Source organism: Leucoraja erinacea, chromosome 2 (genome assembly GCF_028641065.1).
Source record: "Leucoraja erinacea ecotype New England chromosome 2, Leri_hhj_1, whole genome shotgun sequence".
NCBI lineage: Eukaryota > Metazoa > Chordata > Chondrichthyes > Rajiformes > Rajidae > Leucoraja > Leucoraja erinaceus.
In genome coordinates, this window is record NC_073378.1 from 20,076,441 (window position 1) to 20,364,798 (window position 288,358).

A 288,358-nucleotide genomic window follows, 5' to 3' on the forward strand; every position below is an offset into this window, starting at 1 on the left:
AGGTGAGGCCGCATTTAGAGTATTGAGTTCAGTTCTGGGCACCATGTTATAGGAAAGATATTGTCAAGCCAGAAAAGATGTAGGAGGATGTTGACAGGACCAGAGGGTCTGAAAAATAGGGAGAGGTTGAGTAGGCTGGGTCTCTATTCCATGGAGCACAGGAGAATGAGGGATGAGGGGTGATCTTATAGAGATGTATAAAATCATGAGAGGAATAAATCTGGTTGATGCACAGAGTCATTTGGGAATTGGGGACTAGAGGACGTTGGTTTAAGGTGAAAGGAAAAAGATTTAATATGAATCTGAGGGGTAACTTTTTCAAACGAAGGGTGGTGGGTGGATGTAACAAGCTGCCAGCGGAGGTAGTTGAGGCTGGGGCATAGAAACATAGACATAGAAAATAGGTGCAGGAGGAGGCCATTCCGCCCTTCGAGCCAGCACTGCTAATCATTGTGATCATGGCTGATCATTCCCAATCAATAAGCTGTGCCTGCCTTCTCCCCATATCCCTTGATTCCACTAGCCCCTAAAGCTCTATCTAACTCTTAAATCCATCTAGTGATTTGGCCTCCACTGCCCTCTGTGGCCGTGAATTCCACTAAATCACAACTGTCTGGGCGAAAACGGTTTTTCTCACCTCAGTCTTAAATGGCTTCCCCTTTCTTCTAAGACTGTGGCCCCTGGTTCTGGACTCACCCAACATTGCGAACATTTTTGCTGCATCTAGCTTGTCTAGTCCTTTTATAATTTTATATGTTTCTATAAGAACACCCCTCATCCTTCTAAACTCCAGTGAATACAAGCCTAGTCTTTTCAATCTTTCCTCATATGATACTCCCACCATCCCAGGGATCAATCTTGTGAACCTACACTGCACTGCCTCAATCACAAGGATGTCCTTCCTCAAATTAGGAGACCAAAACTGTATGCAATACTCCAGATGTGGTCTTACCAGATCCCTATACAACTGCAGAAGAACCTCTCTACTCCTATACTGAAATCCTCTTGTTATGAAGGCCAACATTCCATTAGCTTTCTTCACTGCCTGCTGTACCTGCACGCCAACTTTCAATGACCGGTGTACAAGGACACCCAGGTCTCGCTGCACCTCCTCCCCCTTACCCAACCTAACCCCATTGAGATTATAATCTGCCCCCTTGTTTTTGCCACCAAAGTGGATAACCTCACATTTATCTATATTATACTGCATCTGCCAAGCATCTGCCCACTCACTCAACCTGTCCAGGTCACCCTGTAACCTTCTAACATCCTCTTCACAGTTCACACTGCCACCCAGCTTTGTGTCATCCGCAAACTTGCTAGTGTTGCTCCTAATTCCCTCTTCCAAATCATTAATATATATGGTAAGCAATTGTGGCCCCAACACCGAGCCTTGCGGCACTCCACTCGCCACTGCCTGCCATCGATCCCAACATTTAAGAAACAGTTAGACAGGTACATGGAAAGGACAAGTTTGGAGGGATATGGAGGCAGGCAGGTGGACTAGTGTAGCTGGGAAATGTTGACCGGTGTGGACAAGTTGGGCCGAAGGGCGTGTTTCCACACTATTTCACTCTATGACTCTATTTGCAGTCCCTTCCTACACATTGTTTAATTCTTCCTCATTACTCACAACCAAATCTAAAATAACTTATTACCGGGTAGGTTTCATACAAGTTGTTCCAGAAAGCAATCTCTGAATCTCTGCACATTTTTTTGTCATGATACTCTTTTACACAGAGAGTCGTCGCTACCTGGAATGTTATGCCAGGTGACAAAGGCAGACATATACTCAATGTTTAAGTGGCATTTAGATAGGCACATAGACAGGAAATTGACAGACATGTGCACGCAGATGTGCAGTTTAAATTGGCATCATGGTTGGCACAGACATTGTGGATCAGTTTTTGTTCCTGTGCTGTACTGTTCTATGCTCTATATAATCTTTCCAAAGAATTTCCTAACATAGGCCTATAATTTCCTGGTTTGTCCCTATTGGCCTTCTTAAACAAAGGAAGATCATTGGCTATTCTCCAGTCTTCTGGGACCCCGCCTCAGGCTGAAGAGTATGCAAAGATTACTGTTGAAACCCGAGAGAACTACTCTCTTGCCTCATTCAATAATGTGGGTTAGATTGCATCAGGACCTGAGGACCAGCTTCCCCTTTTTGATATCAACATGCCCTACAGTATGAGCATACACCTTCCTGATCTCACTATGCTCAAAGTCATTCTCCTTGGGGAATATCAACGGGAGGAACTCAATACCTTGCCAACTTCCTTGTGGCTCAGTAGTGAATTGTGTTTTCATGTTAAGTAGTTTTAAGGTTGTTTTGATTGCCAGAGAGATTCAGAAACACCTAAAAGTTAGATAGTTTTAACAGCATGACCATCCAGGACAGAGATACTTCATCACACTATTAGAGGTCCTGCTGTTGCTCAGGGTTCACTGGACTCCAGAAAGATTGATCCTCCGATTGCCGATAAATTCAGGTGTACGTTGATGATAACTGTGGGAAGATAATTGTTTTTTTTAATTTTCCTGCCAACATTGGCAATTTCCCCTTTTCCCATGTTATAAAAATTTGCTAGATCTTTGTTTGCCATCTCACTTGTTGTAGGCCCTTTATATTCTTTTCACATGTTACTTGACTACTATCTTTGTATCATCAACAAATTTAACTACCATGCTTTTGGTGCCTTCTTCCAATACATTGAACCAATCATTCGTATAAATTGTAAAAAGTCCAAGGTAGACAAAAGTGCTGGGAGAAACTAAACGGGTGCAGCAGCATCTATGGAGCGATGGAAATAGGCAACGTTTTGGGCTGAAAACCTTCTTCAGTCCAATACCAGTTCCTCCAGCACACTAATTGTTAACCCCCAAAACACCCTTTTATGCTGGCCGTTTCCTAATCCCCAGTCAATCATAGAAACATAGAAAATAGGTGCAGGAGTAGACCATTCGGCCCTTCGAGCCAGCACCGCCATTCAACATGATCATGGCTGATCATTCAACTCAGTATCCCATCCCTGCCTTCTCTCCATACCCCCTGATCCCTTTAGCCACAAGGACCACATCGAACTCCCTCTTAAATATAGCCAATGAACTGGCCTCAACTACCTTCTGTGGCAGAGAATTCCACAGATTCACCACTGTGTAAAAAATGATTTTCTCATCATGGTCCTCTTCCCATGTTACTTAAATTAACTTTTAAATTGACACTATGCTTTCAGAGAGAAAAAAAAGTTTAATTTTGTAATCTTGAACAGGGTAAAAGGGTTGATAAGCATCCAAGAGAGGTTGTAGGAGAAGTAGAAAGGTGAAACCCAACGAATTGAATTGCTCCTTTGGTCGTAAATTCGACTGCAAAGGCAGCAGGCATCAACGGAGAACAGTACAGCGCAGGAACAGGCCCTTCGGCCCACAGTCTGTGCTAAGCATATGCCACAATAACTAATCCCCTCCGACTGCCTATGATCCATATTCTCCCATTCCTTGCAAAATCATGTGCCTACACCTTAAACTCCTGATAAAAAAAAATCATGAATGTGAATAGAAATTAATATTCCTAATTGGATATGATCACATTATGAAATACTGAATTAGAATTATGTAGGAGGAAAATACTGTCTTGTGCAGCGCCGGAGTGTGGCGACATTTTACGTGAATCTGAATCTATGTTCAATGGCCTCCTCTGCGTATGCAAGTGATATTATTATATCTAACAAAAACAGCAAATTTAAAACATTGGAGAGGCAAGAGGAAGTGTTAGAAAAAGAGAACTTAAAGAAATCGAACTAATTCGGTAGTTAATCTCATAGTATTATAATTATTTCGTGTGTTTTTGCACCCGGACAATTGTGTCTGATGGATCTCCCGAAACGCAGTGTGGCAAAATACTGCGTTAAAATGCCATTTTCATACTTGGTGTGAAGATTGTTAAAACGCGTGAGATTTCCAACAGTTGTCTACATAGAGCGGCAGGCATTACTTGAATCCGTCTGCGGTACAAGATTGAGATCACTGTTAATAAAAACCCTGCAATATTTAACTAATGCATCTTTAGCGTGTTCCATCCTAACTGGGGCTTTCCTTCCTATTTCCTAGCGGAGAAGCTAAATATTGCACGAGTTTAATCAGGAGTAATTTCACATAAAACATTCATACTACGAACATTGATGCCACACAATATAACCTTTTACTTCGAGGCCAATTATAGTACTTAAGAATATAATCAGATCCAATATGGAACGAGAATTTATCTTCACAGTTAGGATTTTTTTTTTACACATACTACTACAGGACTGAAACATGCATGAGATGTCCTTGTGGCCTTCTTTGCAATCTGTTTTCCTTTATACAAATAACGGAAGGTGCAAAAGTTTCGCACATTTTTCAGATACTTCCAAAATACCACATTACGCCCACTCGCAAAACGCTATCCACACAATCGCGCTAGATGCCTTTTATATTCTGAATGCACGCTGGCTCAAATCCCGTGCAACTCTGCAATTGGCCGCGCATCGCTAGACACCCTCCAATTTTGAACGTTGCAAAGGCAGATGCCTGATCTGTGTGGCTAATACTGCTGTCAATCGTGCATTATTATTTCCCCCCACCTGGTTCCTCCTTCAAGCTGCGTTGCAGTGTGCAATGCGTGTGTGCGGGTTATCGATATAGTGTCGCCTTCTACCAGTTGACACACACACACACACATGCACGTTCGCTCAGCAAGGTCCGGAAGCGACCGAGTATTGGAGAAATGTAAACCCAGTCTGCTACTACCGCCCAGAAACTAATTCTGATCACAACCGCTTTTCAATGAGCGGAGGAAGAAGACGGTGCAATAAGTTTTTGCTATAAACATTGCCATTTTAAATACTGACAAGGAATTGGTGCATTAAACGCAGTAGTAAATTGAACTTTAACAAAAAAAAGGAAAACGCGAGTTAGGGAGAAAGATGGCAGCGAATCCGCCATTCGCCAGCAGAACGAAAACCAAGAAGAAACATTTTGTGGCTCAGAAAGTGAAGCTGTTCCGAGCCAGCGATCCATTGCTCAGCGTCCTGATGTGGGGTGTTAATCACTCGGTAAGTCTGGGCTTTTTATTAACGCCCCTCATGCATTGACTGCTGCAGAGAACTTACTTGTGACGGAAATCACACCAGCAGGATTTTCATTGGACACGTTACAGATTTTATTTCGTGCAATGAAGTTAAGTTCGAACTATAGCTTTGTAAAATAGTGTCTCTACCATTTGATGACACCCCATGATAAATGTCGCTGCTCTGCACCATACCGCATTAGATGGATGTGTGAAATGTGACAGCCGCTGCCTATATATGTGATTCATTCGGCAAATAGAACCAAAGTTAGTCTTTCATGGTAAGCGTGCGTGATATTCGTGTTTGATGAGGGTGCTGAGATGTCTGGCCGGGGGCCTGTGCCGTGTTCATGAGACTGAGCGGGTTTTAACAGTGGAGGTGACGGCCTGGAAACCCCTGAGTGTCAACTTTGAGTCTGGTGGTGACGCATTTGTGATCGACGCCCCGTTTGGCCAGTAAGAAGCTCATATGTTATTCCTGAAAGGAAAGCCCAGAGCGAAGGGGGCTAAACTATGTGTTGGAAACGACAGCCTCATTCATTCCTGCAGGATGGATTGACCAACTGCAGCCAAAACACACGTCCAATACATGTTTTAACCTGAAAACGCACGAGTGGTCTGCTGTGTATTTATCTTGCATTCTGACTAATTTTGCTCGTCAGAATCATATGCTCTGGAATGTCATGGTACCAGGTCTCTTCACTGAGCGTCAACAGCTTTCCATTAGAACATGTAGATGTGGGAAATCCTTATTTAAAAAAAAAAAAAAAAAAAAACTATTTTCAAAGCACTGTTGTTATGAGACACTTTGTAGGCTCTTGGTTTAAGTAATTGTGACTAAGCAGTTAGAGTCCTTCCACTCCGTTCTCAATCAGACTCTGTTTTACTTCCCATTCTACTATTTTACAACATGTTCCTCAGTTATTTAAAAGAAAATCTCAACCAAAAACCTGGAAAAATATGAAGGAGGAAACAGAAGGTATAAAGAAGGCATGTCCACAGCTACCTGCAAGTGGCAACACAAGTAGAGAGTGTAGAGTAGAGCTGTTGCCTGGGTTTCAGCAACTAAGTTACAGAGAAAGGTTGAATAAGTTAGGTCTTTATTCTCTGGAGCGCAGAAGGTTAGGGGGGGACTTGATAGAGGTCTTTAAAATGATGAGAGGGATAGACACAGTTGACGTGGATAAGCTTTATCCATTGTGAGTAGGGAAGATTCAAACAAGAGGACATTACTTCAGAATTAAGGGACCGAAGTTTAGGGGTAACATGAGGGTGAACTTCTTTACTCGGAGAGTGGTAGCTGTGTGGAATGAGCTTCCAGTGGAAGTGGTGGAGGCAGATTCGATTTTATCATTTACAAATAAATTGGATAGGTATATGAATGGGAAAGGAATGGAGGGTTATGGTCTGAGTGCAGGTAGATGGGACTAGGGGAAAATAATTGTTCGGCACAATAATTGTAGGGCCGAGATGGCCTGTTTCCGTGCTGTAATGTTATATGGTTATATGGTTAAATATAGTGGTAAAGAAGGCATAAGGCATGTTTGCCATCATTGGCTTGGGCATGGAGTACAAGAGTCGGTGAAGTCATGATGTAGCTTATTGGGACTTTGGCTAGGCTGTAGTTGGATTATTGCATGCAGTTCTCGTCGCCCCATTATAGAATTAATGTGGAGGTTTTGGAAGGGCTGCAGAGAAGGTTTACCAAATCAATGCCTGGATTGGGGAAGTATTAGTTACAGAGAAAGGCTGGACAGACTTGGATTGTTTTCTCGGGAATGGCAGAGATTGCGGTGAGAGTCGTTAGAAGTAGATACAATTATAAGAGGCATAGATAGGATAGACAGTCAGAACCTTTTTCCCCAGGATGAAAATATCAAATACTGGAGGCCACAGTTTTAAGGTGAGAGGCAAATTTTAAAGGAGATGTGCGGGGTATGTTTTGACACAAAGGTGGCGAGTTCCGGGATCACGCTTGCCAGGGTAGTGGTCGAGGTAGATACAATAGTGGTATTTAAAAGACCTTTGGATAGGCACATGAATATGCAGGGAATGGAGGAATATGGATTTTGTGCAGCAGTTAAGAATTGGCACCGTCACGTTTGGCACCATCATTGTGGGCCAAAGGGCCTGTTCCCCTGCTATACTGTTCTATGTTCTATGAAAAGCCAGGACTCAGTTTATTCAAGTTTCTCTTGCTTACTGATGAATGTTGGATGTGCTAATTCTAAGTACAGGTGCACAACCTTTTATCCGCAAGCCTTGGGACCAGACACTTCTCGGATTTCGGAATTTTTCGGATTTCGGAAGAAGATTTTTAGCGCAGATTAGGTAGGTAGCGCGGGCGGCTTGAAAAGTCTGGAGCGGCTCCCTCCTCCCCGGAGACCGGGGAATCATTGTAAATCATTCCTTAAATATTAGTCAGTTAGTTTGGAGGGATTTTATGTGGTTGGGGGGGGTGAAGGGGGTTAACATTAATTCTTAGTCCCCTACCTGGTCGGAGAGGCGGGGAGCGGGCAATGCCTTACCGGGTCGCCGTGCAGGTAAGCTCTGGAGCGCTGTGGCCGCCGACTCACAACATCGCGGAGCTGCGGGCCGCGCTGGATTTGGAGCGCCGCGCAGCCAGGGGTAGAGTTGCCGGGGTCTGAGCTCCAACCAGCGCCGCGATGTTGGGAGTCGACGGCCACAGCGCTCCGGAGCTTACTGCACGGCGACCCGGTAAGGCATTGCCCGCTCCCCGCCACTCCGACCAGGTAGGGGACTAAGAATTAAAGTTTCGCCCTTCACCCCCCCCCCTTCATATAAAAACCCTCCAAACTAACTGACTAACATTTAAGCAATTATTTACAGATGTTTAAGCGTCTCCCCGGTCTCCGGGGAGGAGGCAGCCGCTACAGTAGTACAGACCTGGGTTGACCGTGGGTCGTTTCGGGTCAAGTTTGGCACCAAACGCGAGGTTTGGTGTACAGACGACATCCTGGAAAAAAATGTCCGGTTTTCGGAGCTTTTCGGTTTCCGGAACTCCGGATAAAAGGTTGTGCACCTGTAGTTAGAGGAAAAGTACCATATCTTAATGGCATTCAATAAACCAGATTTAACACATTCAAGGATTCAAAATACTCCTAAAACAGCTATCTGAGCATTACTTTAAAATTTGAAGTTATTGATATTTGTTTTGGGTCCAGGCTTGTGGCTGAGGGTGGAATATCCCTCTCGGTGGTTGATTGAGGTGAGAGAAGTAAGATATCAGGAATTATCATCCATTTGATGCACAAGATGAACCTATTGGATTGTGAGGATCTGGAAATGCTGCTAAAGTCAGAAGAACAATAATATTATTGGATGGCAGAGCAGGCAGGGATGAAAGGCTACTTTTAATGTGTTTCTTTGTGCTACTCAGTTGTTATAGGTTTGCCACAAGTTTTGATTGTTAAATTAATTTGGTTTTGAATTCTTCGCCAAAGGTTGTTGTGGTAAAGAAATATGACTATTTTGCTTTTTTAAAGACAAACATAAACTTCTGTTTTCTTGAGTAATTGTTGGACTATTGTGCCCAACACCTTTTCTCAATCTTTCAGTCAGAAATGCTGCACTTCACTTTCAATAAACTTCCCACTGGCAAGGAGAAAACATTCAGAATTAACAGGCAACCATTTAACTTGCACTCCAGAACTACAATTACTCAACTTCACTGGTGTACTCATGATGCTTGTGCTTGCCTGGCAGTTGAGATTGATTCAAACCATTGTTCATTGAAGTATAGACGAGAGATCTACAAAACAAAACCCCTCTACCAACCTACTCCCACTGCAAAATGCCCTTTGAAATAATAGTTCATGGCAAACCCTTGGAAAATGAGGCCACCTCGACTGTTTAATTTGAAAAAAAAGTGTTTGCTGGTAGGTTGAAGACTTTGTGGTTTTGATCACCCAACTGTCAAATTGTGACAAATTGTCTTTCTAAAAGGGAGTTGTGTCCTTAGCAATGCTTAGTGCACCGTGTACAACCACTGGATGTTTTACAGAAATAAATGGCAGAAACACTCAGTTGGCCAGGTAGCCTTTCTGGGAGCAGAAACAGAATTAGCATATCATTTTGAGGATCTTTTGCAATGGAAAACATAAATTGGGTGGTTTTGAGTATAATTCTCAGTATTTAAGCTTTTCCATGCTTGTTAAGATGACCCCACCCTGATTAAATAGTTATTACTGCACCTAATACACAGTGATGGAGAGAATTTCATGTAGTTCCAGAGCTTAAGATAATTTAGAAATGAAAGCTTTTTCAGTGTATATAAATTATCCAAAACTCTGGAACTGCATTAAATTCTCTCTATCATTAAAATTTTCAACTTTTGGTTTAGGGTGGAGTTTATGATGGATACATTTGTGTGGTCAGGGTGGAGTCGGCCAAATAACCACAAAATGTTAGACACAAAATTATTTTATCTTCCATGAACGCTTAACATTGATTTTTAATTTTGGTTTCATTTGGATTTCATCAGCCACATAAAACAGTCCATGGTTCACAGGTTATAATCGTAAACTTCCACCAAATCGCATTAATTATGGAATTTCCTTTGTGATTATTGAATTAGTTATGTATCAGCGTTTTTCATATTAAATATTATTTTACTTTGAGAAATTGCACCACTCTTTGAATCTGATATCTTTACATAAGAAAAACATGTTGCTCTGTTCCATGGATTCATTTTAGATTTTTCAATTGTGACGTAAGCAAATTAGCTTTCAGAAAAATGTCTGCAATTTCAAGTGCTTTTTGTATATATAGCTCTGCAATTGCACCCTAAATGAAAATTCAACCTGGATAGATTTGTGATATTTCCCCCAAAAAGCAAAAATTTCTTTACCTCCTAAAACAAATAGCAAAAACTAGAAAAATCGAGCAATCAAACTCATGTCAAGGAGCAGCAGCCCAATTTGCCGATGCCTCAAGTTCTAGAACGCTGTTCAGTTTTGAAGTAGGGTCTCAAACATGAAAAGTCAGCTGACAGTCTGCTTTCTAGTTCTACACTGGTGCTGCCTGATCTACCAAATATTTTACAGATTTTACAGATTTTTTTTCCTACAAACTGTATTCTTGGAAATTAGAGCCTTATGTAAATTTAAAAAGACTTCTGCACATAAAGTAGTGGAAATTGTTTTCCAAATGTGATCTTGACTTGATTTTTGTTATTCGTATTAAGGAATATGGGGCAGGACATGCGTGTCGAATTATGTCGCACATCAGCTCCAATGAAATTGGATGGCAGTGCTTTGTGTTACCGAAAGATTGCGTTCCTAGTAAACATTCCATATTGAGATTTTCCAGACATCTGCGCACGCAGATTTTCCAGAAAACTTAATCTGCGCATGCAACAAATAATGCAAGTTGAAAAATATTGTGTTTATTTATTTGCTTCATATGCAGACATTCTATGTGTGTGAATTTTATTCTCCATCACACATTTTTAGGTAGTGATTTGTGAATTCTGTAAGGGAGAATTTCTGTTGCATGAACGGCTGGAACATGGGGGTTGCCTGTAGTCGTGTTCCTGTTCCAGTTCCATAAGCTATTTCAGATTCCATGTATTTTAAATTTCAGTTGTTGTGTTTTGTTTTGGTAGGCCCTTCTGCAATTGGCGAGGTAAATACTCGCAGTGGGACAGCACCATGTGGTGTGAATAAATGGATAGGATGACTTTGTCTCTATTTTTAAAATAACGTCTTGAAACCAAATACTTTTATATAACACTGTTGTAGACAAATAAAATATCTCACTTTCATTCTATTGTAATAGGGCAACCAGGAGGTGCTGCAACTGCTCATAATTTTAATTTGTTATTAATTCTCATTACAAAACCCCACAGACATTAACATTTCAAGTGTTAGCATTTTAGAAGCTGGCATAATAACATACTATTTAGTTGATGCAGATTTCTGATTGTGTCATTTGAGTATTGTTGCTTGTAGACACAGGTGGGAGATGGAGGTGGAGGGGAGGAGAAGCATTACTCAGCTGCTCTTTTAATTAGTGCTGTGATATTCTTGAGAGAAGTAACTGTTTAAAAATACACATTGGGTGCTAGCCAAATGACTGTGATGGATGTACTATTAAGGTCCTTTTTGTTCACAAATTACAAGGATTTCAAACGAGTCGACTCTGAAACTGATCGAGCAAAATATGTTTTGTATTCATGTTAAGGTTGTTCTGCAATACAACCAGTATTAAGGTTTTGATTCTAGTTTTGGGAGAACTTCAGAATATGACAGTGGTGGTGACATTCCTTCACCCTGTACGTGGCAATGTATATCTAGAAATGTATTTATGCTATAGTGCCGCAAGGTGTTAGCAAGCAGATGCAGCAAGTGGGTAAGAAGATGACTGGTATATTGACCTTTATTGCAAAAGTTGTGCAGGATGTTTGTGGCAACACCTCAAAGCTATATTTAAGAGGCAGTTGGATGTGGCCCTTGTGGCTAAAGGGATCAGGGGGTATGGAGAGAAGGCAGGTACGGGATACTGAGTTGGATGATCAGCCATGATCATATTGAATGGCGGTGCAGGCTCGAAGGGCCGAATGGCCTATTCCTGCACCTATTTTCTATGTATCTATGGAGTACAGTGTGCAGTTTTGGCTCTCTCCATCTAAAACAAAGATGTAGTAACATAGGAGGCAGTCCAAAGCAGTTTCAACAATCTAATTCCTGGGATAAGAAGATCATCCTGTCATGGGAAGCTACAGAAGTTTGATCTGTATTCATAAGTTTTAGGAGCAGACTTAGATCTGCCATGGTTGAATGGCGGAATATCTTTCCCTCTCGACCCTATTCTCCTGTCTCTGTCCCATTCTCCCTGACACCTTTACTAATCAAAGCAAAGCGTTTGGAGGAAAAGGCAGTGTTCCCAATGAAATATATAAGATGCAAAATGGGCCAAGACAGGGTAGATGGTGATATGTTTCCACTGGTTAACTCCAAGTTAAAGGGGAGGTAATTTAAAGCTGCAGTGCATAGAAATTGCTTCCTGTGGAGAGTGGCAAATCCTTCAGATTCTGGTACAGAAGAGGAATTGATGTCGGGGAGAGAAAAGCCATGATTATATTGAATGACAAGACAGCTTGAAGGATGAGTGGCCTCCTCCTCATCACTATTTTCTTATGTTGTTGTGGGCTTGTTCTCCCCTGCAATACAATGATCTGGTTGTCTGCTATATACTTTAGAACAGCAGCAACAATATTATTGTGTAGATTCTGTTTTAAGGATCACATTTCCTCCTATACTCTCCGATCAAAGAGAATTCTCCTGGGACAGCATCTCATCAACATCTTGACAAGCCCTAATAAACATGTAGTGCAGTGTCCAAAGCACATAGATTACCCTGAAATCCTCTATAATTAGCTGCTGTGGAGAGATTCGGGACTTTGCTGTCAACGAAATGCCAAAGTTGGTTTGGGAAAGGCCAGGAAATGAATAATGTAATTAACTAGAGATATAACATTTTACGGATGTGGTGGATTTATCAAGCCAACTCTATGGCGGGTGAAGACTAAGGACTTGAATAAACCCGTGGCCTAAAGAACAGATGGTAGATGGAAAGAGTGCAGAACATAGATTCTTCAGCAGTGTCATAAATATCAAAAGCACATCCCACTGAAAGCAAAGAATGGGAATTAACTTAAGAGAGAAAGAGAGTCGTCATTGGGCAGAGAAATGGCAGATAGAGTATAATTCTGATAATTGTAAGGTGTTGCTCTTTGGTAAGTGAAACCATGGCAGCATCTGCTCAGTAAATGGTTGGGTGCTGGGGAGTGTGACAGTGCAGGCAGACTTGGGCTGTCAGTATGTTGTTCCATGAAAGTGGTAATGGCGAAATACAGGGTTGAGAAGTAGGCGTTTTGTACACTTGCCTTCATCAGTCAGGATATTGAGTACAAGATTCGGGATGTAATCTCTGGAGAAAATGGATAGGTGGCATTTTGTATCGGGACCCTTCAGACTAATGCAGTAAGAGGAGGGGGAGAAAACTGGAAACAAAACGAGGGAGGACAAATCACAGTAGGTATCAGATGACCTCAATGAGGGGGTTCCTGATAGGACAAAGGCTAGATATCGAAACGGGTGTGCCCAAGAGGGATACATAGTTGCAAGCTAGTTAACATAAGTAGGGGGGGGGGGGGGGGGGGGGGGGGGGGGGGGGGGGGGGGGGGGGGGGGGGGGGGGGGGGGGGGGGGGGGGGGGGGGGGGTGGGGGGGGGGGGGGGGGGGGGGGGGGGGGGGGGGGGGGGGGGGGGGGGGGGGGGGGGGGGGGGGGGGGGGGGGGGGGGGGGGGGGGGGGGGGGGGGGGGTGGGGGGGGGGGGGGGGGGGGGGGGGGGGGGGGGGGGGGGGGGGGGGGGGGTGGGGGGGGGGGGGGGCTGGGGGGGGGGGGGGGGGAGGCTGAGGGAGGGAGGTATATGTAGAATTTATTTAAAATTGAAAATTCAATGTTTATATCTTTTGAGTATAAGCTACCCAAGCAGAATATGAAGCGCTGTTCCTCCAGTTTGAGTGTAGCTTCACTCTAGCAATGGAGGAGGCTCAGGGCAGAAGGGTCAGTATGCGAATGGGAAGGGTTAGCATTGGGAAATCCAGTAGCCTTTGGCGGACCAAATGTAGGTGTTCAGTCAAACTGTCGCTGCGTCTTGGTTTTGCCGATGTACAGGAGCCCACATCAGGAACACTGGAATGCAATAGATGAGGTTAGAGGAGGTGCATGTAAATCTCTGTCTCATCTGGAAGGACTTCTGGGAGGCCCTGGTTGGAGTCAAGGGAGGACGTATACTGGACAGTTGTTGCATCTTCTGAGATTCCAAGGGAAAGTAATGGTTTGGGTGGGAAGGGATGAATAATTAAACCAAGGAGTTGCGGATGGAGCGGTCTCTGCGGAAAGCGGAAAGGAGTGGACATGGGAAGATGTGACTAGTGGTGTGACCATGTTGGAGGTGACAGAAATGTTGGATGATGACGTGATGGAGGAAGAGGCTAATGGTGTGAAATGTGAGGACAAGGGGAACATTGCCCTTGGTGCATTTGAGGCAAGAGGGAGCGAGAGCAGAACTTCACAGCCTGGAAGAGACAGCCCGGTGGGGGGGGGGAGAGACCATATTCACTGTCTCATCTGGAAGGACAGAGTGGGATATTGAGATTCAGCAATGATTTAATTGACTGGCAGAGCTGGTATGAATGGATTTCTTATCTGGTGGTGATGGACCAATATTTTTCCAAGTATATGTTAGTGTTAATTTGTGTTTGCATCTCAGGCAGTATGTTTGGCTTAGCTTGGCCCTCATTCATGTCTTTGTTACCCCTGGTGGTAACTCTACCAATGCATTCCATGCTCTACTTTGTAAGTTTGAGGTCATTACAAACCCTTCTAGTCTTTGGCCTAACTTGAACTGAGCTGCTCTGATGGTTCTGTATTGATTTATTTTTACTCTAATTTTTGTCTTCTAATCCTTCCATGACGTCATTATATTTTCTCTGTACCAAGTTTACAGCTCTCTGATGTGAACTTTTCCAGTTCAGTCTTCTTGGGCATCTTCAAATTTTATTATTGCACTTCAATTTCACTGCTGTGATAATATTTGTCGAGGCTATAAAATCTGTGGTTAAACTCACGTTATTCCCTTTATCCGTTCAGTGTGGGTGGCTTGATTGTAGTCATGTATTGTCTTTCCGTTGACTGGTTGGCATGCAACAAAAGCTTTTCACTGCAGGTGACAATAAACTAAACTTAAACTCATTGTTCCAAACCATTTGTAACTTTCTCCTCCTTCCTGTAAGATGCAAGGTTATACAGTGCCCCCCTTAATGTTTGGGACAAAGACCCATCATTTATTTATTTACCCCTGTACTCCACAATTTGAGATTTGTAATAAAAAAAAAGATCACATGTGGTTAAAGAGCACATTGTCAGATTTAAATAAAGGGTATTATACATTTTGGTTTCTCCATGTAGCAATTGCAGCAGTGTTTATACATAGTCTCCCCATTCAAGTATTCAAAGGTTTTTATTAGTCACATTCACATACACCGAGGTGTAGTGAAGTGAAATGCTTTTTGCCATTTTGCAGCACACAAAAAAAGAATACAGACATAACACCAATGAGAGTCTTACACACAAAGAACATCCCCCCACAATGGCTCCCACCATGAGGGAAGGCGCAAAGTCCAGTCCCCAACCCTAGTTCACCCATAGTCGGGCCTATTGAGGCCTCCACAGTTGCCTTTACGGAGGCCCGATGTTCCAGGCCGTTCTCGCCGGGTGGTGGTGCTCCGGCGTTGGGAGAGTCCTCGCAGCGGCTTGGGAACCCTGGGATAGCCGCCTCCGTACTGGAGGCCGCAGCTTCCGAAGTCGACAAGGCCGTGCCGGTTGGAGCTCCACAACTGGCGATCTCGTTGCGAGATCCCAGGCTCCCGGTGTAAAGTTCGGCGCCGCCGCCCACAGCTGGCCGCTCCTCAGACCCGCAGCTCCACGATGTTGTTCCTGGCGGTCTCAGCTCACCGGAGCTCCAGCGCGGCAACCCAGGCAAGGCATCGCCTGCTCCACGATAGTGCTCCAGCGCTGTGCCGCCGCCATTGCAGGGCACCATAATGTCATGTAAATGAAAGTAGTCATGTTTAGTATTTTGTTGCATATCCTTTGCTTATCTAATTTGAGGAAAGACATTCTTGCCATAGAGGGAGTACAGAGAAGGTTCACCAGACTGATTCCTGGGATGTCAGGACTTTCATATGAAGAAAGACTGGATAGACTCGGTTTGTACTCGCTAGAATTTAGAAGATTGAGGGGGGGATCTTATAGAAACTTACAAAATTCTTAAGGGGTTGGACAGGCTAGATGCAGGAAGATTGTTCCCAATGTTGGGGAAGTCCAGAACAAGGGGCCACAGTTTAAAGATAAGGGGGAAATCTTTTAGGACCGAGATGAGGAAAACACTTTTCACACAGAGAGTGGTGAATCTCTGGAATTCTCTGCTACAGAAGGTAGTTGAGGCCAGTTCATTCTCTATATTTAAGAGGGAGTTAGATGTGGCCCTTGTGGCTAAAGGGATCAGGGGGTATGGAGAGAAGGCAGGTACAGGATACCGAGTTGGATGATCAGCCATGATCATATTGAATGGTGGTGCAGGCTCGAAGGGCCGAATGGCCTACTCCTGCACCTATTTTCTATGTTTCTATGCTTGCAATGACTGCTTGAAATATGCGATTCATGGACATTACCAGTTCCTGGGTGTCTTCTCTGGTGATGCTCTGCCAGGCCTTTGCAGCTATCTTTAGCTTATGCATGTTTTGGGGGCTAGTCCCCTTCAGTTTTCTCTTCAGCATATAAAAGGCATGCTCAATTGTGTTCAGATCGGGGATTGGCTTGGCCACTGAAGAATTTGCAATTTTTTAGCTTTGAAAAACTCTTTTGTTGCTTCGACAGTATGTTTGGAATCATTGTCTTGCTGTAGAATGAACTGCCGGCCAATTCGTTTTGAGGCATTTGTTTGAACTTGAGCAGATAGGGTGTGTCTATACACGTCAGAATTCATTATGCTACTACCATCAGCAATTGTGTCATCAATGACAATAAGTGAGCCAGTACCTTCAGCAGCCATACATGCCCAGGCCATAACACCCCCACCACTGTTTCACAGATGAGGTGATATGCTTTGGATCTTGGGCAGTTCCTTCTCTCCTCCATACTTTGCTCTTGCCATCACTCTGATATAAGTTAATCTTCGTCTCATGTGTCCACAAGATCTTTTTCCAGTACTGTAGTTGCTCTTTTAAGTACTTGGCAAACTGTATGTAACCTGGCCATCCGTTTTTTGCGGCTAACCAGTGGTTTGCATCTTGCAGTGTAACCTTTGTATTTCTGTTCAAGAAGTCTTCTGCGGACAGTGGTCATTGACAAATCCACACCTCACTCCTGAAGAGTGTTTCTGATCTATCGGACAGGTGTTTGGGGATGTTTCTTTATTATAAAGAGAATTCTTCTGTCATCAGCTGTGGAGGTCTTCCTTGTCCTACCAGTCCCTTTGCTATTAGTAAGCTCACCAGTGCTCTCTTTCTTCTTAATGATGTTCCAAACAGTTGATTTTGGTACGCCTAAGGTCTGGCTGATGTCTCTAACAGTTTTATTCTTGTTACAGTCTCATAATGGCTTATTTGACTTTCATTGGCACAACTTTGGTTCTCATGCTGATAAACAGCAATAAAAGCTTCCAAAGGTGATGGAAAGACTAGGTGCTGAGAGCGCTCTTATACCTGCATTAAGGAGGCATTTAAACACACCTGAGCAATTACAAACATCTGTTAAGCCATGTGTCCCAAATGATATGGTGCCCTGAAATGGGGGGGACTATGTATAAACACAGCTGTAATTTCTACATGGTGAAACCAAAATGTATAAAAATACCCTTTAATAAAATCTGACAATGTGCACTTTAACTACATGTGACTTTCTATTACAAATCTCAAATTGTGGAGTACAGAGGCAACTAAATAAATGATGGCACTGTAGTTATATCCCTCAATAATAACTTGCATTACATTTTCACATTTTATTTGACATTCTGGGCGTTAAGTTACAACCTTTATTATTCTGGACTGTATGTTTTATAGGTGATTGAATGTTTGCTGTTTGTTCAGTATCTGCTTGCAAAGACAAGCTATTGCTGTCACCTTTTCACTGGAGTTTATTTTGCAGAAACCTACTGCGGATGTAGCATCCAATATTCTGGAGTTCTCATGGTGAATCCATGAGCAAATAGTCTGCCTGGTTCCAAGCTCTGCAAACCATGCAGTTTCCCGAAATAGAAGTTTGCTTGTGTTTTCTCTTGCATCTTAAAGATGTGCTGTTGGATGATTGGTCACTGTGCGTTGTCTCAAGTATGATGGCAAGTGGTTGAATCTTGGGTGAATTGAGGAGAATTTGGAAGAATAGATTATGGTAAAAATGAATAGGGCTGGGATTGATCTGTGAATTAGCAAACACTTGAAGGGCTGAAATAACCTCTTATTTTGTTACAAAATATGGATTAAAGAAATTGAGCTAGTGGCCTTTCACATTTGCATCATTGTTCATTAAAATTCATGTATCCATCTGGTCACATCTTTTGATTCTCAGTTTTTAAATATGTGCCACTTTTTATCTTCGATCTTTTAATTGTCATCTCAGGTAAAGAATTCCAAAATGTTCAATCATTGCCAAGCAATTTCTTTTCATCTCATTCTTAGATGAAGAGTTACTTCTTGTAATGCCCCAATTCTTTTTACACGCCCTAGCCAAAAAGGTTTGCATCATCTATCTTGACTATCTTTCTCAATGATATGACCTTTCATCCAACTAACCGCCTGTGAGTCTTGCCCCATTCTATAAAGTCAGGCAGAAAACCTCTCATTCCAGGTGTCAATTTTGAAGATTTGTTTTGTTCTAACGCAGATGTATCCTTCCTGTAGTACACAGACTATAACTGAGCGCTTTATTCCTGGGTAGACAAAAAAGGCGGGAGAAATAGCAGCATCTATGGAGAGAAAGAATAGACGACCTTTCAGGTCGAGACCCTTCTTCAGACATGTCGAGGGGGGGAAGAAAGGAAGAGGCGGAGACAGTAGGCAATGTGGGAGAGCTGAGGAGGGGAAGGTGGGGAAAAAGGCAAGGGCTATCTAAAATTAGAGAAGTCGATGTTCATACTGCTGGGGTGCAAACTACCCAAGCAAAATATGAGGTGCTGTTCCCCCAATTTGTGCAGGGCCTCACTCTGGCAATGGAGGAGTCCCAGGACAGATAGGCCAGATTGGGTGTTTAAGAAGGAACTGCAGATGCTGGAAAATCGAAGGTACACAAATATGCTGGAGAAACTCAGATTGGGAATGGGAGGGGTAGTTGAAATGCTGAGCAACCGGGAGATCGGGTTGGTTAATACGAACTGAGCAGAGCCGTTGGGCGAAGTGATCGCCGAGCGTGCGCATGGTCTTGCCGATGTAGAGAAGTTGGCACCTGGAACAGCGCATGCAATAGATGAGGTTGGAGGAGCTGCAGGTGAACCTCTGCCTCACCTGGAAAAACTGATTGGGTCCTTGGAGGGGGGAGGTAAAGGGACAAGTGTGGCTTTTCCTGCGGCTGCAGGGGAAAGTACCCAGGGAAGGGATGAATTGACCAGGGAGTTACGGAGGGAGCGGTTTCTGCGGAAATTCAAAAGGGGAGTAGATGGGAAGATGTGGCCAGTGGTCGGATCCCGTTGGAAGTGGTGAAAATGTCGGAGGATTATATGTTGTATGCGACGGCTGATGGGGTGGAAGGTGAGGACAAGGGGGACTCTGTCCTTGTTACTAGTTGGGGGATGGGGAGTAAGAGCGGAGCTGCGGGGATATAGAGGAGACCCTGGTGAGAGCCTCATCTGTAACAGAAGATGGGAACCCCTAAAGTTCCCTAAAGAATGAGGACATCTCCGATGCCCTGGCATGGAACACCTCATCCTGGGTGCAAATGCAGTGTAGATGGAGGAATTGGGAGTAGGGGATAGTCCTTACAGGAAGCAGGGTGGGAAAAATGTGGTCAAGATAGCTATGGGAGGCAGTGGGTTTGTAGTAGATGTCGGTCAGTAGTCTGTTGCCCGCAATGGAGATGGTGAGATCTAGAAATGGTAGGGAAATGTCGGAAATGGTCCAAGTGCATTTGAGTGCTGGATGGAAACTAGTGGTGAAATGGATGAAGTCAGTGAGTTCTGCATGGGTGCAGGAGGTAGCACCAATGCAGTTGGCAATGTAGTGGAGGTAGAGTTTGGGGATAGGGCCAGGGTACGCCTCGAACAGGGATTGTTCCACGTGCCCTACAAGGAGGCAGGCATTGCTAGGGACCATGCGTGTGCCCAAAGCTATGCCTTGGATTTGGAGGAAATGGGAGGACGCAAAGGAAAAGTTGTTGAGGGTGAGGATAAGCTCCGTTAGGCAGAGGAGAGTATTAGTAGACGGAGATTGGTTGGTTCTGCTGTCGAGGAAGAAACTGAGGGCTTTAAGACCCTCGTCGTGAGGGATGGAGGTGTAGAGTGACTGGACATCCATAGTGAAGATGAGGGAGTGGGGGGGCCTGGAAAACGGAAGTCATGAAGGAGACGAAGAGCGTGTGAGGTGTCTTGGGCATTGGTGGGGAGGGATTGGACCAAGGGGGATAGGATTGAGTCAGGGTATGTGGAAATAAGTTCGGTGGGACATGAATAATCAGAAACAATGGGTCTGCCAGGACTGTTAGGCTTGTGGATTGTAGGGAGAAGATAAAATCTGGCCGTGGGGAAAGATGAGGTTGGAGGCATGGGAGGGCAGGGAGCCAGAAGCGATGAAGCCAGTGATAGGGCTTGAGATAATGGGCTGGTGCTTGTCTGTGGGGTCATGGTCCAAGGATAAGTAGGAGGAGTTGTCGCCTGGCCTCAGACCAGTAGATGTCAGCATGCCGGACTACCACGGCACCTTCCTTGTCCGCAGGTTGGATTACCCAGTCGGGGTTGTTGCAGAGTGAGTGGAGGGCTGTACGTCGGGGGGGGGGAGAGGTTAGAGTGAGTAAGGGGAGTAGAAAAGTTAAGGCGGTTGATGTCCTGCCGGCAGTGTAAAATTAAAAGATCTAAAGAAGGTAGATGGCCATGAGGGGGAGGCCAAGAGGAGGGGGTCCGTTTGAGACGGGAGAAGGGGTCATCACTAGGTGGGTGGTGAGGACTCCTACCTGAGGAAAAAAGGTGATTCCTGGTATCATTGTAGTAGAGAGCTGTCTATCTGCAGCATTATTTCCTTGCCTTCATATTTCGCCCCCTTACCGTAAAAGGCACGCAGTTTTGTTTTTTTTTCCTTCACTATTTGCTTTAACTGCATGCTAACTTGCTGAATTCCGTGAACCAAGATTCTCAGGTATCTATGCATCGATGTTTATTGATTTCTGGTGCTGTGTTTAACTACTTTGAGAGCATGCGCTGAGGCTATTGTACTTGGCCGATCCCAGGCAGATCACAAGTAAATTTTCCTTTGTCACGAGTAATGTCTTGTTTTTTCTTTAAAATATTGAATGGTGTGTGGTATCTTCAATCAATCAACCTTTATTGTCATCTTGCAAACAACAGTTGTACAGTGCAAAATGAAAAGACGTTTCCCAGGGAATACCGGAGCATCGCACATGAAATTTAAAACATTTCACACATAATAACACTAAAAACAATCCAGTCCCTGATGGAACAGTATAAATAGTTAAAAGCAGGTAAAACAACAACGTTAAAATATAGTAAAACCAATCATAAAAATGTCCGGGGCAGCTGATTTGAGTGGCCAGTGCCAGTTATTAAAGTGTCCGTGCCAAGCCTCAGAATCAGGTGACTGTGAGTACAGAGTGACTGTTTAGCAGCCTCACAGCCTGTGGCAGGAAGCTGTTTAGCAGTCTTGTAGTCCGGGCTTTGATGCTGCGATATCTTTTTAATATATAAGTGAATAGTGAAGGCATTTAATAGGCGTTGGTACATTTAAGAAATCAACTGTACCATGTCACTTCTTTTGATGGCACACTGACACAAATTTCTACTTGCATTTCTCTACATCATTCGATGAATGAGTGTTAATAAGTGGTTATCACAGATAGCAAGCCAGTTGAGTCATTCTGACAAACTAAACTCTTAGAATGAGGCATGGGTGTTTTTAGGATGCCAGAAGAACTAGGATTAGTGTCTTAATCTATGTCAGATGTTTATTCTTTAAAGTGATGAGAAAGCATTGGAAAAAAACAAGGCACAAACTGCTGGAGTAACTTAGTGGGTCAAGTAGTATCTCTTAAGGACATGAATATGCGACATTTTCAAGTTGGGGCTTTCTCCATATTGAAAACCTGGTAACAGATAGGGCTGGGTCAAGATGGTGAAGAAAAGTGAAATGTTATTATGTTGACCATCTAGGAATGTAGACATGGAATACACAGTTTGTGTTTTGTTAGTAAGTTATTTTATTTTTGTGACTCAGGGCGTAAATTGTAGTGGACATTATAAATGGGAACTTTAAAAAATGTATTTTGGATCTTCGCATCCTCTAATGGATAAAAACATGTAAAATTGATAGATGGCCAGTGTCTTTTTCCCCCCAAAAGGAAATGTCAAAAACGTGTTTGAGAATTACAAGGCAAGTTTAGTTTGCATGGAGAGTGCTGGAGGCCAGGATAAGGTTACCAGGGGAAGAGGTGGAAGCAGATACAATAGCAACATTGGTGGCATTTAGACAGACACATCAACTGGCAGGAAATGGAGGGATATAGAGCACTCGCAGGCAGATATACAGTTTAATTTGACATCATGGTCTTCTTGGGCCAAAAGGCTTCTTCCTGCGCCTGTACTGTTCTATTTTTTTTAATTAAATACCACAGCACAAAATGTTATAGTGAAAATGCACCTGGAGAGGAACAATGAAATTCTTAAGGCCCTGTCCCACTTTCGCGAGTTACTCACGAACTCTCCCGAGTTTTCCCCTTGATTACCCTAATTTGAGGAAGGACATTCTTGCTATTGAGGGAATGCAGCGTAGGTTTACAAGGTTAATTCCTGGGATGGCGGGACTGTCATATGCTGAGAGAATGGAGCAGCTGGGCTTGTACACTCTGGAGTTTAGAAGGATGAGAGGGTATCTCATTGAAACATATAAGATTGTTAAGGGCTTGGACACGTTAGAGGCAGGAAACATGTTCCCGGAGAAACTCAGCGGGTGCAGCAGCATCTATGGAGCGAAGGAAATAGGCAACGTTTCAGGCCGAAACCCTTCTTCAGTCTGAAGAAGGGTTTCGGCCCGAAACGTTGCCTATTTCCTTCGCTCCATAGATGCTGCTGCACCCACTGAGTTTCTCCAGCTTTTTTTGTGTAACCTTCGATTCTCCAGCATCTGCAGTTCCCTCTTAAACATGTTCCCGGTGTTGGGGGAGTCCAGAACCAGGGGCCACAGTTTAAGAATGAGGAGTAAGCCATTTAGAACGGAGACGAAGAAACACTTTTTCTCACAGAGAGTTGTGAGTCTGTGGAATTCTCTGCCTCAGAGGGTGGTGGAGGCGGGTTCTCTGGATGCTTTCAAGAGAGAGCTAGATAGGGCTCTTAAAAATAGCGGAGTCAGGGGATATGGGGAGAAGGCAGGAATGGGGTACTGATTGGGGATGGTCAGCCATGATCACATTGAATGGCGGTGCTGGCTCGAAGGGCCAAATGGCCTACTCCTGCACCTATTGTCTATTGATTCGAACTCGGAGGATTACGGTAATAGCCATTCGTAGGAACTCGGGGCTTTTTTTAAAAACTCATGGACATGTTTCAACATGTTGAAAAAACGTCCCGACTTACCTGATGCTCCGAGTTCCGACGGCTGGCATCAGGAGCCACTACGAAACAACTATGGGCTCCTACGAGCTCGCTACTGACATTACCCGGCATTCCCCGAGTTCAAATCAAGGGGAAAACTCGGGAGAGTTTGTGAGTAACTCGGGAAAGTGGGACAGGGCCTTTACTTGCTACAACTTTACAAGCATGCTAATGCAACAACACAACAAATAATTCTAGAATAAACTATAATACAATACATTGATAAATAGTTGCAGAAGATGTTGATAAACCATCAAGGATTTATTGCTTAGGTAATATGAAACGTGAATAAGATGTTGAATTCATGAAGTTACAAATGCTGAAAAACTGAAATGTAAATGAAGTGCTGGAAATACTCAGTAGGTCAGGCAACATCTGTGCAGGAAGAAATAGTGCTAGCATTTCAGGTGAGCTACTCTTTATCAGAGCTGATGAAGGGTTTTCTGTTGTCTGGACTTTTGTGGATATTTATTTATTAGCCAAATTTTATTTCCTGTGTTTGTATCCAAAAGCACTTAATTCTTTATTTGTGGATATAGTTTCATGGAGCACAGTTAAGTCTAGTGCTTACAGTAGCTGTGAAATATGTTGCCTGAGAGTGAGCAGAATGCTTATATGTGTAACAGCAGCTTTATAATCAAGTCAAAATCCATCATCTTTTTGAGCTGTAGTGATTGGAAATAAATACCCAGCTGTTTTTTTTTTTTTAATGCCACTCATCCAAAATGTTGCATTTAATGTAGAAATCTGTGAGTCTTTCAGTTTGTCTTTGAAACTTGGGACTCTTCTAATATTTTGGCCCAGCTAGTTGGTGAATCAACTCGGTTGCAGAATGTTTGGTTTGGATGAAGGAGGAAGAAGAGCATTGTATATTCTGACTTTGAGACCTTTCTATTAAACTTGTACTACAACACAGAGCCACAGTTCTTCCTGCGCAGAATTGGAAGTTACACTAGGATAAGTGAAAAGTAAAGGCCCTGTCCCACTTTCCTGAGTTACTCACGAACTCTCCCGAGGTTTCCCCTTGATTCAAACTCGTAGAATTACGGTAATAGCCGTTCGTAGGTACTTGGGGCTATTTTTGTCGAACTAGTGGCCATTTTTCAACATGTTGAAAAAACATCCTGACTTACCTGATGCCCTGAGTTCCTACAGCTGGCATTATGAGCCGCTAGGAAACATCTACGGACTCCTACAGACCCGCTACCAACATTACCCAACATTCCTCGAGTTCAAATCAAGGGGAAAATTCGGGAGAGTTCTAGAGTAATTCGGGAAAGTGGGACAGGGCTATAAGACAATGTATTTGTAACAATAAATAACCTGGTTGAGATTGGGCTAAAGTAGAGAAATCTTTATTCTGCATCTAGTTTATATTGGAGCTAAACTGGGTGCTGTTTTAAGGTGCTGTGCATTGTCTGATATTGATGGGACTGATATTTGTGACCGAGATGAGGAAAACATTTTTCACACAGAGAGTGGTGAATCTCTGGAACTCTCTGCCACAGAAGGTAGTTGAGGCCAGTTCATTGGCTATATTTCAGAGGGAGTTAGATGTGGCCCTTGTGGCTAAGGGAATCAGGGGGTATGGAGAGAAGGCAGGTACAGGATACTGAGTTGGATGATCAGCCATGATCATATTGAATGGCGGTGCAGGCTCGAAGGGCCGAATGGCCTACTCCTGCACCTATTTTCTATGTTTCTATGATGACCATTCTGATTTTAAATGCAAAGGTTATGGCACTGACAAATCAGCGAAGACAGCTGTCAATGTGAATTTGACATTACAGGAAATTGTTCTATATTTGGCTCTAGAATGTGGTTTCCTCAGTGTTCTGTTTTCATTTGTGCTACCAATGTTCATTGACCTGTGCTTTGTCTTTGGAAATATTGAGGTTGACCAGGCTACATATTGATGCAATGTCATGTTTTGTTGGGTATGATTGGTTAATCCATTGAACACTCCAATACATTTGTGAGAAATACTATCCTTGAATGTGTACTGTGGCTGTGACAATGGATTCATTTTTTAAATTTTATTCTGAGCTTGAAACAGTCTTTAAAAAGTCTGCGTTAACATTGCCATTATCATGCTGTAAGTAGAACTTGAATTTACAAACCTAGGTACAAGACTGTTAATTAGAGAAATTGTTTTGTGGATTGACACCAACCTTTTTTGCTCATTATGTTTGTAAATATTGATATCTAGCTTGTAAGCATTTGTGTGACTGTATAGACATTATAATCTTATTTGATGGTAATGTATTATCTTTTGTACTTCCAAGTGCAGTAGTGAAGGTTATTTACAATAATTTTACAAATGTAAGATATTCTTAAATGGTTTCCAGAAAATGTTAATCACCTTGGATTCATTATAACTATATAAACAAGTGTATTAGGTGCCTTTTGCACTGGATCTAAGTTTTGATGAAACATTTTGTTCTATTTGACAGAATTGATTGAAATTGACTTTGCAGATTCTTAACATTTGCCTATCAAGTACAGGTGCTCCTCAACTTACGATGGGGTTACGTTCCGATAAACCCATCATAAATTGAAAATATCATGTCACAAATGTATTTATTACACCCAACCTACCAAACATTCTCTCTACTGATAAGGCTCGAGAATAGTGGGAGAAGGCACTGGGGCATCAAGTGTGGATTGTTTAACAGGCATGGTGTTCTTCAGGAAGATATCAAGTTTTGACTGTACAGTTTGTTTCTTCTTTTCATTATATATTTCCCTATAGCAGGCAAGAGCATCCTGTATCTGCCTGTCGGGTTTTCCGAATCTCTCGTAATTGACGTCCATTTCTTCCGACATCGTACGCCACTGCTGATACTAGCAAATGCCTCCGCCAGTTTCTTTGTGAATGTTTTCGGTACCTCGGGTATAACTTCTTCTTCCTCTGCCTCAGCTTCTTTACTTCTTTCTTCGATCAGCTCCTCATTGGAAAGTTCTTCAGCCTCAATGCCACCAAGCTCATGAATATTTTCTTCATCAATGTCCAATTCTAGCAGTTTCCCAAGCACTAGTATCTTGTTACTTACGATGTAATCAACAGCAGAATCTTTATTAAAGCTTTTGAATGTGTTCACATATAATAATAATAATACATTTTATTTATAGGCGCCTTTCAAATGTCTCAAGGACACCTTACAGAATTTAACAAGAGTAAAAAACATATAATCGGAGTAAAATAAGTAATAAAGACATCACCAATACACAAATTAAAGGCAGAATTCGATCCAAAGCCAGGAAACGGCGCTCCACGCCCGCTGGTAGGCCACGAGGACGGGTCGACGGGGCAGCCCGGAGAAAAAGCTGCCTCACCGACCAGGTGTCTTCATAACTTTCTTCTTCCCAAATATCGTAAGTTGAAGCATCGTAAGTCGAGGAGCATCTGTAATGGTAAAAAGGTCGGTTATGGGGTGAAAGTCTTATTTCCCACTTTGTCTCTCTGTGTCCCCCTAACCTCTGTAGAATAACATGACCTGGTAGATATCAGAGGCTTTTGTTCCACAACACTGTAATCTAAATAGAGCAAAAAGAATGCGCTAGCTATTATGAAATTCCCCTTGTGCGGTTTTCAGCCTTTCCTTGTAACTAAAGCCCTCCCTTCCAGTTAACATCATGGTGAATCTCCATTGCACTCTTGCTCACACTATCTGTTCTACAACCAACGTCTCATGCAACTGCAACATGATGTACCAACACTTGTCTCCTGTGAAAGCACGCTGGCTAAATGCCTTCTTCGCTGCTTTATAAACCTGTGCTCCCATTTTCAGGGAGCTATGAAATTGCAATCCAAGATCCCACCATACATCTAAGGTATCTGCCATGTACTGCACATTGCTGAAGATCGGTGGGGTTGCGACAGCACGGATGGATGGTTGCCCAAAGATAGAGGGACATGGGTCAGATAAAAGTTGTGCAGAGTGGTGTCAGATGGAATTTCATCCAGACAATTGCAAGGCATTTTCATCCAATGTTAGAATAACTGAGTTTAGTTTAATTTATTGTCACATACCAATGTACTTTGAAAAGCTTTTGTTTTTTGATAACCAGTCAGCAGAGCGATAATACATGATTTGAAAAGATCCATTCACAGATATGGTCCTATCACCAAGTCAATTTTGGATCCCATGTGCCCTAACTTCCTGGAAAAATCTGCTATGTGGGACGTAGTCAAAAGTCTTGCCGGAGTCCATGTATACCAAGGCCTTGCCTTCATCAATACTCTGAGTAACCTTCTCAAAAAAACTCAATCAGATTGTGAGGTTGTATTTTCCATGCATAATGCCACACTAATACCCTGTAACCAGTCCTTGCCTTTCCAAGTGATCAGGAATCCCATCCCGAAGAATTGTTGTTACAATTTGTTCACTAACATTGACTGGCAAGCAAAGTTTCTTGGTTTACCCCCGTTGGCTGGGGCCACAGCTTTGTGTCTGGACTGCTCCCTCTGTAGAGGTCAAGGTGAAGGTCCCGGAAGACCCATTGTCTCTGCCTGTTCGTGCCCCACCAAACTCATTTCCAAATACCTTGACTCCATCCTATCACCCTTGGTTAAATCCCTCCCTACCTATGTTCAAGACACCTCAGACACTCTCCGTCGTCTCCGCGCATTCAATTCTCTAGGCCCTCACCCCCTCATCTTCACCATGGACGTCCAGTCACTCTACACCTCCATCCCCCACCACGATGGTCTCAAAGCCCTCCGGTTCTTCCTCAACAAGAGAATTTTTTTATTTTTGTTAAAAAGGAAGAAGGGTTTTGGCTCGAAACGTTGCCTATTTCCTTCGCTCCATAGATGCTGCTGCACCCGCTGAGTTTCTCCAGCTTTTTTGTGTAACCTTCGATTCTCCAGCATCTGCAGTTCCTTCTTAAACATCAAGGTCAAGGTCATACTGACTCTCAACTCTCTGGCCACAGGACATCCCGAGCAGCTGCAGGAGACGGCAGACCCCTACCATAGAAAGGTCATTGAACAAGTGTATTCACAAATAAATGATTTAATCTATTTTAATTTCAGTGAGGAACAGGTGCCTTTTGGACACTGGGAACAACTAGTATTTCAGTGATGGCGCTGAGACAGATTTGAAGTATTTGTGCATTGATATTTCCAGTTCACAAATGCTTTAGTCTGTGGCCCTGTTGCTGCTGTGCCGTTATAATTTTAGCATTAAGGATGCAGTTGGTCAAATCTTTGTTATTGATATTTCCATCTGGACATCCATTCTCCCCAACTTGACCTTGCAATCTGTGAACCACCGTCCAACTTGGCAGCCTGTGACTACACACAAAATGTAACTTTTATGTGGAATATCCACTCTGCTCTGGTAGTCAACTGAAATATTATCTGTAACTGCAGGAACCTATTGTAGAGGAAGGAACTCCAAATGCTGCTTTACACCGAAGATAGACACACAATTCTGGAGTAACTCAGCAGAACAGGCAGCATCTCTGGAGGGAAGGGTTGGGTGACATTTCTCGGGTCGACACCCTTCTTCAGATGACCCCTCTATTTCCTTGGAAGGCTTAAGAAGTTTGGCATGTCCTCTACAACTCTCACCAACTTCTACTGATGCACCGTAGAAAGCATTTTATCAGGATGCATCACAGCTTGGTTTGGCAACGGATCCATCCAAGACCGCAAACAATTGCAGCGCATTGTGGACGCAGCCTAGACCATCACACAAACCAACCTCCCTTCTACTGACTCCATTTATAACTCGCGCTGCCTCGGCAAGGCCAGCAGCATAATCAAGGATGAGTTGAACCCTGGCCACTTCCTCATCTCCCCTCTCCAATCAGGCAAAAGGTACAGAAGTGTGAAAATACACACCACCAGATTCGGGAACAGTTTCTTCCCAGCTGTTATCAGGCAACTGAACCTTCCAAAACTAGACAGCAGTACCGATGTACTATCTACCTCTTTGATGACCTTTGGACTATCCTGGATCAGACATTGCTGGCTTCACCTTGCACTAAACATTATTCTCTTATCATGTACCTATACTCTGTAAATGGATCGATTGTAATCTGATATTGTCTTTCTCCTGACCAGTTAGCACGCTACAAAAGCTTTTCACTGTACCTCGATACACGTGACAATAAACTAGACTGAACCAAAGATGCTGCCAGTCCGGATGAGTTAAGGGCCTGTCCACTTGGCTGTCATTTGTGCCTCATTTACGCATTATATATAAATTAGGTCGACACATCGTGACGCGTGGGGTGCGCATGCGTTGCACATGGTGAGGCGTGGAATCTTATGCGGTGGCGTGCGGAGCTCCAGGATTTAGTACAGGAATGAAATCCTTGCGTGCCACCTGCGTGATGTATCGCGTCTGAACGGTGACACGTAGGGTACGCACGCTGACGCATTGGCGTCGTACGCTGGTGTCCCGACGTCTCATGTGCATCGCGTGGTGACACATAGTTATATCATGACGCGTCCACCTATTTTACATATGAGGCGCAAATTACGGCTAAGTGGGACAGGCCCTTTACTCCAGCATTTTGTGTCTGCAGTAAGCTATTACTGTTCTGGTGATATTTTTCATATATATATATATATATATGTTTGTTTGTTTGTTTGTTTGTTTGTTTGTCGATCTGTTTATCTATTTATTTATTCATTTATTTATTTATCTATTTATCTATTTATTTATTTATCTATTTATTTATTTATCTATTTATTTATTTGTCCATCTATTTATCTATTTATTTATTTATATATTTGTGTATTCATTTATTTATATATTTATCTATATATTTATTTATGTATATATTTATATATATATATTTATCTATCTATTTATATATTTATCTATTTATATATTTATTTATTTTTATATTTATATATATATATTTTTTTCTTTAACTATATGGTAGTTAAACAATTAAAAAATGAGGTCACTGTATCTATATGCCAGTAGAAATTGAATATTCCTTCTTACATATTTAATTGACCCAAAAGTTGTTAATCATGCTAAAATCGCTTTTATCCAATATTGATGCTAATATTGGTGAGCAGTTTGTAGGAAGGTTCCGACCTGAAACGTCACCTGTCCATGGTCGCCAGAGTTACTCTAGCACTTTGTATCCATTGATGAGCTAAGGCCCCTTTGGCAATGTTGCAAATTACAAACTGTTGTCCCCTCTCAATGAGTTAGTTATTATGTAATTATAAATTATTGGTGCAGAATTAGGCCATTCAGCCCATCAAGACTGTTCCGCCATTCAATCATGGCTGATCTATCTTTCCCTCTTAGCCCCGTTCTCCTGCCTTCTCCTCATACACCCTGACACCCTTACTAATCAGGAATCTGTCAATCTGCACCTTAAAAATGCCCAATTAAATGCCTAATACCAATATTCATGACACTCTGTCCTGCCTACACTTGATTTCCTTCAATATGTTAGGATTTCTGATAAGAGTGAATATCTGTTCTTGCAGCATGATATCCTGCTTCTCCACCTTTGGATATTGGCATCCCCTTCCCTAATTTCTAGTTTCAAGTTCTGACTTCAGCTCCCTACCAGTTTAGGTTTCAATTTTCAACCAAATTATTTTTTGTTCAAATGAACATCTGCAGTGACTTGCCTCCAGCACGTCATCTTTGCCATTATCGGTAATAAAGATTTGTTTACTTTTGCATTGCTGGTAATGGGAGATAACGATGTACAAATTGGTTTCCACATTTTCCACATCTGTGGCTTGATGACAAAATGTTTTATTGGCTGTACTGCTATTTGGGACCAATTATGAAACATCAGGAAATATGTATGTTTTTTTTTCTTCCCCTTCATATTTTGTAATAGTCACGCAGCATGGAAACAGGCCCTTCGGCCCAACTTATGCTTTTCGACTAACATGTCACATCTACACTAATCTCACCTGTCTACGCTTGGCCCATATCCGTCTAAACCTGACCTATCCATGTATCTGTCCAAATGTTTTTTAAATGTTGTCTCACCTGCCTCGATACCTCCTCTGGCAGCTTGTTCCATAGAACTCCCATCCTTTGTGTAAAAGGAAAACTTGCCCCGTCGAGTTCCAATTAAAATCTTTCCCGCCCTCACCTTAACCCTCTCCTCTGGTTCTTTATTCCCCTACTCTGGGTAAAAGACTATGCATTTCCCTGATCTATTCCTCTCATGCTCTATACACCTCTATAAGATCACCCGTCATTTTCCTGCACTGCAAGGAATAAAGTCTTGGCCTAAACTTCTCCCGATACTTCGAGTCCTGACCACATCCATGTAAATCTTCTATGCACACTTTCGAGTTTCGTGACGATATTGTATTTCCAATTGTTTTTGCAATAAAGTACCTGGTACGTATGGCTAAATATGGTCCTGTGCATGTTTAACACTCCATGCAATTGGAATTCTGTGTTTTCCTAGATTGTTACACACATTCATCTATGGTATCAATTGTTGCTCCCACTCTTTTCTCCTTTCATCTTAGAAACATAGAAATTGGGTGCAGGAGTAGGCCATTCGGCCCTTCGAGCCTGCACTGCCATTCAATATGATCATGGCTGATCATCCAACTCAGTATCCCGTACCTGCCTTCTCTCCATACCCTCTGATCCCCTTAACCACACGGGCCACATCTAACTCCCTCTTAAATATAGCCAATGAACTGGCCTCGACTACCCTCTGTGGCAGAGAGTTCCAGAGATTCACCACTCTCTGTGTGAAAAAAGTTCTTCTCATCTCGGTTTTAAAGGATTTCCCCCTTATCCTGGACTTCCCCAACATCGGGAGCAAACTTCCTGCATCTAGCCTGTCCAACCCCTTAAGAATTTTGTAAGTTTCTATAAGATCCCCTCTCAATCTCCTAAATTCTAGAGAGTATAAACCAAGTCTATCCAGTCTTTCTTCATAAGACAGTCCTGACATCCCAGGAATCAGTCTGGTGAACCTTCTCTGCACTCCCTCTATGGCAATAATGTCCTTCCTCAGATTTGGACACCAAAACTGTACGCAATACTCCAGATGTGGTCTCACCAAGACCCTGTACAACTGCAGTAGAACCTCCCTGCTCCTATACTCAAATCCTTTTGCTATGAAAATAGCTATCTTAAAATAGATGCATTTACATTCATTTTATTAACTGATACCTATCTGCGTGTTTTACTGATCTAAACTATCAAAGTCCTGTGCAACTTTGCGTATCTTGATTTCATAACCTGGAGAAAATGAGAGATTGCACAAAGCCCTGGAAAATTCTTTATAGCAGAATAAATTTGTAAATGAACACTTGTAATTGTGTGTGGTGTTGCAAGCAATATTAAAAAATGGGTACACATGAGAAATACATTACAGAACATGGAGTATTATATGCATGTAGGTATATTTAGCAGTATATTTAGCCTGTGGTGGATTGAATTCTATCATATAAGTAAATATATTTTGAAGATGGTATGTCAGAGAACACTAGAGCATGAATTATGTTTAGCATTGTTGCTTATGGCTTGCTGCAATAAGTTGTTGAGATGTCTTCTGTTTGTTGATGTTTAAAATATTGCTTATTGGTGATTACAAACTATTATTAAGAAGATGGAACCTAAATGCGGCCAAAGATCTAGAATCGAACTTACACAGAGTGGTAATTGTGCTTGTTTGTGCTTGCACAGTTTACTTAATCTTCCCAGAAATAATTTTAGCTTGGAGAATTGGAAGACACTTAGCTCATTGGTGACTGATTTTGAAATATAACACTAGAAGTATCAGTGCATGTGGTTAAAATATTAAGAAAATTGTCAAAAATAAAGTGAAAATTGATTTGGATAATGCTAGGCGCAGGAAGTACCATGAATGTCACAAGTAGTGACGGGTACATTTCAGAGCATTGTAATATAAATGTTATTTCTCTTTGCACCTTTTTATAATGTTCATCCAATTCAGTTTCATATTTGTAAATTGTGCTTGTATATGAATCTCGGATGCATCAACGTTTGATGACTTGCTCTGGAGTTCATTACAAAGTGAACATTTCTTTTGGTATTTGTAACTACTTGTGCGAATTGAAAGAATTTGGCCAACTTAATAATAGTGTATTTATTGGGGTTGAGTGCATGATGCCATTTTAAGTTGGTGAACGTTCTGTTTGTTTATAAACAGCTTTGTTTTTAAACCTCTGAATAATGGCATATAAATACTGCACTATGGTACCAATGGTAGGAAGTAGAATTTAGTATTTGAAAGATGTAAAAAAAAATCCAAATGCTGAAAACCTGAAATAAAAACACAAAATACCACCATTTCTGTGAAAAACAAATTTAGTGTTGATTTGTTTTTTTCTGTCTGCTTGCTAAACAAACCAGCGTTGTATTCTTACCTTTTTGTAAAGTTGCAGTCACTATTATCAGTGTGTCACAACTTGTGTGATCATTAGCTTTTCTTGCTCTGTGGAGTAGGTGGTTCCTTGTTGTCATTGTGAGAGTTGATTCTCCAAGGACCTCAGCAGCATATCTACAATAACAAGTCTCTTTAGGTTTCAAATCCTGTAAATGCATGTGTCATGAATATTATTGATGTAACAAATTTAGCAGAAGTTTCAGGATGATAGATTGCTTGAGCAACCGTATAAACGTTAAGGAACATTATTCCCTGTTAACCAATTTATTTTCCTTTTTGTGATATTTCTAATTTGACCTTTTATGGTGCAGTGCATCTACAGTGGATGCAATCCATTGCTTTAGTATTTCTTCAAATATGTATAAATTCACATGTTTAGATTAACCACATCTGCTGGATTAAATTGAATGAAACATAGAAACATAGAAATTAGGTTCAGGAGTAGGCCATTCGGCCCTTCGAGCCTGCACCGCCATTTAATATGATCATGGCTGATCATCCAACTCAGTATCCCGTACCTGCCTTTTCTCCATACCCTCTGATCCCCTTGGCCACAAGGGCCACATCTAACTCCCTCTTAAATATAGCTCCCTCTTAGAATGAATACCATTAATTATTCTAAGACATTAGATTCCACAGTTTTTGATCGTACTTGAAGAAGTTTTTGCTTTTTATCTTTTGCCACTGTTGTTAATACTGTTTCTGCTAAAACATGATTGTTATCATGCAAGGCTGCTTAATGATTTGACTTTAACCTTCAATCAAAGCTATTGTTAACCACTAATAACATGGAGTTTAATATAATTAAAGTCTGCTGTTATTTTGTGTCTTTGAAATGGCAAAGAACCAACGGCACAATTTGAAGAAAAGTAATAATACTTGAGGTTCCTGAATCCACGTTAATCTTTGAATGACAATTCGGAAACAAATTAACTTATTACTTGTTGATTGTGGACGTTGGTTGATTAACATTGCCAATAAAACAACCGTGACTATACTCGGTGATTCATTGACCTTGCATTTTAGAACATCTTGAAAGGTGAGAGACTATTCTTTCTAAATAAATGGTTGTTATGCATGTTTCATAAAACCAATAATTATGAGTGGTGTGTATATAGGAATGAAAGCAATGCAAAAATCATGGTCTGTGTCCCTCACTATTAATGTCCACAAAATCAGTATTCTCATGCTTGAGCTATTGAGTGCTAACAGCAAGCTGGTTGTTCCACACAGACACTTTGTCAAGATGCAGTGTGTGTGTGTGTGTTATCTTGTTCTAAATCAATGTGCCTGTGCACTATTGCATCATAATGTGGAAGATGGTATCGATCTGGTAGTTTTGAGTTTAGTTTGCAGATATCGTATGCAAACAGGCCCTTTGGCTTACGGAGTGTCCACGCCGATCCTTGATCACCCATCAAAGCTAGTTCTGTGTCATCCCACTTTCTCATCCACTCCCAGCACATTAGAGGCAGTTTTTACGGCGAATTAGAATTAGAATTAGTTTATTGTCATTCAGGCCTTACGGTCTGAACGAAATTTCGTGCCTGCAGTCATACATACAATAATACAATAATAAACAACAATAAACACAAATTAACATTAACAGAGGAGATTTACTAGAATGTTGCCTGGGTTTCAACAACTAAGTTACAGAGATAGGTTGAATAAGTTAGGTCTTTATTCTCTGGAGCGCAGAAGGTTAAGGGGGGACCTGATAGAGGTCTTTAAAATGATGAGAGGGATAGACAGAGTTGATGTGGACAAGCTTTTTCCTTTGAGAATAGGGAAGATTCAAACAAGAGGACATGACTTCAGAATTAAGGGACAGAAGTTTAGGGGTAATATGAGGGGGAACTTCTTTACGCAGAGAGTGGTAGCGGTGTGGAATGAGCTCCCAGTGGAAGTGGTGGAGGCAGGTTCATTGGTATCATTTAAAAATAAATTGGATAGGCATATGGATGAGAAGGGAATGGAGGGTTATGGTATGAGTGCAGGCAGGTGGGACTAAGGGGAAAAAAATTTGTTCGGCACGGACTTGTAGGGCCGAGATGGCCTGTTTCCGTGCTGTAATTGTTATATGGTTTTATATGGTTGACATCCAACACAGTGAGTCCTCCAAGCACCTCCTCACTGTGGTGGAGGCAAAAATCTTAGGGCTGCAGTCTTTTCCCTCCTCTTCTCCCTCTGCGCTGAGGCGATACCCCACCGGGCGATGGTACAAACAGTCCCGCGGCTCACCGAACCCCGCAAACGGGCTGGCTCAAACACCGCGGCCCGGGGTGGTCGAAGCTGCCGCCCTCCAGTCTAGCGGACGCAGCCGCTGGCCCGTGGCTGAATCCCGGACTCGGGTCACCACCGCCAGAACGCCATCCCAGCCACCAGAGTACCGTTCCAGCCCCGAGCCGGATCGCCCTCAAGTGAGTGCCGTTCCACCCTCGAGCTGGGCTGCTCTGACGGGAGCGCCGTACCTCCCTCAAGCTTTGCCGCTCCGATGGGAGCGCCATACCACCCTAATTAACCTAGAAACCCGCATGTCTTTAGGATATGGGAGGAAATAGGAGCAGCTAGAGGAGACCCACACAATCACAGGGAGAATGTGCAAACTTCTCACTGACAGCACCCAAGGTTGGGATTGGGCCTAGGTATTTGGCACTGAAGCCACCAAAGTCAAGTGGGATCCAACCTGCCACTGAATTCAGTCCAGGTATGTGTACACGTTGGCTCTGGTCTAAGGTCTCGCTGAGATGCCTGTCACAGGTGTGCTTGTGTCTGTGACCCTGTTCATTTAAAAGACATTACCAACCTTCAATTTTTCTAACTTGATTTAAACCATTATTATTTAAACTAATTTCAATATAATTTCAAATGACTATTTTGTTATTGGGCATTTCAATCAAATGCTTTTCCTCTTTATTTGAATGTCTCTGACCAAATGATGTTTAGAAAAGTGCCATTGAATGTGACTTTGGATTCTGCCGCTGTGGCCGAGCTGAGGCTAAATAAACCCTCCACTCAAAGAATGAGTGCAGCAATGAAACTAGCAGGATAATGGGAGCTGTGCAACTGAAATTAGAATGGGTGAGCATCTGATGGTTGCCATGGATACAGTGTGCCGAAGGGCCTTTTTCTGTGCTGTGTGATTTAATGATGTTAAGGCAAGAAGTACAGCAATTTAATAAGGATTAACAGCAATGAGATTTTGTTGAGAAGACTAGGTCAGTTAAGTATATGATGTCAATCTTTTATTCCCCTTCTAATTAAATGAGAATTATGATCAATAATTGTCTCACTGAGCAACACCATATTTATCAAAGGTCCAGGGCAGCTCAGTATTTCAATGAAACCAAATCAGGGATCAATAGTGAGGGTCAGTAAATTCAGGTGAAAAACCTGTTAAGAGAGAGTTAAGTCTCAGTGGAAACCTGTGGAAACCATTATTTAATAATAGTGATTATTAAAAGGAATAGTCAAGTCAAGTCAAGTTTATTTGTCACATACACATACGAGATGTGCAGTGAAATGAAAGTGGCAATGCTCGCGGAACAACAAAACAACCAAACAAATTATAAACACAATCATAACACACATATTATTTTACATAATAAATAATAGAAGGAAAAACGTTCTGTACAGTTAGTCCCTGGTGAGAAAGGCGTTTACAGTCCGAATTGCCTCTGGGAAGAAACTCCTTCTCAACCTCTCCGTTCTCACTGCGTGGCAACGGAGGCGTTTGCCTGACCGTAGCGGCTGGGGTCCGTTGCAGGGGTGGAAGAGGTCTCTCATGATTTTATTTGATCTGGAGTTGCACCTCTTGTTGTATAGTTCCTGCAGGGGGGTGAGTGAAGTTCCCATAGTGCGTTCGGCCGAACGCACTACTCTCTGCAGAGCCTTCTTGTCCTTGGCAGAGCAATTCCCGAACCAGATGGTAATGTTCCCGGACAAGATGCTTTCCACCGCCGCTGCGTAGAAGCACTGGAGGATCCTCGGAGACACTCTGAATTTCCTCAATTGCCTGAGGTGGTAAAGGCGCTGCCTTGCCTTACTCACCAGTGCTGAGGCGTGTGATGACCATGTCATATCCTCAGAGATGTGGACTCCCAGATATTTAAAACAGTTCACCCTATCCACAGGATCCCCATTTATACTCAATGGAGTGTACGTCCTCGGATGATGTGCCCTCCTAAAGTCCATGATCAGCTCCTTCGTTTTTTTGATGTTCAAGAGGAGGCTGTTCTCCTGGCACCAGAGTGCTAGATCAGCCACCTCCTCCCGGTAGGCCCTCTCATCATTGTCTGAGATCAGGCCCACCACCACAGTGTCATCAGCAAACTTAATTATTGAATTGGAGCTGAACCTAGCCACACAGTCATGTGTGTACAGGGAGTACAATAGGGGGCTGAGGACGCAACCCTGGGGCGATCCTGTGCTCAGGGTGAGGGACTTCGATGTATTCCCTCCCATCTTGACTACCTGGGGCCTGGCGGTGAGAAAGTCCAGGACCCAGGCACACAGGGAGGTGTTGAGCCCCAATTCCAGTAGCTTCCCGGCCAGTCTGGTGGGGACTATCGTGTTGAAGGCTGAACTGTAGTCTATGAACAGCATCCTCACGTAGCCCCCCTTCTGGCTGTCCAGATGGGAGAGAGCGGTGTGCAAGACCTGGGAGACCGCATCGTCCGTGGACCTGTTCGGACGGTATGCAAACTGCAACGGGTCCATGTTCCGAGGGAGGAAGGCGCAGATGTGATTCTTCACCAGCCTCTCAAAGCATTTCATGACTACCGAGGTAAGGGCCACCGGACGGTAGTCATTCAGGCAGGCTGGGGAGGCATTTTTTGGTACCGGTACAATGATGGATTTTTTGAAGCAGGCAGGGACCACGGACTTGTCCAGGGAGAGGTTGAATAATGTAGTGAGCACTGGAGCTAGCTGCGTAGCACAGGACTTGAGTACTCGCCCCGAGATGCCATCGGGGCCTGCAGCTTTTCTTGTGTTCACCCGTGTCAGTGCCCTCCTCACGTCGTGCTCGGACAGCGAGAATGTGTGCATATTCCTCCCTTCAGCTATAAACTGCAGATTAATAAGGAAGGCAAAATGTGTGAAAGTTTGACCTGACCAATTGAATGCATTTAACTGACAGGTTGAGATTTGTTGTGTTGGTGCATTAACGTGCCTCTAAAGATGAAGTATGTAAGGATTTCATTGTTCTTCTCCTGGTGCATATGACAACTAAACATTCTTGACTTTTGAAGATTTCAGCCTGCAATGTAAACACACTCTTAAACCAAATGGAACACTTGTAATACAATACAATACAATACAATTTATTTGTCATTTGAACCCCATTGAGGTTCAAACGAAATGTTGTTTCTGCAGTCATACACACAAGAAAGAACCAAAACACAACACAATTTACACAAACATCCATCACAGCGCATCTCCTCCTCGCTGCGATGGAAGGCAAAGACTTATCTCTCCCCTGCACTCCCCATTCCCCTCCCGATGTCAGAGTCAAAGCCCCCGGCGGGCGATTACAATTGTCCCGCGGCCATTTACGCCATATGCTTTTAAGGACCTCAAACACGAGTGGGGAGAAAAGCCAGAAAGGGTGTTTATGAATTGCACATTGACACAAATATATAACATAGTTTAGTAGCAGCTGTTGGCATTTTATATGCTGGATTATCCAGGCTTCCATCTGTCCTTGAAGAGTACTTTATTCTTCACACATGAATGCAATAATAGCATTGTCTTCAGTGCTGAGTGAGATTTAGAAAATGCAACATGTTTATTAATCCTCTCTCCATAACTTATTTTAGGAAAAAACGCAGAAATGTTGAAGATTAAGGCAACTGCCTGATGTTGAATAGAATAGTTTAGAAATGTAGATTGCAACTAGCTGGTGCATGATTCTTATCATAATGCACATGCATCTGTGGTCTCAGTTAGTGACTGTTGCCTTAGCCTGATCCTGACATTAAGCCAAAGGGAGTCTGGGTCAGTGCTCTAAAGTAATAGAAGTATTTTCTGCATTCACTTTTCTTTTTCAGGCAGGAGTACGGATAGGGAAAAAATGTCAGTGGCTGCCTGCTGTTTTAGAATTTACATCCGTTGAATATTAATATTTTTTCAACATCTTGTGTTAGTTCAATATTTTGTTTTAAAATGGGGTTTAAGTAAATTCTTTATTGATATTTTTGTGCATTAAAAAGCATGGGTGCAGTTCACTATCATATCTCCCCTTTCCTTCATTGGAAAGTAAAAATTAAATTGATTACATAACCAGATGATCCCACATTGCAGAAAGAAGAACATTTTTTAATCCAGGGCTCGGGTTCATCAAGAATCTTGTTTTTATTCTGAAATATTGTGTTAAAGTAAAATAAGGAATATAATTTTACTCTGATTTATTCAATTGATTTATACATAGAAATATGATTAAAAAAGCTATCCTGTGCAAAACATTTATTTCTAGTCTTTCTCAAATCATATTATGGATTGAATCCAAGATGCCCCTCTCTTCTGTCACTGGTAGCTACGTGGCATTGGAAAATTTAAAGTAACAGCTGAGATCCAAAGTCGAGCCATTCAATAACATGCATAGTATGACACTGAACATTTGCCGACCAATGCTATTGATTGTTGGCGAGAGCCTATTACAAGAGGTCTTTTTTGTAAGTTGGAGAGGTTTATTTTATTATTCTCAATTTTAATCATTTTGCTCTTTTTTTTCCTGTGTTTGCCTAACTTGAAGAATATCAAAATACAGTTTAGTTATTTTGCGTTGGTGCCATTGTGGCATATCATGGCTGAGATTAATTTGCTTGGTCAAACAGTCCTTCTGTCTCTTGCGAACCTGGAACATAAATATTGTGCTTGTCTGATTATTGATGAATATCTTGCCTGTTAATTATCAATACTATTTTCACAAATTAATAATGTGGTCACGGTGGTGCTGCAGTAGAATTGCAGTCTTACAGCGAATACAGCATCGGAGACCCGGGTTCGATCCTGACTAAGGGTGCTGTCTGCTTGGGGTTTGTACGTTCTCCTCGTGATCTGCGTGGGTTTTCTCTGAGATCTCCCACACTCCAAAGATGTAGGTTAATTGGCTTGGTAAATGTTAAAATTGTCCCTAGTAGGTGTAGGATTGTGTTAATGTGCGTGGATCGCTGGTTGGCACGGACCCGGTGTATCGGTACCCGGGCATGGCGCCGACGGACGAGAAGCCGAAGCAAAGAAGTCGAAGCCAAAGAACCGAATAGAAAAGAGGCCGAAATGCCAAAAAAAACAAAAGAGTACCAACACGAAACGCCAACTAACTGAAAGGATGGGACGCCTAAATGCAAACTAACCGAAAGGGCAGGATGCCTAAAAGCCAACTAACCGAAAAGCTGCGTTGCCTAAAAGCAAACTCACCGAATGGCTGCTCTGTCGAAATGCCACCTATCCGAAAGGCGGCATCGCCTACAAGCCAATGACCCGACTGTCGCTCAACAGAAAAGTCCAATAACGGACATGTGATGGACTCGGGGGTCTGGACCAATCGCTGACAAGTCCCGCCCCCCCCGGCAACGTCATGTCCGTTATTGGACTTGTAGGAGACGCCGCATTGCGGATAGGTGGCGTTTGGACAGAGTGGCCATTCGGTGAGCTTGATTTTAGGCGACGCAGCTTTTCGGTTAGTTGGCTTTTAGGCGTCCCGCCCTTTTGGTTAGTTTGCATATAGGCGTCTACCATCCTTTCGGTTAGTTGGCGTTTCGTCTTCGTACTCTTTCAGTTTTTTGGCGTTTCGGCCTCGTTTCCATTCGGTTATTTAGCTTCGACTTCTTTGCTTCGGCTTCTCGTCCGTGGGCGCCACGTCCGCACTCGGGTGCATCTCTAAACTAGACATTCAAAATCTGAAAAAGAAAGGCGGGGGATACACAGAATAAATTAATTGTGGTAGGATGGAGACGAGGTGGGACTGATGGTTTGAAGTGATATTTGTGGTGAGGGCTTGTTGGTTGCAGCTGATCAGTCTGGTGGAAGTGTAAATTGAGGAAGATGAATGAGCAGAGAGGAATAGTAATAATGCTGGAATTGGTGATTGAAAGCAGCAGGTGTCAAAGCAGGGATATTATTGCCGTGCAAGTTGTAGATCGCTTTCTTCCAGGCTGGCAGTCAGCATGTTATGCTGCCGACTGCAAATTCCAGAACATTCTGTTCAAGGACATTTAAGGATCAGATGATAATTATGCGCAATGTCCTCTTAGCTGCTTCACTATATGGCATAGATTCCATGACGGTGCTCATACACTTAGCTCGCCTCTGGAACACAATTGTTTTGATTATATCTTTTGACTGTGAGGTCTGAAGTGCAGTGGCCCTGGTAAAATCAAATATGGATATTGGTGAGTAAGTAGCACCCACTCCATATTGCCTGACTCAGCTTTCTCCGTACAATTCTTTGGAATTTCCTATGTTTTATGGGCAGGACATACCTGGGCAAATATTCTACATTGGCAGGTATGCCAGTGTTGAATGTACAGGAAGATGTTGGCAGATGTGCAACTAATTCCGGAGCATAGGCTTTCTATACAATATCTTGGAACATACTTTTTGTGGGAAGTCACATAAGATGAGATGGGGCTGATCAGTGACCAAAAAGCAAATTGCATATGGAAACGGAAGACATGGCTGAGGTATTAAAGGATACATCCGTTCTTTACTAAGGAAGTGTTGAAAACTTGGCAAAGGAAAAAATAAATCAAGTTTCTGGTTGGGCTAAGAATTAATAATACAATGATACTGGAAAAGATAGTTACACAAGTATAGGACATGCAGCACAAAAAAATAGGCCTTTTGGCCCTCCATTGCCTGTGCTGACCATGATGCCAGCCAACTAATCCCATCAATATCCCACTATTTCCTGCCTGTTTATGCATCTGCCTAAATGCTGCTTAAGCATTGTTATGGGAAAGGAACAGGTGAATGGGAATGGTGGGAGAAATATGCATTGGGGTGGGGTGGGGGTGGAGAAAGGGCAGGTAGGATAATATATGGTAGAACAGCACCTCCTATTCTGTTTGAGTAGCCTATAATGGTATGAACATTGAATTCTCCAGTTTCAAGGAATGCTCATCTGCTACTCCTTGCATTTGAGTTCTCGATTTTCCCTTTATCGCGTTCTTTCCCCTCCCCATGTTCCTTTCCCCTCTGTCTTATGCTCATCTACCACTCCTCCCATGTGAGTCCCCAATTTTCCCTTCCCCCTTGCCCCCTTCCACCCATATCCCTCCTTTTGGCTTTACATTTCACTCCTTCCCTTATCTAACACCCCATCTCTTTGCACCCTTGCTCTCTAATTGTCCTCGCCACTTCCACCCAGAGCTGCTGGCCTCCTATGCTATTACGATGAGGTCAATGTGACTTGAGGAACAATGCTTAATTTTCTACCCAAGCATGTTGCTTCTCTCTGGGCACATTGCGGTCTTTTGGACATAATATCCATCTGTGATTCTGGTTCATTTTTTCTTTTTTACCATTGTACAGAATTAGCACAGCATGTTGCACGCCCCATTTTTAGCAACGCACAGCACTGGCAAAGCAGAGTATTCAGTAATTAAAATACATTAAAATACTACATTAAAATACTAAACCTTGCAACAAAATGCCACCAGGACCTTGCTTCTTTCTACATATGCAACTTTTGTTGATCCATAACCTTGTGAGAACTTCATATTGGGGAAAAGCTTCAGTTGTACAGCGTCTTGGTGAGACCACACCTGGAGTACTGCATACAGTTTTGGTCTCCTAATCGGAGGAAATGCATTCTTGCCATAGAGGGAGTACAGAGAAGGTTCACCAGACTGATTCCTGGGATGTCAGGACTTTCATATGAAGAGAGACTGGATAGACTCGGCTTGTACTCGTTAGAATTTAGAAGATTGAGGGGGGATCTTATAGAAACTTACGAAATTCTTAAGGGGTTGGACAGGCTAGATGCAGGAAGATTATTCCCGATGTTGCGGAAGTCCAGAACAAGCGGTCACAGTTTAAGGATAAACATAGAAACATAGAAATTAGGTGCAGGAGTAGGCCATTCGGCCCTTCGAGCCTGCACCGCCATTCAATATGATCATGGCTGATCATCCAACTCAGTATCCCGTACCTGCCTTCTCTCCATACCCCCTGATCCCCTTAGCCACAAGGGCCACATCTAACTCCCTCTTAAATATAGCCAATGAACTGGCCTCAACTACCCTCTGTGGCAGAGAGTTCCAGAGATTCACCACTCTCTGCATGAAAAAGTTCTTCTCATCTCGGTTTTTAAAGGATTTCCCCTTTATCCTTAAGCTGTGACCCCTTGTCCTGGACTTCCCCAACATCGGGAACAGGGGGAAATCTTTTAAGACCGAGATGAGAAAACATTTTTCACACAGAGTGGTGAATCTGTGGAATTCTCTGCCACAGAAGGTAGTTGAGGCCAGTTCATTGGCTATATTTAAGAGGGAGTTGGATGTGGCCCTTGTGGCTAAGGGGATCAGGGGGTATGGAGAGAAGGCAGGTACAGGATACTGAGTTGGATGATCAGCCATGATCATATTGAATGGCGGTGCAGGCTCGAAGGGCCGAATGGCCTACTCCTGCACCTAATTTCTATGTTTCTAAAAGGACACAAACTGCTGGAGTAATTCAGCAGGTCGGGCATCGTCTCTGGAGTGCGTGCATAGGTGACGTTTCAAGTTGAGGCTCCTCTTCAGACTGCAAGGGTCTCCATATTCCACCATTCAGACTCCCCCACATCTCAAATATTCTACACCACACCGTCCTGCCCATCCCATTCCATGACGGTGCATATCACAAATGTTGGAAGTTCCTTCCCCAAACCACTCCATCACTTTCTCTTCCTTTTAAGATGCTCCTCAAAGACTCAAGTCTTTAACTTTTGTTTTGATTCCCATTCTAATATATGCATTATGTCTCAATTTGTCTGACACTGTTCGGAGATATGCCTTGAAATACCATCACATGAAAACCGAGCGCTATCGTAGTTGCTAAGGACCCCAAGAAATGTTACTTTTTTTTTTAAGTTTACGTAATTTAACGTGGAATAAATTCTATGAACATTTTAATGGTCAGGTCCACGTACATTAAAAACAAATTCACAGAATGATTACAAAATGAAGGAAGGCCATTTGACACTGGAAGTATCAGTTCATACTGACTATGTAACAGCATTCCAACTCATCCCAAAACCCTGCCCTTTCCCATAACCCTGCCAATGGTTTTTTCTCCTTTCGGCAATTCTCCAACTCCCTTCTGAATACTGCAGTTGAATATGAATTATTATCCACAATATGTTTCAGTCCCTCACATTCACTGTGTAAAATAATTCTACTCGTGTAACTTTTCATTTTTGTGAACATCACCTTTGCTTCATGTCCCCTGGTTTCTGACCTTTCTGTTAATGGGAAATGTTTCCTTCTTTCTTCTTCCATAGCCTTCGTGTCTTTTAATATTTTTTACCAGATCAAATTACAATCCTCTGTTCCAAGTTAAAAAAAATCCTTTGTCAGTCTGTCCCTCAAATAATTTTCAATGCATCTCTTCTACATCCTCTCATCTCTAGATCCTTCAGACTGTTCATAAAGTATCGTTCCAAGAATTCTAATTCTCCAGTTGTGGCTGAACCAGTGTTTTAGAAATGGGCATCATGCTTTCCTTGCTCTTATAATTGATGCATCCATCAATAAAGCCAGATCTCTCAAGGTTTTTAAAGTATTTTTGTTCAACCTTCTATGCTAGCTTCAACAAACAATGTGCATTTGCTGCCATGTCATTGTTATTGCAACTGTTTAGAGTTCTTGCTTCCATTCTATATTGCCTTTTATATAGGATATAACATTTCAGATTTTTTATGATTTAATTTTATCTGCCACCTTTATATATCTTCTTGGAAGCAATTACTATCCTCCTCATAGTTCACTCTGTCTGCTTGGTTTATATAATTTAGAAACAGTGAAATTGTGCCAGGTACATCCTCATTTATGTCATTAATATACTCTGGGATAAAACAGCTGTCATGGAACTACCCCTTGGGGAAATTCCACTAAACATCTTTCTCTAGTGTGAACAACAACCTTCACTGCCACTGTTTCCTATTACTGAGTCTGTTTTCTCTCCGTGTTACTATTGCCCTTGTCATTCCATGGACTTTAGTCTTGGCAAATAGCCTATTGGGTGGCAAACAAACTTTATTCCCTTCATTGATCTTTGCTGCCCTAAAAGGTTTGGCACAATTTGCGTTTAACAAATCCATGCTGCCTTTCTCTAATCAATCCACACTTGCCCAACGAACTGTTAATTCTGCCCATAATTATTGTGTCATCTCCACAAGCCTATTGATATGTGGTTACTGGGTTTAACTAAACATCCTTTTTTAAACAAGGACGTAACATTCTGGTAAATTGGATTTGAAATTGGCTTGTCATAGAAGTGGTAGATGCATAGAAAGTGATGCTGGGAGTGGTGGTGGAAGCAAACACGACAGTGGCATTTAAAAGGCTTTCAGATAGGAACATGAATATGTAGGCAGTTATTGTGTGCCGGCAGAATGACTTCGTTTAATTTACCCACAGACATCGTGAGTCGAAGGGTCTGTTCTTGTGCTGCAATGTTCTATGTTCTGTGCTCTTTAAATTGCAGATAATATACATTAACCTCTGGAATAATGAATGCTTAGTGTTTTTGTGGTTTGTTTCTGTTTAATAAGATTGGATATAAATTTCTTGGGGCAGTGACTGGCATTATTCTGCTCAGTGGTGTCCCTGATGAATGGTCGGGCAAACGTTATGAGATCACATATGATTCAAAATGACTGATCATCAATTATTATGTAAAGAACAAATTATTTGTTATCTCTAGTTCTATTTTCAAATACATTTTGGTTACGTTGTTGACTGAATTGTATCATCAGGGCTGATGATCCAAAGTTGTTGTGGGGCTAATTGCATAATTAACGTCTTTTAGATATTCAAGGATTTAAAGTTATTCAAATTATTGTTTGAATAGTGTTGTTTATTTACCTGTTTAATATTAAACAAATGTATAGTTTTGCTCAATCCACAGTCCAGTGGGATATTATAGTCATACAGCGAGGAAACAGACCCACACATGCCAACGTGTTCCATCTACACTAGTCCCACCTGCCTATGCTTGGCCCATATCCCTCTGAACCTATTCTATCCATGTACCTGTCCAAATGTTTTTTAACATTGTGATAGTACCTGCCTCAACTACTTCCTACGTCATCTCATTCCATCCACCCACCATCCTTTGTGTGAAATGCTACCCCTCAGGTTCCTATTAAATCTTTTTGCCCCCTCCCCCACCCCTCACCTCAAACTTATGTCCTCTGGTTCTCGATTTCCCCTACTCTGGGCAAGAGATTCTGTGTGTTTACCCGATCTATTCCTGTTATGATTTTGTACACATTTATAAGATCACCCCTTATTTTCCTGTGCTCCAAGGAACAAAGTCCTAGCCTGCTTAGCGTTTCCCTATAAACCAGGCCCCCGAAGCCTGGCAACATCCTCGTAAATTTCTATGCATCGTTTCTATGACATGGTGCCCAGAAATGAGCACGATACTCTAAATGCAGCCCCACCAACGTGTTATATATTGCAGGGCTCTCACTTTTTTCCCCCCTGTTGCCAGCCGGGCAACCTTGACAGCTTTTTAGGTTGCCAAATGACAGTTTAGGTGGTCATTTAAGACGGTTTGCATGACGCATGCGATAATATGCTCGGACGATGTGCGTAGTTACATCGGAATTATGCTCAATGAAGCATTTACATATTATGTTCAAGAAGGAACTACAGATGCTGGAAAGTCGAAGGTAGACAAAAGTGCTGGAAACTCAGCGGGTGTAGCAGCATCTATGGAGCGAAGGAAATAGGCAACGTTTCAGGCCAAAACCCATCAGTCTGAAGACGTGTTTCGGCCCGAAACGTTGCCTATTTCCATTGCTCCATAGATGCTGCCGCATCTGCTGAGTTTCTCCAGCACTTTTGTCTACATTCACATATTATTTCTGCTTCAAATAACTCACAAACTAAACATATTCACCAATCAAGACATGATATATACCACAATGACATGCAGCAAAATTATAATACAATATCTCAACTCTTTTTACACATTGCAATTTCTATTAGTTCTTTCTACTTCCAAACAAAAATGTGGTTGGATTATTCAGCATATGATCAACCTGTGTCATTAATCCTGGACCATGGTAACATATACTTAACCATGCACACCACAGATTGATGCAAGCATGTTTTCTGTGAAGGACCAAAAATTACCATGACATGGCCATAGCATGGGTTGTTATTGCTATTGGTACAGAAACACTCTCGCTTCCCACATAATTTATCCATAACAAAATATACAGGTTGCAAGGAAATTTCTAAAGGCATTTTATGATAATAGCTGTTAAAACCCATCTGACAGGTTAAACATTACACTAACTGACAAGAGATGGCCAAAGGACATAACTGCAGCAAATGTTCTTTTGGTAATATGTTTAAAGGTGTCAAAACGCCACATTACCGGACATTCAGATTAGATGTATGTGTTGTGAACAGCAATGAAGATACCCAGTTTGTACGCTCCAGATTAAAAAAAAAAATTATTGATAAACGCTATTTCCATAATTCCCACTTCGGAATTAACGTTAAAATTTCAACTGAAATATCTCCTGACCAAATTTATGATGTACATGACCGACTGTAGAAGTAAAACCTGGATAAATCCAACATATAGTTGTGAATGTTGCTCATTAAATAACTACAGTACTGATACTCCATATTAAGAGCATTGATTTGCCAGTAAAATAAATTCTGTAATAACGTGTCAACGGTAGCAGTGACAATCAAACATCGGTTTTAATTTTTCACATGTTCACAATTTAATTAATCCATGTTTATCGGTGCTGGATGGCTGGATGGCTGGATTGAGGCAGGTGAATTAGTACGTGTTGGTTGGAGTATGTAAAATTGTGAGGGGAGAGCATGGGGGATGTCAGTGGTGTTGGATGGGGAGGATCAGTACAGGATGAATGGGGAGATCAGTACCGGATGAATGGGAGTAGACAAAAATGCTGGAGAAATTCAGCGGGTGAGGCAGCATCTATGGAGCGAAGGAAATAGAAACATAGAAACATAGAAATTAGGTGCAAGAGTAGGCCATTCGGCCCTTCGAGCCTGCACCGCCATTCAATATGATCATGGCTGATCATCCAACTCAGTATCCCGTACCTGCCTTCTCTCCATCCCCTCTGATCCCCTTAGCCACAAGGGCCACATCTAACTCCCTCTTAAATATAGCCAATGAACTGGCCTCGACTACCCTCTGCGGCAGAGAGTTCCAGAGATTCACCACTCTCTGTGTGAAAAAAGTTCTTCTCATCTCGGTTTTAAAGGATTTCCCCCTTATCCTTAAGCTGTGACCCCTTGTCCTGGACTTCCCCAACATCGGGAGCAATCTTCCTGCATCTAGCCTGTCCAACCCCTTAAGAATTTTGTAAGTTTCTATAAGATCCCCTCTCAACCTTCTAAATTCTAGAGAGTATAAACCAAGTCTATCCAGTCTTTCCTCATAAGACAGTCCTGACATCCCAGGAATCAGTCTGGTAAACCTTCTCTGCACTCCCTCTATGGCAATAATGTCCTTCCTCAGATTTGGAGACCAAAAACTGTACGCAATACTCCAGGTGTGGTCTCACCAAGACCCTGTACAACCAGTAGAACCTCCCTGCTCCGATACTCAAATCCTTTTGCTATAGGTAAAGTTTCGAGGCCAAAACCCTTCTTCAGACTGCCCCCCCCCCCTCAATTCTTCTTGAATGAGGTGGATCTGTACAGGATGGATGGGGGGGGGGGGGAGAGAAGATCAGCACAGGATGATTTCCCCACCCCCCACAGGATGAGTACCTCACATTTCTCTGTATCAAATTCCATCAACCATTCCTCAGCACAGCTGCCCAACCAGTCGAGCTCCTACTGCAATTTTTTGACAACCATCTTCATTATCTGCAATATCACCTGCTTTTGTATCATCTGCAATCTTGCTAATCATGCCATGTACATTAATCCAAATAATTGATATAGATGACAAACAGCAATGGGGCCCAGCACCAAATCCTGAGGCACACCACCAGTCACAGGCCTCTGGTCTGAAAACCACCATTAACCTCTGCTTTCTTGCATGGAGCCAATTTTCTATCCATTCAGCTATCTCTACTTGGATCCCATGTGATCTAACCTTCCAGAGCAGCCTACCATGTGGAACCTTGTCAAATGCCTTGCTGAGATCCATGCGTACAACATCTGCCCTCATCAACATTTTGGTCACATTTCAAAATAATGCAATCGGATTTGTGAGACACGACCGCCCATGTACAAAACCATGCTGACTATCTCTAATCAGCCCTTGTCCATCTAAATGCCTGTATATCTATCTAAATGCATGTTATGTTGCAGAACTGCATGAATTCTTTAATTTAAAGGGCAATATTTCCCCTTGCATAGTCAGATACTAGCAGGATATAAAAGCAAAACAGATCAGATTGCAGCTATTAAAAGTTATAAATCCAGAAAATGACCAGAAGTTCTCTGAAACTCAAAAATCTGTGTGTGACAACAAATGTTTTGTGGACCAGATGATAATGTACAACTCTGTTTTCTCTCTCAACAAATAGATCAACCAAACAAGCTCAGCATTAACATTATGCATCTTTCATCCCTGGGACCATACATTGATGAAAATTATATATGTAAAAGCAGATGTATTATGATTATTGATCACTCAAAGAAGGGAAAATGAGGCTAAATTTTAAATAGTCATCTCGTCCCTTTTACCAAGATTATGAGTACATGCACTATTTTGTTTAGCACTGGCAACCAGAGGGTATTGCATCAACAGGATATCCCTGTCATGCATGGAAAGATATTACATGAACATTTTAGCGGCATGAAGGACTAGAGTACTGGTGATGATGTGTAAACGGTTGGTGCTCTTTTAGCAAATTCAGCATCTGAATTCCTGCTGGCTCTGCAAACTGCCTACAATTACATTTTTTTTCAATTTTACCCCATGGGAGACAAAATCACCATCCCTCGCTACTTGATCTTTTTGCCTTTTAATTGGTTATATTGCACTTTAGCAATATTTCTTTCTTTAAAATATGCGCTCTTTCTGCCAAAATATGCCCAATTTTATTTTGCATTACTATTCATTCGTCTATTGCACCACTCCTGCCAATGTTGTTTTCAAGGTTATTTCTATCTGCTTACTCCTTGCTTCTTACACTTACAAGTTTAGTGTACCATGCACATTTTGGATTTCTAGTCCAATCCTCTGTTCCTACAAGTAGTTGTCCAGGGTTGGTGATGTACTGCATTGTTGTCAGCAAGAGCGGAACTCGCTATCAAAACGTGGAGGGGACCTAGGGACCCAATTTTTTGGCGGCCACGCGCGCACGCGTAATTTGGCGGCGCGACTCACCCGTTGCAGCGGCCCCTACTGTCTTTTTTTTATTTTTTGTCTAGTTAAATGTAGTGTTGCTGTTTTTTAATACTGGTTTTAAATGTGTATATGCGGGGGTGGGGGGGGGGGAGGAAACTGTTTAAAATCTCTTCCCTGTCGGGTCTCCGGTGACCTTTTCCCTGTCGGGTCTCCGTTGTCGTTGGGGCCTAGCACCGTGCAGCGGCCTCCAACCTGAATGACCCGGGGGCTCGGGAGACTGCGGAGCTGCGGACTACTCACCATCGTGGGGCTGGCCGGCCTCTGAGCGTGGGGAGCGGTGGTGATTCGCTGCTGCGACTCGACTCCTGGGGCTCGGAGGCTCCAGCAACGCAGCTGCAGGTCCGGTGGACTGGGACATCGGGAGCTCGCGTGTCCGGGTGGAGAGACCGCTTCCCGGAGGTCCCGCAACGCGACTTCTCCAACCCGTGTCGCGGGGTTGGAACGACCCGGAGCGGGGCCGTACATCGCCCGGCGCGGCTTCATGGCCGTGGGATATTCCAGCGCCCACCGAGGGCTCCGACATTGTGACTTTTAGACCGGGAGCAGGGCCGTAAATTGCCCGGCACGACCTAAAATGGCCGTGAGACTTATCATCGCCCGCCTGGGGCTTGGACATCGGGAGAGAAATGGAGAACAGGGGAGAGAAAAGACTTTGCCTTCCATCACATTGGGTTCACTGTGATGGATGTTTGTGTGAATTAAATTGTGTGTATGTCTGTAGGAAATTGTCTTTGTTTGTATGGCTGTGGAAACGGAATTTTGTTTGAGCCTCATTGAGGCTCAAATGACAATAAATATTGTATTGTATTGTATGCGCATACTCACAAGGCTTCGGAGGCTCAATCCAGTGCTAAATGCAGCTCAACTCTGCCTGTCTCACCGGGTTAACTACAGCCCTGTCTGGACTGACGGGACACTAGCGCTGCTTCTCCGTGCTGGCCATATTTCCTGCAAGTCCAGGAAGGGCTGTAGGCTCACCTGGCGGGACAGGCAGAGTTGAGCTGGGTTTAGCGCTGCTTCTCTGCGCTGGTTGTGGGCCTGGGGGAACCGCGCCCGCCTGACTCACGACCAACGATCCTGTGGCGGAGGATCTTTGCTGCCAACCTCTCTGGCCACCCGTGGAGGAGGCACTCGGGTGGGGACGGGACAGCGCTGGAGAGCCGGCCGGGATCGATCCTGGCTGCGGATGAAGCGCAGGTCTGTGCCACGTCTCCCTCCTCCAATCACCGCACTCTATCCTCAGTCCCACCTCACCCCTCACGCCTCCCTCCACTGATCATCGTGCTGAATCGTTGTCCCGCCCCCTTTGCCTGCTGACCGACGTCTCTCTCGTCAAATCGGCGCCCTTGATCATCAGTCCCACCCCCATTGTCTTGCGGAAAGCAGAGATTTCACCCCCCGAGTTTTCCACCCTTGGTTGTCAGTAATCCACACTGAATAGCATTGAATGCAAGATTCACCACTCATTTGGTCATTTCATCCTTGGTTGACCAATTTAGTTTTATAGATGATAAATTATCCGTGGATTGTCACCTTGTCGTGGTGGAGAAGCTTGTGTGGTCCTGAGAGCGATGCCGTCTGGAGCTATGCTCCTGGTAGGGTCACCCATGGCGGTAAGGTCGAGGGGGAGGTCTCTGACGAAGTGCAATCCAACCAAGACCTCAACGGTGGAACAGGCGGAGGATGATGCCTGACTTTAGTGGAGCGTCACAACGGCTGGGGAGGCAGATGAAGGCTGCAGCAGAAAAGGGTCCCCGATCGTCTTGGACTCCATGCCACTGGATTCTGACCCAGATCTGCCAAGGACCGTGGGGTGGCTGTCTGTGCACCAGTCTCACCACGTTAAACAAAGTCACGCACAGGCGTCCTCCATGAGGCGTCCTCCAAAATTCTTAAGGGGTTGGACAGGCTAGATGCAGGAAGATTGCTCCCGATGTTGGGGAAGTCCAGGACAAGGGGTCACAGCTTAAGGATTAGGGGGAAATCCTTTAAAACCGAGATGAGAAGAACTTTTTTCACACAGAGAGTGGTGAGTCTCTGGAACTCTCTGCCGCAGAGGGTAGTCGAGGTCAGTTCATTGGCTATATTTAAGAGGGAGTTAGATGTGGCCCTTGTGGCTAAGGGGATCAGAGGGTATGGAGAGAAGGCAGGTACGGGATACTGAGTTGGATGATCAGCCATGATCATATTGAATGGCGGTGCAGACTCGAAGGGCCGAATGGCCTACTCCTGCACCTAATTTCTATATTTCTATGAGAGGACAGCTATACTCGTTTCGAGTGACCGCTGATCATAGATGATTATAAATTCTGCACAGACTGAAGTAAACATTTTTTTTTCTCAAAGAACTCTCAAGTCAAGAATGTTTGATTGTCATGTGTACCAACTATGTGACAATTAAATTAATGTTCATAAGTGATAGGAGCAGAATTAGGCCATTTGGCCCATGAAGTCTTCTCTGCCATTCAATCATGGCTGATCTATCTCTCCCTCTTAACCCCATTCTTCTGCCTATCTCCCCTGACACGAGTACTAATCAAGAATCTATCTATCTCTGCCTTAAAAATATCCATGGACTTGGCCTCCTCAGACTTCTGTGGCAACGAATTGCACAGATTTGCCACCTTGCTGCAGTTTAACATGCCTGTAAATGCAATAACAAATAATACATAATAATCTCACAATTAATAACAGTGATATTAGCTAGCCAAAATAATCCAAATACTAAATTCTGTAGTGCAACAAATGATCATAGTTGCTTAGACAAAAGTGCTGGAGAAACTCAGCGGGTGCAGCAGCATCTATGGAGCGAAGGAAATAGGCAACGTTTCAGGCCGAAACCCTTATTAAGACTGAAGAAGGGTTTCGGCCCAAAACGTTGCCCATTTCCTTCGCTCCATAGACGCTGCTGCACCCTCTGAGTTTCTCCAGCACTTTTGTCTACCTTCGATTTTCCAGCATCTGCAGTTCCTTCTTAAAAACATCATAGTTGCTTAGATTAGTGTTATGTGGTGTTGAAGAGCTTGATGGATGCTGGGAAGAAACTCTTCTCGAACCAGGTGGTCTTGATTTTCGGGCTGCTGACGCCTTCTTGCGATGCCAGTAGCGAAATAAGAATGTTGCCAGGATGGTGTGAGTTTTTTGAGGCCTCCCGTGAAACTCCCTCTGTGGTGGAGTGGTCAGTACTGGTGGTGGACTGGGCTGTGTCCACTGTCTGTAGTTCCTCTTGTACCGGAGCGTTTCAAGTTGCCAAACTAGGCTGTGATGCAACCAGTGAGTGGGCGCCTTGCCATGGAAGATATGCAGAAGTTGGGTAGAGCATTTGTCGACATACTGAATCTTGCTAATCTACAAAGGAAATGGAGACTTTGAACTTTCCTTGTGATTGCATGTATGTGCTGGGCCCAGGAAAGATCTTCAGAGATGTTCATGCCCAGTTACATGAAGCTGTTCACTCTCTTCATCTTCATCTCACTGATAAAGACTGGTTTGTGGATCCTCGGTCTTCCCTTCCTAAAGGGATACTGAGTTGGATGATCAGCCATGATCATATTGAATGGCGGTGCAGGCTCGAAGGGCCGAATGGCCTACTCCTGCACCTAATTTCCATGTTTCTATGTAAAGTCAACAATCAGCTCCTTGGTCTTGCTAGCACTGAGCGCAAGATTGTTATCCGTTTAATCAGATTTTAAATTTCTGTCCTGTACTCTGACTCTCATTACCATGTTCAAGCTTTTCTTCCTTGCCATCTCTCTAACCTTCAACCCTAAAAACAACCAGGATTTTCCTGTAATCCTCCAATTCTGGGCGTAATTAAAAATATGTAGTGTTTTAAGGTCATAGTTATAATGTGAAGGGGAAAAATGTAATGAGAATCTGAGGGGTAACTTTTTTCCACACAAAGGGTGATGGGTGTAAGGAAGAAGGAGGTAGTTGAGGCTGGAACTATCCCAAAGTCAAAGAAACATTTAGACAGGTACATGGATAGGCCAGGTTTGGAAGGGTCTGGGCCAAACGCAGGCAGGTGGGACTAGTGTAGCTGGGGCAAGTTGGGCCGAAGGGCCTGTTTCTGCACGATATCACTCTATTACAAAGATATTGTAATGCCCTTATTTTGCCTGTTTGCTTTCTGTCACAGTTATCAAACTATTTAACTTTAATTTTAAATAATCTATCGTGCTCCTTTATATTTTCAAAACAAAAATATTTTATTGTTTATTTTGGTTCCTTCTACCTCCTGGGTATTTTCATCCATTTTACAACGGTTTTCTCCTTGGGAGGGTAAAGAAGAGTGATGTTAATGCACTGCGCATTGGCAGTGCTGCAGTTGTAGTCTGACTCTCTATGATCCCTGTCTTGAGGCATTGACAGCTGAGTACGTCCAGATGATTTCAATTCCAATATCTGAATTTTTAAAGGCTTTAATCTTCGGGCATTTTAATTTGAACTGGAAATAACCTACAAAGTGCCATTTCCTTCTGATTCTAGTCTGCACGGCAGCTTCGTCATTGTAGTTTAAAATGTACTCTTGCACCGTGAAGTCAAAGAGCTTCCTTCCTCACAGTATTCTAGCTGCCCTGTCATTTCTGCTGAATTACTCTTGTATTTTTCTGTGAAATAACCAAACATCCTAAATCTCAATGTTTAAGTTGACTGATGAAATGCATCACTATCTCATGTTATGGTTTTATTTTCCATAAGACCTGCAGAGTTAATGAGCCATTTATTCTTTTTATACAAGCTTTTAATTTTTTTACTTCTATTATCCATGCTGTATTTTTTATAAACCACAGTTTGCCTTTTGGTAGTCTTCTGCTTTCAAGTTTCCTCTGACTAAACAGCTTGTGTTATCAGTTCCTGGTTAATATCACTCTCATTTCACTATTTGGTGTATGGATGCTTAACGAGTTGTTTTTTCCCTCTGGGCAATTACTAGCCTTTTCTGGGTGCCTTCTGTAGCAGGGTGACTCCTATGGGGATCTAGGGTAAAGAAAATGCCTGATGTTGTTGCTGCCCTGTGCTCTGCTTTGGAGAATTATTTTTGGTGCAGTGAACATTTAAAAAAAAAAAGTTGCCAGTTGAATTCTGTTTTGTATTGCTGTGCAACACATACTGCACTTGATTTAATGTTTTTTATAAAAAAAGGTCATTATTGCTTTGTCGACTATTCTCCCAAGGATTCCTGAGTAAATGGGAAAGATTGAAATATCATTTGGAAAAACCATCAAACTAAACTCTTTTTCTGAAAACTGAGGATGGGAAATTGCTGTGTGTCTTTACCACATTGCTATTTGTTGCAGTGTGCGCTTGAATCATTTAACTGTCATGAAAAATGCTGCATACTGTGAAAACTCTGCGTGCCTTCACCTGGTGCAATGCAGAATGCTGAGTGTGCTCAATTTAGGCATTTCTGAGTATGTTTTCAGAAATTTTAGTAGAAGGATGTTAAATGCTCAAAATTGACTGCAACTGAATCTAAAATTTCCCTCCTTGTGAAAGCAAAAATCTTGTTTTCTTATTGTTTAATAGTAAATCATGATTGTTACTCTCAGTATTCTAGTCGGTGAATTTTATTTCAGTGCAGTCACTGCCTTTCATATTGCAGTTGTTGGTGAGAATTGTGCTGGCTGATAGCCAGCAATTCTGAAGAAAATGACTGACTATAAGCCTTCAGCTGCTCTGCAGATCTCTGATTTCCTGCAGAAGTTTAAGATGAGCAGGAGGTCAGATGCTATTGATTCCAGCAGAGGACCAATGCTGCAGTGAGGGATCAGATGCACTTCACATCTGGTTCTTGGCCTTGTGGCAGGGAATGCTGACTTCATTCAGGAGTAATCAATCCTATTAAAAAGATAAATGTTTTACCTTGTTGAATGAGTTATTCATCTTTGAGATTAGTCATACAGCACAGAAACAGATCCTTCGGCCCAGCTAATCCATGCCAACCAAGATGCCCATCAAAGCCTGCGTTTGGCCTTTCCTATTTGTGTACCTGTCCAATGTGTTTTAAATGCTGTTCTACTTGCCTCAACTACCTCCCCCTGTACCCACCATCCGTATTAATTATGTTCAAGAAGGAACTGCAGTTGCTGGAAAATCGAAGGTACACAAAGCTGGAGAAACTCAGCGGGTGCAGCAGCATCTATGAGTTTCTCCAGCTTTTTTGTGGCTCCATAGATGCTGCTGCACCCGCTGAGTTTCTCCAGCTTTTTTGTGTACCATCCATATTAATTATGCTGATTTTTTAAAAAAAATCTTAAATATTTTAAAGTGGATGTCTCTCAATATCTAAGAGGCTCAATAATAGTTGAAAAAGCCTTCACAGTTGCTGAGTTTCTGGGTGATCTTGGGCAAGGCCTCAAGATTTCTATCCTGAGGCCTACTTGTTCTTCAGATCCTGCTCTGCCTCTCTCAGATTCAGATTCAGATTCAGATTCAGATTCAATTTTAATTGTCATTGTCAGTGAACAGTACAGAGACAACGAAATGCATTTAGCATCTCCCTTGAAGAGCGACATAGCAAACGATTTGAATAAAAAAAATAATAAGTGTAAGGGGGGGGGTGGTGATTGGCAGTCACCGAGGTACGAGGTTGTTGACTCTGGTCCTTTGTGTGTTGCAAAGGGTCAGTTTGTTTACTTTTGGGGAAAGATCTGGTGAGCAGGCTGGTTTTGGGATGCCAAATGAGAATAATTCTTAGTTAATCACTTTTATATGATTAAGGGAGCAAAAGCAAAATGTTGATCCTGTTACAATATACCATTGACGTCTGCAGGAATGAAGATCGCAACGTGATAGTCAGTATGGAAATGGAGTCCTAATAGCCTATTTCTGTACTGCATGACTCTTTGGCAATATAAGAAGAACTCCTAAGTCTTTGAATAATGACCAGGAATACACGAGTTGTAACATAGAATTTGGTTTCATATTACCTTCCAAAAGCATCTTGCCTTACAAAGCAGCGCTGCCATCAGGGTTGCCCCAGAGTAGTTCTTTTGGTTCTCTGTCCAAACCCCAGAATGGGAGCTGAAGATGTTATTGCAGAAAATGAGCTGAGCTCAAAATTGCTATTTCATTTACCTATATGAGATCAAAATCATGTGCATTGACTGGTGGCTTTCAGCTGCCATTGATGATCCTAAAATAATGTAAATCTGGAAAGACATAGATAAACCAGTTTTTGCCTTGAGCTGGTTGATCCGATTGTGGTATGAATATTTTAGTTATTCAATTGAGGGAAAATATGTGCCTTGATTTCTACTGAACTTGTAATCAGAGACAAGTGGATGTACATTGGGTGAGGCTCATTGGTTAAATAACCTGAAGTTACTTGTTCAATTTGCTAGATTGCTAAAATAATAATGGATCATTTTAATGGATGATTTCCTTGCAATTTCTTTCCAATATACTTTCACATTTAGTGACAAACTGCTGGATTAACTCAGCGGGACAGGCAGAATGTCTAGATAGAAGGAATGGGTGGCATTTCGCATCGAGAACCTTCTTCTGAAAAAGAGTCTCGACCCAAAATGTCACCCATTCCTTCTATCCAGTGATGCTGCTTGTCCCGCTGTGTTACTCCAGTATTTTGTGTCTGGCTTCGGCATAAACCAGCATTTGCAGTTCCTTCTTTCACATTTAGTGAACTGGTCTGAATTTAATCTAGATTGCAATGGACTTTTTTGAATATATAGAAAGGGAGTGAAAACATTTTGGAATTGGATATCTTACTTTCCATGTTGGTGCAAGTTGCACTGCACATTTAAACACAACAGTCAAATGGAAAGGATGAGTGCACTATATTTGTGAATAGTAAGGAAATTACTTTAAGGTTGGGCATGATTTTGGATCGGGTTAAGGGAACTTTTCTCAACTTCTAATGCGATTTAATAGAGTGGAGAATTTGATAGTATGGTTTGATTAAAAGTGCAAATTTACTTTTATATCTTAAATGTAATTCCTTTGATGCGAGTTTGATTTAAAAACATTCCCCTGCAGTTAGCCCTCAGTCTTGAAATTACTACTGTTAAAAACAAAACTGTGTTGGGAAACTGCCACGTCAGTATTTTGAGCAATGTTCGCAAAATCCCATGTGATGGTAAAACAACAGAAAATATGCACGCAAATATCCTTCATGCTGTTAACCCATTGGAGAGAATAACAGATGGCTGAGAGTACGTTCCAAGTTTTCAAAGCACTCGGTTGCAATTGTGATCCCATATTAAGACTGTATATCTTTTAAGCATTTGTATTTTGCAGCCCAAACAAAACTTATGGGGTCATTAATATTATTCATTTGTTAGGTTGATTTGTAACCTAAACTTGCTCAGCCAGTCATTTGGCAATCGAAAGAAATGCAGGAAATATCGCCTCGACGCAGGGGGAGAACAAGCAAGGAAGAGATAAGACTTTTTGCCTTCCATCACAGTGAGGAGGTGCCTGCAGATTCACTGTGATGGATGTTTGTGTTAAATTGTGTTCATTGTGTGTTTTGTTGCTGTTTTTTCCCTGTCGTGTCTGCATGGTACGAAATATCGTTCAAACTTGTTTGAATGACAATAAAGGAAATTCAGTTCAATTATTATTGAATTAAAAAGCTGCTTCTTAATCTTAAACATTCGTTTATGCTATGTGAGCTTGCACTATATATGTTGATGGGCAAAATGTTATCAAATTTGATTCTGTTGCAAAAGTGACAGGGGGAGAATTTTTGATTACATAACCATATAACAATTACAGCACAGAAACAGGCCATCTCGACCCTTCTAGTCCGTGCCGAACACGTATTCTCCCCTAGTCCCATATACCTGTGCTCAGACCATAACCCTCCATTCCTTTCCCGTCCATATAACTATCCAATTTATTTTTAAATGATAAAAACAAACCTGCCTCCACCACCTTCACTGGAAGCTCATTCCACACAGCTACCACTCTCTGAGTAAAGAGGTTCCCCCTCATGTTACCCCTAAACTTCAGTCCCTTAATTCTCAAGTCATGTCCCCTTGTTTGAATCTTCCCTACTCTCAGTGGGAAAAGCTTTTCCACGTCAACTCTGTCTATCCCTCTCATCATTTTAAAAACCTCTATCAAGTCCCCCATTAACCTTCTGCGCTCCAAAGAATAAAGCCCTAACTTGTTCAACCTTTCTCTGTAACTTAGTTGCTGAAACCCAGGCAACATTCTAGTAAATCTCCTCTGTACTCTCTCTATTTTGTTGGCATCCTTCCTATAATTAGGCGACCAAAATTGTACACAATTGTACACAACTACTCACCAATGCCTTGTACAATTTTAACATTACATCCCAACTTCTATACTCAATGCTCTGATTTATAAAGCTGTTGAAATGCAAATTGCATAAGTGCAAAACTAGTCATGTTTACTGTCATATTCACAAGTGAGGTACATGTACAATGAAAATCTTGTGCAACAGCAGTCTGTGTTCCATTGCTGCGGTATGGTTATATACCCCTGTGCCACTTAGGAAACCTGAACGGAAACCTCTGGAGACATTACGCCCCACCCAATGTTTCCGTGCGGTTCCCGGAGGTTTTTGTCAGTCTCCCTACCTGCTTCCACTACCTGCAACCTCCGGCAACCACCTGCAACCTCAGGGAACCGCACGGAAACCTTGGGTGGAGCGCAAAGTCTCCAGAGGTTTACGTTCAGGTTTACGTTCAGGTTTCCAAAGTGGGACGGGGCATTATGGTTGAAAAAATCAGTTCAAGAACCTGATAGTTGTACAAAAGGAGCTGCTACTTTTCCCAGTGACGTGGTACTGGAGGCTTTTTTACATCTGATAATAGCAACAAGAAGAGTGCATTGTTCAGATGTTGGCGATCAATGATGATAGATGCTCCCCATCTTGTACAGCACCACATGTAAATGCTCTCTGTGGCGGTGAGTGCTGGGCCCATGAAGCACCAGGCTGAGTCCACCTCCCTCTGCAGCCTCATTGATTCCTGTATATTGGAATTGGCTGACTAAGCCAATGAATGTATATCATGTGTAGTATTGATGGATTTAGGAGCATTAAGTTGCCATAAAAGGATGCTGTAATTGCTTGTAATTGTTTTGTAAGAAGCTGTTAAATTAGCAATGAAAGTTGCTTAGGTTTGAGCATACATCAGGGATTTGATTGCAAATATCAAAAGCCTTTTTGTGGGGGATGCTTATTCCCTTTGAGGGATGTGTAACATAGGTGACAAGACCAACATTTATTAACTTTCATTAGTTGCTTTTCATAATCTAGCCAGCGGTTCCTTGGACTGTTGGTAGCTACGTGGAAATGTGGTACCCAAGTGCGATTGAATAAAGATTTGTCGTAATATGACCGAGCCGTGATGAAAGCAGCAGTAGCAGTGGTCGACTTCAAGTCAATTGTTGTGTGAGAAGAATTTGTGGTGGTGTTACCATATGTCGGCCGCCCTTGTTTTCTAACTAGTATGCGTCCAGGATTGGAAGTTTTGTTGAAGTCTTGTCGAGTTGCTGAAGCATATTTGTACGCCCTGTAACCACCATGCACTAATGGCGGAGGGAGTGTATGTTTAGAATGGTGGATGGCCCACTTCATGCCTGCTCCCCATCTCTCAAGGAGTTTGACAAATGAGGTGCCCCATGGTGCTCTTATGTATGTATTTATAACGGTGGAATGGCGTTTGGAGAATTGCAAGGTGAGTTATTCAGCACAGAATGCCTCGCTATTTGTTTTTGTAGTCGTTTTATGTAGCTGCTTCAGTTAATTTTCCTGTCAGTTATATTGTGTTACAGCGTCAGAGACCCAGGTTCAATCCTGACCTCGGGTGCTGTCTGTTGGAGTTTGAACGTTGATTGTGTGTTTTTTTTTCCCCAAAACACGACTTTATAGATTAATTGGCCTCTGTAAAATTAATGGCCTCCTAATGTTTTGGGAGTGAATGAGAAAGAGGAATAACTTAGAACTAGTGTGAGCAGAGGATCGATGGTTGTCGAGTACTTGGTGAACTGAAGGGTCTGTTTTCCTTATTGTATCCCTAAACTATATTTAAGAGGGAGTTAGATGTGGCCCTAGTGGCTAAGGGGATCAGGGGGGTATGGAGAGAAGGCAGGTAAGGGATACTGAGTTGGATGATTAGCTAGATTAAATTTGCAGGCTCGACAGGGCCTATGCCTACTGGGATGTTGTTGGAGTTTCTATTTTGGATAGACTTTCAATGTTGGCGATGTAGCTGATTGCAACTGGTTGTCGGGTGGTGTCAAAGGCATTGGATAGATTTCAATGTTGGCGATGTTGACAACTTGTGGGTGGTTCAAAGGCATTGGTCGTCAATACCACAGCTGAGATACTGCCTGATCCCATAGCCTTTGATATTTCTCATGGAGTGAGTATTTTTGCTATAGGGCAGGTTCCATGATAGTGGAGGGACTTCAGGCAGAGGTAAAGGTGGATCATCCGCTGGGAACTTCTGACTGAAAATGTTTCCAATGGTTCTGTATTGATAGGCATGGCTATACCGTTTGTTGAGGATGCAAGTTATTGTTGGAACTACTTCCTTCATCTATTTAATTGCCTGCCTGATCCATGACTGGATGTGACACGACTGATCTGATGGGTTGATTGCAGGGCCTGTTTCTGTGCTTTATCTCTAAACTAAACACAGGATATAGTATTCCCAGTGTAATATTCAACAATCTAAGCAACATGCTCCTTTCAATATTGTCACTGCCAGATGCATCTGCAACAAGTAGATTTCGAAGGGTAAAGGAAAGTAGGATTACTCCCTGTGTTGGTTCTCAACAAGATTTATGTTGGTCTTGAATTGATGAGCTCCAACAATTTTGGGGTTAGGCAGTGAACTCTTCAACCCAGTGTATTGTCAGAATTTCATTCTGTGTAAACAGGCCCTTCGGCGAAATTGCCCACACCCCCCCAACATGTCCCAGCTATGCTACCTGCTTTTGGTCCATACCTCCAAACCTGTCCTATCCATGTATCAGTCAAACTGTTTCTTAAATGTTGGGATAGTAGTCCCTGCCTCAACTACCTCCTCTGGCAGCTTGCTCCATACACCCACCACCATTTGTGTGGAAAATGTTACCCCTTACGTTACCTTTTAAAAATACTTCATGCAAAAAACATTGAAATTATACTTCTACAATGCACTAAATCATGATTTTAATGCATAACATTTCAAAAAGTTCCTACCCTGGGAGGAGTCCCCTTCCACACCCTCTCCCCATTCGGTTGCTCCACTCCCTCACCAGGTACCCCCAAGGCCAGTGATCAGTGATTGCGCAGCCCCCTCCCCCCCCACTTTCAAAAATACTCCGAGGCCCCTGGTTCAGACGGAGAACACTGCCAGATGTGAGCGGGGAACTGAGGCCAGTTGTCCATGATGTCTGGATCCCAATGCTCAGTGCTTCATGTTTCGGAATTGGCTAATATTATTGATTTGTGATTAGCCTGGTTTGTAATTAGTTGACAAATCCTTAATTTATTAATCCGGAATATCCAGGGGGATGGGGTAAGTGTAATATTAAAATGACATGCAAGGTGTCAGGCTGTCTCTCACAACATACAACCCCGATAACCCATTATTTCCTTCTATTGTCATTTGCCACTCAACTATTAAGTTTGTTTACCTTACTATTTCTAAACAAACCCCACCCCCAAATTCCTTTGACAGGTTGAATAGAAATGCCCCCAATCTCATTGTTTTATTAATTCAACACGTAGATGAACATCCTCAAGGAGTGTAATCAGATGGAAACTGATTCAGATGCAATGTTTAAGAGCTTGTTAAAAGACGGGGCATATTTTAAAGGAGTGACAGAGATACTTGCAGGGGAATGTGTGAGGAGATTATTATTTGTCTTTGGTTTTAGCTTGAACCAGGACATCTGAAGATTCAAAGTTTAATATAGTAATTGTGCTGATACTGACTCTAACCAACCACGTAATGAACATCATCCATTCCGGAGGTTTTATTTTTCTGATGCCATTTATACTTCACTTGGATTTCAATCACTTCAATGTAAAAGTAATTGGGAAAGGGAGCATTGGAACAAAAATTTGCCCTTGGTAAATTTTGTTATACATAATTTGGTCTGTGAAGTGCCCCATAAAAGATTACCGCATTAAATAAGCACCCGTGGAATTGAACGTAATAGGTTAAGTCCAGGGGGTCAGATATGGGGCTTTATGTGTGGGCCAGATATATTGTCAGTGCAGAGGGGCAAGGAGCAAGGCCAAGTGTGCATCCAGAGTCAAGGTCTGGAATAGTACCAGTTGTGCAGTCAAAGCTGGGACAATGGGAGTGTTCAACACTGGGAACCTAAGCAGGTAAGCAGCTATGATCAGGGTAGAATAGCCAGGGGGCCAGGTGTAAGGCTGGACTCAGGGTCAGGAATGAGAGAAGGTATGCAACTGGAATCGGGGGTCAGGAGTAGTACCAGGTGTGCAGTGAAACCCAGGTTGGTCAACATGGGCCAAGTGTTTGATTATAATCTGATTTCCATACATGAATACACCAAGATCATTCGTGTGCTGCAGGTGTTGATCAGAGCCTGGGCTCTACTGTGGAATGTAATTAGGAATGTAATTTAGTCTAACTAAACTTAGAAACTTACAAAATTCTTAAGGGGTTTGGACAGGCTAGATGCAGGAAGATTGTTCCCGATGTTAGGGAAGTCCAGGACAAGGGGTCACAGCTTAAGGATAAGGGGGAAATCCTTTAAAACCGAGATGAGAAGAACTTTTTTTCACACAGAGAGTGGTGAATCTCTGGAACTCTCTGCCACAGAGGGTAGTTGAGGCCAGTTCATTGGCTATATTTAAGAGGGAGTTAGATGTGGCCCTTGTGGCTAAGGGGATCAGGGGGTATGGAGAGAAGGCAGGTACGGGATACTGAGTTGGATGATCAGCCATGATCATATTGAATGGCGGTGCAGGCTCGAAGGGCCGAATGGCCTACTCCTGCACCTATTTTCTATGTTTCTATGTTTCTAACCTTATTCATAGTTAATCCAATTTAAAGCATATATATTGCATTCAAGTGTAAGTTAAAAGACTCGCTACAGTGTGCACCATATTGCACAGTTCGCTATGCTCCCTCGGGCTTGGTCTCTCCCAATTTTTCACTCCCAACTCTCACCCAATGTTGGCAGCCCTGCACTTGGACTGGTAAATATTAATTATCTTTTCAAATTCCAGTGTATTAATTTAACTGAATTCAAGTTTCTGTTTCTGTGTTGGGCTTTGAACACGTCTCATGATCATTAGTCAAGAGGCCTCTGTCTTTATTTCAATAATTTAATCAGTGTCATCAGTCCAAGAATGTTCATTTCACAAAATACAAACTGAATTAACAAATTGCTTCATACTATTTTCTGTTAAATGAACATTAACATTTAACAAGACTCTATACTTGAAATTCTTTATCACTTACTTACTTACTTGTGTTACTGGTTATATTTCATCCTTAGTCATGAAGGACAATTTAGCCATTACGTTTTGAAGGCAAGCAGAGTTAAACAATCAGGGAACTTCCTATTTGGTATCCTGTTTCTTAATTCAATCCAGGTGTAATATGATCAATATTAAAAAGGTTGTATTAATATTCTTGTAGTTAAAATATGTCATTACATAAGGTGAGGATTTGTGTGGTCTGGAATCTGAAACTAAAGGCTATTTTCACATTTTGAGCAATTAAAGTCAGTCATACAGCGTGGATATCAGCCCTTTGGGCCAACCTGCCCACACCAACATGCTCAATCTCCACTAGCCTGCCTTCGTTTGGCCCATATCCCTCCAAACCTTCCCTGTCCATGTACCTATCCAAATGTTTTTTAAATGTTGTGATAGTACCTGATATACCACCCTTTGTTTAAAAAAAAAAAACTTGCCCTTGGGTTCCTATTAAATCTACCTCCCCCCCCCCCCCCCCCCCTTAAACCTATGTCCTCTGGTTCTTAATTTCTCTACTTTGAGCAATAGACTCAGTACCTTTACCCAATCTATTTCTCTCACTTGATACACCTGTATATGATCACGCCACATCTTCCTGCACTCCAAGGAATAAAGTCCCAGCCTGCTCAGCCTTTCGCTGTAGCTCAGGCCTTCATGTCCTGGCAACATTTCATGAATCTTCTGTGCACCCTTTCCAGCTTAACAACTACTTTCCTATCACAGAGTGACCAAAACTGAAACGCAATACTCCAAATGTGGCTTCGCCAATATCTTGAACAACAGTAACATACCTCCTTACTTCTATACAGCATTGTCTATCTTCAGCATGTCCAGCATTTTGCGTCTATTTTCGGTATAAACCAGCATCTGCAGCTCCTTCCTACACATTTTTGTCCGCTCCACTGCGAGAGCTCCTCAAGGTATGTCTACTTTGAAGAAGTTATTTTCTCTCCAACAGGTTCTGCAACACCCTCTCTCAACACTCCCCCACTGTGATTCCTGTTGCTCTCTGTTTCAGAAGGAACTGCAGATGCTGGAAAATCGAAGGTACACAAAAATGCTGGAGAAGGGTTTCAGACTGAAGAAGGGTTTCGGCCCTAAACGTTGCCTATTTCCTTCGCTCCGTAGATGCTGCTGCACCTGCTGATTTCTCCAGCATTTTTGTGTACCTCCTGTTGCTCTCTGGCTCTGCGACCACATTTTTCCCCACTGTCAGAGTGAGGCCACACACAAATTGGAGGAACAGCACCTCATATTAACCTTGGGCAGCTTAGAACCTACATATATGAACGTTGATTTCTCCAATTTCAACTAATTCCTGCATTTCCCAACAATTGGCCATTAAGCACTCCACCCTTCCCGATGTCATCTGTTGCTGGCTATGTTTTGTTCTATCTTTCAGACTAAAGAAGGGTTCTGACACGAAACATCACCTATTCCTTTTCTCCAGAGTTTTATCCCTCGACTGTATAACAATCTCCAGAGCTTGCCATTTACTGCGTAGGTTCTGCCCTGGTTAGATTTCCCAAAATGCCACACCTGGCATTATCTGCATTAAACGCCATTAACCATTCCTCAGCCCACCTGCCCAGCCGATCAAGATTCTGTTGCAATTTTTGTTAACCATCTTCGCTGTCCACAATACAACCCACCTCGGTATCATCTGCAGACTTAAGGGCCTGTCCCACTTGCATGTCCTTGGCATGCAAATTACGCGACCTCGTTGTCGCGTTGAGGAGCACAGGCATCTTGTGGCCGCGCGGGGCCGGTCCCACTGCAAAGCGCAGAGGGATTGTGTGCGACATCGTGCGGGGCTCCGAAATGTTTGTAGTGAAAAAATCTTCGGGCGCCAACGACCTGTCGCGTAACTGACGGCCAAAGTGGGACAGGCCCAAGACCCTGGCTTGACGCAACGTCTCACCTTCAACAGTAGCAGAAGCAGGCAAATGATCGCCGAGCTCGGCCTGGGGCTCACGGCCATTGCGGTCCTGATCCGCCCCAATTCCTATTCCCAGAGCGGGGCCAAGAAAATTGAAGATAGACACAAAATGCTGGAGTAATACAGAGGGACCAGCAGCATCTCTGGAGAGAAGGAATGGGTGACGTTTCAGGTCAAGACCCTTCTTTCAGACTGAAGAAGAGTCTCGACACGAAACATCACCCATTCCTTCTCTCCAGAGATGCTGCCGGTCCCACTGAGTTACTCCTGCATTTTGTGTCCACCTTCAAATGACGTCACGCGCTCCAGACATCTGTGCGAACGCATCAAATCGTGCGCGACCTTCGCGGGACCGTCGCGCCTCAACGCGACCACGAGGTCACGTAATTAGCGTGCCAAGGACTCGTAAGCGGGACAGGGGCTTTACTAATCATACCTTGTACATTCACATCCAAATCATTGATATAAACCACAAACAGTAAAGGGTCCAGCACCGGTCCACAAGGCATACCACCAGCCACAGGCCTCCAGTTTGGAAAGGTAACAACCTTCCTCCAATACCCTCTGTATCCTTTCATTAAACTAATTATCTTTCCAGTCAGCTAGCTCTCCCTGGATCCCATGTGATCTAAAACAATAACATGTCAGCAAACAAAGGAACTGATCATCCACTTCAGGAAGTTTGGTGGAGTACATGTCTGTGTCAATGGTGCTGAAATGTAGACTCCATCTGTATTTAATGCCGCCTCAGGAAAGCAGTCAACATAATCAATGGTCACTCGTACCCTGGTTAACCTCTCTACTATCCTCTGTTTGGCAGAAGATACAACAGCTTGAAAGCAATTGCCTCAAGATTCAAGAACAACTAATTTGCTATTGTTATCCTCCTCTTGAACACACCTCTTGTATGCTAAGGATGTATTACCTGATCTTCCAATCTAAGTCATTGCGGCCCTTGCACTTTTTAAAATCTGCATTTTCTCTACAACTGGAACATTAGATTTTCCATACTATTTCCTTTCTCTTTTTGCACTACCTGATGAACTTGTGTGTGGTATTATTGTACATGTATGGAATGAATTGGTAAGTCTTAGAACGTAGAACCATACAAGTTAACAAACAATTTTAAAAAAAGTAAAATATTTAACTTAAAGAATTAAAAAAATTAAATGACTGAACAGTTAAAAACATTCATAAAATTTAAATTCATATATTTATAACGTAAACATTAAGGATAAGGTGGAAATCTTTTAGGACCGAGATGAGAAAAACATTTTTCACACAGAGTGGTGAATCTGTGGAATTCTCTGCCACAGAAGGTAGTTGAGGCCAGTTCATTGGCTGTATTTAAGAGGGAGTTAGATGTGGCCCTTGTGGTTAAAGGGATCGGGGGGGTATGGAGAGAAGGCAGGTACAGGATACTGAGTTCGATGATCAGCCATGATCATATTGAATGGCGGTGCAGGCTCGAAGGGCCGAATGGCCTACTCCTGCACCTATTTTGTATGTTTCTGTGTTTCTAAAGAGATATTAATCAATATCACTATGTTAAAAAAATATATCTTGCCTTATTCTGGGGCATCTTCCTCAAGGCTCTTATTCTTAGTTCAAGTTAATGGACATAGGACCGTGCACCTGGTTAGAGTTAGCACAGGATAAGTGGGCAAATTCCCTAGTGTAAGTGCGAACTAATTCAAAACGATTGTGCTCCAGCATTGGACTCTCTGCAACGCAGAGCTCTTTTGTTCATCTCTCCCAGGAGTTAACTCTTGCAAAAAGGTGGTATTAAAATCACAATATCCATTGAATAGAAAAACAGTAAGGAGCATATCCTATCTTCTGTTATGTGATTATTACCTCAAAACAAATGCATCGACTTGTAGTTTCAAATGCCATCTCCATATCCTGTGGCTTTACTAATTAATGTTCTACTTACAAATGAGTCCTGCTTTTCCGTTTTGTTTTAATTTGGAATGTTTTACAGTTTGGCGAAATCATTTTTGTTTATTAAATCATCTTTAGAAAGTGCAGTAATATTTGAGTGTATATAATTGCAAACAAATTGTTAATGAAGGTAACAACACTGACACTTCAAAGTCATCTATTGCTGCCAGCATTTCTATTCCAGGATTTGTTTTCAATGCAGTGCTCAACTCACTTCACTAACTAGCATAACACAGAAAAAATGATGGATCAGAATGTAATCGAAGCTGGGATGTAATGTTAAAATTGTAGATAGGCATATGGATGAGAAGGGAATGGAGGGTTATGGTATGAGTGCAGGCAGGTGGGACTAAGGGGGAAAAAAAATTTGTTCGGCACGGACTTGTAGGGCCGAGATGGCCTGTTTCCGTGCTGTAATTGTTATATGGTTATATGGTAATCTTTGTACAATATCCACGTTTTGAAAATTATAATCTTGAAGCAAAATGCATTGTTGGCATATAAAATGCACAATTCATACAGGTTTAAAACAAAGCATAATTTCCATTAAAAATAAATAAATAAATAATAATTTCCTTAATTAATCCATCCACTTCACATCCTTGCTATCACTGAAATGTATGAGACCTTTATTTTTCTACTAAGGACTGAATACCACTACTGCAACGTAATGTGTCCAGTTCTGCTTTTAACTTGCAGCATGCCATCACACTGCAGCTTAAAGCTCTGCCATGATATAAAATAAGGGTGATTTTATCATTCTTGCACATATTAGCTACTGATGTTGAGATTCTAAAGCAAGGAAGAGGGGAAATGTTTTGTTAGTTGTATTAAAATGCTTTCATAATCCTATGGCAAGAATGTCAAAGAGGGCCATGGGGTTGGAGTAGCTTTCTTCATTTAGCTGCTCAAGATATTGTTCATCAAATTATTGACAGTTGTTTAGTTTAGATCTGTATGTGCAGATTATTTGCTTACATTCTTTTCCTTGCAACATTGTTGTGGCTAATCAAAAAACACTTGACCACATTACGCTCTTGAAAGTAAGTGCAGAAACTGCCATTTATTGTTTCAGAAATGACCCTTAGTTGAATTTAAGATAAATGCAAAAGACTAGAATGTCAAATCATGTGTTTATATTCCAGAGGCAGTTAAAGTGGGGGGAAAAATCCCTACACTTGTTCATTACTTAAGTATTTAACTTTTCATTCCATCCTCCATTTTGTTTCAGATCTCAATCCATTTTGTGTGGGGGTTGGGGGGGGGGGGAATGAAGAAAGGAAGAGGAGGAGCCAGAGATCTGAGGGAGGAGGGAGAGCTGTGAAGGGGAGGAGACAGTTGGGACTACCTGAAATTGGAGAAGTCAATGTTCATACCGCTGGGGTATAAACTGCCCAAGCAAAATATGAGGTGCTGCTCCTCCAATTTGCGGTGGTCCTCACTCTGGCCGTGGAGGAGCCCCAGGACAGAAAGGTCGGATTCGGAATGGGAGGGGGAGTTGAAGTGCTGAGCCACCGGGAGATCAGGTTGGTTATTGCGAACCGAGTGGAGGTGTTCGGCAAAGCGATCGCCAAGCCTACGCTTGGTCTCACCGATATAGATCAGCTGTAGATTTTCGCCACCTGCAACGTGACCCCACCACTTGCCACATCTTCCCATCTCCTCCCCTGTCTGCTTTCCGCAGAGACCGCTCCCTCCGTAACTCCTTGGTCAATTTGTCCCTTCCCACCCATACTACCCCCTCTACGGGCACTTTCCCTTGCAACCGCAGGAAATGCTACACTTGTCGCTTTACCTCCCCCCTTGACTCCATCCAAGGGCCCAAGCAGTAGTTCCAGGTGCGACAGAGGTTCACCTGCACCTCCTCCAACCTCATCTATTGCATCTGCTGCTCCTGATGTCAGCTGATCTACATCGGTGAGACCAATCGTAGGCTTGGCGATCACTTCGCCGAACACCTCTGTTCGCAATAACCAACTTGATCTCCTGGTGGCTCAGCACTTCAACTCCCCCTCCCATTCCGAATCTGACCTTTCTGTCCTGGGCCTCCTCCACGGCCAGAGTGAGGACCACTGGAAATTGGAGGAGCAGCACCGCATATTTCGCTTGGGCAGTTTATACCCCAGCAGTATGAACACTGACTTCTCTAATTTCAGGTAGTCCCAACTGTCTCCTCCCCTTCTCAGCTCTCAGCCCTCTGGCTCCTTCTCTTCCTTTCTTCTTCCCGCCCCCCCCCCTCCACCTCGCATCAGTCTGAAGAAGGGTTTTAGCCCGAAACGTTGCCTATTTCCTTCGCTCCATAGATGCTGTTGCACCCGCTGAGTTTCTCCAGCATTTTTGTCTACCTTCGGTTTTCCAGCATCTGCACAGTTCCTTCTTAAACATCAATCTATTCTGTACCAGATTGACGAGGAATCTATATCTGTTTTTAGATTTTCATAAAATCTTTTTCCTTCCAGTTCCACGAGCAAGCCAGGAATGGAATAATCACCAACAAAATCTCATATTAACAGTAACTTTCAGGAAAAATGGACCAAAGATTAGTAAAAATGCATTTTCAGAATTTTGAATTGCTGGGATTGTATGGTGGGGCAGAAATTGGATTATTAAAACACTGGTAAATGGCCGTTCTGTGTTGTTATCCAGACCAATTCTCATTTATTTAATTTTCCAGTGTTACTTCAACTTTTTGGCTGCTGTGAGAATTTCTTTAGATTCTATTATATTTCTATTTTGTTCTCCTGTAATCGACTTTGATTGTAAATGAATGTTTTTTGCAAGTCTTTCTGTGCACTGTAAACTACATGAAAACAAAAATACTGCTTTCTAAATATTGTTTACCTCCAAATTAGATTATGATAATCAGCCACAAAACTGATTTGGATATAGAGTGCATTGGCCAGCCACGATGAAGTTAATATCTCACATACCTTTTTCAATGGTAAAGTGCGGCTTTGGTTTTCTGTGTGATTTGACCGCACTGGTTAGAATGGGGTATATTCCCCATAATCTTAATTTAACCTGAAATCAGAGATATAACTTTTATAACTTGTTGGTTCTGCCTTTGCAAGTAAAGTAAAGCTTTCATTGTGTAATTGTACCCAGACTCAAATCTCAGAGGTGGAACATGGATAAACACAGCTGTTCTCAAAACAAAGCACTCGATTGTCTCATTGGTAACTTTGTGCTGAATCCCACAGCAGCAAATGGAGGTCAGATCCACCCTAAAAATCAAAACTTCTGTTTGAAATTGAATACATTTTGTATTCTCAATCAGTACAGCTGTAAAGCCATGTGTCTTTGTTAGATGTGTGCTGATGCTACTATCTACCAGTATAAACAAGACTAATAGTTTATGGTCTCCTTGCTAGACTTGTGTGTGCACTGACTTCAGTTGGTGATTATCACTTTTCTGTTGCCAAGTGAAAATCACTGTTAGCCTGATGGAATGAAGCTTTTTGCATCCAACCAGTCCTTGTGTGTGTTTTGCAGTATTTCTGGCTTTTGAACTTTACTGCAGTTTCACTAATTTTAAAATGGGCTATGATGTTATTTTAATGATGCCTAATTTCTGTCCACTGCTGTTGAATTTGATTGTTGCCAGATTTTTTTAAAAGATTGCTGCATTGTGGATTGTTGCATCCCAAATCTTTCTTGGCAATGGAGAAATTTGCTGTTTACTGACTAATTTGCTTTTTTAGAGCTGCATGACATTTGCTAAACAAAACAATAAGGCTGAGTTCACTGAAGGATGGAAGGAGATGTGGATGGTTTGTTTGAAGCTGTTGGAAGAGGGATGTTTTGAGTGCTGGTGTTTGGCAATTGCTCTGGCCTGCATTAAGGGCCTGTCCCACTTGGCCGTCATTTACGGGACAGGCCAATAGTGACTGTCGCTCGTGTCATCATGCGTCCGCACAGCCGTCTGGAGCGCGTGACGTAATTTGAATACCCAGTTTATGATATTTACCCAGTTTGTGATATTTATGGTGATTTTCTAAAATGTTCCAGTTTCTTGTGTGGTGCTAGCAATTGGAGAAAACTGCAGATGTAATGCCCCTATTCAAAAAAAGAGGTGAATGAAAAGTAGCAAGCTGCAGACCAAATTAATCTGTGGGAAGGAACTGCAGATGCTGGTTTAAATTGAAGATAGACACAAAATGCAGGAGTAACTCAGCGGGACCGGCAGCATCTCTGGAGAGAAGGAATGAATGATGTTTCAGTCTGAAGAAGGGTCTCGACCCGAAACGTCACCCATTCGACCCGAAACGCCACCCTGTCCCACTTGGCCGTCATTTACACCATAGGCCGGTGGTGCGCCAAGATTTTGTGCAGTACGAAATCCTGCCGCGTTGCGCGATACCACACGCAACTCCGCACTCCTCCACGCCACTCCATTCGCCCGCCCCGTGCTACCCACACGCTACCAGGTTGCGTAAATGGCACGCAAATGGCGGCCAAGTGATACGGGCCCTTTACACAACTGGGGGAAACAAACTGCATTACAGTTGTTGATCAGAAAGAGGAAGGATCAAATTATGAGGATGGATGGGGAATTTGAGTTAGTTTTGGTATAAGTCAGCTTCAACAATGACCCACTTACGATATATTACAGAAAGATGAAACTGGCGATCTTTGAAACCAGTACTGATTAAACATTATGATGCAGTGCAGGAAAAGAGTGATGTGCTTCAAGTTGAAGGAATCTATTTAATTAGAACACACATTTATATGCTCTGATATGTATTGTTAAAAACTTTACCCATTATCTATCTCTCGCAGTGTAGAAAGAAGGAGGTTATTTGGCTCTTTGACGGTTTGCAGAACAATCTCTTAAACTCATCTCCCTGCTAGTTTTCCATGTGACTAATTCTCCCTCGTGTAACCATCAATTCTCCTGCTACCAACCACACCTGGAATAATTTACATTGGTCAATTAACTTGCCAGCCAGCACACTTTGGGGGGTTTGTGAGGTTACAAGGGCACGAGAGGAAACCCAAGCTGTCACAGGGAGAACTTGACAACTTTGCAAAGAATGCATCTGAAGTCGAGATCAAATCTGGGTTGCCAGAGCTGGGCAGCTCAAAGCTAAGTGCAACTTCGCAGGGCTGATGCCAGAAGTAGATTCAACACAAGTTTCAAGGGGAAAACTAACTGCAACTAACCAAAATGTTTCATTAAGGCAAATCTGCGATAGAGCTACATGGGTAGTGTTGACATACACGAGAGCAACGTATTACTGGAAGTGCAAATAAAATACAAGAATATCAAACTTCGGCTAGTTGCTCATGGAGAAGGCATTGTTTTAAATTGCAACTTATAAGGTCAGCGATATAAACTGAATCAATGGTGTAGTTACTGATTCGTCATTGCATCATTATATTGTATCATCTTTTGGCTTATTTAAATTGTCTGTTTCAATATTCCAAAATTTATTTTGCGCATTTATGGAATTTTGTGAAGCAAGAAACTGCAGATGCAGGAAATCCAAGGCAAAATGTTCACGATGTGGTGCTCTCGGTATTGAAGAAACAAAATACAAATGTGGTGACCACATAGAAGAACACATGTTGGGTGCACATGGCTGATCCCATGCATCCAGTCATCTGCCACTCTAACCTAATTTTGAATTTAACTCTTTCAGATAAACCCATACTTTTTTAATTTCTTTCCATTAATGTGAGTCGACCTTTCAATTAATTTGTCTAGTTTTCCTTTTTCATTTCCAACAATTTTTAAAAAATAGTTGCACCTTATTAAAATATATTCTCAGTGGGCCTGTTTTCCTGCTGTATCTCTCAACTAAACTTGAAGGAGCAGATTAATCCCAAAGTTAACGTCAATTTGAAGCAGCTTACAATTACATTTGGAGCTGAACCATTAAAGAAGCAGGTCACAGTAATCCTGTATGACATTTGATAAAGCCAAGCTGATGGATGGTGCAGGCTACCTGCATGTCAGTTGCCTGATCAACCCTGTGTATGATATTTACTGAATTTGTAGCTTTCCTTCAGTTGTCACATGCAGATTTTGGAGCAAAGGTACAATAATGTGCAGCTGTGATATGGGCAGGAATCTTAAGGATTGTGGACAATTGAGAGATGCTCCTTGATAGAATTCTGGCTGAGACAGTTTTGGCACTGGTAACATTTTGGGATGTAAGGACAGTTCCAGAGGATAAAATGAGAAAGATAATTTCTGAGGAGATGTGAAGAATAGAGAGCTATCATAATCATAAAACTATATAGCATGGGTACAGGTACAGGCTCTTCAGCCCAATTAGTCCATGTTCACCAAATTGCTTAATCTAGCTTGTCCCACTTTCTTTCGCACAGTCTTTCTTTTCACTGTCCTGTAGGATATGTATAATTTGTGTATAATTTATGTTTTTGTATGTTGCTGAGTCTGTCCCTATGATGCTGCTATAAATAAGATTTTCATTACACCTGTAGCTCACTGTATTATTGTACATTGTGAGACATAAAGCCGAGTAACATCGCGGAGCTGCTGGAGTGGAGCAAACATCAGGTAGCGGCGCTGGACTTTAACACCTGTGGAGCGGCGAGATCTGCAGGTGGAGCTCCATCGGCGCTGGCCTGTCGGCTTTTAACATCAGGTATCCCAAGCCGCTGAGGGATCTCTCGGCGAGAACACCATCACCAGTGGTGGAACTCGGGCATCGCAGCGGCAACTGCGGGCCCTGTCTATGGGTGGACTTCGGGGAAGCTGGACTTTGTGGTCTCTCATGGGTGGGGGGGAAGCGGCTTATTGTTCAATTCTCCATGTTGTGGTATCCCAAGCCGCTGAGAAGGTTCTCCCGACGTCCCAGAACACCAGGTAGGCATGCACCCCAGCAGGAGTAACGGCCTGGAACATCGGGCTGTCACAGATTTGGTAAGGAGCAGGGAGGTTTTACTGCAATAGGGTCTTGGTGAGACCACCTGGAGTATTGCGTGCAGTTTTGGTCTCCAAATCTGAGGAAGGACATTATTGCCATAGAGGGAGTGCAGAGAAGGTTCACCAGACTGATTCCTGGGATGTCAGGACTGTCTTATGAAGAAAGACTGGATAGACTTGGTTTATACTCTCTAGAATTTAGGAGATTGGGGGATCTTATAGAAACTTACAAAATGCTTAAGGGGTTGGACAGGCTAGGATCTTATAGAAACTATATTTAAGAGGGAGTTAGATGTGGCACTTGTGGCCAAGGGGATCAGGGGGTATGGAGAGAAGGCAAGTACGGGATACTGAGTTGGATGATCAGCCATGTCCTATTGAATGGCGGTGCAGGCTCGAAGGGCCGAATGCCTACTCCTGCACCTAATTTCTATGTTTCTAAATGTATCTTGATTTGATTTGCCTGCACGGTCCATATTCCTCCAAACCTTTCCAATCCATGTACCCATCTAAGAATGTTTTTAAACATCATAATTGTACTTGCCTCTATCCTATCCTCTGGCAGCTTGTTCCATTTATGCCCCACACTCTTGTGTGAAAAAGGTTGCCCCTTGCATCCCTTTTAAATATTTCTCACTCATCTTCAGACTATGCCCTCTAGCTTTTGACTCTCCCACCCTGGACAGTGGTTGTTCATTCTATCTATGCCCTTCATGATTTAATTTACCTCTAAAAGGTTACTCATCAGCCTGCTGGGCTCCACGGGGTAAAAAGCCCCTCCTTATCCAGCTTCTCCTCGTAGCTCAGTAACTACTGTATGTTCCTCTAACTCATTTGGCCACATTTAGGAACTGATTCTTTCTGCCAAAATTTCACTTCACTGTCGTTTACTCATTGTGAAAGATATTAATGTCTTCATATGTGAGCTCAGACTTTATTGGTATTGATATTGGTCATAACTTGAAAATGTTAACATTATATTTCCAATTCCCCAGTCCAAAAATTTGTATTGGTGATAAGTAGCAGCAGCTTCAGTGCACCCTTTGTATGTCAGGTTAACACTGCTTGTATTAAACATCAAAAAAGGCAAGCACTTAAAGGCCAAACACAACATGCGCAAACAATTTTGCATGTATTCTGATTGGCTTTCTTACATTAATTTTTAAAAAATTGCCTTTCTGTTCATTATTGATAGAAAGCTCTCTTAGATTTCATGTTCCCAAAACAATGCTTAAATATCAGTCTTTAGCTTAATTGCTACCTCAACCTCTGCAGAATTTCCTGTTAACACCTTTCTGTGATCTTCCGGTGGCTAGCGCAAATATTGCACCATTAAACATCAGCAACATTTTCATAAAGTACAGAATGTGGGTGGGGGGGGGAGAAAGACACTCAAGGTAACTTGAGAGGCTGAAGCAAAACAAGATTGTGTGCTCAGGTCTAATGGAGCTTTTATCTGCAACCTTCTGACTGAGTTTCCTCCCTTACCACCACCTCTGCTAATAACAAAGCTGATGTTTTTTTGTGTTTTGCAAACTGCTAATCTGTGCAGTCTGTATTTGGAAGAATATTACACTTGTCCTATAAAATTGACATCATTCTACATCATACACATAGCTTAGCCAACTTGACTTGTGTATTAGATTTAAGTTTTAGCATAGTATATTTGTAGCAATCTCTTTAGGCAAGCTGGATAGGTAGGTTGGAGGAGAGAGCTCTTCTACAGTAAAGTTACCAACATTGTGGTTTTAAAATGTAGCTGCAATGAAACTGCATGTTTATGAAGCATGTGCCATGTTTGTAGTTGATATTCTACATTTTGTTCAAAAGGGCAAAAATTAACATTATAGGATCACTAACCAGCAGTGAGGATGGGTTTACCGAATAGTACTGAATTATTTTTTATTTTCTGTTGAATTCTGCAGTTTAATTGAGTCGATTGAATACTCGATTGATTAGAATGGAAGTGCTAAACATTTTGTATTGTCACTGAGCCTGTTTCTTGACTCATGAGTGTCAGCAGTGACTCACTACCTGCAATAGAATCTGACTGAGAACAAAATTCATGCCTTTATGTGTGGTGTTTATTTGGAGAAAACATTTCTCTGTCAGATCATGTACAGCATTCAAGGTAATGACTTCACTAAGGAACCAGCCAAATGAACAATAAGGATAAGCTATTTGTAGCTTGGATAATCACACACAACCGCATTCTGAAGAAGGGTCTCGACCTGAAACGTCACCCATTCCTTCTAGAAACATTAAAAACTAGGCGCAGGAGGAGGCCATTCGGCCCATCGAGCCAGCACCGCCATTCATTTTGATCATGGCTGATCGTCCCCTATCAATAACCTGTGCCTGCCTTCTCCCCATATCCCTTGACTCCACTAGCCCCTAGAGCTCTATCTAACTCTCTCTTAAATCCATCCAGTGACTTGGCCTCCACTGCCCTCTGTGGCAGGGAATTCCATAAATTCACAACTCGCTGGGTGAAAACGTTTTTTTTTTCTCACCTCAGTCTTAAATGACCTCCCCTTTATTCTAAGACTGTGGCCCCTGGTTCTGGACTCGCCCAACATTGGGAGCATTTTTCCTGCATCTAGCTTGTCCAGTCCTCTTATAATTTTATATGTTTCTATAAGATATCCCTTCATCCTCCAGAGATGCTGCCTGACCCGCTGAGTTACTCTGGCGAAAATATTTTCAAGGTTGAGAAAAAGGTTGAGGAGGTGCAGACGTATAAATACCTTGGAGTGCACCTTGATAACAAACTGGACTGGTCTATCAACTGACGCCCTCTACAAAAAAGGTCAGAGCAGACTCTTTTTCCTCAGAAGGCTCAAATCCTTCATGTGCGTAATGATATGCTGTACATGTTTTACAACACTGTGGTTGCAAGTGTCATTTTTTATGCTGTTGTCTGCTGGGGCAAACTGGTAAAACGGGCTAGCTCAGTGCTGGAGGGGAGAGTGGACTCTGGGATGGATGTGCTTGGGAGGCGCAAGGTGCAGGCCATCCTGAAAAACCCCGGGCATCCCCTCCATGTAATTCTGGAGAGTCAACAGAGCACTCGGAACAATAACCGGCTCCTCTCCCTGTGCTGTAGAACGGAGCGGTTCAGAAGATCCTTCACCCCTGCAGCCATTCAATTTTATAATACGCACCGCTAGGCTGTAGGGGGATGGTTTTTTGCATTTTTTAATTTTTAATTGTTAGTTATTGGTCTTTTAAAGTATTTATTGCTTTCAGGTATTGTCCTCATTGTATTTTATTATTTTCTGTCTGCTTTAGTTTTGAATGTGTGTGTGTGTGTGTTGTTGGTTGGGGGCTTCTGGACATCTGAATTTCCCTGAGGGGATCAATAAAGTATTTATTATTATTATTATTATTATTATTATTAAAATAGCTCAACAAAAATAGGTGAGAGTTTCAGGAGTTTTAATCGAAGATTTGGCAATGTCAGAGATATTGGACTCTGAGCCAAGACTGACCATGAGGTAGAGCATGAAGTAGTAAATGATGAATCAAAACATGCTTACATTTCTAATGGTTGTTTTGCTGAGAAAGACGAGTAAATTTCTCACTGCAGGTCATATCATCTCTGACTTCAGATTGCAGTGCAGACATTGGGGAGGAGTTGGAGGTAAGAAGTCCAGTTGTGAATCCAGAGGTGGAACACATGCCATGAATAAGGGGCCAGATACATATAACATCAGGCTTGGCTTTAGACCAGCTGGCATACAATGTAATGACCCATTCTTTTGAATACGATTGCTGACTTTGAGTCCTCGTGAGGGAGCTCTACAGCATGGAAATAGGCCCTTGTTCGACCAAGTTACTGGGCTTGAGCCATTTACCCACATTTGGCCCATAGCACTCTAAACTTTTTTTTATCTGTATATCTGTCCAAATGTCTTTTAAAAGGTGTAAATGTATCTATCTATGGCTTCCTTTAGCAGCTTATTCCAGATATGGACTACCCTCTGAGTGGAAAAAGTTAAACAAAATGTTGTTTAACCTATTCATTGGGATTAAATTTCATCTGCCAATGCTCTGTCCAGTGTTTAATTTGAGGTTTCCTACTGCCTTAGACAACCTCTCTCACTGTCCAAAGCTGCACCCCAGCTTCTTTGGCATCCTCAAACTTACCTATCTTACCTTCTATGTTTCTTTGTTAACATGTAACACATATAGAACATAGAGCAGTACATACGAAGGTACACAAAAATGCTGGAGAAACTCAGCGGGTGCAGCAGCATCTATGGAGCGAAGGAAATGGGCGCCGCTTCGGGCCGAAACGTTGCCTATTTCCTTTGCTTCATAGATGCTGCTGCACCCGCTGAGTTTCTCCAGCATTTTTGCGTACCTTCGATTTTCCAGCATCTGCAGTTCCTTCTTAAACGCAGTACACAAGAAGACTGGTCTGAAGAAGGGTCTCGACCCGAAACGTCACTCATTCCTTCTCTCCTGAGATGCTGCCTGTCTCACCGAGTTACTCCAGCATTTTGTTTCAATCTTCAGTTTAAACCAGCATCTGCAGTTCCTTCTGACATAGAACAGTACAGTACAAGAACAGGCCATTTGGCCCACATTGTCTGTGCTGATGCTAACGCTCATCTGCCTCCACATAATCCATATTACTCCCATTCCCTGCATATCCAAATGTCTATCCAGAACTCTCTTCAATTCCACTATCATACCCGCCTCCAACACCTCCCTTGGCAGCTCGTTCCAGGCACTCACTACCCTCGTGTGCATAAACCAAAACTTGCCCCGCACATCTCCTTTAAACTGCTCTTCTCACCTTAAAGCTATGCCCTCTAGTATTTAATTGTTCTATCCTGGGGAAAAAGGTTCTTTCTGCCTACCCTCAAAATTTGAAATACTTCTGTAAGCTCTCACCACAACCTCTGGTGTTCCAGAGAAACAATCCAACTATCCAAACCTCTCCCTAGAGCAGGTAACCTCTAATCCAAGCATCATTCTGGTAAACCTCCTCTGTACCCTTTCCAAAGCCTCCACATCCTGTAATGGGGCGACCACAATGCACGCAAGAATCCAAATAATAACCAGGGTTCCAGAACCAATTCCTGTGGTGCACCAGTGGTTAGTCATTATATACCACATTCTTTCCCTTCTGAACCATTCAATTAGATGAATGTTTGTGAACATGTTGGAAAGCACAGTCTGAATCTATTTTATAGGCCAAGTCACAAGTTGACACACTGGCATTTTCTCTAGAGGTTGCAAGAAAGGGATGTTTGAGGTTTTATATTAAAATATTGTATGATGAAGGCCATTGACTGTATGGTATGTATGGTACTTTGTTTGTCCATATAATTATTTGTCCAAAAGTGAAATTCATTTTTGTATGTGTGTATACAGTTTTGTGTACAGTTTTATATTTTGTATACAGTTCAGTACAAGTATCACTATACATAAGCTCTTAGATAATATTAGATACGCATATCGGATACAGTACAAGTGTATAGCAGTAGTACACTGACAGTGTACAGAGTAGTTTAGGAAGGAACTGCAGATGCTGGTTTAAACCGAAGATTGACACAAAATGCTGTAATACCTCAGCGGCAGGCAGCATCTCTGGAGCCAAAAGAGGAGAGTCGTACTCGTTTCGAGTGATCGCCAATGATGATAATGGGCCCAAGTGCCTGTTCCTGTGTTGTACTGGTGTAGGTTTTAACAATTAATGTTGTTCTCATGGATTTGATTCATTGCTCATCCTAATTGAATCGCCCCTGAACATTGCAGTGCATGTGTGGTGCGTTAGTTTAAGTTTTAAAATCCCAGGATTTTGAGTACAGCAATATACTTCCAAGTCATAATAGTGAATGACATGGGAGTGAACTTGTAGGTAGTGGTGCTTCAATTTGTCTGTTATCCTTGCATTTCTGAGCATTCGAGATCATGAGTTTAGGAAATGCTATTGAAGGCATTTAATAGATGGTACACATTTCAGCAAGGCACAGAGAAGATGAGTCATCCACACTAGATCATCAAACTGTGCATTATAGCTACAGTATTTATATGGCTGGCCCACACTGCTGTGACTGTTGCCAATAACCAAGCAATTTTAATTTAAAAAATGTCAAATCATTGATCGTCAGTATCTATATTAAGATCTGAATGAAAACATTTGCAGAGGATTCTGCTAGTTTGTCAGACAATACACAGCCAAGTGTTATACTGTTAGAATGTGCAATGGGAACTATTGATTAAACTCAGATCAGTTTGAGATTTTTCTTTTTCAAATAAGGCAATTAGTTTTTGAATCCAATTATGACTTGAGGTGGATACAGATTTACTGCAATTATTCAGATAGGGAAGTCGTAACTATCTAATTTTGGTTGGCAGCACAGAATACATTTCATATTTCCATATGTCACAGGGGAAGCCATCTGGCCCATTTGAGTCTATGCCAGCTCTCAAAGTAAACCCATCACCACCATTCCCCCACTTATTTTCCTGTAACCTATGTCACACGTCATTAATATCCATCTGCCATTGCTGGAGAGATTTGCAGTAGCCAATTAATGCACCAACCAACATGTTTGAAATGCTGGTGAATGCTGGCGTACCTGCGGGATGGAAAACCTTGCAGTCAAAGGGAAAACGTGCAACGGAATTGAATCAGGGTCACCAGAGCTCTGAGACAGCTGCCTGCCTGCCTGCAGGGGGGGGTAAACTTTAGGTAATATATATCTCCCAGCAATTCTTCTCCTGGAAGTTGCTCGATCATTTTTTTTCTTGTGGTCACAGTCTCTCCCTCCATCCATCCGCTCGCCTGCCTCTCTATTGGTGCAATGCCACATGACCTGTTAACTTTTTTTGTTTTTCTGCTGAAGAAGGTCAAATGGGAAAGGTAGGCTCGTTCTCTGTCCTGGAACTAATAATAAAAGCTCACCTACTTGCAAATCTAATAAAAGTATATATGAAAAGTTATGTAAATGTGTGATTTTTACCCTTTAAGGCAGATAACGTTAATCAGTAAAATAAATACTGGTGAGTTTGTTCGATCAATGGTTTTCTGTAACACACCTCATTGTTTTTTTTTTTCCTTGCAGTAAATGCATTCTTTCAGTTATAGACAATAGACAATAAGTGCAGGAGTAGGCCATTAGGCCCTTCGAGCCTGCACCGCCATTCAATATGATCATGGCTGATCATCCAACTCAGTATCCTGTACCTGCCTTCTCTCCATACCCCCTGATCCCATTAGCCACAAGGGCCACAACTAACTCCCTCTTAAATATAGCCAATGAACTGGCCTCAACTACCTTCTGTGGCAGAGAATTCCAGAGATTCACCACTCTCTGTGTGAAAAATGTTTTTCTCATCTCGGTCCTAAAAGATTTCCCCCTTATCGTTAAACTGTGACCCCTAGTTCTGGATACATGTATGAGAGCTGGTATAGACTCAACATGTATGAGAATTTGTTGGCATTTCACCTGATAATTCGAGTTTCATTGTACCTCAATTGGTACATGTGACCGTTGAAGTTTGGAACTGCCCAAATACACAAATCCAGAATTTGCTGATTAAACTCCACAAGTAAGTTTCCAGCTGATCTCCCATATATCCCATATATCCCTTCCAAGGCTGTCGTCTATATGAATTTGAGCAAGACCTTTGATAATCTTCCACATAGTAGGCTGCTCAGGAAGGTTGGATCACATGGGCTTTGCGGAGATCCAGCTAACTGGACACAGGTGGCTTCACAGTAGGAAACAGAGGGTGGTGGTGGAAGGGTGTTTTTCAGACTGGAGGCCGGTGACTGGTGGTGTGCCATATGGATTGTTGCTGTGCCATTGTTCTTTGTCATCCATGTCAACGATTTGGATGAGAATGTACAACACGTGATTAGTACGTTTATAGACGGTGCTAAAATAGCTGATATTGTAGACAGTAAAGATGGTTATCAGCAGAAGCTCAATCAACTGGGCCTAGGAATGGTTAATGGAGTTTAATTCAGATAAGTGGTGAACACAAGGGGGTTGCTGCCAACAGCAGGGTCTGCCAAATATGAATGGATTGCCACACTATAAATATCACAAGTTTTAGAGAGTGAGGTAAAGCATAGAAACGGGCCCTTTGACACTTTGGTGATACTACTAATCCTAACATTATTTTTTTCCCCCCCAAAATTCCTGTAAATTCCTTCCAGATTCTAACAATAGAGGCTATTTACAGCAGCCAATTAACATACCTTATTCTTTATTAACTTAATAAATAGGCAATTGCTAAATGTCATGGCAGAACCTATCATTGCATCATTGGGCTGACCAAACTACATTCACCCCCAATTTTCCTTGCTAAAAATGATTAAATATTGTTTGTTAAAAAACATTTCTCTTCTTGATATTGTGTATTGCACGGTTATGGCCTGGGTATTAAACTATTGTATATTACAAAACATATTCTGGATTCCAGCTAGCCACCTGAAAAGCATTAACATTTGGACATTGCCCTACTAAGTTGTCTCATCGAGCTGTGTATGACTTCACAAAATAAAAACTTTAGAAGAGCACAGCTGTACCTTGGCAGCAGAATAATACATTTTGTTGTCTCAATACAGCAGTGTATTGCTCAATCGACCTACTCTTTGGTGTGGTTTATGCATAACAAATATACATTTTATATAGTGTATAAAAAAGAATAATTCCTAGTTTGCAATAATTGCATTCCAAATGTGAAACAAATTATGTGGACAATGGAGTTTGTTGACCATGTTCATGACAGATTTACCAAAATTAAATAATCTAGCAAACAAAAACAAGCAATTTGGCCCAACTGATGGAATTGGGGCTCAACACCTCCCTGTGTGCCTGGATCCTGGACTTTCTCACCGCCAGGCCCCAGGTAGTCAAGATGGGAGGGAATACATCGGAGTCCCTCACCCTGAGCACAGGATCGCCCCAGCTGTGGACATCCTCAGCCCCCTTTTGTACTCCCTGTACACACAGGACGGTGTGGCTAGGTTTAGCTCGAACTCAATAATTAAGGTTGCTGATGACACTGTGGTGGGGGGCCTGATCTCAGACAACGATGAGAAGGCCTACCGGGAGGAGGTGGCTGATCTAGCACTCTGGTGCCAGGACAACAGCCTCCTCTTGAACATCAAAAAAACGAAGGAGCTGATCATGGACTTTAGGATGGCACATCATCCGAGGACGTACACTCCATTGAGGATAAATGGGGATCCTGTGGATAGGGTGAACTGTTTTAAATATCTGGGAGTCCACATCTCTGAGGATATGACATGGGCATCACACGCCTCAGCACTCGTGAGTAAGGCAAGGCAGCGCCTTTACCACCTCAGGCAATTGAGGAAATTCAGAGTGTCTCCGAGGATCCTCCAGTGCGTCTACGCAGCGGCGGTGGAAAGCATCTTGTCTGGGAACATTGCCATCTGGTTTGGGAATTGCTCTGCCAAGGACAAGAAGGCTCTGCAGAGAGTAGTGCGATCGGCCGAACGCACTATGGGAACTTCACTCACCCCCCTGCAGGAACTATACAACAGGAGGTGCAACTCCAGAGCAAACAAAATCATGGGAGACCCCTTCCACCCCTGCAACGGACTGTTCCAGCTGCTACGGTCAGGCAAACGCCTCCGTTGTCATGCGGTGAGAACAGAGAGGTTGAGAAGGAGTTTCTTCCCAGAGGCAATTCGGACTGTAAATGCCTATCTCACCAGGACCTGACAGAACGTTTTTCCCCACTATTGAGTGCGGCAAAAGAATATGTGTGCATGGGGCTTTACGATTTGATTTGGTTGTTTTTTGTTTGCCTGCACAAAAGTCCCGAGCATTGGAACTTTCATTTCACTGCACATCTTATGTGTATGTAGAAATAAACTTGACTTGACTTGACTTGACTTGACATCAGCTTGTCAGGGTGACTGCTGGAGGATATAACCTCTGGTGGCTGTCTGGGTTAGGGGGCAGAGTCTCATGATAAGTGGTCAACCACTTCAGTTGAGAATCTTGGGAATTCTTCTTCTCCAAGCTGTGGACACTGAAAAGTTTAGGTTTTCTTCTTCAGAGATGGTCTCTCAGGATTGAGAATGACTAGATTCCACTCCAATCCCATGAGTTCTTGGATGCTATAGAGCCATATCCAGGGTGTACAGATGTTGCCATGGTTGGGGCGTAGTGAGTTTGTTGAGTTGGCCAGATGGTTCATTTAGGAATTGCCATATCATTGGATTGGAAGAGTGCTGTGAATTCCTGCCATATGGAATCAAGAGTCTCAGTACCATTTTGAATACACCTTCTTCACTTTGGGCAATGTTGTACTCAATATTGTCGATGCCACATTCTTGAATCTATCCTTTCTTTAGCCAGTGTCAACTACACATCACCCCACAACTATTAAAAAGAAAACAAACAGCCCTATATTCCATATTTCCAGACCAATCTATCCAAAATAATGTTGCACACTGCTGGAACATGAATGCACTGAGGAAATGCCATTTAATTCATTTCGAATTCTAAGGATGAAGTAATTGATCAGGAAGATAATTTCTAAGAGCTAGCCGGCAATTAAACTGACACTTTCTCTGAGGCCGATCATATCTTCAATGAACACCTAATTAAAACTAACTAATTAACTGCAGTAGTGTTAGGGCAGTTTAGAGAAGGGGGTGGTACCAAGGCTCGTGAAGAATATTAAGGTGGACAAGTCCCCAGGACCTGATGGGATCTATCCCAAGTTATTGAGTGCGGCAAGAGAAGAGATTGCAGGGGGCTTGACGAAGATCTTTGTTTCTTCTCTTGCCTCAGCGAAGTCCCAGAGGACTGGAAAGTTGTTCCTTTGTTTAAGAAAGAAGTAGAAAGAATTGTAGACTGGTGAGCCTCACATCAGTGGTAGGGAAACTATTGGATTTACTCCCATTTGGAAGAGACCTGGCTAATTAGGGATAGCCAGCATGGCTTTGTAGGCAGCAGGTCATGTCCCACTAACTTGATTGAGTTTTTTGGGGATGTGATGAAAGAGATTGATGGAGATAGGGCAGTGGATGTTGAATATAAGGAATTTTAGTAAAGCTTTTGATAAGGTTCCTCTTGGCAGGCTGAACCAGAAGATTGAGATGTACGGGGATTCACGATGAGTTAGTTGTATGGATTCAGAACTAGCTCAATCATAGAAGACAGAGGGAAGATAGATGACAATGGCAGATGGAGTTTAACCTGATGAAGTGTAAGACGTTGTACTTTGGGACGTTGAATGTAAGAAGTGGACTATTATCTGAATGGTGGCCGATTAGGAAAAGGGGAGATGCAACGAGACCTGGGTGTCATGGTACACCAGTCATTGAAAGTAGGCATGCAGGTGCAGCAGGCAGTGAAGAAAGCGAATGGTATGTTAGCATTCATAACAAAATGATTTGAGTATAGGAGCAGGGAGGTTCTACTGAAGTTTACAGGGTCTTGGTGAGACCACACCTGGAGTATTGCATACAGTTTTGGTCTTCTAATCTGAGGAAGGACATTCTTGCCATAGAGGGAGTACAGAGAAGGTTCACCAAACTGATTCCTGGGATGTCAGGACTTTCATATGAAGAAAGACTGAATAGACTCGGCTTGTACTCGCTAGAATTTAGAAGATTGAGGGGGGATCGTATAGAAACTTACAAAATTCTTATGGGGTTGGACAGGCTAGATGCAGGAAGCTTGTTCCCGATGTTGGGGAAGTCCAGAATAAGGGGTCACAGTTTAAGGATAAGGGGGAAATCTTTTAGGACTGAGCCGGACGAAAAACATTTTTTTACACAGAGGTGGTGAATCTCTGGATTCTCGCCACAGAATGTAGTTGACTAAGAATTTAATTGGCCCCCTTTAAGAGGGAACCAGATGTGGCTAAAGGGATCCAAACTATGGAGAGAAAGTTTATACAATGATACTCCCGGGATGATCAGCCATGAGGATTGAAGCTGCTGCAGGCTTTTCAGGGCCGCCCGCGCTTACTCCTGCACCTATTTTCTACGTCTATGCCTAATTTATACAATTAATGGCAAACTCCTAAAGCATTGACGTGCCGAAGGATCTTGGAGTCCAAGCTCACAGCTCACTTAAGGTGGCAGTACTAGTAGATAGGGTGGATAAGAAGGTGTATGGTTTGCTTGCCTTCGTTGCCAGGGGCATTGTATGTAAGAGTCGGAATGTCATGATGCAGCTCTGTACGACTTTGGTTCGGCCACATTTGGGGGAATGTGGTCGCCCCATTACAGAAACGATGTGGAGGCTTTGGAGAGGGTGCAGAGGTGGTTTACCACAATGCTCCCTGCAATAGAGAGTTTAAACTGTAGGGAGAGGTTGGATAGACTTGGATTGTTTACCCTGGAATGTACGAGGTTGAGAGGAAAGTTGATGGAAGTATGTAAGGTGAACAGCCAGGATATTCCTGTATGCATGGGACCTTCTACAAGATGAGAGGGGGAGGATTTAACGGAGATGTGCAAGGCAAGTTTTAGACCGCGTGGTGGGGACCTGGAACCACTGCCAGAGGTGCAGGCAGACACGATTGTGGCGTTTAAGAGGCTTTTGGATAGGCACATAGAAGTGTAGGGAATAGGGGGATATGATTCATGTATAGGCAATCAGTGTAACTTGGCATCATGTACGTCACAAACATTGTGCTGTAATTCTATATTCCAAGACAGCCATTAACCTACGCTAGTATCAAGGTACCCTCACAACAATGAAAGAAATTGCCTTCCAAGGCAAAACACTCCAACAGCAGGATATTCTTTAACCATCCCTTAAAGAAAGATGCTGATTGTCAGAGGTATATCATGTCCAGAACTAGGCAGCCACTTGTTTGTCACCCTTAGTCACACTAAACTATCCATCTATCATCACCTCACAATTGAGGCACGCTGCAGTTGGTCTTCCTGGATAATCCAATCGACCTTCCCAACTCCACGATCTCTTCTGCCAAGGACATGGGGAGCTGGCAGATTGGAACACTGCTGTTTGCAGGTTCTGCTCCAAGTTGTGCACCATCCTGATTTGGAAATATCTAGTTATTTGTCATGGTTGGATCACATTTTTGGACCAGCTGCCTAAGTACCTACGCCAGCGGAACTGCAACCGTCTAAGGAGACTCTCAAGGCCAGTTGGGAATGGGCAACGAATTCTGACTTTCCCCACAAGCTGAAAAAATAATAATTTAAAAACAAATGTGAAGCAATTGTTATAATACTAAATTAAAAAGAGAATACACAGCAATTCAAGGTAAATGTTAAATTTCACTTAACATCAGTGCATTCTTGTAATGCTTATGAATAGTAACCAATGCTAATTGAATCCCTTTTTCATCTTTTTTTAAGAAGCATTTTTCTTGGCAATGTTAAAATAAAGTTTGCACATTAACAGGAAACCATGTGGTGGAAAATGCAGAAGACAACCGGTGTGGGTACTGTGCATTTGTGACTGAAAGGACTCTGCTTCTCTTTTTAGGTCAGTAAGTGGTTTTGGCAGAACAAGCAGCTTGCTGAGCTCACTTCCTGTACTCTGCAAATGACTTACAGATGTTCCAGCACAAGGAGATTGCTAGTTTTGACCAGTGCTTGCAAGCCTAGGATAGAAATCTTGCATTTAACTTCAGTTGCTTTTGCAGAAGTTATCCAAAGAGGTTGCCAGGTTCTACAGTTTCAGTTATGGTCAACCTCTTTATCTTGTGTTTTCTTGTATTTTACAATGCTATTATTAATAACGTAGCATTTACAAAAGCATTCTAACATGGTGAGTGATTATATAGCAGACATTTTGAAAACCAACAATTGGATTTTTTTTCAATAGCACAACAAAATGCTGGAGTAACAATAAACAATAGGTGCAGGAGTAGGCCATTCGGCCCTTTGAGATGGCACCGCCATTCACTGTGATTATGGCTGATCATCCCCAATCAGTACCCCGTTCCTGCCTTCTCCCCATATCCCTCGACTCTGCTATCTTTCTCTATCTAACTCTCTCTTGAAAGCATCCGGTGAATTGGCCTCCACTGCCTTCTGAGGCAGAGAATTCCCCAGATTCACACAACTCTGGGTGAAAAGGGTTTTCCTCATCTTCGTTCTAAATGGCCTACCTCTTATTCGTAAACTGTAGCCCCTGGTTCTGGCCTCCCCCAACATTGGGAACATGTTTCCTGCCTCTAGTGTGTCCCTTAATAATATTATGTTTCAATAAGATCCCCTCTCATCCTAAATTCCAGTGTATGCAAGCCCAGTCACTCCATTCTATAAACATATGCAGTCCCGCCATCTCGGGAATTAACCTCGTGGACCTACGCTGCACTCCCTCAAGAACAAGAATATCCATCCTCAAATTTGGAAACCAAAACTGCACACAATACTCCAGGTGTGGTCTCACTGGGGCCCTGTACAACCGCAGAAGAACCTCTTTGCTCCTTCACCCAACTCCTCTTGTTATGAAGGCCAACTTGCCATTAGCCTTCTTCACTGTCTGCTGTATCTGCATGCTTACTTTCAGTAACTGATGAACAAGGACACCCAGATCTTATTGTACTTCCCCTTTTCCTAACTTGACACCAATCAGATAATCTGCCTTCCTGTTCTTGCCACCAAAGTGGATAACCTCACATTTATCCACATTAAACTGCATCTGCCAACTCACCCAACCTGTCCAAGTCACTCTGCATCCTCATAGCATCCTCCTCACAGTTCACACTGGCACCCAGCTTTGTGTCATCTGCAAATTTGCTAATGTTACTTTTAATCCCTTCATCTGAATCATTAATGCATAATGTAAATAGCTGCAGTTCCAGCACCAAGCCTCGTAGTGCCCCACCAGTCACTGCCTGCCATTCTGAAAGGGATCTGTTTATTCCTACTCTTTGTTTCCTGTCTGCCAACCAATTTTCTATCCATGTCAGTACCCTACTACCAATACCATGTGCTCTAATTTTGCCCACTAATCTCCTATGTGGGACCTTATAAAATGCTTTCTGAAAGTCCAGGTACACTACATCCACTGGATGCAGGAGATGGGTTTGATTAGCAAATGGGTGGACAAAAGTCTGAGATGAATGGAGACACAAGGGTGTCAGATAAGAGGAGTGAAATGTAAAGCCAGAAGGAGAGATATGTGGTAAGGGATAGTGGTGGGAGAGAAAGGGATCGGGAAAGGAGGGGCTGGATAGTAGGAGAATTGGAAGCACAAGTGGAATTTGAGGTTGTGTGTGGCCTTGCTCGTGCAACAGAGAGGGCCCAGGCCAGAAAGATAAGACTGGGAAGGGGAGTTAGAATGATTAGCAACTGGGAGATCCAATGAGCCTTGACAGACCATGCGTTCAGTGAAATGGTCACCAAGTCTGCGCCCCATCTCACCGATGTAAAGAAGGCCACAGCGGGTACACCCAATGCAGTAGTTAAAGTTTGAAGAGATATATGTGAACCTTTTTTATATTCACTGGTGATAAAGCTGCCACTTGCAAGGCTGCATTTATTTGCATGTGAACTATCTCTATAAACCAATGTGATCTATATTGTTTATTGTGGTGAGTTTATGACCGGTTAGGCCATTTCAGAGGACATTCAAAAGTCAACTGCATGGCTTTTTATGCTGAAGTCATCAAATAGGCCAGACGGGGTCCCTTTTCCCTCAATGACTATGGGAGAAGTGGGGATGGGGACTGGACATTGTGCCTTCCCCCACAGTGGTGACCATTGTGGGGGGATGATTTTTGTGTGTAAGTGATTATTTTAGTTTGTGTCCAAGATGGCTGTCGGAAGGGAGCGTGTACGCTGGCGCGGTTTAGCTGCCGCTGCTCTCTCTTCACATTGTGTTTTTGATTTTTTTGTCTTTGGATCAAATTCTGTCTTTAATTTGTGTATTGGTGATGTCTTTATTATTTATTTTACTCCGATTATATGTTTTTTACTCTTGTTAAATTCTGTAAGGTGTCCTTGAGACTTTTGAAAGGAGCCCACAAATAAAATTTATTATTATTATTATTATTATTAATGTTTTTTCTTATCTCCACAAAACAAAATCTACCATTTCCCTGCCTGATTACTCCGCAACTTATAGAAATTTAGCGACTTTAGTTAAAGGGCCACTTAGTGGTTCATAGTGAGGTTCCATGAAAGAAATCAGATAACGTCAAATAATTTTAGTTTGATGAGTTTACTGGGTTTACTGTTGGTCAGGTCATCTGAAGAAAACAATGGTGCCAGGAAATGGTATTGGGTCTTGCCTCCTTTGTCCTCGGAGGCACTGTGGATGTTCTAAGGTTGACTATGGGAGGTGTCCCAGAGCACAGTGTTGGAGCGATCTGGCAGTGTGAGGAGAGAGACGGCACGTCCGTGGGTCGATGTGTGCAGATCGAGGTGTCAGTGGTTTAGGCCCCAGCAGCCTGGGACTCCTTTAGATCGGGTGTCATTCCAAGTGGCCAAACTGACAGATCCGATGTGGTCTGCAGTGGCACAGAACAGTGGAGCAGTGGAGGATATAACACACAATGTCACCTGGTCAGGTCTACCCTGCAACTCCAACTGAAGGGCTTTTACGTCCAAGTTAAGACTGCACTTCTAACAACCACGGACTTCAATCGTACGAAATGGTGCCGGTAATGTGGCGAATCTTGTGTGCTGTCTCAGTGTAATGTACTGTTTTTACACACTTGTAGTTAAGTATGATTGTGCCTTTGTGGAGTAAGATATTTACTGAATTGCAAGCAAAAAAGAATTTCACTGCACCTAGGATAATTAGATAACAATAAAGTACCATGGAATTATTTTCTTCCAAAGGCATCAGAGTTTTCCTAGTGGGGGGGTACAGTGTTTGCTATACTTGACTTCTCGTATGAAATGTTGGTTTATTATTATTAGTTTATAATTGTCAAGTGCACCGAGATACAGTGGTAAAACTTCTGCTTTGTGTGCTAGCCGAGCATATCATTTCATACATGAGTACATCAGGTGGTGTGCAAAGATATAATAATCACTCTGCACTATTCTGAAGAATCAGTGTGGATTGGATACTTAGTTAGACACAAAATGCTGGAGTAGCTCAGTGGGACAGGCAGCATCTCTGGAGAGAAGGCATGTTGTGGTTTGTGATCCTTCTTCAGACCCATCTGCAATTCTTTGTTGGATACTGAGCTCTCTAGTTTGGGGCTTAAAGTACGACTTTCTTATTGCGGGCTAAAAATCTGAGGGTTGGGCAACTGGTTTTAATGGTAATGTGGTTGTTAACTGATCATGTGCTCTGCTGCAACTCTTTCCTGCACTTTCAGATTCCATATCCAGCTTTTTAAAACTTTGATTTGGTTTGTTAACCTCTGAAATAGTTTTGTTGTATTGAAGATTGCACAATAAAGTTCCAAACAAAAGGAGTAATTATCTACATTCCAAATTAGAAATGGGTGCTTGTTGAGAATAAGCCACCCAGGGAACCTATGGAGAGAGGTAATTATATATTGAGTATATTAAGGAAAGCATTTTTCGAAATAATTTGCTTACACTTGTGACTAGAATAGTTCAAGCTCCTGGGAGCTCCATTTATAAATAACAAGCAGATTGTAAATTTACTTCAGAGGAGCATTACATATGGTTTTGCCCAGGGCATTCCGAGTCAGTCTTTTCCCTGAGAAACTACAAGCTAAACTATTAATAAAAAAATGTTTGGAACACACAGTAGGGTCTTTCTAACCACATTTTGTTTGGAAGATCATTAAATGATTTTTCCCAAAATTCATTCCACAGGAACTTCATTTTCATGTTACTTTCCCAATATAAAAACCATTAGATGAAACTAATTTGTATTTTGTACGAAATATAAAATGTTTTCTCATTTGCACTTGAATGAGATGCTTCTTCCATCGATTTAGTCTCTTAAACCGGTTGGTCTGTGAATTCCAGCATTTTCATTGAAATATGATGCTGACATAAATACAACCTTTTCAAAATAAATTTAAATGTCATGGAAAATATTTTGACATTTTTTCCAGCAACTGCTGTAAATCTGAGTAATTATGTGTCTGTAGACCTTTAACAAATCAATAAATTTCTCGATTTAATTGGTAAATATTTCTCATACATCAGTTACCAAACAAACAATTGTCTAAAGATAGATACAAATAGTCTGAAGAAGGATCTCGACCCAAAACGTCACCCATTCCTTCTCTCCAGAGATGCTGCCTGGCCTGGTGAGTTACTCCAGCTTTTTGTGACCAGCATCTGCAGTTCCTTCTTAAATAATTGTCTAATCAGTACAGCGGCATTCAGTTTTCAACTTTGTCAATGTACAATCATCTTCCAATGTGCATCGGGGTGTTTAATGGCACATGTTGAAGCTGGCTCTGTGAAATTTGCATCTTAATGTGTTGTTTGTTGAACAACGATTGTATATTGTTTAAAAAAAGAAAAGAGCTGCAAATGCAGGAGAACTGGAAACAAATGCTGTCAACGCTGAAACAAAGAACCACAGATGCTGGTGTATGCCAAAGGTGATGGAGTAACTCAGCAGGTCAGCAAGACAAGTCTGAAGAAGGGTCCCGACCCGAAATGTCACTTATCCTTTTTCTCAAGAGATGCTGCCTGACCCGCTGAGTTACCTTGTGTATATGGTGTAAATGCTGTTGTGAACGGTGTTAAACATTGAGCAATCCTCTGTGAATATCTCCAACTCTGACCTTTTATCATGGCAGGAAGGGCCAGGTTGTCCTGCCACCACACAAAGTTCCCGATCTCTTTCGTGTACTCCGTGGTTTCATCTGCAAACTTGAAGATCGGGCTTTGTTGTACTTTGGCCATGCAATCCTGTACGTATAGAGGGTTGAGTACACAACACCAAGGAGCACCAGTGTTGAGGGTCAGGTGGAGAAAATATGACCAATTCTACCCAACCATCTGACGGTCAAAGTCCAGGTGCCAGTTGCAGATGGAGATCCCACGGTCAAGGTTCAGTTGTTTAGAGAAGATCTTATTTGGTGTTATAGTTGTAGTGGCAGATTTTCATATCTTTTAGGTAATTAGCACCCTAGCCGCTATTTGGATGAGAATGGTGGAAGGGGGTGTCTTCTAAACGCACGCGAGCTCACTCACAGAGACCTTCAGAGCTTCTTCTCAGATATGGCTTGGGGTATGGAGAGAAGGCAGGTACAGGATACTGAGTTGGATGATCAGCCATGATCATATTGAATGGCGGTGCAGGCTTGAAGGGCCGAATGGCCTACTCCTGCACCTATTTTCTATGTTTATGTTTCTTTGTAAAACAGTGAGATACATCCAAGGTTCTTCCGACTCGTTACTAGAATCTTCTTCGAACTCCAGCTTATTACTTTAGACATTAGTAAACTCCTCGTGTCTGTAACACTGGCAAGATCCGCATGATCTCACATGGGCCCCGCATGACACCGCATGACCCCGCATGGTAGAAGGGTTAACCTTCCCCATGGTCTCTCCAAACTAATCTAAAAACTAAAACTTCTGCGCAAGCTTCTAAGCTCCAAACATGCCCAAAAACACGTCACAAATCCCACCCACAATATAACGGGCAGTCTAAAATTTAAAGGCACATGCCATAATCAAAGACATGCAAAACAGGCCAAATGGCCACTACAATAGTTTTGAAGGCTGGCGATATATTTCCAAGTTGGGAAGGTGCAATGACCTAAGGGAAACTTGCAGGGGGTGGTGCAGCCATTATACCTGCAGCCCTTTCTAGGCGGTCGAGATTACAGATTTGGAGCTGGTGCCAGAGTAGCCTTGGCAAGTAACAGTTGTACTTGGTACACACTGCAACCATTGTGTGCTGGCAGTGGAGGGAAGGGATGTTTTGGGTGGTTAAGGAATGCCAAGTGGGCTGTTTGTCCTGGATGCTGTAAAGATTTGTAAGAATTGTTGGCATTGACCATACTGCCATGTCCCTCTGCTACCACATCCATTTCAGAACAATAGCCTTTATTTGTGCCTCCATATTTTCCTACCAAAATGCCACACCTCACATTGCTCTTCATTAAATGTCATTTAACTGTGTCTGGTTATTCCACCAGCCTATTTACATCCCACTGCAATCTTTTGCTCTATGCTTTGCAGTTTAACCTCCTCCCAAATTTGTATCACTCACAAATTTGGGAATTGTGGCTTTTGTCCATGAGTCGGGATCATTGGGGAAACTGCTAGGCCATCTCAGATGGGGCCCTACAAGTCCGATTTGCCGAAGGTCTGACGAACTTTTTTTCCCCTTAGTCCCACCACTTTGCTCGACTGTGTCTGGTTATTCCACCAGTCCTGTTTACATCCCACTGCAGGATCGGGTCCTTTTGCTCAGGTGCTTTGCAGTTTACCCCACTATTTTCTCCCAAATTTGTATCGCAATATCACAAATTTGCGGGAATTGGGGGCTTTTGTCCATGAGTCGGGCAAGGTGATCTTGGATAGGCTGGGTAGTATGTTTTGATCAGTAAATGTCAATAGCTCCAACACTATTATCTAAATGGTGGCCACTGAATAATGCCACTGTTCAGCCTTCCTGCAGTTCTGCAAAAAAAAGGAGCAGGGAACCCACAGGGTCTTGGTCACCTTCACGTTTGTCTTAAGTAGGAACTATTGCAGATGCTGGCAGAAATCGAAGGTAGACAAAAATGCTGGTTTAAACTCAGCGGAGATTGTGAGGCAGCATCTATGGAACGAAGCATCTAACCTTCGCTCCATAGTTGCTGCCTCACCCATTCACCTCCACCCTCTGTTACTTGGTCAGCTTTTTAGCACATTTAAGAATATGCTGGATGTGCTTGAATTTGAACACAATGTAAACAAAATTGAATTAGCAATTACAAAAAACATGTAAAACCCAAAAGAACCCACTTTAAATATTGCGAAGGGCAATTTGGGTTCCTATTTGTTAATGATTTCAACATGTAGATGTACCAAACACATGTTTTGTTCATTTAATTATCCATGACAACACAATTAAAATGACCACAGTGTTTTAGAGGATTGTTAATTTTAATTTTAGAGGATTAGAGACTTGAAACTCACTTAATTGGTACATTGTTACCCATGTGCTTTTACGATTACATCTTTTCAGATTAGCTCGTTCTAGCTCAGCAATTGAATTGACTGTCCAACATGCCTGTGCAGTTTAGGAAGATTCGGGGTTAAATTTTGGCAGTGATACTTCTGGTATGATGTCCCGTGGGACAGCACAGTGGAGCAACATAGAACATAGAACGTAGGTGCAGGAGTAGGCCATTCGGCCCTTCGAGCCTGTGCCGCCATTCAATATGATCATGACTGATCATCCAACTCGGTGTCCTGTACTTGCCTTCTCTCCATACCCCCTGATTCCTTTAGCCACAAGGGCTGCATCTAACTCCCTCTTAAATATAACCATATATAATAACGTTATAACAATTACAGCACGGAAACAGGCCATCTCGACCCTTCTAGTCCGTGCCGAACACATAATCTCCCCTAGTCCCATATACCTGCGCTCAGACCATACCCCTCCATTCCCTTCCCGTCCATATAACTATCCAATTAATTTTTAAATGATAAAAACGAACCTGCCTCCACCGCCTTCACTGGAAGCTCATTCCACACAGCTACCACTCTCTGAGTAAAGAAGTTCCCCCTCATGTTACCCCTAAACTTCAGTCCCTTAATTCTCAAGTCATGTCCCCTTGTTTGAATCTTCCCTACTCTCAGTGGGAAAAGCTTTTCCACATGAATATAGCCAATGAACTGGCCTCAACTACCTTCTGTAGCAGAGAATTCCAGAGATTCAACTGGTGGAGCTGCTGGCTCACAGTGTCAGAGACCCGGGTTTGATCCCGGTAGCAGATGCGAAAGTGGGGCAACGTAGAACTAGTGTGAATAGGTGATCAGTGGTCAGTGTGGACCTGGTTTAGAGTTGCAGTATGATCAGCCTGAACATTAGTTTAGAGCCCGGGGCAGTATCTCTAAACTCTAAACTAAACGTAGAATTATTGTAACCTAGGGTGATCAACGATCGGCGTGTACTTGGTGGGCTGAAGTACCTGTTTCCATGCTGCATCTTCCAATCAATTCAATCCTGGTGTGGTTTGCTAGCTGCACTGTGGCTGAGAGGAGGGCGCTGCAGAGAGTTATAAAAACTGCACAGAGCATCACAAACGCTCAACTGCCCTCCTTGGATGATATATACAGGGCCCGATGCTTGCGCCGGGCCACAAACATCAAGCAGGACACATCCCACCCTGCCAACCACCTTTTCACTCTGCTACCCTCTGGGAGGCGATTCAGGTCTCTGAAGGCTCGCACCTAAAAAATAGTTTCTACCCATGTGCGATAAAATAACTTAATTCTAACAGAGAACACTGGGGAAGCACAATATAATTCGGGGTGCAAGATAATGCGAAATATTCTTTTAAAATATTTTTAATACCATTTATTATTTTTTTTTACTGATTTGTGTATATGTGAGTCAATGGCTGTTGTGTTTGTTCTTTTTAAACCGAAGGAGATGCAATGGAATTTTGTTGCACATTATTGTGCAATGACAATAAACGTATTCTATTCTATCTATTGCAGAGAGTGCAAAAAATGTTAACTGCAAATAAACCATGATGTTCTAGAATAAGATCTATGATATGTGGAGAAGGTAAAACTTCTTTGTAAGGATTTGCAATTTTACTCTCTGCTTCCTCTTCCCCTTCCCAGTTCTCGCACTGGTCTTACTGTCTCCGCCTACATTCTATCTTTGTCCCGCCCCCTCCCCTGACATCAGTCTAAAGAAGGGTCTCGAACCAAAAGTCGCCCATTCCGCCTCGAACCAAAATGTCGCCCAAAGAGTAGGGATTAACGGGTCCCTTTCAGAATGGCAGGCAGTGACAAGTGTGGTACCGCAAGGCTTGGTGCTGGGACCGCAGCTATTTACAATATACATCAATGATTTGGATGAAGGGATTCAAAGTAACATTAGCAAATTTGCAGATGACATAAAGCTGGGTGGCAGTGTGAACTGTGAGGAGGATGCTATAAGAATGCAGGGTGACTTGGACAGGTTGGGGGAGTGGGCAGGTGCATGGCAGATGAAGTTTAATGCAGATAAATGTGAGGTTATCCACTTTGGTAGCAAAAACAGGAAGGCAGATTACTATCTAAATGGTGTCAAGTTGGGAAAAGGGGAAGTACAACGGGATCTGGGGGTCCTTGTACATCAGTTTATGAAAGTAAGCATGCAGGTACAGCAGGCAGTGAAGAAATCAAATGGCATATTGGCCTTTATAACAAGAGGAATCAAAAATAGGAGCAAAGAAGTCCTTCTGCAGTTATATAGGGCCCTAGTGAGACCACACCTGGAGTATTGTGTGCAGTTTTGGTCCCCTAATTTGAGGAAGCACATTCTTGCTATTGAGGGAGTGCAGCGTAGGTTTACAAGGTTAATTCCCGGGATGGCTTGATTGTCATATGCTGAGAGAATGGAGCAGCTAGGCTTGTACACTCTGAAGTTTAGAAGGATGAGAGGGAATCTCATTGAAACATATAAGATTGTTAAGGGCTTGGACACACTAGAGGCAGGAAACATGTTCCCGATGTTGGGGGAGTCCAGAACCAGGGGCCACAGTTTAAGAATAAGGAGTAAGCCATTTAGAACAGAGACGAGGAAACACTTTTTCTCACAGAGAGTGGTGAGTCTGTGGAATTCTCTGCCTCAGAGGGCGGTGGAGGCAGGTTCCCTGGATGCTTTCAAGAGAGAGCTAGATAGGGCTCTTAAAAATAGAGGAGGCAGGGGATATGGGGAGAAGGCAGGAACGGGGTACTGATTGGGGATGATCAACCATGATCACATTGAATGGCGATGCTGGCTCGAAGGGCCAAATGGCCTGCTCCTGCACCTATTGTCTATTGTCTACTCTCTCCGTAGATGCTGCCTCACCCACTGAGTTCTCCAGCATTTAGTCTACCTGCCATTCTACTGATATTGCTTGAGAAAAACTTTGTGAATAATAAGTAGTCCGTCACTGTTCAATTTGTTATTTAACATCAAAGCGGTTAGTAATTAGAAGGATGTTTTTAGTGTTTCTATCATCTAAAAGCATCAATATGTTGCCCAGATTGAGGCGATGCAGCCACCAGTTTGTTTGAATGGATTTGAATGTTTCCGTGGTTTTGTGATGATAAGAATTATTGGCCATGACTAAGTATTCCGTACTGCTATGATGGAAGCATTTAATTCCATGTGGCAAAAGAGGGGTTATCTGAACAGATACACAGGCGCCTTTAGTGCCTACATCAAAATAAGGCATTTTGTTCATGCTGGTAATTTCGACTGACAGCTTGGCAAGCAAGCACATAGCATACAGTTTATGGATGGGATCAAAGAGCTCTTGTCTCTCTTAATCTTGTCTGTACCTCGGGCTGGAGCAAAAAGCTGGCTTGAAAGTGAAGTGTTGTTAATAGTGCAGGAAGGACACCATCTCTTCCCTTCAATTTCTCAGTCTCTGCTGCATCTGCTCCCCAGTTGAAGCTTTCCACTCCAGCACATCTGAGATGCATTCTTTCTTTCTTCAGTCAGTGTTGAATCCCTCCCCTATGTCTCCACTGTGTCCACAATACAGTTCTTACCCCAGACGGAACAAGGATAGAATTCTCTTGTCTGCAGCTGTGGGAGATGTAAACCTGTCTCAATGTCTCAATGACTTCCTCACTTCCCACCAGAGACCCCGGCTACCCTTCTGGCTGAGGCAGCATTTCTCTTCCAACCTTGTCTATTACATTTGATCTCCTGAAGTGACCTCCTTTACATTGGCAAGACTCAAGTTCATAAGTCATAGGACCAGAAGTAGGCCATTTGGCGCATCGAGTCTGTGCCACCTATTCAAGTGTAAACTAGGCACCTCTTTTGCCAAACACATGGGCTATCTTACTGTCATTGAAGCATAGTGGACCTGGCTTGAAGTGCTAAGTGCCATTTTTTTATTTTTTGTTCTTGTCTGCACATTTGAAGGCTAACCTCCGAGATGTCATCAACATGTTCACTGTGTGAGGGAAAAAGAGGCTTTGCACTTAACATCTGCAAAAAAAATATCCTCGGGCAGCCAGCCTTGCTGCAATAAGATGACAAGATGCTGAAAAAATAGTTGCTCTTCTCATGTCTCTGAGTCATCCCAACCATCCCCCCCCCCCCCCCCCCCCCCCCCCCCACCTCCAACAAGCTCAAGAATACTAAAACATACATTTAACACATACTAAAAAAACAACTAGGAAGGAAAGGACAAGACAGACGGCTGGCGAGGCAACCATTGCTGGCACCACCCGACGTTGAGCAAAGTGACAATGTAACAAAGTGAGCCGTATTTACTGATCACCATCAGATGGAAATTTAGTAATATCATTATACTTTTGTTGTATATTTTTTCAAAGTCACTGCCTGTTTTATTTCTGTATAATAATGTATTTAGCAGATTAAAAAGATTGTCTTGGTGAATTTATGGGGATATGTAATTTCAGTTCAAACTATCTCAATACAGAGGTGGAGTCAACGACTTTGATGAGTGGTGTGGGCTGAATCACCTACAGCTCAACACTGACAAGATCAAGGAGTTGGTGGATTTTAGCAGGAGAGGAACACCGCCATCTCCATCAATGGAGTGGACGTGTGGTTTACCAAGGAGTATAAATACGTTGGAGTGTACCTGAACGGTAAGCTGCACCGGCCCAGGAACATTACGGCCCTGTACAAACAGGGACTGAGCCGGCTGTACTTTTTGAGACGGCTCTGCTCCTTCAACATCTGCAGTAAGATGCTGCAGATGTTCTACCAATCGGTGGTAGCCAGTGCCACCTTATTTGCTATCGTGTGCTGAGGAGTACCTTCAGCAAAAGACTGGTTCCACCAAGATGCAGTACATAACGCTACGGGAGATCGTTCTTCCCTGTGGCTATCAAACTACAATTCCTTCCACTTCTGTCGTGAGGTAGACTGACCCCCCCCCCCCAATTTTTGCACATCCCCAATCCCTGCTGACTTTAACACCATGGAGCTGTGGTTTGCGGAGCTTCTAGCTGCGGGCGGCGCTGACTTTAACATCGCGGAGGCCTGGGACCTTTTGCTGGGGGTCGCCAGTGTTGGAGTTCCGTCCACCTCGGCCCGTGGACTTCGGAAGCCGCGGTCTCTGGTCGGAAGCGGCCGGTTCGTGAACTTTAAGTGGCTTTGATCCGTTCCGACGTCAGAGTTTAGATCATCCTGGCGAGAGGGCCGATACATCGGGCCGTCCGTAGTGGCGACTGCTGAGGGTTCAATGGCCCCAACCACGAATTAGCAAAGAGGAAGATCACTGAACTTTCTTGCCTTCCATCTCAGTGGGGAAACATTGATTCCGCTGTGGTGGATGTTTTTATGTTAAACTCTATCGTGCATTGTGTTCTTTCTATTTGTATGGCTGTATGGTAACTCAAATTTCACTGTAATAATTGGTGCATGTGACAATAAATGTGAACTTGAACTTCCTTTCCACTTGTCACTTTAATTTCATGTTTTTTGTATCTGGTGTTTTATGACTGTTGTCAGATCAATTTCCCTCCTGGGATAAATAAAGTTCTATCGTATCGTAAATACAAGTTTATATTCCTCCTGACATAACTTATTGTAAATTCAGGGCTCCCACTTAACTTTATTTCTCTGTTGCCAGCCGGGCAACCTTGGCAGCTTTATAGGTTGACAAATGACAGTTTAGGTGGTCATTTAAGACTGCTTGCATGACCCGTGCGATAATGTGCTCGGACGAAGTGCGTAGTTACCAGTCGGAATTATGCTCAATGAAGCATTCACATATTATTTCTGCTTCAAATAAAGTCACAAACTAAACATATTCACCAATCAAGACATGATATATACCACAATGACATGCAGCAAAATTATAATACAGTATCTCAACTCTTTTTACACATTGCAATGAATGCAATTTCTATTATTTCTTTCCACTTCCAAACAAAAATGTGGTTGGATTATTCAGCGTATGATCAACCTGCGTCAATAAATCCTGGACCATGATAACATATATGCTAAACCATGCACACTACGGATTGATGCAAGCACGTTTTCTGTGAAGGACCGAAAATTATCATGACATGGCCATAGCATGGGTTGTTATTGCTATTGGCACAGAATCACTCTCGCTTCCCACATACGTTATCCACAACAAAATATACAGGTTGCAAGGAAATTTCTAAAGGCATTTTATGATAATAGCTGTTAAAACTGACTATACCCATTTGACAGGTTAAACATTACACTAACTAGCAAGAGATGGCCAAAGGACATAAATGCAGCAAATGTTCTTTTGGTAATATATTTAAAGGTGTCAAAACGCCACATTACCGGACATTTAGATTAGATGTATGTGTTGTGAACAGCAATGAAGATACCCGGTTTGTACGCTCCAGATTTAAAAAAAAATTGTTGTTAAACGCTGTTTCCATCATTCCCACTTCAGAATTGACGCTAAAATTTCAACTGAAATATCTCCTGACCAAATTTGTGATGTATATGACTGACTGTAGAAGTAAAACCTGGATAAATCCAACATATAGTTGTGAATGTTGCTCATTCAATAACTACAGTACTGATACTCCATATTAAGAGCATTGATTTGCCAGTAAAATAAATTCTGTAATAACGTGTCAATGGTAGCAGTGACAATCGAACACTGCAGTTTTAACGTGGTCTGAGGAAGGGTTTTGGCCCGAAACGTCGCCTATTTCCTTCACTTCATAGATGCTGCTGCACCCACTGAGTTTCTCCAGCTTTTTTGTGTACTGCAGTTTTAATGTTTCACGTGATCACAATTTAATTAATCCATCTTTTTGGATTAAAACAAATAATAACATTGGGAATTAAAACATATTTGATTGCATTCCATTATCAAACATAGTCAGTTTGCTCTGAAGACATTTCCAGCACAATATGGTCGGGCGCGGTGTGAATCGGTGCAGGATGGATAGATGGCGGTGGGAGTTGAGAAGGCATTCGGTGCGGATTGGATGGATTGAGGCAGGTGAATTAGTGCGTGTTGGTTGGAGTAGGTAAAATTGTGAGGGGAGAGCGCGGGGGATGACAGTGGGGTTGAATGGGGGGGATCTGTGCAGGATGGATGGGGGATGCAGTGCAGGATGAAGGGGCGGAGGATGCAGTGCAGGATGGATGGGAAGGGGGGTCAGTACAGGATGAATTGGGGGACCAGTGTAGGATTGATGGGGAGTGGCAGGAGAATCAATGCGAGGTGGATAGGGAGATCAGTGCAGGATGAATAGATGGGAGCGGGGGGAGGGGTAGATGAGGAGGGGAGCACAGGGGATGTCAGTGAGGACTGAATAGAGGCAGGAATGGGGATCAGTGCGGGATGGAGAGGAGGGGTCTCAGGATAAGGGGAGAGGAGGGGGCGTACGAGAGAGAGAGAGAGGAAGGGGCAGAGGAGGTGGGAAGGAAGGTCAGCGCTCCTCGGACAACACCGGCATCATCGCTGCCTAGGTAATTCCTGTCCATCCTCCCGGCCGGCCTCCCTCTGCGTGCGGGAGGGTTTGTTTTGAAAGCGCCGTTGGTGGAGTGGCAGGCAGCGGCCGTTATCAGGCCGGGAGGGGGGCGGGAGGAGGAGGAGATGGAGCTGGTGCCGCTGTGCAGGGCCCGTCATTCGCTCCAACCCTCCGTCTCTCCACACTTAGCATCTTTCCCACGCATTACAGCCGTCGCTCACACAAAATGTCACATTCCTTTTCTCCAGAGATGCTGCCTGACCCGCGGAGTTACTCCGGTTTTTTTGTGTCTATCTTCGGTATAAACCAGTATCTGCGTGCCAAGCCGGGCAAAATAACTCGGCGTTTAGGTTGCCCGGCGGCACTTTGGGTGGTCAATGGCACCCGGGCAACCGCTAATTACGATCACTGAAATTATGTTAGTTGTCTTTTCCTTTCCTTTAAAATTTGCAACTGTTACTTCCACTGTCAGTGTGCAGATTAAGTATCACTTGTGTATTTGCAATTGTTTTGTTATTTCAGGAGTCTTGCTATGACACGCTGAGCTTCGAAAATGATTCGAAGAATTGAAACAGTCAATAGAAACTGTTTACTCTGGTGACAAAGTCCTGACTGAGGGAGATTAAAATGTTGGCATGAGGTGGGTGAACTCTCGGACTCTGTTCCACCCACCTCCAACAAAAAAACAGCTGATGAAGCTTGATCAATTGCAGAATCGAAATTGTTAGGCAAGGGACAAGTGTTGTGGATAAGATTACCCAACAGATCAATCATGACAAAAGTAAATAGTGGAAAAGGAGCCGTTTAGGAGAGGTAGCTTCTGTAATATACGCACTTTTTAACCATCAAATGTCGAGTGCGACAAAAGAAATGAGGCTGATTGACTGGATTGTAACAGGATAACGATTTGAGGCACAACAAAATGCTCCCACACCCCATAAGCTGTTCCTTCTTAAGTATTGACACCGCCCGTATTATTAAATAGGACTTCTTTCTTCCAGCACACCCTTCCTCCCCAAAATTGAATTTGATTACAAAAGAATCAGGTGCTATAAATCGGAAAGTAAAACAAGATATTCAGCAGTTAAGGCAAAATGTGTGGAGAGAGAAACCGAGTCAACAGTGAGATTGACCTGAAATATTTGCTTCTCTCTTGACAGCTGCTGCTTGATAGAAACATAGAAAATAGGTGCAGGAGGAGGCCATATCTGCTATATTTCCAGCATTTTCTGTTTTTATGTTGAGAACTGTAGTTGTTTCTGCTTAGAATTATTATTATTTTTTTTTTTTGTCACTGTCCTCTGCAGATTACATTTTGAAACTAACTTTGTATTTTTACAAATTTGAATTTGTGGTGTATAAACTTATCACAAATCTCAGATCAGTCACTAAAGATAAGAATCTCCAGTCTCGCTGCTTCTATTACCTGCAGTCCATATGTGGAAGGCTTTGTGCCAGAACTCACTGCAACTAGTAAATGAATTGGATGTGTCCTTGCCTGTTTAATTTCCATCACCCTTTGCTGTTTCTTGTATATTTGAGAGCAAAAAGCATGAAGCTAACAGCAGGACTTGTGGGATATTCATTTGTGTGTCCCTAATTCTGCAGCAATTAAGTCCCAACTAGTATTTACATAATAAAACTGCATTATTAATTTAAAAATAGCTTTAAAAAAAAAAACATTGCATTAGAATCACGCCCTCAAGCAAACTCTCACGCTCTCACGCTGATCAGAAATATCTCACGCTCTGTGGTGAGAAATTCTGTGATCAATGAAAATGTCAAAACTCATATAAACTGCATGGTCCACGGGTGTTGGAGAGCTGGGGCTGGGGGAGGGATGGGAGCAGCGGCGGGGACAGATGTGGGGAGCCGGGGCTGGCGAGTGTTTGCGGGGCTGGTGAGTGTTTGCGGGGCGGGCGAGTCGCTCGCTGCAGCTCCAGCCATGGAGCGCTGCAAGTCCCGGGCCGTCGCAGGCGTCGGATGCATTGTGCCGCTGCCGAGAGAGTCTCTGTGCCGAAGGGACAGACTCTCAAAGGGAGGTGGAGAGAGAGAGGGGGGAAGGAGACAGGGAGACAGGATGGAGAGAGCGAGGGGGGTGAGAGGGGAGAGACAGAGGAGGCGTGAATGGAGAGAGGTAGGGGAGAGTGAGGGGGAGGAAGAGAGAGATGGATGAGGGAAGAAAAAGTGAAGAGAGAGAGAGGAGGGTGGAGAGGGAGGGAGAGAATGGGAGGGAGAGGGGGAAGAGAGGGGTGGTAAAAAGAGAGAGGGGGAAGAGGGAAAGAGGGGGAGAGGGAGAGGGGGAAAGCGAGAAACTGGGAAAGAGAGAGATGGGGGGGCAAAGAGAAAGAGGAGATAGAGACAGAGGAGCAAGAGAGAGCCAGGGGGGAGAGTGAGGTGGGAGGGAGAAATGGGGAGAGAGGAGGGAGAGAGTGGGGGGGATGAGAGAGAGAGGTGAGAAGGGGGGGGTGGGAAGAGGAGAGAGAGGTGAGAAGAGGGACCGAGAGAGGGGAGGGTGTGGAGAGGGAGAGAGTGGGAGATAGAGAGGGAGGGAGAAAGAGAGAGAGAGAAGGGGGAAGCGAGGGGGGAGGGAGGAGGAGAGAGAATAGGGGAGAGAGAGAGAAGAAAGAGGGGGGAGAGAGTTAGGGGAAAGAGAGGGGGGAGGGAGAGGAGAGAGGGGATGAGAGGGGGAGAGGGAGGTGGGAGGGAGAGGAGGAAGAGAGAGAGGGGGAGAGAAAGAGGGGATCGAGAGAGAAGATAGAGGGAAGGTGAGAGGGGGGAGACAGGGGAGAGAGGGGGTGGGAGAGAGAGGGGGGAAGAGAGGAGAGGGGGAGGGGAGAGAGGAGGGTTGAGGGGGGAGAGAGGGATGAGAGTGAGGTGGGAGAGAGAGAGTGGGGGAGAGGGAGGGGGGGAGAGAGAGAGAGGGGAGGGGGATAGAGAGGCAGGGCTGCCAACTCCCATGCATTGAGCGTGAGAATCACGCATTTCACCAAATTCTCCCGCTGATCACAAATTTCTCTCGCTCTTGTGAGAAATTCTGTGATCAACGAAAATTTCAAAACTCATATCAACTGCATGGGCCGCGGGTGTTGGAAGCGGAAGCAGCGGCCGGGACAGACGGACGGGGAGTGGGGCTGGCGAGTGTTTGCCGGGCTGGCGAGTGTTTGCCGGGCTGGCGAGTGTTTGCCGGGCTGGCGAGTCGCTCACTGCAGCTCCGGCCATGGAGCAGCCTCAGTGCAAGAGTCCCGGGCCATCGGAGGCGTCGAAGCGTTGCGCCGCTGCCGTGAGAGTCTCTGTGCCGAATTCGCCCAGGTGACCGGCATGGATCAGGCTGCGGCTCGGTGCATCCTGGAGGACAACCAGTGGCTGCTGGAAGTAAGTACCAAGCACTGGGTAGAAACGGTGGAAGATAGTGGACTTCAAATGGGGGTGGTTGGTGAAAGCATCCTGTTTGCCTGCTAGAATTTCACTTACTTTAACTGCAGGAAAAATGTTCCCGATGTTGGGGGCGCTCAGAACCATGGGTCACAGTTTAAGAATAAAGGGGGGGGGCAGTTAGGACTGAGATGAGAACAAACGCAGAGAGTTGTGAATCTGTGGAATTCTCTGCCACAGAAGGCAGTGCAGGACAATTCACTGGATGTTTTCAAAAGAGAGTTACATTTAGTTCTTGGGGCTAACGACATCAAGGGGTATGGGGAAAAAACATGAAAGAGGTCTTGATTTTAGATGAATCGCCGTGATCATATTGAATGGCAGTGCTGGCTCGAAGGGCCGATGGCCTATTCCTGCACCTATTTTCTATGTTTCTATGCTTGAGTATATGGCAATAAAACTCGATCACTTGATTTTGAAGCATTCATGCATGGTGGAGGTATAATGTAGTAATAGAGTGATACAGTGTGAAAACAGGCCCTTCGGTGCAACTTGCCCACACCCACCAACATGTCCCAGCCACGCTACCTGCTTTTGGTCCATACCTCCAAACCTGTCCTATCCATGTATCAGTTTAAATTTTTCTTAAATGTTGGGATGGTCCCTGCCTCAACTACCTCCTCTGGCAGCTTGTTCCATACACCCATCAACTTTTGCGTGGGTAAAGTTACACCTTAAACAGTTACCTCTTAAAAATACTTCATACAAAAAACATTGAAATCATACTTCTACAGTGCACTAAAACATGATTTTAATACATCAAATTTCAAAAAGTTCCTACCCTGGGAGGGGGGACACCCTTCTTCCACACCCTCTCCCCACTCCCTCACCGGGTACCCCCAAGGCCAGTGATCGCACAGCCTCCCCCCTTTCAAAAACCCTCCAATCCAATTTAAAGCATATATATTGCATTCAAGTGTAAGTTAAAAGACTCGCTACAGTATGCACCATATGAGATGGCACTATGACTTCATCAATGGAAAGTCCTGCAAGAGTCTCCCACTGAAAAGCAGTTAATTTTTTTAAATAAACGATTAAAACTTAAAAAACTTCAGAAGGTTGGATTGCGACGGGAAGATGCTTGTCTCGTCGAGGGATAAAATGTGAGTAGCATGTGAAAATGGAAAGGCTGTAGCCAAGCATTTTGGAAGAAGATACAAATGAAGGAGATTAAAAGAGCCCACACAACCCTATATAAACACAGACATTTAGAATGTTGAGAACAAAGGGAAGCGTTTTAGTATATACTAGACCAAGTGCAGACCCGTTGCGTCTGCTCCCCCAACTAACCCGTTCCCTACCCGTAGCCCCCAATTGCACTTGCCCTGCATGTTGCAATAGCAATTCGCCCTCCCCCTCCTGTGAGGTGAAAAGTTCAGAGTCTTCCTGTGTCGCAACATTGGATCAAAGTGTGTTGGAAGCTGGCAGGAATGATTTTAACAGTAAAAATCTTGCGAATGTTGGCAATTTTAAAGCTTTAATTGTGAATAACGTGAAATATAGGATGAAATCTTCATTGAAGCTCTTCACTGCTAGCCGAGCCATTGTGACGTCATCAGTGAAAGCTGGTCGTTTTTAATTCAAAGTGTTTTGATGTTTTTAAACTTGTCAAGAGAGTTTATTGTCATGTGTCCCAGATAGGACAATGAAATTCTTGCTTTGCTTCAGCACAACCGAATATAGTAGATATGAATACAGAACATATCAGTGTGTCCATATACAAGTTCATGTTCATGAATTTATTGTCATGTGCCCCTGTGTAGGACAATTAAATTCTTGCTTTGCTTCAGCACACTGAACATAGTAGGCATTTACTACAAAACAGATAAATGTGTCCATATACCATAATATAAATATATACGCACATGAATAAATAGACTGATAAAGTGCTAATAACAGAAAATTGGTTATAAATAATCAGAGTTTTGTCCGAGCCAGGTTTAATAGCCTGATGGCCGTGGAGAAGTAGCTATTCCTGAACCTGGTTGTTGTAGTCTTCAGGCTCCTGTACCTTCTACCTGAATATAATACCATTATATATATATATGTACACACATCAATAAATAAGCAGATAAAGTGCAAATAAACAGATAATGGTCAATTAATGTTCAGAGATTTGTTTCAGTTGAGTTTAAAAGCCTGATGGCTGTGGGGAAGTAGCTATTTCTGAACCTGGACTTTTTAATCAGTAATAAGTAGAGAAGTAAAGCATAACATTTTCAGTGAAGGTGTTCTTGGCCTCAAAGGGAAAATTATCAATCAGAATATGTAAAAATGTAAATGTTACTGCGCGGTGTTTTTGTGTAGATATAAAGACAACCACATATACACACACATATACACGCGTACAAGATCAGACTTTTAATAAACACTGGACTAGACCAAGTGCAGACCCGTTGGATCTGCTCCCCTAATGCACACGTTCCCTACCTGTAGCCCCCATGGGAGGCGTGGTCCTCCAACTCAAACCGTTCCCGACCGTAAGATTCCAGCACTCCCCTGCCTCCCTGAGCAGTGGGCTTTAAAAAAAATTCTAATTACACTTCCCCTCCGTGTTGCAATAGCAATTCGCTCTCCCCCTCCAGCGAGGTGAAAGGTTCAAAGTGTTCCTGTGTCGTCACTGCTAGCCGAGCCTTTGTGACATCATCAGTTGAAGCTGGTTGTTTTAAATTCAATGCCTTCAGATTTTTTCAAAATTGAATCAGTAATAAGTCAAGAAATAAAGCATAAAATGTTCAGTGAAAATGATTTATGCCAAGAGGGGGCACATGTGAATCAGAATATGTAAAAATCTAGTTAAAGTTGGCATTTTTAAAACCTTAATCGCGAATAACGTCAAATATAGGATGAAATCTTCAGTGAAGCTGATCACTGCTAGCCGAGCCATTGTGACATCATCCGTGAAAGCTGGTCATTTTAAATTCAGTCATTTGATGTTTTTAAACTACTTACTTTTAATCAGTAATAAAGCATAAAATGTTCAGATAAGGTGGTCTATGCCTAGAGGGGGAAAATGTGAATCAGAATATGTAAACATTTTATCATTACCGTGTTTTTGCAAATATGTAAAGACAAGCAGATATATACACACACATATACACACGTACAAGATCAGTTTGAATAAGGATATATACACACACACACACACACACACATGCTAGATTACTATATGCTTTTCTTAATATAAGGAAAGAATTCCATTGGTAGTTTTTTGTGTTTGAAGATATAGCATGAAAACGGGCCATTCGGCCCTTCGAGTCCACAGACCACCGATCACCGGTTCACGCTAGTTCTGTTATACCACTGTTGCATCTACTCCTTACACAATAGAGGCAATTTACAGAGGCCAATTAACCTACAAATCCACACCTCTTTGGGAATCACCTGCAGGAATCCCACCGATCAATAGGAGAATGTGCAGATTCCACACAGACAGTATTTACTATCTATCTATCTATCTATCTATCTATCTATCTATCTATCTATCTATCTATCTATCTATCTATCTATCTTGAACTTTTCACTGCTGCAGCAGGCAGGGGAGGTGCCATTGGATTTTTTTTTAAAGAGGCAGGGCAGTGCTGGAATCTTACTTTTGAGAACGGCTTCAGTTCCATTGGAGGAGACGGGTGCATGGTGGAATATTGGGTTGGGGGATCACACCATTGGGGGAGCAGACCCAACGGGTCTGCACTTGGTCTAGTATATCTATAAAACTCTGGGGCTATCCGTCCGGCTGCCGTCCAGATCCCTTTCTGCCTTTTGATTCGTGCCCGATACTCGCAGATGTCCAATCGGAATGGCCGATGCTTCGCAGATGTCCAATGGGAATGGATCCATTTGCATGTACGGCTGCCGGCTGCATTTCTTCCTAGAGGGATCATTGCCACTGATTCCCCAATGTCAGGACGCTCAATCTCCGAGATCTTTTCCATTTCGGTTGAGACTTCGATTTTTCTTTCTAAGTATATCGCTCCTCACTTACAAAATTCGTCGGGGTTCAGTTGAAGTTCACGTTTTTAATCAAATCCCTCTCCCTCAAACCCTCTCCCCTCCCCCCCTCCCCCCCCCTCCCCCCCCCCCCTCCCCTCTCTCCCCCCCCCCCCCCCTCTGTATTTCCCTTAAAATAAAACTGGGCTTCTCCATTTACATGTTCAGCTTCCAAACACACTTCGAAACAAAAGGAACACAAGACAGGAACACTCTGAACTTGTGGCCAAGGGGGATTTTCACTGCTGCAGCAGGCAGGAGAGGTGACATTGGATTTTTTTTTAATCCACTGCTGAGGGAGGCAGGGCAGTGCTGGAATCTTACTTTTGAGAATGGCTTCAGTTCCATTGGAGGAGACGGGTGCATGGTGGAATATTGGGTTGGGGGATCACACCATTGGGGGAGCAGACCCAACGGGTCTGCACTTGGTCTAGTCTATCTATAAAACTGTGTGCCTCCCGGCGTCTGGTGTCCGGCTGCCAGCTGCCGTCTGCCTTTCTTCCTTTGATTCCTTGCTACGCCGAAACCAGACGCAGAATCGCCGAGATCTTTTCCATTTCGGTAGACAGATTTCATGTTTCTTTCTAAGTATCCATTCCTGATTACATTCCGTTGTGTTTATGTACACATTTTTAATCAAATCCTTCTTCCCCCCCCCCCCCCCCCCATCCCCCCCTCCCCAATATTTAAAAAAAAAACTGGCTTCTCAACCATAGAAGCTTACAGGATACTGAGTTGGATGATCAGTCATGATCATATTGAATGGTGGTACAGGCTCGAAGGGCCGAATGGCCTACTCCTGCACTTAATTTCTATGTTTCTATGTTTCCCTCTCCTCACCCCTCTCCCTCTCCCACCCATTCCTCTCTCCCCCCCCCCCACCTTCCCTCCCTCTCTACCCCACCCCCTTCCCCCTTATACTCTGTCCCTCTTCCACCACTCCCCCTACCCCTCCCTCCCCACTCTTCCACTTCTCTCCCCTTACCCCTCTGTCCCACCACTCCCCCGTCCCTCTTCCACCACTCTCCCTCCCCACTCCTTCCCCTCTCCCCCCACCCCTCTCCCCCTCCCTTCCTCCTCCCCTTCCTCCCCACCCCCCCCTCCCCCCACATCTCTCTCCCCATCCCCCTCTCTCACCCTCTACTCCGCTCTCCTATCCCTCCCAAATCTGTTTCCCGTTTCCTCCTCCCTCTCCCTCCCTCCCCTCTTCTCACCCCCCCTCCCCCCACCTGTGTGTTTGGGGGGTGGTTAATGTGAGTGTGATGCCGCAGCCCCCCCCGTCCCCCGCTCGCAAATGCCGTTGGGGAAACAGACCCAACGGGTCTGCACTTGGTCTAGTATTATATAAAAGCCAAGTTCTGCATTAAAATTTGGTTTAATTATGACATTAAGAACAACAATGTCATCGCCTTTGAACATACATGTGGTGACCTTTCTCTCCCCACTTGCTTAAAGCTGTCACGTCCATTGAATATAAGTGGTTTTCCACTCAAGGCACAATGTACTACGACTGTAATGTAATTGAGAAAAGGACCACTGGTGAAATTAGGTTTTTTTTGTATGCATTAATGTTATGATCTGGAAATTATGTCTGAGGGCACAGTGGAAACTGATGGAGTAGAAGCTTTTCAAAGGGAGTTGGATAATTATATGGAGGTGAGAAAATTGCCTGGGTCAGGAAGAAGAGAAAGCAGGACTGAGATTAATTGGAAAGCTTTTTCAAAGAGGAGCTACATGCATGCTGGGCTAGATGAGCTCCTCCTGTGCTGCAAGAACCTTTACAAAGAAAAGGAGAATTGTGCCTTTATTTTGCATCACCAATGCATAAAGGGTACTGTAGTCATTAATTTCCATGCAGTGAGGAAGTGAATGTTAAAGAGCAAGTTATTCTGGACAGTTACTTCCACCTTGTTGCTCACCAACAAAGAACAATGACAAGTTTAGGAACAAGTTGTTTTTCTAATTGGCCCAAAAATAAAGATAAGAGAAATGACAATTTGATTGAACAGAAAAGATAAAACAGGACAGACAGATCAATAACTTTTTCTTTAAATTACAAAGTTTAGTTTATTACTAATTTTACTTTCCTCCAAGTAACCTTTTCTACATGTTAGTGATTGGTTTATGCAGCGACAGCATCAGGGTTAATTTATATTCAAAGGGATGTTTTTGAGATGCGTGCATTTACCTAGCTATTATACTGTTTTAATTGTAAAATGATTGCAATTCTTCTAATGTTGATTTAATAAGGATCATACCAGGCTGTGTATATTTATCTAACCACAAATGTAATCAGCACTACAAATTGTGCTACACTGAAAAATTTTCGCCTTCTTGAAATAGTTTACGAAATATTCCCCATGTTTCTGCAAAACTTTCGCAACATGATATCACTTTTAACAGATTCAAACATTCTTGTGGTCTTGAAAGCGCAGTGATTAAGCCAAATGTTTGCTCATCCAAAAAGAAGCTAAATGATGGTTGGATGTTTAAGAAGGAACTGCAGATGCTGGAAAATTGAAGGTAGACAAAAATGCTGGAGAAACTCAGCGGGTGAGGCAGCATCTATGGAGCCAAGGAAATGGGCAATGTTTCGGGTCAAGACCCTTCTTCAGACTGATGTGAGGGGGGGGGGGGGGGAAGGGGGGGGGGGGGGGGCGGGAAGAAGGGGGTGGGGGGCTGCTCCTCCAATTTACGAACATGATGTGTTTCTCATTCTGGCCATGGAGGAGGCCCAGGACAGAAAGGTTGCATTCGGAATGGGAGGGGGAGATGAAGTGCTGAGCCACCGGGAGATCACGTTGGTTATTGCGAACTGAGCGGAGGTGTTGGTCAAAGCGATCGCCAAGCCTGCGCTTGGTCTCACCGGTGTAGAGCAGCTGACACCTAGAGCAGAGGATGCAATAGATGAGGTTGGAGGAGGTGCAGGTGAACCTCTGCCGCACCTGGAAATACTGCTTGGGTCCTTGAATGGAGTCAAGGGGGGAGGTAAAGTGACAAGTGTAGCATTTCCTGCAGTTGCAAGGGAAATTGCCCGGAGAGGGGGTGGTTCGGGTGGGAAGGGACAAATTGACCAGGGAGTTACGGAGGGAGCGGTCTCTGCGGAAAGCCGAAAGGGGAGGAGATGGGAAGATGTGGCAAGTGGTGGGATCACGTTGGAGGTGGCGAAAATGTCGGAGGATTATTTGTTGTATGTGACGGCTGGAACGTGAGGACGAGGGGAACTCTGCCCTTGTTACAAGTGGGGGGGATGGGGAGTGAGAGCAGTGTTGCGGGGTGTAGAAGAGACCCTGGTGAGAGCCTCATCTATAGTAGAAGAGGGGATCCCCCGTTCCCTGAAGAATGAGGACATCTCTGATGCCCTGGTGTGGAACACCTCATCCTAGGTGCAGATGCGACATAGACGGAGGAATTGGGAGTAGGGGATGGAGTCCTTACAGGAAGCAGGGTGGGAAGAAGTGTAGTCCAGATAGCCATGGGAATCAATGGGTTTATAGTGGATGTCGGTGAGTAGTCCCTCACCTGCGATGGAGATAGTGAGGTCAAGAAATGGTAGGGAGATGTCGGAAATGGTCCAGGTGAATTTGAGTGCCGGATGGAAGTTAGTGGTGAAATGGATGAAGTCCGTGAGTTCTGAATAGGTGCAGGAGGTAGCACCAATGCAGTCATCGATGTAGCGGAGGTAGAGTTCGGGGATAGGGCCACGGTACGCCTCGAACAAGGATATGCCTACAAAGAGGCCAGATAGCTAGGACCCATGCATCCGTCCATAGCTACGCCTTGTAATTGGAGGAAATGGGAGGAGTCAAACAAAAAATTATTAAGGGTAAGGACCAGCTCCACTAGGCGGAGGTGAGTATCAGTAGGCGGGGATTGGTTGGTTCTGCGGTCGAGGAAGAAACGGAGGGCTTTAGGACCATCCTGGTGGGGGATGGCGGTGTAGAGTGACTGGACATCCATGGTGAAAATGAGGGGATGGGGGCCTAGAAAACGGAAGTCCTGGAGTTGACGAAGAGCGTGTGAGGTGCCTTGAACATAGGTAGGGAGGGATTTAACCAGGGGGGATAGGATGGAGTCGAGGTATGTGGAAATAAGTTCGGTAGGACACGAACAGGCAGAAGAAACAATGGGTCTGCCAGGACAGTCAGGTTTGTGGATTTGGGGGAGAAGGTAAATGGTTGGAGATCAGTTAATATTTAAAGATGGCTTGAATGTGATTGAGTTGAAGGATCTCGAATTATATAGATTATTTTATATTTTATTTCATTTGTGTTTCCTTTCTCTACCGAAATGTAGTATGTATGAACAGGGAGGGTACATAGGAATTGGTTAAGGCACAGTTTAAGGGTTCTGTACAATTATGGACACTGTGTCACAGAAACAGAAACTATCTATTTCCCAAAGCAATGGAGCCTGAAACCATTGGACAAAAAAAATCAAGTAAAGGTCCACACTGATTTTCCGGCAACTGGTGTTCTAGCACCTCCTTTTAACGGGACTGTCATGTCGATCGGCGGGTCGAATTTTCCCCATTCGGCTGTGGCTCTGGATCTCCTACCCAGCCGGAGCCAGCGGATCTGTCTGTTCCCAGGGCCAACTTCTGCAAATCAAATTTACTGTCTGGGGCCAGGGCTCGAAAATCCAGCCTAGCTCCGCAGAGCTGGCAGATATGTTCCCATAGCCAACTTCTGCGGCCTACTTTGCGGGCTGGTATCTTGGTCCCTCAAGGTCGTGACCTCTAATACAGCAAGGGTGAGGGGAAAAAGGTGGTGGCCCTGTAATTGATTGAAATAAAAATTGGAGTGTGGAAAGACTTTTTATTATATCTAGATTGGTAGAGGTCTGGAACTCAAAGCCTAATGGTGGTGGATGCAGAAACAATGGCAACATGTCAACAGTAGGACTTCAAGAGGCATAACCTATAGGGCTGCAGACTTCATACCGTAAGTTAAGACTAGCTTTGATAACTCCTTTTCATGTAGAGAAATGTCTTCCATCTGTATCATATTATGTCTTCATCATCATCCCCAATGTCATCAAACTGGATTTCATCATCATGATTTAATAAACTGCAAATTGCTCAATCTTTTACTTAATTTTGAAGTTGTTAGTTTATTCAAGGAACTTACTGAAATCTTAATACGGTTTACAATGTATTCTGTTGCAAATTCACCGAGACCAGCAAACAGGAGTTGAATATGATATGCACATTTTGCAATTTGCAACCCAAGCTAAGCAATTGAATAACCACAGCAATGTTAAATATGCTCAACTAATTTACTTTCCTATTTCCTTATCAGAAATCATGTTGGTAAATTCACAATGTATTGTATTCACTGCGAAATGCTTTCATCAGTTGTGCTGCCGAGTTACCGGCCAGGAACAAATTGACTATCTTTACATAGTTTATTTAGGGACATTGGGACTTCCTGAAGGAAATGAAACTTTGAAACAGTTGCAAAATTATACCGGTTGTGTTTATATTTATTATTGAATGCGACTCGCGTTTCTCCATGGAGAAGTTTGCTGTTTGCCTGAAGCTTTTACCATAACAAACAAACCAGGCAATCTTTTATTTTTAATATTTGTGTATTTGAACCAGTTTTCTCAAAGGTGGTGTTCTATTTCCCGTCAAAACCAGCTATTCACTGCTACCTGATTCAGACTCTTATAATAAGGCTTAATCAGCAAAGGCATTGGAATAATAACAGCAGCCATTGGTAAATGATTATACTGATGGGACAAACTGAAGCGTTGGTATTGCTTTATTATTGTCACATGCACCAAGATACAATGAAAATCTTTCTTTGTGTGCAGTCCAGTCAAATTGTATCATTCATGAATACAACCGGTCTATACTTGTGTAGAGAGAAAAATACCAGAATACAGAGCATAGTATTGCAGTGTTGAACCATTACAGTTGAAGAGCAATGTTATGATTACAGAGAAAGTCCAAATTAAAGAAGTGCGACCATGATGTAGGTTGGGAGATTGAGACTATATCCTTGTGTCTTTACGACTTTGACTGATGAAGGCCAATGTGCCAAAGGCCTTTTTGACCACCTTATCGACCTGCGACTCGAGCTTCAAGGAACCATGCACCTGCACTCCTAGATCCTTCTGCTCTACAACACTCGCCAAAGGCCTACCATTTACTGTGTAGGTTCTGCCCTGGTTAGACGTCCCAAAATGCAACACTTCACACTTCTCTGTATTAAATTCCATCAACCATTCCTCAGCCCACCTGGCCAATCGATCCAGATCCTGCATCAATCTTTCACAACCATCTTCACTATCTGCAAAACCACTCACTTTTGTATTATCAGCAAACTTGCTAATCTTGCCCTGTTTGTTCTCATCCAAATCATTGATGTAGATGACAAACAGTAACGGGACCAGCACCGAACCCTGAGGCGCACCACTAGTCACAGGCCTCTAGTCTGTGAAGCAACCTTCCACCATCTCCCTCTGCTTCCTCCCATGGAATCAATTTGCTATCCATTCAGCTACCTCTCCTTGGATCCCATGCGATCTAACGTTCCAGAGCAGCCTACCTTGCGGAACCTTGTTGAATGGCTTATTGAAATCCATGTACACAACATCTATTTCAGTGTTTTAATTAATATCAAATCCCAATTGTTCATTTTTTAATGGTGTTGATTTTATTGCTGTTATTTCCTTGTTTTTTTAATGTTCAAAGACTTGATATGATATGACAAAGATATAGACTTTTGAGATATTTCTCAACCTTGAGGATATGGCTTGACCAGGTGCGTGTTCGGCAATGCTGAGCTTTGGGTACTGAATAATCATCATTGCAAAGGATGATCAATGTCAGAAAAGAAGAACATTTATTCTTAATAGCTATTCAGATTTTGTTGTTAAAATAAAAAGGCAATTGATATCTCTGGTCATTGCCCCTCACTGTTTACCTAATGCCCCTGTCCCACTTAGGAAACCTGAACGGAAACCTCTGGAGACTTTGCGCCCACCCAAGGTTTCCGTGCGGTTCCCTGAGGTTTTTGTCAGTCTCCCTACTTGCAACCACCTGCAACCTCCGGGAACTGCACGGAAACCTTGGGTGGGGCGCAAAGTCTCCAGAGGTTTCCTTTCAGGTTTCCCAAGTGGGACAGGGGCATAAGCAAGCTGATCGACTGGTCCGATTATTGTGCATCAAATCCAGTGTACTTGGTTTCTCAGAGATTCCTTAAAACGTCTCTTTTTTAAACTATTCATTACTGTCACAATAATGTGTGTTGTAATCACCTTACGGTGTAGCTTTTTCCAATGTATTCCTCAGTAAACATCACACAGACCATGTCTTTAACTTAATTGGCAACGTACCCAATGTAATTCTTGCCCATACACCATATTTTAATACTTTCAATTCCTTCTGGTATAATGTAGTGTTACTGTAAAATTGAACAGGCAACAGATCTCTGGGGCTGTAATGTGCAGCTTTAATTGTTGCCCCGATAACTTGCAAAATTGAGAATAAAAATGAATTATACTGAATTTCAATTTGTGAGGTGACCAGCAGCCATTTGCAATGCAAAATGTATTCAATGATTATTGACAGCATTACCACATAGACCATTAGCAAGAGTAGGCATGCATCATCATAAGACCATTGGCTATATGATAGAGATTACTCCACTATTTCCTCGTATCCAGTATCTGACAAAGATTGCTTTTAAGTAGAGCATTTGACCCAGTAGGTAAAATTTAATTTCTGGAGGATGCAAAAAAGCTGTGTTCAATTTACGTGAACTAATAAATTAACTGCAGTTAGGCTTAAGAAATGCTCAGGCAATTCATATTGGATCATCCCTTGGAAAATGGATGTAGGGGTGTCAACTCGTTATTATTTTTTTTGCTTTCAGCTATTTTAAATGATTGCCGGTGAATCACCATTTACCCAGCAATCATTTTTTTTACACAGCGAGTGGCGAATCTGTGGAATTCTCTGCCACAGAAGGTAATTGAGGCCAGTTCATTGGCTATATTTAAGAGGGAGTTAGATGTGGCCCTTGTGGCTAAAGGGATCAGGGGGTATGGAGAGAAGGCAGGTACAGGATACTGAGTTGGATGATCGGCCATGATCATATTGAATGTCGGTGCAGGCTCGAAGGGCCGAATGGCCTACTCCTGCACCTATTTTCTATGTTTCTATGTTTACCTATATTTACATTGAGCTGGTAATTCATTACTCCAAACTGTGCAGGAGTCCTGATCAGGGATTTTTAGTTAATTACTTTTTGTTTAAACACATTACCTTATTCTGTGTTGAAATACTTTTACTTGAGATTGTGAAACTCCAGTAATCTTACTGCAGCCTTTGACAGTAGAGTACTCTCTCCTTTCTCTCTACTTCTGCATATTTATGATTGCCCCAGGTGTCTATCCAATGAACAAATGACTAACCGAGTCTCATCCCTGATTGCAAAACCAGTTTGAAGAAGAGGCTTGACCTGAAACGTCACCTATCCATGTTATCCGGTGATGCTTCCTGAACCGCTGTTACTCACGCACTTTGTGACCTGAATGTCATCTCCACACTCCTTTCCCATTTTCCCACGGTAAACTTTCACCCCACAGTTGATCAAGAATCTATCTATGGCTGCCTTAAAATTGATCAGTTACTTTTTTTTCTTATTGTTCTTTTGAGGATCAGGGTTCCAAAGACCCTGTGAAGAAAATAAAATGGCCTCACCTATGTCTCGCAAGGAGCAGCGCAAGGATGCGTTCTCAGCCCCCTCCTTTACTCCTTGTACACCCACAACTGTACAGCCAAACCCCAATCCAACTCAATATACAAATTTGTGGACGACACCACAGTAGTGGGCCGGATGCCAAATAATGGAGTGCAGGAGGGAGATTGAGAACCTGCTGCTGAGTCAAATACCTTTCCATCAATGTCGGGAAGACATGGGAGATTGTTATTGACTTCAGGATGGGAAGTGGTAGACATACATTGATGGCGCCGAAGTAGAGAAGGTTGAAAGCTTCAAGTTCTTAGAGTAAATATCACCATCAATTTGTCCTAGAAACATAGATAGAAAATAGGTGCAGGAGGAGGCCATTTGGCCCTTCGAGCCAGCACCGCCATTCATTGTGATCATGGCTGATCGTCCCATATCAATAACCCGTGCCTGCCTTCTCCCCATATCCCTTGACTCCACTAGCCCCTAGAGCTCAATCTAACTCTCCCTTAAATCCATCCAGTGATTTGGCCTCCACTGCCCTCTGTGGCAGGGAATTCCACAAATTCACAACTCTCTGAGTGAAAAAGTTTTTTCTCATCTCAGTCTTAAATGGCCTCCCCTTTATTCTAAGACTGTGGCCCCTGGTTCTGGACTCGCCCAACATTGGGAACATTTTTCCTGCATCTAGCTTGTCCAGTCCTTTTATAAGTTTGTATGTTTCTATAAGATTACCCCCTCATCTATCTAAACTCCAGTGAATACAAGCCTAGTCTTTTCAATCTTTCCTCATATGACAGTCCCGCCATCCCAGGGATCAATCTCGTGAAACTACGCTGCACTTCTTCAATCACAAGGATGTCCTTCCTCAAATTAGGAGACCAAAACTGTACACAATACTCTAGATGTGGTCTCACCAGAGTCCTGGACTAGTCACATCGAAACAATGGCCAAGGAAGCATTCCATAGAAGGCTTGGGAGGTTTGCTATGTCCCCAACAACTCTCAACAAGTTCTACAGACGCACGGTAGAAAGCATTTCATCAGGATGCATCACAGCTTGGTTTGGGAACAGCTCCACCCAAGACCAAACAGCTCCCTCCATGTCTTGTACATTTCAGTTATCCTCCCCTGCTGCTCTAAATTCTGGCAGATGAGAACTCTCACTGGTACACCATTTACATATTTTATATATTTTTCCTGCCTAAATGGATAATTTCACATGTTTGTATAATATACTCCCAGTTGCCATTTAATCTATGTATTCCAGTGTAAATGAAAATCCAATTCACTTTAACAGTTCTGACAAACCTCTGTTTAACATGAAATGTTGACTTTCTCATTCTTGAGATGCTGCCTGACCTGTAGTGTTTGCACCAGGACCTGCTTTTAATTAGCCTTGCAGCGTGGAAACAGGCCCTTTGGCCCAACTTGCCAATAATGGCGAACATGTCCCATCTACACATGTCCCATCTGCCTGAGGTTGGCCCATATCCCTCTAAATCTGCCCTACCCATGTACCTGTCTAAATGTTGCAAAATTATTTTATGTTTATGTCCTCTTTGCAATTTACTTTGCTATCTATCTTTGTGTCATCATTAAAGTCGAAAACCATGCCTTTTGGTGCCTTCCTCTACATCATTGATGTAAACTGTAATAAGTTGAGGATTCCCCACTAATCCTTGTGGCACACCACTCCTTACACCTTGACAACCAGAAAATGACTACTGTTTGTTTACTGTGAGCTAGCCAATTTTCTATCCATGCCAAAATATTACTTCATCCACTGAGTTATTTTCTGCACTAATCTTTGATCTGGCACTGTATCAAATGCCTTGTGGAAATCTTAGTGTAGAACATCCAGTTGTTTCCCTTTATCCTCAACGTCCGTGAAATGATTTCTGCTTGCTCCACCTAGGGGATAGAAATATTGCAGCTGCAATACTAATATGCAAGATCCGTTTGAAAGTTAGAAGGAGGAGGTGTTGGGGCTCTTGAGGAGCATTAAGGTGGATAAATCTCCAGGGCCTGATGAGATCTATTCTGGATTATCGAGTGAGGCAAGAAAGGAGATGGCTGGAGCCTTGACCAATATCTTTGCATTTATTCTCACCAAATGTGAGGTCCTTGTGGACTGGAGAATAGCTAACTTTGTTCCGTTAAGAAAGGAAGTAGAAAGAATCTAGGGAATTATAGGTAGACAAGCTGCACGTTAATTGTAGAGATAGGATTTACTCCTATTTGGAAGAGATTGGGTTAATTAGGGACAGCCAGCAGGTCTTTGTACATGACAGGTCGAGTCTTACTAACTAGATCGAGTTTTCTGAGGAGGTGACAAAGGTTATCGATGGGAGCCTGGCAGTGGATGTTGTCTCCACGGATTTAAGGCATTTGATAAAGTCCACCGTGGTAGGCTGATTCAGAAGATGGGATTAACAGTGACTAGTTCCTAGTGATTTAGAACTGGTTTACTGATAGAAGACAGAGGGTTGTGGTGGAAGGACAATATTCAGGGTGAAGGCTTGTGACCTGTGAAGCCCTGCAGGAAGCTGTGCTGGGACCTCTGCAGTTTGTGATACATTTAAATGACTTGGAAGTAGACAGGTTGGTTAATGAATTTGCAGATGACACCAAGATTGCTGGGGTTGCGGACTTTAGTTTAGAGATGCAGCATGGAAACAGGCAGTTCGGCCCAGCAAGTCCCTGCTAACCATCAGTCGCCCTTCAGACTAGTTGTATGTTATCCCACTTTTACATTCCCTCTGTGCCTTAGGGGTAACTTTTTCACACAGAGGGTGTTGGGTTTATAGAATGAGCTGCTAGAGGAGGTAGTTGAGGCAGGTAGAATAAAATCATTTAAAAGACATTTGGACAGGTACATGGACAGGAAAGGTTCATGAGCTAAACCCAGGCAGATGGGATTAATGTAAATGGGGCATCTTGGTGGCATGGGTAAGTTGGGCTGAAGGGCCTGTTTTCTGTGCTGTGGGACTCTGATTCAGATTCCATGACTTAGATTGTTTTCTTTGGAACGCTGGAGGTTAATGTAAATCTGATAGAAGTATATAAGATTATCAGAGGCATAGATGGGATAGATAGTCAGAACCTTTTTGCCAGGATGGAAATATCCAATACTAGATGATATAGCTGTAAGGTGAGAGGGTCAATGTTTTACTCAGGGTGGTGAGTGCCTGGAACGTGGTTGTGGAGGAGGCAAATGTGAGTTTAGAAATGCATTTTAGACACTTTTGGACATAGAAACATAGAAAATAGGTGCAGGAGCAGGCCATTCGGACCTTCGAGCCAGCACCGCCATTCATTGTGATCATGGCTGATCGTCCCCTATCAATAACCCGTGCCTGCCTTCTCCCCATAGGCCTCGACTCCACTAACCCCTAGAGCTCTATCTAACTCTCTCTTAAATCCATCCAGTGACTTGGCCTCCACTGCCCTCTGTGGCAGGGAATTCCATAAATTCACAACTCTCTGGGTGAAAAAGCTTTTTCTCACCTCGGTCTTAAATGACCTCCCCATTATTCTAAGACTGTGGCCCCTGGTTCTGGACTCACCCAACATTGGGAACATTTTCCTGCATCTAGCTTGTCCAGTCCTTTTATAATTTTATATGTTTTTATAAGATGTACCCCTCATCTATCTAAACTCTAGTGAATACAAGCCTAGTCTTTTCAATCTTTCCTCATATGACAGTCCCGCCATCCCAGGGATCAATCTGGCGAAGCTACGTTGCACTGCCTCAATCACAAGGATGTCCTTCCTCAAATTAGGAGACCAAAACTGTACACAATACTCCAGATGTGGTCTCACCAGAGCCCTATACAACTGCATCTCAACAGAGCTCTATACAACTGCACATGGATATGCAGGAAATGGAGGGATATAGATTATGTGCCGCCAGATAAAGGTTAGTGTGGGCATCATGTTTGACACACACACACACACACGCACACGCACACACGTTGGATTTGCATTGCAGGGTTATCTGAGCAATGAATTCAGCCGTTTCAACCCCAACAAAATCATATGAGCAGTGTTTTTAATATTTATAGACATAAAAACTATTAAAAGCATTGTAAATATTTTTCAAAATTTACTTTTGAATTTCATAAAACTACATTAGAAGTTTAGTTAGCAACACAATAAACCAAAGTAATTTGAAACATATAGATCTTCCTCCATTTGGCAGACCAGGAATCCCCATTAATAAAATTGGGGTCTCTGATCTTGTGCCAGATCTGAATGGTGTAGGATTAAAGAAGCATGTACCCCAAATAATGCCCTCACACTGGGGGTCTGCCATCAGATGCTCCTACATGGAGTGTAAAACTTGGCAAACCCCAAATTTCAAACGAACGGCATGTTCAGGTCCTTGCAGGATAAATGGGAAATTTTAAGGATAAAGGGGAAAACTTTTAGGACTGAGATGAGAAAACATTTTTTTTTACACAGAGAGTGGTGAATCTCTGGAATTCTCTGCCACAGAAGGTAGTTGATGCCAGTTCATTGGCTATATTTAAGAGGGAGTTAGATGTGGCCCTTGTGGATAAAGGGATCAGGGGGTATGGAGAGAAGGCAAGAACAGGATACTGAGTTGGATGATCAGCCATGATCATATTGAATGGCGGTGCAGGCTCGAAGGGGCGAATGGCCTACTGCTGCACCTATTTTCTATGTTTCTATGGTTGTTCAGAATAATACTCGGAGTCATTACTACACCAAGGGAAAGCTATCCTGTCCAGGACCAAGTGGCTCCCACCAGAGCAATCTAGAGCTGTCCGATTTCCCCCTTCTGTAGCCCTACGAGTTTATTTCCTTCAAGTCCTGGACATTCACATGGAAGCAAGTCGTCTGTTTCTAAAATGTAATTACCAAACATCAAGGCCAAGCTTCCAGGCTCAGTAACGTAAGATGGTGGTAAATTCAGCTTCTCCAACCGTGAAGGTCATTAATCATCTTCACCTCCACCACCCTCGGGCAATGAGTTCAAAGTGTGACCACTCACTGCATTTAAAACAAGTTCTGCATGACATGTTATTTGCCTCGCTGAATAAGTGACCCACACATGGGGTACACTAGGTTAAATATAATCATCGTGTGTGAACTCATATTTGTTGATGTGGAATTACCTAATGGCTTCCTTCACATTACTTTTATAAAGTCATGGAGATGCATAACAGGCAGGCAGCCCGAAGCCCCATCAGGTCCACACTGAACATCAAGAACCTATCCTGCTATTCACCCCAGTTTCCCATCAACTCTCCCCCAGATTCCTCCACAGTCACCTCAAACCAGGGAACATTTACAGTGGCTAACTAATGCCCCTGTCCCACTTAGGAAACCTGAACGGAAACCTCTGGAGACCAAGGTTTCAGTGCGGTTCCCGGAAGTTTTTGTCAGTCTCCCTAATGGTCGAAAGTGGTAAGACCTTCCACCAACTGCAACCTCCGGCAACCACCTACAACTAGCATCGCAACCGGCTTAGACTAAAAAAATTACCGATTTTTAAAACGGCAACCTATTGTTAGTCGCGGCCGGTTTTGAAGTTTTTGAAATAATCGCCGGAACATAGAAGAAGCGGAAACCACGTTCGACCATTAGGGAGACCGACAAAAACCTCCGGGAACCGCACGGAAACCCTGGGTGGGGCGCAAAGTCTCCAGAGGTTTCCCTTCAGGTTTCCTAAGTGGGACAGGGGCATAAGTTACCAACCAACAAGTATTTGGGATGCGGGAGGACTGCAGAACACCTGGAGCAAACCCACAGGGTCATGGGGTGATTGTGGAAACTCTACAAAGACAGCACCAGATGTCAGTATTGAACCCAGCCTGCTAGAGCTGCGAATCCTGCTCTGCGTGCTGCATCATTGTGCCTCCCTATATCTATATTAAATTTACATGTGAATATTTTGTTTACCATCTCAAGTTCAACTGCTAGACTGTTTTCAATTAATTTATTTCTTCCAACAATAATTAAAGCAATTTCACCCGCACTGAAGCAAAATCTCTAAACGTCCCGAATAGTTTCTGCAAACCTAATTTAGTCAAGACTTTGGTCTTAGTTCTTTAAAATACTTATTTGTTATTCTGTAGTTGCATGCTTCATCCTTAAATATAACACTCCTAAAGTATGTCAAATTGTTTCTCTTCGCACTTCTGTTTCCCTGACATGTTGAATTTTGCTGCTGTTATCTTTTTCACACTCATTCACCCATTCACCTTTATCCTTGCAATAATATTTATAAGCTTAGGAACTTTCATTTTTAACTTGCAGTCTGTGCTCACTGCAATTGTAGGATTCATGTATGATGAGTCTGGAAATCCCCTTTTACGCATTGAGGATTAAAACTGATTTTCTAAACATTTTGTGTAAATCTGCTTAATCCCCATCGAATTGGCAACACGGTAAACTGTATATAAATTAGTGGGCAAGTTGGTCTCGTGCCAGGAACATCAAAACAGCTTCTTCTGCAAACCATGATGTCGTCATTGAATCTTTTTTTACATCGAACCAAACATTGCATTTATTTGTTTGTATCCCTGCAATATAGTCTGCCACTGACCCATCCCTGTGCTCCACTCCCTAAATATACTCTCATATTCAACCATCCAAAAGCTCCGACCTTGACTAAAATGCAGTCACCTAAACATATTCACACTTACTCCTGCACGTCAAACACTCCTGTATGTTGGTCTTGCCTGTCTCTTATTTGCAATAACCGATAACACATTTTTTTCCCTTAACTCACCATATCCTATCTGTATGATCTTCTGCAGACAAATATCCCATTCCTTCCAGTGTTCTGACTCTTACTTTTTATTTCAGTTTGCAAGAAAAGTAAATTGGCCTATCTCAGTGACTACTGGCCAATAGCTCTAATATTGACCATAATCAAATGCCTTGGAAAAATTGATAATAATCTACATCTATGTTAGTTTTCCGGACCAACCTTGCAATTTGCATGTAGAAAAAAAGGTCCTTGGAGGAAGTCATCTCCTTTCCTCTGGATTTTTTTTTTCTTTTTTTTTCCCCGCCCATGGTTCTCAGGTGGGTTTAACATGCAAAATGAACAACAAGAACACCTATGTCAGGATGCTATTCATTGATTACGGCTCGACCTTCAACACCATAATGCCAAATAAGCTCATCTATAAACTTCTGGACCCTGGCTTTAGGAATTCTGTCTGTAGCCATCTTCTGGGCTTCCTGATCGACGCACCTCAGTTTGTTGGAATTGGTCATAACATATCCTCCTCCCTAACCCTCGGACCCTTGCTGTACTCCATGTGCACCCATGACTGTATGGCCATGTACAGTACCAAGTCCATCTTTAAGTTCACCACTGATACCACTGTTGCCATCCAGGTCAACAACAACAATGACATCGAGTACAGGGGAGAAGTTGGGAACCTCGTTCTGGTGACCACACACCAACCTAGCCCTTGACATCAGTGACCTAAGGAAGTGGAGGTGGGTGGGTGAACCCTGTCCTCGTCAATGGAGCTGCTGGAGAAAAGCTCAACAGCTTCAAGTTCCTTAGGATCCATTTCAGCACCAGGTCTCTTCACACTGATGTGGTGCTCAAGAATGCAAATCAGCGTATTTACTTTCTTAGGTGAATGAGAAGAGATGATATGTCACCAAGGATTCTCTCAAACTTCCACAGAAGCACTATGGGGAGTGTTTTGATGCAATGCATCTCACCTGGTATGGCAACTGAACTGCTTTTAACCACCTGAATCTACAGATAGTGGTGAGCACTGATTTGTAACATTCTTCCATCATGTTCATGGTGCGTTACATCAGGAAGGCTGGAAGTATCATCAAGCATGCCTGTAACCTTGGCCGTCACTGAAAGTAAGCATGCAGGTACAGCAGCCAGTGATGAAAAACAAATGGCATGTTGGCCTTCATAGCGAGAGGATTTGAGGACAGGAGCAAGGAGGTCCTGCTGCAGTTGTACAGGGCTGTGGCGAGACCGCACTTGGGGTATTGTGTGCAGTTTTGGTCTCCTAGTTTGAGGAAGGACATTCTTGCTTTTGAGGAAGTGCAGCGTAGGTTCACCAGGTTAATTCCCGGGAGGGCGGGACTGACATAGGATGAAAGAATGGATCTACTGGGCTTATATTCACTGGAATTTAGGATGATGAGATGGGATCTTAGAGAAACATATAACATTATTAAGGGATTAGACAGGCTAGATGCAGGAAAAATGTTCCCGATGTTGGGGGAATCCAGAACCAGGGGTCACAGTTTAAGAACAAAGGGTAGGCCATTTAGGATTGAGATGAGGAAAATCTTTTTCACCCAGAAAGTTGGGAATGTGTGGAATTTTCTGCCACACTAAGCAGTGGAGGCCAATTCACTGAATGTATTCAAGAGATAGTTGGATGTGGCTCTTGGGGCTAATGGAATCAAGGGATATAGGGAGCAAGCAGGAATGTTGCACTGATTCTGGATGATCAGCCATGATCATATTGGCTTGAAGAACCGAATGACCTTCCCCTGCACCTATTGTCTATATTTCTATGTTTCTATGTTCCCTTTTTTGGTATTCTACCTTTTGGGAGAAGACACAGGAGCTTTAAAGCCAAAGTGACCATACTTGCATCTCTCCCCACTGATATCAGCTATTACCACCTTCACTGCCTTCTTACACATTTTAAGAGGTGCTGCAATATACTGTTATTCGTTTTTTTTTTCTACCTCACTCGGTTATTGTATTTTAGTTTTATTTTGCATTACTTTAGTTTGGACTACAATCTTTGCACTATTCGGCTCTTTTACATTTGCCATTATATTGGTCACTACCATTGCTGTTGACAAGCTTAATGCGAACAATGAATTTCATTGCACCCTGCTGGTGTATAGGGAAATAAACATCTGAACTGTATTGTGCCATCCTGGTTGGTATCACCACATAATGGTTGACAGAACCTGTCTGCTGCCTGTGGATTTTCTAGGTGCTGTCACTATTTATTTCTAAATAATTATTTTCAATGCTATCTTATCAGACAAATTTTTCAGCCACCATTTCTCTGCAGCTCCATGTCTTATTCTAGTACTCTTTACAATTATTGAACCAAAGTATCGTTTTTCTTGCAAAACCATTCTCTTCTTTCTGAATTTGATTGTATTACTCTGTCAGAGTATTTTATTACTCTGTCAGATTTTATTACTCTGTCAGGAGTTCAATTATAAATATTGGAAACAATTAGGAGAAGATTTACGAAGCTGATACCTGGAACAACACTTTGAGAAACCTCAGAGAGATTTTGATTGGATGGATATGTAGGGGATTAGTTTAGATAGCGCGTGGAAACAGGCCCTTCGTCCCATCGAATTAGCACCAGCCAGCGATCCCCACACATTAACAATATGCTACACTCTCTAGGGACATGTTACACTTATTCCAAGCCAATTAACCTACAAACCTGTACGTCTTTGGAATGTGGGTGGAAACCGAAATTTTCAGAGAAAACCTACGCCGTCACGGGAAGAACGTGCAAACTCCATACAGACAGCAGTTGGGATTGAACCCGGGTCCCTGGCGCTGCAAGCTGCAACTCTACCGCTGCGCCACCGTGCTGCCAGTCACATTCTCTTTTGCAGGGATCTTTCCACGTGGAAGAATCTAGAATTAGACAGATACTCTTTCAAAGTTAGGTGTGGTCATTTAAGGCAGAGATGAGGTAAAATTCTCTTTCGCTGAGAAATTGAATCTTGGGAAATCTTTTCCTTGAAGGGAGGTGGATACAGATGACTTGAATACTTTTAAGGCACCGTTAAATAAATGTGTGATGAGCAAGGGGTTGAAAAGCGACCAGATGATGGTGGGAATGCAGAGTTGCGGTTGTAATCATCTCAGTATTTATCGTATAACATTACGGATTGCTCATGCTCATTATTCATATGTATGTGAAAAAATAGTCAGCTGTGGTTTATTTTAGAGATGGAGTGCGAGAACTGAATAAGTACAATGCCCAAAATGTAATCAATCAGGTCAAAGCAGTCTGTTTTGATTGATACCCCCATTACTACTGCAAGCAATCATTCCCACCACAGCTGATGCACCATGATGCATTAAACACTCCAGCTAGACTCGCCGTGATACTAACTACCACCAGTAACACATCCCACACCCACAAACTCCACCAGCAGGAACCCCAAGGGTAGCAGTTGCACTACCAGCATGGTCCTGTCCTGTCCTGTCCTGTCCAAGTCTCACACCATTCTGATTTGTAGATATATCCATTCTTGCTGAATTTAACCCCACACAACAACTAAGGCTGGGCAAGATTCAAGATTATTTATTTGACATATGCACCTGATAGACAATTATATTCTTATTTGCTGCAGTTTTATACGCTCATTAAATTAAATGCAACAACAATAACAACAAGAAATAAATATCCCGTAAATAATCAGTTGTTCTCAGTAAACCATACCATGATAGTGATAGGGAATGACCATGACACACTGCCTTTCTTCAAGTCAGTTTACAATACCGTGTTTTGTTTTTGCTACGGGACAAGATTAATACCTATTGAAATATTGAAAATACATTGAAGTTGTAAAAGTAATGATTATTAGCAGAAACAGTAGCAGGCTTGTGAGGAAAGATTCGAGAAAAGCAAACGTGAATGGAGATTAATTAGAAGCAAAAGTAAAATATGTTTTAAGATTGAAGCTTTTTTACTAACAAATAACAGACTTTGAAGGAAAAGAAACGACAAAATCATTCAGAGGCAAAAATAACAAAAGCAAAGTGAATGTGCTGAGTGAATTGTTGTTGTTTTGTCCTTGTGCTTCCACTCATTTTGGGTTGGATTCTCTGTGCTAACGTTAGAAATGCTGGAATTCCAAGAGTTAGATCCTCTGCATAACCGAAGGTCACTCTGATATTTAAAAAAAACAATTTCTCATGACATAAGAAAAAACTTAATTATAGTTTAATTAGCATTTTAACAGTTGTTGCGTTTTTGTTTCAGATCAATGAACTGAGTCATGTTCAAATTCCGATTATGTTGATGCCAGATGACTTCAAAGCCTACAGCAAGATAAAAGTGGACAACCATCTTTTCAATAAGTAAGTTAATTACCTTGTAATCTAATAACTATGTTTTAATTACATTTGAAGGCAATGGTTGCAAAGTATTTGAAAGGTACAATGATATAAATTCTTACATGGTATTGCTGCAATTTACAAAATGAGTCAGATAGTTCTTGCTCACAGAAAATAAATGTAGAAAATGCAGGAGATGTTCAGCAGATTGAGCAGCATTTGTGGATGGAGAAACTATGTTAATGTTTCAGATCAGTGATCTTTCAGAGACTGTTTTTCTCTCCACCCCACTGTGTACCTAACATTTTCTGATTTTATTTCTTAGCAACACAAGGTCATAAGGAATAGGAGTAGAATTAGGCCAGTCTGCCCATCGATTATTAAAGATGTAATGCTGCACATTTGGAAAGCAGTGACAGGATCGGTCAAAGACAGTTTTGATTTATGAAATCATGCTTGAAATTTTCTTCTGGAAATCTTCTGGAAATTTTTGAGGATGTAACAAGTAGAATGGATAAGGGAGAGCCAGTGCATGTGGTTTACCTGGACTTTCAAAAAGCCTTTGACAAGGTCCCACACAAGAGATTAGTGTGCAAAATTAGAGCGCATGGTATAGAGGATAGGATATTGACATGGATAGAGAACTGATTGGCAGACAGGAAGCAAATAGTAGGAATTAACAGGTCTTTTTCAGAATGGCAGGCAGTGACTAGTGGGGTGCTGCAAGGCTCGGTGCTGGGACCCCAGTTATTTACAGTATATATTACCAACTTAGACGAGGAAATTAAATGTAACATCTCCAAGTTTGCAGATGACACAAAGCTGGTTGGCAGCGTGAGCTGCGAGGATGATTCTGTGAGGCTGCAGGATGACTTGAAACATAGAAACATAGAAATTAGGTGCAGGAGTAGGCCATTCGACCCTTCGAGCCTGCACCGCCATTCAATATGATCATGGCTGATCATCCAACTCAGTATCCCGTACCTGCCTTCTCTCCATACCCCCTGATCCCCTTAGCCACAAGGGCCACATCTAACTCCCTCTTAAATATAGCCAATGAACTAGCCTCAACTACCTTCTGTGGCAGAGAATTCCAGAGATTCACCACTCTCTGTGTGAAAAATGTTTTTCTCATCTTGGTCCTAAAAGACATCCCCCTTATCCTTAAACTGTGACCCCTTGTTCTGGACTTCCCCAAAATTGGGAACAATCTTCCTGCATCTAGCCTGTCCAACCCCTTAAGAATTTTGTAAGTTTCTACAAGTCATTTTGTATTTGTATTCTATTTTGTAAGTTTCTATTATTCACTTGGGTGAGTAAACAGATACATGGCAGATGCATTATAATGTGGATAAATGTCAGGTTATCCACTTTGGTAGATTATCCGAATGATGTCAGATTAGGAAAAGGGGGGGTGCAACGAGACTTGGGTGTGCTTGTACATCAGTCAATGTAAGTAAACATTTAGATATAGCAGGCAGTGAAGAAAGCTAATGGCATGTTGACCTTCATTGTGAGAGGATTTGAGTTTAGGAGCAAGGAGGTCCTACTTCATTTGTACAGGGCCCTGGTGAGACTGCACCTCGAGTATTGTGTGCAATTTTAGACAATAGACACAGGAGTAGGCCATTTGGCCCTTCGAGCCAGCACCGCCATTCAATGTGATCATGGCTGATCATCCCCAATCAGTGCACCTTTCCTGCCTTCTCCCCATATCCCCTGACTCCGCTATTTTTAAGAGCCCTATCTAGCTCTCTCTTGAAAGCGTCCCGAGAACCTGCCTGCACCGCCCCCTGAGGCAGACAATTCCACACACTCACAAGTCTCTGTGAGAAAAACTGTTTCCTCGTCTCCGTTCTAAATGGCTTACTTCTTATTCTTAAACTGTGGTCCCTGGTTCTGGACTCCCCCAACATCAGGAACATGTTTCCCGCCTCTAGCGTGTCCAAGCCCTTAACAATCTTATATGTTTCAATGAGATCCCCTCTCATCCATCTAAACTCCAGAGTGTTCAAGCCCAGCTGCTCCATTCTCTTTGCATATGACAGTCCCGCCATCCCGGGAATTAATCTTGTAAGCCTACGCTGCACTCCCTCAATAGCAAGAATGTTCTTCCTCAAATTAGGGGACCAAAACCGCACACAATATATATATATAAATTAGGTGCAGGAGTAGGCCATTCGGCCCTTCGAGCCTGCACCGCCATTCAATATGATCATGGCTGATCATCCAACTCAGTATCCCGTACCTGCCTTCTCTCCATAACCCTTGATCCCCTTAGCCAAGGGCCACATCTAACTGCCCTTAAATATAGCCAATGTACCTGCATACCCTCTGTTTCATAGATTGATGTACTGCGTGAAAAAACCCTCAGATCCCGTTGTTCCCCTTCCCCTTTTCCCAATTTTTTTCACGCAGAGAGTGGTGACATCTCTGGAACTCTCTGCCACAGAGGGTAGTTGAGGCCAGTTCATTGGCTATATTTAAGAGGGAGTTAGATGTGGTCCCCTTGTGGCTAAGGGGATCAGGGGGTATGGAGAGAAGGCAGGTACGGGATACTGAGTTGTTATAAAGATCAGCCATGCCTTTCATATTCTAATGGCTGCTGTGCAGGCTCGAAGGGCCGAATGGCCTACTCCTGCACCTAATTTGTACTGTTTCTATGTTCCCTATGTTGATGCCATTTAGATAGTAATCTGCCTTCCTGTTTTTGTTACCAAAGTGGATAACCTCATGTTTATTCGCATTAAACTTCATCTGCTATGCATCTGCCCACTCCCCCAATCTGTCCAAGTCACCCTGCATTCTCATAGCATCCTCTTCACAGTTCACACAGCCACCCAGCTTTGTGTCATCTGCAAATTTGCTAATGTTACTTTGAATCCCTTCATCCAAATCATTGATATATATTGTAAATAGCTGCGGTCCCAGCACCGAGCCTTGCGGTGCCCTACTAGTCGCTGCCTGCCATTACGAAAGGGACCCGTTAATCCCTACTCTTTGTTTCCTGTCTGCCAACCACTTCTCTATCCATGTCAGCACTCTACCCCCAATACCATGTGCCCTAATTTTGGCCACTAATCTCCTATGTGGGACCTTATCAAATGCTTTTTGAAAGTCCAGGTACACTACATCCACTGGCTCTCCCTTGTCCATTTTCATAGTCACATCTTCAAAAAATTCCAGAAGATTAGTCAAGCATGATTTCCCCTTCGTAAATCCATGCTGACTCGGACCGATTCTGTTACTGCTATCCAAATGTGCGGCTATCTCATCTTTTAGAATTGACTCCAGCATCTTCCCCACCACCGATGTCAGGCTAACTGGTCTATAATTCCCTGTTTTCTCCCTCCCGCCTTTCTTAAAGTGGGATAACAATAGCTACCCTCCAATCACAAGAACTGATCCTGAGTCTATAGAACATTGGAAATGTATCACCAATGCATCCACGATTTCTAGAGCCACTTCCTTAAGTACCCTGGGATGCAGACCATCAGGCCCTGGGGATTTATCAGCCTTCAGTCCCATCAGTCTATCCAACACCATTTCCTGTCTAATGTAGACTTAATTAAGTTCCTCTGCCACCCCAGATCCTCTGGCCACTAGTATATCAGGAAGATTGTTTGTGTCCTCCTTAGTGAAGACAGATCCAAAGTATCTGTTCAACTCATCTGCCATTTCCTTGTTCCCCATAATAAATTCACCTTTTTCGGTCTTCAAGGGTCCAACTTTGGTCTTAACTAATTTTTTCCTCTTCACATACCTAAAGAAGCTTTTACTATCCTGCTTTATATTCTTGGCTAGCTTACCTTCGTACCTCATCTTTTCTCCCCGTATTGTCTTTTTGGATTATCTTCAGTTGTTCTTTAAACATTACCCAATCCTCTTGCTTCCCACTCATCTTTGCTACGTTGTACTTCTTCTCTTTAATTTTTATACTGTCCCTGACATCTCTTGTCAGCCATGGTTGTCCCTTTTGCCCCTTGGAATCTTTCTTCTTCCTAGGAATGAACTGATCCTGCACCTTCTGTATTATTCCTAGAAACGCCTGCCATTGTTGTTCCACTGTCATCCCTGCTAGTGTATCTTTCCAGTCAACTTTGGCCAGCTCCTCCCTCATGGCCCCATAGTCCCCTTTATTCAACTACAACACTGACACCTCCGATCTACCCTTCTCCCTCTCCAATTGTAGATTAAACCTGACCATGTTATGGTCACTACCTCCTAATGGCTCATTAACCTCGAGGCCCTTTATCAAATCCCGTTCATTACATAACACTAAATCCAGAATTGCCTTCTCCCTGGTTGGCTCCAATACATGCTGTTCAAATAATCAATCACAAAGGCACTCTACAAAGTCCCTTTCTTGGGGTCCAGTACCAACCTGATTTTCCCAGTCTACCTGCATGTTGAAATCTCCCATAACAACCACAGCATTACTTTTACTACATGCCAATTTTAATTCCTGATTCAACTTGCGCCCTATGTCCAGGCTACTGTTTGGGGGCCTGTAGATTAGTCCCATTAGGGTATTTTTACACTTACAATTCCTTAGTTCTATCCATACTGACTCCACATCTCCTGTATCAATGTCACCCCTTGCAAGAGACTGAATTTCATTCCTCACCAACAGGGCAACCCCACCCCCTCTGCCCACCTGTCTGTCTTTTCGATAGGAGGTATACCCTTGAATATTCAGTTCCCAGCCCTGGCCCTCTTGCAGCCATGTCTCAGTAATTCCCACAACATCATAGTTGCCCGTTTCTAACTGAGCCTCAAGCTCGTCCACTTTATTCCTTATACTTCGCGCATTCGTATACAGCACTTTGACCTCTGTATTCACTGCCCCCCTCGCACCGTTCGCAATTGGCCCTGACCTTACTCTGTTGTCCATTCTCAAGCTTTCCTTCCCATTAATTCGAGAATCTTTTGTAATTGTTCCTGTAGCCACTTCCCCTTCAACTCCATCTTTATACTCCTAATTTGTCAATCCCTCCCCCCCACTATTTAGTTTAAACTCACACGTGTAGCCCTAGCAAACCTTCCTACCAGAATTTCAGCCTCCTAATTTGAGGAAGGGCATTATTGCTATTGACAGAGTGCAGTGTAGGTTCATCAGGTTAATTCCTGGGATGGCGGGACTGTTATATGATGAGAGAATGGGTCAACTGGTCTTGTATTCAATGGAATTTAGAAGGATGAGAGGATATCTTATAGAAACATAAAATTCTTAAAGGATTGGACAGACTAGATGCAGGAAAAATGTTCCCGATGTTGGGGGAGTCCAGAGCCAAGGATCACAGTTTTTAAGAAAAAAGGGTTGGCTATTTAGGACTGAGATGAGGAAAAGCCTTTTCACCCAGAGAGTTGTGAATCTGTGGAATTCTCTGTCACAGTAGGAAGTCGAGGCCAATTCACTGGATGTTTTCAAGAGAGAGATTTAGCTCTTGGGGCTAACAGAATCAAGCGATATGGGAAAAAACATGAATGGGGTACTGATTTTACATGATCAGCCATGATCATATTAAATGGAGGTGCTGGCTCAAAGAGACAAATAGCCTCCTCCTGCACCTATTTTTTTATGTTTCTATGTTTCTAAGTCTACTCTGCCATTTGATCATGGCTGATCTATCTCTCCTTCCTAACCACATTCTCCTGCCTTCTCTCCATAACCTGACACCTGTAATAATCCAGAATCTATCTATCTATCTATTTCTGCCTTAAAAAATATCCACCGACTTGGCCTCCACTGACTTCTGTGGCAAAGAATTCCACAGATTCTCCAGCCTCTAACTAAAAAAATTCTCCTCATCTCCTTCTTAAAAGAACGTCCTTGAATTCTGAGGCTATGACCTCTGGGACCTTGACTCTCCCACTAGTGGAAACATCCTCTCCAGGTCCACTGTATCCAAGCCTTTCACTATTCTGTATGTACAGCAAGTGCTGACCCAGTGCCGACAAACGCTCATCGTGGTTTGATCTGCATCTGCATGATGTTTTTCAATCACTCAAAGGTGATGCCTCCATCTCTACTCGATTCTCACTTCTGAGAGTTTGCCAAGATGTCTAACTTGCTGAGGGCAAACACCAATATAGATGTTCAATTTACCATTACTAGATGGAGAGCATTCAATATCACGCAATTATTTTCCGTTTCAATTTAAATTTGTAATCTATTATATCCAAATTGATTTGATCTCTTGAAAGATTTTTAATATTGCGGTGTTGAGCAATCATGCAGCAGTACAGTTCAAGAGAGTTTGGCGCAGGAGATTTTAGGTGGATCTTGAAGCGGATGGGAAATTGACGGGGGCCAACACTGATGAAAGCTGGAGAGGCAAAAGAAATCCTGGATCGTTTGACAGCAGAACAGTGCTAATGCTGATTTTCAGAAAATTGCAAGACTCAGGATCTAGGACTACCAGAAAAGATACAAATCCTAGCCTTGAGAATTTAGTGTGAATAGTTTTTTTGTCAAATTAATTAATAATTAATAAGTTTTGGGAATTAATAAGCAGTGGCTCCTTCCTGCTCCTTTTCGGACACTTACGATTTCATTTATTTATAGATATTGTTTATGACACTTTATAAATATTCCTGTTTTGTTTTTTGTATGCTGTTTCACACTTGCTTTTTTTAAATTCTGTTCGAAATAAAGAATCAAATACATTTTTTTTTTAAACTTAAAAAAATTAATTCACTGGCACATGCAACCTCTCAATGACACAGCTGTATTATATGAAAACCTTCATGAGCACGAGCCACTTTAAACATTACATGATAAATTCCTCCATCCCAATAATTAACCATCTTTTGTAAATCCACCATGAATCTTTCTCCCAATGGTAGTACTGACATCACTAAATTATTATGCTTGCAGTGGAGAAAAACCTTTCACCCAAGCATACATTTGATTTCATTTTGTCCATTGTTTTGCACTTCAATGTTATACGATTCATAATGAAAGTATGAAATTGAAAGGACATTTCAATGCAAATAACCTGTTATAAATAACTCTGTGTACCCTGTCCTAATTATGCATCAATATTCAAGAAGGTGAGACGTCCAATTAGGGTGAATGCAGAGGGGACCCATTGTTGTTTACTACCTTGAAGCTCATTATGGGGTCCTCGTGTGTAAGCTCCCCTCAAAGACCAGAGGAGCTCTCCTGTGTAGGTTACCTACAGAAATTTGTCCACATCTTGCTTCGTAACAGCATGTAAGCAATGATCCTAACCAACGAGTATACGATAGATGTAAACTTAGTGCCGACTGGTATCAAACAGGTCTCCATCATAAGAACACAACAAAAGCACAGACACAAAAACAAGAACACGACACCGACTCCCAAATCCTGACCTGTCATTAAATATGTTCATGGCTGGTCTATACAGACCTTGTCTCTTCTCTGCCAATTCTCAATAACCCTCAGCTCCTTGACCTTTAAAATATTAGTCAATCACGGCCATAAATGTGTCTAATAATCTTGCCTCCACTATCCTTGAGACTGCCAGGGATTCACTGGGCTCTGAGAGAATACATTCGTACATACCTCCGTTTTAAATGATTAGGCCCTTGTGTTTCCAGCTATGCCCCCTATTTATGACTCTCCAACTGAGAGTGAAAACATCTCAATATTTACCCTGTCAAACTGCCATGGGATCGTACACATTTGAATAAAATCTCCCCTCCTAATCGCTAAGGATTACAAGCCAAATTGTCCGGCCTATCTGACAGGATAGCTCTTATCCCAGGAATTAGCCCAGTGAATCTCCTTCAATGCCTCTGTATCACTTTATAGCCATATAACCATATAACAAGTACAGCACGGAAACAGGCCATCTCGGCCCTTCAAGTCCGTGCCGAACACTTATTTTCCCCTAGTCCCATCGACCTGCACTCAGACCCTAACCCTCCATTCCTTTCCCGTCCATATACCTATCCAATTTATTTTTAAATGATAAAATCAAACCTGCCTCCACTACTTCCACTGGAAGCTCATTCCACACCGTTACCACCCACTGGGTAAAGAAGTTCCCCCTCATGTTACCCCTAAACTTCTGTCCCTTAATTCTCAAGTCATGTCCTCTTGTTTGAATCTTCCCTACTCTCAATGGGAAAAGCTTATCCACGTCAACTCTGTCTATCCCTCTCATCATTTTAAAGACCTCTATCAAGTCCCCCCTTAACCTTCTGCACTCCAAAGAATAAAGACCTAACTTGTTCAACCTATCTCTGTAACTTAGTTGCTGAAACCCAGGCAACATTCTAGTAATTCTCCTCTGTACTCTCTCTATTTTGTTGACATCCTTCCTATAATTAGGCAACCAAAATTGTACACCATACTCCAGAATTGGCCTCACCAATGCCTTGTACAATTTTAACATTACATCCCAACTTCTATACTCAATGCTCTGATTTATAAAGGCCAGCACACCAAAAGCTTTCTTTACCACCCTATCTACATGAGATTCCACTTTCAGGGAATTATGCACAGTTATTCCTAGATCCCTCTGTGCAACTGCATTCCTCAATTTGCTACCATTTACCATGTACATAGAAACATAGAAATTAGGTGCAGGAGTAGGCCATTCGGCCCTTCGAGCCTGCACCGCCATTCAATATGATCATGGCTGATCATCCAACTCAGTATCCCGTACCTGCCTTCTCTCCATACCCTCTGATCCCCTTGGCCACAAGGGCCACATCTAACTCCCTCTTAAATATAGCCAATGAACTGGCCTCAACTACCCTCTGTGGCAGAGAGTTCCAGAGATTCTCTGTGTGAAAAAAGTTCTCCTCATCTCGGTTCTAAAGGATTTCCCCCTTATCCTTAAGCTGTGACCCCTTGTCCTGGACTTCCCCAACATCGGGAACAATCTTCCTGCATCTAGCTTGTCCAACCCCTTAAGAATTTTGTAAGTTTCTATAAGATCCCCTCTCAATCTCCTAAATTCTAGAGAGTATAAACCAAGTCTATCCAGTCTTTCTTCATAAGACAGTCCTGACATCCCAGGAATCAGTCTGGTGAACCTTCTCTGCACTCCCTCTATGGCAATAATGTCCTTCCTCAGATTAGGAGACCAAAACTGCATGCAATACTCCAGGTGTGGTCTCACCAAGACCCTGTACAACTGCAGTAGAACCTCCCTGCTCGTATACTCAAATCCTCTTGCTATGAAAGCCAACATACCATTCGCTTTCTTTACTGTACGTTTACAATGTACGTCCTATTTTGATTTGTCCTGCCAAGATGTAGCACCTCACACTTATCAGCATTAAACCCCAAGGGGTCCAAGACAATGTACAGGATTTCAGATGTGGCCTCATCAACGCCTTGTACAGCTGTAACAAAACATCCGTATTTTCTAGAGATACAGCATAGAAACGGGGCCCTAGAGCCCACGAAGTCCAAACCGACCAACAATTATCCATACACTCATTCTAGCCTCACTCACTGAGGACAATTTACAGAATTAAACTCCAAATCTGCACATCTTTTGAATGTGGAAGGGAAACCAATTAAAAGCTATTTTTTAATTTTCTTCCCATGTGATGGTTGAAATGATTTAACTTGTAGATGTAGAATGGAAACTAAGAGGTTTTATTTTTTATTTAACAGGGAGAATATGCCCAGTCACTTTAAGTTTAAAGAATACTGCCCGATGGTCTTCCGAAATTTGAGAGAGAGGTTTACAATTGACGATCAGGATTTCCAGGTTGGTCTTCTAATAATTTAAAAACTTTTGACAGGGTTGCCATTAAATGACTTGGGGATAAAATAGATTTTCAAATGTTCACTTGTGGAAAAAAAAAAATTAAAAACACAATGCTTAATGAAGGGGAACTTCAGTCCTGAGGCATATGCAAGTTGGATGGTGTGGGAACTAGTCTTAAGGTTAAAATTGATCTTTGGTATTGAGAACCCTATTGATTAATCACATTGACTGAAGCAGTATTGATTGAAATTGCCGGCCATTCAATTTGTTTTAATTTAGCAATTAATTTCACATCACATGCAAGTGAGGGAAAATACTGCGGCTATATTTAATGACGGTATTAATAAAATATTAAAATTATTCAATTCATTGAATGTCACACAGATAACATGATTAATTCAGGTTGAACCTAACTAACTTAAATTTCAAAAACACTTTGGCTTCCAAGGGGCAATGAAAATTGCATGTTTACAATATAAATAAAAATGTTATTTTCCTATGTGCCAAGTTTCAACTACTTTCCCTAGCTGTGAGCAGTATGGTTTTCTTTGTAAGTGTTGTCACGGTCAGCTGAAACGCACTTGGATATTGTATAACTTGCCGTGTGTTTGCTCTAATGCTATATTATGCACAGTTACCTTGGTGTTCATGACACTCTTAGATGAATATTTTTTTAATTCAATTACTATGTAAAGACCAGAGAGCATTTTCCAAGGTACTGCACTCAGTCGACTAATGGGTTCTAACTAATGTCCTTTCTCTGACTCATGCTCTCTTGCAGCATTGGCTTTATTGTTAACACACATTTCCAGAATTGACCTCACTGTTCTTCATTCAGATAGACTGATTTTGGGTCATGTTGGAGCTTCGAATATTTATTCTTTGGCTATGTATTTATTTTTACCTACTAAATTTCCAATAGTTTTTTTTCCCCATTTTGAAGATTCTATATACATGATCTTCCATCTATGTCGACGGCTTTAGAGCAGTGATTCCCAACCTGGGGCCATGGCAAATTTCAGGGGGGCCACAGAAAAATGTTGGGATTTAGGGGGCCACAAGTTCAATGAATGGGGCCACAGAGCTACCACCCTGTAGAAAATAACCTGCTCCTCAACACCTTAAAGACAAAGGAATTAATAATAGACTTTAGGAAGAATAAAACGGACATGGTACCATTGATTATCAGAGGGGACTGTGTGGAGAGGGTGGCGGATTTCCGCTTCCTGGGAATCCATATTGAGGAGGACCTGACGTAGAGCGTGAACACCTCTGCGCTGCTGAAAAAGGTCCAGCAGAGACTGCACTTCCTGAGGGTGCTCAGGAAGAATAACATCACTCAGAGACTGCTGCTGCCCTTTTATCGGTGCTCCATTGAGAGCATACTAACATACTGTGTATGCGTGTGGTACACCAGCTGCACAGCGGCTCAGAGGAAAGCGCTCCAGAGGGCCATTGACAACGCCCAGAGGATTGTCGGCTGCCCTCTCCTTACCTTGGAGGACTTACACAGTTCCTCCTGCACCAAAAAATCCCAGAGTATCATAAAGGACATTTCCCACCCCGGACACTCCCTGTTTGAACTGTTGCCGTCAGGCAGGCGGTACAGATCTACAAGGACAAGGACGAACAGACTAAAAAACAGTTTTTACCCCACTGCTATAAAAGCACTAAATGTAGCCGCCAAGGAACGCAGGGGCGATACAGACTAAGGGAAAGTGGTACACTGTGAAATCGACAGAAGGATGGAGGGTTGCGTGTTTATGCGTGCTATTTTCGTGATATTTATTTTAGTTGTTTATCTTTTAATATTTTATCTTGTATGTATCGTTAGCTTTTAGAAATGTTTGAATGGTGCACTGACTGGCTGACATTTCTAAATTTTGTTGTACATGGTTCATGTTACAATGACAATAAAGAAACTATTCTATTCTATTCTGTTGCCTCCTAAATTTCAGTTCTAACAAATTTAAATCTATGCAGTTGAAATATTTTTGATGTTTGTGGAATAGAATAAAAGAGAATATATGTGCAATTAATAGACACTGATATTTTTATGGAATGTATTATAATATTGAAGTACTTTTTTTCCGTTAATAATGTCAGGGGGGGCCCACAGAAAAATTAAAAGATCCCAAGCGGGCCATGAGCTAAAAAAGGTTGGGAACCACTGCTTTAGAGTCTCGTGTACACAGCACAATTGCACTTTGAAAACATGCAAACTAAAATAGTATGGCAAAGTGCTGAAAAATAAATGGTAATGACTCATAATTCAAAGGATTTGTGATAATCATGGTAAGGAATTGTCATGCATTCTTTCTGGCTCTGGTTAGGGTATTAGTAGTTGTAAAATTATGTAATTAGTTATTCAACCCGTTGCAATTCTTCTTGTTAACATTAACCTGTGCACTGGGGTGGAAGATTGCAACCTTCACGTGGTCCGCCCTGTTTCGACTAATGCAATCAACTCGACGTGCACAAACAGAAGATCAAATAGAACAAGTTGTCCTACAACTTTAAGCTGTGCACGCCACACGAAAGAAGAAGACCTGTGCACTTTGAGAACTATTCTAAGTCCTTTCATGTTCAGGGCAAAATATTAAACATTGTGTGATAAGTTTTCCACTTTATCTTAATGATTATTTCTAGGTTATTATATAGACAATAGGTGCAGGAGTAGGCCACTCGGCCCTTCGAGCCAGCACCGCCATTCACTGTGATCATGGCTAATCATCCACAATCAGTACCACATATCTGGACTACACTTCGTCCCACCCTGCCTCCTGTAAGGACTCCATCCTTCACTCCCAATTCCTCCGCCTACGCTGCATCTGCTCCCAGGATCAGGCGTTCCACACTAGGGCATCTGAATTGTGCTCATTCTTCAGGGAACGGGGTTTCCCCTCCTCCACCATAGATGAGGCTCGCCCCACGGTCTCTTCCATACCCCGCAACACTGCTCTCTCTCCCCATCCCCGCACTCGTAACAAGGGCAGAGTCCCCCTAGTCCTCAGCTTTCACCCCACCAGCCGTCACATACAACAAATAATCCTACATCAGTTTCGCCACCTCCAACGTGACCCCACCACTCGCCACATCTTCCCATCTCCCCCCAATGTCTGCCTTCCGCAAAGACCGCTCCCTCCGTAACTCCCTTGTCAATTCTTCCCTTCCCTCCCGTACCACCCCTCCCCAGGCACTTTCCGTTGCAACCGCAAGAAATGCAACACCTGTCCCTTTACCTCCCCCCTCGACTCCATTCAAGGACCCAAGCAGTCGTTCTAGGTGCGACAAAGGTTTACCTGTATCTCCTCCAACCTCATCTACTGCATCCGCTGCTCTAGATGTCAGCTGATCTACATCGGGGAGACTAAGCGGAGGTTGGGATCGTTTCACCGAACACCTCCGCTCGGTCCGCAAGAACCTACCTGGCTCAGCACTTCAACTCCCCCTCCCATTCCCAATCCGACCTCTCTGTCCTGGGTCTCCTCCATTGCCAGAGTGAGCAACACTGGAAATTGGAGGAACAGCACCTCATATGGGGAGCCTGCATCCGGCGGGCATGAAACTTGAGTTCTCCCAATTTTGCTAGCCCTTGCTGTCTCCTCCCCTTCCTTAGCCCTCGAGCTGTCTCCTCCCATCCCCCCCGCCCTCGGGCTCCTCCTCCTCCTTTTTCCTTCCTTCTCCCCGCCACCCCCTATCAATCTGAAGAAGGGTTTTGGCCCGAAACTTTGCCTATTTCTTTCGCTCCATAGATGCTGCTGCACCCACTGAGTTTCTCCAGCATTTTTGTGTACCCACATTCCTGCCTTCTCCTCATATCCCTCGACTCCGCTATCTTTAAGAGTATCTAACTCTCTCTTGAAAGCATCCAGAAAATTGGCCTCCACTACCTTGGTGGAGGCAGAAAATTCCACAGATTCACAACTCTCTGGGTGAAAAAGTGTTTCCTCATCTCCGTTCTAAATGGCTTACCCCTTATTCTTAAACTGGCCCCTGGTTCTGGACTCCCCCAACATTGCATGTTCTCCCTGTGTCCATCCTGGTCCTCCGGGAGCTCCGATTTCCTCCCACATCCCAACGACATGCAGGTTTGTAGGTCATTTAGCCTCTGCAAATTGCCCCGAGTTTATTGGGGTTGGGTGCGAATGTGTGTGGGTGAAAATAATAGAACTAGTGTTAATGGGTCGGCACGGACTCGGTGGACCGAAGGGTCTGTTTCCCTAATCAGTCGATCAAATGCAGATGGTGAGGCATAATGGAATGAGCTACCAGAGGAAGTGAAAGTGGTGGGTATGGTTATGGCATTTAATAGACACTTGGGCATGTATATGGATAGGAACGTTTTGGAGGGATATTGGCCAGGGTGCAGGCACATGGGAGCAGCTTGGTTCAACAACAGTCGGCATAGATGAGTTGGACTGAAAGGTCTGTTTTGTTTTACAGCTCTATGACTCTACATCATGGAGAGAAATCTACTAAAATTCCACAGTGGATTTTAAAATGAAAGGAAATCTGTCAAGCAAACCGTGTTGAATGACATTACAAAATGCAGAACGTGACTGCTGCATGATTTATACGCACATTCAGAAAGTATTCCGACCCCTTTTTCCACATTTTGTCACGTTACAGACTTAATCTAAAATTGATTAAACGCATTTTTTATCATCAATCTACACACAATGCCCCATAATAAAAAAGCGAAAACAGGTGTTCAGAAATTTTTGCAAAGTAATTAAGGGACAGAAGTTTGGGGGTAATATGAGGGGGAACTGCTTTACGCAGTGAGGGGTGGCGGTGTGGAATGAGCTCCCAGTGGAAGTGGTGGAGGCAGGTTAATTGGTATCATTTAAAAATAAATTGGAGAGGCATATGGATGAGAAGGGAATGGAGGGTTATGGTATGAGTGCAGGCAGGTGGGACTAAAGGGAAAAAGAATTTGTTCGGCACGGACTTGTAGGGCCGAGATGGCCTGTTTCCGTGCTGTAATTGTTATATGGTTATATGGTTAATTAAAAAGAAATCATTGAAATATCACATTTGCATAAGTATTCAGACCCTTTACTCAGTACTTTGTTGAGGCACCTTTGGCAGCGATTACAGCCTCAAGTCTTCTTGGGTATGACGCTACAAGCTTGACACACCTGTATTTGGGTAATTTCTCCCATTCTTCTCTGCAGATCCTCTCCAGCTCTGTCAGGTTGAGAGGGGAGCATTGATGCACAGCTATTTTCAGGTCCCTCCAGAGATGTTAGATCGGGTTCAAATCCGGGCTCTGGCTGGGCCACTCAAGGACATTCACAGACTTGTCACTTGTCACTCCTGCGTTGTTTTGGCTGTGTGCTTAGGGTCGTTGTCCTGTTGGAAGGTGAACCTCCACCCGGTCTGAGGTCCAGAACGCTCTGGAGCAGGTTTTCATCAAGGGCCTCTCTGTACTTTGCTCCGTTCATCTTTCCCTCAATCCTGACTAGTCTCCCAGTTCCTGCCGCTGAAAAACATCCCCACAGCATGATGTTGCCACCACCATGCTTCACCGTTGGTATGGTATTGGCCAGGTGATGAGCAGTGCCTGGTCCAGATGTGACTCTTAGCATTCAGGCCAAAGAGTTCAATCTTGGTTTCATCTTGTTTCTTGTTTCTCGTGCCTTTTGGCAAACTCCAAGTGGGCTTCCGTCTGGCCACTCTACCATGAAGGCCTAAATGGTGGAGTGCTGCAGATATAGTTGTCCTTCTGGAAGGTTCTCCCATCTCCACAGAGGAACTCTGGAGCTCTGTCAGAGTGACCATCGGGTTCTTGGTCACCTCCCTGACCAAGGCCCTTCTCCCCCGATTGCTCAGTTAGACCGGGCGGCCAGCTCTATGAAGAGTCCTGGTGGTTCCAAAGTTCTTCCATTTAAGAATGACAGAGGCCACTGTGCTCTTAGGGACCTGCAATGCTGCAGAAATTGTTTTATATCCTTCCCCAGATCTGTGTCTCGACACAATCCTGTCTCTGAGGTCTACGGACAATTCCTCCGTCTTCATGGCTTGGTTTTTGCTCTGACGAACACTGTCAACTGTGGGACCTTATATGGACAGGTGTGTGTCTTTAAACAATCATGTCCAATCAATTTAATTTACCACTGGTGGACTCCAATCAAGTTGTAGAAACATCTCGAGGATAATCAATGGAAACAGGATGAACCTAAGCTCAATTTTGAGTGTCATAGCAAAGGGTCTGAATACTTATGTAAGTTATTTTAGTTATTTATTTTTAATTTGTCAAAAATTCTAAATACCTGTTTTCGCATCTTCATTCTGGGGTATTGTGTGATGAAAAAAAATAATTGAATCCATTTTAAAATAAGGCTGTAACGTAACAAAATGTGGAAAAAGTGAAGGGGTCTGAATACTTTCTGAATGCCCTGTACCTCTTTGCCCATAAGCGCCTTAGTTCAAATCTTTTGCAACTTGCAAGTTGCCCCATCTCCTGTGATCTGGCTCTGGTGTGGCGGAGGTTGGGGTGGGAAGCAGGCCAGCTACGGTACTGGAAGGAGGTGAGCGGGTGGTTGTGGTGTGGGCGGGGGATGGGGGGCAAGCAGGTTAGCCGTGGGGGTGGGGGGGAGGAAAGAGGGACAGCCATTGGGATGAAGGTGGTGGAAGGTGGCATGTTGCGAGTTGGGGGGTTAGTAAAGAGGGGCGGTTGTGGTGGGGGACTCAGAATGTGCTGCAACAGGATTTTTTGATCTTCGGATGTTCTTTTAGGAAGGAGATGAGGAGAAAATTACTGGATCCCTGGACCATCTGTCTTTATGGTTAAGTGCAAAACTCATTGTCCTCCCTTTATGATAGAAACTTCTCTACCCTATCTCTCTATTGGTTGAAGGGATAAGTTGCAGAATGAGAGAGAGCAAGACAATATGTAACCATAAACATCCGAGCACCCTGTCGTTTCGCTGTACATTTTCTTAGAAATTACATAGGATATCAAATAGACCAGGAATAAGTAATTAAAGCTGAGAATAATCTTGACGCAATGAAGACTCCACAACTATACTGGTGGCACAGTGGCGCAGCGGTAGAGTTGCTGCCTTACAGCACCAGAGACACTGGTTCGCTGCTGACTACGGGTGCTATCTGTACGGAGTTTGTACATTCTTTCTGTGACTGTGTGGGATTTACCTGGGTGCTCTGGTTTCCTCCCACAATCCAAGACGTATAGGTTTGTAGGTTAATTGGCTTAGATAAAAAAATGTAAATTGTCCCTAGTGTGCAGTATGGTGTTAGTTTGCGGGGTGAGCATTGGTCAGCGTGGACTTAATGGGCCAATAGGCCTGTTTCCACGCTGTATCACTAAAGCCATTATTTACTAGCTGTTGTGGAACCGAGGTAGCATCGAGATAGCATCACTGACGTTCCTCATTAACCTATCCACAACCCTGGCCTGACCAAGGATCATGGAGCTCTATGACCTTTGGGCCTGACCCTATCAGAGATCATCCCATTGTCCCAGTTCTGCCGTCCTCATCTTTTTGCAACTTAAAAATACTTTTTCACTCTTTGCAGTTCTTTCGTTTCAGCTCCGACCTGAAACGTGAACTCTCTTTCTCTTTCCACCGATGACTTGAAGAACAATTCTAGCAGCTTCTGATTTCATTTTAATTTATAAAATATGTTGTCCATCATCCAGTATATTGATTTAAAATTTGAGTGAAACTTGAGTCATTTGATTATTTTGCTTGAATATCTGGGCTTTCAAATTATTACTCATTTTACATCATGATCAATTGCATTAACCCTACTTGTTTAAATCGGATGCTGTTTAAAAAAAAATACAAATGAAAAAATTAGGTTACTTAAATTTGACAGGACTTATTGTAGCTTCTCATAAGATTCCATGATCAGCTATTAGAAGGCCATTAACTTTGAACGTGTAAGAGTTTATTTGAATACATGTCATTGTAATTCCATTCATAGAAACATAGAAAATAGGTGCAGGAGTAGGCCATTCGGCCCTTCGAGCCTGCACCGCCATTCAATATGATCATGGCTGATCATCCAACTCAGTATCCCATACCTGCCTTCTCTCCATACCCCCTGATCCCTTTAGCTACAAGGGCCACATCTAACTCCCTCTTAAATATAGCCAATGAACTGGCCTCAACTACCTTCTATGGCAGAGAATTCCAGAGATTCACCACTCTCTGTGTGAAAAATGTTTTTATCGTTGCAATGCAAACATCATGCTCAACATTTGTTGTTGCCTTGCTCCATAAAGAAATTGGAAACTTGCACCAGAGGTGAGGACAAACAATAGACTGCTTATCGCTACAAATCCTTAAGATTATTCAATGTTGTCATGATCCATCAACGTCATTGTACAGATGAACCTTTACCTCTGTCTGTTCTTTTTGTATGCTGTCTCATTGTCTGCTGCATCAGGAACAAAAAAACAATGCTCCTTTACAGCATGAACATCACCCAGTCTTGCAATTACTTATTAAAGGGAAAAATCACCCTGGGAGTGAGTACACTGTGTTCAGTACTCAACACTTCTCCCTCACGTTTAGATAATTAGATATCATTGGGGAACTGCATGTTTCTGTGAGCTGGACTGATAGATGCGTGTGCTTTTTAAACCCTTTTGGTGTGCAGGATTGGGCTTGTTTTTCAGAACCTTTAACAAGAAGAATTTATTTTCTATCACGCTTGATGCAAATTTGACTAATTCAGTCAGTGTGAAGCTGAGGGCTATAGCATACGTCACATTTCTGGAAGGTGATAAAACCAAGTTTATGAGGAAATCAAAATGTCTTCTAAATCCCAGGCATATCATTCTATCTTTTACTTAAACACAGATCTGTAAATTTATATATTGTAATCTTAGATTAGTTGCAAAAGATGAGTCTTTTGTCATTGACCATGAAGGAAACTACTCACAAAAAGCAACAAGATCCTTTGCTTTCCTGTAGAAATAAAGATCAGTCTGAAGGATGGTCCTTATCTGAAACATCACATTCTCCAGCGATGCTGCCTGACCCGCTGAGTTGTGTCTTTTTGTTTGTACAGCAGCCTTTGCAGTTCCTTGTTTCTGCATATTCCTGTGATCCTGTTGGTTTTCTTGGGGTATTCTGGTTTCCTCCCGCTCAGCAGGAAACTATGGACTAGTTACCCTGACATTAGTCTTTGTCTACCCTGACATTGTGCAAGGTGTGGACTCTTATGCATCGGCGAGACCAACCTCAGACTGGGTGAGCGTTTTGCGGAACACCTTCACTCAGCCCGCGTGAACCAGCCTGGTCTCCCGGTTGCTGGACACTTTAATTCTCCTTCCCATTCCTACACAGACCTTTCTGTCCTCGGACTACTCCATTGTCATAGTGAGGCGAAGCGCAAATTGTAGGAACAACATCTCATATTTCGCTTGTGCAGCTCACAGCCCTGTGGTATGAATATTGATTTCCCTCACTTCAGGCAGCCCCAGCATTCCCTCTCTCTCTATCACTCCCCACCCAAGTCACACTAGCTTCTCATTTTCACCCTTTATCATCGTAACGTTTTTGCATATCTTTAATTCATTATTCTTTATCTCTCCACATCATCGTCTATATCTCTCATTTCTCTTATCTCTAACCCGTCTGAAGAAGGGTCTCAACCCGAAACGTCACCCATTCCTTCTCTCCAGAGATGCTGCCTGTCCCACTGAGTTACTACAGCTTTTGTGTCTATCTTCGGTTTAAACCAGCATCTGCAGTTCATTCTTACACATTTGTCTTTGGGAACCAGGTGGAATCCATTATTAGGGAGGCAATGGCAGTATAGAAGAAAAGCATGATCGAGCAGAGTCATTGTGATTTATGAAAAAGAAAAAATTATTGGTTGACAAATTAATTACTGTGCTTTGAAGATGTAATGAGCAGGTTAGATGGTTTCATTTAACTATTATATTTTAGTGTATTTGGATTTCCATAGATGCTCACAATTATGCCAAAAGTGACCTGTGCACAAGATAATTCTTTATGGCACAGAGGTAAATATATTGGGAAATACAACTAATTAATATGAAATAAAATTGGGATAAATGGATTGTTTTCAGGTTGCCAAGTATAACGGTGAATGGCACAATGATGACCATATAACCATATAACAATTACAGCACGGAAACAGGCCATCTCGTCCCTACAAGTCCGTGCCGAACAATTATTTTCCCTTAGTCCCACCTACCTGCACTCATACCATAACCCTCCATTCCCTTCTCATCCATATGCCTATTCAATTTATTTTTAAATGATACCATCGAACCTGCCTCCACCACTTCCACTGGAAGCTCATTCCACGCCACTACCACTCTCTGAGTAAAGAAGTTCCCCCTCATGTTACCCCTAAACTTCTGTCCCTTCATTCTGAAGTCATGTCCTCTTGTTTGAATCTTCCCTATTCTCAAAGGGAAAAGCTTGTCCACATCAACTCTGTCTATCCCTCTCATCATTTTAAAGACCTCTATCAAGTTCCCCCCTTAACCTTCTGCGCTCCAGAGAATAAAGACCTAACTTATTCAACCTTTCTCTGTAACTTAGTTGTTGAAACCCAGGCAACATTCTAGTAAATCTCCTCTGTACTCTCTCTATTTTGTGGACATCCTTCCTATAATTGGGCGACCAAAATTGTACACCATACTCCAGATTTGGTCTCACCAATGCCTCTTACAATTTTAACATTACATCCCAGCTTCTATACTCAATGCTCTGATTTATAAAGTCTAGCACACCAAAAGCTTTCTTTACCACCCTATCTATATGAGATTCCACCTTCAAGGAACTATGCACGGTTATTCCCAGATCCCTCTGTTCAACTGTATTCTTCAATTCCCTACCATTTACCATGTACGTCCTATTTTGATTTGTCCTGCCAAGGTGTAGCACCTCACATTAAACTCCATCTGCCATCTTTCAGCCCATTCTTCCAAATGGCCTAAATCACTCTGTAGACATTGGAAATCCTCTTCATTATCCACGACACCCCCTATCTTGGTATCATCTGCATACTTACTAATCCAATTTACCACACCTTCGTCCAGATCATTGATGTACATGACAAACAACAAAGGACCCAACACAGAACCCTGAGGCACCCCACTAGTCACCTTCCTCCAACCCGACAAACAGCCATCCACCATTACCCTCTGGCATCTCCCATTCAGCCACTGTTGAATCCATCTTGCTACTCCTGCATTTATACCCAACAGTTGAACCTTCTTAACCAACCTCCCATGAGGAACCTTGTCAAAGGCCTTACTAAAGTCCATATAGACAACATCCACTGCTTTACCCTCGTCAATTTCCCTAGTAACCTCTTCAAAAAATTCAAGAAGATTAGTCAAACATGACCTTCCAGGCACAAATCCATGTTGACTGTTCCTAATCAGACCCTGTTTATCCAGATGCTTATATAGATTATCTCTAAGTATCTTTTCCATTAATTTGCCCACCACTGAAGTCAAACTAACAGGTCTATAATTGCTAGGTTTACTCTTAGAACCCTTTTTAAACAATGGAACAACATGCGCAGTACGCCAATCCTCGGGGACTATTCCCGTTTCTAATGACATTTGAAATATTTCTGTCATAGCCCCGGCTATTTCTACACTAACTTCCCTCAATGTCCTAGGGAATATCCTGTCTGGACCTGGAGACTTATCCACCTTTATATTTTTCAAAAGTGTCAGTACTTCTTTTACTTTGAACCTCATAGTATCCATAGCTACTCTACTAGTTTCCCTTACCTCGCATAATTCAATATCCTTCTCCTTGGTGAATACCGAAGAAAAGAAATTGTTCAATATCTCCCCCATCTTTTGACTTCAACTATTTCCAAACTATTTACCTCTGTGCCATAAACAATTATCTTGTGCACAGGACACTTTTGGCACAGTTTTGAACATCTATGGAAATCCCAATTCACTAAATTTAATGGTTCCAAACCTGACAGATTGAGTATAACGTGGGGATATGTGAAACTATCCACTGTTGGAAGAATAATAAAATAAAGGTTTGTTTGCGTAAGAAGAACTCTTAAAATATTGTTGTACTGAGAACAGTGCATCCTTGGACATGAAACATCAAGCTGAAATGCAGGTGTAGCAAGTAGTTAGAGAATGTTGGCCTTTATTGCCAGGAATTTGGAATATTCAGGTAGAGAAGCATTGCTGCAATCACGCAAGGTATTGGTGAGATCACATTTGGGACACTGTATACAGAGTTGGTCTCCTAATTTAAAGATGGATGTATATTCTGCTGGTAGACACAAAATGCTGTAGTAACTCAGCGGGTGAGGCAGCATCTATGGAAAGAAGGAATGGGCGCCGTTTCGGGTCGAGACCCTTCTTCAGACTGATATCAGGGGAGGGGGTGGGACAAAGATAGAATGTAGGCGGCAACAGTAAGACTAGTAGGAGAACTGGGGAGGGGATGGGGAGAGAAAGCAAGGGCTATCTGAAGTTAGAGAAGCCAATGTACATACCGCTGGGGTGTAAACTGCCCAAGTGAAATATGAGGTGATGTTCCTCCAATTTGCGCTGGGCCTCACTCTGTCAATGGAGGAGGCCCAGGACAGAAAGGTCAGATTGGGAATGGGTGAGGGAGTTGAAGTGCTGAGCAACCGGGAGATCAGGTAGGTTAAGATGGACTGAGTGGAGATGTTCACCGAACCTGCGCTTGGTCTCGCCGATGGAGAGATGTTGACGCCTGGAACAGCGGGTACAGTAGATGAGGTTGGAGGAGGTGCACCTGGAAAGACTGTTTAGGTCCTTGGATAGAGTTGGGGGGAGGTAAAGGGACAGGTGTTGCATCTCCTGCGGTTGCAGGGGAAAGAACCTGGGGAAGGATGGTTTGAGAGGAAAAGGACGAGTTGACCAGGGAGTTACGGACGGAACAATCTCTGCGGAAAGCAGAAAGGGGCGGAGATGGGAAGATGTGGCCAGTAGTGGGATCCCGTTGGAGGTGCCAAAAATGTTGGAGGATTATTTGCTGTATACGACGGCTGATGGGGTGGAAGGTGAGGCCATGGGGGACTCTGTCCTTGTTATGAATGGGGGAGCTGCAGGATATCAAGGAGACCATAGTGAGAGCCTCATCTATAATGGAAGAGGGGATCCGCCGTTCCCTAAAGAATGAGTACATCTCCGATGTCCTGGTATGGAACTCCTCATCCTGTGCGCAGATGCGGCGTAGACGGAGAAATTGGGAGTGGGGGATAGAGTTTGTTCGCTCGTGTGTTAGACGACGTACAGCTCGCTGTTGGCTTCTGTCGTCGTTGAACATGTTGACGGAATTGGTCGCCCAACGCGTCACAGATAGCTTAGTGTCGTCATTTCCGGGGATTATCATGAGGAGGCTTCTGTCATGATCCCCGAGGATAGAGTATATTCTGTTGATGAAATAAAAAACTGTTGAAAGTGGAAACATCTCTGAGGATATGACATGGACATCACACGCCGCAGCACTCGTGAGTAAGGCAAGGCAGTGCCTTTACCACCTCATGCAATTGAGGAAATACAGAGTGTCTCCGAGGATCCTCCGGTGCTTCTACTCAGCAGCTGTGGAAAGCATCTTGTCCGGAAATATTACAATCTGGTTTGGGAACTGCTCTGCCAAGGACAAGAAGGCTCTGCAGAGAGTAGTGTGTTCGGCCGAACGCACTATGGGAACTTCACTCGCCCCCCTGCAGGAACTATACATCAGGAGGTGCAACCCCAGAGCCAATAAAATCATGGGAGACCCATTCCACCCCTGCAACGGACTGGGGTGTTCCAGCTGCTACGGTCAGGCAAACGCCTCCGGAGAGGTTGAGAAGGAGTTTCTTCCCAGAGGCCATTAGGATTGTAAACTCCTACCTCACCAGGGACTAACTTTACTGAACCACTCTACTGCTTTTTTTTTTAAATTGCTGTTTTTTTCCCTTTTTCCTTCCGCCCACAATATTTAATATGTAAAAGAATATGTGATTGTTCCATTCTGTTTGTATTTTCTTTGGTTGTTTGTTTGTTTGTCTTTTTGCACAAAGTCGGCGAGCATTGCCACTTTTCATTTCACTGCACATCTCGTATGTGTATGTGACGAATAAACTTGACTTGACTTGACTTGAAATCCGAAATGAATGCAGAGAATCCTAGAAACGGCCAGCATCTGTGGAGAGAACAGCAGTGCTAATATTGCAGGTTCTGTGAGGTGATTAAGCAGGTGGCAGGTTGCATTGTCTTTCTACAGCTGGTACACAAGAGTACAACAGTGCCCCTAGCAGGGGCCGCGGAACATTTATGAAAGTGCGGGGTTGAGCGATCACTGATCACTGACCTCCAGGGTACCCGGTGAGGGAGCGGAGCAACCGAGTGGGGGGAGGGTGGCACAAATATTATTTTTTGTTGTTGCTCGACCTCCAAAAGCTGGGGGATAATACAGGCCATCCCGCAACTCAAAAATGGGGGGATATATCCCCCATATCCCCCCCCCCCCCCCCCCCCTCCTCCTCCCCCATCCTCTCTCCCCCCTCTCTCTCTCCCCCCCCCCCCCCGTCCCCCCTCTCTCCCTCTCTCCGTCTCTCTTCTCTCTTCCCCCTCTCTCTCTCTCGACCCTCTCTTCTCTCTCTATCATAGAAACATCGAAACATAGAAAATAGGTGCAGGAGTAGGCCATTCGGCCCTTCGAGACTGCACCGCCATTCAATATGATCATGGCTGATCATCCAACTCAGTATCCTGTACCTGCCTTCTCTCCATACCCCCTGATCCCTTTAGCCACAAGGTCCACATCTAACTCCCTCTTAAATATTGCAAATGAACTGGCCTCAACTACCTTCTGTGTCAGAGAATTCCAGAGATTCACCACTCTGTGTGAAATGTTTTATTCTCATCTCAGTCCTAAAAGATTTCCCCCTTATCCTTAAACTGTGACCCCTTGTTCTGGACTTCCCCAACATCGGGAACAATCTTCCTGCATCTAGTCTGTCCAACCCCTTAAGAATTTTGTAAGTTTCTATAAGATCCTAAGATTCTATAAGATCCTCTAGATCCTCTCGACTCCCTCTCCCTCTCCCTCTCCCCTCCCCCTCTCCCTCCCCCTCCCCTCCCCCCCTCCCCTCCCCCCCTCCCCCGCTGAGATTGGCCATTTTGGGGGGGGGGGGGGGGGGGCAGTTGGGGGCAGTCGGTTTCCGCCGCGGCTGGTCGTGGTTTTGCCGCTTTCACTATGCGCTTGATCTGAGATTCTGGATGTCGGAGGTCCTCAGAAGAAGAGAAAGATACGCCTGCGAACCGGATAATTTCGGGTTATGAAGTGTGTCTCGCCAATAATGTGGAGGGGCTGGAGAATTTATTTAACTCCTTGTTTTAGAAAACATTTGTCTATTTCAAGAGAGAGCTAGATAGGGCTCTTAAAAATAACGGAGTCGGGGGATATGGGGAGAAGGCAGGAACGGGGTACTGATTGGGGATGATCAGCCATGATCACATTGAATGGCGGTGCTGGCTTGAAGGGCCAAATAGCTATGTCTATTTACAGCATGCTGCTGATATTTCGGGTTGATGAAAAAAAAATAGTGCCTATTTTCCAGGATAACTGGTCCTGATTAATTTCACGGTAAGGTTCTACTAAATACTGGTAGTGTTGAAGGGCAGCAGAAGATACCGGCCATATTTAACTGTTTTTAGAAACCTGCATTTACCAGAGAGGATCAAAATGAACATTTACCGAGCAAAACTACCCACTCCAACCACTAAAAATAAAAATAAAATGACATACGTTGCAGATTATTTTTGCGAGGGAAACACTTAATGGATTAAGTAAAACCACTGAGACCTATTTTCCCTCTTGGTGATGGAAAAATGGAGAAAACATTTCCTACCGACGAGCCCATAAAAGAACTTGGCTTCAGGAATACTGTGAGATTAGCAAGAAGTGACTTTTATTGAGTCTTGTATATGGAAAATGTAACATTTGAATGCTTCTTGGAAATTGGGTCCAGTGTCCTCAGCTATTACTGGACTTGTTACGTCAGATTAATACATTTATTGTGATCTGGATTTGCTATCCATTACTTGGGATAGTTCAGGAATAACTTTGTCAGAGGGAATATTATGTGCATTAGTTTGTGATAGTTTGACAGCGATTGCTCAAGGATACAAAACAAAACAATAGATCATGAATGTATATGGGTGTCCATGGGTTTCTGGAAACAATACTTATCTTAAATGTCTATTTGCTTAAGAAGGAGCTGCAGATGCTGGAAAATCGAAAGTACACAAAAATGCTGGAGAAACTCAGCGGGTGCAGCAGCATCTATGGAGCGAAGGAAATAGGCAACGTTTCGGGCCGAAACCCTTCTTCAGACTGATGGGGGGTCTTCTTTAATGGGAGGAGACAAACGAGAAGTTATTGAGGGTGAGGACCAACTCCGCTAGGCGGAGGAGAGTATCAGTGGCCGGGTATAGGTTGCTTCTCCGGTCGAGGAAGAACTGGAGGGCTTTGAGACCCTCCTGGTGGGGGATGGAGGTGTAGAGTGACTGGACTTCCATGGTGGGGATGAGGGGATGGGGGCCTAGAGAATGGAATGCGCGGAGACGACGGAGAGTGTCTGAGGTGTCTTGAACATAGGTAGGGAGGGACTTAACCAAGGGGGATAGGATGGAGTCAAGGTATGTGGAAATTAGTTCGGTTGGGAACGAACAGGCAGAGACAATGGGTCTACCGGGACAGTCAGGTTTGTGGATTTTGGGGAGATGCGGGGCTGGGGAACGATGAGTTTGGAGGCTCGGTCGGGCAGGGCATGGGAGTTGATGAAGTCGGTGATGGTGCTATCTTAAATGTCTGCTGTTTCACATTTGGTGTATTAAAGTATCTATGGTCAATAGCTATCAGTACACGCTAGCAAAGTAAATTATGGAGAAATAAATGTATATACAGGTGCACAACCTTTTATCCGAAAGCCTTGGGACCAGACACTTGTCGGATTTCGGACATTTTCGGATTTCCGAATGGAAGATTTTTAACGTAGATTAGGTAGGTAGCGCGGGCGGCTTGAAAAGTCTGGAGCGGCTGCCTCCTCCCTGGAGACCGGGGAATCATTGTAAATCATTGCATAAATGTTAGTCAGTTAGTTTGGAGGGATTTTATGTGGTGGTGGTGGGTGGGGGGTGAAGGGGGAAACTTTAATTCTTGGTCCCCTACCTGGTCGGCGACTCCCAACATCGCGGAGCTGGGGGCTCCGTCTGACCGCGGGTGGCGCCGGTTGGAGCTCCGACCCCGGCAACTCTACCCCTGGCTGCGAGGCGCTCCAAATCCAGCGCCGCCCGCGGTCGGACGCCTGCAGCCCCAGCTCCGCGAATGTTGGGAGAAGGCGGCCTCCGCGCCCTGGAACTTACCGCACAGCGACCCGGTAAGGCATTGCCCGCTTCCCGCTGGTATCCCAGCGCTGTGACGTCGCCGACTCCCAACATTTGCGGAGCTGGGGTGGGGGGCGTCCGGCCGCGGGCGGCGGTGGATTTGGAGCGCCTCGCAGCCAGGGGTAGAGTTGCCGGGGTCGGAGCTACAACCGGCGCCGCCCGCAGCCCCAGCTGGGAGTTGGCGGCCACAGCGCTGCGGAGCTTACTGCACGGCGACCCGGTAAGGCATTGACCGCTCCCCGTCTCTCCGACCAGGTAGGGGACTAAGAATTAAAGTTTACCCCTTCACATAAAAGCCCTCCAAACTAACTGACTAACATTTAAGCAATGATTTACAGATGTTTAAGTGTCTCCCCGGTCTCCAGGGAGGAGGCAGCCGCTACAGTAGTACAGACCTGGGTTGACCGTGGGTCGTTTCGGGTCAAGTTTGGCGCCAAACGCGAGCTTTGGTGTGCAGACGACATCCTGGAAAAAATGGCCGGTTTTCGGAGTTTTTCGGTTTCCGGAACACCGGATAAAAGGTTGTGCACCTGTACATTACGTGGCATCTTTGGAATACAGCATTTATGCCAACAATATTTGTATTATGTCTTCTATGCCTCTCTGTCTAGAATTTTAATTGTCACAAATTATTGACATTGTTTTGTATGTGATGTAGGAGGGGAACATGTTATTTTCATCTGCAGAACAAGAGAATTAACAATTATCTTGGGGGCAAGTCACGCAAGGCATCATTTGTTGACTGGACCAGAGATCACTGGAACCGTCTAATGAAAGTGACCTTTTGCAATAGTGACCTTTTGCAATAGAACTATAAAGAAGCCTACGTATGGATGATAGTGTTTGTTGCATTTTGTCGTTTAATTGTAAACATAGTTTTGACATTGCTAAAGGTTACTCGTTACTTATTTCAATTCAGAATACTAACATTTGATGGATCTCCCATGACTTAATTTTCTTTATGCACCTTGGTCCTATCTTCTGATGGACTGTAGGTAATTATATGCAAGAAATGTAATTGTTGCAGATTAAATGGCAGAGTGTTGACATTTCGGCAAAACTGCTCTTAAAATGAAGGACAAGGTACTGAACAAAATGCTTGATAGCAACTTAAAGTTTTTGATCAATTTGTAAATCTTTAATTGGAATAAAATGCAGTGAACTGCACTTGCATATGGGAAGCTACATTTCATCAATTAATAATCTGAGAGGCATAATATTGAAGTTATTTCTGTTAAATAATACAAAATAAGTGTATGGTGACACAACTGGGAAAACTAGGTATCTATAAATGCAGCATTTATGTGTGGGAATAAGGGAGCCTTAATAAAAAATGTCTGTATTTTGCAATAGCATGTATTTCATGTTGCAAAACAAGTTCTTACAGCCCCTAAAATTGGCAGCCCGTGTGAATCTCAAATTTTTGCCAAGAGTTTTCTTGTGTGCAAAATCAATCTGTTACAGAGGTCGAATGCACTTTCATCTGGTACTGTAAAATCAACAAATCAACAAATCCCATATTGCAGTTTAAAGAGCAGCAATATGGGACACTGTTGAATATGTAACAGATGGCAATGTTCTGTGGATTTCAGATAATAAAACCTCTGCAAAATGGAATGAAGTGGTAAAAAAAAAAAATCAAATGAGACCTAAAAGAAAATGGGGATTTTTGTAACGTGGGGATTTTTGTGCCAAATAAGAGTAGGATGTTCATTTACAATTTGTTGTCTTTCCTTCTGCTGGAACAGGTGTATAGAATAATTATAAGCTTTTTCAAAAGTATTTTTTCCAACAAATTCGGCATAAGGCAGACGACATGTCATTGGAATTGGAGGTACAAGGAACTGCAGATGCTGGGTTTACATAAATAACACGGTGCTGGAGTAACTCAGTGGGTCAGGCAACCTCTCGTATCTCAATTTTCAGTAACTAACCTTAATCCTCCCCCATTCCCTCCCTTTCTTTCCCTCCTCTTCCCTGTACCCTACTATATTCACACTCATTTCTCCCCTCCTACCTACATTCCTTCCTCCTGCTTCACAAATTAAACTATTTTATCCGTTATAATTTAGAAGATTGAGGGGGGATCATTTTGAAACTTACAAAGTTCTTAAGGGGTTGGACAGGCTAGATGCAGGAAGATTGTTCCCAATGTTGGGGAAGTCCAAGACAAGGGGTCACAGTTTAAGGATAAGGGGGAAATCTTTTAGGACCGAGATGAGGAAAACATTTTTCACACAGAGAGTGGTGAATCTCTGGAATTCTCTGCCATAGAGGGTAGTTGAGGCCAGTTCATTGGCTATATTTAAGAGGGAGTTAGATGTGGCTAAAGGGATCAGGGGTATGGAGAGAATGCAGGTACAGGATGCTGAGTTGGATGATCAGCCATGATCATATTGAATGGCGGTGCAGGCTCGAAGGGCCGAATGGCCTACTCCTGCACCTAATTTCTATGTTTCTATGTCTATGTCTGTTTGAGAAGGGACAGAAGTTTAGGGGTAATATGAGGGGGAACTTCTTTACTCAGGAGTGGTAGCGGTGTGGAATGACTCCAGTGGAGTGGTGGAGGCATCAGTATCATTTAAAAATAAATTGGATAGGCATATGGATGAGAAGGGAATGGAGGGTTATGGTAAGAGTGCAGGCAGGTGGGACTAAGGGGAAAAAAAATTTGTTCGGCCGGACTCGTAGGGCCGAGATGGCCTGTTTTGCTATGTTATATGGTATTGGTTATATCCATATCTCAAACCTCCAAGCTGCATGGACAGAGTTAATTACCAATCCGCAAAGCATAGATTCCAAGCTTTGCATATGGTCCTAAGTTAAGACAGAGCCAAATTCCTTAACTCCTTAGCATTGAATCTTGGATAAGTACAAGTTTCGCAATGCACTGGTAGTTTGTTGTTTATACCCGTCAACCTGCCTCAGCTGCTAGCCTTCCCTTAGGAGAATAGAATGGCACCAGAATTGGGATGCCGTTTTACCCTCCAGTCACCCCTGTGAGGTCCCTCCCCACCATCACACCAGATCTCTTCTATAGTTGAAATAAAAAGGGGCCACGAGATGGGAAAGATTTAATAGGAAGTTGGGAGGCAATATTTTCACACAAAAAAATAGTAGCTATATGGAATGAGCTGCCAGAGGAGGTAGTTGGAGCAGATGCCATCACAACATTTAAAAGACATTTGGACAAGTACATGGATAGGGAAGATTTTAAAGGACATGGGCCAAACACAGGCCGGTGGGACAAGCGTAGATGGGAGATCTTGGTGGGCATAGGCAAGTTGGGCCAAAGGGCCTGTTTCCATGCTGTTTGACTCTGATTCTATGACATGCTTGTGGTATGGGGTTGTGAGAGGGTACAAGAGGATACATAGCTTTGCTGGCTACAAAGTACAGTAATGAAAATAAGACTACCGCTTATTAAACAAGTACAGCTTGTAAGACAGATAGATTATGTCAGGAAAATGAGTATGTATCAAAGGTATTTTATTAGTCACATTCACATACACCGAGGTGTAGTGAAATGAAATGCTTTTTGCCATTTTGCAGTACACAAAAGAATACAGACATAACACCAATGAGAGTCTTAAACACAAAGAACATCCCCCCACAATGGCTCCCACCATGAGGGAAGGCACAAAGTCCAGTCCCCAACCCCAGTTCACCCATAGTCGGGCCTATTGAGGCCTCCACAGTTGCCTCTACGGAGGCCCGATGTTCCTGGACGTTCTCGATGGAGATGGGATGAAGAAGGAGGATTAGATACAAAACATTTTATCAGTCCCACTACTGCCAACAGCCTGAACAAATAACATCTCACTAATATCTATTGCTATCTCCTAACTTTGTATTAGGTACTCTGGCATTCCCATGTCCTTCGGACTATCTCCTGTTGCACTCAGATGTTGAAATGTTCACCTCCTTGGGTAATGGAAAGGGATGTGGTGTCGCACAATCTGGGTGACTCCTGATTTAGAGATGTTGATACGTAGCTGGTGAAGCTGAAGGCTGTTTCTAAAGCTAATGGTGCAGTTGGGAGGATGTTACATGTGAAGAAGTCCTGTTGAAAACATCTTTAAAGCACGGCATCTAAATCCTTGGAGCTTATTCCTGGGATTGCCGACTTTGTTAGACTGTGCCCATTCTGACTAAAGCGTAATAAACAACTTTAAGCAAAATAAATTATTATTGATGTCCTGCCAGAAAAGTATATTTCGAATCATTGTATTTTTCTCATGGGGATTCCCAATGCCTACTGGACTCCCACAGATGGATGTAGTACATAAAACTCTCTTACTTTGCATATCTTCCAATATCATTGCAGTGAAAAATTCGGACCATTCATTCCTTTTCCTACATTGTGCTATTTTCCAATGTTTTCCAGGTCAGATTCATTTCATGGGTGCCAGCACCCCTTCCTCAGCCACACTACATTTTACTTTCACGAGCTGCAGGCTAGATGGGTCCCAACCCAAAAAGCTCTCTCTCCATTTCCACCACACCCGCTGAGTTCTTCGGAAGGGTCTCGACCCGAAACATCACCCATTCCTTCTCTCCAGAGATGCTGGATTTCTGTCCGGCTGATTTACTCCAGCTTTTTGTGTCTATCTTTGAGTTCCCTTTTTTTTGATTTCTGTGTTTTGCTCCAGATTGCAGCACCTGTAGTTTGTTGTGCCTCCTGGTGTTGTGCTAAAGTAGCTCCCTGCTGATGCTGAAATAAGCAGGTAACATGGTTTTAGAGAGCAGCCTGCAATGCAGCAGCCCAGCACATTCCGACAGTATCCATACTTAATTGCTGCCACCTTTTACTTTGATCCTTCCAATTTATTAACATTTTGTTCTTGCTGTCTCAGTCTTATGAAAAACAGATACATCTCCCTTGCTAACAGCTGCATTAAAACATGTGTTTCAATTATGTGCAAAGCATTTTCCTTTGCATCTGCAGCTTTTTAATAATAGTCAAGGAAAACCTTCAGTCTGATTAGAAGTTCTACTTTGCCTGTAGACATCAATCTCTCTTTCCACTGCAGCTGTGCTTTGTGGTCTGTGGTACTCGGGTTATAAACCCTTTTCATTTATCCCTAAATTTAAATTGCAAAAATTGCTTGACATTCCCAGGCTGCTGAATCATTTTATTTCGAAGGCGATTCCCTGGAATTGTGAATGACTTGCTTCCACTCCATTTCAGTGGCTTTCTACGGTTATTCATGGCTAATGTACACCCTGCAGTCCCAATGTATTTGGGGATGGAATGACTTTTAGAAACATAGAAAATAGGCGCAGGAGTAGGCCATTCGGCCCTTCGAGCCTACACCGCCATTCAATATGATCATGGCTGATCATCCAACTCAGTATCCTGTACCTGCCTTCTCTCCATACCCCCTGATCCCTTTAGCCACAGGGGCCACATCTAACTCCCTCTTAAATATAGCTAATGAACTGGCCTCAACTACTTTCTGTGGCAGAGAATTCCACAGATTCACCACTCTCTGTGTGAAAAATGTTTTTCTCATCTCGGTCCTAAAAGATTTCCCCCTTATCCTTAAACTGTGACCCCTTGTGCTGGACTTCCCCAACATCGGGAACAATCTTCTTGCATCTAGCCTGTCCAACCCCTTAAGAATTTTGTAAGTTTCTATAAGATCCCCCTCAATCTTCTAAATTCTAGTGAGTACAAGCCGAGTGTATCCAGACTTTCTTCATATGAAAGTCCAGACATCCCAGGAATCAGTCTGGTGAACCTTCTCTGTACTCCCTCTATGGCAAGAATGAGAGGTCCAGGAGGATAGTTTTGGAGGTGATTATCCACCATTGACGGCGACTTCTCTCTGTGAGTTCTCAATACATAACCCCAAGATATAATAAATATTAATAAATATATAATAAGCCTTTATTGTCATTGTACTTAGAAATACAACCTGGAAATTAGGAGAGCTACTACTGATCAGTGCAATCAAAACAAGTCCAAACAAGACAAAAACACATCCAATACATTATTTAAATGCTTAAAATAGTAGATAAATTATAATTATCACACCTCGGTAGAACATTGCACTGGGAGAATATTACACTTTAAAATTTAATAAATGCTTTAAAAGAATTTTTTTTTTAAATGAAATATTAGCTGAGTGGTCTGTGTTATAGTGGAACGGATGGCAGCATCTCTTCATGTTGTGTGGATATTTGAGGAATTTAGAGTTCTGATGGCCCAGGGAAAGAAACTCTTCTTGAGTCTGTTTGTCCGGCTTTTGACGCACCTGTACTGTCTACCAGGAATTGCTCTGCCAAGGACAAGAAGGCTCTGCAGAGAGTAGTGCGTTCGGCCGAACGCACTATGGGAACTTCACTCACCCCCCAGCAGGAACTATACAACAGGAGGTGCAACTCCAGAGCAAATAAAATCATGGGAGACCCCTTCCACCCCTGCAACGGACTGTTCCAGCTGCTACGGTCAGGCAAACGCCTCCGTTGCCATGCGGTGAGAACGGAGAGGTTGAGAAGGAGTTTCTTCCCAGAGGCAATTCGGACTGTAAACGCCTATCTCACCAGGGACTAACTTTACAGAACGTTTTTCCTTCCATTATTTATTATGTAAAAGAATATGTGTGTTATGATTGTGTTTATAATTTGTTTGGTTGTTTTGTTGTTTGTCGTTTGCACAAAAGTCCGCGAGCATTGCCACTTTCATTTCACTGCACATCTCGTATGTGTATGTGACAAATAAACTTGACTTGACTTGACTTGGCAGAGGGCAGGAGGTTGAACAGGGACTGTCCAGGATGGGAGGGGTCTTTGATTATTTTCCTGGCTCTACGGAGGCACCGAGAGCTGGAGATGTCTTCCAGGGAAGGCAGAGGGCAGCTGATGATTTTCTGGGCAGTTTGATCACTCTCTGCAGGGCTCTCCTGTCTGCTGCTGAGTAGCCAGCATACCACACCGTGATACAATATGCAGCCCACTCTCGATGGTGTAGTGGTAGAAGGTCACTAGCAGCTTCTCCTCTAAACTGTTCTTCCTTAGCACTCTCAGGAAGTGCAATTGCTGCTGGGTCTTTTTTACCCCCGCTGAAGTGTTGGCGGACCGGGAGAGGTTCTCCGCGATGTGCGTTCCCAGGAATTTGATGGTGGAAACCTTCTCGACACAGTCCCTGGTGATGTAGAGCGGGGCAGGGTCCGCTCTGTGCCTTCTGTAGTCGATGACCATTTCCTTCGTTTAGCTGATATTAAGTGCCGGGTAGTTCGTTAAACACAACTCTGACAGCTTCAGGACCTCGTCTCTGTACGCTGCCTCGTCTCCTCCCGATATGAGTCCGACCATCGTGGTGTCATCCGCAAATTTAATAATGGAGTTTGTGGAGTGGATGGGAGTGCAGTCGTAAGTGTACAGAGAATAGAGGAGTGGACTCAGCACACAGCCCTGTGGAGAACCAGTGTTGAGAGCGAGGGTGGAGGAACAGTGGGGGCCCATTTTGACTGTTTGTGAGCGGTTAGTGAGGAAGTCCTTTATCCAGGTGCAGGTGAGAGGGGGGAAGTCTAAGTCCGACAACTTGTTGACTAGTATGTCAGGGATGATTGTATTAAAAGCTGAGATATAATCAATAAAAAGAATCCTTACATGGTTCCCCGTGTGCTCCAGATGGTGCAGTGCAGTGTGGAGGGCAGTGGCGATGGTGTCCTCCATCGATCTGTTTACCCTATAAGCTAAATGATGAGGGTCAAGGTTTTACCCTCATCAATGAGGGATATCAGAACTATCCCTAATTTTCTGTCTCCACTTCTATTGCTATTGCACCATAAATTCCCAGGAATCAGTGAATATCCTTGCACCTTTCCACTGCCTACCTGTTAATCTTCCCCGATGAAAGTGCTTGGGATTTTGTGTCTGTTTCCAGAATCTGCTGCCAGAAATGAGAATGATCTGCCCTGCAGAGCTTACTGAGTGTGACTAGGGTCTCTATGATGGGGATGTTGGCCTCGGGGAGAATTCTGGCTTGGGGGGCTCTTACCTTTCCAGTGTATTTGGAGGTGAAGATAGCATTCCTTGTATCTCTTCAGTGCTTTGAGATGTCTACCCTCCCAGCACATGGTACAGAAACATGTGCTGGACTGGAACTGGAACTAACCTACCAGACAAACGGGAAACTATTCAATCTATTTCACCTTCTTTCCAGAGCCAACACAGATTTGATCTAAATTTTGACCGCCTCAACTACTTGTCAGTTGTCGGCTGTTTTGCAGCAATGAAGTTCATAGACTTGGATCCTGTGGTGAGCGGTGAAACTACAGTGCTTGCCACTGAGGTTGAACAAAGCTGCTCAAAAGTAGTTCTCAAACATCTGAACATATTTGGATCACTGATTTTCTTCAATAAGTTTTTGTTAACGTTGAGTTTTGATACAACACATTGGAGTTAATCTACATTGATGCAAGGAAATTTAAAGTGCAGTCATTATAAACTGCAAACTCCTGTAGATTCATGCCACGGATAAGAATGAAAAAACACATGTGAGATGTACAGTAAAACATGAGAGCCTTTTGAGAAATCTTGAATCCAACAATTATTCAGCAGTGTTGTCCAGCATGTGTGCTGACAGATATAATCTCTGAAAATACAAAACATAGAAACATAGAAAACATAGAAATTAGGTGCAGGAGTAGGCCATTCGGCCCTTCGAGCCTGCACCGCCATTCAATATAATCATGGCTGATCATCCAACTCAGTATCCCGTACCTGCCTTCTCTCCATACCCCCTGATCCCCTTGGCCACAAGGGCCACATCTAACTCCCTCTTAAATATAGCCAAAGAACTGGCCTCAACTATCCTCTGTGGCAGAGAGTTCCAGAGATTCACCACTCTCTGTGTGAAAAAAGTTCTTCTCATCTCGGTTTTAAAGGATTTCCCCCTTATCCTTAAGCTGTGACCCCTTGTCCTGGACTTCCCTAACATTGGGAACAATCTTCCTGCATCTAGCCTGTCCAACCCCTTAAGAATTTTGTAAAAACAAAGGGATGCTATATTTTAGAAACTCAAAGCACAAATTATATTCCTTTGTAGTGTTCTCTTGTCCAAACCAAAACAGGTGTTGCAAACTGAACATATGCGGACAATTATTTTTGTGATTGTGTAGAGCAGACTGATTGTAGTGCCTTAATAAAGGATCACGTTTCTTTATTATTAATGAAAGAAGTATACTTTTAACAGTTCAAAAGTATTTGTTTTTGGAACAAAATGTTGCTGTATTGTTTCCTGGCTACTTTGAACAAACAGTTTTGACTGCACAAAACATGTTTAACCTCTGATATAGTCAGAATTGTGAGGCAAAAAAATTAATACAGGTGCACAACCTTTTATCCGAAAGCCTTGGTACCAGACACTTTTCGTAATTCAGAATTTTTCGGCTTTCGGAATGGAAGATTTTTAGCGTAGATTTTAACGGCCGGCTCAGTGGTAGAGTGCTCGGCTCATATCTGCAAGGTCGCGAGTTTGCGCCTCGATCCCGGCAGTTACTCGATCGCGAGTTTGAGTCTTCAGTGTAGTTTTTTCTTGCAGAATAGGAGAGAATAGGGAGGGTTAGGCTGGGATCATTCTCTGCGAGATAATCTTAGTTCGGGAGACAAGTGTAGGAGAGGTGTACTGACTGTGTTTGCAGAACTTTGGAAGTGATTGCCCACCATTCTCAAAAGCCGCTGTGTCTCCCTGTCCCTCCAACTCCAGAGGAACCCGCTCCCCGATGGGCCGCTACGGCGACAAGTGGCAGTTCGCCCACAGCCCGAGCTGCGCCCCCTCATCCGCAACCCGGGTTCCTCTGGAGTTGGAGCGGGGCTGGGCTAGAGTTGTTGCTGGCTGTGAGTCTCTGGGATCTCCGTGCTTGCAGTGGGCCGGGGGGTTGGTGTCCCGATGGGGGGGCGCAGCTCGGGCTGTGGGCGAACTGCCACTTGTCGCTGTAGTGGCGCATCGGGGAGCGGCTTCTGGTGGTCCTGACGTCTCTCAGCTCCTGTCCAGGGGGGTGGCCGGAGACGTCAGGACCAACAGGAACCCGCTCCCCGATGCGCCGTTACAGCGACAAGTGGCAGTTCGCCCACAGCCCGAGCTGCGCCCCCTCATCCGCAACCCGGGTTCCTCTGGAGTTGGAGCGGGGCTGGGCTAGAGTTGCTGCTGGCTGTGAGTCTCTGGGATCTCCGTGCTTGCAGTCGGTGTCCCGTTGGTCCTGACGTCTCCGGTCACCCCTCTGGACTGGAGCTGAGACTGGGAACTGAACCGCCCTTGCCCCCTCCCTCTGCAACTGCAAACAACCCCACAGTTCCCAGTCTCAGCTCCTGTACAGGGGGTGGCCGGAGACGTCACAGCCCGAGCTGCACCCCCTCATCCGCAACTCCAAGACCAAGACGCATCTTGCACACCATCAGCTTCGGTCCCTACGGAGAGCGTGTTCCTCTGGAATTGGAACGGGGCTGGGCTGCTGCTGGCTGTGGGTCTCTGGGATCTCCGTGCTTGCAGTGGGCCTGGGGGACGGTGTCCCGTTGGTCCTGACGTCTCCAGTGATTGGCACTAGCTTCGACGTGAAGACAGTGCAAACCCCCCGCGCCGGTGCAATGGGCGGGGAGCTGGAGAGGGGAGGGAAGGGGTCACACACATGGCCGGGAAGCAGAGGGGTGTAGGTGGGGTGAAACTTAAGGGAGCGACAATTTGCTGCTGCCTGCCCGCTGAGTTAAAAAGTTCTCATGCAAGACTCACGATACACTGTGTATCGTGAGTCTACCGTGGGAACTTTTTAACTCAGCGGGCAGGCAGCAGCAGATTGTCAATTATTAACCCTCCCGCGCAATATACCCTCACCTTCTCTTTTATGAATGGGGATTTAGTTCCCCTTTCTTCGAGGACCGACCGGAGGTTCCGCTGTCACCTCTGCGGGCCGCCCTCGGTGAACGTTTTCAAGGACCTTTCTTCAAGGACTGAAAAAATGTCGCTATTCGGAGGTTTTCGTTATTTGGAACTTCGGATAAAAGGTTGTGCACCTGTACTCGGATTTTAATACTAGGAATGGTAGTTCCTCTCCACAATGTTGGAACAAATATAACCATATAACAATTACAGCACGGAAACAGGCCATCTCGGCCCTACATGTCCGTGCCGAACAATTATTTCCCCTTAGTCCCACCTGCCTGCACTCATACCATAACCCTCCATTCCCTTCTCATCCATTTGCCTATCCACTTTATTTTTAAATGATACCAACGAACCTGCTTCCACCACTTCCACTGGAAGCTCATTCCACACCGCTACCACTCTCTGAGTAAAGAAGTTCCCCCTCGTGTTACCCCTAAACCTCTGTCCCTTAATTCTGAAGTCATGTCCTCTTGTTTGAGGGTATATTGATTGAGGCAGGGTTTGTAAATATTCTAGGGGATGCTTTGTTGTTATTGTAATTATCAATGTACAAGACTAAGTGGGACCCGTTGGGTCCCTGTCACACAGGAGGATTGGTCCCCCAAAGCAATATTCCACCACTCACCCATAGCCCCCAACTGCACAAGCGCAGCTCATTTCCCCTCATCCCTAGACTCTCTCCCCTCCCTCTTCTTTCCCCTCTCCTCCTCTCCTCCTCTCCTCCTCTCCTCCCTCTCCTCCTCCCCTCCCCAATCTCTCCCTCACATCCCTCTTCCTCTCCTTTCCTCTACCCTCAGTCACTCTCTCCCTCCCTCCATAACCTCTCCCCTTCCTACTCCCATCCTCTCCCTCTATCCCCTCTCTTCTCCAACTCTCCCCTCTCCCTCACCAGGATCTCGAGGTTGCTGCTCCTCTCCCTTCTTACGAGGCCCGGAGGAGCATCAGCCATCGGCGCGGATCCTCGGATCGGCCCGGAAGCACCAGCAGCTACCGCGGCATGTGGGTGGGGGGGGGGGGGGGGGGGAAGAGGGGAAAGGCTCGGATAAAAGACGGGGAAGAACCATGGGGGAGAGGGGGGTATCGCGGGGGAGGGGGCAGGAGCCAGCGAGAGGGACCAGAGCGGAGGAGGCTGGAGTTGCGGGCCATTGCGAAGCTTCGGCGGCTTCGACCACCCCGGGCCGCGGAGTTTGAACTGGCCCGTTCGCGGCGCTTGGATTCAGCCGCGGGACTGACTTACCATCAGGCGCGGTCACAACATCAGAAGCCTGGATCGATCGCCTCGGCGCAGAGGGAGAACAAGGAGGGAAGAGACAAGGACTTTAAGACTTTTGCCTTCCATCACAGTGAGGAGGTGCCTGGTGAACTCACTGTGGTGGATGTTAAATTTGTGTTTATTGTGTGTTTTTGTCATTTTTATTATATGTAGGACAGCAAGGCAATGAAATTTCGTTCAGACCGAAAGGTCTGAATGACAAAAATTAAAAAAATAAATAAATAAAATATAAATTAAAAAATTCGATTCAATTCATTCAATTCAATTGTGATGGCAGTGCGTTTGGGATTCACGGCGAGAGCTGGACACTCTCCTTCGCTGGGATCAAATTCTCCGCATTCTTTTTGGTGACATCTCCCGGGCCGGGCCGCTTCCGGTCCCTCCGGTTGGAGACTTCCGCCGGTCAACCTCAGCCCCAGTAAAGACACGATGGTGCAGGAAGGGGCGGACCGTCCCACAGAGTGACAGGAGAAGACACCAATCTGCGCGGCACTGACTGGCAGGAGAAGAGATCAATCCGCGCAAGCGTGGTTTTTAATATTTTTAAACCTCGCTAATCTTTACAATAGACCACCGATTTAGAACGAAACTTGGTGCACTCGCAGCACAGGAGAATGGTGAGTAAGCTGGCGAAAACTTGTAGCGCTATCGCGTACCGTTTTTGCGCAAATAGAAAGACCGCACAAACTGGAAGAGCACAAGATCAGAATTTTAGTTAAGTATAGAAGATAGATAGATTGCTTGGAACTTTCATTGGTGAAAGTGACAACGTTTCAAATCCTACACTTCAACCAGTTTGCAAACATGTCACAAATCGTAATGATCATATCTGTTTACAGTCATGTTGATTGATGGAGAAATTATGGACAAGATTCTGGATAATACCAAAATTACATCTTTAACGTTTATTTGATCTTCCAGAGTAGCCAGATGGATTTAATATTTTGTCAGATGGACAGAATTTCTAATAATACAATAATCCCTGATCTCACTTCTGGCCTTCATTACATACTGAAATCCTGAGATTACAATTGAACCCCAGGCTCCTAACTTGGCAAGAGGAGCTTCATCCATGCCAGGATGACATTTGGTAATACTACTTATTCTTTTCCTCTGTTTCTGTTTTTAATTGTTTGTCCCTTTAATAGTTCCTAATCCATAAAATGAACAGCTTGTTCCTAATCCTTTGCCAATGTTGACAGAGCTGGATCTCTCAAAGGAGTTCATAAGCCTTCCCTCTCTACTCCCTCTCTACTCCCTCTCTACTCCCTCTTCACCTATGACTGCACACATGTACATGGTACTAACACCATCATCAAGTATGCAGATGATACAATGGTGATTGGCCTCATCAGCAACAACGTTGAGTTGGCCTACAGGGAGGAGGTCCAGCACTTATCAGCATGGTGCGCTGACAACAACCTGGCCCTTAACTCCAAGAAGACCAAGGAGCTCATTGTAGACTTCAGGAAGTCCAGGGGCGGCACGCACACCCCCATCCACATTAACGGGACGGAGGTGGAACGTGTTTCTAGCTTCAGGTTCCTGGGTGTTAACATCTACGATGACCTCTCTTGGACCCACAATACCTCAACTCTGATCAAGAAGGCTCACCAGCGTCTCTTCTTCCTGAGGAGACTGAAGAAGGTCCATCTGTCTCCTCAGATCCTGGTGAACTTCTACCGCTGCACCATCGAGAGCATCCTTACCAGCTGTATCACAGTATGGTATGGCAACTGCTCTGTCTCTGACCAGAAGGCATTGCAGAGGGTGGTGAAAATTGCCCAACGCATCACCGGTTCCTCGCTCCCCTCCATTGAGTCTGTCTAAAGCAAGCGTTGTCTGCGGAGGGCGCTCAGCATCGCCAAGGACTGCTCTCACCCCAACCATGGACTGTTTACCCTCCTACCATCCGGGAGGCGCTACAGTTCTCTCCGTTGCCGGACCAGCAGGTCCAGGAACAGCTTCTTCCCGGCGGCTGTCACTCTACTCAACAACGTACCTCGGTGACTGCCAATCACCCCCCCCCCCCCCCCCCCCCGGACACTCCTCCCACAGGAAAAACACTATGTCTGTATATATGCTAATGTAAATATTTATTCAAATCATATGCTATGTCGCTCTTCCAGGGAGATGCTAAATGCATTTCGTTGTCTCTGTACTGTACACTGACAATGACAATTAAAGTTGAATCTGAATCTGAAGCACAATGTGACGACAGCCACTGTGAAACAATGTGATCAGCATGCTGTTTTTATTTCTTTTAGAATTCAGTGACACGAAGTGCTCCCTTTTCAAATGACTCCCAAGGTCGAAGTGGAGCTCGGTTTCACACCACATATGACAGAAGATATGTAGTCAAAACGATATCCAGTGAAGATGTGGCCGAGATGCACAACATATTGAAAAAATACCATCAGGTAACAGCTGGAACCAAATCGGGCAAAGTCCATTGAAGTAAAAAAATAAATTCCATATTATGTTTCACTCTTTGTCTCTTTGTTAGGAATAATCGTTAAGAATTTCATAAATATTGCAATTCGTCACCCAGAGTAAGTCTGATCAGAACTTTCAGTTCAAGGTGTACCAAGTTTGATAAATTGTGGAATGAGGTTATTGTTTCTTTACTCACTAATAACTGCAAAAATGAATCTCAGAAAATATCACTAACTGAGATGAACTGATGATACTGGCCTCAGTTATTTTACAATTTGCAAAATCTCAAAATAAGATGACTCTAATTTTTTTATTTGAGAACATTATTTACTCCAAAATATGCAAATATTTTCACTTGATGTTGTGTGCCAGCATTTTAGTTTCAAAACCTCATTTACAAATGTATGTTCCTAATTTAAATGAATATTTGTAGACCTTTAAGCATTTTCAAAAGCAGAATAATTTCATCAATTTATTTTGAACTATTTAATTTTTCTAACTTCAATTTTTAACTGCGTACAAAAAGCAACCGATTCATTGTCCATCAGTTGTTTAAGAAAGAACTGCAGATGCTGGAAAAATTGGAAAATAAATTGTCTACCAATGTCCATCAGTAAATTGTTTAAGACCCAAGTTGCAAACCTCTTCTCTAGTGTTCTGGGAGTAGTTGTAGTTTATACAGTATTTCAAAAGAAAATAAACTATGATAGCTCCATGATGAGATACAGACTCTCATCTTCAATTGTGTAAAAGATAGCACAATCCATTTATTGACATTGTGAATGCAACGTGATAAAATAGCATTAGTATACCACAGTGGAAAACTTCATAAGTATGTAAAGATTTTCACCCGATAACATTTCGTTGGCTATCAAGATTTTTTTCCAGAAATGTCCTTGTCCTTATTTTTGGCTAAGCAATGCAAACTAAAGGGACAGCATCTCATATCCTGCTGGCATAATTTACAACCCAACTGCATGAGCATAGAATTCTCCAATTTTAGGTAACTAACTAACCAACATCAACCCTTTTGCCTTCCACCTATATCACATCCTCTGGCTTCACATTTTACGACTCTTCTCTCTGTATCTCACTGCCTTTTGTAATCTTCCCTCTCTGACCTTTGCACACCCATCAGCCAAATCAAAGCCCCCTTCACTTGCATCCACCTATCTATTTTAATGGATCACAGATTTCAGTGCAAGAAAATGATCAGCAACAGAATCACTTACATGTTATTCAGACATATTCAGTCCGGTTTTGTGGAGAGATTTCGTTTTGATTTTACTTAACACTGCATGCTTTCTTTAAAAAGCAGAAAGGGAACCTCTGCTGCACTCCTTCAATAACAGTCTTGATGAGTAATATAGTCATTTTGTGAATTTTACACTGGTGTAATAGATGGATATCGCCGCAGCATAATAAAAGACATTGTCATTATAATCACATAAGCCCTCTAGCCAGATGTGAAACCACTGCAGAATGCAACTCTGTAATGGTCTGTTGCTGTGCACTCACTTAAGGAGTACCCACATGTCTGCATTTTTCCACTTCATACAACTGCTATTCTTTGCTGAAATTATTAGTAGTATAACGTAGTTTTCACCTCCCCATTAAAAATAAATATTGCACATAATTTATTTGCATTCATTGAGGACCCTCACAATGAAGGGAAATATTTATTACTCAGGCAGGATAGGATTCAAGTGCAGTTCCCAAGGTGAAAGAATAATATGGCATCTCCTGGACTCCTGAGTTTGGCCTTGATTTTTATTTTTTCCAAAATATTTTATATATTTGTAAATTTTCTGTCAGTCATCTTATGATTAGATATAAGTGATTGTGATCAGATTGTGATGGTTAATTCCCATTCTGTTGGTAAGCCAAATCTGCTTACTGAAATTTTCATCTATTTTTTAATAGACAATAGGTGCAGGAGTGGGCCATTCGGCCATTCGAGTCAGCACCGCCATTCAATGTCATCATGGCTGATCATTCACAATCAGTATCCCGTTCCTGCCTTCTCCCCATACCCCCTGACTCCGCTATCGTCAAGAGCCCTATCTAGCTCTCTCTTGACAGTTTCCAGAGAATCAGCCTCCACCGCCCTCTAATGCAGAGAATTTCACACACTCACAACTCTCTGTGTGAAAAAGTGTTTCTTCATCTCCGTTCTAAATGGCTTACCCCTTATTCTTAAACTGTGGCCCCTGGTTCTGGACTCCCCCAACATCGGGAACATGTTTCCTGCCTCTAGCGTGTCCAAACCCCCCTTAACAATCATATATGTTTCAGTAAGATACCCTCTCATCTAAATTCCAGAGTATACAAGCCCAGCCGCTCCATTCTCTCAGCATATGACAGTCCCGCCATCCTGGGAATTAACCTTGTGAACCTACGCTGCACTCCCTCAATAGCAAAAATGTCCTTCCTCAAATTTGGTGACAAAAACTGCACACAATACTCCAGGTGTGTTCTCACTAGGGCCCTGCACAACTGCAGAAGGACCTCTTTGCTCCGATACTCAACTCCTCTTGTTATGAAGGCCAACGTACCATTCACTTTCTTCACTGCCTGCTGTACCTGCATGCTTACTTTCATTGACTGATGTACAACGACCCCCAAATCCCATTGTACTTCCCCTTTTCCCAACTTGACACCATTTGATTAATATTCATGCATGTCTAAATTGTGTTGCCTGTTGCAATATTAAACATTTGCTTCCTTCATTATGTTCCTTTCCTTTTATTCCATGCAGTATATTGTGGAATGCCATGGAAATACCCTAATTCCACAGTTCCTGGGAATGTATCGACTGACAGTGGATGGGGTTGAGACCTACATGATTGTTACAAGGAATGTTTTTGGTCATCGACTCCATGTTTATCGGAAATATGATTTGAAGGTAATGAGAACTGAGATATAATGATGTCTCATTTTTTGTCACGCAAGTTTTGAAACTATTGACAACTTATTTCTATTTTTTTTTAATCTTAATCTTTATGGTCTCTCTGATTTTTGTTTTGTTTAAATGATGTTTTGCATGTTTGCCAGTTAACGCTACCAGCTGTTTTCTTTCTGCAAGCATTTTGACTAATTAAAGACATTGGTAGGGAAACTCTAATTTATCTCCTAGCCAGTAAACCACAATTACTCGAAGCAAGATTGATTGCACGTTTCAAAAACCAATAATTCATTCAATCCCTTCTTTTTCACTGTGTGCATTTAAACCTGCTTCAAATCATGCAGGAGAAAGTCTCCCACTACTATCGAAGGAACGAGAATATTGCTAGTTATCCATCTTAGATCAGCAGGTTTAAGATGAATTTCAGCTGATCAGTATTCAATTAGCATAGACATGGAGACTGGAGTCCCAACTCTGTTACATGGGGGGGAGACCTGACCTGCAATTACATACATCTATCCCAGATCTTTAATTTATCAAAATGGCCTGACTGTATTTTAAATTATACAATACCGTGCCAATGTAGAAACAAGGAACTGCGGATGCTAGCTTGCTTAGGAAAGACACAAAATGCAGCTGTAACTCAGCTGGTCAGGCAGCATCCCCATAGAACATGGACAGGTAACATTTCGGGCTGGGATTCTTCCTCAATCGCGGAATAGTTATGGCAGAAAATAGCGATTTGTCATCTTGAGATTGTGCCTAGCCCTAGCAACGGAAATCCCACTACATCGACACTGCAAGTTCTTTGACCAGGTCTTAACGGTGAGACTTGTCCAAATGAATGGAGCTTATGGGATCCACGGTAATTTGGCATATTGAATCCAAAATTGTTTGGGAAGCAAAGGGTGATGATCTAAAGTTTTTTGCAGTTAGAAGCCTTATTCCAGTGGTATAACACAGGGATCAGTCCTGGAACCCTGGCTGCTTGTTCTATAAATAATGTGAATGCAAGAGGTATGGTTAGTAAATTCCCAGATGACTTGAATACTGGTGGTGTTGGTAGGGTTGGAGGGTAATGGCAGATGGAATATAATCCTAAAAAGAATGAGGTGATGCATTCTGGGCTAGGATAACTACTGTATCGGTAAGCCAAAAAATGTTAAATGCTGCCTGTTTTGGGCTTCCATATAACCATATAACCATATAACAATTACAGCACGGAAACAAGCCATCTCGGCCCTACAAGTCCATGCCGAACAATTTTTTTCCCATTAGTCCCACCTGCCTGCACTCGTACCATAACCCTACTAACCCTCCATTCCCTTCTCATCCATACGCCTATCCAATTTATTTTTAAATGATACCAATGAACCTGCCTCCACCACTTCCACTGGGAGCTCATTCCACACCGCTACCACTCTCTGAGTAAAGAAGTTCCCCCTCATATTACCCCTAAACTTCTGTCCCTTAATTCTGAATACATGTCCTCTTGTTTGAATCTTCCCTATTCTCAAAGGGAAAATGTGCTTCAAAGGTTCCAAGGTTCATTTATTGTCACATACACCAATTGGTGTAGTGAAATTCAAGTTGCCATTGCAGCACATTAATGAGAATACAACATAACATTATAAAGGAATTAAACATAAAAACATCCCCCCACAATGGTTCCCACTGTGGGGGAAGGCACAAAGTCCAGTCCCCATCCCCTTGTCCACCCATAGTCGGGCCTATTGAGGCCTCCGCAGTCGCCGCTACGGGGCCCGATGTTCCAGGCCCTTCTCGCCGGGTGATGGTGCTCCGGCGTCGGGAGACCCCCCCCCCCCCCCCCCCCGCAGCTTGGAACACCTGGAACTGCCTCTTCCTTAACGGAGACCGCAGCTTCCGAAGCCAACATGCCGCGCTGGACGGAGCTCCACCACTGGCGATTTCGGCGAGAGATCCCATGCTCCGCGATGTCAAAGTCAGCGCCGCTGCCCGCGCACGGCTGACCGCTCCACGGACCCGCAGCTCCACGATGTTCAATCGGCGGACCCAGCATACCGGAGCTCCAACACGGTGACCCGGGCAAGGCATCGCCCGCTCCGTGATAACGCTCCAGCGCTGTGCCGCCACCGGCGAAGCCGTGGTTCTGGCTGGTCCCCTCAGGAAAAGCCGTTCCAGACCTGATGGTAGGCTGCGAGGACGGGTTGAAGATGCTGCTTGGAGGAAAAACCACCTCTCCGACCAGGTAGGGACCAGGAAAAGCAGTTTTCCCATCCCCCACCCCCCACATAAAAAGACTAGACCTCCAAAACAAAACACTATTTTAACATACTAAAAATTAAAAAAAAAGAAGTGTAAAGACAGACAGCTGCAGGCAGGGCAGCCATACCCAACTGAACGGCGCCCCCTGGCTAGTAACCTGGGTAACAGTTGTTAACGCATCTATCCATGCTACTAGTAGATGAGAGATGTGGGCTGAAATCTCATGCACTGTGCACTCCAAGAGTGCAGAACTTAATACTTTTCTGAAGTTCACTCCTACAGGCTGGAATGTTACGAGCTATTGTTGGTTCTCGTACAGGCAACTCGTGTTTTACGTTCTTAAAAGACAGCACGTAATTCAAAAAATGCGTAAATTAAACCTATATATGACTATGCTGACAGGTGCAAATTTGATGGTGTTATTCTAGAAATATGAATCCAAAAAAAGTGTCACGAATCTGGCGTTATTTAAAAAATGCATCAATCAAACATGTTAAGTTATAAGTAATAAGTTAGGTCTTTATTCTCTGGAGCGCAGAAGGTTAAGGGGGGACTTGATAGAGGTCTTTAAAATGATGAGAGGGATAGACAGAGTTGATGTGGACAAGCTTTTCCCTTTGAGAATAGGGAAGATTCAAACAAGAGAACATGACTTCAGAATTAAGGGACAGAGGTTTAGGGGTAATATGAGGGGGAACTTCTTTACTCAGAGAGTGGAGCGGTGGAATAGCTTCCAGTGGAAGTGGTGTGGAATGGAGCTAAAAATAAAGTGGATAGTGGTGAAGGGAATGGAGGTTCATTGGTATCAGGCAGGTGGGACTTAAAAAGTTGTTCGGCACGGAATTTGATAGGCATTGTTATATGGTTATATGAGCAAGATGCCTGAATCTCCGGAGGGTTATGGTCAAATCTGTGACAGAGAAAACCAAAATCTGTGCACCCAGAATTTGCTTATTGTGAAAGACAATTGCCAAAGTGATAGAAATAGAATGTCCCCGATTATCAGCGTGGGGTCCCATGGACTCAATCATGCTGTCGGGAACGTTCTCCCTAGTCAGTTTTCTCCTTTATCAAAAAGTTCGGTTTGTAATATTTTAGATTGTTTCCATTGGTTCAAGTGATCTGAGTCTCCCTAATATATAATATTGTTAGTTTACAGGGATCGCTGTTCGGCGTGGGCCGAAGGTCCTGTTTCCACGCTGTATCTCTAAACTAAACTAATCGAATGTCTCTATTTTGAAAATAGTCTATGCCTTAATTACTTCAACTACACTGGGTTCCATTTGCCACTTGTTTGTCCACTCTCCCAACCTGTCCAAGTCCTTCTGCAGAACATTACCTGCCCCTCCACTTATTTTAGTATGCAGGGAACTTCCAACCTCCGATGCCATCTAAAAGTTAAAAGTCACAAGTTGAATTCCAAACTTGAGAATAATAAGAATGTGCACCTGACGTGGGATCTTATTCATTTGATGCTTGGGAGACAGTCCAGGAAAAGGGGCTGTCTGGTCGCAAGCCTGGGGCTGGCACATATAAGCAGGGCCATCTCGGGTCCGTGGTTCAGAGCCGCTATAGCTCTGGGATATAAAGCTGTTTCTGAGTCTGGAAGGTTCTGGGCGTCAAGGGAAAAGGCTGTCTTGGTAACGTGATTGCCGGAGGGGAAGTAGTTCGAACAGTGCTGTAACTTACAAGGGGTGTGTTTAGGAGTCTTTATGGATGCTGACGGTCCCCTTCATGAGGCACCGTTTTTGTTTGTAGATGCCCTCCAAGGCTGCTAGCTTGTTTGTGGGACCCAATGTGGACGACGCGCTGCGAGAAGAGCTCTCCTCTCCGCCTCCGTGCAGCTGAGATACCACACAGAGATGCCATACGTTAATATGCTCTCTGTGGTGCAGCGGTAGAAGGTTGTCAGCAGCTGTTGGGGCAGACCAGCTGTTGGGGCAGATCCAACTCCACGAGCTCTGATAACTTTCAGAGCAGCACCTTGTCAAATGATTTTTGCGAGTCCAATACATTCCATCCACTGAATTATCTCTGTCTACTCTGGATGAAACATCCGTGAAGAAATTCATATTCACCTACCGATTCAATTTCTCTTTTTAGATGTACAACTTGCAAATGTATTTGGCTTGTCCGATCCAGAAATTACAATCCGATCTTTCTGAATTGTCCAAGAGTCACTGTTTTTCTGCACGCAACGTTCCACTAAATTGCACATAAATGATGTTATTACATTTGGAGAGACGTAAATATTTTTTCCTTGGAGTGGATGAATGATTGTTTTTTTTATTATGGACATTTGTTGAGACCCAATTTCTATTTCTTGTTTCAGGGTTCCACTGTGGCCAGAGAAGCGAGTGACAAAGAAAAGGTAATATTTCCCTTTATGTTTATGCCTGTATTGGTCGCAGGTGATGGCACTTTCAAATTAATCCGTGTACCAAAAATATTACCAAATTGCTTAATAATGTACAGGTTATTTAATGAGCAGGACTAAAATCTGACAAAAAAGGAATCCGAAATGTAATGCTGCAAATACTCTTTTGATGAGGTAGTATCCCGGAACTTCAGAAAGTGAGGGGGGAGGGGGGGGGGTGTGGAAGCAGTAGTGGGATACTGCATTTAGCCCCTCGTTTCTGCTATACTGGTGGAGTTGCTGCCACACACTGCCACAGACATGGGGAACTGTCTGTGTGGAGTTTGTACATTCTCCCTGCGACAGCGTGGGTTTCCTCAGGGTCGCCCGGTTTCCTCCCACGTCCCAAAGACATGCTGCTTTATAGGTTACTTATCCTCTCCAGGTGGGGCAAGAGTGTGTCACCAATGAGATAACATAGAACTGGTGTGAATGGGTGATCAATGGTCGGCATAAATCCAGTGGGACGAAAGACCTGTTTTCATGCTGCATCTTTCCATCAATCAATTAATTTAATAAAAATAATGAAAAAACATTGGCTGCTTTTTGGCATCAATCCCATTTGCCTTGATTCAAAATTACATTTTTCACCTTTCATCAGAATTGGGATATGTTAACTGTTAAAATAAAAGTAAGATGCAGAGAAACAGGGATAAAAGATCAAAAGGAAGGTAGATGTTAGGATGATAGGCAGGGTAGATCACACTGCAAGCAAGAATACATGTAGTGAAAAATAAGCTGAAGTCTAGAGGAGTCTGTAGGGATTGTAGAATTATTATCTCAGATGGTTGATTTAGAGTGGAGCCCAGAAGGGTGCAATGTGCTGGGTGATAGAGTTAAGGGCCTGTCCCACTTCTGCGATTTTTTTCGGCGACTTGCTGGCACCCATCAAAGTTGCCGAAAATGTTCAAAATCGTAAAAATCCAGCGGTGACCAAAAAAGGTACGACTCTTTGGGCGACTACTCACGACCAAACAAATTCCCCACAGCCATCAGGCTATTAAACTCAACTCAAACAAAACTCTGGACATTAATAGCCCAATGCACTTTATCTGCTTATTTATTTCTGTGTGTATATATATATATATATATATATATATATATATATATTGAATGGTATATGGACACACTGATCTGCTCTGTATTTATGCCTACTATATTCTGTTGTGCTGAAGCAAAGCAAGAATTTTATTGTCCTATCTGGGACACATGACAATAAACTATCTTGAATCTTGAATCTTGAGTGGTCGCCCAAAGAGTCGTACCTTTTTCTGGCCGCTGCTGGATTTTCAACATTTTGAAAATTTTCACCAACCTGCTGCGACTATGATGGGTGCAGGCAAGTCACCGATAAAAATTGCATGTGGGACAGGCCCTTTATACAGCATGTAAAGTGCCCCCCCCCCCATGCCAACCAAGAAGCATATGAGAAATATGAGAGCTGTTTCTTATAATTTACTTGTTTCATTGGAGACTATGGTAATTAAGTAGATGAGACCAGAGTAAATTAGATACTGTTGACAGGAGATTTCGAGGTCACACTTCGGAATTTGACGGATGAATAAGTCCAGGGCTTTGTCGTTTTTTGTGAACCATCATCTGCAGTTTCCTGTTTCTCCCGGGAGCTTAACAGATCTATTCCACAAAAAACACTTAACCAATCTGTATTTGATCCGCCCCATGTATAGGGAATCCTACTGGGTACATAGAAACATATATAATAGGTGCAGGAGTAGGCCATTCGGCTCTTCGAGCCTGCACCGCCATTCAATATGATCATGGCTAATCATACAACTCAGTATCCTGTACCTGCCTTCTCTTCATACCCCCTGATCCCTTTAGCCACAAGGGCCACATCTAACTCCCTCTTAAATATTGCCAATGAACTGGCCTCAACTACCTTCTGTGGCAGAGAATTTCAGAGATTCACCACTCTCTGTGAAAAATGTTTTTCTCATCACAATCCTAAAAGATTTCCCCCTTATCCTTAAAACTGTGAATTAATTTTATTTTTAAAAGGTACATGTAATTTTTTCATTTGCTTAAGTGTTTATGTAGCTAGGAAGGGAGAGGTATCACAGACCTCCCCTTTCATTTTTACCATTCCTTCCCTCTATGCATTTTTTAATTTGTTTTGGTTTAACTTATTTTGATCTGATGAAAGGTCAAAGGTAATGTAATTTTTTTCTCTGGGGAAATGAAGAAATTACAAAGCAATGAATCATCGAACGTTGGTGCAGTCTTTGTGGAGAAGAACTCAAATAACCCCAGAAATGCTAAGGAGGAATCATAAGAAACTAGCATTAGCAAAGAAAATAATGCTGGAGGAATTAATGGGAACTGAAAGCAGATATGCCCCCATGCCCTGATGATTTAAATCCCTCTCTATAAAAGAGATAGCCAAGGAATTAACGGGTCCCTTTCAGAATGGCAGACAGTGACTAGTGGGATGCCGCAAGACTTGGTGCTGGGATCGCAGCTATTTACAATATATATCAATAATTTAGATGAAGGAATTAAAAGTAACATTAGCAAATTTGCAGATGACACAAAGCTGGGTGGCAGTGTGAACTGTGAGGAAGATGCTATGAGGATGTAGGGTGACTTGGACAGGTTGGGTGAGTGGACAGATGCATGGCAGATGCAGTATAATGTGGATACATGTGAGGTTATCCACTTTGGTGGCAAGTACAAGAAAGCAAATTATTATCTGAATGGTGTCAGATTAGGAAAAGGGGAAGTGCAACGAGACCTGGGTTTCCTTGTTCATCAGTCACTGAAAGTGAGCATGCAGGTACAGCGGGCATTGAAGAAAGCTAATGGCATGTTCGCCTTCATAATGAGAGGATGTGAGTATGGGAGCAAATAGGTTCTTCTGCAGTTGTACAGGGTTCTGGTGAGACCACACCTGGAGTATTGTGTGCAGCTTTGGTCTCCTAATTTGAGGATGGACGTTCTTGCTTTTGTGGGAGTGCAGGGTAAGTTCACGAGGTTAATTCCCGGGATGGCGGGACTGTCATATGATGAAAGAATGGAACGACTGGGCTTATATTCACTGGAATTTAGAAGGATGAGAGGGGATCTTATAGAAACATATGAAATATTAATGGATTGGACACGCTACATGCAGTAAACATGTTCCTGATGTTGGGGGAGTCCAGAACCCGGGGACACAGTTTAACGAATAAGGAGTAGGTCATTTAGAACTAAGATGAGGACAAACGTTTTCACCCAGAGAGTTGTGAATTTGTGGAATTTTCTGCCTCAGAAGGCAGTGGAGGCTGATTCACTGGTTGCATTCAAAAGAGTGTTTGATGGAGCTCCTAGTGCTAGCGGAATCAAGTGATATGGGGAGAAGTCAGGAACAGGATACTGATTGTAGATGATCAGCCATGATCATATTGAATGGTGGTGCTGGCTTGAAGAGCTGATTGGCCTACTCCTGCATCTATTTTCTATGTATCTATGAAATGATAGATGCATTGGTTGTCATCATCCAAAGTTACGTTGGTCTGAAACGATTCCTACAGGATATGGGGAATGTAAGTTCCATTATTTAAAAAAGGGTTGGGAGAGAACACAGGGCCATGTAGACCCGTTGGCCTAAAATCAGTCGTAGGGGGAATCGTAGCCTAAAATAATGGATGTGATGGGAATTATCAGTGTGATTAGACAAAATCAATATGCATTTATGAAAGGGAAATCATATTTGACAAATCTACTTGTTTTTTTGAGGATATAACTGGTAGAATACATAAGGGTAGAATAAATAAGGTGGAGTGAGTGCAATCTACTTGGATTTGCAGAAGGCTTTGATGAAGTCCCACATAGAGGTTAGTGTGCAAATTTAAAGTGGAACTTTAATGTGGAACTTCATCAAAGTGGGATTGGGAGTCAAACACTGACATGGACTGAATATTGGTTGGCAGTCATGAAGCAGGATATGAATAATTGAAACCTCCTCATGTATAAATGTCCAGTTATCCACTTCTGCGGGAGAAACAAATTCAGAGCACTATTTAAATGTTGATAGCTTGGGAAATGTAAAGGTACAGAGGGACCTGGGCATTCTTGTGCACTGAAAGTAAACAGCAGGTCCAGCAAATAGTTAAGAAGGTAAATTATATTTTGACCCTCATTGCAAGAGATTTTGAGTGCAGAAGTATATCATACAGAGACTTGGTAAGACCACACCTTAAATGTGTGCAGTGTGTGTTCCTTATCTAAGCAAGGATGATGGGAGAGTAGGGTGAAGATGCAGCAGATTGATTGGTGGGATGACATAAGTGTTATATGAGAAGAGATTGGGTTAACGAGGCCAATATTCTCTACAGTTAGAGGAATGAGATTTCAATGAAATGTCTGAGTTCAGCCTATGAAGCCCATGTTCCGTGAATAAAAAAAATCTTTCAGTTCATCAACATCCGATTGTGCTCTCCATATCCCGTCGATGTCCTAACCCTAAATGAATTATCAAAATGCATAACTTGCACTTGCCATGATTAAGGTCCATCTGCCAATGCTCTATGAAACATAGAAACATAGAAAACAGGTGCAGAAGGAGGCTATTCAGTCTTTCGAGCCAGCACCGCCATTCATTGTGATCATGGCTGATCGTCCCCTATCAATAACCCGTGCCTGCCTTCTCCCCATATCCCTTGACTCCACTAGCCCCTTAGAGCTCTATCTAACTCTCTCTTAAATCCATCTAGTGACTTGGCCTCCACTGCCCTCTGTGGCAGGGAATTCCATAAATTCACAACTCTCTGGATGAAAACGTTTTTTTCTCACCTCAGTCTTAAATGACCTCCCCATTATTCTAAGACTGTGGCCCCTGGTTCTGGACTCGCCCAACATTGGGAACATTTTTCCTGCATCTAGCTTGTCCAGTCCTTTTATAATTTTATATGTTTCTATTAGATCACCCTCATCCTTCTAAACTCCAGTGAATACAAGCCTAGTCTTTTCAATCTTTCCTCATATGACAGTCCCGCTATCCAATGAAATCAGATAATACTATATGGAAATACGATAATGCTATACGTGTACAATCAAACAGCTCGGGCTGTGGGCAAACTGCCACTTGTCGCCGTAGCGGCCCATCGGGGAGAGGATTCCTCTGGAGTTGGAGGGGGAGGGGAGTATTGGTGCTGTTTGATCGGCCCCTGCTATTCCAGGGACAGGGAGACACCAGCGGCTTTTTAGATGGTGGGGCAATCATTACAAAAGTTCTGCCCACACAGTTCAGACACCCTCCTACAACTCGAGTACAATCAAAATATTGTATTTGTATTCAAATTTATTGTCATTGTCTCAATTAGAGACAACGAAATGAATTTCCCTTTACAGTCAGTGTCATAAAAATAATAAAATAATAAATAATAAAACATTCTGCAAAAAAAAACCACATTAAAAATACAGAAAATAGAACTCGCGACCTTGCGGATAAAAAAAAAGCCATTAAAACACAGAAAGTCCACCGCCCTTGCAGGAGAACAAACAACGAAAAGTGTCTGGTCCCACAAGGTTGTGGCACCAAGGTGATGAAGGCACCATTGTCCAGCCATGATATTGTCCTAGAGACAACCCACCGATCTTCCCAGATGAATTTTTTTTTTCACCCAGAAAGTGGTCGGGGCCTTCCTAGCCACCCCAGATGCACCTTGGTCGCCATCACCCGCAGGCGAGGCCCGATGCTCAGGCCCTCACGCCGGGCTGATGGAACGCCGACACCGAACCCCGACGGTGAAAATCCTCCTCAGCGGCCCGGACCTCTGTATATCTCCATTTTAAAGCAAAGGGAGATATACGGAGTTCAGAATGTAGTTCTCAGCATTGTAATTTAATTGTTCCATAAACAAAGTCCTATGTCTGCAGTAAGGTTGGTTGGAGAAACAGAGTCAACCCTAGATTATGAAAGGACCATTCCGAAGCTCGGTAACAGAGAAGAGGAAGCTATCCCTGAGTTTGGTGGTGTGCATTTTTAACCTTCTCTATCGCTGCCCAATGGAATGTGGGAACGAAGGAATGACCAGGGAGGGATAGGTCTTTGATTAAGGTAGACATAAAATGCTGGATTAACTCAGCGGGACAGCAGCATCTCTGGAGAGAAGGAATGGATGACATGGACTGAATAGAGACCCTTCTTCAGACTGAGGTCAGGGGAGTGGGCTGGACAGAGATAAAATGTAGTCAGAGACAGTAAGACTAGTGGGAGAACTGGGAAGGGGGAGGGGATGGAGAGAGAGGGAAAGCAGGGGCTATTTGAAGTTAGAGAAGTCAATGTTCATATGTCAATGTAAGCTACCCAAGCGAAATATGAGGTATTGTTCCTCCAATTTGTGCTGGGTCTCACTCCGACAATGGAGGAGGCCCAGGACAGGAAGGCCAGACTGGGAATGTAAGGGGGAGTTACAGTGCTGAGCAACCGGGAGGTTAGGTAGGTTAAGGCGGACTGAGCGGAGGTGTTCAGCGAAAAACAATGGCCGAGCCTGCACTTGGTCTTGCCGATGTACAGCAGTTGACACCTGGAACAGTGGATACAGTAGATGAGGTTGGTGGAGGTGTAAGTGAACCTCTTCCTCACCAGGAAAGACTGTCGGGGTCCTTCAAAGGAGTTGAGGGGGTAGGTAAAGTGACAGGTGTTGCATCTTCTGCAGTTGCAAGGGAAAGCACCTGGGGAGGGGGTGGCCTGGGTGGGAAGGGACGAGTTGACCAGGGAGTTGCGGAGGGAACGGTCTCTGCGGAAAGCAGAAAGGGGGGGGAGTTGGGAAGATGTGGCCAGTTGTAGGATCCCGTTGGAGGTGGCGAAAATGTTGGAGGATTATATGCTGTATGTGGCGGCTGATGGGGTGGAAGGTGAGGACAAGGGGGACTCTGTCCTTGACATGAATGGGGGGAGGGTGAGCAAGAGTGGGACTGCGGGATATCGAGGAGACCCTAGTGAGAGCCTCATCTATAATGGAAGAGGGGAACCCCCATTTCCTAAAGAATTACGACATCTCCGATGACCTGGTATGGAAAACCTCATCATGGGTGCAGGTGCGGCGCAGATGGAGGAATTGGGAGTAGGGGATAGAGTCTTTACAAGAAGCAGGGTGAGAAGTGTGAAGTGTAAAGGTCTTTGATTATGTTGGCAGCTTTTCAGAGGCAGTATGAAGTCCAGATGGATGCAGTGGTGGGAAGTCGGAGTGATGGACTAGCTACATCCACAAATCTCTGCAATTTTTTGTGGTCTTGGGCAGAGCTGTTCCCAAACTACGTTGTGATGTAACCCAGCAGTATGCTTTCTCTGATGCATTAGTATAAGCTTGTAAGAGTTATTGGAAACATGCCGATTTTCCTCAGGAGGTAGAGTCGTTGTGTTCCATCTTGGCTATTTCTTCAATCTGCTTGGTTCTCCACAGATCGTTGATAGCATGGAACTTGAAACTTTCAACCATTTTCAAGTCAACCACAAACCTACTGATCATACCACTGACATCCAACTAGGATGTCAAGATTTATTATAAAAAGCAAAGGCCTCAGCACAGATTGCTTTAATGCATCACTGATCACAGAATTACAATCAGAAAACATTGTTCCATCACTACCCTTTGCTTCTACCCACCACCCACTACCAAATCAATTTTGGTGATAGGAGGCGTGGTGATCTTGGATCCCAGGTGCCTTTAACCTTCCGGACTAGCCTACCATTGTGGGACCTTGTCAAATGCCTTACTAAAGTCCGCAAAACCAAATTTTGTTTGAACTTCATGTGAGGTTCAAATGACAAATAAACGGTATTGTATTGTATGTAGACAATGTCTACCACCCATTCCTCATCAATTTCCTTTGTTACCTCGTCAAAAAAACCCAAATTAAATTGATGAAGCAGAAATCCCTCCACAAAGCTGTGCTGACTATCACTGACCAGTCCTTTCCTTTCTCATGTACTTGCAACCTGCCCTTTAAATTTTTCTCTGATAATCTCCCACTGACATAAGGCTCGCTGAAGAAATATTATTTAATAATCCTACTTATTGCTGCAACTGCTATTGGGAATTGAAAGTGTAATAATGAAAAATAAGACTCAATAAGTAATTATGTTGGAGATATTACATAACAGCAACAACATCTATCAAAATGAATGGCCGTGTTTATTTTAATGGTTTTTCCTGTGTTATTACATTTCTTTTCAACTTCTGAATCTGAGCAACCCATTGCGTTTTGCACTTTACGCATTTAATTAATTATGGTGCTTATATATATATGGGCAATAATTAATTAAATGTGTTAAATTAATCATTAACTTAATTTAAAAAATAATTAATATATTTATACACAAGACCAAGTGGGACCCGTTGGGTCCCTGTCACATGAGAGGCCTAGTTCCCCAACGCAACCCATTCCCCAATGCAAAATTGCACCACTCATCCATTTCACCCAACGCAACCCGTTCCCCCAACGCAATATTCCGCCACTCACCCATAGCCCTCAACTGTGCAGGGCTGGCTCACTTCCCCTTATTCACCCTCCCTCTTTTTAAACTTTACAAAAAATGCAATTGCACTTGCTAGGGTGGCCAGGACTCATTGTCCTGGGATAGCAACACTGTAGTGAGCAAGGCTACAGTCCCATTGTGACGTCATAGCTGTAAGTGCCAGTGCAGAGGGAAGAAAACTTTTCTCAACTTGGGGTTTTGTAAATTAAAAAAATGTGAATAACTTGTGAAATATGACATCAATCTGAACGAAACTTGATACAAACCACCACATGGCAATTGTGAGTAAGGTGGTCTAAAAATTGTAGCGCTATTTTGTATCGTTTTGGCGTAATTTGACGACGTCACCGAAGCAGAGGTCACAGACACGCACGCATGCGCACACACACACACACACATGCATTTTAGTATAATAGAAGATAGATAGATAGATATGTGATCTTTGCAGAGTATATATAGGTATCATGTACTTTAGTTACTCAAACATTCTTTTCATTAATTTCTGAAGTGTCTCTTGATTGTGTGCTCAACTACTAAGATGATTCTGAATTCACGATAAGCGGGAGTTAGATGTGGCCCTTGTCGCTAAAGGGATCAGGGGGTATGGAGAGAAGGCAGGGATACTGAGTTGGATGATCAGCCATGATCAAATTGAATGGCGGTGCAGGCTCGAAGGGCCGAATGGCATACACCTGCACCTATGTTCTATGTTTCTTTGTTTCTATTTGCCCCTCATCCTTCTAAACTCCAGTGAATACAAGCCTAGTCTTTTCAATCTTTCCTCATATGACAGTCCCAAAATCCCAGGGATCAATCTCGTGAACCTATGCTGCACAGCTTCAATCACAAGGATGTCCATCCTCAAATTAGGAGACCATAACTGTACACAATACTCCAGATGTGGTCTCACCAGAGCCCTATACATCGGTAGAAGAACCTCTTTACTCCTATACTGAAATCCTCTTGTTATGAAGGCCATCATTCCACTAGCTTTCTTCATTGCCTGCTGTACCTGCACGCCATCTTTCAGTGACCTGTGTACAAGGACGCCCAGGTCTCGCTGTACCTCCTCCTTACCTAACCTAACCCCATTGAGTTAATAATAATAACCTTTAAATTCAAGAACTATCCTCTTCTGCACCTTCTCCGAAACCTCCACATCCTTCCTGTAATGAGGCGATCGGAACTACACCCAATATTCCAAGTATGGCCTAACCTAAGTTCTATAAAACTGCAACATGACTTCCAGCCTCATACTCAATGTTTTAATGGATGAAAGCATGTCAAGTCAAGTCAAGTTTATTTGTCACATACACATACAAGATGTGCAGTGAAATGAAAAGTGGCAATGCTCGTGGACTTTGTGCAAAAAGACAAACAAACAACCAAACAAACAAGCATACCATGCACCTTTTTTTACCATTGTGTTGGTGCCCAAGTTCCCTCTGTGCATCAATACTGTTAGGAGTCTTGTCTTTTTCCACCTTACATTTGACCATTTGAGTGCAGCACTTCACACTTGTCCACATTACATTTGTATTGACCATTTCTCTGCTAATATCCACAAGTGATCCATATTTTGCTGTATCCTTTGCCAGCCATCTTCACTGCCTGTAATTCCACCAATTTTTACTATGTTCATTTTATTTTTCTCATTTGGCGGATGGGAGGCAATTTTTTTTTTGATGTTAATACACACCAGTGCTGAGAAATAGAGCATTAAGCTAGCGTTGAACGCACCCAGGGCAAGTGCAAATTAAACAATCTGCAAGGCATAAATTACTCTGCTCTAGCTAAAAATAGTGCACCATGTCTAAAATCAGAGATGAATGGTAATTCTGCTCTCAAAATCAATTTAGATGAGCAATGCAATTTTAATCCACTTTGTGCTGAGCAATTTTGACCTGGATTAAAGTCTTAAATTTTGCAAATCTTAAAGAACATTTTCAGCCCCTCAGCAGGCACTCCATTCAAGAACCAAAGTTTAGTAGGTTAACTCAATGCACTACTTGGCTTCTATTTTCCATTTGAAATTCCAACTTGATTAGCTTTACTGCTAATAGGAACAAATATAAATTTAGTAATAGAATAGAATAGAAGGCCTTTTATTGTCATTCAAACAGCTTGGTTTGAATGAAATTGCATTTCTACAATCTTAACAATTACAAAAACAACCAAGACCCACACGTAACACAGTTTACACAAACATCCATCACAGTGAATCTCCAACTCCTCACTGTGATGGAAGGCAAAAGTCTTATCTCTTCCCTTTGTTCTTCTCCCTGCGGTCCAGCAGTCCAACTGTAGCGTCGAGGTGAACTGGGGCTCCAGATTTTAAAGGCCCCGGCGGGCGATGGTAAATAAGTCCCGCGGCCGTTTAAGCCGCGCCGGGCGATGTTAGGCGCCGCTCCGAGTCCTTTAAACCCGCGATTCCAGCGGGAGAAGTTGCCGTTGTGGGAGCTGCGAAAAGCGGTCTCCCACCAGGGACCTGTGAGCTCCCGATGTTACCGTCCACCGGGTGCGGCCGGAGCCTGTCCAAAGTCGGGTCGCAGCCGCGCACCACCACAGCTCCTCCCGTTCCGAAGTCGGCCAGCTCCGCGATGGTAGGTCCGCAGGCTCCGCGAATGGAGCCCTCAGGTTATTTCCGGTTGGAGGCCGCTAGCTCCACGATGTTAGGCCCAATGACACCGGAGACCCGACAGGAAAAAAGTCGGGTCCCCGAACGGGGGAAGAGATTAACGGTTTCTACCACCCCTCCACCCCACCCCCACCGCCACATATAAACACAGCTAAAAAAATAATAAAACTAGAATTTTTGCTTTTAATAGTTACTATTAGAAGGGAAATTTCAATCCACATGTTGAGAAAATGCAGACAAATTCAAACAAAAACAATATCATCAACTTAGTTAGAAACATAGAAAATAGGTGCCATTCGGTCCTCGAGCCAGCACCGCCGTTCAATATGGTCATGGCTGATCATCCAAAATCAGTACCCCGTTCTGGCTTTTTCCACATATCCCTTGATTCCCTTAGCCCTAAGAGCTGAATCTAACTCTCTCTTGAAAACGTCCAGTGAATTGGCCTCCACTGCATTCTGTGGCAGAGAATCCAACGGATTCACAACTCTCTGGGTGAAAAAGTTTTTCCTCATCTCAGTCCTAAATTGCCTAACCCTTATTCTTAAACTGTGACCCCTGGTTCTCGAATCCCCCAACATCGGGAAAATTTTTCCTGCATCCCTGTCCAATCCTCTAAGAATTTTACATGTTTCTATAAGAATCCCTCTCATCCTTCTAAATCCAGCGAATGCAAGCCTAGTCGGCCTATCCTTTCATCATACATCTGTCCTGCCATCCCAGGAATTAACCTGGTGAACCTACCCTTTCAAGGATCATTCTACTGAATGGAGCAGATAAAATAAACAAAAACACACCAACATTATTTGAAACTTTCCAAAGGCAGAGAGGAGTGTAATATCCTTCCTCAAATTAGGAGACCAAAACTGCACACAATACTCCAGGTGCGGTCTCACCAGGGCCCTGTACAACTGCAGTTGGATCTCCTTGCTCCTAAACGCAAATCCTCTTGTAATGAAGGCCAACATGCCATTGGCTTTTTTTACTGCTTGCTGTACCTGCATGCTTACTTTCAGTGACTGGTGTACAAGCACACCCAGGTCTCGTTGCACCTCCCCTTCGCCTAATCTGACCATTCAGATAATAAGGTAGACAGAATTACTGGAGAAACTCAGCGGGTGAGGCAGCATCTATGGAGCGAAGGAAATAGGCAACGTTTCGGGTCGAGACCCTTCTTCAGACCCGACCCGAAACGTTGCCTATTTCCTTCGTTCCATAGATGCTGCCTCACCCGCTGAATTTCTCCAGCAATTTTGTCTACCTCCGATTTTCCAGCATCTGCAATTACTTCTTAAATATTCAGATAATAATCTGCCTTCCTGTTCTTGCCACCAAATTGGGTAACCCTACATTTATCCACATTATTATAGTGTATTTGCCATGCATCTGCCCACTTAGCCAACTTATCCAAATCACCCTGCGGCCTCATAGCATCCTCCTCGCAGCTCACACTGCCACCCAGCTTTGTGTCATCCGCAAACTTAGAGATGTTACATTTAATTCCCTCGTCTAAATCATTAATGTATATCATAAATAACTGAGGTCCCAGCACCGAGCCTTACGGCACCCCACAAGTCAATGCCTGGCATTCTGAAAAGGATGTGTTAATTCCTACTCTTTGCTTCCTGTCTGCCAACCAGTTCTCTATCCATGCCAATACCCTACCCCCAAAACCATGTGGTCTAATTAGACTGTTATGTGACGAGTTATAGTCTTTCAGCCACTGGTACTTTAACCATTTATAGATTGCCTTTGTTTATTTTGCAACATAAATATGGTTAAAAATATACTTTTCTCAAATGAAGACAGTGTTATACAGCAAGGAACCAGTGATTATGTTCAATTTGTTTGTAATTGTCAGTGCAATATCTTTCTCCTAAACTTCAAACATTTTCCCCGCTAGAATAATATAGACACGACTTGTAGCTCGTCTTTATTGAATTTCTACTTTCATTGTTTCTTCATCTTGGCCAATATGCCTGCGGGGAATGTTTTATTCTAACAGATGTTTACGTGTTTTTGAAGTACTTCGATGACCTTTTAATACAGAATGTTAGGTGTGTACCACCAGATAATGCTATAACTTACTTTTCAGTTCGTATATAATTTAATAGCCTTGTGAATAGACAATAAACAATAAAGTTAGCCTCGCCTACCCCAGAGCCCCAATTTCAATTTAAATATTTTTTAAATCTGAATTTTTAAGATATAGAATCTGTAAAGGTAGCATAAATCAATATAAGCATTTACAAAGGAAGAGAAGAACAAATGTGTTATGCTCTTGCCAGTTTAGCACCAGCAGTGAAGAATTGTGTGCAATGTCTGAAATCTCTCATTATTGACAATTACACAATTGGCCAGGTTTGAGCTCTTTGGATTTTGAAAGCAAAGTAGTTGGAAGAGTAGAGCCATTGGAACTATTTCCATCATGGTGTTTATGAAAACATATCTGGACACAATATATCTGAACTTCTGGAAAGTGTTTGACAAGGTACCTTCTCAAGAAATGACTATGGATGCAAGCAGAATGTAATCAATTTGGAAATGGTGATGAAAAAAAACATATTTGGAAGGATATACATATAAAGTGTAGTTCTAAAAATATCTGTATGTCCTCAGTTTAGTATCACGTTGTACTTCAGTTTATGGGATAAGTGAATTTTATATCTACAATTTCAGGTGGCACCTTTGGGCATAAAGGTCATCAGGGATGCGGTGGGCTAAAGATCTAATTTCTGTGCTGCACACTTCCATGATTAAGTTGTGAGCCACCATAAGTTGTGTGGATGGGAACAGAACGTGTGACTAGAAACCATGGGTGAACACATTGATGGGGTCAATGTAGACAATTTTCTGAAACATTAAAATGACACAAGGTGTTGGAGTAACTCAGCAGGTCAGGCAAACTGCCTTGAGAGCATAGGTGGGTGATGTTTCAGGTTGGGATCCTTCTTCAGATTGAAGATTGTACAACATAATTCAATAATTAGCTGAAATGTTGCTGGAATGTTGTTCTTATGAGGGGCATTCTAATTCAAAAGTGACGTTGAGATGCATAATTAACGTTATTTCTAATTTGGAGAAAAATGCTTGGCTACCATTTCTCAACTGTGAAAGACATTGGAAGGGGAACAGTGCCGATTCATGCTAATGATATTGGGTGAATTGACGAGTACAAATTGTATCAGCTTGGTTTCTATACTCTTGAGTTTCAAAGCTAGTGGATGATTTGATGGAGTAGTTTAAAATTATAAATGCATTATCTAGAATAGGGACAAGTAAACTATTATTTCCTCCTTTAAAGTAGAGCTGACCAATTTGGATTGTAACCAGAAAGAATATGGTGTGTCCATTGAAAGGTTGACACATTGTTAGAAGTTTGTGAATTAATATAATTCTGAAATTCTTCCCAGTCACTTCCCCATAAACAAATGTTTAATCATCAATAAACTCATGAAAAAGGATCAAAACATTGTTATCATGTTCCACTTAGTGATAAATTGTGAAATTGATCACTGATACTCACTGGATAGTGTGTAAATTAGGTTCAAAATTGCATTTGTTTTGTATGTTTTATTCTCTGGTTCCTGCTCAATCTGTGCCACGATTCAATTTAATCTGACAGTAATTTAGAGTGTAATTAAAAAAAACAAGACATTAATTTTAAACCCGCAATATTTAAAAATGATAATTTGATAAGGTTTGATTAACTCAGCTGAAGACGGATTTGTCACAAACGTTAAGCATTTTAATTGGGGTTGAGTTCACCAACTGCAGTTAACTTACTTTAAGTAATTAAATTCCTTTCAAAATCTCAATAGGCCATTTGTTGGTAGTATTTAGTTTCAGTAGTCTATTTCATTAGATATCTTTAGTTTTTAAAACTTATCTTTTCATGAGTTTAGAAGGATGAGGGGGGGGATCTTATAGAAGCATATAAAATTATAAAAGAACTGGACAAGCTAGATGCAGGAAAAATGTTCCCAATGTTGGGCGAGTCCAGAACCAGGGGCCACAGTCTTAGAATAAAGGGGACCCATTTAAGCCTGAGGTGAGAAAGAACTTTTTCACCCAGATAGTTGTGAATTTATGCAATTCCCTCCCACAGAGGGCAGTGGAGGCCAAGTCACTGGATGGATTCAAGAGAGAGTTAGATAGAGCTCTAGGGGCTAGTGGAGTCAAGGGATATTGGGAGAAGGGAGGCACGGGTTATTGAGTCCAGGGGATGATCAGCCATGATCACAATGAATGGCGGTGCTGGCTCGAAGGGCTGAATGGCTTCCTCCTGCACCTATTTTCTATTTATCACCTTTTAGCCCAACCTTCCCTCACCAGCCAACATGACCCAGCTACACTAGTCCCACCTGCCTGTGTTTGGTCCATACCCCTCCAAACATGTCTTATCCATGTACCTGTTTAACTGTTTCTTAAATGTTGGGATAGTCCCTGCCTCAACTACCTCATCTAGCAACTTGTTCCATACACCTTTTGTGTGAAAAAGTTTCCCCTCAGATTTCTATTAAATCTTTTCCCCTTCACCATAAACCTATGTCCTCTGGTCCTTGATTCCCCTACTCTGGGCAACAGCCTCTGTATCTACCCGATCTATTCCTCTCATGATTTTATCCACCTCAATAAGTTCATCCTTCATCTTCCTGTGCTCCAAGGAATAGAGTCCCAGCCTACTCAACCTCTCCCTATAGCTCATACCCTCTATCCCTGGCAACATCCTTGTAAATTGTCTCTGTACATTTTCCAGCTTGACAACATATTTTCTATAACGGGGCACCCAGAACCAAACACAATACTCTAAATCCAGCCTCACCAACATCTTATACAACTGCAACATGACCTCCCAATGTCTATACTCAATAAGGGGTTTCAACCAAATAGCGAGACTGGAGAATCTAGAAACTTTCTACTTGGAACAAAGAATGATGAGCGAAGATTTGAAAGAGCTGCAGCAGTGGCACCAGTGCCGTAGATGGCAGAGATGCTGCCTCTTGGCTCCACCGAACTGGGTTCAGTCCCAAACTCAGTGCTGTCCACAGTGAATTCAGACCCCTTCACATTTTCCGCATGTTGTTACGTTACAGCCTTATTCTAAAATGGATTAAATTCATTTTATATCATCAATCTACACACAATACCCCATAATAAAAAAAAGCAAAAACAGGCGTTTAGAAATTTTTGCAAAGTAAAATTCAAAAGAAATAACTGAAATATCACATTTACATACATATTCAGACCCTTTACTCAATACTTTGTTGAGGCACCTTTGGCAGCGATTACAGCCTCAAGTCTTCTTGGGTGTGACGCTACAAGCTTGGCACACCTGTATTTGGGTAATTTCTCCCATTCTTCTCTGCAGATCCTCTCCAGCTCTGTCAGGTTGGATGGGGAGCATCGATGCACAGCTATTTTCAGGTCCCTCCAGAGATGTTCAATCTAGGGTTCAAGTCCGGGCTCTGGCTGGGCCTCTCAAGGACATTCACAGACTTGTCACAAAGCCACTCCTGCGTTGTCTTGATTGTGTGCTTAGGGTCGTTGTCCTGTTGGAAGGTGAACCTCCGCCCCAGTCTGAGGTCCAGAACGCTCTGGAGCAGGTTTTCATCAAGGATCTCTCTGTACTTTGCTCCGTTCATCTTTCCCCCGATTCTGACTAGTCTCCCAGTTCCTGCCGCTGAAAAACATCCACACAGCATGATGCTGCCACCACCATGCTTCACCGTAGGTATGGTATTGGCCAGGTGATGAGCGGTGCCTGGTTTCCTCCAGATGTGTCGCTTAGCATTCAGGCCAAAGAGTTCAATCTTGGTTTCATCAGACCAGAGAATTTTGTTTCTCATGCCTTTTGGCAAACTTCAAGCGGGCTGTCATGTGCCTTTTACTGAGGAGTGGCTTCCATCTGTCTTGGAGGTCTAAGGACAATCCTGTCGGAGGTCTACAGACAATTTCTTTGTCTTCATGGCTTGTTTTTTGCTCTGACATGCGCTGTCAACTGTGGGACCTTATATAGACAGGTGTGTGCCTTTCCAAATCATGTCCAATTAATATAATTTCCCACTGGTGGACTCCAATCAAGTTGTAGAAACATCTCAAGGATAATCAATGGAAACAGGATGAACCTAAGCTCAATTTTGAGTGTCATAGCAAAGCGTCTGAATACTTACTGGTATGTAAATGTGAAATTTCAGTTATTTATTTTTAATTACTTTGCAAACATTTCTAACCATATAACCATATAACAATTACAGCACGGAAACAGGCCATCTCGACCCTTCTAGTCCGTGCCGAACACGTATTCTCCCCTAGTCCCATATACCTGCGCTCAGACCATAACCCTCCATTCCTTTCCCGTCCATATATGGAAAACTATCCAATTTATTTTTAAATGATAATAATGAACCTGCCTCCACCACCTTCATTGGAAGCTCATTCCACACAGCCACCACTCTCTGAGTAAAGAAGTTCCCCCTCATGTTACCCCTAAACTTCAGTCCCTTAATTCTCAAGTCATGTCCCCTTGTTTGAATCTTCCCTACTCTCAGTGGAAAAAGCTTATCCACGTCAACTCCGCAACACCTGTTTTCGCTACTTCATTTTGGGGTATTGTGTGTAGATTGATGATTTAAAAAAAAAATGTTTTAATGTGGAAAAAGTGAAGGCTTCTGAATACTTTCTGAAGGCATTGTATGTGGAGTTTATACATTCTCCCTGTGATTGCATGGGTTTCCTCCTACATCCCAAAGAAAAGTGGGTTGCTAGGTTAATTGGCCAGTGTGGAGGTAATTGGTGGAATATGAGGAGAATTGATGGGAATGTGGGAAGGATAAAATGTGATTAATGTAAATTTATACTTGATGGTCATCATGGGATCAGAGGCAAAAGTGCCTATTTTTATGCTGTTTGATCATGACAGGTTTAGATGGTATTGGTTTATTATCTGCTTAAATCTGCTTAACCTTACCCGCTGCCTCGAGGATATAAAGTGCTGGATGGCCCAGAACTTCCTCCAACTAAATGAGAGTAAGTCTGAGGTCATCCTTCTCGGCCCCTCGGACTCAATCAAAACGATAGCAGGCAGCCTTGGAAGCCTTACCCCACTACTCAAACCTCACGTCAAAAACCTTGGCGTGATATTTGACTCAGCACTGAAATTTGACAAACAAGTCATTGCCGTGGTAAAAGCTAGCTTCTTTCAGCTTCGGACGATAGCTAAAATAAAACAATTCCTCCACTTTGATGACCTCGAAAAGATCATCCACACATTTATCTCCTCCCGCCTAGATTACTGCAACTCTCTTTACACTGGCATCAGCCAATCTTCCCTGTCCCGCCTGCAACTGGTCCAAAACGCCGCAGCGAGACTCCTGACGGGCACCCAAAAAAGGGACCACATCACCCCGATCCTGGCCTCTCTCCACTGGCTCCCTATGCGGTTCCGTATACATTTCAAGACCCTCCTCCATGTCTACAAAGCCCTCAATGGGCTTTCCCCCTCCTACATTAAAAGTCTTCTCACCCACCACTCCACCTCCAGGTCCCTCAGATCGGCCGACTTGGGGCTGCTGAATATCCCGCGGTCTAGGCATAAGCTTAGGGGCGACCGTGCCTTTGCGGTTGCAGCTCCTAGACTGTGGAACAGCATCCCCCTTCCCATCAGAACTGCCCCCTCCATCGACTCCTTTAAGTCAAGACTAAACACTTATCTATACTCCCAAGCCTTTCCTGACGTCCACTCAGCGAGGGCTATATGTATATATGTATGTAGTTTGTTTGTTTATACTATTCTTATAACAAATGTAAAGCACTTTGGCCAACGAGAGCTGTTTTTTAAATGTGCTATATAAATAAATGTGACGACTAAATGTGACTTGATTATTGTCACATATACTGAGATTCAGTAAAAGTCTTTTATTTGCATGTTATCCAGTCAAATTAAATCATGTTATAAATAACAGATTACAGAATATAGTTTAAGGCGTTTTGGATTCACAATTACAGAGAATATGTCCAAAGTCCGCAATACCAGGAATACACCTAAGATTATGGGAGGACCATTCAGTGGTCTGACAATAGAGAAGAAAAAGCTGTTGCTGAAACTGATGGAATCTGCTTTCAAGATTTTGTATCTGGAAAGGATAGAAGTAAGAGTGACCGAGGTGGAAAAAGGTGCTTGTTTCTACTATTCTTATAACAAATGTAAAGCACTTGGGCCACGAGAGCTGTTTTTTAATGTGGCTATCTAAATACATGTGAGACTCAATGTTGACTTGATTATGTCACATATACTGAGATTCAGTAAAATCAAGTTGAATTCTTTTCCGGGGAAGCGTGAAATGTAGCTGGCGCCAATGATAGAGAGGTTGGTCTCTGTGATGGACTGGGCTACAATCATAACTCTCTGTCATTCCTGTGGTCTTAGGGTGGAGCTGTTAGCAAACCAAGCTGTGATGCAACCTAATAGGATGATTTCTATGATGCATCTGTAAAAGTTGGTTAGAGTTATTTGGAGACATACCGGATTCAGTAGTGTGCTGTGGATGTGAAGGCATCTGTATGCTTGTTTTGGACGTGCTGTCAAATGTGGTTGACCCAGGACACATTGTTGGTGATATTTGCACCTCGGAATATGACCATTCCCACTTTGGCAATATTGATGTTGATTGGAGCATGTACTCGACCAAGCTTCCTGAAGATAAGATGAATGGAAGGAATCTGCACTCATTCGCAGATGTTTCAAAAAAATGTTATAGGGCACAAATTTACAATTTTGGTCAAAAGATACAAGAGGATGGAAGGGAAAACTGTTCTTACACAGATTGTGGTTATGATCGCTATCAGCCATTTCAGAAGGGAAATGGATAGGCACTTGAGAGAAGATATGCAGAAAGAAGGGGAATGAGACTGGCATGATTACTGGAGAGGAAATCTCCCCCACCTGGACACATCACGTGCTTTAATAAATCTGTACACAGGCTGTTCGACTGCCCACTTAATGGGTTCCCACCTAAATTCTTAGACAATTTTCAAACCTCAACACAGTTAATGGTGCAGTTCACACTGCATTAGTCATGTCATTTGAGCAGACATTACACATGCTATAGTAATATGAGCCTGAAAGGTACAGCCTTCCTCCCAACCCCATAAAGCTAGAGGTGTCTGACAGAGAAGGCATCTAACTATTTAACTCAATAGGACGGGTTAAGTATGTGACATTGTCATGTTATGCCTTATGCCATCCAAATCCATATTTTCTCAATGGTTGGCATCTTAGAAATTAGGTGCAGGAGTAGGCCATTCGGCCCTTCGAGCCAAGGGAGAGGATGCACCAGAGGTTTACCAGAATGCCGTGTGGGTTAGAGAGTATTTGTTGTAAGGAGAGGTTGGCCAAACTTGGATTGTTTTATCTGGAACATCGTATGTTGAGGAGAGACCTGGTAAAAGTATATATAATTTTGAGAAGCATAGATAGTGTAAACAGTAAAAACATTTTTGCCATGTTGGAAATGCCAAAGACAAAGGGCATAGCTTTAAGATGCGAGGGGCAATGTTTAAAGAAAAGGGCAAAGTTTAAAGGAGATGCGTGGGTCAGGTTATTTTACACAGATTGTGATGAGTGCAAGGAATGCTCTGTCAGGGTGGCGATGGAGGCAGATATGAAAGATGCATTTAAAAGGCTTTAAGGTGGGCACACAGATATATGGGAATGGAGGGATATGAATCACATGCAGCCATAGAAGATTGGTTTAACTTGGCATCATGTTCAGTACGGATATTGTGGGCCAAAAGGACTGATCCTGTGCTGTACTGTTTTATGATTAACTTCCATGGAGCCAAATACATTTATTGTTGATAATTTCCACCACTAATGCATCAATAAAATGTTATTGCTTGTTTACCTTTTAATTATTGTAATGGTGAAGGAGCATTTATTTTACATTTATTTAATTGAGGTTTCTTCTTGACTAGATGTGCAAACACATTGGTGTTGTATAGTGTGAGATTGCTCAGAAAGAACTGTTCATGGCCATTTTTGCTTTCAACTGTAAAAGGCCAGTCCCACGAGCATGCGACTCCATGCAGCAAGCGCGACCTAACGTGGTCGCTTGAGCCATACGGCCTCGCGGGGCCGGTCCCACTTCGATCGCCGGAGCCGTATGGAGTTGTGCGGAGCTGGTCCCGACATCGTGGGGCTCCGAAAAATTCAATTCAATTCAATTCAACTTTAATGTCATCGCACAAATACAAGTATGAGTACAACGAAATGCAGTTTTGCGTCAGTCCGTAGTAGTTGTACATAAAGAAAAGCAAAAAAAATAGAAAGAGGGAAGATACAGAATAATCAAGAAATACAGAATGATTAAACAAAGGGGACGGAGGGACCGGAGAAATCTATCGTCGGGACTCCGAGTTCAGCAGTGTGATTGTGTTGTTATAGAAGCTTTTCCTCATCCTGCTGGTACGTGACCTGAGGCTCCTGTACCGCCTCCCTGATGGGAGGAGAGCAAACAATCCATGGTTGGGGTGTGAGGGGTCTTTGATGATCTTCCCAGCCCGTCTCAGACACCGTTTTCGGTGGAGGGCATCCATGGCAGGGAGCGGGGCACCGATGATGTGCTGCGCGGTTTTCACCACCCGTTGTAGTGCCTTCCTGTCCGCAGCAGTGCAGCTGCTGTACCATACCGTGAAGCAGGTGGTCAGGATACTCTCTATGGTACAGCGGTAAAAGTTGGTCAGGATCTGGGGGGACAGGTGGGGACAAACTGACTATGTTCAAATATTCCGCGCTGCAACGGCCTGCCGGCCCGCAGCCACCTCAACGCCGTACGCACCGCCTCGATGGGCGTGTGCAGCGTCTTGACGCCGTACGCAGCATCTTGATGCCGTACATCACGCGCGAACTTCCCACGGACTTCGCTCGAACTTCACGTCACTCACTCGACCTCCGCGCGGCCCCCGCTTCCAGTTTGGTCGCGCTCGCACATGCAGGCGCATGTTGGTGGGACCGGCCCTGTACGGGGATCACTCGATCTCCGTGCAGCCCCTGCTTCCGGTTTGCTCGCGCTTGCCACATGCAGGTCGCATGCTCGTGGGACAGGCCCTTAACTTTGGTACAACAAGCTTACTCATCCTGAGTTGGATTATAACTGAACAGATCTGTAATTTAAATTATTTATATTTTATTAACACAAGTAATTGTATATATTTTCTGTTTGTGTACCACCAGCAGGAAGCATTGGCCCCAGGCAATGCATATTAAAATTAATTAATGAAAATTCATGTCAGTACAATTGGAATCTTCTGATGTACACAGCTGGTTGGCAAAATTCCACTTTGATCATCGCATCCTTTGTGTTTTCTGCCTCCAAGTAATGAATATACAAAGGAAACAATGAACTAACATGGAAAAATAAAGCCAGTTCCACCTCTGCAGTCACGAACCAAGCTTGTGGCCCCATTCATTCCTAGGTTAATGTTTAGCCAAAAGCCGTCTGCCTTTCAGGATCGTCCAGGTGCACTGATAAATCTTGGCGATCACTCCCTGTGGAGGTCTCCTGCTGTCATAATGGGTGAAAAGTGCTGGCTCCCAGCAGTGTAAAGAGAGACCAGCTTTACTGGTCAAGTCTGTTCATGCAACAACAATCTGGCCACAAGGAGCTAGAGCAGTAAATGTTGTTAGATGGGTTGGTTATATCCACCGTTTAAATTTAAATGTCTCCTCAAAGGCCTAGGAATAGGTTTGTTTGGCAGCAAGATCAGATCCTGATTTGTGTACCACCAGCAGGAAGCATTGGCCCCAGATTAGTTTGATCAGTGTGGCAGGGCAGCCCTATTAGTGGAGGACGAGGTGGGGGCGATGTGTTGCTGGCTGGAGGGTGGTTTAGTTTTCACCAGTAAAAAAAGATTGTGTATTTTCAGTTGGTTCAAATTTGTCCTCTGAGCTAGTTTTGCTCGTTTCAGAGCAAATTGTATCAAGAAAACACTGAGGTAGAAAATCCAGGCCGTTATGCTGATTTTGATTATTCTGTCAAGTCAAGTCAAGTCACATTTATATATATAAGCACATTTAAAAAACAACTCTCGTTGGCCAAAGTGCTTGACATTTGTTATAAGAATAGTATAAACAAACAAACTACATACATATATACATATAACCCTCGCTCAGTGGACGTCAGGAAAGGCTTGGGAGTATAGATAAGATTTTAGTCTTGACTTAAAGGAGTCAATGGAGGGGGCAGTTCTGATGGGAAGGGGGATGCTGTTCCACAGTCTAGGAGCTGCAACCGCAAAGGCGTGGTCGCCCCTAAGTTTATGCCTAGACCGCAGGATGTTCATCAACCCCAAGTCGGCCGATCTGAGGGGCCTGGAGGTGGAGTGGTGGGTGAGAAGACTTTTTATGTAGGAGGGGGCAAGCCCATTGGGGGCTTTGTAGACATAGAGGAGGGTCTTGAAATGTATACGGAACTGCACAGGGAGCCAGTGGAGAGAGGCCAGGATCGGGGTGATGTGGTCCCTTTTTCGGGTGCCCGTCAGGAGTCTCGCTGTGGCGTTTTGTTCAATTCGTCCAATTCGACTAATTAGGGTGATTTTGTTTGACTTTGAAGATGTATTTAAGATTTTTGTGTGGATGGTCACGCCGAAAAAGCAAACTTTTCATTCTCAAACGTCAATATTTTGTTTTCCTTTTTGGAGCTCAAAAGGGAAAATTGTTATGATTACGTGCAGTTTGTAGCATGTTGCATTGTACCTCCGGCAGTGAGGATGGTTTATTTCCCCAGCAGCCCAATGGCGCCACCTCTGGTTCATATTAAACTCGCAACTGAATTTCGAAAAGTAATTTTGCTTGGAAATTGAATCACGCAGCATAAGTGATTGTCAATCAATTGTAACATTTGTGACTATTTTTAGTTTAGATCTCACCAACAGCAAAGGGCATTTCCAGCTTGAGACTCCCTTATGCCTCTTTGCCATTTCCTTGTCACAGCCACTTCAAATGCTGTCCTTTATCAAGCTCTGCCCATTTTAGTGCAAGGCACCCAGAACTGGACACAATACTCCATTTATAACTGATCCAGAGTTTAATGAAAGCTGATTGTAACTTCCTTCTTTGCCAAATAATGAGCACTATTTCATCATATTAATGACATCCCTGTGCACAGTATATTAGAATTTACATGTTCCTGTTTATTTTATGGTAGGTTTAGTAATAATATTTCAGTGGGAAATTAATTGCACAGGGTTACATTATCAATGGTTAGAATTTGCTAACTAATGCCTGGATTTGGTTGCAGGCCAAGGAATTACCGACATACAAGGACAATGACTTCATTAACGATGGGCAAAAGATTCACATTAACGAAGAGAACAAAAAACTGTTCCTTGAGAAACTTAAGAAGGATGTTGAGGTAAGAAGATGTAAATATTAATGTGTGGTTACAGTTCATTATTATGCACTGCATTTCTTAAATAGCAGGAGTTATGTTTTAAGTATGTTCAAAAGTGCAACATGAGAAAACCTCAAAATGTAATAAAAAGGAACTGCAGATGCCGGTTTATACCAATGATAGACCTAAAATGCTGGTGTAACTCAGTGGGTCAGGCAGCATCTCTGGAGAAAATGGATAGGTGACGTTTTGGGTCGATGGATTGTGGTGGAGGAAGGGGGAGGCTGGATGGAAGCAAGAAAAGACCATCGGTCTGTAGATCAAGTCTCCACTCGTGATCACTGGAGCATTTCAATGAGTGAATAGCCATCCTGGCAGCTATGTAACCTCTAGCTGTGGCAAAAAAATATGCTGAGCTAGTATGGGAAAAATAACTTTTTAGAATATCACTCAGTCACTCTGACACCATATAAGCCTGGGTTATACTCAGCCCGGCTCCAGGCATACACCAGTCCAAGTTTGTGACGTCCAGTTGCAACCACAAACTGCTCCATATTTCTGACCCACAGCTGTGAGGGTAACTCTTGATGCAGGAAGATTGCTCCCGATGTTGGGGAAGTCCAGGACAAGGGGTCACAGCTTAAGGATAAGGGGCTAATCCTTTAAAACTGAGATGAGAAGAACTTTTTTCACACAGAGATTGGTGAATCTCTGGAACTCTCTGCCACAGAGGGTAGTCGAGGCCAGTTCATTGGCTATATTTAAGAGTGAGCTAGATGTGGCCCTTGTGGCTAAGGGGATCAGAGGGTATGGAGAGAAGGCAGGTACGGGATACTGAGTTGGATGATCAGCCATGATCATATTGAATGGCGGTGCAGGCTCGAAGGGCCGAATGGCCTACTCCTGCACCTAATTTCTATGTATGTTTCTATGTTTAAAGCTGCCTGCATTCCCAACACTTGGCTCTGGACCACCACCAGTGTGTGGCCTGTGTGGGCATTCAGGAACGTGGCCTGGTTTCTGGCTGGAAAGGAAAGGAACCTGTTTTGCGGCCCAACTCAGCAGCTGGTGGCTGGGTGAGGAAGGAGGAGGAAGGCAGTGCACATTTTATTGAAGTCCTTTGAAGAAGCAGTTTGCTGTGAATGAGGAAAAAACCCGTTGAAACATTTGATAAAATGCCAAGTCAAAGGTTACTGTGGAAAATGAAAGCACGAGTTACAGGAAGTAAGATATTGCCTTGGATGGAAGAGTGGTTAATTAATAATAAACAGAGAGAATGAATGGGTATTTCTCTCATTGGCAAGATGTAAAAAGTTCTTTTTAACTTTTTACAATTTATGCAAATAACTTGAATGAAGTTGGCAAAAGATATGGTTGCGAAATTTGCTGATGACGTGAATATAGGAAACTGTCATGGAGAAGACACAAGGAAACAACAAATTGATATAACTGGAATACAAATGGATTTAACCATATATAACCTTCCTCTTCCTTTGGTATCCTTTTGTTCCTCATACTTATACAATATAATAGACAATATTTTGTATACATTCTGGTTGCTTTCTGAATTCCCCCCCTGTAGTTCCATTACTACACTTCACACTTCTGAGCTGTTAAGCTTCTACAACTAAATAAACGTTCTTCTTTTTGCCTGACTATGTCCTCGATGCACCTTGTCATCTCTAGTTTAGACCGGCCCCTCTTTTCATTTTGTGGGAAATTATTGCTCTGAAGAAGGAAAAAAAGGCTAACAATCCATTTCCTTTTCAAATTCCTTTACCTCTATGATTAGTGTAAGAAAATGCTCTTTTCCCTCTGAACACATTTTTCTCAGCTTTTCAAATAAGTTTTCTGTTTTTTTTTTTTAATTTTACCTGTCTAGGTGCATTGCCTGCCATTTCTCTGAATTAAATGTCAAAAGTTGAAACATAGAAACTAGGAACCGGAGTAAGCCACTTGGCCGTTCGAGCCAGCACCACCATTCAATATGATCATGGCTGATCATCCAAAATCAGTACTGCGTTCCTGCTTTCTCCCCATATCCCTGCATGCTCTAACTCATTTCACACATATTTTATAGACATAGACATGGAAAATAGGTGCAGGAGGAGGCCATTCGGCCCTTCGAGCCAGCACCTCCATTCATTGTGATCATGGCTGATCATCCCCTATCAATAACCCATGCCTGCCTTCTCCCCATATCCCTTGACTCCACTAGCCCCTAGAGCTATATCTAACTCTCTCTTAAATCCATCCAGTGATTTGGCCTCCACTGCCCTCTGTGGCAGGGAATTCAATAAAATCACAACTCTCTGGGTGAAAAGGATTTTTCTCACCTCAGTCTTAAATGACCTTCCCTTTATTCTAAGACTGTGGCCCCTGGTTCTGGACTCTCCCAACATTGGGAACATTTTTCCTGCATCTTTATCCTCCCACTTTATTTTCCTTTCATGATTCATATCATCAGGAAGCTTAGATGTACATGAATCCGTCAACTTTGCTAAATCATCACAAGCAGCAGAACTCAAATTTTTACGGTACCCTGCTAATTACATCTCACTGAAAAGTACCATGGTCTTTCCAGTTTTGTTGTCTGTCTACTAACCAATTCTTTATACATACTAATAGTAATTTATTCCCAGAAACTGTCTTTTACTGTGTTTTTTTCCCTCACTTCTTGAAAAGTGAATAGGATTTTTGGACAGCTCCATAAACTGGAGAATTATGCAAGATTTAAACCAATGCATTTGCTATTGCTGTCACCACCATTTAATCCCAAAACAAGCATCCTCAGATTCAGTGGATTTATCAACTTTTTGTACAGTTAATATCTCCATTGCTATTTTCTGTACGATTACCATTTTCTTTAAACCTATCAGTCGGTCTGGTTTGACCTTTGTTGCCCGTTATTCATGAAATGTTTTGAATCCTCCATTAAAACAGAAAGTATTTAGTTGGTATATCAGCCTCTGTTTCTTTATCTGCCATGTCCCTGGAGCTATAAAGCAATATTCTGCACTCTGTTTTGCACTACTTGAGGTACTCGTGTAGGCTGATTTGCCTGGATAGCATGCAAAACTAATTTTTTCACTATATCTCAGTACATGTAACAATAATATACCAATACCTAACAGCATCCACAGGGTAAATCCCTCCCTTTCAAGCAATTATTCTGTGCATTGAGGAAGAGAATTGCATGTACATTAAATTTTAAGGTATTCCTCCATCTGTTTAGATTTTAAATTCATGCACACATTCCCATATCTGCCATTTCCCTATTTCCGATTGAAATTCCTACTGTGTCCGCATGTGAGCACCCATGTTTACTTTGTACGGATTTATTTTTCTTTCAGATACCTTATGGAGCTTATGTAATCTTATGAAATATCTTGTTTCTCTTTTTTGTTCCCTCAGTTTAATATTTTCTTGATAATTCAACGACTCCTAAAAATCTACCTATTCTTTTTCAAACTACAACCCAATGGTCCAAACACTAAATCCTCACCACCTCGTTCTATCTGTCCATTTTTTTTAATTTTCCCCATGCACCCACCCCAGCCTCTGTCTCTAAACTCTCCCTTAACCCTCTTAAGGATTTGAGTATAGGAGCAGGGAGGTTTTACTGCAGTTGTACAGGGTCTTGGTGAGACCACACCTGGAGTATTGCGTACAGTTTTGGTCTCCAAATCTGAGGAAGGACATTATTGCCATAGAGGGAGTGCAGAGAAGGTTCACCAGATTGATTCCTGGGATGTCAGTACTTTCATATGAAGAAAGACTGGATAGACTCGGCTTGTACTCGCTAGAATTTAGGAGATTGAGGGGGGATCGTATAGAAACTTACAAAATCCTTAAGGGGTTGGACAGGCTAGATGCAGGAAGATTGTTCCCGATGTTGGGGAGGTCCAGGCCAAGGGGTCACAGATTAAGGATAGAGGGGAAATCCTTTAGGACCGAGATGAGAAAACCATTTTTCACTCAGAGAGTGTTGAATCTCTGGAACTCTCTGCCACAAAAGGTAGTTGAGGCCAGTTAATTTGCTATATTTAAGAGGGAGTTAGATGTGGCCCTTGTGGCTAAAGGGATCAGGGGGTATGGAGAGAAGGCAGTTACGGGATACTGAGTTGGATGATCAGCCATGATCATATTGAATGGCGGTGCAGGCCGAATGGCCTACTCCTGCACCTATTTTCTATGTTTCTATGTTCCAACAAGCTCCATGTACCCGTCATACCCCACCTCGCCTGGTTCCACCGAAAACCTACCAGCCCCTCTCCCGCCCCTCACTCAAACCTCTTTACATTGGCTATGTACTCTCAGACCTGATGTAAGGTCTTGACCCTAAAAGTTATCCCTCCCTTTGGATCCCCAGATGCTGCTTGACCCACTGAGTTCTTTCAGCTGTTTGTTTTTTGCTCCAGTTTCCAGCATCTCCACTTTCTTGTGTCATGATTTTCATAATCTTCAAGCTTATTGCTCTTTTGGGCAACATTTTTAAGTTCCTTTTATGTATTTAATTATGTTGTTTGCTGGAATTGGACAACATTTAGTGCAAATCATTTTATTTCTCATTGGCATAGATAATTGATCTGAATTAGAGATGATTTATTTACATGTTCATTGCTTGCCTCCACTCATTAACTTTAATACAGTTTCATAATTTACATTGCATAAATTGCTCCTCACACCTAAGTAGTTTTGTTCAGTTTTATGAATAAAGGCATTTCTAATTAAATCAAGTTCAAGTTCAAATGAATTTATTGTCATGTGTCTCTGATAGGACAATGAAATTTTTGCTTTGCTTCAGCACAACAGAACATAGTAAGCATTGACTACAACACATGAATAAATAAACTGATAAAGTGCAAATAACAGATAATGGGTTAATAATGTTCAGAGTTTTGTCCCAGTTGGTTTAATAGCCTGATGGCTGTGGGGAGGTAGCTATTCCTGAACCTGGTCGTTGCAGTCTTCAGGTTCCTGTACCTTCTACCTGAAGGTAGCAGGGAGATGAGTGTGTGGCCAGGATGGTGTGGGTCCTTGATGATACTGCCAGCCTTTTTGAGGCAGCGACTGCGATAAATCTCCTCGATGGAAGGAAGGTCAGAGCCGATGATGGACTGGGCAGTGTTTACTACTTTTTGTAGTCTCTTCCTCTCCAGGGCGCTCAAGTTGCCGAACCAAGCCACGATGCAACCAGTCAGTATGCTCTCTACTGTGCACCTGTAGAAGTTAGAGAGAGTCCTCCTTGACAATCCGACTCTCCGTAATCTTCTCAGGAAGTAGAGGGGCTGATGTGCTTTCTTGATAATTGCATCAATGTTCTCGGACCAGGAAAGATCTTCAGAGATGTGCACGCCCAGGAATTTGAAGTTCTTGACCCTTTCAACTATTGACCCGTTGATATAAACGGGACTGTGGGTCCCCCACCTACTCCTTCCAAAGTCCACAATCATTTCCTTGGTTTTGCTGGTGTTGAGGGCCAGGTTATTGCACTGGCACCATATGGACAGTTGCTCGATCTCTCTTCTGTACTCTAACTCATCCCCATCAGTGATACGTCCCACAACAGTGGTGTCGTCAGCGAACTTGATGATGGAGTTCACACTATGACCGGCTACGCAGTCATGAGTATAGAGTGAGTACAGCAGGGGGAAAGCTAAAAGTTATCAGAATTCTATCATGTTATGTCTACTCTTCTCACAGTTTTTTTCAGAATTATATCCTGTTATGACCACTCTTCGCCCATATTTTATTCTTATGCTTATTTATTATCTTATATCATTGCATAAAGCATAACCTGAAGGTAGCCTCTTCCATAATTATATCCCAGTCAAACCGGGAAGGTCTAGAAGGTCATAATAAAGCCTCTTTATGAACTTGCTGCAGATTTAGTCTGTCCTGTGTTTGTGAAGGTTGGATAGAGTGCATCCACTCTATTGCACTAGTTTGCTTATATTTACCAATTTAATTTCTGGCTGACATTACTATTAGGAGAGGATATAAATGAACCTTACCATTCTCTGTCCTTTTGTTGTTTTTTAGCTCCAGCCAAATTGATTCTGCAATTTAATTTCAGTGGCTAAGACCCATGTCTATTCCTGGCTTTATCCTGTTCTGCACTATTTTCTATTTTCTTTCAAATTACCAGTTTTGGTCATTTGCACCCACATTTACTTGATGTTTATTAGATTAATCTCATTTCTATCAAACTGCATAAATAATTATAAACACTTTTTAATTCATAAATGATACTTTACCTTGAATCTTTTTTTCCTGTTTTTCCTTGTCTACTTAGTCAATGCTTTTCAATAACTTTTATTAAACACTCCATTCCATCCTGATGCACTTTGCTTATTTTAAACCAAATCCTTAAGGGCCTGTCCCACTTGGCCGTCATTTGCGCGCCATTTATGCGACCTGGTAGCGTGTGGGTAGCACGGGACGGGCGCATGGAGTGGCGTGGAGGAGTGTGGAGTTGCACGCAGTATCGCGCTGCGTGACAGGATTTCGTGCTGCACGAACTCTTCGCGCGCCACCGGCCTGTCGCGTAAATGACGGCCAAGTGGGACAGGGTAACGTTTCGGGTCAAATGGGTGACGTTTCGGGTCAAGATGCTGCCGGTCCCGCTGAGTTACTCCTGCATTTCGCGTATATCTTCAATTTAAACCAGCACCTGCAGTTCCTTCCCACAGATTAATTTGGCCTGCAGCTTGCTACTTTTCATTCACCTCTTTTTTTTGAATAGGGGCATTACATCTGCAGTTTTTCCCATTGCTAGCAGCATGCAAGAAACGGGAACATTTTAGAAAGCCACTACAAAATATCATAAACTGGGTAAATATCATAAACTGGGTATTCAAGTTACGTCACGCGCTCTAGACGGCTGTGCGGACGCATGATGATGCTCGCATCAGTCTAGCGATTATCGTGCGTCAGTCACTACCGGCTTGTCGCGTAAATGACGGCCAAGTGGGACAGGCCCTTTACTCTCATCTGCTGTCCTGAATCGTACACTATTCTCCCATTTGCATCTTCCCCCACCTCCCCCCCCCCCCCCCCCCCCCCCCCCCCAACCGACTTCCTGACCTCGACCTCCCTATTTCCTAACCAACCCTGATTATAGTTTAAAAGCCTCACCTGTCCCTGCTCCTTACTTGGTTAGTTAGATTATTTGATCCAATCTAAAGTAATAGGGAAATATTTGCAGCCCATTGGATCAGATTCCTTGTTTCACCATTGTTGTTTGAAGTGCCTTTTCCCACATTTCCCACAACACATCATCACATTTCTAATTATTTGCTCTAAGCCGAATGTGCACATGGATCAAATACCAATCCTACCTTTATAAGAAGACATCTTTTACACTTTGATTTTGACTCCGGATTCTCTTGGTTACATCTTCCTTGTCTCCACCAAGAATTGGATGTGATTATTTCCTAACCCATGGGATGAGACTGCCCCTCTGAATTGAAGAACACAAAATGCTGGATTAACTCAGCGGGACAGGCAGCCTCCCCGGATTGAAGTTGTGCTCCCACTCTCAAAGTTTTATAATTTTGAATTATAAAATTCGATGTTTTATCATTTGAATTCCTCTTAAAAGACTTGAGTGTTGTACATTCATATGGGTAGACAGTTTAGAAGATTTATATGGGTTACAAGAGAACCAAATGGGTGGGAGAGCAGTGGTGACAAGACTGGCAATACAGAACATCATCTGCTCCACTGCATTTAGACCTGATACTAATTTCTTGTCTTTCAACAATAAAGCATCATAATCAAATTCAAACCTGTGGTATGAAATGTGTTTTTGATGAGTTGATCTATGACATTTGTTAGATTTAACAAATGGCTTGCTCATCGGCAATAATAGCATTTCAATGTTTTGTGACTTAGTCACAACAAAGTTAACTTCAAAGCATCAGTAAGCAATAAGCTTAAAATCATTTGGCCATTGAAGCACATCCCTCAAGTATATTAGCATTTCAGAATAGTGACTATTTGATACAAATCCTCTCTATGTAATTTTCTCAGTAACCCTGCAATAAAAAAATGATGATACTTGGTTGTTTACTAAATGAACCAATGTGAAAGGTTCATCCTAGATTGTGGAGCATGCCAAATGTTTTCCACGGAATGATGTTTGTCAACACAAAAGTGGAAGTCTTCAGAAAATGATAACCTTACATTATGAATGATGGCGACAATATTGGTATTGAAAACATTGTGTATTTTCTGAGCATGCTCCAAAACCAAAAAATCTGAGCGTTGCTTTGCAAACATTTGTACAGGAATTATATTTTCATTTTACACACACACATTGTTTCATAAAGTTCTTGGTATACGAGTTATGAAAACTCACAAGATAAAAGGCCATTTGGCCCAGCTGGACTATGTCAGGCCTCGTCTGGCTTTTCATTAAATAATGCTAAAAGACCTGCTGGTGCGGGTTTGTGCGTGTATATGCATATGTATAAGTCAATCCTCTGTGACATTGCACACAAGGAATTATAATTGAGTACGACCTTGAAATGAAACAGAGACCGAGGGCAAATATTAATTGGGCAAGAGGATGCAAATGTTAGGGAGCCCCCTTTTTAAAGTCGTACATGCTTTTAAAAAAAATATTTCCATTAGAAATTCCTATATCCATGTTTAAAATGGAAACTGTTTATCTAAAGTTGTCATGGTGTAATTACATCTTTAACCCTCAGTGAAAGCAGTATAGCATTTCTAATGAAAAAGCTGACAGGAAGTATGCACAGATGTTTGATTTTTATTATAGATCATGTGTTTATAAATGGTTTGTGTTTCTAAAATTTAGTGTGCTTGTGGAAATACATACAGACATTTCCTATCACGTTTCAAATTCTCACCACACTTGCCAAGATGACATGCGCTCAAAGGCAAATTTCAAGAGAACAACATCTACCCCACCAACCCCCACCTCGCCCCATATTAGAAGATAATTTGGAATGTACAATTTGGAATGTACAAAATAAACTGCAATGAAATATACATCCTTAATGTATTTGTGACAAAAATAATTTTGACATTTGTATGCTTAAACAGAGATAGTGCAAAACATATAACAGCATGTTAATATGTAGCATTTTATGTTTATCCGGTTATCAATTATTGAAAGCACAGCAATTGGTCCCTTAATTGATACTTTGTGGAAAACCTAGCCCATGCAAGAACTTATTTTTTATTGTTCTAATGCCTGATGCATATCATCACATACAAAACTCTGTGGCATTTGTTTTACTTAATTTTTAAGATTAAGAAATACTGAAGACGCATATGTTTATGTATTTAAGTACTCCAATGAGTGAAGCCATATTTTCTTTATCTAATAGGTAAGACTTCAGGGTTAAAGTGACATTTACTTACAGTTTAGCAGAATGATAATGATTTTCACCTGTGATTTATAAGTTATAGGGGCAGAATTAGGCCATTCAGCTCATCAAGTCTACTCTGCCATTCAATCGTGGCTGATCTATCGTTCCCTCTCAATCCCATTCTCCTGCCTTCTTCACATAACCCCTGACACCCGTAATAATCAAGACCCTATCAATCTCGACCTTAAAAATATCAGTTGACGTGGTCTCCACAGCCTTCTGTGGCAATGAATTCCACCAAAACAAATTTGTCCTGAAATACAATTTGTTTACTGATTTCCACGTACAAAACCAACTAGAAAATAGGGAAACAAGGGACTGAAATTACTGAAATTACTCCTCATAACACGGTTCTATCGTTCCCCTCCTTGTCCAGTTTTCTTTTCCTAACCACCTCCAGAACACCTTGCGTAGAAACATATATGGCCTCCTCCTGCGCCTATTTTCTATGTTTCTATGACTTTTCCCACTTCCTCCAAAATTCAAGGTGCATCTATGGGGTCTCACATGCCTACAATGCTCTAACTATGCCTGCTTCTTCCTTAACTATGTGGAACGTACTCTTTGAAGCGTGGATACATAACTTATGAAACACGAGTGCAAAGCACAGGCCGACACAGCACGCGGTATCGGTGAATGATTGTTTTTTCAAACCAGTGGGAATGATTCAGTTGGATTCCCAGTTGGTCGGCCATCCACTTTCCTTATCAGTTCTTTGTCAGTTTCCTTCCAGAGTACAATGGAACTAAGGCAGCATTACTCCTCTACCCATAAGTAATTCAATGTTTGCATGTTATTACTCTTCAAACTGCATTGATACCAACTTTTTTTCCTTCTAGTTATGAGAACTTTTATATGCGATTGTTCACATTCTGTAATTTTACTTTAGTTTCTTGCTCAGCTGAAGATTATGGATTACAGTCTTCTGGTTGGTATTCATGACGTTGAACGAGCTGAACAGGATGAAATGGAGTTTGAGGATGAAGAGGATGAAGGAGAAAGTGATGGAGCAGGAGGCCAAGTGACGGGGTCTTGTGGAACACCTCCAGACAGCCCCGGAAACATACTCAACAGCTCAAGGCCGTTAGCACTTGGTGAATTTGACCCAACTATTGATGTGTATGCCATAAAAAGCCATGAAAGTAAGTAAATGCAATTTTAATTGTAATTTCCCCATTGATTGATGCAAATTGCTTATGGTAATAATACATAATAAATACGTTATTAACCCCCTTTTCAGGGGAAATTCAGATGTCAGGTGATTGCAATAAAATGTCTTGGTATTAATGTTTGAATGTTATATGTTCAATAATTGGGAACAGAACTGTCAGTATAACATTAGATAATTTTAATCAACCAAAATATATATATATTGCCTATATAAAGCCAATTAAGTTCAAATTTAAATACTAATAGATATACCTTTTCCTCGGGATGTACTGAGCTTGATTTAGTCATGATACTGATTTCTAAAATAGATCCTAATTTTTCATGTTACATTATATCTCATATTTCATCTGCTAATATCTGTCTTGCAATTAATTATGTTTCTTTGTTATCAGCTCTCCAATAAGTAGAAACTGGTTTGTCTTTTCTGTTTTGATGAGCTACTAATTAGTTTAAAATCTCTCATTGACATTTCCCCCTTGGAAAACAAGCCTCAGTCACCTTAACCCACCTTGACAGTTGTATCTCTCATTTATGGTAATGGCTTGTAAATGTTTCCTGCAATTCATTTGGTTCTTAAACATACTGTTGGCAGGATGAAGGCCCGAGGAGCATGCATTTCTCAGGCTTTGATTTAATTGTGGTCTATAGAATTGCAAGAGGACTCCTATCCTACCATGTTATTCTATTTTTCTAGAACTGACTCTATAATTTTGATATAAATGTATTTTGCCTTTTGCATCATTACTTTTATTGATACATACATCTAATTCCCCAGATTTGGTTTATCTCTAATTCATTATCTTTCAATCTTTCAGCATATTGAGTTTTATTTTCAATTTGTTCACCACTCTGCAAGGCTATTTATGCTTTCCTATATTTTTGTGCAGTTCCAATTATTTCCATTATAGAAACATAGAAACATAGAAAGTAGGTGCAGGAGTAGGCCATTCGGCCCTTCGAGCCTGCACCGCCATTCGATATGATCATGGCTGATCATCCAACTCAGTATCCCATCCCTGCCTTCTCTCCATACCCCCTGATCCCTTTAGCCACAAGGGCCACATCTACCTCCCTCTTAAATATTGCCAATGAACTGGCCTCGACTACCTTCTGTGGCAGAGAATTCCAGAGATTCACCACTCTCTGTGTAAAAAATGATTTTCTCATCTCGGTCCTAAAAGACTTCCCTCTTATCATTAAATTGTGGCCCCTAGTTCTGGCCTTCCCCAACATCAGGAATAATCTTCCTGCATCTAGCCTGTCCAACCCCTTAAGAATTTTGTAAGTTTCTATAAGTTCTCCCCTCAATTCTAGCGAGTACAAGCCGAGTCTATCCAGTCTTTCTTCATATGAAAGTCCTGCCATCCCAGGGACCAGTCTGGTGAACCTTCTCTGTACTCCCTCTATGGCAAGAATGTCTTTCCTCGGATTAGGAGACCAAAACCGTACGCAATACTCCGGGTGTGGTCTCACCAAGACCCTGTACAACTGCAGTAGAACCTCCCTGCTCTTATACTCAAATCCTTTTGCTATGAAAGCTAACATACCGTTATTTCCAAAAAAACCCGTACCAAGTGCTGAAGTAACTCAACAGGACAGGCAGCATCTCTGGAGGACATGCCTAGGCTATGTTTCAGGTCAGGATCCTTCTGCACAAAACAAAATGATGCCCATCTGCCTATCCGTTGGTGCCTATCTGCCTCTCCGTGTCCTCCAGAAATGCTACCTGATCCACTGAGTTACTCCAGCACTTTTCGTTTTTTTTTTGTAAACCAGTATCTGGAGTTCCTTGTGCCTTCATTATTTGTCTTATAAACATTGTAATTGGTTCTGTCTCATCCTCTCGCACCTCGATCTAAATAACCATGTCTTCTGTGTGTGGCAAAAACCTACCTCTCAAATCTCCTTTAAATTTCTCAACTGTACTTTAAACGCCTCCTCTCTTGCTCTATTTCCCTCTTCCCTAGAGAAAAAGTCTCTGACCATCTATTGTATCTATGCCTCTTTATATGGTCAACTCCCAGTTGTCTTTGTGTAGGAAAGGACTGCAGATGCTGGTTTAAATCAAAGATAGACACAAAATGCTGGAGTAACTCCGCAGGACATTCTGAACAAGGGTCTTGACCCGAAACGTCACCCATTCCTCCTCTCCAGAGATGCCGCCTGTCCCACTGAGTTACTCCAGTATTTTGTGTCTACCTCCCAGTCTTCTTTGTTAAGATGAAAGGAACCCAGAATCTCTCCTGATATTAACAGCTCTCAATTCCGGGCAATATCCTGATGAATCTTTTCTGTACTCTCTTTATAGCCACCAAATCCTTCCTGTAGTGTGGTGACTGTACACAGTACTCCAGGTGCCATCTGAATAATGTTTTGTATAACTACAACATGTATATGGTTTTCCCGTATTCCAGTATTGAATTGTGTGGAACATCACTTTTCTCTCTCTTCCAGTTGGAACATTCCTACTGCTGCATGTCCTTTGCTTTTATTCTTACAGCTATTTTTCTATCTATTCACCTACCTTGCCTGAGTGATCGTCTTTGATATGTGGCATGTGTGGCAATTTATTGTCGAGCACCTGAAATTCCATATTTGCTGCATTAATTGCATTGTCCAATTTTTATTCTTTTGCTCGTACTTCAAATAATTTAATGTTCGGAAATCTGAAATACTTTTAGAAACTTATACATTCCAGTTTTTATTATATATTCTACACCCAGATTTTTTGTTATCTGACCTTTCCAACAACAATCATACTGTGGTGTCTTTTCTACGCCTGACCTTAAAATAATTAGTCTGATGTGCCCATGATTTTCTTCAGAACAATATGGGAACAATATCTAGAATCATAAAATTATACAGCACAGAAAGTAGACCTTCTGACCAACATGTCAATGCCAACCAAGTTGCCTAACCGAGCTAGACCCACTTGCTTGCACCTGGCCCATGCCTCTCCAAACATTTCCTATCCATGTACCTGTCTAAGTGTCTTTTAAATGACATAATCTTACCTGCCTCTACCACTTCCTTTGACATTCTATATACCACCCTATCTCCAGGCACCTTCCCTTGCAACTGCAGGAAATGCTACACTTGTCGCTTTATCTCCCCCCTTGACTCCATCCAAGGACCTAAACAGCCTTTCCAGTTGAGGCAGAGGTTCACCTGCAACTCCTCCAACCTCATCTATTGCATCCGCTGCTCGAGGTGTCAGCTGCTCTACATCGGTGAGACCAAGCGTAGGCTTTGCCCAACACCTCCGCTCAGTTCGCAATAACCAACCTGATCTCCCGGTGGCTCAACACTTCAACTCCCCCTCCCATTGCAAATCCGACCTTTCTGTCCTGGGCCTCCTCCATGGCCAGAGTGAGTCCCACAGTAAATTGGAGGAGCAGCACCTCATATTTCGCTTGGGCAGTTTACACCCCAGCGGTATGAACACTGACTTCTCTAATTTCAAGTAGTCCTTGCTTTCTCCCTCTTTCTCCTCCCCTTCCCAGCTCTCCCACAGCCCACTGCCTCCACCCACCTCTTACTTTCATCTTCCCCCCCCCCCCCCACATCAGTCTGAAGAGGGGTCTCAACCCAAAACGTCACCTATTCCTTCGCTCCATAGATGCTGCCTCACCCGCTGAGTTTCTCCAGCATTTTTATCTACCTTCGATTTTTCCAGCATCTGCAGTTCCTTCTTGAACTATTCTTCATTCTCGTTGCCTTTTACCTTCTGGTGCAGTCAACGTGGAAAGTGAAATCCTCCTTGATCACTGCACCAGTTTTTTTTGTTTTTTTGCACTAATCTTGTATTCTTTACACATTCTCTTCCCCTCTCTCTGACTTGTTAGAGCAACTGACCCAGCACTAACATTGTCTTTTGTTGCTCCTCTGTTAAACCCATGTGGTGTCACCCTATTAACCTTTCTAACCACATCAACCCTTCTCAGAACCTCTTTAACTTGTATTTCCCAATCGACCCCCTCCTAGTGTTTTTATTCCACACACCTCTCAGAAATCGTGCAACCATAAAAATGCTTTAATCCACGTTTCTGTATTCGATCCAATATCACAATTCAACAGGTCTGTTCCTATCCACTGGTTTGACAAATGGCATCAGATGTTAGCATGTGAGCAGAATAATGCTTTTACTCTATAAATGAAATGAACCTAATCAACAATATTTGCTTTCGATACATTGGCCTTCATATGTCAGGATCCATTGTACGAGATGATGGTGAAAGCACGTTTGGAGTGCTGAGAAGATTTACGAGGATGTTGCCTTGACTTGAGGGCCTGAGCTATTTTTTTGAGAGGTTTGGAGTGCAGGAGTGCAGGAGTGATCTTATAGAGGTGTATAAGACCATGGGAGCAATAGATAGGGTAAATGCACTGTCTTTTACCCAGAGTTGGAGAATCAATAAACAGAGGTCAAAGGTTTAAGGCAAGAAGGCAAAGATTTAATAGGGGCAACTTTTTCACACACAGTGGGTGTTGGATATATGGAACAAGCTGCCAGAGGAGGTCGTTGAGGCAGGTACTATATTAGGATTTAAAAGACATTTGGACAGGTCCATGGATAGGAAAGGTTGAGAGGGATATCAGCTGAAGGGCATGTTTCCAGAACAAGGGGTCACAGTTTAAGGATAAGGGGGAAGTCTTTTAAGACCGAGATGAGAAAAACATTTTTTGCACAGAGATTGATGAATCTCTGGAATTCTCTGCCACAGAAGGTAGTTGAGGCCAGTTCATTGGCTATATTTAAGAGGGAGTTAGATGTGGCCCTTGTGGCTAAGGGGATCAGGGGGTATGGAGAGAAGGCAGGTACAGGATACGGAGTTGGATGATCAGCCATGATCATATTGAATGGCGGTGCAGGCTCGGAGGGCCGAATGGCCTACTCCTGCACCTATTTTATGTTTCTATGTTTCCATGCTGTATGACACTATGAAGCTATAATATTCTTGGCCAATTATCCAGTGAACTGATCAATGCAAATTATTAATTACTTCAGATTAAAGATTCAGATGCTTGAATCTGGAGCGAGTAATAAATACACTGTTGGAGGAGTGTGTGTCAGGCAGCATTTGTCGAAGGAAATGATATGTCAAGACCCTCCCTAATGACAGAGGAATGCAACTTTCCCCTGCAACTGCAGGCGATGTATCAAATGTCTCTAACCATTCTAGCTCCCCTTCCTATGTCCATACTGACCTTTCTGCCCTGGCCCTCCTCCATTGGCAGAGAGAGGCCAGTGGCGGGCCTACATCTTTGGGGCCCTGAAGCTTGAACTGTTATGGGGGCCTCTTCGCAACCAGCAACGAGGTCTGGGTAACCACTGTTATCCTCTTCAATGGGGTTGTTCCACGACAGGCTGGCTAGGCCCCCGGCGGGGTCCAGGGGCAGCGCCCCCCGGTGGGGGTTCAGGGGGCAGGAGTTTAGTAAGCACGTGCATTTTCAATAAATTGAAAGTGATTCTCAAGCTTTCTGTTGGTAGTTTACATAACAGAAGCTTAGAATTTTTCTAACACATAAGCAGTAAAATAAACCCCAAAAGATATATATTTCATGAAATGGACAATAGACATTTCTATGATCATCCACAATCGGTACCCCATTCCTGCCTTCTCTCCATATCCCTTGACTCTGCTATATTTAAGATCTCTATCTATCTCTCTCTCGCTCTCTCTTGAAAGCCTCCAGAGAATTGGCCTCCACTGCCAATCCACTCTTGAAGATAGTGGAGTCAGGGGATTTGGGGGAGAAGGCAGGAACGGGTTACTGATTCTTGATGATCAGCCATGATTACATTGGATGGCGGTGCTGGCTTGAAGGGCCGAATGGCCTACTCCTGCACCTATTGTCTATTGTCACACACAACTCTCTGTATGAAAGGGTATTTCCTCATCTCCGTTCTAAATGGCTTACCCCTTATTCTTAAACTGTGGCCCCTGGTTCTATACTCTCCCAGCATTGGAAACATGTTTCCTGCCTCTAGCGTGTCCAAACCCTTAATAATCTTATATGTTACAATAAATGGCCTCATACAACTAAAAAAAATATTTATAAAAACTATGTTACTTGAAATGTCTCTTTGCCTTGCACTGAGATGAGAAAACACTTTTTCACCCAGAGTTGTGAATTGTGGAATTCTCTGTCTCAGAAGGCAGTGGTCTCGTCTCCTTCAGCAGCACCTGGGTCTCCCTTCCTGAGCTCAGACATCCACTCACCTCAACTACGCTCACTTCCCCTCACCTACACACCTCGACTAATCCCCTCGCCTCACTAAACCCCTCGCCTCGACGATACCTCACTACCAAACTTCTCACACCTAAACCTCACCTCGACTAAACCGTACCTCACAAACCCTTGCACCTCACCTCACACCTTAACCCCACCTCAACTTAACTAAACCTCCCACCTCACACCTAATCCGTGCCTCGACTAGTCGCCGCCTCTCCTGCTACTTATAGTCCTCCCGGCCGTTGGCGGCACCTCACGTGAGTGGAACGGCTTCAACCAGGGGGGGGCGAGGGCCGAGCGCGTAGAGTGGCGAAGGCACATTTCCCGAGAGAGCCGCTGGGAGAGGAGGGGCACACGCAAACGTCAAGCCCGAGCCTCGCACCCCCACCCGGAGAGGCTGCCGGATTTAAATCGGAAGAATATGCTTCTGGGGCCCCTCCGGGACTAGGGGCCCTGAAGCTTAAGCTTCATATGTTTCATAGTAGATCTGCCCCTGAGAGAAGGTTTGTAGATCAGTGCATGTTCCCTTAACCATAGTGACCTCCCCATTACTAACCACTCCCCATTGTCTCCAGTATAATTGTAGTGTCCCCACCTCTAGCTCGCTCTCTAGCTCCAGTGATGACCACGGACAGCTACAGCCTAGTGTTAACTCTCAGTTAATAAACAGTTACAGTGAAAAGACTTGTGTGTGCAGTAAGTCATTTTACATGGTGTCAGAAGTGGGATCACCAGACTGATTCCTGGGATGGCAGCTTTCATATGAAGAAAGACTGGATAGACTCGGCTTGTACTCGCTAGAATTTAGAAAATTGAGAGGGGATCTTTTTAGAAACTTACAAAATTCTTAAGGGGTTTGACAGGATAGATGCAGGAAGATTGTTCCCGATGTTGGGGAAGTCCAGAACAAGGGGTCACAGCTTACGGATAAGGGGGAAGTCTTTTAGGACCGAGATGAGAAAAACATTTTTCACACAGAGAATGGTGAATCTGTGGAATTCTCTGCCACAGAAGGTAGTTGAGACCAGTTCATTGACTATATTTAAGAGGGAGTTAGATGTGGCCCTTGTGGCTAAAGGGATCAGGGGGTATGGAGAGAAGGCAGGTACAGGATACTGAGTTGGATGATCAACCATGATCATATTGAATAGCGGTGCAGGCTCGAAGGGCCGAATGGCCTACTCCTGCACCTATTTTCTAAGTTTCTATGTTTCTACACTTAAACCCATAATTCTGGCACAGAGGAAAGTAATTCATTGAAATTATAGTCAACCGGAGATCCTCGATTCAAAGTAATAGTGTTCCAACCTAAAATATACAATCATCCATAAAAATTGGAAACTGCAGCATTGCAGAGGACGTAATGATGGGTTAGCAATTATGGGAGAAGACAAGGAGCGGATCAAGTTGCGTAGTGTGCGGTATAAGGCATTTTCACTCCGCACCGGATACCTGATTTGGACAAATTTGCATTAACATAGAAACAAAATAACAAATACTCCTGGCATTTGATTTATTTCAAATGTACAAATTTTATGAAAAATGTTGTCCATGTGCATTGTCATCCAAATCATGAATGTATGTAACAAACAGCAGGGGGCGCTGCGCTGCGCAGACTCTGCGGCACTCACTCCACTGGTCCCAGGCCTCCAATCAGTAAAACCATCCTCCACAACTACCTTTTAGATTTCTTCCTCCAAGACAATTTTGAACTTGGTTTTGAGTTCACCTACACATCACGCTGTCTCGGCGAGGTGACCAGCACAATCAAGGACGAACCTCACCCCGGTCACTCCCTCCTATCCCCTCTAGCATCAGGTACCATCAAGAAAATGCACACCTCCAGATTCAGGGACAGTGTCTTCTGTTTTAGCTTCACTGGAATTTATCTTGCACTGAACAGTATTCTCTTTATCGTGTTTCTATATACTGTGGGCAGCTTCATTGTAATCATGTATATTCTTTCCGCTGACTGGATACTAAATGAAAAAACTTTTCATTGTGCCTCAGTACACGTGACAGTAACAAGCGAAACTAAATTCGATAGTTTACCTTGGATTCCATGTGATCTACCATGTGGAACATTGTCAAAGGCCGTGTGGGGCCCCGTCAAAGGCCTTGCTAAGTCAATAAAGCCAATGCCCACTGTCCTACCCTCATCAACTCTCTTGGTAACCTCCTCAAAAAAAACTTTTATCAGATTTGTGAGATGATTTCCCACACACAAAGTGATTATCCCTAATCAGTCCCTGCCTATCCAAATGCTGACACAGAGCTGGAGTAACTCGGTGGGTCAGGCAGCATCTGTGGGGAACAAGGATAGGGTTCGGGTCGGTATAGATATCCATGTTCGCCAGAGAAGCTGCCTACAGCGTTACTCCAGCACTTTGTGTCTTCTTTTGCAAACCAGCATCTGCACTTCCTTTTTTCTATATCTCCTATCCAAATGCTGATAGCTTCTGTGCTGGATTCAACTAACTTGTTCACAAGCTCATCTTTCCCCTAAATCAACTTAGAAATGGCATACTACGAAAAAAAAAAATACTAGAAGCAAAGTTAATATCAATCGATAACATTAGTAATGTAGGAATGATATACATGAAATGTTTTTAATATGATATGTACCTGCCTCTAATAAAAGGATTATTTAAAAAAATAAATTTAAAAAAAGAAATGGCGCAAATAGTAATATACAAATTTGGCAATCTAAAATTATGAGAAAATAAGCAGGATGCATTTTCATTTCCTTCTGTCAAATACAGATAAATAACAAAAACACAATTAGCTCCTTTTTGCCGAGAATCACCAGTGAGGTTTGTTTTATTTTTACAAACAGAAACCATATTTGTGCCGTGATGATTTAAAAAAAAACTTAAATATTCAAAATATTTTTCAAATTCTATAATTTAAGTAAGTCATTTCAAGATTATTTCTGCACAGAAATGGGATGTTATAAATATCATAAAAATAAATATCTGGAGGATATTTATGTAAAGTGTTATTCTTAATATTCTTGATCATTGGGCTAGCTGTTATCAGACTGCTTCAGTTTCTCCCCTCACCCCATTTTCCTCAGCAGTTTGCACATCCATTGACACCTGGTGCCTTTCCACTGATTTGTCTGTAGATTAGCATCCAGTTCAAAACCCGGTGTTCTTATGGGATTTATGGGATGCAAAAAAGGCTCGGTCAGAAAGGAAGGTCATAGATTCACCAATACAATAAACATTCTACAATTTTTTTTAAATATTGCAAAGTTTGTTAGGAGGAAGCTTGTGCTTCAGTTGCCATTTAACAGATGTTCCCACTGCGATCTGTCCTGTCCAAGCAGTTACCAGTAATAATGACTTTATGTAACATTTGTCCAACTTTATAATGCATCTTTGTCAGTTATAATTACATCTTGTTCACCAATTATACATTTATTTCCCAGACTCCCAGAGGAAGGAGGTATACTTCTTGGGAATTATTGACATTCTGACACATTATGATGCAAAGAAGAAAGCGGCACATGCTGCCAAAACCGTCAAACATGGAGTAAGTAATTCCTCTTTTCAAACCTCACATGCTTTGAGCTTTAAGAAGCGCAACATAAAAGAGTCTTAATTGTTTATTTTTAGTGGGCACATAACTTTAGGTTGAAGGCAGCTTTGTTCCTTGATGAATTCTAAATGTCTGCACATACTGCTGTTGAATCCTACAACAACCCTAAAACATGAAATAATAATACCGTGCATAGTTCCTTGAAGGTGGAATCTCATATAGATAGGGTGGTAAAGAAAGCTTTTGGTATGCTAGCCTTTATAAATCAGAGCATTGAGTATAGAAGCTGGGATGTAATGTTAAAATTGTACAAGGCATTGGTGAGACCAAATCTGGAGTATGGTGTACAATTTTGGTCGCCAAATTATAGGAAGGATGTCAACAAAATAGAGAGAGTACAGAGGAGATTTACTAGAATGTTGCCTGGGTTTCAACAACTAAGTTACAGAGATAGGTTGAATAAGTTAGGTCTTTATTCTCTGGAGCGCAGAAGGTTAAGGGGGACCTGATAGAGGTCTTTAAAATGATGAGAGGGATAGACAGAGTTGATGTAGACAAGCTTTTCCCTTTGAGAATAGGGAAGATTCAAACAAGAGGACATGACTTCAGAATTAAGGGACAGAAGTTTAGGGGTAATATGAGGGGGAACTTCTTTACGCAGAGAGTGGTGGCGGTGTGGAATGAGCTCCCAGTGGAAGTGGTGGAGGCAGGTTCATTGGTATCATTTAAAAATAAATTGGATAGGCATATGGATGAGAAGGGAATGGAGGGTTATGGTACGAGTGCAGGCAGGTGGGACTAAGGGGAAAAAAATTTGTTCGGCATGGACTTGTAGGGCCGAGATGGCCTGTTTCCGTGCTGTAATTGTTATATGGTTATATGGTTAATGTCCAACTCACACATAATCTGCTGTAGTGCTCCTTAGTCCGTACTGAACAAGTGTGATATTTTTGGAAGCTCTCCCATTGTTTATCCCATTGGTCTGTTCAGATGGAAATAAAAAATGTTAGATCTGGATTTTTACCACAATTTCACAGTAGTTCACTGTAGAATTGCCAGTTAGAAATGGAAATAGAAACATAGACATAGAAACATAGAAAATAGATGCAGGAGTAGGCCATTCGGCCCTTCGAGCCTGCACCGCCATTCAATGTAATCATGGCTGATCATCCAACTCAGTATCCCATCCCTGCCTTCTCCCCATACCCCCTGATCCCTTTAGCCACAAGGGCCACATCTAACTCCCTCTTAAATATAGCTAATGAACTGGCCTCGACTACCTTCTGTGGCAGAGAGTTCCACAGATTCACCACTCTCTGTATGAAAAATATTTTTCTCATCTCAGTCCTACAAGATTTCCCCCTTATATTTAAACTGTGACCCCTTGTTCTGGACTTCCCCAACATCGGGAACAATCTTCCTGCATCTATCCTGTCCAACTGCTTAAGAATTTTGTGAGTTTTTATAAGATCCCCCCTCAATCTTCTAAATTCTAGCGAGTACAAGCCGAGTCTATCCAGTCTTTCTTCATATGAAAGTCCTGACATCCCAGGAATCAGTCTGGTGAACCTTCTCTGTACTCCCTCTATGGCAAGAATGTCTTTCCTCAGATTAGGAGACCAAAATCTGTTCTTAGGTCGTTCACTGCTTGGGTATGTTGCAGGGACCACAATTCATTTGAATTGGTAGTTAATGGTAGTAATTTTTAACACTACAGGGGAAAAAAGGGTAAAGATAAGGTAACAATTTTTTTTTTTTAAAGTATTAATGTGGAAATAATATAATTGTTTTGATTTAAACTTATATAGGCAAGGTAATGGATGGGATTTATATAGCGCCTTTCTAGGTACTCAAGGCGCTTTACATCGCATTATTCATTCACTCCTCAGTCACACTCGGTGATGGTGAGCTACTTCTGTAGCCACAGCTGCCCTGGGGCAGACTGACGGAAGCGTGGCTGCTAATCTGCGCCTACGGCCCCTCCGACCACCACCAATCACTCACACACATTCACACACATTCACACGCAGGCAAAGGTGGGTGAAGTGTCTTGCCCAAGGACACAACGACTATGCACTCTAAGCGGGATTCGAACCGGCTACCTTCCGGTCGCCAGCCGAACACTTAGCCCATTGCGCCATCTGCCACCATCTGCCGCCCATGGTAGAGACCATGAACTGGTGTGAGCAAATGTGTAGCTGGGTAAAAAGGTTAGCATGCCAGTGGTTGGTCAAAGGGGCCATTTTATTTGTGTGGTGCAATTCTATGACTATCTGGAGCTTTGGTGAAACCATATCTGGAGTACTGTGGAAGATAGAGAGTGCTTGAGTAGCTCAGCAGGTCAGGCAGCATCTCAGGAGAACATGGATATGTTCGGGTCAGGAGCCTTCTTCAGGCTTATTGTAGAGTGGAGGTGGGGAAAGAAAGCTGGAATAGAGGAAGTACAGGACAAAGCCTGGCAGATAATAGGTGGGCGGAGGTGAAGAGGGTTATTTGATGGGCAGATATCTGGTTGGACAAAGACCAGAGATGAAAAGACAAATGGTGTGTGATAAAAGGATTGAAGAGTTGCAAATGTTGAAGCTAAAGGAAGGAATGTAGGTGGAAGGGGAGAGAGAGGGGAGAAATAAATGCAAGTTCAAAAGACCCGCGGGGGATGTGGTTGGTTATTTGGAGGAAGGAGAGAAAGGGGGAGGATTATGTAGTTACCTAAAATTGGAGAATTTAATGTTCAGGCCATTGAGTTCTAAGCTACCCAAGTGGTATATGAGTTGTTGGTCCTCTAGTTTGCATGTGGCCGCACTCACTCAGAGGACAGAAAGGGTCAGTATGGGTATAGGATGAGGAGTTAAAATGGATGGCAACTGGCTTGATGGGCCGAATGCAAGACTAGACTACTGTGTACAGTATTGATCTCTTTATGAATAGATATTGATGTGTTGCAAGCAGTTCAGATAGTTCACCTTGTCTTGTACCTATAATGGGCAGGATATTTTATGAGAACAGGTTGAACATGCTGGACTGTAAAAACCTGAGAGGGGCCTTTGATTCAAACATATTAGATCCAGAGGACATTTAGCATGGTGATCTGGAGAGGTTTTTTTTCCTTTAGTGGAAGAGTATAAAGCTAGGCATCATTGTTTTCAATCATAGTCAATACAGCAGGGAAACAAACCCTTCGCCCAACCAACATTCTCATCTGTGTGACTCCTATTTGCCTGACTCCCATTTGCCATTCCCTCTACACCTCTCCTATCTGCCCAGTTGTTCCAAAGCATTTTGTATGTGCCTCAACCACTTCCTCTGGCAGCTCATTCCATATATCCATCATCCTCAGTGTGAAAATGTGTCCTCTACATTCCTATGAAATCTTTCTCCTTTCACCTTGAACCTATTCCCTTCAGTTTTTGATTCTCCAACCAGAGAAAGACTCTGTGCATTCACCCTATCTATGGTCCCCGTGATTTTATACAGCTCAATGAAATATTTTCTCTACGTGTCATGAATCTTTGGAACTTGCTTCTTGCAAAAGGCAATGGTCTTTAAATATTTTTAAGGTTGATGTAGAAGCAATTTGTAGTGCTTTACTTAAGTATATATATATATATATATATTGCTATTTATTTCAATTTTTTTTTCAATGTTTCTGAATGTCTCTGACATCTTTGACATATGCACTAAACACAAGGTGGGGGTATACTGTCTATCAAAGGTTTCAGATGGGTGTTGTAGGTGAGGTATGTTCCAGCTCACCAGCATCATCACATTTCAATGCTCTGCCACTACCCAGGGCCTCTTAGCTTTGATCCTGGACCATCTGGGCAGGTGAATCAGACTTTCCAGATCCAATGAAGATAGGTATTGGGTGAATGAAGGATAAGCATCTTCATTGCAAGACTCGCTCAGGAAAGTTTGGGCCATTGTGATTATGCGTGAAGACCTGCTCAATATTTAACATTCAAGCAAAACCATCAGCAAAAGATGCAGTTGTCATTTACAGTTAGAGCTTGTTATGGGCTTGTTGTAGGTCAAATATTAATACAATTCCAAAGCGTAGCTGGATTTATGGGATCTAAGCTGAGGCCATCGCTGCAATGGGCAAATTAATTTTTCCAGTAGTCATTACTGTTATTCCTCAGTTTGATGGGAGGTTTGTGTACAAACAACTTTCTTAATTTCCACTTGAAATTATTAGCTAGTAGGTAACGTGTTTACTGTTTGACCTCCGCAACACTAACCTCGGGCACAGTCATCAGGAAGAAACGAATAGCTATAATTGGCCCACACATTATTCCCACTTTTTTGTTTAGTTTTTAGTCTATTGTCACCTGCACAGAGGTACAGTAAAAAGCTTTTGTTGTTTGCTAACCAGTCAGTGGAAAGACAATACATGGTTACAATTGAACCATGTGTTGTACCAGTTGTACCATTCGCAGTGTACCGATATACGATAAAGAGAATAATGTTTAGTGCAAGATAAAGCCAGTAAAGTCCGATTAATGTTAATCTGAGGGTCTCTAATGCGTTAGATGGTAGTTCAGGACTGCTCTCTAGTTGTGGTAGGATGGTTCAGTTGCCCAGCTGTTTCTTGCCACTCCTCCATCACAAAGAAATAAGGAGTTTTTTAAAAGGAGTTTTTATTCAAAGTCGCCTATTGGAAAAGTTTGTTAAAAATCAATATATGTGAAAGTTGTTATATAGAAAATGATAATAACATATCATTCATTTTCCAGGCTGGTGCAGAAATATCCACTGTGAATCCAGAGCAGTACTCGAAGCGCTTTGTGGAATTTATCACCAGTATTTTGACATAACCTAACATGTGCACGAACAGGAGGGGTGATAATGACATTTGAATGAAAGGAGCTAAATGAAGTGGCATCTACAGCATTTGTCTTGACGAAAGCATTCCCTTGTTTACATTTTCTAATTATGATGACTGTTGGAAAATAGCTTTACCTGCTTCCTGAATATCCCAGCACGGTTCTCCCGATTAATGACTTGATATTGTGGGGGAAACATATAAAAATCTTTGGAGTGCGCTGCATACACACTCTGAGACCAGCTGTGATGGAACGTTGTGGGGAGAGGTACTTTAACGAAGGGCAAGAAACTGCATGTTATTTGACACACAGTAATCACTGGTATCAAATTATAAACTGTGGATCGGTTTATTACTTGAACTGAAAGAAGGAGAGCAGTATTTGTTTAACTTGCTAATGTTACACTTCTGTTGTGCACACTGGCACTCCTCTAGGTGGCTTCATGGTTTATCGTTTCTTCAAAGGAATCATGTCACAACAAAACTTACAATGTACTGTAAAATAATGTAGAAATTAATTTGGCTTCAATCCCCACATTTTTTTGGGCAGCTTGTACTATATACGTGTTTAAAAATTATAATTCTTACGGGCAAAATTCAATTAAAAAAACCACTGTGACCCTCTGAAATATTAACTGGGTTGTCACACAGTACAGAAAAGATGTGCTTTAATTGTTGAGATCTGCCTTGTTTTTATTTAGCATGGTTTGGGGCAACAATTTACTGCATTTCTAATTTCTCATTTTGAAACAATGTGTAAAATGAAGAATATAAAGTCACACGTGTCACTTTGTACACAACTGATACATTGCAGTTGTAATTGTAAAAGTGAGATTAATATTTTAAACTAACATTAGCAAAACTTCAGGCTATTCATATTGATTGATGTAAGTTAATATCACAATGCACCAAGTCTAGGATTTTAAAGCGCTCTTATTCTGGGAGTTGCAACTAACTTGTGTTGCCTAGTGAGCAGTTTCCTCTTTAAATAAGGTTTATAATAAAAATGTATTTGGATAAAGCCTATTGTTACAATGATCTTATTCTATCTTATTATTAATGCCTAAAGATATTATTCAATATCTATTCTTACAAGTGCTCCACACCCAAAAATAAATATGAAATGCTCCAGATATTTATTATTTTCTTTCATATAGGCCTGTCAAAACACAATAGTAATATTTTGCATGTCATGGTTGCCTTTCTAGGCTTTTGCAACAACAGGTGAGGAAAGGAGGGGATGCATTAAATGGACATGTAATAAACTGTTGCCCAAAACCTTTCAGTCTGCATCTGTGAATTAATCTTCTCTACTACTTCCACCATCTCATTAAACACGAAGACTGTGCTTTTTCAGTAAAATGTGCTTGCTATCTTAAAAAAAAATACACTGTGCAACAAGTGTGCCTTTAATTGAGGTACCTGCAAATCATTAAAAACGCTGTAATGTTGGTATAGATTTCACTAGCAGCTGTGCCATCCCCAGAAATTGGGAATTTTCGCAAGCAAAGGAGTGCCAGAATGCCTTTCCTATTAAAAATGGGTCAGTGATGTTTTGACTTGCAATTTTTTTTTTAAAAACATGCTTCACAGTAGGTTGCAATTACCTAGATTGTACTAGGATTCTAGCGAGTATCAGCATCTTCAGTGGCCAAAGGTAATATCATCCATGTGGGTATGTAATAATTTAACATGGTTTTGTTATTCTTGGTATAGTGATGTTGACACTGTAATGTAAATGTACAGTTATATATTTTATGTATTTAAAAGAAAATTCCATAATCATTGTGCCGGTCACTTTCATTTCAAATTTTCTGTAGGATGCGATATTTTCCATTGGTAATAAGACTACGAGAAACAAGTCCCAATTGGGTGGGGGGGTTTGGGTGGGGTGGGGTGGGGGAGGGGGGAACACGTACAAATATGTTTAGACAAATATTTCCTTCCGTGGCTCAACTGTGTATTTTAAATTCTTTTGGCAGCTTACAATATAATGCACAATATTTTGTCTGTTAGTCATTCATGTAGATGAAATGTACTTTTGTTTAAGTGAGGCAACTTTATAAAATATGTACTAGTACTGCATTTGACACACTCCATACGTAAGCTTTGCTTTATCAAATAAAGTGCCCTGTTGTCTCAAATAAAGTTCTGGAAGTATTGATGTTATTTTCATGCTGTTGGTTAAAGAGCACTTTCCAGTCTTAATTTTTTGCTAAACCACTCGGGCAAAACATGAACGGATGCCCAGCAGCTGTTTGAGTTCTTATCCAGTTGCTGCATTTGAGCAGTGCTTTCTTGATGGGCTAGAATGTACTGCAAGCAGTGAGCTGTGTGCACTGATAACTGACCCATGTGGTAAATATGGCCTTGCCTTTTCCTGATCCATTACTGACTGTTTTATGCACAAGTTATCCTAATCCCAAATGGCAAGGCCTTGCAAGTATGTCATGCATCAATCCCATTTGCAAAACAATTGAAATACACTAACAGTTGAGTTTAGTTTATTGTAATGTGTACAAAGGTACAGTGAAAATATTTCTTTCTGCATCATCTATTAAATGTCTCAGTTTAACATAGAACTGTTGGTGTGTTCTGGCCTGACTTAGACTTTAGACACACAGCGTGGAAACGGGCCCTGCAGCCCACCAAGTCCGCGCTGATGAGCGGCTACCCCGTATACTAACACTCCTGCACACAAGATACAATTTTATCATTTTTACCAAAGCCAATTGACCAGCAAATCTTTGGAGAGGTGGGAAGAAACTGGAGCACCCAGAGATAACCCACGGGGTCCCAGGGAGAACGTACAAATTCCATCCATCCAGCACCAGTAGTCAGGATTGAACCTGGGACTCTGGCAGTGTAAGGCAGCACGTCTACCGCTGTGCCACCGTGCTGCCAATAATGTGTAAATAAAGGAAGGAGGGCAGCAACAATTGATAATGGCTTCCTTTCAATTTGTGAGCAATTCTGACCATGCAGTAGCCTCTAAATTCCCTACACAGCCAGCTGGTCCATGGATGGGTTTCCATGAAGGAATAAAGAAAAAATAAAGTGCATATGGTTGGGGGGAAGGCAAGATCCCTGTGCTTTATTAACACATAATCACCAGGACACATTGAGGTGACGGCCAGAGAGCGGTTTCGCTGGGAAACACTTGGTGTCAGTGGTTCGGGCTTCAGCACCTCAGACTTTGAGACATGGAAGCGCAGAAGGTTAAGGGGGGATTTGATAGAGGTTTTTAAAATGATGAGAAGGATAGACAGAGTTGACGTGGAAAAGATTATCCCACTGAGAGTAGGGAAGATTCAAACAAGGGGACATGACGAGAATTAAGGGACTGAAGTTTAGGGGTAACATGAGGGGGAACTTCTTTACTCAGAGAGTGGTGGCTGTGTGGAATGAGCTTCCAGTGAAGGTGGTGGAGGCAGATTCATTTTTATCATTTAAAAATAAATTGGATAGCTATATGGACGGGAAGGGAATGGAGGGTTATGGTCTGAGCGCAGGTATATGGGACTAGGGGAGATTATGTGTTCGGCACGGACTAGAAGGGTCGAGATGGCCTGTTTCCGTGCTGTAATTGTTATATGGTTATATGGAAGTCCAAGGCATGCAGAAGATCAATGTCACACTTCACCCACTACACCCACAGACTCTCCCTGCAGCGGAGCACTGATGAGCTGAGGAAGGGGGACAGGTATACAAGGGCAGCCCCACAGGGGAAATAAAACGAATGGTTGACAATGTTTGAAAAACAATAGTTTTTTTTTTTTTTTAATTATTTGTAAATTAGGATTTTTTTTTTTTAAACCATCTAATGTTAAAAATGGAGATTGATTTGGATGCTACTTAAAAATCAAAGGTTCCCTAAACTAGTTCAAAAACCCATGACAGGAGAAAGCTGTCAGAGGCCGGTTTGCAGACCGTGGCCCAGACTGTTACACAGGACAGTCTCTGGTGTGGAAGATCAGCCCATCTAGGTGTGGAGAAAGCAATTCCAGGCAGCAGGTACCGCAAAGTGCTGGAGGAACTCAGTGGGTCAGGCAGGGTCTGAGGTGGGATTATAGTGTTAACGTTTTGGGTTTCGATCCCCCCCGGCCCCCTGTCCCACTTAGGAAACCTGAACGGAAACCTCTGGAGACTAAAAATAGTTTGCCGTTTTAAAAATCGGTAATTTTTTAGTCGAAGCCGATTGCAATGCTAGTTGAAGGTGGTTGCCGGAGGTTGCAGGTAAGAGCTTCCACTACCTGCACCTCCGGGAACTGCATGGAAACCTTGGGTGGGGCGCAAAGTCTCCAGAGGTTTCCATTCAGGTTTCCTAAGTGGGACATTCATAGCAAAAGGATTTGAGTATAGGAGCAGGGAGGTTCTACTGCAGTTGTACAGGATCTTGGTGAGACCACACCTGGAGTATTGCGTACAGTTTTGGGCTCCAAATCTGAGGAAGGACATTATTGCCATAGAGGGAGTGCAGAGAAGGTTCACCAGACTGATTCCTGGGATGTCAGGACTGTCTTCTGAAGAACAACTGGATAGACTTGGTTTATACTCTCTACAATTTAGGAGATTGAGAGGGGATCTTATAGAAACTTACAAAATTCTTAAGGGGTTGGACAGGCTAGATGCAGGAAGATTGCTCCCGATGTTGGGGAAGTCCAGAACAAGGGATCACAGCTTAAGGATAAAGGGGAAATCCTTTAAAACCGAGATGACAAGAACTTTTTTCACACAGAGAGTGGTGAATCTCTGGAATTCTCTGCCACAGAGGGTAGTTGAGGCCAGTTCATTGGCTATATTTAAGAGGGAGTTAGATGTGGCCCTTGTGGCTAAAGGTATCAGGGGGTATGGAGAGGAGGCAGGTACGGGATACTGAGTTGGATGATCAGCCATGATCATATTGAATGGCGGTGCAGGCTCGAAGGGCCGAATGGCCTACTCCTGCACCTATTTTCTATGTTTCTATGACAGGGGCATTAGGGGCCACTCATCAGACCAAGTAGCAAACTGATTTTAAAACCATCATGCACTACAATCACATCCTACACCTCAGGGGCAATTTACAGAAGCCAATTAGTTAACCTACAAACTTTCACATTTTTGGAATGTGGGAGGAAACTGGAGCACCCAGAGAAAACCCACGCTTTCACGGGGAGAACATACAAACTCTGCACTGACAGCACCCGTAGCCAGGATCGAACCCAGGTCACTGATGCTGTGAGGCAGCAGCTATATCACTGCACCACTGTACAATTCCTTAAAGTCTTAAACATAGACATTAAATCATCTTATTAGTTTTATATAGGATGAGACTGCACTAAGGGAATGTAAAAAAGATTCACCAGATTGTTTGGGATAGAAGGGGTTGTCATTGAAAGATAATCAAAGCAGACCAAGTCTATAGTTTTTTTTGATTTCGAACGTAGCATAGGAACAGACCCTTCAGTCCACAATGTTTATGTTGAACATAATGCCAACACTTATCTTCATTCACATAATCCATATCCCTCCATTCCCTGCATATCCATATGCCTATTTAAGTCTTTTAAACATTACTATCATATCTGCCTCAACCACCAACCCCAGCAACGGGTCCAAAGCACTCGCCATCTTCTGTGTGGGACAAAACTTTTCCTCTCTCACCTTAAAGCTGCGCCCTATCATGTTTGATTTTTTTCATCCTAGAAAAATAATTCTGTCCGTCTACCCTATCTATGCCTCTCATATACTTTTACATGTCTCCCCACAACCTTCAGCATTACAGAGTAAATAATTCAAGTCTGTCCAACCTCTCCCTATAGCTAGTACCCCTAATCCAAGTGTTATTCAGGTAGACGTCCTCTGTGCCATTTTCAAAGCCTGCACATTGTTCCTGTAATGGGGCGACCAGAACTGCATGCAATACTCCAAATGCAGCCTGAACAAAGTCTAATAAAGCTGCCATCATGGGTTCCTGAATCTTCTACACAATGCCTTGACCAACGAAGGCAAGCACACCGTGTGCCTTCTTTATCATTCTATCTACTTGTGTTGCCACTTTCAGGGATGTGCCCCTATATACCCCTTGTACATCAATGTTGTTAAGGGTCATGCAGTAATTGTATATTTTTCCATTACATTTGATCTCCCAAAGTGCACACAGTGCTTCAGAAGAACAAGGAGGTATCTTTCAAACTTCTTATTGCTACAGATGGAGATTTCCTGGCTGGAATCAGCTGCCACCTCCATATAAGTAATTGATAAATCACAGCAGAGATGAGGAACATTTTCTTTACCCAGAGCATTGTGAAGACGTGGAATCCCTATCTCTAAGGAGGGTTGTGCTCAAGTCACTAGGAATAATAAGGTGGGAATTGGTTGTTTTTTGGGGGTATTAAGAAAATTGAGAGATATATCGTGCAGTAAAGTGACAGAGTTAAAATATTAGCCATGACTTTATTGAAAGGAAAGGGAGGCAGGAAAGCTGAATGACTTGCTCCAGCTTTTATTTCTTGTTATTTTTGCCCTCTGTAGCTCAAAGGTCCATTTACCAACAGGGGGAGTCATTGTCCCTTTGTATCTGTAGGCGGTCTGATATAAAAGTCACAATAACGAACAAGTTTAATTTGTTATTTTACACCTTTTCCATTATAAAGAAAGTAATGAAACCATTTTCTTCCTTCTGCATGGTCCTTATGCTCTGCATAGTTTCACCCTAAAAAAACATTTTATTTGTGACGTCACATTTTTCTGTTCAAAACCACACTGGCAAATACTGACGTGTCCAGATACACACTTATCACATAATCTGAAAGATTCTAGTTACTTTCCAGTGCAGAATAATGCCCCTGTCCCACTTAGGAAACCTGAACGGAAACCTCTGGAGACATTGTGCCCCACCCAAGGTTTCCGTGCGGTTCCCGGGGGTTTTTGTCAGTCTCCCTACCTGCTTCCACTACCTGCAACCACCTGCAACCTCCGGGAACTGCATGGAAACCTTGGGTGGGGCACAAAGTCTCCAGAGGTTTCTGTTCAGGTTTCCTAAGTGGGACAGGGGCACTAGAGCCCAAAATATCACAGGTACTGAAGACATATATATATTTTTTAAACTGAAGATGCCACCCAGTCTTAATGAGATGATACTTTGGTATCCGTAAAGTACACATGTCCTTCCTTCTAGCGAACATCATAAAATGGTTCTTGGGTGACATGAGAATTATGCCAAATATGTGACTGCTATAATGATGCTTTACCAGCAGCTATTGCAGCAAGAAGAAAGGTTATACTTCTAACAACTTAAACCAGAAAGGTTGCTCATTGAAGAGATTACAATTTTCAGGAGCAGAAAGTAGTCAAAAATATTAAAGGTGCATGTTGGCTGCAGGGACAAAAAATGATATGGATATAGAAAGCCTGCACCAACAAGCTGAGCTCTTCCAGAAATCAGCTGATCAGGAAACTGCATCCAAAAATATACTTGTAATGTAAAATGGCAAAGTTGGAAATGGCAGCACTTATTAATCACTGGTGTCATATTTATTGGTGTTTCTAGAATATCACCACTTAATGTGTTCTACCCTCCAAAGAAGTTTGTAATTCATGATGTACTTTTTAGGTTCAGGTTATATTGTCACATATACCAAGGTTCAGTGAAAAGCTTTGCTGGCCAGATCAGATATACCATACATAAGTACAACCAAGGCAAACTCAAGTACAAGATAGAGTAAAGGGGAAGACACAGAGTGTAGAATATAGTTCTCAGCATTATAGCATGTTGTAGCACATAAGTTCCATAGGCAACATTTTTGAGACTGTCCCAGTCTGATATTGAATTGCCTTATCTGATTTGCTGCGACTGTTCTTGTTTGCTCAGTCTCTCTCTTGTATTGATTACAGCTTCCACGGTCACACCTGGAAGAGTGAACTTTTTTAAATTCTAGTTTGGATTGAACTAATTAATTAAAATAGCTGTCAGGTGTCCGGATATTGCTGCTGTTTAAATCATATGTCCAGAAAATGATTATGTGCTCTGCCAAATATCACTGGCAGAATTACCATAGAGGAGAAAGGCATTCCACACAAGTTACTTGTGTAGTGTTTAATGAGTTAGCATTTAGCTCAAGAGCACTCGAATATAAAAGCAGGGAGGTAATGCTGAGGCTTTGTAAGGCTCTGGTCAGACTGTGCACAATTGTGTGCAGTTTGGGGCCCCATATCTGAGGAAGGATTTGGTGAGGGTCCAGGGGAGGTTTACAAAAATGACCCCTCATTTTTCTAAACTGCAAAGATTAAAGTAGTTGTGGGTAAGTGGTTCAGTGGGAAAACAAGTTACTTTTGTGCTGCTAAATCATATTGGGTGGTGCAGCGGTAGAGTTGCTGCCTTACATCACTTACAACGCCAGAGATCCGGGTTCGACTACGGGTGCTGTCTGTATGGAGTTTGTACATTCACCCCGTGATTGCGTGGATTTTCTTTGGGTTTCCTCCCACACTCCACAGACGTACAGGTTTGTAGGTTAATTGGCTTGGTATAAATGTAAATTGTCCCTAGTATGTGTAGGATAGTGTTAATGTGCAGGGATCGCTGGTCGGTGCGGACGGTGGGCCGAAGAACCTGTTTCCACGCTGTATCCCTAAACTAAACTAAACTAAACTAAAATGATTGGTGAGGTAGAATCAAAGGGGGGAAATTAAGCTTTCCTGGGTGATTCCAATGTGTCGAGTCATGGAGGGTCATCTGGGAATAAGATTAATCAGAGCAGTTCACCTTGTTGTCACCCTTTGTGCTTTAAACATTCTTTTCAGCTTGCCTCAAAACTATGCTCTTTAATCATACCATCTCTTGCCCTCCTGTGCAATATTTTCCCCCTTTGTCGTGCAGTATCTTTTTCTCTCGAGCCCTAGCAACGTGTGTTACTTTGGGGGTAATATTGAAGCTATCAGTATGAGCAATTAAAATATTAATGATGGGGGAGCCTATACGTAATAACCATATAACCATATAACAATTACAGCAATAATAGCTGCAATCCAATGATAATTTAATTTCCTCCGATCTTAAGCAATCACCATGATAAATGTAATTTCTACTTGCCAACCTAATTAATACAACATCAAAATTACCAAAGTTATTGAAATGCACTAATTATTGGTTAACCCAAGGTCAATATAGCTAAAACAATAAAAAAAAATGAATGAACAATGAATAACAGACAAACAGCAAATCCACTGCTAACACTTGGCCCCAAACCATCTCAGTCCCTCCTAACTAACATGTCCTTGCACCCACCCACCAGTCCCACTCTTATTGCAAATGAAGTAAACTTTAAGTAGTTGACCTTTTCTTTGGCTAAACAAAAAGAGAACCAAGAAAAAGATGAGAATTGAATATGTAGAACTCATGGAGCATGTCATGAAAGACAATTTCCAGAATACTGCTTGGATTAGATATTAGCTATAAGCAGAGGTTAGACAAACTAGGATTGTTTTCTCAGGAGTGTTGGGTGCTGATAAGAGACCTGATAGAAATATATAAAGTTATGATAGGCACAGATAGGGTAAACAGTCAGAACATTTTTTTCCCCAGGGTGGAAATGTCAAAGACTAGAGGGCATAGCGTTAAGGTGAGAGGGACAGAGTTAAGGGAGATGTGCGGGTTATGGTTTTTAACACAGGGAGCGGTGGGTGCCTTTAAAGATAACTTGGTTTGTAATATGACATGTAAACAAATTACAAACTGCCTCAATGGGTTGGAGCAGAAACAGAAAGTTTTGGCTACACTAATCTGTCCCCCGTTTTCCCATTGAAAGCACTGTCCCCTGATAGAACAGGCAATGCAGTTTCATCATGAGCAATGTATGATAAAATCTGAGAACCATTTTCAAAAACAACTGTACAATATCAATGAACTATTATCAACCCCTCTGAATGTGAACCTCTGAAGAGGCCACAGAAAGGAATACCATTTTAAGTGATATTCTAGGTTAAAGGAAAATAAATTGAAGCAGCAAACAAAATCACAACCATATTAATGGTACTTCTGCAATGGTTCATGTTAGAGCAAGTTTATTGCAGTGATGCTCCCTGTTTAACTATGAAATGAATCCTATTCATGGAGTTTTGCTCAGTATTAAGGGCACGCTAAAATAGTCGATACTAAGATAATAACTGAGAAAGTGCAATGTAAAGTGGCAAGTATCCAGCTGGAGAACAGAGTTGGAGTATCATTGTTCGTGTGAACAACAGGGATCCTGTATCTCAACACACAGTTGCCAAACCACTTATATCATATTAAGAATAGTACTCGAGCTACAAAGAAAACATCAAACACTCTGGTAGAAGACACACATTTCTTTCTTCAGTGATCATTAAAGTAGTACACTATGAATCCTGATATGAAGGAAACTATTGTACCACCTCTAATTATCTAGTTAGTGTGATAACATCTATTCACTGTCTGCAAATTGGAAGGATTCTCCCCTATTTCATTGCTGTCATTTGGAAGGTATGCTCTTGTCTTACTGTCAAATTATTTCAGAAATTGGAAGGTTAATACAACATGATTTGTAACATGAGCATTGATCACATCATTCATGCCCATTCATACTTAAGATAAAATGTCTCCTATAAAGAACGCGCAGGATTTATTTCATTCGTGTCATTACTTCATTTCTGGAAGAACTTATTAGAACATCACATGGAAAGTGATATAGATGACAAATGGTTCAAATGGGTCTAGGTTTAGATTTAGGAATACAATGAACATTAAAAAACCATGAACATTGACCGATAATTCAACTGTTGTTGAGCTCTTGTATTCCAATGTGAAGAATGAAATTACATGGATGGATCCAGCTTTGTGATTCTAACTGAAGGAGAAATGTAATAAATTGATGTGGATATTGAGATTAATCCTTAAATTGCCACAGTCAAAGGAATACTGAATATCCCGGGCCAGTCAGTCTATGAGAGAGCAGTGTATTTGCTGTAAATTGAACAATCCCATATAATAGTAACAATACTAACATATCCAATGGCCCACATTGTCCCCAATAACTTTGCAGACTCTAGATCTTACTCACAGCTCTTCTTTTCATTCTGTAATATCGGCAAATGTGGCCACATTAAACTCAGTTTTTTCATCCAATCATGAATATAAATTGGGACTTTCCCAAAGACCCAGGACTGAGCCCAGCTGCACCCCATTCAACTTGAAACAAATGAGAAGGATATTGAATTATGTGAGGTAAGGGAAACAAGTAGAGTAGCTATGGATACTATGAGATTCAAAGAAAAAAAAGTACTGACACTTTTGAAAAATATAAAAGTGGGTAAGTCTCCAGGTCCTGACAGGATATTCCCTAGGACATTGAGGGAAGTTAGTGTAGAAATAGCAGGGGCTATGACAGAAATATTTCAAATGTCATTAGAAATGGCAATAGTGCCTGAGGATTGGCATACTGCGCATGTTGTTCCATTGTTTAAAAAGGGTTCTAAGAGTAAACCTAGCAATTATAGACCTGTTAGTTTGACTTCAGTGGTGGGCAAATTAATGGAAAAGATACTTAGAGATAATATATATATAAGCATCTGGATAAACAGGGTCTGATTAGGAACAGTCATCATGGATTTGTGCCTGGAAGGTCATGTTTGACTAATCTTCTTGAATTTTTTGAAGAGGTTACTAGGGAAATTGATGAGGGTAAAGCAGTGGATGTTGTCTATATGGACTTTAGTAAGGCCTTTGACAAGGTTCCTCGTGGAAGGTTGGTTAAGAAGGTTCAACTGTTGGGTATAAATGCAGGAGTAGCAAGATGGATTCAAAAGTGGCTGAATGGGAGATGCCAGAGAGTAATGGTAGATGGCTGTTTGTCAGGTTGGAGGCAAGTGACTAGTGGGGTGCCTCAGGGATCTGTGTAGGGTCCACTGTTGTTTGTCATGTACATCAATTACCTGGATGAAGGTGTGGTAAATTGGATTAGTAAGAATGCAGATGATACTAAGATAGGTGGTGTTGTGGATAATGAAGTAGATTTCCAAAGTCTACAGAGAGATTTAGGCCATTTGGAAGAATGGGCTGAAAGATGGCAGATGGAGTTTAATGCTGATAAGTGCGAGGTGCTAAATCTTGGCAGGACAAATCAAAATAGGACGTACATGGTAAATGGTAGCGAATTGAGGAATGCAGTTGAACAGAGGGATCTAGGAATAACTGTGCATAGTTTCCTGAAGGTGGAATCTCATGTAGATAGGGTGGTAAAGAAAGCTTTTGGTATGCTAGCCTTTATAAATCAGAGCATTGAGTATAGAAGTTGGGATGTAATGTTAAAATTGTACAAGGCATTGGTGAGACCAATTCTGGAATATGGTGTACAATTTTGGTCCCCCAATTATAGGAGGGATGTCAACAAAATAGAGAGAGTACAGAGGAGATTTACTAGAATGTTGCCTGGGTTTCAGCAACTAAGTTACAGAGAAAGGTTGAATAAGTTAGGTCTTTATTCTCTGGAGCGCAGAAGGTTAAGGGGGGACTTGATAGAGGTATTTAAAATGATGAGAGGGATAGACAGAGTTGACGTGGACAAGCTTTTCCCATTGAGAGTAGGGAAGATTCAAACAAGAGGACATGACTTCAGAATTAAGGGACTGAAGTTTAGGGGTAACATGAGGGGGAACTTCTTTACTCAGAGAGTGGTAGCTGTGTGGAATGAGCTTCCAGTGAAAGTGGTGGAGGCAGGTTTGATTTTATCATTTAAAAATAAATTGGATAGGTATATGGATGGGAAAGGAATGGAGGGTTATGGTCTGAGTGCAGGTAGATGGGACTAGGGGAGAATAAGTGTTCGGCATGGACTTGAAGGGCCGAGATGGCCTGTTTCCGTGCTGTAATTGTTATATGGTTATATGGTTAACTCATGAATTCCCACCTTTGTTTTCTGCATGTTTACCACTCCATATCGATACATATATTACCCCCAACTCCTTGAGTCCTTGGTTTATGTTATATATTTTTGAATGATTCTTTCTCCTAACCTTGTAAAAATCCAAATCCATATCCTTTGGTCCGCAGAATCAATTGTACTAGTTACATCCACAAAAATCCATTTAATTGGTCATCAAATCCACATTAAATTCATCAGTTTATTTATTCATGTGTGTATATATTTATTTGATGGTATATGGACACACTGATCTGTTTTGTAGTAAATGCCTACTATGTTCTGTGTGCTGAAGCAAAGCCAGAATTTCATTGTCCTATCAGGGACACATGACAATAAACTCATTTGAACATGAAATTACAAAATGATGGTATCGAAGAGGGTCCATTGAATTCTGTACCAGCTCTGTGTAATAGCGATACAGTTTGTCCCATTTCCAGTCTGATAATGATTGGGTTTTTTTTTTATTGTTGAAGCACCCCCTTCCTGTAGTCTCCTTTATTGGTGGGAAGATCGGTGGGTACTTGTGATGTGCCTGTAAAGCGAAAGCAAATAAGAATTTCATAGTTCCAGTTCATTTCCATTAGTGCAAACCATAATTAGAATAAAACGAGTCCATCATAGTGCAAGAGGCGGACTGTAGTGTTCCATTGTCGAGGTGGGTTTAGGATTTCGTGGGTTGGTTCAATGATCTTAAAGTTATATGGTGAACCTGGTGGTGTGAGGCACAACTGTCCCGGACATCTGCCCGATGGTAGCTGTAAGAAGAGAGCACCACTTGGAAGGTTGAGATCCTTGATGTTAAATGCCACCTTTTTGAGGCAGCACTTCATGTAGACGCTTTTTATGGAGGGGAGATAAATTCCCAACATGGAACCTGCTGAATCCACCATTCTCTGCAGCCTCTTGAATTCCAGTGAGTTGGAATTGTCATACCAAGCCATGAAGTAAGCAGACAGATACTTTCTACAGTTCATCTGTATTCAGAGCCATTCAATTGCTTCTCATAGCCCATTCCACTATCCTGTCCATATCTCCTTCAACTCTTATTATTATATCGATACTATGTTTTTGCATTGCTACCTCCAATCTGCTGCTACTATTCTAGAACATAGATACTGGAAGATCATGCTAGGACATAGGGGATGGCTCCAATCTTGTTGATCCCTTCATTTCTCCATTGATTTCCATTTAGTGATGTTAATGTCTCTAGTTCCTCAATATCATTGATTTACTTCTGTGCTAAATGTATTCCTTTTTCTGCAATTTTCTAGAAAACCTTTATGTAATGCCTCAGCTATTCTTTGAGTTCTATTCAACTATCTCTTGACATTGTCTCCATTGTTCACATTGATTTTTCCCTCACTCCTTTTCAACTAGTTGAAACATTCTTACAATTTATTTATAATTTATCTTTTCCCACTTTTGGTCACACAGAAACATAGAAAATAGGTGCAGGAGTAGGCCATTCGGCCCTTTGAGCCTGCACCGCCATTCAATATGATCAAGGCTGATCATCCAACTCAGCATCCTGTACCTGCCTTCTCTCCATACCCCCTGATCCCTTTAGCCACAAGGGCCACATCTAACTCCCTCTTAAATATAGGCAATGAACTGGCCTCAACTACCTTCTGTGGCAGAGAATTCCACAAATTCACCACTCTCTGTGTAAAAAATGTTTTTCTCATCTCGGTCCTAAAAGATTTCTTTCGTATCCTTAAACTGTGACCCCTTGTCCTGGACTTCCCCAACATCGGGAACTATCTTCCTGCATCTAGCCTGTCCAACCCCTTAAGAATTTTGTAAGTTTCTATAAGATCCCCCCTCAATCTTCTAAATTCCAGCGAGTACAAGCTGAGTCTATCCAGTCTTTCTTCATATGAAAGTCCTGACACCCCAGGAATCAGTCTGGTGAACCTTCTCTGCACTCCCTCTATGGCAAGAATGTCTTTCCTCAGATTAGGAGTAATCTAAAATCAGTACCCCGTTCCTACTTTTTGCACCATATCCATTGATTCCTTTAGCCTTAAGAGCTAAACCTAACTCTCCCTTGAAAACATCACAAGCTTTTATGGATAAACCCATCAATTGGCCTCCAAGTAGCAATGTTACAACATTTTGTGATTTTAAAAATCAAGTCTGCAATTTATCCCATCAGATAAATCATAAAAAGAAGTTTAATTTGTCACCTAATTCACTTTCATATCTTCAGTATTAAAAATGTTATGGCCATTTTCATACTCGGAAATTAGCATCTTGTTCCTATTGCTTTTCCATTGACTTAACACAAAAGCTGTTATCAAGGACAGTCAAATGGCCATAACTTTCTTAAAAATTAAGAAAACTGAAAGAAATTTTCAGTTTATAGATTGAAGCATTCTGAAACAAATATGAAACAATCTTACTTAGATGACTTGAAATTAAAGCATATAATTAGTTAGTTACCTAATTGTAGCTAATTACAAAATTCAATTACTAGATCTAAACATCTATCAGTGTTTTAAGAATAGATTAACATTTTTAAATAGCCTAAGTGTCCAAATAACATTCACACAAGAATTCACAATATAACATCATTTTTAAATCTCATTGTCATGGATTTATAGGCCAAATGGAAGGAATTTAATGTTTAATACCTGTACATTAATGGCCATTTAAATCATCATGCGAGTGGGTTTTTCTGGAACGCGACCATTTGGAACGTTGAGGTTTGCAGTGCTTTAGACACCCATATCGGCATGAAAAACCCTGCCAGTTGGTATGGGGACTAAATCACCGTTTCGCAACTTAAAATGTGAACTAAAGGCATTTTAAGGAGCACTTTTATACATAAAAATAAACCGCTTTCTTTTACCTGTCACCTACCTGAAATCCGTTGTCGGCGTTGATGGCTTTAGAAGCTGATTTTAAAATGACTCCAGTGCTGAAGGAGTCGGGCCATTTACAAAACAAAATACACAGAACAGCCGTCGGAACAATTCTTCAGCAAAAGCTTGCACTCCAACCAAATATAATCCAGGACAAGGTAGGAAAAAATACGCGTTTTAACCCCCCCCCCCTCCCCCTCAAAGGCGCCAAAATCGCGCACAGGGCCAGTGGCAGAAATGCAGCGCCGCTGAAGGTAAGTATTGTAACATACCTAAGTAGGGACCAACCCTGATGATAGAAACATAGACATAGAAATTAGGTGCAGGAGTAGGCCATTCGGCCCTTCGAGCCTGCACCGCCATTCAATATGATCATGGCTGATCATCCAACTCAGTATCCCGTACCTGCCTTCTCTCCATACCCCCTGATCCCCTTAGCCACAAGGGCCACATCTAACTCCCTCTTAAATATAGCCAATGAACTGGCCTCAACTACCCTCTGTGGCAGAGAGTTCCAGAGATTCACCACTCTGTGTGAAAAAAAGTTTCTTCTCATCTCGGTTTTAAAGGATTTCCCCTTTATCCTTAAGCTGTTCCCCTTGTCCTGGACTTCCCTAACATCGGGAACAATCTTCCTGCATCTAGCCTGTCCAACCCCTTAAGAATTTTGTAAGTTTCTATAAGATCCCCTCTCAATCTTCTAAATTCTAGAGAGTATAAACCAAGTCTATCCAGTCTTTCTTCATAAGACAGTCCTGACATCCCAGGAATCAGTCTGGTGAACCGTCTCTGCACTCCCTCTATGGCAATAATGTCCTTCCTCAGATTTGGAGACCAAAACTGTACGCAATACTCCAGGTGTGGTCTCACCAAGACCCTGTTCAACTGCAGTAGAACCTCTCTGCTCCTATACTCAAATCCTTTAGCAATGAAAGCTAACATACCATTCGCTTTCTTTACTGCCTGCTGCACCTGCATGCCTACCTTCAATGACTGGTGTCCCATGACACCCAGGTCTCGCTGCATCTCCCCCTTTCCCAATCGGCCACCATTTAGATAATAGTCTGTTTCCTGTTTTTGCCACCAAAATGATAACCTCACATTTATCCACATTATACTGCATCTGCCAAACATTTGCCCACTCACCCAGCCTATCCAAGTCACCTTGCAGTCTGCATGATGATGATTATGATGGCACAATGTGGAGGGCCGAAGGAGATATGGTCTTCTTTACCTTGTCTCTGATACCAGTGAACTCTTCATATTATAAATCATAAACCCTTCAAATGTTAATAAGGAACAACAGGCAACCGAATTGTAAAGCTTCAGTAACTGAAAAAAATCTGTATTTCAATTATCAACATTTACAATAACAACTTTATCCAATGAATATTAATTTGCCTGCATCTTGTATGGGCAGGAAAACGGATCAAAATGCTATCCCAAAACATACCAAAGTATCTGGCCTAAAAGGTGACAGCATTGTTGTATTCAAAAAGAGCTTTTCCCAAGCACTGCCGTGTGTGTCTGTACATTCCTTGGGGAATGCATTTATTTGGAGAGTAGATTTCTCTTTTCTTAGTAGGTTAAACTACTTTCGCCCCAGGGTTGCGTCCTCAGCCCCCTATTGTACTCCCTGTACACACATGACTGTGTGGCTAGGTTCAGCTCCAATTCAATAATTAAGTTTGCTGATGACACTGTGGTGGTGGGCCTGATCTCAGACAACGACGAGAAGGCCTACCGGGAGGAGGTGGCTGATCTAGCACTCTGGTGCCAGGACAACAGCCTCCTCTTGAACATCAAAAAAACGAAGGAGCTGATCATGGACTTTAGGAGGGCACATCATCCGAGGACGTACACTCCATTGAGGATAAATGGGGATCCTGTAGATAGGGTGAACTGTTTTAAAATATCTGGGAGTCCACATCTCCGAGGATATGACATGGGCATCACACGCCTCAGCACTCGTGAGTAAGGCAAGGCAGCGCCTTTACCACCTCAGGCAATTGAGGAAATTCAGAGTGTCTCCGAGGATCCTCCAGTGCTTCTACGCAGCGGCGGTGGAAAGCATCTTGTCCGGGAACATTACCATCTGGTTTGGGAATTGCTCTGCCAAGGACAAGAAGGGTCTGCAGAGAGTAGTGCGTTCGGCCAAACGCACTATGGGAACTTCACTCACCCCCCTGCAGGAACTATACAACAGGAGGTGCAACTCCAGAGCAAATAAAATCATGGGAGACCTCTTCCACCCCTGCAACGGACTGTTCCAGCCGCTACGGTCAGGCAAACGCTTCCGTTGCCATGCGGTGAGAACGGAGAGGTTGAGAAGGAGTTTCTTCCCAGAGGCAATTCGTACTGTAAACGCCTATCTCACCAGGGACTAACTTTACAGAACGTTTTTCCTTCCATTATTTATTATGTAAAAGAATATGTGTGTTATGATTGTGTTTATAGTTTGTTTGGTTGTTTTGTTGTTTGTCTTTTGCACAAAAGTCCGTGAGCATTGCCACTTTCATTTCACTGCACATCTCGTATGTGTATGTGACAAATAAACTTGACTTAACTTGACTTTTCTTGTAGGGCCGATGGCCTGTTTCTGTGCTGTAATTGTTATTTGGTTATTATATGGTTATATGGTTAAAAGTTAACATCAATCTACTTTTTGCAGTTTCACTGAATTGTACTAAAATTCCACTTGCTAAATCTAATATCATAGGAAATAGATGTTTTTGGGGATGCAGCAGTTGCACGTGCGGAAATAGTTTAAAACAATTTTTAAATTTAGAGGTGAAATCGAAAAACCTATTGTAATTTTGCAAACAATTTTGGAGTAGGCCTCTATTACTTGAATAATTTGAAATGACCATTGGTATCAGTGACGTGCGGTGAGGTCAATGGCTGGGGAGGCACTGGCCCGTGGCCCGGCCCTCCCTGTATTGATCACCGCGTCTTCTCGAGGCGAGCGAGGGGTGAAGCCATGGCTGGGAGGGAGGGATAGAAGAGAGAGGGAGGGAGAGAGAGAGTGAGAGAGAGAATAGTGAGAGAGAGAGAATGGGGGGAGAGAGAGAAGGGAGAGAGGAACGATGGCACGTTATAACCCGCAGCCGTCCCATTCTGACCTCCGCCGAACCCCCCACCGCACCATTGCACCCTTCTTCACGGCGGCCCAGTGATGTCTCAGCTCAGACGATTCGAGGGATCTAACCGGTAACAACACTAAGAGCAGCCCCGGGCTGCCACGTTCCCCGACTTGAGTCTGAGCTTGAAAAATCAGGTGGTGGGCCTGTTGTGCCCCGCGGGCCATATTTTGGAGCCTCCTGCTTTACATGAACTAAACAAAAATGTACATAAGTACAAAAATTGATGACTTTATTATTGTGATAAGTATAGATCTATGTAAATAAAAATCGAATAACTTTCTAATGTACCGCCTACCTTCCCATTGACCGTTTTTTCACCGAGTGGTGTATTTTGCTCTGCTCCATGATCTTTGGTCAGCGCCGCCGCCGCTGAAGCTAGCTAACGTGGAGGGAGAGCGAGGCAGCGTCAATTACGTGGGCTGAGGCTGCGCTCAGTGAGCTGAGGCTACGCTCAGCTTGACATTCGCTCTTCCTCCACTAGGCTCAAGACACGCCCCCTTGTGAGGCAGATGTGATCGCTGCCTCCCCTGGAGCTTTTTCAATGCAGTTTTATGTGAGACCAGCGAGCACAAATTTAATATCTTTATATGTGAAATACGTTACCTGGACTATGGACGGTAAGGACATGTAATGAAGGGTTTACACACATTACTTTGGTGGCATACATAGAGATAGTAACAGGCACACACTCATTGCCCGCGCTCCATGCAGTCTGGGGGGTTGCGCAATCAGAGGGGAGGCTCAGCTGGTCGCTGCCTCACCTCTCATCTCTCCCTGTATTAGCAGCGGAGCTGCGCAAATTTTACGATTTTTACTATAAAAAATAATTCGATTCATATAGAAATGACATCTATAACACAGATCAGTGGAAAAATCTTAATATTTATTTTATTTCGTTATTATTTTTCTTTACTTTTCTTAACAGCTATTTTCATTGGGAGTACGACAGGTGAGGCTCTGCCTCTCCTGCCTCCCCTGGCCGCACGTCCCTGATTGGTATAAGCCAGGGGTTCCCAACCTTTTTTGTCCCGTTTACCCCTTGCAAATTTAATAGCATGTAACAATGTTATTTCACTTATATGTGAACAACTAATGATGAACAGATACCAGTATACCATAACTAAACAAAAAATATGTACAAATCCAGAATCAACATATTTACCCCCTGGGTAGGCAAAATTTGCCCCCTGGAGGTAAATTTACCCCAGGTTGGGAATCCTTGGTATAAGTATATCAGTTGAGCATATTTTACATCAATTCTTCATGCATTTCATACCATGTGTTTCTGATTTGGGAATTTTTCGTTGATAGGATTGTTTCCAAGGTGAGGTTAGGTAATAAGAAACCAAGAACATAAGATATAGGAGCAGGAATTGGCTAAAGTGCCCCCTGAGCTTCTCCCATCTCTCAACATGATCACAATGGAAAGCAAGAATGTAAACGGGAAATAATTTTATTTTATATGTTTCCTAACAAGCTGCTGATAATAAACTGTTATGTTCTTGTATCATTATAACGGTAGGCGAGGAGAGTGTTGTTATTATGTCCACACACACCAAGTGTACGCTCACAGCGATTGCCACACAATGCCTTAAAATGAATGTTTTACATTTCCTCTGGACTTACAAAATGGATCATAATCCTGTGTATATTGCACCCAGAGGTTCATGGCTTGTGTAATCCTTACAGCCCCAACTGGAATTTAGTCGACAGATGTTTAGTGCATTCAGGGAGAGTTCCACTGTGCGTAAATCGTAATTATTTTATTTCATTGGTTCATATTTCCGCCAAAAGTAATCTTTTGTTTTTGATTTATTAACCGTCCATTGCTGCTAATATATCACTAGATCCACCAGCGTAATTAATCATTTATGAAAAACATATTTCTTAATTCACTGAGCTGAAAGAGCGAATTGTTTACTGCGCCTACACAGCCTTGCTGCTCACTTCATGCACAGAAAGAACATGCGTACTTAGAAGAAAAGCAAAATCACTAACGTTGGAAGTTTCTCTTTAAATGTAGAATATATTGAAAAGGGATATCAGGTCACTCCAGTGACTGAGAATGGAAAAGAAATGATGAGAGTGTGTGTACATTGACGGACTGTCGTCACAACACAGGTAACGCTGTGTGGATGTAACAAAGGCAGATCAGGTTCCCTCCGTTATTTAGCTCTTAATGAATGGGTTGACATTTATGCATGTACAATACAAGCAAAGTAGGTGGATCTGAGGTCAATTCACTTATTATGTGGTTTAACATTTGTCAATGATTAGAGAAGCTGTTAGATTCCTGGGATGTCAGGACTTTCATATGAAGAAAGACTGGATAGACTCGGCTTGTACTCGCTAGAATTTAGGAGATTGAGGGGGGATCTTATAGAAACTTACACAATTCTTAAGGGGTTGGACAGGCTAGATGCAGGAAGATTATTCCCGATGTTGGGGAGGTCCAGGACAAGGGGTCACAGTTTAAGGATAAAGGGGAAATCCTTTAGGACCGAGATGAGAAAAACATTTTTCACACAGAGAGTGGTGAATCTGTGGAATTATCTGCCACAGAAGGTAGTTGAGGCCAGTTCATTGGCTATATTTAAGAGGGAGATAGATGTGGCCCTTGTGGCTAGAGGGATCAGGGGGTATGGAGAGAAGGCAGGTACAGGATACTGAGTTGGATGATCAGCCATGATCATATTGAATGGCGGTGCAGGCTCGAAGGGCCGAATGGCCTACTCCTGCACCTATTTTCTACGTTTCTATGTTTCTAAGTTGGGAGGAGATAGAGAGAGAAGGGTAATTCTAAATGTAGTCATTTTTTTGTTTCAAGGAAAAGGCACGATATGATCGTTTAGAGCTGTTCAGAATTTTCCCTTTCAAGATACCACGTTTTCTATTTGGGCACAACTGCTTCCCTATATACACACATCCACATTTCAATTGTGATCCAGATGTGTACGAACATTGTGGAACACAAGTTAGCAAAGTACCCCGAGCAGGAAATGAAAGAATTTAGGGAGTACTGGAGAATGGAGATTCGATCAAGAGCTAAATTATGATGATACTTTAGAATGTGGGAAAAAAGATTTCGGAAAACCTTTTTTATAAACATTCAACGTTGTTCTAAGTTTTCTGGAACTATTGACTGAAGTCCTCAATCTAACAAAAGAAGACGATGGTATAAAAACCAGGTTAGCTGATGTACGTGAAGGCACAAACTCACATGATGATTGTCAGGGAACTTTCTACACTCATCAAATAACAAGAGATGTTCCGTCTGTGCTAAAATACTCCCAAAAAATTAACATATGTAGACCATCATGTAATTCATGGTGGTTTCAGTAAAACGTATACTGCAGTCATTATTTACTGTTTCTTGAGATACAAAAGGGAATTTTAATTGGCAGCAGCTTTGTGCAGCTTTGACAAGGATGCTGACGTCATCACAGTGGGGCTGAATCAAAGTCAACTGCTGGGCCTCATTGCTATCTGATTGGCAGGAAGCCTGCTGAACTATGTTCAGAGGGAGATTTCTGACGTGTCCAAAGGGCTATTTAATGTGAATGTACTTCTTAAAGGGAAGCCAATAGACAATAGACAATAGGTGCAGGAGTAGGCCATTTTGCCCTTCGAGCCAGCACCGCCATTCAATGTGATCAAGGCTGATCATCCCCAATCAGTACCCCGTTCCTGCCTTCACCCCATATCCCCTGCCTCCGCTATATTTAGGAGCCCTATCTAGCTCTCTCTTGAAAGCATCCAGAGAACCCGCCTCCACTGCCCTCTGAGGCAGAGAATTCCACAGACACACAACTCTCTGTGAGAAAAAATGTTTCCTCGTCTCCGTTCTAAATGGCTTACTCCTTATTCTTAAACTGTGGCCCCTGGTTCTGGACACCCCCAACACCGGGAACATGTTTCCTGCCTCTAGCGTGTCCAAGCCCTTAACAATCTTATATGTTTCAATGAGATTCCCTCTCATCCTTCTAAACTCCAGAGTGTACAAGCCCAGCTGCTCCATTCTCTCTCTCTCCCTCGTTCTCTCTCTCTCTCTCCATTCTCTCTCCTTCCTTCTCTCTCGCTCCCCATTCTGTCTCTCTCCTTTCTCTCTCTTGTAAGCCTACGCTGCACTCCCTCAATGGCAAGAATGTCCTTCCTCAAATTAGGGGACCAAAACTGCACACAATACTCCAGGTGTGGTCTCACTAGGGCTCTGTCCAACTGCAGACGTCACATGCACTTATCAGAGACTGTGGAGAATAATTAATTGTTAGAAGCGAGTTGGGAACAAACGTGAAGGAGGTTATTTGGAAGAGATTATGGCCACAATCACACAATCCAATGAATGGTAATGTGCCAAATGGAATAATCAAATAGATGAATGAGATGTAGGTGATTGTGACCGTCTGTCCGAAGAGTATCTCACCTGGATTTATATAAGACAGGACCTGTGGCTAAAGTGAGGAACAATTAGAGAGGTCATGCCTTCATTCCTCTATCTGTATGTAACAATGTTACAAAATTTTGAGATTTTAAAAATCACGTCTGCAATTTATCCCATCAGATAAAGCATAAAAAGAAGTTTAATTTGACACCTAATTCACTTTCATATCTTCAGTATTAAAAAAAGTTATGGCCATTTTCATACTTGGAAATTAGCATCTTGTTCCCTATTGCTTTTCCATTAACTTAACACAAAAGCTGTGATCGAGGACAGTCAAAAGCCCATAACTTTCTTAAAAATTAAGAGAAATGAAAGAAATTTTCAGTTATTTTAGATTGAAACATTCTGAAACAAATATGAAACAATCTTACTTGGATGACCTGAAATTAAAGCATATAATTAGTTAGTTACCCAATTGGAGCTAATTACAAAATTCAATTACTAGATCTAAACATCTATCCATTTCTTAAGAAAAGATTAACATTTTTAAATAGCCAGTCCAAATAACATTCACACAAGAATTCGCAATATAACATGATTTCTAAATCTCATTGTCGTGAATTTATGGGCCAAATGGAAGGAATTTAATGTTTAATTCCTGTAAATTAATGGCCATTTAAATCATCTTGCGAGTGGGATTTTGTGGAACGCGATCGATTGGAACGTTGCGGTTGCGGTGAATTTAAACCCCATATCGTCAGGTAAAACACTGTCGGGTTTGTATGGGGCCAAAATCACCGTTTCGCAATGTAAAATGTGGATTAAGGTAATCCTAAGAAGCACGTTTGTATGGAAAATAAACTGCTTTCCTTTCGCTGTCTCGTACATGAAATCCGTCCCAGTTATCAGCGTTCACAGCATTAGAAGCAGCTTTTTAGTTTACTCCAGCGCTGAAATGGTCCAACGAAAAAAAATTCACAAAACGGCAGTCGGAACAAATCTTCAGCGTTACCTAACTCCCCGAGAAAATATAATCCAGGACAGGCAGTAGAAAAGTGCATTTTAACCCCGCCTCCCCTCTCGAAGGCGCCAAAGTCGCGCACACAGCCAGTGACAGAACTGCAGCGCCGCTGAAGGTAAGTTTTGTAACATACCTACTGTATGATGCATGAAAACCTGTGCTTCTCCCCACTTACAGCACACCAGCCCATATCACTAAACCCCTATCACAACCACAACCATTTGACCAATATCTTCACTCCACTGTGTAACATTTATTCTCCACAATTACAATGTGCCAAATGCAAGCTACCCCTTGCTGCATTCACAATGAATATCAATTGCATTCTTAACTCATGTTTTTGTCATTGAAATGCAAGGACTTTCTCCAATGTGTCTATCCTCCTTCTCAGCACACTCCAGGTATGTTTTTTCCCTTTGTCTTCTTCAGGTTACAACTTGTTTCTTCTTGCCGTTCAAACGGCTTGGATAGAGTGGATGTGGAGTGGATGTTTCCACTAGTGGGAGAGTCTAGGACTAGAGGTCGTTAAAGGATGTTCTTTTAGGAAGGAGATGAGGAGGAATTAATTTAGTCAGAGGATGGTGAATCTGTGGAATTCTTTGCCACAGAGGGCTGTGGAGGCCAAGTCAGTGGATATTTTTAAGGCCAAGATAGAGAGATTGGTGATTAGTACAGGTGTCAGAGTATGTGGGGAGAAGGCAGGAGAATGGGGTTAGAAGGTAGAGATAAATCAGCCATGATTGAATGGCAGAGTAGTCTTGATGGGCCCAATGGCCTAATTCTGCTCCTATCGCTTATATCTATGAACATGCATTCCTTGTGGAGTCATAGATTGCTGGATGAAGTCCTTCCTGAGGGAAATAAATATTTAAAGTTCAAATCGGGGGTAGGGTGTTGACGTGGATAGAAAATTGGTTGTCAGACAGGAAGCTAGGAGTGAACGGGTCCTTTTCACAATGGCAGGCAGTGGCAAGTGGAGTGCCGCAAGGCTCGGTGTTGGGGCCGCAAATGTTTACCGTATATATTAATGATTTGGTAGAGGGAATTAGGAGTAACACTTGCAAGTTTGGGGATGACACAAAGCTGGGTGGCAGTGTGAACTGTGAAGGGGATGTTAGGAGGTTGCAGGGTGACCTGGACAAGTTGAGTGGGTGGGCAGATGCGTGGCAGATGCAGTATAATATAGATAAATGTGAGGTTATCCACCTTGGCGGCAAAACAAGGGGACAGATTATTATCTTAATGGGGTTAGGTTAAGTAAGGGGGGGGGGGGAACAGCGAGACCTGGGTGTCCTTGTACACCGGTCACTGAAAGTTGGCATGCAGGTATGGCAGGCAGTGAAGAAAGCTAATGGAATGTTGTCCTTCACAACAAGAGGATTTCAGTATAGGATTAGAAAGGTTCTTCTGCAGTTGTATAGGACTCTGGTAAGACCACATCTGGAGTATTGTGTACAGTTTTGGTCTCCTAATTTTAGGAAGGACATCCTTGTGATTGAGGCAATGCAGTGTAGGTTCACGAGATTGATCCCTGGGATGGCGGGACTATCATATGAGGACAGATTGAAAAGACTAGGCATGTATTCACTGGCGTTTAGAAGGATGAGGGGGATCTTATTGAAACACATGAAATTATAAAGGGACTGGACAAGCTGGATGCAGGAAAAATGTTCCCAATGTTGGGCTAATCCAGAACCAGGGGTCACCATTTTAGAATAAATGGGAGGCCATTTAAGACTGAGGTGAGAAAAAACCTTTTTCACTCAAGAGTTGTGAATTTGTGGAATTCCCTGCCACAGAGGGCAGTAGAGGCCAAATCACTGGAGGGATTTAAGAGAGAGTTAGATAGAGCTCTAGGGGACAGTGGAATCAAGGGATATGGGGAGAAGGCAGGCACGGGTTATTGATTGGGGACGATCAGCCATGATCACAATGAATGGCGGTGCTGGCTCAAAGGGCCGAATGGCCTCCTCCTGCACCTATTTTCTATTTTTCTATGTTTATCTTGGTTTTCCGTTGGCTTATTTTCACGATAATATTGCCTTCTTTTACTAAACCTAACAAATTCTTCACGTTTTCAGATAAGTAGAAGCGAGAGGTATGATGCCAACAGAATCATTTATTATAAGATGATATTGAACTACTGCTCTACTCAGATGTTTGATCATGGTTAGGATAATTATTGGGAAAATATGAGCAGTTTATATATTGTACTTTTAATTCCCTATTTTGTTGAAAAGATGTTCCATGACTACATTTAGGAAAAAAAGACGGAGCGGGAGTTGACATAGAGGTTAGACAGTCCAACTTAGGAACATGCCTTTAGGCCCGGAGTGGGCATGCCGAACATGATCTGTCTCCAAATGTCTCCAAATCTGAGGAAGGACATTATTGCCATAGAGGGAGTGCAGAGAAGGTTCACCAGACTGATTCCTGGGATGTCAGGACTGTCTTATGAAGAAAGACTGGATAGACTTGGTTTATACTCTCTAGAATTTAGGAGATTGAGAGGGGATCTTATAGAAACTTACAAAATTCTTAAGGGGTTGGACAGGCTAGATGCAGGAAGATTGCTCCCGATGTTGGGGAAGTCCAGGACAAGGGGTCACAACTTAAGGATAAGGGGGAAATCCTTTAAAACCGAGATGAGGAGAACTTTTTTCACACAGAGAGTGGTGAATCTCTGGAACTCTCTGCCACAGAGGGAAGTCGAGGCCAGTTCATTGGCTATATTTAAGAGGGAGTTAGATGTGGCCCTTGTTGCTAAGGGGATCAGAGGGTATGGAGAGAAGGCAGATACGGGATACTGAGTTGGATGATCAGCCATGATCATATTGAATGGCGGTGCAGGCTCGAAGGGCCGAATGGCCTACTCCTGCACCTAATTTCTATGTTTCTATATTTCTATGATGCCAAGTTAAACTATTCTCCTTTGACTGCACCTGTCCCATTTCCTTCCATTCTCCTCAAATCCATGTGCCTATTTAAAAGCCTCTTAAATTACCCTGTCATATCTGCCTCCACTCCTGGCAGAGTGCACCCAGGTACCAACCAGTCTATGTGGCAAATAACTTGCCTTTAAACTTTGCCCCTCTCACCCTAAAGTTATGACCTCTATTCTTTGACATTTCCACTTTGGGAAATAAGATTTGACTATCTACCCTATCTATGTTTCTCATCGTTTTATGTACTGCTAACAAGTCTCACTTTAACTTCCAGCTTTCCAGATAAAACAATCCAAGTTTGTCCAACCTCTCCTTATTGCTATTACCCTCTAGTCCAGATATAAAGTGCTGAATTCTCAATTTTAAGTAACTAACTCACGAACATCCACCGTCTTCCCAATCCGACCTACCATGTGTAATTGATGGTCAGCCTGAACTCAGTGGGTTGGCTGTAGGATCTGTTTCCATGTTATATGTCTATGACAAGAAGGGCAAAGATTGGGAAGGAGACCAAAGCAGGACTGAAATGCAGAACCTTGCACTTTCTTCTATGAAATGGCCAGGACCCCGAGAGGTTCCCATAGAAACATCATTTTTGGCAGAAGGAATGGAGACATCGTTTGGTATAAATCTAAGTTCAGTCAGGAAGAAAAAGGTGATGCTAAAGCCTCAGTTGGAGAAAGAAGCAGAAATCTGTCAGACAATCTGGGTAAGGGATAGAAGAACCAGGTAACCAACAGTAGAGATTCAAGAGATTCAAGAGAGTTTTATTGTCATGTGTCCCAGATAGGACAATGACATTCTTGCTTTGCTTCAGCACAACAGAATATAGTAGGTACAATGGCTTGCAAAAGTTTTCATACCCCTTGAACATTTCCACATTTTGTCACGTTACAACCACAAACGTAAATAAATGTATTTTATTGGGATTTTATGTGATAGACCAACACAAAGTGGCGCATAATTGTGAAGTGGAAGGAAAATGATACATGGTTTTCAAATTTTTTTACAAATAAAAAACTGAAAAGTGTGGCGTGCAAAAGTATTCAGCCCCCTTTACTCTGAAACCCCTAAATAAAATCCAGTGCAACCAATTCCCTTCAGAAGTCACCTTAATTAGTAAATAGAGTCCACTTGTGTGTAATCTAATCTCAGTATAAATACAGCTGTTCCGTGAAGGCCTCAGAGGTTTGTTAGAGAACATTCGTGAACAAACAGCATCATGAAGCCCAAGGAACACACCAGACAGGTCAGGGATAAAGTTGTGGAGACGTTTAAAGCAGGGTTAGGTTATAAAAAAATATCCCAAGCTTTGAACATCTCACGGAGCACTGTTCAATCCATCATCCGAAAATGGAAAGGGTATGGCACAACTGCAAACCTACCAAGACATGGCCATCTACCTAAACTGACAGGCCGGGCAAGGAGAGCTTTGATCAGAGAAGCAGCCAAGAGGTCCATGGTAACTCTGGAGGAGCTGCAGAGATCCACAGCTCAGGTGGGAGAATCTGTCCACAGGACAACTATTAGTCGTGCACTCCACAAATCGGGCCTTTATGGAAGAGTGGCAAGAAGAAAGCCATTGTTGAAAAAAAGCCATAAGAAGTCCCGTTTGCAGTTTGCCACAAGCCATGTAGGGGATACAGCAAACATGTGGAGGAAGGTGCTCTGGTCAGATGAGACCAAAATTGAAGTTTTTGGCCTAAATGCAAAACGCTATGTGTAGCGGAAAACTAACACTGCACATCACCCTGAACACACCATCCCCACTGTGAAACATGGTGGTGGCAGCATCATGCTGTGGGGATGCTTTTCTTCAGCAGGGACAGGGAAGCTGGTCAGAGTTGATGGGAAGATGGATGGAGCCAAATACAGGGCAATCTTGGAAGAAAACCTGTTAGAGTCTGCAAAAGACTTGAGACTGGTGCGGAGGTTCACCTTCCAGCAGGACAACGACCCTAAACATACAGCCAGATCTACAATGGAATGGGTTAGATCAAAGCATATTCATGTGTTAGAATGGCCCAGTCAAAGTCCAGACCTAAATCCAATTGAGAATCTCTGGTAAGACTTGAAAATTGCTGTTCACAGACACTCTCCATCCAATCGGACTGAGCTTGAGCTATTTTGCAAAGAATGGGCAAAATTTCAGTCTCTAGATGTGCAAAGCTGGTAGAGACATACCCCAAAAGACTTGCAGCTGTAATTGCAGCGAAAGGTGTTTCCACAAAGTATTGACTCAGGGGGGCTGAATACTTTTGCACGCCACACTTTTCAGTTGTTTATTTGTAAAACAATTTGAAAACCACGTATCATTTTCCTTCCACTTCACAATTATGCACCACTTTGTGTTGGTCTATCACATAAAATCCCAATAAAATACATTTACGTTTGTGGTTGTAACGTGACAAAATGTGGAAAAGTTCAAGGGGTATGAAAACTTTTGCAAGCCAATGTATAAATACAGATCAGTGTGTCCTTATACCATTGAATATATATATATACATATACTAGACCAAGTGCAGACCCGTTGGGTCTGTTCCCCCAACGTTCAGTTGTGGGGGGGAGGCGGCATGCAGCGTCACACACACTAACTATCCCCCCCTCACCCACACCCCACACACACGCTAATTACCCCCTTGATATCTTATTAATATTATTAATTTTCTCCTTTTACGCCATAAACACCCTATCTACTGATGCATAGCCCCCAACTTGCAGTCACATCCAGAGAGGGAGAGGGGTGGGGGTTTGTGGGGGTGGGGTTAGAGAGTGAGGGCAGAGAGAGAAGGGGCAGAGAGACAGACAGAGACACAGAGAGGGGCAAGAGGGATGGGGGGGTGGAGAGGAGGAGAAGAGGAAGGGTGGGTGAGGGGGGAAAGGTGGGGGAGGAGGGGAGGAGGAGAGAGAGAGGAGAGGGTGAGAGTGAGGGGAGAGAGAGGGGGTGCTGAGAGGGGGGTTGAGGGGGGAGAGGTGGGGAGCAGGGAGGGGGCGGGAGGGGGAGGGTGGAGGGAAGAGGGTAGGGGCGTGTGAGGGGGTTTAGGGGAGGGAGGGAAGGTGGGGGAGGGGATAGAGGGGAGGAGGGGATAGGGGGGAGGAGGAGAGAGGGGGGGAGGAGGGAGGGGGGGAGGAGAGGGGGGGGAGAGGGGGAGGAGGAGAGAGGGGGGAGGGGAGAGAGGGGGGAGGAGGAGAGGGGGAGGAGAGAGGGGGGGAGGAGGGAGGGAGGGAGGAGAGAGGTTGTGCTGAGAGTTGTGCTGAGAGGGGGGTGAGGTGAGGGAGGGGGGGGAGAGGGGGAGCAGGGAAGGGGAGGGAGGAGGGTGGAGGGAAGGGGGATTTAGGGGAGGGACGATGAGGGATGGGATGGAGGAGGAGGAGGGAGAAAAAGAGGGGGGGGAGAGAGAGAGAGGCGGGGGAGAGGGGGGAGAGGAGAGGAGAGGAGGGGAGAGGAGAGGGGGGTGGTTGGAGAGAGGAGAGAGAGAGGAGGGGAGAGAGGCGAGGAGGGGAGGGGGGGGGGAGAGAGAGAGAGAGAGAGAGAGAGAGAGAGAGAGAGAGAGAGTAGGGAGAGAGAGAGAGAGAGAAGAGAGAGAGAGAGACATGGGGAGAGAGAGAGAGAGAGAGAGAGAGAGGTGGGGAGAGAGAGGTGGGGAGAGAGAGGAGGGGAGAGAGAGGAGGGGAGAGAGAGGAGGAGGAGGGGAGAGAGAGAGAGAGGGTGCCTTTTTACTTCAACACAAACAATCATTTGCAGGCAGTGCTTTTTTCCTCAAACTAACCATATTTTCATTTTCAAACCACATTATGGGTACTCACAGCTGTGGAGACATTTGTTCAGTGTTATTCAGAGCTCTGGTTGAGGCACACCACTTGCAGAGACTGATTGAGGCACATCACTTGCAGAGACTGATTGAGGCACACCACTTCCTGATTTTATATTCCCTCCCCCTCCCTCCAGCAGGGGCAACAGAGAGAATGGGGAATATTGTAAAAACATTAATATCTCTGTCATTTTTCATCAACGGGAAAAATCCTCGGCACACATGCGGCGGAGGGGGGCTCTGAGCGAGGTGGCCAAAAATGACGGCTGTAGGTGGCGGCATTCTCTCGGAAATCGCAGCACAGTAGGCCAAAAGCGGTCAAGAACAGAGATTTAGTAATATAGATATATACACACATAAATAAATAAACAGATAAAGTGCCATGGGCTATTAATGTTCAGAGTTTTGTATGAGTTTAGTTTAAGTTTAAGTTTATATGAGCCTGATGGTTGTGGGGAAGTAGCTATTCCTGAACCTGGATGTTGCAGATTTCAGGCTCCTGTACCTTCCACCTGATGGCAGCGGGGAGATGAATGTGTGGCCAGGATGGTGTGGGTCCTTGATGATGCTGCCAGCCTTTTTGAGCCAGCGACTGCGATAAATCCCCTCGATGGTAGGGAGGTCAGAGCCGATGATGGACTGGGCGGTGTTTACTATTTTTTGTAGTCTTTTCCGCTCCTGGGCGCTCAAGTTGCTGAACCAAGCCACGATGCAATCGGTCAGCATGCTCTCTACTGTGCACTTGTAGAAGTTAGAGAGAGTCCTCCTTGACCTACTGTTATTATAACATTCCAATCCACAAGAGTGCCTCAGGGTATTGGGGGAATCAGTGTAATGGCTCAAAGGTTTTAACGGGTACATTGAGATGAGATGGGGAGATGGCGAGTAAAAGGCTGAATTATTTTCAGTGAACCTTCCCAAATCCCCAGATTACTGCATAGAAACATAGAAATTAGGTGCAGGAGTAGGCCATTCGGCCCTTCGAGCCTGCACCGCCATTCAATATGATCATGGCTGATCACCCAACTCAGTATCCTGTTCCTGCCTTCTCTCCATACCCCCTGATCCTTTTAGCCACAAGGGCCACATCTAACTCCCTCTTAAATATAGCCAATGAACTGACCTCAACTACCTTCTGGGGCAGAGAGTTCCAGAGATTCACCACTCTCTGTGTGAAAAATGTTTTTCTCATCTCAGTCCTAAAGGATTTCCCCTTTATCCTTAAACTGTGACCCCTTGTCCTGGACTTCCCCAACATCGGGAACAATCTTCCTGCATCTAGCCTGTCCAACCCCTTAAGAATTTTGTAAGTTTCTATGAGATCCCCCTCTCAATCTTCTAAATTCTAACGAGTACAAGCCGAGTCTATCCAGTCTTTCTTCATATGAAAGTCCTGACATCCCAAGGTGGTATGTGGGTGGTCCTGATTCTTCTCTCTCCACACCCCCTCCCCCCACCCTATGACACCCCACCCTTCCCATGGCACCGGCCCAGGTTAGACTCTTTGGCTACCACACATGCAGTTTCCTGAACCTGGCCTCCCAAACAGAACGTTTGCAACATCGTACAAAGGCTCATCAGATGAGCCTGAGGCCCTGAGTCCCTGGTGAACAGACAGACGATTTCAGTGGTAGCCTCCTGCGATACCCATCCAATCTCAGCAGGGCACTCCGCAGTTCTTCGATTGTATCATGTTTACATCAACATTCACATGATGGATTGACTTATTCTTCTTCTCCATTCAGGATAAAATCAGTTTATTCATCTCCTGCAATCTAGCCATGTAACCTGCGAACATTATTTAATAGCTGCATATTCCTTTTCACCCAAAAGTCACAGGGCTTTCTATTCATCTGACAGAACTAATATCATTTTTCCCTGAGGACATCACAACTGCTTCTTCAATCAAATCTTTCTGTCTGTTAACAATGGAATGATCTGAAGCACTGCAGATACTCACCTCTGGCAATGCAGAATTTCCAAGTCAATATTTCTATGTTTCTAAGAACTGAAATGTTGGTGCATTACAAAGACGTAGTGCCCTACTTCCATTAATGTTTCATCGTGATACAGTCAAATTGCTAAATTGTACACCTTCAAATGTTGTTTAGCACAAAGTGATGTTAAATTATTTAATGTGGATTCACACAGCTCGAGTGTCTGAACACACATGGAACCATGCAATGATGGCAAATACTGCGTGCACCAACTTCAAAGGTGAATATCAAATAAATGTCAGTCCCAATTCCAGCTCAGTCATTGTTGGTCTGAGTGAGACTGTTACACTCCAGGCATGTGTGCAGCCATAAGAAATTAATCATTAAACAGGAAAAAAAGTAAACAATCTCCATTTGTGTTCCATTGCACTGTTTTACCAACAGCGCTTGCAATATATAATGCAGATTCATAACTGCTGCTCTCGGTGCTGTATTGTTCATCTCCACAGGCTTCTAGGTTGAGGTGGAAATGAGCCTGGCAACTATCACAGTGTTGCTTAAAGGGGCTGTCCCACTGCGGCGACCTAATCTGCGAGTTTAGAAGAGTTTGCCCTCGACTCAAACTCGCAGCAGGGTCGACACGTGGTCCTAGGAGGTCCTAGGAGGTCACTGGAACTCTCCTTCATGCTCGAGGGAAGTTCCCGCATACTCGCGGCCTCAGCTAGGTCGTGGAAAATTTTTCAGCATGTTGAAAAATCTTCCGTGAGTAAAAATTGGTCGGCATGGTTCTTTTTAACTCGTAGTGCAGTGGAGTGGGGTCGCTATGTAGTTACAGGCAGTCGAGGGCAGTCATAAACAATCTCCCTCGCTGACCAGGCCTTTTAATTGGCTCATTGGAGTTTTCAGGACCAAGGAAAACCGGCCGGTAATGTTAAATGCCCGTTAAACTTTATTAAACATTATCTGACTTCTTAAAAGTGTCTCCACTGCTTCTCCCCCCTTCTCTCCCCTTCTCCCCCCTTCTCTTCCCTTCTCTCCCCTTCTCTCTCTCTCCTTCTCTTGAAAAAAATCCCTTTCTCTCCCCCCCCCCCCCCTGTGTTTTCTAAAGGACTTACCGTACACTGTGGCAGCCGTCTTTGACCTTCCTGTTCATCGCAGGTGTGAATTTCAGACAGCGTTCCCCCGCTTTCGCTGGCCCCCGCCTTTGCGATGTGTTTGTGTGTGTGTGGTCAGTCGATCCAGCTCGCGGTTTCATGGCTGACGGTCGATGCAGCTCGAGGTTTCCCAGGCAAGTGCCCGCGAGCTTGAAGGTGAAAGATACTCTCCTCAACTCGCGAATTAGGTAAGACAGCCCCTTAAGGGATAACTCACTCTCTCGGACTAACTATTTTAATTATCAACCCTACATTGAGATGTCTTATGTAGGTTACCTGGCTTTTATTTCAACTGATGATATAGGTTTAATATTGTCATGTGTACCGAGGTACAGTGAGCAACTTTGTTTTGCATGCTATCCAAACAGTTCAGTTAATACAATATAGGTGTCAGACTCAGATGCGATTGGTAGAGTGAAGGGAAAGATACAGAGCGCAGATATAGTTCTCAGCATTGTAGCATCATAGTTCCAGGGACAAAGTCCAATGTCAGCAATAAAGTAGAAGAGAATTAAACTGCACCCTAGATTATGGAAGGACTATTCAGAAGCCTGATAACAGGGGAAGAGGCTGTTTCTGAGTCTGGTGGTGCACCCTTTCAAGCTTCTGAATTTTCTGCCTGAGGGGAGTGGGGAGAAGAATGAATGACTGGGGGGGGGGGGGGGGGGGGGGGGGGAGACTTTGATTATGTTGGCTGCTTTCCTGAGCCAGTGTGAAGTGTAGATGGTGTCAGTGGTGAGGAGTATGGTCTGTGTGATGGACTGAGCTACATTCAAACTCTATGCAATTCCTTGCATCCAGTAAACTGATCCGAGTCTGTATGGAGTGGATGAGAAAGTGGGATAACATGGACCTAGCAATGGTTGGCGGGACTGAAGGACAACCATGCTTCCTAGCTGTCACTTTCAATAAATTTGAAGAATCAATGATGTGTGCTATGAAGGAAGAAAAATCACTTTTGAAAAAGAACTGCGATATTTAAAGATTCTCTGGCAATGGAACTTGGTAAACCAGAACATTTTTTAATTGAAAAAGTTTAACTGCAACAAGAATGATTTAAATTTTTGATTTTTCAGTAAGAAATATTTCAGAATGTTTAGTGTAAACCATTTAAAAATATAATTGTATTCAAATGCCAACCACAAAAAAAGTAGAACATGTTTAAAAAGTTAATTAAATAAGCAAGTTATGACATGAAATGTGAGAGCACAGCAATTACAGTAAACCATCGCTATCTCTTTTAAGCTATAGTCACTTAGCTCAAAAGCTGCTCTGAACCGGCCCTGCTGAGTGCCCCCCACCCCCACCCCCACGGACTGTCTCCCTCGGAGGGTCACGTCGCACAGACACATCTGCACTTTGGTCTGTTTTGACTATTTTAGTCAATTTAGTATATTGGTATCATTTAAAATAAATAAAAATAAATTGGATAGACATATGGATGAGAAGGGAATGGAGGGTTATGGTATGAGTGCAGGCAGGTGGGACTAAGGGGGAAAAAAGTTGTTCGGCACGGACTTGTAGGGCCGAGATGGCCTGTTTCCGTGCTGTAATTGTTATATGGTTGTTATATGGTTACTGTTGTAATGTTCTTTATACAAACCATGTTCTCGGGGTATCTAAACCTAAATTTGAGTAGTTACTTAAGTTATGATTTCGGATGGAAGCTGCATACCAAATCTCGTTGCACTTATGTGTAATGACAATAAAATATATTATTATTATTATTATTATTATTATTATTATTATTGTTATTATTATTATTATTATTATTATTATTATTAGATTTTTAGATAAAATGGTAAATGAATGTTGTTGAGCTGGAGCTAAAGTACAATTTATAAAAACAAATTTAAAATAATTAAACTACAATATTATAATACATTTATAAAGGAATATGTGTTTGATGCAGTTCATTGAAGATTTATTCAGCCCAAAATCCAATGGGTTTGTAATCATGCCACCATCTCTGTGTGGAAACTGTTTGCCATTGAAAAAATAAAATCTTCCACTTGGTATTCATTGTTATTTATTGATATTCTAAGATACAGACATTTCTATCGATCCCAGCATTTATGGTCCATCCCAAATTGGGGAAATGGTGGTGAGCCATCCTCTTGAACTGCTACAGTACTTTTGATAGTGCTACCACGATGCTGTTGCCTGGGCATTCCATGGTTTAGAACAGCAATGATATTCTTCAACATCTGGAGGACAAGCAACTTGAAGGGAATCCCATGGGTGGAGGAACTCCCCTTCTGCTGAAGTATTTATCCTTTTTTGTTTAAGGTGTTAAAGAAGGAACTGCAGATTCTGGAAAATTGAAGGTATACAAAAATGCTGGACAAACTCAGCGGGTGAGGCAGCATCTCTGGAGCGAAGGAAATAGGCAAGGTTTTTGGTCGAGACCTTCTTCAGACTGATGTAAAACCAACTCTCAGACACCTCCTCCTACTTATTATTGGACCATGACCCCACAGACGAGCACCAGGCCACTATCTCTAGCACTATTACTGACTTCATCACTTCCGGCTCCCTGCCCTCCGAAGCCTCCAACCTCATTGCTCCACAGCCCCACATGGCCCGATTTTACCTTCTCCCCAAAATCCACAAACCTGACTGTCCTGGTAGACCCATTGTCACTGCCTGTTCGTGCCCTACCAAACTTATTTCCACATACCTCGACTCCATCCTATCCCCCCTGGTTAAATCCCTCCCGACCTATGTTCAAGACACCTCACACGCCCTTCATCTACTCCAGGACTTCCATTTTCTAGGCCCCCATTCCCTCATCTTCACCATGGATGTCCAGTCACTCTACACCTCCATCCCCCACCAGGAGGGTCTTAAAGCCCTCCGTTTCTTCCTCGACCGCAGAACCAACCAATCCCCGTCTACTGATACTCTCCTCCGCCTAGCGGAGCTGGTCCTTACCCTTAACAACTTTTCGTTCGACTCCGCCCATTTCCTCCAAATACAAGGTGTAGCTATGGGCGCACGCATGGGCTCCAGCTATGCCTGCCTCTTTGTAGGGTACGTCGAACAATCCTTGTTCGAGACGAACCAGGACCCCATCCCCGACCTCTACCTCCGCTACATCGACGATTGCATTGGTGCTACCTCCTGCGCCCACACACAACTCACTGACTTCATCCATTTCACCAGTAACTTCCATCCGGCACTCAAATACATCTGGACCATTTCTGACACTTCCCTACCATTTCTAGACCTCACTATCTCCATCGCTGGTGACAGACTACTGACCGACATCTACTATAAACCCACTGACTCCCATCGCTGCCTAGACTACACTTCTTCCCACCCTGCTTCCTGTGAGGACACCCTCCCCAACTCCTAATTCTTCCGTCCAAGCTGCATCTGCTCCCACGATGAGATGTCCACACCAGGGCATCGGAAATGTCCTCATTCTTCAGGGAACGGGGGTTCCCCTCTTCTACTATAGCTGAGGGTCTCACCAGTGGCGGCACTGCCCTGCAGCTGCGGCTCGCCTGCAGTCCGTTTGTTTTGGTTTTTTTTTGTCTTCTTTTGTCCTGTTGTTTTAGTTTATTTTAGTTGTGTGTATGTGGGGGAGGTGGGAGAAACTTGTTTTTAGTCTCTTCCTTCGGGGGGGGGCATGGGACCTTTTCTTGTTGTACCCCCCGTCTCCGTCTCCGTCTGCGCTGAGGCCTAATCGCGGAGCTGGCGACCTCCAACTGGGACCGACCTTGAGGCACCGGAGGCAGAGCCAGGACTTGTCAATGCGGGGCTGGCCGACTTCGGGGCTGTGGTGGTGTTTCTGCGGGCGGCGACCCGACTTCGGAGTCTCGGATAATCGGCCGCGCGGGGCCCAGTGGATTGGTTGGTTGTCCCTGGTCCTGAAAGCTGCAATAGGCCAATCAAAATGCCCGGTCAGCGAAGGAGATTGCCTACGGATGCCCTCGACTGCCTGTAACTAAATAGTGACCCCACTCCACTGCACTACGAGTCAAAAGGAACCATGCCGACCAAATTTTATTCGCGGAAAATCTTTCAGCATGCTGAAAATTTTTCCGCGACCTAGCTGAGGCCATGAGTATTCGGGAACTTCCCTCAAGCATGAAGGAGAGTTCCAGTGACCTCATAGGACCTCCTAGGACCCCGTGTTGACCATGCTGCGAGTTTGAGACGAGGGCAAGCTCGTCTAAACTCACAGATTAGGTCTCCACAGTGGGACAGCCCCTTTACCCCAGTCTTGGGAGACAACTCCCAATGAGGCCAAATCTGACAGCTCTACTAAAACCTGGGATCATTTTCCAGGTGGGCTGGATTAATATTGACCGGTGTTCTTCAACAGCCAATATAAGAAGTTGAGTCAAACATAATCAATGCGAAAAAATATTTGTACTTCTATGCATTTTAATCACTCGTACAGTAACACAAAACGAAATAAACAATTTATGTTACACATGTGAAACTATAGAGGACAAATGTGCATTGGAAATGGACATCTTTATGTGTTTGTTAGCTGGATAATTAAAAAATTCACAGAAAATGTACGCTCTGCTTGGAAACCTCTACTTGTGTAAAATGAAATCATGAATGGAATCTATAACAGTGGAAATGGAAATTGAAAGTGATAACATAGAAACATAGAAAATAGGTGCAGGAGTAGGCCATTCGGCCCTTCGAGCCTGCACCGCCATTCAATATGATCATGGCTGATCATCCAACTCAGTATCCTGTACTTGCCTTCTCTCCATACCCCCTGATCCCTTTAGCCACAAGGGCCACATCTAACTCCCTCTTAAATATAGCCAATGAACTGGCCTCAACTACCCTCTGTGGCAGAGAGTTCCAGAGATTCACCACTCTCTGTGTGAAAAATTATTTTCTCATCTCCGTCCTAAAAGATTTCCCCCTTATCCTTAAACTGTGACCCCTTGTTCTGGACTTCCCCAACGTCGGGAACAATCTTCCTGCATCTAGCCTGTCCAACCCCTTAAGAATTTTGTAAGTTTCTATAAGATCCCCCCTCAATCTTCTAAATCCTAGCGAGTACAAGCCGAGTCTATCCAGCCTTTCTTCAAATGAAAGTCCAGCCATCCCAGGAATCAGTCTGGTGAACCTTCTCTGTACTCCCTCTATGGCAAGAATGTCTTTCCTCAGATTAGGAGACCAAAACTGTATGCAATACTCCAGGTGTGGCCTCACCCAGACCCTGTACAACTGCAGTAGAACCTCCCTGCTCTTATACTCAAATCCTTTTGCTATGAATGTTAACATACCATTCGCTTTCTTCACTGCCTGCTGCACCAGCATGCCTACTTTCAATGACTGGTGTACCATGACACCCAGGTTTCGTTGCATCTCCCCTTTTCCTAATCGGCCATCATTTAGATAATAGTCTACTTTCCTGTTTTTGCAACCAAAGTGGATAACCTCACATTTATCCACATTATACTGCATCTGCCATGCATTTGCCCACTCACCCAGCCTATCCAAGTCACCTTGCAGCCTCCTAGCTTCCTCCTCACAGCTAGTTTTGGCCCCCAGCTTCGTGTCATCCGCAAACTTGGAGATGTTGCATTCAATTCCCTCATCCAAATCATTAATATATATTGTAAATAGCTGGGGTCCCTACACTGAGCCTTGCGGTACCCCACTAGTCACTGCCTGCCATTGTGAAAAGGACCCGTTTACTCCTACTCTTTGCTTCCTGTCTGCCAGCCTGTTCTCTATCCACATCAATACTGAACCCTCAATACCATGTGCTTTAAGTTTGTACACTAATCTCTTATGTGGGACCTTGTCGAAAGCCTTCTGAAAGTCCAGATATAACACATCCACTGGTTCTCCCTTATCCACTCTACTAGTTACATCCTCAAAAAATTGTATAAGAATCGTCAGACATGATTTACCTTTCATAAATCCATGCTGACTTTGTCCAATGATTTCACCACTTTCCAAATGTGCTGCTATCCCATCTTTAATAACTGACTAGCAGTTTCCCCACTGCCAATGTTAAACTAACTGGTCTGTAATTCCCAGTTTTCTCTCTCCCTCCCTTTTTAAAAAGTGGGGTTACATTAGCTACCCTCCAATCCTCAGGAACTACTCCAGAATCTAAAGAGTTTTGAAAAATTATCACTAATGCATCCACTATTTCTGGGGCTACTCCCTTAAGTATTCTGGGATGCAGCCTATCTGGCCCTGGGGATTTATCAGCCTTTAATCCATTCAATTTACCTAACACCACTTCCCGGCTAACCTGGATTTCACTCAGTTAAAAAGAAATAGATTCAACACAATTTGGATGCAAAGGAATTAACTTTAAAGATCTAATCATTCAATAAGAATTGATAATGATAACTTTATTTGTAATGCCACGTGTAATTTCATAGACAATAAAGCACAGTTTTCAAATCCATTTTGTTCTTGGCCCACACCTCTGCAGTTACCCAGTGCTAATAATTACAAATATCTTAACGAAGTCTATCCTACCCTCATTTTTCTGCACAGCATTAATATTAGTACAAGATACTTGCATATCTATAGCAATTGCCTAAAGCAATTTGCCGCCAATTAAGTTTTTTCAATTGTGCCCATAGATGAAATCAAAGGAACGCAATTGATGATAAATTGATGGATGCTCATCCATAAATAGCCATGTACTGTTGAGTAGAATGGTAATCAATGATTGGTAATCACAAAATTGTAAAATAATTACAACACTGGAGGCCATTCAGCCCATAATTTCCATGCTGACAGAAGAAAGCAATCAAGGCTGATCTTGCTGCCTCTCAATTAGGAGCCTTGTAGGTATCAATACATGCAGGTACAGCAGGCAGAGAAGAAATCTAATGGCATGTTGACCTTCATAACGAGAGGATTTGAGTACAGGAGTAAAGATGTCCTTCTGCAGTTGTACAGGGCCCTGCCTGGTGAGACCACATCTGGAGTATTGTGTGTAGTTTTGGTCTCCTAATTTGAGGAAGGACATCCTTGCTGTTGAGGGAGTGCAGGGTAGGTTCATGAGGTTAATCCCCGGGATGGCGAGACTGTCATATGAGGAAAGATTGGAAAGACTAGACTTGTATTCACTGGAGTATAGAAGGATGAGAAGGGATCTTATAGAAACATATACAATTTTAAAAGGACTGGACAAGCTAGAAGCAGGAAAAATGTTCCCAATGGAGTCCAGAACCAGGGGCCACAGTCTAAGAATAAAGAGGAGACCAAATAGATGAGAACAAACTATTTTACCCAGAGAGTTGTGGAATTCTCTGCCACAGAAGGTAGTGGAGGCCAATGCACTGGGTGAATTTAAAAGAGAGTTAGATAGAGCTCTTGTGGTTAGCGGAATCAAGGGATATGGGGAGGCGGCAGGCCCGGGTTACTGATTGTGGATGATCAGCCATGATCACAATGAAGGGCGGTGCTGGCTTGAAGGGCCGAATGGCCTCCTCCTGCACCTATTTTCTATGTTTCTATCAGCCTGGAAATTCCTTCACACAAAAAAATTAACTTGCCATATATCTACCCATTTTATATGGGTAGATGTATGGTAAGTAGCACCCATTGGAAATGCAAAAACAGGCTTTGAAGCATGATTATCCTTTGTTGAACGTATTACTTCCAATGTGAGGCCGCTCTCAAATGACCAGAGGGAGTCAACGCAAACAAAATAAATGTCTATCATTTTCAACCTCACTGTCTGTGATTACAGTTCTTATTTGCTTGCAGAGTAACCGGGTTTTCATCATGCTGTTTCCATTTAAAGACCAAACTGCACTCACTGTCCTCACTGCGATGTGTGACCTCCTGCTCCACATGTATGCCTGACTGCTTTTTACTGAAGGCTGAGCACAGGTGCTCTCAATTTCTTAGCCTTAAATCATTCCAGGTTGTTGCTGTTAGTCTCCGACACATCTCACCATTTACTGCTACTGCTGCAAATGGGAGGTTGCTCAAATTCATTTCCTTTTCTTCAGACCGCTGGAGCGGGCAGTCTGTACCTCGGTACAGGTGATAACAATAATCTAAATTAAGCTCAACTAAGCTAAACTAAGCTAAACTAAGCAGATTTGTAAGAAATGCATGCTTCCCCAAAATGCAGAGGTAGAGAGAATGCCTTGGGTTGGATTAAACCTTGCAGTTCCCTCTGGTACAAATAACACATCTCCTGTACACTGTTCTGCACCAGTCTTTCCAAGTTCCCCTGTCCTTCTTGCAGCACACTCCCACTACATGTGGGACGACAGATGGCACAATGGGCTAAGTGTTCGGCTGGCGACCGGAAGGTAGCCGGTTCGAATCCCGCTTGGGATTGCATACTGTCGTTGTGTCCTTGGGGCAAGACACTTCACCCACCTTTGCCTGTGTGTAAATGTAATGTAATTATGTGAAGCACTTTGGGGTCAATGCAAGTTGACTAAAAATGATTATGATTATTATTACATGCTATTATTACTGCTTCCATTCATTCAGCACAATTCCCTCTAGCTGAAAGAATGCGACTTATATTTGTATATGTCCCTGTGCAACCAGTACAGCAGATCAACAGACAATGCACAGTTTGGGGGGAAAAAAAGGCACCAAGTGCTGGAGTAACTCAGTGGGTCAGGCAGCATCTCTGGAGAACCTGGATAGGTGACGTTTCAGATCGCGAACCTTCTTCAAACTGAAGAAGGGTCCAGACCCGAAAAGTCACCTATCCATATTCTCCAGGGATGTTGCTCGACTGGCTGAGTTACTCCAGCACTTGGTATTTTTCTTTGTTAGACACATTGGAGTTCTTTATTTCTACAATGCATGGCTTGCATCTGGCTCAGCACAGCAGAGAAACGAGGACTTGACAACATTGTTCTGAGAACCTCACAACTGAAGATCGCAATCTTTATGCAAACAGTGTCACAGTGACCCACAGTCCTATTAACACAGGTAAAGACATTTATTGGCCATTGTTCAGTCAAGTTCTTATATATGTTTAAAGTTTCTGTCGGGATCTTTACTTTCCAATTATTTACTGTCTCCTCTAAACTTTCTCTACTTTGGATCTTGGTTATAAACCTATCTTAGTTTAGTTTGGTTTAGTTTAGAGACCACACTGACCAACGAACCACACACTACCCCACACCCATTATGGACGATTTTACATTTGCACCAAGCCAATCAACCTACAAACCTGTACGTCTTTGGAGTGTGGGAGGAAACCGAAGATCTCGGAGAAAACCCTTGCAGGTTACCGGGACAACGTACAAACTCCGTACAGACAAGCACCAGTAGTCAGGATCGAACCCAGGTCTCTGGCGCTGTAAGGCAGTAACGCCACCTGTACGCCATAGGGCCATCCTCTCTTCTTAAATAAATAGCTCTTTCTTATTTATCCTATCCAGCCACTTATAATTTTACACATTCAAATTACATTTCAACTCATGACTGATTAGTGAGATGTATAAATACGTGGAAATATTAGCCAGATCACCAGAGCTAATTCCCTCTTTTGAAGTAGTTTAATGAACATGTCACAAAAAAAAAGCAGAAATACCTAAATTTAACATTTCATCCACAGTCAATACCTCTAACAACATGGCCTCAACAGTGTTTCGAGTATTAGTGTTGATGTTGCACTAAAGGATCTGGAGCAAGACTGGGACCAATAATCTTCTGACCGTAGGTAAGATTGCTATCATCTAATTCACAGATGACAGAATAAAATTCACATTAACAGCAGTGTATGTCACATGAAGAATATATAATAATGCAAATAATATATCAGAAGTAAATGTTTTTAGATTTGTGGTGATATTAGGCTTAAATTTCAATTGGGATATCTTTTGAGGAAAGAGTTGATTGAAACAAAATTGTGAGGAGTCTTGAAAGAGATGCTTGCTAGAAGTGTGATCACAATAAGGGGTAACCCATTGTTCAAAGGATGATGGAAGCAGAGACCTTGAATATTTTTAGAATGGGAGTAGCTCCAATCTGGATAAACAAAGGGGTGAAAGGTTACTAGGATTAGGTTAAAACATGGATTTGAGATTACAATTAGATCAGCCAAGGCGTTTTTTAAATACTGGAGCAGGCTCAAGGGGCAGAGTGGCCAACTCCTGGTCCCAATTCATTTGCCCATTTGTTTGTATGTTCACCTGTATCAAAGTATGGCATTGGATGCCTGGAAAGATATCAGTACTGTACTAATAAAAATAAACCAAGAACAGCAGATGCTGGTTTGCACTGCAATCCTTCAATCCTTTTGTCCCACAACTACTGTAATTTATTTCATCTCTGGCCTTTGATCAACTATCAACCGCCACATCCCCACCCCCCTCCCCCTATCACCTGCATCCATCTATTACCTGCCAGGCTTTGTCCTGCCCCTCCTCTCTTCCCGTTTTATTCCCCGATCCCCCTACGATCAGTCTGAAGAAGGGTCCAGCCCCAAAACATCATCTATCCAAGTTATCCAAGGATGCTGCCTGACCGCTAAGTCACTCCAGCACTTTGTGTCTGTACGAGTATGAAATGTGTTAAAATGAGTTCATATTTATTCCAGATGACTCCAACAGCGAATTGCCAGTTGTAGATAAAATATGTGACACGAAACCTTCATTATGTATTAACAGCCAGAATAGAATCAATACGTTGGGGAAATAAATTGCCACAAGATGTCCATCCTATGTCATATATTTATGAATGGTTTACATATCTGATACCTGAAACTGAAGCTATTTTTCTAACCTCAAGTAGTTTGAAAGATTTGTTTTGTAGATTTATGTCTCTTCTGAGTGTACCTATTGATTGGGTGTGGCCTGCCACATGATTAATTGGCTTGTACGCCAAATTTAATTACACTGCAGTTTCCAACATAATGGTGTGACTTTTAGTTTTTAAAAAAGTTGGATGTCTCCTGGGAAGCATAACTCCTGAGTAATGGAAACATTGTAAGGTTTCTGGATGATTCACAATACAAAATAAATATAAGAATATAGAAAGGAAAGAAAGTAATCATTGGCATCATTCATCTCCCCGATGTAGATCATTTACAACTTCCTTCTGTTTTGACTCCGTGTTTAACCCTGATATGCATTTGATATCAGATTACTTAATATGACCAAACAAAAGTAAAACACAGCCTGCCAGACACCAGATTTGGCCTTAATATTCTCCAGATGTTTCTAGGTTTTAAAAAAAAACCATATAATTAAATCTATCACCTTAATATATCCAGACACCTGTACTTCAGTTATGTAATCAACATTATTATTAATACTAATGATATTAGACTAAGTTATAGTTTCCAGCTACAAGTAACTTTTAGACGGCAATATCAATGCAAGACACAAAGACAGGGACATATCCATTGCCCACCAGTACATGGCGCAATGTACAGGAGGACCAAGATGTCAAATCCACAGCCTCCCTTAGAAAAACAAACGATTTGAAACTACTTATTTCTTCAAATTTATAACCCCCAAATGGCACATACTCGTGCATCTGTTTTTTATTTCACTGTTTAAAATATTTTCTTCTCCTCAGCTCCATGTGAACCACAAGTATCCTGTAAACAAGTTATCCCGTAAATCATTTTACTGCTGCGAGCATGCGTTCAGCTGATGCCTGGGTTGGAGCAAAAACGTAATGTGGAGGAAATGAAAGCAGCTGAAGCAGTAGCACAGTTCCAACATCCATTGTTTGTGTAAACGAGGAGAGTCACGGAGTTAAAGAGTCGTATGGCACAGAAACAGGCCGCTCAGCCCATCATGTCTATGTCAGCCATCAAGTAGCCTAAACCCATTAAATCCATTCTAAACCCATTAATCTATTGTCCCAGTTTTTCTAAAGCTATTGTGTAGCTAATAGACTGGATATGCAGGACAGGACTGGGAGCATGGTAGCATGTCAGAAGTGGCACTGTCCAAAGGTACAGCCTTGATTACAGGAGGGGACCATATAAAAATGTTCTGGAACACAATTAGGCCTTTTGAAGATCAATTAACAATGACAATGCTGACAAACCTACCATTTATTGATCAAACCAAACTTCTTTTGCGAAGGTGGTGATTAGCTCCTTCTTGCACTGCCCTGTTGTAACTATCTTGCACAGCCCTGTGTGGTGGCGAGTTCCTGGATGGAGAATCAATTACTTATTTTCAAAAGCAAAATCAATATATTTTCAAGCCAGGATTGTATGTGACTGGAGAACCAGCATAGTGCTGCCTCTCTCATCCTTAGTGGTCGAGGTTAGAGGATTGGGTGTGCCTAGAGATGGAGCTGTGAGGCACTCTTAAGACAGCTGATGAGCCCCCATTTTGATTCATGTGTTAGCCTGGACATTCAGAGAACCACATAATTTGTTCCTTAGGAACAGCCCTCTGAAAAGTGCTATAGATTCACTCACTCAGGCAAATGGCTACAATCCTGGCAGTTGAGTGGGGGGGCTTATATATATTTTATTGCTAATGGACAGTAAGTTCTTAATTTACCCATTTGTAAAATTTACTCGACTGGTTTGTACTGTTTGATGTGTATATGGACCTTGCCTGAAATAAAGCTTTAATAATATGTTCCTCAGAAATTGCATAGTGCTGCCTCTCTCATGGTAATTCCATCGAGAATCTAGAGAAAACCTCCGCACGGTCCGCAGAGATGGAGCTGAGCCAGTAACAAAACAACTGCAACTCCCCCCATTGAATCTCCGACCTCTCATGTGTTAGTCTTGGACATTAAGCTAGTGGAGCTGTCTTGTTCTTGGAGGAACTGGGCTTCTCATTCCGCTTGTTAGGGTTGCAGCTCATTGAATTCTCCCAATGGTTCACAATCCTGACAGTGAGGAGTAGGGTGGGGCGGAGTCATTGCTGCTGGACAGTACGTCCTGAATTTACCCATAGGTAAAGTATTTACTCGACTGGTTATGTTGTAACTGCTGAATATTGATGATCTACCCTGCCTGTCCACCTCCACTTCCTCAGAATTGGTGGTAGGAGACACTGGAATGGTAATTCCATCAAGAATCTCGCCGAACACCTCCGCTCGGTCCGCATTAACCAACCTGATCTCCCAGTGGCTCAGCACTATCAACTTTATTTTTAAATGATCCGTCTCCAACTTCTCTGTCCTGGGTCTCCTCCATGGCCAGAGTGAGCTACCACTCGGAAAGTGGAGGAAGTTCCCCCTCATATTCCCCCGGGGTGTCAGTCCCTTAATCCTCATGTCATGTCCCCTTGTTTGAATTCTCCCCCAATTGGGTTAACCATTTCTGTCTCCAACCCTTCCTATCTCTCTCATCATTTTAAAAAAACCTCTATCCTCCTCCCCCTTTTCTTTTTCTGCTCCCCAAAGAATAAAGCCCTAATTGTTCAACCTTTCTCTGACTTAGTTGTTGAAACCCGAAACATTCTAGCCTATTTCCTCTTTACTCCATGAGTGCACCTGCACCTGCTGAGTTTCTCCAGTATTTTTGTGTACCTTCGATTTTCCAGCATCTGCAGTTCCTTCTTAAACGCAAGTATCAAGTGTTACACTCTCTTGCTGGAGATTTTCATTGCTGGATATTTATGTGATGGAAATATTACTTTTCGCTTACCAGCCATGGTCTGGACTATCTAGGCCTCGCTCTATGCATAAATTGCTTCATTTTGTCTTGAGAATGTAATTGAACCTTTGTTCCGTGAACAAGAACATTTATGATAATCAAAAGGTCATTGATTAAGCAGTTGATGATAAGGACTTTTCCTTAAGGGACTCCAGCAATAATGACCCAAGGCTGGGATGAGGTTCCACCATCTATCAACCAGAATCATCTTTTGTTAAGCAAATTATAGGACTAGCTTAGATGGGGCAGCTTGGTCAGCATGGACAAGTGGGTCGAAGAGCCTGTTTCCTTGCTGTATGCAGTGCTTTCTTTGTAGTCAAATAAGGGCTGGTTACATTGATGGAAAACAAAATAATGACTGTCAGCTTTTTAGAGGTGTCAGTATACCAGCCCAGCACATACCGTCACTGCAATAAGCACTGATTCTATGACTATTATGACCTCAACCATTGGTGTGTTTTACCAAGGTTTCTTGATACTCACAATCAAATCTTGCTTTGATGTGCTGTCATTCTCACCTTACCTCTGGAAATGAGCTCTTTGGTCAATGTTTGGACCAATACTGTAATGAGGACTGGAGCTGAATGGTCCCTAGTGAGACCCATACTGGGCATTGGTGAACAGGTTATTGGTAAGTACTGTCATCAGATTAGCAGATTATTGGTAGCATCTTCTGTCACTTTACTGATGACTTAAGAATCAAATGGTCAGATTGGATTTGTCCTACAATTTTTGGAAAGGATATACCTGTCAGTTAAATGGCAATGTTGTAATTGTACTGGATATCTTGGCTGGAGGCATGATCAAGACATCAAGAAAAACCCTTATCTGCCTGCACCAAATCTACATCCCTCCATTCCTTGCATATGTAGAGCAAGACTTCAGGACAAGAACCAGTAACATGGCCTTCCCAGTCACCAGTATCTCAACAATTTCATTATAACTTGTGGAGTGAATCAAGTTGACTGGAACTTGGCTTCTTGGAGTCACAGAGTTGTAGAGTGACATAGCATGAAAACAGGCCCTGTGGCCCATCAAATCCATACAAACCATCCCTTTTGACACTAATCTTACCCCAACCCATTTTATTCTTCCCATATTCCCAGCAACACGTCCTTAGATTTCACCACACGTTTGTACACTAGAGGCAATTTGGAGTGGTCAGTTAACCTACTAACACACACATCCTTTGGCTGCACGAGGAAACCGGAACACCCAGAGGAATCCCACACAGTCACTAGCAGAACGTGCAAACTCCACAAGTGAAGCAACTGAGATCAGGATTAAACCCAGGTGTCTGCAATTGCAAGCTAGTTGCTCCATGAGCAGGTCTGAAATGATGGTTAGCAAGCAGGTTTGCTTAGGTTGGTTTAAGGACTCTGCAACTATTAGGAACTGGGGCACCAGTCGACTTATTTGAGGAGCCTGGAGGTAACTTTGTTCTGACTGATGAGGTGTTCAAAGAAACAAACAAATTTCGAAGCTTCCTCGAGTCACTCAGCTCCTTTCACTGCAGTTCCAGTGTGAAAGACATCCTGACTTGATGTTACTATTACATTATGAAATAAATAATACTTTGGACTGTGACTTTTGCCCCCTCCTATTTTTGTGAGAAGGACTCTTCTCAATGCTATGATTAATATTGCTGCAACCAGGAAATTGTCACGTTGCTTGTCAACGCTTCATCTGATCACGCTACAAAATAGATAAATATTAACAATTCCACAGCAGTCAGTCTGATGGTTCCAGGGTCGGATGTGAATGTTAAAAACCCTTTTCCAAAGTCTCCACATCCTTCCTGTAATGGGGTTATCAGAACTGCATGCAACGCTCCAAATGCGGCCTAACCAAAGTCCTATGAAGCTGAATCATGAGTTCTTGACTCTTACTCCATGCCCCAACATTGAATGGCGGTGCTGGCTCGGGGCCAAATAGCCTACTCCTGCACCTATTGTCTATTGTCTATTGTTCAACTAATGAAGACAAGCATACCATACATCTTCTTAACCATCTACTTATAGAAACATAGAAAATAGGTGCAGGAGTAGGCCCCTATTGAGCCAGCACCTCCATTCAATATGATCATGGCTGATCATCCAAAATCAGTACCCCGTTCTGGCAATTTCCCCGTATCCCTTGATTCCATTAGCCCTAACAGCTAAATCTAACTCTCTCTTGAAAACATCCAGTAAATTGGCCCCCGTTGACTTCTGAGCAGAGAATCCCACAGATTCACAACTCTGGGTGAACATTTTTTTTTTCTTCATCTCAGTCTACGCCTTATTCTTAAACGGTCCTGGGCCTCTGTGACCCCTGGTTCTGGACTCCCCCAAAATGGGGACCATTTTTCTGCATCTAGTCTGTCCAATCCCTAAAGGATTTTATATGTTTCTATAAGATATCCTCACATCCTTCTAAATTCCAGTGAATACAAGCCAAGTTGACACAAAAGGATTCTTTCAGAGACATATGTCTTGGTGAGACCACACCTGGAGTCCCATTATTGCCATAGAGGGAGTGCAGAGACGGTTCACCAGACTGATTGCCATAGAGGGAGTCTTATGCAGAGACTGGATAGGTCACCAGATTGATCCCAGGCATCTTATTCCTGGATGTCAGACTGTCTTATGAAGAAAGACTGGATAGACTTGGTTTAACTCTCGGGTGAACATACGTTATAGAAACTACCCTCAATAGGCTAGATGCAATAATGTTCCTTCCTCAAATTAGGGGAGACCAAAACTGCACACTTTTTTACTACAGATGCGGTCTCACCAGTTGAGGCCAGTTCCTATGTAAGAGGGAAGATGTCCTTTGTCTAAAAGGGGGTATGGAGAAATCCACTCGGGCAATGATCAGCCCAACATGCCATTAGCGAATTTCTTCACTGCTATGCTGTACCTGCATGCTTACATTTTCAGTGACTGATGTACATACGCTGCACTCCCCAGGTCCTCATTGCACCTCCCCTTACTACAGATGCCTACCATCTGACACTGTCCTTTGTCAGATAATATACTGCCTTCCTGTTCTTGCCACCAAAGTGGAAAACTCACATGTATCCACATTATACTGCATCTGCCATGCTTCTGCCCACTGACCCAACCTATCCAAGACACCCTGCAGCCTCACAGCATCCTCCTTACAGCTCACACAACTTCAACCAAACTTAGAGATGTTACATTTAATTCCTTCGTCTAAATCGTTAATATATATTGTAAACAACTGGGGTCCCAGCACCAAGCCTTGCGGCACCCCACTAGCCACTGCCTGCCATTCTGAAAATAACCCATTAATTCCTACGCTTTGCTTCCTGCCTGCCAACCAGTTCTCTAGCCATGTCAATGCTTTACTGCCAATACCATGTGCTCTAATTTTGTACACTAATCCCTTGTGTGGGATCTTGTCAAAGGCTTTTTTGTCCAAATACACCACATCCACTGGCTCTCCCTTACCAATCTACTTGTTACATCCTCCAAAAATTCCAAAAGATTAGCCAAGCATGATTTCTCCATCATAAATCCATGTTGATGTTGTCCGATTCCGTCACTGCTTTCAAAATGCACTGCTATAACATCTTTAATAATCGACTCCTGCATCTTCCCCACTTCCGAAGTAAGGCTAACTGGTCAATAATTCCCTGCTTTCTCTCTTCCTCCTTTATTAAAAAGTGGAGTTACATTGGCTATCCTACCCTCCAGTCCACAGGAACTGATCTAGAGTCGAGAGAACATTGGAAATGATCACCAATGCATCCACGATTTATAGGGCCAACTCCTTGAGTACTCTGGGATGCAGACCATCAGGCCCTGGGGATTTATCTGCCTTCAGTCCCAACAGTTTACCTAACACCATTTTCTGACTAATGTGGATTCCCTTCAGTACCTCCCTCCCACTAGATCCTCGGTCCCCTAATATTTCCTGGAGATTGTGTCTTCCTTAGTGAAGACAGAACCATGTACTTGTTTAACTGTTCTGCCATTTCCATGTTTCTCATTATAAATTCACCTGTCTCGGACTGTAAGGGGCCTACATTCATCTTCACTAATCTTTTCCTTTTTACATACCTAAAGAAACTTTTATAGTCAGTTTTTAAATTCCCAGCAAACTTTCTTTCATGCTCTTTTTCCCCCCTCTTAAGTAACCCCTTTGTCCTCCTCTGTTGAGTTCTAAATTTCGCCCAGTCCTCTAGTTTGTTGCTTATTCTGGCCAATTTATATGCCTCTTCATAGAAACATAGAAACATAGTCTGATCTAGATAATAGTTAATAGTTAATAGCCTGATGGCTGTGGGGAAGAAGCATCCTGAACCTGGATGTTGCAGATTTCAGGCTCCTGTACCTTCTACCTGATGGTAACGGGGAGATGAGTGTGTGGCCAGGATGGTGTGGGTCTTTGATGGTGCTGGCAGCCTTTTTGAGGCAGCGACTGCGATAAATCCCCTCGATGGTAGGGAGGTCAGAACCGATGATGGACTGGGCAGTGGTTACGACTTTTTGCAGCCTTTTCTGCTCCAGGGCGCTCAGGTTGTCAAACCAAGCCACGATGCAACCGTTCAGCATGCTCTCCACTGTGCACCTGTAGATGTTCAAGAGAGTCCTCCTTGACATACTGACTCTCTGCAATCTTCTCAGGAAATAGAGGCGCTGATGCGATTTCTTTATGATTGCATCAGTGTTCTGGGACCAGGAGAGATCTTCAGAAATATGAACGCCCAGGAATTTGAAGTTCCTGACCCTTTCTACCATCGACCCGCTGATATAAACGGGAATGTCGGACCCCATCCTACCCCTTCCAAAGTCCACAATCAGTTCCTTGGTTTTGCTGATGTTGAGGGCCAGGTTGAATCCATATGATTAAGTCACTGTTAATCCTGTGCAAACATACTAAACAATGAAGAATTCTCTTGTACTTTTCTCACTATTCTTTCCTTTCACGTTTACATACATTTCACCCACAAAATAAACTAGTCTCTCATCACATTATATGTTGTTGCCATGCGGGCCTCTTAAATTGTCACTGAGGTCCAAACAAGTAGTTTTACTACTTTTTTACATTTGTTTTCATCATGTGTTTTTGGTGTATTTACAAGGCCATCTATCATCAGTCTGAGGAAGGGAAGACAAGGGATCCTAAACATCATCACTCAATTCCTTCCACAGATCTGCCTGCCCCTGTGAGTTCCTCCAGCACTTTGTTTTTTACTCAAAGCCCCTCAGTCTCGGGTGGACGGCACGACTCACGTCGCAGCGGCCTCTGCAGTCCGTCTGTCGTTTTTTTTTTCGTTTCGTTTTTATTTTATTTTTTAAACTGGGTGTATGTGTGTGGGACGGGGGGTGGGGAAACTTTTTAAAATCTTTCCTCTGCACGGAGAACCCGACCATTTCCCTGTCGTGTCTCCGTTGTCGTTGAGGCCGAGCACCGTGGAGCGGCCTCCAACCGGTACGACCTGGGGCTCCAATCGCGGCGCTGCAGACTTACCCACCATCGCGGAGCTGGCAGAGTTCGGAGCGGGAGGAGCTGTGGTGGCGCGCTGCTGTGACCCAGGAGATTCGGGGGCTCCAGCCGCCGGCCCGGTGGACGGTGACACCGGGAGCCCGCGGGTCCCTGGTGGGAGACCGCTTTTCGGGGCTTCCGCAACGGTGACTTCTCCCGCCCGAGTTGGGGGGTTGAGGATGACCTGGAGCGGGGGCCTTACATCATCGCCCGGCGCGGCTTTAAATGGCCACGGGACTTGTTAGCGCCCGCCGGGGGCTCCAACACCAAGACCCGGAGCGTGGCCTTGCATCACCTGGCGTGGCTTTATAATTGCCACGGGACTTATTTACCATCGCCCGCCGGGGACTTTGACTCTGACATCGGGAGGAGAACAAGAAGAGCAGGGGAGAGATAAGACTTTGCCTTCCATCACAGTGAGGAGGAGATTCACTGTGATGGACGTCTGTGTAAATTATGTTGTGTCTTGGTTCTTCTTCTTGTGGGTATGACTGCAGAAACCAAATTTTGTTTGAACCTCTGGGTTCAAATGACAACAAACAAATTGTATTGTATTGTATTGTATTGTATATGCATATTGTCCCCAATCTGAAACAGGGTGTTGACTCAAAAAACCGTTTCCTTCTCCAGATGCTGCCCGGCCCACTGAGTTCCTCCAGCAGTTTTGTTTTGTTCCATCTTATGCTTTCTAGGTAGTCCTGAGTGTGCTTAACGAACTGGGAGGGGATCTGAAATTGGAAGGGGCAGCTTTCCCTTAGGTAGCATCATAAAGATTTCAATTTTTACGACATAGATTTTATTTGACGGGCCCACCATTTGTTTCTTTGACCTTAACTAAAACTTAGTAACTATTCAATTAGGAGGAATGTGCAGCATTGTTGTAATAAATATAAATAAATGACAGGTAATGTGTCAATGTTCAATACTTTTGTAAATGTATCATTCTCCAGGAATCTGTCTTTGGAAAATATTTTTATTTTAATTTCTTTCATCTCTTTCTTTTCTATACATGCACCTCTGCAAGCACTTAACCCACAACTACATGCAGCTGTCATTGGGATGTAATTGTCAAGTTTCCAGCAGCTAACTTTAGACTGTAATGCTCGTAACACAACATTCAGACTCTGCTGCATAGGCTGTTGAAATTGAGTGTTTAGGTTACTTTTTTTGGTTGCAATATTCCATAATTTATATATTTTTGAAATTATACAGATATGTGCCGACGGTTCCATCCTCAGAAAACAAATATTTGCGGAGTCATCTACACTGGAGTTAATAAAGGTTTTGCAAGATCGATTTCAGTTCTGCACAATTGTGAACTCACACCACTGACCTCTGCTCTTTGCCCCCAGGTTACTGCCAATCACAAGCTCAAAACTCTGGTGAAGAATGAGAATCAACAGTATGGGTATACAGAACACGCCTTACTGATATTGATTTTCCGTACAAAGTGTTGTACCTTTTACACACATTAGCTTTCTAAATTCCTGCAGAGTAACAGTTGTGGGGTTAAGTCTTCAACTTATGGGCCTTCTTTGAAGAATAAAATATATTTTACTGATTTGCGCATATATTATAATATATATAATATATTATATGCGCAATTCATGTACAAAGCAAGAAATAATTTACTTCCGAGAAATATACAAAAACTGTTTATGGAAAGACAGGGTGGGTATAATTTGAGAGGGGAACATAATTTAAAAAAACTCAATGTCAGAACAACTCTTAAAAGTATGTGCATAGCAATCTGGGTTTTGAATTTGTGGAATGGTCTGGAACAGGAGATAAAACTTAGCACAAACATAATTCAGTTTAAAAAGATGTACAAAAACACTTTTTTTTTAAGGATATTGGGATGAGGATAGGTGATTGTGAGTGGGATATTTGTTATACTGATTGTATTGGGAAGGGTGATTATAGGGTGATGGGTTGTATATATGACTAAGATACTGTATAGTATATGAGGGTTTTTTCTTTTTCTTTTTTTCTCTCTTTTTTTGTATGGCTTTGTAAATATTTGATTAGTGTATAAATGTAAATAATTTGGTGTACATATAGTGGCTGGTGTACATATGGTGTACATATATCCAGAAATAGTGGATGCATTAGTAATAATCTTTCAAAACTCTTTAGATTCTGGAGTAGTTCCTGAGGATTGGCGGGTAGCAAACGTAACCCCACTTTTTAAAAAGGGAGAGAGAAAACGGGGAATTACAGACCAGTTAGTCTAACATCGGTAGTGGGGAAACTGCTAGAGTCAGTTATTAAAGATGGGATAGCAGCACATTTGGAAAGTGGTGAAATCATTGGACAAAGTCAGCATGGATTTACGAAAGGTAAATCATGTCTGACGAATCATAGAATTTTTCGAGGATGTAACTAGTAGCGTGGATAGGGGAGAACCAGTGGATGTGGTGTATCTGGACTTCCAGAAGGCTTTTGACAAGGTCCCACATAAGAGATTAGTATACAAACTTAAAGCACACGGCATTGGGGGTTCAGTATTGATGTGGATAGAGAACTGGCTGGCAAACAGGAAGCAAAGAGTAGGAGTAAACGGGTCTTTTCACAATGGCAGGCAGTGACTAGTGGGGTACCGCAAGGCTCAGTGCTGGGACCCCAGCTATTTACAATATATATTAATGATCTGGATGAGGGAATTGAATGCAATATCTCCAAGTTTGCGGATGACACTAAGCTGGGGGGCAGTGTTAGCTGTGAGGAGGATGCTAGGAGACTGCAAGGTGACTTGGATAGGCTGGGTGAGTGGGCAAATGTTTGGCAGATGCAGTATAATGTGGTTAAATGTGAGGTTATCCATTTTGGTGGCAAAAACAGGAAAGCAGACTATTATCTAAATGGTGGATGATTAGGAAAAGGGGAGAGATGCAGCGAGACCTGGGTGTCATGGTACACCAGTCATTGAAAGTAGGCATGCAGGTGCAGCAGGCAGTGAAGAAAGCGAATGGTATGTTAGCTTTCATAGCAAAAGGATTTGAGTATAGGAGCAGGGAGGTTCTACTGCAGTTGTACAGGGTCTTGGTGAGACCACACCTGGAGTATTGCGTACAGTTTTGGTCTCCAAATCCGAGGAAGGACATTATTGCCATAGAGGGAGTGCAGAGAAGGTTCACCACGACTGATTCCTGGGATGTCAGGACTGTCTTATGAAGAAAGATTGGATAGACTTGGTTTATACTCTCTAGATTTTAGGAGATTGAGAGGGGATCTTATAGAAACTTACAAAATTCTTAAGGGGTTGGACAGGCTAGATGCAGGAAGATTGTTCCCGATGTTGGGGAAGTCCAGGACAAGGGGTCACAGCTTAAGGATAATGGGGAAATCCTTTAAAACCGAGATGAGAAAAAAAAAATTCACACAGAGAGTGGTGAATCTGTGGAATTCTCTGCCACAGAGGGTAGTTGAGGCCAGTTCATTGGCTATATTTAAGAAGGAGTTAGATGTGGCCCTTGTGGCTAAGGGGATCAGAGGGTATGGAGAGAAGGCAGGTACGGGATACTGAGTTGGATGATCAGCCATGATCATATTGAATGGCGGTGCAGGCTCGAAGGGCCAAATGGCCTACTCCTGCACCTAATTTCTATGTTTCTATATAGCTGCTAAATTTGTATAAGATAATTACAAGCAGTTGAATAAGGGGTGGGAATTAATAAGCTTTGGCTTCTTCCTGCTCCTTTTCGGACACATACGATTTAATTTATTTATAGATATTGTTTATGAC

At 42.9% G+C, this 288,358-nt stretch overlaps 1 protein-coding gene across 1 annotated transcript; it reads left to right on the plus strand.

Moving 5' to 3' along the window:
* The first annotated feature begins 3,562 nt into the window (after positions 1 to 3,562).
* Positions 3,563 to 233,506, plus strand: LOC129707458 (phosphatidylinositol 5-phosphate 4-kinase type-2 alpha). Its single transcript, XM_055652502.1, has 10 exons — positions 3,563 to 5,093; positions 132,307 to 132,404; positions 142,003 to 142,099; positions 173,941 to 174,093; positions 176,868 to 177,014; positions 181,594 to 181,632; positions 206,096 to 206,209; positions 216,482 to 216,734; positions 226,433 to 226,536; positions 231,276 to 233,506. The coding sequence occupies exons 1-10, from the start codon at positions 4,965 to 4,967 to the stop codon at positions 231,354 to 231,356; spliced, it is 1,215 nt and encodes a 404-aa protein (XP_055508477.1). The 5' UTR covers positions 3,563 to 4,964; the 3' UTR covers positions 231,357 to 233,506.
* Positions 233,507 to 288,358: the final 54,852 nt, after the last annotated feature.

Coding starts and splice junctions, on each gene's coding strand:
- LOC129707458 (XM_055652502.1), top strand. CDS start 4,965: ATGGCAGCGAATCCGCCATTCGCCAGCAGAACGAAAACCAAGAAGAAA. Junction 5,094..132,306: donor TGTGGGGTGTTAATCACTCG/GTAAGTCTGGGC, acceptor TTTTTGTTTCAG/ATCAATGAACTGAGTCATGT. Junction 132,405..142,002: donor GACAACCATCTTTTCAATAA/GTAAGTTAATTA, acceptor TTTATTTAACAG/GGAGAATATGCCCAGTCACT.